The sequence below is a fragment of the Lacerta agilis genome, chromosome 9, assembly GCF_009819535.1.
Source record: "Lacerta agilis isolate rLacAgi1 chromosome 9, rLacAgi1.pri, whole genome shotgun sequence".
Taxonomy (NCBI): domain Eukaryota; kingdom Metazoa; phylum Chordata; class Lepidosauria; order Squamata; family Lacertidae; genus Lacerta; species Lacerta agilis.
The window spans coordinates 35,726,442-36,014,799 of NC_046320.1; the positions used below are offsets into that span (position 1 = coordinate 35,726,442).

Consider the following 288,358-nt stretch of genomic DNA (forward strand, 5'->3'; position numbering starts at 1 on the left):
GCTGCAGCCCTGCTTCCTCAAGAACATTTGCTTCACTTCCTAGCAGTGGAGGAAAAAAGCCACTGGAGGAAAAAAGTTCCAGTTAGAAAGGCAGCTATCATATCTTGTTTGTAGGGCTATGGCTAATAAAAGCATCCCCATGGCTAGCTGGAAGAAAATGAAGGTTTGTGCAAATGTTAATCCACAAATCCCATGAAATAAAGGAAACAGACTGCAGCAAATACCTTTAGTATGAAAACAAAGTTAACAATGGAGGCACATTCTGAGGAATGGTAACTTGGTAAAATTATTGCAAGAGAAAAAATTCAACTGCAAAAAGTCATTGAACAGACAAGAATGTAATAAGGAATGATTTAAAATGTACTTGATACACACATTACATTAAGACTTAAACTAAACCGTTTTAAGAAGCAACTGAATCATTTCAACATATAATACATAATTGTACAATCCATATAAACTGTGTTAAGTTATTTTAAGTACTTCATTTATATAAACACAAAAAGCAGTGGATAATGTGCAATTGAGGATGCTCCATAACAGTGAATTTTAAAAGGCTATAAGAGAACAGAAATGTTTAATAAAGGTTACACTATTGATTGAGAAAAGAAACAATCAGTCATATTAGTCATGTGAGATGGTCTGCCGTTCAACAGAAGCACACACAACCCAGACTGGCCTCAGACTGTCTCTTTAAAAAGTCATCAATCCAAAGAGGGTTTCTTACAGATTATGTACATTGGGTACAAAGTGTGTTGCAAAAGGCACTTCTGAATTTAAGGCAAGTAAAGGTATTTTTTTAAATAGACATTTAAATATTAAAGAAGTAGGGCTAAGGTCTGCTTCTCCAGCAGGTCATCTTTACAATGCTAAAATGTGTTTTCAAAGCTTCAGACTAAGAGGGCAATTCTATATTTAGTGTTTCTGAGCCACAAAATTGAATGATCCAACATTTTTTTAAAAAACTATTTGCTGCAATTCCACGTATCAGCCAGCCACTGATATTTTGTGGGTGTTGCTTGAAGGCCTTCCTTATATTATTACTCTGTAAAATATTTATTCTTTTAACACATTTACATGAAAAAAGAATCTTTAGAGAGGCTTAATACATTTATATAAAATATCAGATGTTGATACAAACCATGAGCATCTCCCTTTGAAAAAATTCTCATCTAGCCACCACAATTACCGGAGATCACGAACATCTTTGTCAGTGCAAATCTATATTTCCCTACTACAGAAAACCATCTACCCTCAAATACAAAAAAGATCTGTTTCTGAAATGGCAAGTTACATTTGGTTACATCCATCCACCCTCCCCAACTATTATAGTATTCATTATCTAGGGGAAAATTAAAGCTGCTTGTGCAAGTATCATTACAAACAGTCCTCCTTATACAAATTCATTGATTCTCATTAGGTGTACAATATTCTTGGTTGATCAAGGGATCTTCATGCTGTGGTCCTATTGCTGATCTTCAAGCCAGGATGGAGCATCTACTCCAGGCGTTTTCAATTTGATATGGAATAGTTTAAGAGTCTGTTCAAGCTGTTTTTGATTCCCCGCAAAGTATGCTGCAATGGCATTGTGGAACAGAACAAGCTGATTGTGCAATACTTTCACCTGTGGACAAGGATAAAGTTAAAGATGAAAATGCATGTAACTGAATATTGAAGATCAGATGTTAACCCCAAGGTGTTCCAGTTTTATGAACAAACAAATAGTTTTCCAAAATTCTTCACAGTTAAAAAGCTGGGTAGATGTGGACTCAGTAGCTGTTGATATGAGAGGGAAAACAAGAGTGCAGTGCATGGAGGCCGAGAGAGTGCCCAAACATTTTAGGGCTTCAGAGTTTAAAAAATCCTAAATTCTTAAGCCATCATTTCAAGCCATGGCACACCCTGGATTATCTCAAGTATCTTCCAACAAGCTACCGTCATCAGGAGGTAGGCCAAACATTCTACATCTGCAGACATTCTTCAAAATGACAACAGCACAGAGCACATAATTCAAATGATGCTACATATAGATGAGTGGTTTTTAATTATAAATAACAAAAAGGGGGAATGGACTGCCACTTTCTTCACAGGACATTGCTGAAAAACACTTCAGCCAATATTCCAATCTAAGTGTCCAGGAGGAACATGGACACCATTCAGGTGAAAACAGTAACAATGAATTTCTATCAGATATGTCCAGAAGAGCAGAACAAATGCTGCAGGTGACTGAATGGATGGAAACCCCTGAAGGAGACTAGTATAAGAGAGGCGTCTGCTTCATCTTTCCACATACATTCTCAATTTTGATCCACGGCTATTCTTAAAATTTAGCAGTACTATCATCCTTTTCTGTTATTATTTCACCTCCACAAAATTGACTTTTGTTTTCTCCAGAACTACATCTCTCTCTCCACACACCTTCTAGCTTAGGACAAAAACTTCCATGAATCTGATCCACAATTTATGCCATAATAAATTTGTTAGTTTTTGAAGTGTTACAAGTCTTTTTTTAGTTTTGCTACAACAGATAAACATGACTATCCCTCCAGAACATCTGAAAATATGCTACATTGGTTAACTGTAGCAGTTACCATTTGGAATCCCTGCAGCAACTTTTGCTACAAGGCAAACAAATATCTCAATTGATATTCCTTCCCTTTAATAAGCAAAAAATATAGAGGGCAATCTTGCAACACATCAAAATAAAAGCCAATGTGAAAAAGGCATCAGTGCTGTATGACAACTATTTGTTCATTGTTCACTTCTTATACTATTCAGTCATTTGGGTGTTTACAACTAAAGGCTGGGAAACCAGACTTCGCGGGTGAACTATGTGGGATGGACACACTTAAAATAATATGAACATGTGATTACAATACTCAGACAGCACACCTAGACATTGCTGTATTTTACTGACTGAACAGAATTTTAAAATCAAGTGCTTTGAGTTAGATTTATGTATTCACTTATAATTCACAATACTTTTAATGGCAGCCCATAATAAGTCTTGGCAATACTCATACATACCAACAGAGCAACACTGAAGTAAAAGAAAGCATAAAAGCCCCCAAAGCCCAGAGGGACTTGAGAGAGTCACATTCAGGCAGCCAAAGAACTGGTGTCTTCATAAAACTGGCTGAATGACAATGACATATGAAGGGTACTATTACCAATCTGTACAAATTCAACTTGCTCCAACATTTCTGCTTCTTTTTGAACATACTGTCTTAACCTCCAGTCCCCAATGCTTTCATAGGCCTATTTCCTTCCACTTCTAGACATTGGATCTATTCTAGACATTTGCTCAGCAGAGTTTTGCTTGTGCCCATTCCACCAATTCCCAATTCCTTCCTACTGCAGTCCCTGAAAAGCTGCTCTGAATGACTGGGGATTTGGGGGGGGGGCAGGGAATCTTTGCAGAATAATGTGGGAGGTGGTTCAGAAGAAATTGACAAAATTGTCTATCCACTCTGTTCCTCCAGGAGGAAACCTTCACTGGATCCCAGTTGTCTCCATAAAAGAAGGAGCCCTTCCACATATAGATATTTAAGATGACAGATCTTCTGGAAGTTTCATTGTCCTGAAGTTTTAACATTTTACATTTATTTCTTGGAGACGCAGGTGCTTTAAAGGAGTGTATGGTATAGAACTCAGCATCTTAAGGGAGAAAATTATAGGTCCCATGGCTCCCACACACCCTTCTAAGATCAACACAGTTCAAAAACAGGATATTGCAAAACAATTATGTTCCCTCAAATTTTCCCAGAAAGAAGTGGATTTCACTGCAATCCAGAGGCCTGCAAAATTATTTTCAGACAATTATTTATACTCCTATATCTTTCAGTATCAAATATTTAAAGGCTTCTTCTTAGCTACAACTTTGAATCATTAGCTTTGAATGTCAAACAGCAGGTATGTCACTGAGAAAAGCTGGGAGAAGGCTAAAATCCTGTCCCTTGAAATCTAGCTTGCTGTTACTGCTGATCAAATGATTGGCACCAACAGCGAGCATTCCTTGCCAAGGAACCACTGGAAGGACTTTAAGGTTCTCAATTGTTCCTTGGCTGCTACATTTCTACCAACCCCACATGATGTCAGGTGTGGTGCAGGAGGGCGTAGCTTGGGGGAAACAGCCAAACTGGGATCCATGCCAGGTCAAACTATGCCCACAGGCTGGAGATTCTCCATACATGCTCTAAAGCAGAAGGCATTATAAATATTTTTCTTGTGTGTATGGAAGAGAAGGAAGAGGGGACTGCTATGTCCAAAACTAATCCACAGACATAAATAGTGTTTCATGGTTACAAATAGACAAAATCAAGAAGAGTGATTTCCAAGAGAAAATGACACCCCCCTAATTTGGGTGCCATAAATTCCTCTGACTTTTGCCTGCATGTGGCTCAAAACCAAGGGGAGCTTACCAGAATTTGCAGTTCCCCATAGTGAATAAATACTATATGGGGTACCTATGGAAGCACTAGTGTGCAAATAGAAGCATGCTGATCCCAGCAGGACCTTCCATTACTGCCACAGATTGCTTCATTGCAAAACTATTTACACCAGATGTGGGGATGACATTTCAGAATATTCTGCAACTGAAAATGTGCAGAGATCTATACAAGAGTGGATATTGTTGGTTACATTACATTTAATAAGGTGCAATCTGTGCAAACATAGACTAGGCTAGAATAACAGGTATTGCTACTAACTGTCAAAAGAGTTTTTGACATCTTACAGACACTTATCACTGCACATTGTCAGTACAGCTTTTTATTTTTTGTGAAGAGAGAAAAGATATCAATTTATCTTAACATCTGAATGGCTGCCAAACCTCCTTCCCCTTAGGGTGTCTATAGCTAATGAAGTCATTGTGACAGAATTCAAAGACAATCAACATAAGAATTGTTGTTGTTGTTCAGTCGTTCAGTCGTGTCCGACTCTTCGTGACCCCATGGACCAGAGCACGCCAGGCACGCCTATCCTTCACTGCCTCTCGCAGTTTGGCCAAACTCATGTTAGTAGCTTCGAGAGACATAAGAATTATTGACCCTCAAATTACTATCCTTAGCAAATTTCTGAAAATGATGCAAAGGGGAAACCTGCAGCATTTCAAGTAAACCGACTATCTGACAAATATTACAGAACCACATTCAGTCCATAGGATGAAGTCTCCACCTTCCCCTCCTTTCAACCCACACACATCAGTCACAGCTTGCACACAGCTTCTGCCACTCATTTCCCTGTAAGGAGCCAACACAACAGGTATAAATATGGAACTGTTTTAGAAGTATATATATGTACCTTCAATGTGGTAGGTACCAGATTGCTGCTTAACATGGTGCAAATAGAACTATTAACCAGTCAGATAGTGGCTCATTATAGAGTTGTCCTACTGCTTCAAACTAGCACTTTTAATCAGTGGGCTATTACACATGAAACAATATTTTGGGAGGTTTGCCTTTGCCCAACACAGCTACTTGTCAAATAGAGAATAAAAAAGTCTTGGCCCCTTTTTGTATAGAAGTTTACTGTACTCCAATTCTGACAACAATCAACACTACTTATATGTTAACAAGAATAGCTATAGCTGTTACATTCCACATATTTAGCCAAAATGACATATTTGGTCAGGAAACAGAGGTCTACTAAAGGTAGTACTGCAACTGGAACACAATGATATGGGCCAGCAAACACTGTCCAACCACCCAAAATTACAGAGTTTGGTTTCCAAGTATACCCTGATGTCAGAAAGAGAAACATTCAGTTCATGTTCTGAGTTTTTCTCCAAAAACTGAAGCAAGTAAGCATACAAAGTTAGACGACATCTCAAGCTTCAGATAAAAAATGAATTTGCAACCTAATTTGGAACTCAAAACAAAAGCAGTTATAGGAAGGGAACAGTGCTGGCAGAACTTATGCTTGCCAGACAATAAAGCATTTTAATTTCACCAAATACGACAACTATTTCAGAACTGAGGGGGCTAATATCACCTTTAGAAGGCGTGTATGTGTCACACTTTCTCTTGCAGTAAAGCAGGACTGTTAATTGTTGTGGCTGCTCATGACATACTTCTGCTAGATCAGGCATGTCCAACAGGTAGATTGTGATCTACTGGTAGATCACCGTACATCTGTGATAGATCACTGGCTCCCACCAAAGAAGCTCAACAACTTTGGCTCCCCTAAAGAAAGCGCAACAACTTTCTTTTACCTGAACCCCCAAAAAGGGCATAGATCACTGCCAGTTTTTAACTCTGTGAGTAGATCACAGTCTCTTGGGAGTTGGTCACCCCTGTGCTAGATTATCGATCAGTAGCAGGGGTTGAAACTTGTGTCCATGTCACTGTAGCTCAGCAGCAGGGTTAGAGGAAGCGTGTTCCATTCCTCCCTTTACAGTGGTGAACTTTTATAATCAGTTGACCCCTGATTTTATCTGTCTTCAAGGGCTCTAAGGGTCCTCATGAATAGTCAGATACATTATCAACCCCTGTCAATATGGCACTGAAATAATTTTAAGGTGTCCTGCTACGCACAAACAACAAAAACAAAAAGGAGTTAAGATAGAAAAAGAATCTGATTTAATGCTCTTACTCAAATCTACTCTAGCACTTACCTGCTAGAAGTTTAAATAGTTTAGAAAAGAGACAGAGATAATCAAATTCAATAGACTGCATGATCTAATATATAGTTGTTAATGCAAAGTTGAATTTCAAGTATATAGCAAATTAGGAAGTAATGCAGTTCCTTACCTTGTTTTCCTCCAAAAACTTCAATTTAACTGATACATCATTGCGCATTTTGTCATATTTCTCCTTATGTATTTGGAATAGTTGTTGCGACTGCTCAATTTTTGGCAATGTGTTTGCATCTCGTGGGCCAAGATTCAGCTCCTCTAGGTCTGTGCGATAAGCATCATATTCAATCCTGAGAAGAAGAAAGTTGCATGTAGCAACAGAAACATATATAATTAATTTACCCCCATTTTCAAGCCTTACATATCATGCCTGTCCACGAAAGTAACCCAGCTATCAGTTCTTGCAATCAGAAAAAGGGAACAAAGAGTCCCATTTGGGAATATTATATGGACTGAAGTAATCAGAGAGTGATAACCAGTAAGTCTGTCTGCTTACTCAACAGTAATCTATTGCTCTTCTCACACTACACTGGGTCTCACCAATACATGTAACTGTTAGCAAACGTCCCGCTGGGGCAAGTTGTGAGACTGACCCCCCAGGTAGGGACGAAGCCTGGGTGCACTCCTGGCTACTTGAGTCCAGTGGCACATTGATATACAATTGTTCCCCAGCGTGAAGAACAACACACACAAGCTATTAAGGCTAAACTATTTTATTGTAGATAAAATGCAGAGCATGTCTCTGCTTGCTAGCTCAGTAAATCAGAGCTGTGCATAATGCATCTAGCATCTCTCTCTCTCCCCAGAACTGAAAGTGAAAGTAAAGATATACAATAACATCACATGGCTGGGAAAGACAAAACAGCTGTCTTTCTCATGGGAAAAACACAAGTCATATCAGCCTCGCTGCTGCTGCTTTTGCAGCTCGGTCTGTACCAATATCCTAACAGTAACAGATGTTTTCAGAAGATCACAAATATATGATAATATGGGGAAAGCTTTTATTTTGTCATCTGGAGGCTCTTACAAATAGTTCCACTTTCTGTGCCTGGTAGGAATTGGTTATAAATGAGCAGGGGAGATCAGATAGCATTCATATTGCAGGTTTCAACAACAATGCTTATGGGAGCATGCAGGGTATTTTGCAATACTGTATGCTACAGAACACAGGTGGCAAACTTTTTTTGGCTTGATGAGCCAGATCTTTATCTGACCAAACCACATGGGTCAGCTTTGATAGTACAACCCATCTGTCAATCACCTGATTTCATTATGATTGCAGATGACTGGCAGATGGGCTGTCCCACCCATGAAAGTCCATTGCACAGCACTTCCTAAGCACTCTACAGCCAGTTGGTTGTTGGGCACTTGGGAACCACAGTATGTGGGCCTTTGCTGCTCCTATAGCACCAAGCAGTCTGCCTTGAAACTGTTGCTAAAATGCAAAGAACAAGCTTCATTTTAACAGCATTTCAATGCAAACCTTTGGTGTTGTATGAGCAAGGCGCACCCAATGAGTGGCTGGAGTGCTCCTTTCTCCAGCAGAGGAAAAATCTTTTGCACTACATTTTTTGTTGAGTGGAAGGAGTGACGGGTGATAGCAGTTGTGACTGAGTGGGAGAGTGATTGTGTGTATTGGGCGGATGTGTGTGCAGTATTGAATGGGTAGTAGTTGATGTATGATTTGTATAAATACAGGCAGAATGTGTGTGTGATATGTACGTGTTAATGGGGTAAGTGTTTCATTTTGTGAGTCAGAATGTGCCTTGGCAAGAGGGAGGCTGAACAGGCTGAACTCTATAAAGATGTCTCAAAATCTGTAGCTTTGCTGCTTTTTAAAAAAAAATGTTTTATGGCAGTTAATTATATGGTAATTTCTCAGTATTCGTTGTGTTGTATTGTATTGTATTGGTTATTTTGTAAACTGTATAGAGACTGTCTTCATTATTGAGTGGTATATAGCAAATGAGTAAGATATAAATAAAGTCATTTACAAGCAAGTACTGGAAACTATGGCATAGCCAGATCTTTCTCTGAAATGTTCCCCACATCAACTCACACCCTCAAATAGATTAATTTCAAAGACAAACAGCAGCTTGCTTCTTCAGCAGTGGAAAAGGACCAATAAGAAAAGCTATGAAAAAAGCTGTAGCTACATAATATGGTTTCCTGACATGCTTATAAATTTGTTGTTAGGATGAAGACCAAGAACTGGTGCATCAGTTGGGTAGTTTTCACCTGCACTCCACATCCATTTCCTTTTATGTCATGTCTTTTAAATTGTAAGCCCGAGGACAGAGACTGCTTTGTTTGCTATTGATCTTATGTAAGCTGGTCAGGGAGGGCTTTCGGGCTAAACAGCAGGGTAAAAATGCTTCAGACAGTATAACTGAATTTGTTTCTGTGGACAATATGTCTTAATGAGATCTAAACTCAAGATTCAACAAACAACTAGCCTATCTGTCAAAACTACATACTTCAGAAAGACATCAGATAATATTGTACAATCCATTACCTGGCACTTTCATATTGCTTCACGGTTACTAACGTGTCCTCAATAGTTTTGTTCACCAAAGTGTTCACACTAGCAATAAAAAAGTTAATTGCCCCAAGTAGAGTTTCACCGTTTTTAGCAAGAAGTTTCTGAGTATCTGCATTGTATCCGAATTCCTCCTGTTAAGAGATTGGAAATATAACAGTGTTTTTGAATGCTTAACTTTCCATTATTTATTAAACGCCAAATTATTGACACTATTCACAGCAATCAAGAGACTCCAAAGCCTTAAAATAGCCTGTGTTAGCTTACTGATTAGCTTCTCTCACCAAATTGAATTCTCCATTTGTAAGAACTTTATTCTATATGCTACAAGTCTATAATAATTTTAAAAGTGGAATGAATGGCTTTTCTATGGGTAAAAAATGTGGTGTCCTGTTCGAACATAACACTACGATAATTTTATTAATCCATGGCTTAGCTAATACGTGCAAACCATACCCAGTGGTTTAATTATGGTTCATTTACTTCCAGCAAATCCATCATCTGAAGCCATGATTTATTTTTAGCTTATGAACTTGATTTGTTTTAACTATGGCTTGGTGTTATGCACAAACACTCAAGCATTCTTGGCTAGCTGGGCTACTACATCCCAAATGCTCACCAAACTACAAAGGCACAAGGCAAAACCAGCTGGAAAACAAAGCAAGCTGTTTGATCATCTGTGGAATAACTCACGGTTTGTATAAGAAACCATGGCTTAACATTACACACAAATAGGTATAGCTTCTACCCTAAATTAGCTTATTGCAAAAATTGAAACAAATGTGCTGAGATTAACTAGAGTAGGCATGGGGAACCTCTGGCCTATGTGCCAGATTTGGTCTGCCAGGCCTCTCCACTTGGCTTGTGAAGCCATTTCCCAAAACCATGCCCACATGCCTCACAACTGATGTCATATGATATTAGGTGTGGAGCAGGTGGAGACATAGTTGGATCAGCTGCTCACAAAGCCAACCCCTAGGGAATGCAGCACCAAATATCTTCACATCTGCTCTTGTCTGGCAAGTTCAATCCTGCGGGGCTCAAGTGCATGAGCTAGGTGTCCCCCCCCCCACAACTAGCTTGTGTATTTGAACCCTGCAGAAATCAGGGTGCATGAGGAGTTGAACCCTGCTGGGGATTTCAATGTGAACTCCCTTCCTGGTAAGGGATACTTTTGCTCCATTTTAGTTGCAATTTCAGTTGTCCATCCCCTTTCTTTTCTCTAGCAAGGGAGATGGTTTCCACTCAGGTGATCTGACAGGTGGGCAGGGCCCATGAAGCCAATCCTGGTAAGTCAAAAAGGCTCCCTGGCCCCACTGAGCTAGAAAGCTAGTGATTAACATGCAAGGCAACAATTCATGCTGTTTTCTTATTTAAAATTATGCTATCTGTTATCAGGCAATTGTACTAAAAATTAAACAAATGGAAGCATTTCCAACTTTCCTGTAACTTTACTATTTTTCTGTTGCAATTAAATGCTTACATGGAGTTCTAATGATTTCAAGCTCAAGTCTGCAAATGTATCTCCCAGCTGTCTTTGGGTATTCACCATCTGGAAAAGCTGTGTGGACAATGTTTGTGCCAATTTCAGGACATTCTCGTACTTCTTTTTGTTATCCCTCAGTATTTCTATTTGAGCTTCCAATTCCAGATCTACTGTTCGTGAGCCTCGACCCAGCTTCTCAGAGATAATCTGGCGAGTACACTGCAAAGTTTGCAAAACAAAGTATAAAATTACAATTTTCTTACAATCAGGCAGTATAAATATTTTGCTAAATAAATAAATAAAATACACCTAAGAAGCTTTCTTCACAATTTGTAGCCTGTTTAGGACTCCAAAAATTATATTAAAACACTGAGTGCACCACACTAGTGATTCAAATGTTGATCTAGAACTCTAAAAAGTGGATCTGTGATCCCTGTACAGTAGTATGTATTCCACTCACTGAACTTTGTGAAAAGCCAATTAGAGCAAGCTAGTACAATTCATACTAGTTCTGTATGCGAAAAAAGAACAAGTGTATTTTTCTGATTAAAGGGTAAAAGTGTCATTTTGGGTTACTGCTGCTATGTAGCCATTTGAGACTGAAAAAGCTCATTAAAAAGATTTCAATTCATCCTGAAAAATAGAGAGCAGATTTTAGTATTAGTCAATCTTCTGTGTGGGTTTAAGTAAGAATGTTGTAACACACAAAGAAACTGACCAATATTCTGAATAGTAAACCAAGCACAGGGCCACAATGAAATGTGGAAAAAGAAACCACTGCATTTTTTTAAAGTTACAGAAACTTTAATCAGGAATACTGTCCTCAGCAACTGATGAGGCAGCCAAATGGCGAACAGATAAACAGAAACCATGATCAAGAGCAAATGCAGCAGCAAGTTTTGAAACAATCATAATTCTTAAAAAATTTCCACCAACAAAAATGATCAAACATGAAAGCACAGAATGATTTGGGATGCACATAATAGACTCTAGGAGCAGGGAGCCAATTCACTACCCTGCTTAAAATTACCAAGTTCCATATGGACCAGTTCACACAACAATACAATTTCCTGATTCTGCATTGAAAGAAATTCTAACTTTCAATAGATATACATGTAAATGGAAAAAACAATGTGGAAGTCATGGATCATGGATACAGCCAGTTAGTCACTCCCATGTTGAAAGTGGCATTTATATACTGTAACTGCTGTGAATCAGAAAATGAGGGAGGGAATCTAAGCATGTGAGCCTGAACTTTGTTGAAATAATGCATGCAGATCAGCCTTAACATGCTATGTCAACATGCAGAAGAGAGGTGCACAAAGCTGAGGGCAAGGTAATCACAGTCAGCCCCTGGACACATTTTGTCACTCATTTATAAATGAGCTCATCTATGAATAGGTATAAACAGGTGCATTAAGTTCCTCCATGTGAGCAGCACATACATATGGGAAAGATGTAATGTGTCTGTGAACTAGCAATTTGAGGAAGAAATCCATTAATGGTTACTTATACTACATTTTCCTAAACTGAAAAAAAGTTCGGCATCCTAGCGTATCATTGGTGCCTAAATTTGGAAACTATGGTGATGTCGCCAGGTTCTACGGACCTTCTTTGATGCGAGATTTCTGGAGTAATCAGTGAGTTTGTTTGGGCTATGGGTGAGAGCCAGGTGACTGAGAGGTGCTCAGGAAAGAAATGTGTCAGAAGAAGGAATTTACAGCAGTTTTTATTTATTAGTAAGCTATATGAATAGTTTCCCTGGTATTTTTGTAACATTTGTTGCTGCTGTTTTAGTTTACTGTACACTGCTAAGATATATTTTTGTATATTAAGTGGTATACAAATGGTGTAAATAAATAAAATATCCTTCCCAGGTTTGGAAGAATACTTCCCGCTGCCATTAGTATAATTATGCTAGTAAGAAAAAATGTAACTCAGAAGGAAAAATATAGTTTGTTTTCTATTTTAAGTACATATATAGTTGTGGCAGTATAAGCAGTCTTCATAGGTGGGGCAGAGTCTTGTCCTAGTAAACAACTGCATATTCCAGATTAAAGGTGTGAATATTTATTTCACTGGAAAGCTGCTGCAAAATGACATAATAAATTATACACTCTAAGCACAAAACAGCACCATTAAAACACACACTGCGCCTTCTTTTGCAATCTAAAATCTACTTTCTACAAAATGAGCAGCAGACATAATGAAATTCGAGATCTTACTGTGTGTAAATCTTACACACAAGTGTTGCATTTCTTGCCAATTTCAGCAGTTCTATTAGGAGATGACCAATTCAAATAAATCCAAAGCAATTACTTAATAGCCTGCTTTATTAAGAAGTTCACACAGTACTCAAAATAATCTTGAAGAAGTAAATTTTAGAAAAACAAATTAGGTTCCTTATTACATGTCATTGTTCCAAAAGCCTCTCTTCATCCCAAGGGGTCACTGTAGCAGAAAGAGATTAAATTTTCAAAATGCACGTCAGTCTCTTAAGACTTCAAATTCTGGTAAAAAGCCAAATCCTTTTACATGTGAAGTACTGGAAACAGTGCTTCCTCTTAGCCAACAGGCCAAGAGAGAATGCTTAGCTTGCATCTGTGGGATCTAAACTGCAACAATGAAATACAAACCTTGTAAGTGTTTAGGCTCCATCTTCTTACAAGCTCCAGCTTTTCCATGGCTGGGTTCTTCGCCTCCTCTGCTAGCACAACTGGTCCACTTTTCTGCTGCATTCTTAGATTGCCTGTTTAGAAACCAGATGTAAATAGGCATGCTGAAGTGTGCTACTTAAACAGAAGGCTGCAAAGTAAAGTATTTCCCACTTCATTCTGAAGTGAATAGCACACTAATCTCTGTGTTAATATTATGGTGAACCTTAAAGAAAAAGATTGCTTGGGTATTTGGATTTAAGTTACAATAGTCAGTAATTTGGAGATCTTAATTAAGAAGCTTTAAAATACTCTGACAAAAATTATCTAATATGAACAGGATATTAGAAAATGCTACAAAGCAGACTCAATTAATTACTGCATTTGCCAGCTGTTGCATTGTTCACAGTATGAAATTGCGATACTGATGAATTAACAATTCTCTCAGCATGTGGAAAATATGCAGTATCTTGTATTTTCACTAAAGGCATATGTTGCAGTAAAGCTTATGAAGACTGCCTCTTTTAAACATCTGCATAGCAGTTATGGTTACAAGCCTACACACATTTAACTGGATGCCAGTCTTGCTGAACTCTATGGGAATTGTTTCAGAGTTGAGAGGAACAAGATCAAGTCACAAGAGGACATCTACACGACATAGTAACTATGCCATCTCACTTTTAAAAAGATATGCAGACAGAATTAACTTCCCTATAACTAATATACATACATTCAGATAGATAGATAATTAATAAATAAATAAATAAATAAATAAATAGTTAGCTAGCTAGCTAGCTCTGGCAGTTAAATGCCTGTACAGCATACTTGAGTGCTGCTCACTGTTGTCAAGGGAAAAGGCATTCTTCCTTCCAACCCCATCTTACTTCTGTAGCCCCCCCCCCCCCATTACTTAAGAATGCTTCAAAAATATTTCCAGTATGGCCACCATGTGAGCTGTGGTGAACCTAGGATGTGCCTACCATGTGTTTGCATGTGATGCATCACCCCTTCAGATGTTTTATGTTCAGAAGACATGTGTGAAGAATCACACAGTGCTTCTAAAGTGACTCTAGTGATGACTACAACAAATACACTGCAAGGTAGAGGAGAGAAAGCAGCCACATTACAGTTTCATCAACCAGAGAGCATTTTCAGTGCACCATATTCCAAATCAGAATCATTATCCCAAATTCATGCAATGATTCAGTTAGGCATCTCAAACATTTTGAAATTATTTTTTACCATGACCTTCAAAATCAAGAGAGCAGTGGAACCCAGCCATAAGTAGAAGTTAGTAAAAGAATTGCAAGCAAGGCTGTGAATTTTAAAATGTTACCATCAGCGTTCTACATTTTGTGGTATTGAACTGCAGATAGGGAATGCATAAAGTCTGCTCTTTTTACAAACACCCACCAAAAACAAGCACAGAATTGTTGGAAAACATTCCAAATTGCAACATATGCCTCACCTATACCAGTTCTATGATATGTTCTTTCGCAGCAATACTCCTAGCTAACATAAAAAATAATATGTGTGGCATTGCAGCTTGCTAGTACAAAGATGAACTGTCAGGATGGTGTTGACTCCCACAGATGATGTTATTTTATTATACAGGATAGAGCATGTTGAGAAGAAGCACACCAGCTCCTGCAATTCTAAAAGCTGCAACCTGAGATGTTTGCTATGTGAAAGCTAACAATCCAGTAGGAACATGTTTGGGCTATGATCTATCAACAACTAATAGCAACTTTAGGAAGGTATCAATTCATTTGATTTCTACAAATGATCCAGCAGAGCCACAAGCAAGCAGATTTTAAATTGCTGTAAATCAAAGTATTATCAATTCATTCTAAGTGGCTCATACAATTACTTGATAGCAAGTACTTTCTATAACCTTTAAAATATGTTCACAATACCAACCATGCATGGATCTAGTTTTTAAAAAGCTAAAACATGAAGGCCTCAGGTACATTTAGAGATTTCAGTGCTGATCACTGGCACATACTCTGAACTTTATCACACCTAAAGTAATGTCTGCACAATACCCTACACACAAAAGCCTTCCCCAAACTGATGTCCTAAATGGGTTTGGGGCTAAACTGCCATCAGCCCCAGCTAGCATGGTCAATGTCTAGGAATGATGGGAGTTGTCCAAAACATCTGGATGGCACCTGGATGGGGGAGGCTGCCTTATACAATAGGCCTGGGAAATACTCTACCCTTTCAGAGCGAAGTACCAACACTAGACTAACTTGATCAAAGCCAAGCAGTCCATGGTATAGCCTTGGAAATTATATATTCCTGTTATAATGGCGAACTAATGGAACACTACTACCACTACAAGAAAAAAACTGCAGTAGCAAGGTCATTCCTCAAATCATTCTCCTGATGATAATATTTGTTTGATCATGTTTAATAGTAAAGATAGTATGCAGAAAGAAAAATGCACTGGTTACTATGCCAAGTGACAGAACCAAGAAAAAGCAGCTGTTATGCTTAGCAATAGCAAGTAAAGGAATCATAACGAATTATCTGCTAACTTGGGAGTTAGTATTGTATCAGCAAGAATGTTATCTGCTTAAACCTCTGAATACCTTTCGGCATAATTAAATCACTCCCTTGTTCAGCCAGTCTGCTAGCAGCTGCACTGCTAGGAGATACAACAGGTGACATGGGTAATGACGAGGGACCTGAAAACGGGACATACACCATGAAAATCCATCCTTATTGGATCAACACATTACATGTACACAAATACTGGAGAAACAAACTGAAACTTGTAAGTCAACATTTCAGGTTAGGGCTGCTTTGAAACAGAGGCAGCTCCATTACGGGGGCTGCTCCACAGGGCAAGCCCTTTTGTGTATACTGACCATTTATTTATCTCACCACCACCACCATGAACTAGCCTTTAGAACTCAGCAGTTTCTTCATGTACAAATTCACTGAATGAATTGCGAATAGACATATTCTTCGGCTGAAGTGTTGTTGTTTTTTACATACAAATGAGTGGCAATGAATACTACATAGAATATCTTTCTTGTCATTAATATATTCGTAGTAAATATTCTTAGTTCATCAGTAATAACTTACCTTGGAATGGTCCAGCTTCAATGATTCCCTCTTTGGTACTGTCGAAGCCATGCGATGTAATTTGGGTTTCAGACAGACCAAGTCCAGCTGGTATTGAGTGCTTCAAGTCCTTAGAAATGTTTGAATAAAAAGGGAAATCCATGTAAAGATCCCAGATAAAGGAACTTGTAGGCATTATAACAACCTATCAAGCTCCTCTATAACAAGGCATTTGACAGCCTAGAATCTAGTTTATGGTGTCATGAGATTCTATTATGATGACTTAACACAGTACAGCTTTGCAGTCTGCATCATACATTTCACTTATATTTGTGAACCAGGTGCTATATACCAGGTATGTCCAACTGGTAGATCAATCCCTGGATGATTGTGGTAGATCGCGGTGGATCGCGGGATTCCTATAGATCGATGGTAGTGATAAGCAATGGAGTGCAAGTTCCCGCCCCCTGCTGCTCTTTTCCTTTTTTTGTCAAATGGGTATTTTACAACGAGTTAGAAAACAAAAGTAGTTGTTATCGCTGCATCGTTGTTGTAGGTGAGCGGTGTCCCCCTACCCCAATAAATCTAACATGCTTTGCTATCCCTCCCTAAAAGAAGCTCAACAACTTTAGCTTCGCCCCCCCCCCTCCCAAAAAGGTCAACTTTGGCTCTACTGGGAGTAGATCGCAGTCTCTTGGGAGTTGGACATGCCTGCTATATACCAATGGTTTACAAGGACAAAGTGGTTTCTACTAGGAACGTGGAGAGGGCAATATAACTTGTGGTCTAGAATGCACCTTGACTGGGTCAATATAGTACTTATATTCAATTTCTTTTTTTTTTTTTGCAAACTTCTTTTTATTTTTCATCAGAAAGAAAAAATAAAATAAAATAAACACTCACAAATCATCATACAAATATTTACAGTATTACATAAACTCCGCCGAGTTTTTTGGACTTCCTTCCTTCTTTACTCTGGTTTTCTAATTTTACATCGTTCCTTCGCTTTACCATCTTTTATACATGTTTTGTTTTCTTATTATAGTTATATCTCTTTCCATATTTTTGTTCTGCTGCAAGATTACTATCAAACCTGTAAGTGCCTTCAAATTTTATATTCTTTCATATAATTTATAAATTTGCTCCATTCCATTTGCTTATATTCAATTTCTTTCCGAAGGGATTTTGCTTTGACTTCAAGTATCCCTCTGCCATTTGGAAGGCTTAAGAATGAGACAAGTACTATCAAGTTCAATGCACTACATTCTAAATAAATATGTTTAGGACATTTAGGACAGGGTTTTATAATTTCTGCCTAAGAGAAGATCTCTTTAAGTTTGGGATACCTTACATACAGAAGCCACTTCTTGCAATAGTTTACTCAACTAGCCAAATTTGGTGAATACAGTTATGAGATGATAATAAAATATAATAGTTTCTAGCAAAAAGTTTTCTATTATCATTGTCCTCATCAATAAACTGTGCAAGCCCTAACAGTATGTTACGAAAATGTGTGGTATCAAGCACAACTAGTGCCACACAAGTCCCCAGGGCTCCGTTCAGAACCAACCTGGTTCTGATATAGCATGAATTAAAGCTTAGACAAGAATTTGGATCCCACTGCTTCTTCCCCCCAATTTAACCTGGTAAAGAAGGGGACAGCAGATGCCTCAGACTTCGAGTTTTCACACAGGAAACTACATTTCCTATGCTTCTCAGTGACAACAAAGGGAATGGCTGGTATGCCCAGGTCCTAAGCCTAAGGTATCTACTGTTGTCAGTCCTCCAGGCAACTGACCCACAGTTATGGGAAGGTTTGAGAAAGAGGACCTGGGAGCAAGGGCATATGGCAGTGAATTGAGAAATTACAAAATGAACACAAACATCAGAGATTTGTATCAAATTCAGAAGGTATTTGAAATGGTTAAAAAACCCAACTTCCTCCATTCCCCAAATTTGGAACTATTTTACCTTTAAAACAATTAAAAAGTTTTTCAGTAGTTTACATTTAGATATTATAGCAGGCTATAGTTAGATGTTGCGAGAACAAGCCCTTAGAAACTTCAGACTTACATGCTTCTGCTTTCCTCTTCAATCCTTATTTGCAGCAAACTATAGCTTGAAATTTTATACATACAAGTATCTGAACCGATAAACTATGGTTCATGACTTGTTGGTTAATCAAAATAGGAAATGGTTTCATGTGGATTTACAAACCTCAATACAGTGGTACCTCGGGTTAAGTACGCTTCAGATTAAGAACTCCACTTAAGAACAGAAATCATACTCTGGCGGTGCAGCGGCAGCAGGAGGTCCCATTAGCTAAAGTGGTGCTTCAGGTCAAGTACGGACCTCTGGAACGAATTAATTATTTAACCTGAGGTACCACTGTATAAACAATTATGGTGAAACAAGAACCCACTCTAGTTGTGATTGCAATTTGTTTTAAACTGTTTTCAATGTTGTATTTTACACTGTGCTGACCAATCCTAGGACCTCATGGTGAAAAGCAAATAAATAAATAAATAAATAAAACAGAAATTTAAAGGAGATAAGCATCTCTAGCCCAGGGTTTGCCATGGTAGCAATGGCATTGGCAGGTCTGTGGTATATTAGTGTAGCTAAGATTTTCTCAACATAATGACTTTTAATGGCTGAGTAGTTCAAGAAATACTACGCTACAGTAAAATGAGGATACAGTCAAACCTCGGTTGTCGAACATAATCCATTCTGGAAGAGTGTTCGACTTCCGAAACGTTTGACAACCGAGGAGTCGCTTCCAGTTAGTTGCAAGAGCTTCTTAAAATCAAGCGGAAGCCACGTCGGATGTTCAGGTTCTGAAAAATGTTTGAAAACCAGAGCATTTACTTCCTGGTTTTCGACATTTGGGAGCTGAAACATTTGAAAACGGAGCTGTTCAAGAACCGAGGTTTGACTGTATAAATGAATCCCACAGCTGCATCCTAATTCATCCACAATCATACACCAGGGCTGAAGTCATAGAAGTCTGTGAGTCCAGGCTTCTCACTGCATGTATTCTGCTTTCATATTCAAAGTCAGAAACTTACAGAAATAAGGAAAGTTGCAAAGGCAGCATTCTGCCACCCAGCAGTATGGCAGAGTTAAGAGAAGCAGTAACACCCTGCTACATTTCCCAGCATTGAATATGCTGATCAACTAAGTAGGATTTTTGTATTCCCCCCCCCCTTTTTTGCCAGCAATACAATATTCATTTCAGTTGACTAGCAATCACTGCCCTGACTGGTGGGATAGGCACTGATTTCCTTTGGTATGGATGCTTATTTCTACAATAAAACTATGTGTGGTTTGGGGTTTGTTAGGTTTTTTTTAAAGGGAGGGAGGAGGGAGCGTGTGCTGACTTAAGTATGGTGTTCCCCTCAGCCCTGGTTAATTCCCTTAAATATCCTCAACGAGATTTGACAAAGATATGACCAGATTTGCTTTTCAGTGGCTTTCTCAACTTTATTCCCAGATACAAATCTCTGTTTCCTGAATCATTCTGTTACTTGCCCATTCTGCTAATGATCTATAGAAGTATGCTGCTCTGTGGGACCTCTGCACAATATTCCTCCCGACATTCACTCTCACCCCCTTACCACACCCAACTTCTGGCAGTTCTGAAACATTTTCTTCTTTTCAACTAAGTGCCAAAGTCTTATAGCAATGAACAAACACCAGGGATTAAGGCTTTAATCTGTAATCAAGAGATTCAGCCTCTATTGAGAAAGGTTGTCAGCATTAGTTTCAAAACCACAATGTTAATGACCATAATAGGCACAAGAAACCATGCCAAAAGCCTACCCATATCTCAATTTTGAGCTTGATGCCTTAAAATGTTTTTAAAAAACATGTGTAGCTTCTGTAACTTTATAGACAACTCTCTCACCAACATTTTGCGACTTTAATGTAATTCACTGGCAACTCTTTGAAATGCAGAGTTGACAATGAAATATCCACAAAGAAACATAAAACTGAATGATGCCTATCCCCAGCTGCCTATAGCTTTAACTGTTATTAATATGGGTGACCGGACCAACAGGCTGGAAGCCAAATGGTCCAAGCTAACCCAAACAAACACCTATATAACTACATATAGGCTACCCTCTATAACGTATCCCCCCCATTCATCCCATCTCTAACTCTAACTCCCCTTCTCCCACATCATATGTCGGCACAACACTCTAGGTTTGATAGACAATGTAAGGGTAGATACACACAGGATAACCCAGACAGGTTGGCAGCAAAACAACACATACAATAAAATCAGAAATTCTTTCCAGTAGCACCTTAGAGACCAACTGAGTTTGTTCCTGGTATGAGCTTTCGTGTGCATGCACACTTCTTCAGATACCATGGGCTGTGCCCACAAAATGTTTGTAGAATCATCTGCTGCCTCCTACTTTTACAGAGGCAGCAGATGATTCTACAAACATTTTGTGGGCACAGCCAACCAGCCAGGTATAAAACATAAGATTTTTTCCAAGTCTGAAAGAGATTATCCCTCAAACCACACATCCTATACCAGAGCAGCCCCTAGTGGACACAAAAGTATGTTACAATTTCATTTTATTTTACTCATGCAGTGTTTATTTTACAATAGTAAATCCGTATTTAAAAACACTCAAAGAATAGGGCATTTCAGCTGGCAAGAATATTTCACTTAACAATGTCAGCCTTGTAAATAAACCAACAAAAGTTGCTAGCCTGCTTATGGATAATTTTAACAGGAGCACGATAGTTTTACATATCCAGAATATACACACCATATTTGTAGGTCTCCTGCAGCCAGAAAAAGGTGCTCTTTGCAAAAAGGAGTAACACAGAAAACATTCTAAGAAAGTTAAAAATAATTAACTCCAAAGAAAGCATGCAAAACAAGGACACATTAGCAAAAGATTTATACACCCTCAGCACTGATTTTCATCACTTATTACTTTGATCAGCCTCTCCATGGCCACCTAGACAAACCTTTTTTCATCCTCCCCATCAATAACAAACCTTCAGAATTCAGGCTGCAACTCCATACTCACTTACATGGGAGTCCCACTGAAGTCAGTGGGGGCTTACTTCTGAGCAGACATTTAGGACTGTCGCTACACTCTGCTATCCTGTCATTTACAGTTATCCCACCACCACATGCTCCCACAACTCCCCTATCACTCTCAGCGAAGAAAGCAATACTTAGATATTCTTCTTCCTCCTGTTCTCTCAAATCACTGCAGCTACATTAATTGCCTGGTTCACAAAGCAGTTAAGACAGAATCCTCAAGTTCAATCTGACACAGCATCATGATCCCATCAATTAGTATCAATGGAATGCTATTTCAAATAGCAATCATAATCAACGGGTTGCTGGAGGGAGGTGGCAACACATTCCTACTTTGCTTGCAAAACATGCTGGTCCCGTGAGTCTGGTGCTAGAAGGGAGGTGTTTGTGGGTGGGTGGTGGCTGAAGCATGTAGCTCTTGCTCTCCTCCCCACCCCTTTGTGGCTTGAGGTTGGGAAGCCTCGTGCCTCATGTACTTGCAGGCACATATTCTCATCCTGCCTGTATTAACAAGCCCTACTTATCCAAGCAAAAATCCTGGTCACCACAACTTGATAGAAATGAAGTATTTTTCAAGTCCCAGAAAGCTAATGTTTCAAAATACAACTAAAGTTGGAGTCAACAGGGAGGGAATAACCTGAATACCTATAGTCTAGCAGTCTAATACGTTCTCAGATTCTCTGATATATTCACCTGGATATTGGACTTTCCTTATTCCCAACAATCAGGACAAATTGTACTCTAGAAAATATTAAATGAAATCTACTAATAACTTTAACTGCAAGAAATTAAAACATTACAGCATCTTACTCTTCTATGTTTTATTACTTTTATGGAGTTATTTACAACATATTTTGTGATTTGAAAGGATAAAATCTATAGTCATCTCTAGACAAAAGGCTGACAAGCCTTCTCCAAGCAGGAGAACATTAGACTAATCTAGGCAATACTTTCCCCCTATAATTTGCTTGCTCCAGGCATTAATCTAATTTGATTATTGGTAAAATGCTCAGGGATTTAATTTACACTATATTTTTATCATTATTATTATTATTAATTAATATTAATATATGTGTTGCCCAATGCAAAATGCCACTAGGCAACTTACAGTACCACAAATTCTGTTTTTTAAAGCAAAAATCATTTTTAGAGCAAAAATAGTTTTTTTAAAAAAACTAATAGCAATAGCAAAACCCCACTTTGAGCTGATCTAAATATGTGTGAATTCATCATTCAAAATGTAACACTCCCCATGAAAAAATATTAAGCCACTAGCTGAGAAAATATATTAAACTCAAACACTAAAAACCATTGCTATTATACATATTGTTAAACTGCTTAGTTATGCCTCATACCCTGTTATAGTTGTGCTCATGTGTATCTTCAAGTTCTCCATTACTTGTCACAGAAATCTCTGCTGCTGAATTTTTTGGAGATTCTTCAGCCATTGAACACTCCTATAGTTTGAAGAGAAATATGTTGAGTGTTATAAAATGATATTAATATTAAATGTTTAGCTATTTCGCTAAACTACCACATTTCACTGAACCACAAAGAGGATATTTGCAGATCCCAACACACTGATCCTATGAGACATAGCTTGTTAAATTATTCAGTTTCCTAAACAAAAAGCAAGTAGTAGATCAAGTACCCTTTGTTCAGGTCAGTCTGCTCCCACCCCAGTGCTAGACACACATAAAAACTGATGGCCCACACAGGACCTTCTGCCTAGTCACAGTACATTAAATATTCCTGACACTTAACATTACCAAACAGCATAATATTTATATTTACTTTGGTACATGACAACCCTTTTCAGTTATCAAAAGATGCTCACAGAAGGACTTAAGAGAACTGCATCACATATGAGTCATCTGCCTCTTGTTGTGCAGCCTCAAATATTAATGCCTGTAAGGCTGATGAGTGCATCTGATCAAGCCAGGTAAAACTCTGGTTTGCCCAGTTTCTCTCTAGTGTACATAAGACTAAGACCAACCAACGGCTGTTCACTTACCTCCTATGGTGTTCCCAAATGAACACTGGAGTATTATAATATCTTATATATTTAATCTGAGTAGATGTACAATTTTGATACTGTAAACAGCTGAATAAGTAGTTTACAGGCAAATTGTTTCCTCTTTCACACATCTGCAATTTTATTAGTCAAAACTCATGTAACTATGGCATCTGTTTTTATAAGGTACTGAAAGCAGATCAAAAGGCTAATGAACACGTGTATGCTAATACGAAAACTTTAGCTCATCTTTGCAAAATGGCATATGCCCCACGGGCTTGTGTATCTCTCTGCATCTTCTGGGTTTTATTAGATTGTGGAAGGACCTAACGAAGAGTCCACATGACTATGTGGCAAAAGCCTGAAGCAATCAAGTCACCACAGAGTACACAATGCATAGTGAACAGTGCTGAAAGTGCTAAGACTAGCTGGATTAGTTAAACCAGGTAAGGGTAAACTGTAAATTACAATTTATGACATATTGTAATAGTCATCCAAGCAGACCTGCCTTGCTACAGACCAGGTCGCATCAATCAAATGTAGCATTCAGTTCAATGGCATGGTTTGCACGTCACATTGAACCATAGTTTTAACCCAACTATGGTTTGATGTATGCTGCTTAATAGTTCCCAAGGCACTCCCCTCTGTGGCTTCTACTAGTCTGTTCACCTGATGCTGAACCACGATTTCATAATATATGCTAACAAAATCCTTACCTACTATAGTCTGTTTCAAATCCCCAGTTGGCTATGAAGCTCTCTATGTGACCTTGGGCCATCCATAGTCTCTCAGCCTAATCAGACAGCAGGGAGAACCATGTATGCCACCTTGAGCTCCTTATAGAATCACAGAATTGTAGAGTTGGAAGGGATCCCAAGGATCATCTAGTCCAACCCCCTGACATTCAGGAATCCTGCCCACAGAAAAGTTGGAATATAAATGCAATAAATAAATAAATCTTTTCTGTTTTCTGGCAGTAGACAGACTGTAGAAAGAAGGCTATCAGTTATGTACTTCTCTCTTTGATTGTATGTCTCCTGAATAAAATCCACCTGCCAACAACATGCAATCCTATATTCATGCTAGGGAATAAGGTATTATTGCATCACTTTTCATAGGTGTAACACTTTTCCCATGATGTAATCAAAAGCATTGCTCTATGCAAAAAAAAAAAAAAATCAATAAAAAGTTTCTCAATACAAGTTAAAAGACACTTCATAAAACTTTAGTACACGCTATAAAATCTACAATGTATTATACGACTGTGGAGGTAGGTACAAGTAGCCTTTGAGCCTACAGCTATATAATTCAGCACAATAGCACCATGTTCTAAAATTTAAGAAGCCTAAACACAAAATGCCCAAAATCACATAAGTCAGGTCAAAATTTAACCAGCTATGATTATTTTAAAGATTTTTACATCACTAGTCTTGCTTAGGGTTGTGTTCCCTGCTTTCTCAAAGCCAAAGGGAGACACCACCAAATTGTACTGAAGTCTGACTCAATATAAAAACTTACCCACGGCACATTCCTATGTAGCCTGCAGTCTCCTCATCCCCCTCCATATACTTTTAATCTGGTCTGCAACACATGTGCTATCTGTGAGGGATGGCAGGTAAGCTTAATGGAGACAGATTGCTCTGCCCCTCCTTTGGTAGTTTCTGAGGTGGCTGCAGAGGAAGGGGTTTATCTTCCTCAGCAGTGAGCATGGAAGCTGAGTGAACTTCTGGAAGAAGGAATGAGTGTCCTACCCTTCCTATCACATCTCACTTTGTTTCTGGTGGACTGCACTATGCAGAGCTTGCCATAGTACCAGGGATACAAGCACAACTGACACAGCAACAACTGGATATAATCACCTGAAAGTGGCCTGGAGCATTCTTCACCAGTTGTAGCTGTTCAAGGACAGACTTAAGAGCAGGATTTGGCCATTTTCTTGTGCTCCACATCTTAATAGGACACTTTGCAAGAAGTTACTCAAGCACCAAATAAGCTTCTTACCCGAAAAGGGGAAACTGTGCCCTTACAACAAAAGCTGAAACTGTAATAGTCTCTCAAATTTGGGATGAGACTAGGCAATGTTTTCAATTTCAAAATAACTGGTAGCCAAAGATCCATATTATGAGGGTGCAAACATCCGAGATGGGTATGCTATCTCCCCTGTCTTCTACCTGGCCGACTGTATGCTTTTCAGCTAGAGCTTGCCAAAGAATAGCAGTGGGCGCAAGTGGAGGTTTGTGTGTGTGTGTGTGGGGGGGGTTATTCTGAGATTTGATGTACCAGGGCATAGTGATGAAAGACATATCAAACCATTTAGCATCTGTGATTCTATCTTATTATTATTTTTCTATAAACACACAAGAATCTGGATCAATATGTTCACAGAGGTCTGTCATGTGTATCTTTCCTGAAAAAGCACCCGGTGGCCCCAACCACCAAAAAACCTGTGGGGACAAAAATGAGGCTAAGGGAGAAAAACACTTGCAAGGTTATCTATAAAATCCTCATTGTTCCTATGCTCTGACAGAATGCTTTGCTGTTTAATAGGGCAATACAAAATCAAATGTAACAATTAATTTGTTTTCAGTTAATCATGTTTTGAATTTGACAAATAATATTCTGTTATAATCAAGAACAATTAAAACAGAGATTGGTTCAATTTTCCCCTCAGTCTGAGCCTGTTACTGGATTGGTTGATTTTAATTAGCTACAACCACTTGTATCATCCAATCACCTCAGAGTCAGACTGGAGTTCTTCTGGAGCCTGGTGAAGTTCATCAACAGATTCTGGATTCTTGCTGTTTTCTGACATATCTGAAAGTGAAATAAGTTGAGCATGCATTGAGTTCTCCTAAGTAACTAAATTATGTGCTTTAAGGAAGTTCCTTCAAGATATTTACAAACCTTTCCAACTACAGTGGTACCTCGGGTTGCGGACACGATCCGTTCAGGCGTGCCATTTGCACCCCGAATAGTCCGCAACGCGAGCAGTGATATCGCGCTTCTGTGCATGTGCGACCTGTGCAGAACGCTTCTGTGCATGCGCAGACCACACGGAGCGTTCGTAACCCGCACCATTCACAACCCGCAGTGAACGCAGCACGAGGTACGACTGTATATGTATCCAAATTCAGTACACTTTTCATTAACTAGCAGAAGTTATCATGAAATGTAAATTACTTTTACTCTCTTCCATAACACAAGGGACAGAACAACAAGAGAATAGTTTAGGGCTCCCTCAGCTAAAATAGAACTACTAATTAAAAAAAATACAAATGTTCCCAAGCAATCTAAAAATGAATTACTATTAGTTCTACCTATAGATCAAAATGCTGAGACTAACACAAGGAACTCAAGGTCACAATGCTGTATACCAGCACCCGAGAACCTTTTTCAGTACTGTATTAGATATCCACAACAACATTTTAGATACAGGTACCATATTTTTTGCTCCATAAGACACACTTTTTTCCTCCTAAAAAGTAAGGGGAAATGTCTGTGCGTCTTATGGAGCGAATGCATGGTCCCTGGAGCCAAATTGCCCAGGGAGGAAAGGCAGATCCTGCTTTTTCTGTTTTAGAAAGAGCTAAAGGCTAACAAGAGGGAAAGAGAGTGTTGAAAAGAACCAGCTCAACAGCTGATTGCAGGAGATCTGGGAGGGAGATAAGGGAGCTAGCTCCCTTCCTGCCCCGCCCAGGCCCTTTGCATAGTAGTTCCTTTGCAAGGGCTGAGGATCCTGGGAAATTGAGTTTTTCAGCCATTTGGGGCTTTCTGTTACTTTTCCTCTTGCTTTCTATTACCTACTTGCTGATGCTTACTGGTTTGCTTTCTTCTTGCTTCCTATTACCTACTGGTGCTTACTGGTTTGTACTGGTTTGCTTTCCTCTTGCTTTCTATTACTTGCTGGTGCTTACTGGTCTGTACTGGTTTGTACTGGTGCTTACTGGTTTGTACTGGTTTACTTTCCTCTTGCTTCCTATTGCTTGCTGGTGCGTACTGGTTTGTACTGGTGCTTACTGGTCTGTACTGGTTTGTACTGGTTCGCTTTCCTCTTGCTTCCTATTGCTTGCTGGTGCGTACTGGTTTCTACTGGTGCTTACTGGTCTGTACTGGTTTGTACTGGTTTGTACTGGTTCATGTTCCTCTTGCTTCCTATTGCTTGCTGGTGCGTACTGGTTTCTACTGGTGCTTACTGGTCTGTACTGGTTTGTACTGGTGCTTACTGGTTTCTACTGGTTTGCGTTCCTCTTGCTTCCTATTGCTTGCTGGTGCGTACTGGTTTCTACTGGTGCTTACTGGTCTGTACTGGTTTGTACTGGTGCTTACTGGTTTGTACTGGTTTGTGTTCCTCTTGCTTCCTATTGCTTGCTGGTGCGTACTGGTTTGTACTGGTGCTTACTGGTCTGTACTGGTTTCTACTGGTGCTTACTGGTTTATACTGGTTTGTGTTCCTCTTGCTTCCTATTGCTTGCTGGTGCGTACTGGTTTCTACTGGTGCTTACTGGTCTGTACTGGTTTCTACTGGTGCTTACTGGTTTATACTGGTTTGTGTTCCTCTTGCTTCCTATTGCTTCCTATTGCTTGCTGGTGCGTACTGGTTTGTACTGGTGCTTACTGGTCTGTACTGGTTTGTACTGGTGCTTACTGGTCTGTACTGGTGCTTACTGGTTTGTACTGGTTTACTTTCCTCTTGCTTCCTATTGCTTGCTGGTGCGTACTGGTTTGTACTGGTGCTTACTGGTCTGTACTGGTTTGTACTGGTTCGCTTTCCTCTTGCTTCCTATTGCTTGCTGGTGCGTACTGGTTTCTACTGGTGCTTACTGGTCTGTACTGGTTTGTACTGGTGCTTACTGGTTTCTACTGGTTTGCGTTCCTCTTGCTTCCTATTGCTTGCTGGTGCGTACTGGTTTGTACTGGTGCTTACTGGTCTGTACTGGTTTGTACTGGTGCTTACTGGTTTGTGTTCCTCTTGCTTCCTATTGCTTGCTGGTGCGTACTGGTTTCTACTGGTGCTTACTGGTCTGTACTGGTTTGTACTGGTGCTTACTGGTTTATACTGGTTCGTGTTCCTCTTGCTTCCTATTGCTTGCTGCTGCGTACTGGTTTGTACTGGTGCTTACTGGTCTTTACTGGTTTGTACTGGTGCTTACTGGTTTATACTGGTTTGTGTTCCTCTTGCTTCCTATTGCTTGCTGGTGCATACTGGTTTGTACTGGTGCTTACTGGTCTGTACTGGTTTGTACTGGTGCTTACTGGTTTATACTGGTTCGTGTTCCTCTCGCTTCCTATTGCTTGCTGGTGCGTACTGGTTTCTACTGGTGCTTACTGGTCTGTACTGGTTTGTACTGGTGCTTACTGGTTTATACTGGTTTGTGTTCCTCTTGCTTCCTATTGCTTGCTGGTGCGTACTGGTTTCTACTGGTGCTTACTGGTCTGTACTGGTGCTTACTGGTTTGTACTGGTTTGCTTTCCTCTTGCTTCCTATTACTTGCTGGTGCATACTGGCTTCTACTGGTGCTTACTGGTCTGTGCTGGTGCTTACTGTTTTGTAAGCAATGCTTTTCCCCCTTTGCAAAAGCTGCACAAATCTGAACTGATCCTTTGCAAAAAAAAAAGCTGTAAAACTTTGAGCTGATTCTCAAAAAAACCATGGGTTTTAGAGGAGGAAAACCAGAAAAATATTTTTTCCCTTGTTTCCTCCTCTAAAAACGAGGTGCGCCCTATGGTCCGAAGCGTCCTATGGAGCGAAAAATACGGTAATTTACAACTTGTGCACATTTAACCCTAACCCTGCCCCTGCTCCGTTTCCGGGGTCAAAATCTGCATACACATCAGCAGTCACACCCCAATCAAACCTGCATAGCCTCATGACTATCAATTAGGAACTGAAACAGGGAAATCTAAAAACTGGACAGTACTTTCTTCATAATAAGGGACTTTTTTAGGTTTGCAGAAATGTATTTAGTTGTAAGGGGGGGAAGCCCCCAGAAGAACCTAATCCTTAATTTCCAGGACCTATAGAATACTGAAGGCAGTTGAGATACAGAATGTTGAGTGTTACTGGGGGAAAAGGGAAATTGTTCTGGGCGAGCTTGTAACACCTCTCAACATTCTATAATTGGGATTAATTAGGGGGATTAAGGTCAAAGAGAAGATTGTCATGAGGTTAAAATAAAGCTCTTCTCCAAACTATACAGGGAGGTTTCAGGTGAAGGAAACCTCTTTCCCTCTCCAGAAACCTCCCCCCTCCCCGGTTTTTAGTGATGGATAGATCAGTCCACTTGTGACCTGGGTCAATTTTACATACATTTACTCTTAAGTATAGTCAGTCCTATCTCCACATTAATCTGATTTTAAAAATATTCATATTTAAGTACTGTATGAATTTTATCTCAATGTACATATTCCTAAACTTTCTATCCTAAAACACATTTTTAAACACATGCTGGTACATTTTGAACCGGGAAATGTACTGCAAAATTATGTTCCAATTCATGTTTAAGCCTGGGAGATATGAATTAGGTCATCTCCTTTAAAAATACATAGTCTTCATCTCTACCACTCTGATACACAGCAAATTGATCAGGTTTGTTGATGATAGTCCACCCAAATCTTTTAGCATTATACAGCACAAGAGGAAAATGTTACAGGAAGGTGGAAAAGAAAGAAAGAAGTATTCCTTTATGCCGCAATTTACAATCCTCTTCATACAAACTCTGACTAGTGCTACAGTATAAGGCTCATGTTCCAGAACAATTAGATCCCTAAACAAGAATACAGTGGACACTCGGGTTGCGAATACGATCCGTGCGGGAGGTGCACCCGCAACGCCGCGTCTGCACATGCGTGGGTCGCGATTTGGTGCTTCTGCGCATGCACAAAGCATGATTTAGCGCCTCTGTGCATGCGCCGAAACCCGGAAGTAACCCGTTCCGGTACTTCTGGGTTTGGCACGGAGCGCAACCCAAAAACGCATAACCTGCAGCGTTCGCAACATGAGGTATGACTGTAATCTTCTGGGGGTTGCAGAAGACTATGCTGCATACTATACTTTCTTATTTAATATATGCATGCTCTCACTTTTCCTGATTAAAAACCCTCCCCTAAACCTAAGTTTTCCTATTTCCCTGCCAAAACTGAATGCTGAACAAACAAAACACTCTGCAGGAAGGTTATAGAGGGGAGCAGGAAGACTGACTGCTGATGACTTCAGTGTCTATTTACAACTAAACTCAAGAGACCTAGAGCATCTAAAGCAGGCTTCCTCAAACTCTGCCCTCCAGATGTTTTGAGACTACAATTCCCATCATCCCGGACCACTGGTCCTGCTAGCTAGGGATCATGGGAGTTGTAGGCCAAAAACATCTGGAGGGCGGAGTTTGAGGAAGCCTGATCTAAAGGCACTATCCAACAAAGGCTACAACCCTAGCCATGTCTTTTTTGAAGTAAGTTCACTGAATTCAATGGGGGTTACATATAGGCATGTGAGGTTAGGATTCCAACCTTAGCTGTACTCAAGAGTAGACCCACTAAAAGCAGTGGACCTGTCCACTGCAGGAATCATCATTTCAACACTATAACCAATTTAGAATGTTTTATTTATACTGTATCTAATTAAGAGTATTTCCATCACATTACTACATTACCTAGCATACAAGAACACGCTGAACGTAAGATAGTGAAACTGAATCACATGGATTACATTACACTGATGTACGTCTTGCTATATTACCATAGCCAAAAGGCAACACTTAAAACTCTTCAAACCTTTAACAACTTTTAAATGCCATTTTAAGTATATAAACTCACCCGCTAAAAAAGAAGTTAATATTGGCACACTAGAATTAGCAGATATTGCACTATGCACTTGAAGCACTTCAGAAACTTGAAAGAACATATAACTGTTAAATATTATTAGTCTCAAGGAACAACACTAGTCCCCTTTCTTTTCAGATATGCAGGCTGCTGGAAAGCCCACACTGTCTCACCCCATATTCAGCTCTTACTCTTTGCTGCTGCTGTTGAAGACTCAGACCATATGGTCTTACCATTCTAGACCTCTTTAAACTCACTGCCCCTTTCTCTCTCTTCTTCCGTCAATTCAGAAAATATACACTGAACTTTAAAAAACCCCAAAAAAACAGTGGATGCTCGGGTTGCGAACGTGATCTGTGCAGGAGGAACGTTCGCAACCCGCAGCGTATGCAACCCACAGCACCACTTCTGCGCATGCCGCAATTCAGTGCTTCTGCGCATGCACGAGCGCCAAAACCCGAAAGTAACCCATTCCGGTACTTCCGGGTTCAGCACGAGCGCAACCCGAGAAACTGTAACCCACAGCGTTCGCAACATGAGGTATGACTGTACAATAAAAATCAGGTCTTGGTCAAAGACTTTTACTTTATGTGTAAAGGGGACATTATAAACTTGAATTAACACTAATATTAAACAAACTCTTTCACTTCATAATGAATGGCATTGTGTCAATCGTAGTAGAGAAAGTGGAGAGAATTTTCAACAAGCGGAAGTAGTTACCATTAATCGCTGTGCTTCCTAGGACTGAGGAAGTTAAGCAAAGTTCACTGCAAATTAGTATGTTTAACAGTGTGGTTTTACATGATGCCTTTCTAAGCTGTCAAAAACCCACAAATACACAAGTGGTAAACAGAAAATTAAACGTGCAGGGAAGGCTTCCAGTAAGTTCAACTATCCAAGTAAATTTTTTTGGAAGCATTTCTTTCACAGTTAGCACCAGCCTGCATCTAACTAGTATGGTCAGAGGTGGATTTAAGAGAGTGTGCTTGGTTCAACTAAGCTGGGTGCCAAGCCGAGAAGGTGCCACAGGGGAAACCACAACAATGACTTAGAATGGAAGGCGAGAGTCAAGGGGGTGCTGAATTTTGGCGTTGCACAGGGCACCTCTGAAATTTGAAAACCCAAAGTCTGCCTCTTGTGGGATGTAATATCAGTAGGTAGACAGAAACAGGATTTTGCAGGTGAGCATACATGAAGTGTTGACTTGGCCATGTTACACCACCCATCAAACAGTTCATGCAGCCTGCCACATCCAAGTTTTCATTTAGGTTATGCTGAAACTCTTAATGTAGCAGTCAAGTCTCATCTGTTCATTGTCTTAAAGAAGCACCTGAGTATCTTATCTTAGGTTGGATTAAGATTTGGTATATGCCTCTTCCCATCACTTCCCTGTAAAACTCCCCTTCCTTGTCAGTGGCTGTAAAAGGAGAACACCTAACCCATGGGTAGGCAAACTAAGGCCCGGGGGCCGGATCAGGCCCAATCGCCTTCTAAATCTGGCCCGCAGACGGTCCGGGAATCAGCGTGCTTTTACATGACTAGAATGTGTCCTTTTATTTCAAATGCATCTCTTGGTTATTTGTGGGGCCTGCTTGGTGTTTTTACATGAGTAGAATGTGTGCTTTTATTTCAAATGCATCTCTGGGTTATTTGTGGGGCATAGGAATTCATTCATATATTTTTTTCAAAATATAGTCTGGCCCTCCACAAGGTCTGAAGGACAGTGAACCGGCTCCCTGCTGAAAAAGTTTGCTGAACCCTGATAACCTCTTGGCACAGGAACAAATAAAAATCTCACTACCTGCCATGCCGAATCACAATTTGTGGACCTGTAATCACAATTGAGCAATCTAAAAATATTCCAGTTCTTTTACCAGAAATCTCAGAACTATGTCATATTATGAATCATTATGATCCCATAATATATGCATGCTATAAAACCCCCAACAATTTCCTTCAATAAAACAATACCGTAATGGCAGAAGGTAGACTATATATATGTCATTACTTCCTTTTTAAACTAGCTGCCTAGTTTTTATTTATTTTTAAAAGTTACACTCTGGGTCTCAAATATAGGTTTTATTTGGTTCTGTTGTTTCTGCTTTTTATTTTTATTTTTTATTTTTATGAGCATATTTTAATACTGTGTGTTGCTTTGGGGGCTTTCCAAAAAGTTGCCTAAGGTTTTAAAGAAAAACACTGGTAGCAACTGCTGCTCCTTGTAGCATGTTATTAAGCATAAAACTGTAAGAACTTACAAATATATATACTGTATGGCAAACATCATGGAATTAAAGCAGAAATACAACACAGAATTAGGTGCATGCTTGTGATTAGCCTTGTGTTTAAAATGATTGCCTGTTTGCCACAGGAAAACATATCCTACTGTACAATAAAGCTGTCTTAAGGAACGATAAGCTATGAACTCCACATAAAACTGAAAGGAGAAGCATGCATGGGGCAGATGGGGGAGTACCGGTAAATTCTTTGGCAAATCCTCCAAGTTCTAGTCATCTATAAAACCAGAAAAGCCACAATTCCAGAAAGAGTTGGTACAATACGCACAGAATAGTGTACTCTGCTAAATGAATGCTGCGGTATAAAAAGTGCAAGAAGAGACGAGTACATTATTCAACTAAGCAGCAGCCACATTTGTGCATCTAACTGTATTTTGAATGTACCTGCAGAAACCATTCCATGTCTGTTTCCTATGGGTGACTATTTTCTAGCCTGACCATCAGCTTCACCTACTGACTTTAGAGAAGTCACTTCCACCCTAACAATCTTTAAGAACTGATCCAATATTAAATTCATTCATTAGAAGACATAACTATTCAAGTTTTAAATCCCAGACAGTACTGAACTACAAGTTCCACTTCACAACTAAAAACACTACCTTTCATGTATAACTCATCCAAATGGCTGGGAGTCATGGATTCTGGGGAGGCAGTGCAGAAATAAAGAGTGCATGGCCAGAATACAACCCCTGAGCAAAAACAAAGCAGCGGCAACTTCACTTTTGGAAGTTAAAGGCTAAATAAAGTGAGAAAGAGAAGAAAACCAAAAAGGGCGTTTTTTTCATGAGCAGGTTTGTATTTCTCCGCTGAACACAAGAACTTCCTCCTGGGCACAAACACATCAGCTTTACACCTGCCTTTTGCCCCACCCTCCAAGAGATAGAGACCAGGAACCCTGAGTACGCAACAGGATCTCCTTACCGACAGGCCTCCCAAGCGGATTTGTTACCTAACAGGCGAAGGTTTGCGAGGCGAAACTAATCTTCCCGCATCGTGCCGTTATATTAAAAAAATAAATAAAAATAAAGCAACACCTGTTGAGCCACTGCCTGTCGGGCAGGCTGCAGCGGATAGGAAACGGTCTCTTCCGGGAAAGAGCGAAATGTGTGTAGGGGGGGGACCGGGACGCGCCCTTCCCCATACGTGGCCTAGGCCCCGGCTGAAGCTCCGGGGCCGCAGCAGGAGGCAGGCCAAGAACACCGGCCTGGCGCCGCGGGCGAGGAGGAAGGAGCGGAGTAACGGGAGAGGCGGCAGCGGAACGAGAAGGCTTCGGCGAGGGAGACCATGAAGGCTCCGCGTCGGTCCTGTCTTCAGGGGAGGTGGTTTTTTTTGGGGGGGGGGACGACGACACGGCGCTCATTTCTTTGCCACCCCCCCCCCCGCCCACAGCAGCTACCCACCACACCCTACTTCTCCTCCTCCCTCCCTCACTTGCCTTCAAGCTCGGCTGATTCCAGCTGCTCTCCCCTGCAAAAGCCACGGAAACACAGCCGAGCAGCTTAAACGGAAAGGGCTCGCGAGAAAACGGGCGCCGGTTACTTCAGCCTCTCTCTCTCTCCCTACCCCCCTCCCCGCCCTCCTTCCCTCCCTGAACGGCTGCACCAACCGGAACTGCCTGGCCGGAAGTAGAGCGTCCGCTTGCCGCTCTGTAACCTTCAGAAGGGGCCGCTCTAGGCGGCGGTAGCAGCGAGGGGCCGCTTCCACGTTGCTGTCACCATGGCAACAGCATCCGGGCCTGTCGTGGCGTTTCGCGGTCGGTCCCTCCCCACCCCCCGCTTCTCACCTGCGACAAGCGGGCCATGGCTGCAGACCTAGTAGAAAAAACGGGGAGCTCCTCCGGTTGGGTAGAGCAACCAATGCGCAGAAGTAGAATAGGTTGCCGTGCCCTTTAAGGCTCCTCCACTTCGAATTGCGGCTCGCCAGTGGGAACGGGAAGTGAAGGGTGTGCTCGAAACAAAATGAAAATAAAGAAATTCCTTCCAGGTGCACCTTAGAGACCAACTAAGTTTGTTATTGGTATGAGCTTTCATGTGTGCACGCACACTTGTTCAGATACGAAGGGTGTGTTGTGTGTGGTTTTTCCTTTCCCGCCCTTCCAGAGGACTTAGGTGCATTCAATTGCCTGCGGCAAAAACAAGAAAGAGCCTTGTTTCACCAGGGAACCAGTGGCGTAGAAAGGGAGGGGCAATAGGGGCGGGGCACCCTGGGTTCCAGGGGAGGGGGGGTGACACTCGGTGGCCCCACCCACCACTCCCTGCCGCCCGGCACCTTCTAGACTAGTTAATTGCTTTGCTGCTCACTAGGAGAAACTAGCCTTCTAGTTAATTGCTCTGCTGCGCACTTTTGCCTTAGGCTTCACCCCTGAAGTTGAGGCTCCAGTACTTTGGCCACCTCATGAGAAGAGAAGACTCCCTAGAAAAGACCCTGATGTTGGGAAAGATGGAGGGCACAAGGAGAAGGGGACGACAGAGGATGAGATGGTTGGACAGTGTTCTTGAAGCTACTAACATGAGTTTGGCCAAACTGCGAGAGGCAGTGAAGGATAGGCGTGCCTGGCGTGCTCTGGTCCATGGGGTCACCAAGAGTCGGACACGACTGAACAACAACAACTTCACCCCCACTGGCCTGTGGTCCCAGAAAACTGCTCAGAATAGACAGCAGCCCTTGAGCTGAAATAAGGTTCCCTATCCCTGTGCCAGGCATAGAGTGGGGCGCCAAAGATCCATGTTAAAACCGCTACTGCAACAAATAGACACATCTGTCGGCAGAGCTCTCAAATTAAAGCAGCAGTACTGACAAGTTTTACATATAATACAGATGAAGTTACATTGCACACTTTATTTTGATGTGAGATAGGAAGATTCCTAGTTGGAAAGTACTTAATTCATTAGTCCACATGTTTGAAACTCAGTCTAGAGAAGTTATGGAAAATATTCTCATTGGGCAAAGATACTAGAAGGGCTTGTTTGTGCTCGTTCTGTAGCTGTGTGCTTGTGATATATAAGAATATACCCATGGCATTGCTACTCTAACTCTGTGACGTTTATTTATTAACACAGTGACGTTTATGCCATGAGATCAGGGTACTCATTTGAAAGGCAATCTAATTAAAGCACTTGAGGATAGCGAGGTGACAGAACGAATGTCTCTAGATGCATTTGAGCCTCTGAGGGAGTTTGGGGTATACCATGGCTGAGTCTTCAGATGCTCCCTCACTTCTGCCTGCAGTAAGGAAGAAGAAAAGCTTATCAATCAAGGACAAAATTAGTATAATAGCTGCAATAGAAAGTGGAAAGAAGAAGACAGACATTGCGGAAAGATACGGTATAAAGAAAAACTCCTTGTCCTCCATCATGAAGAACAAAGAGAAAGTCTTAGAAGCCTTTGAATTGTGGCAATTTGACCCTAAAAGAAAAAGGTTAAGGACTGCATTTCATACAGATTTGGAAGAGGCACTAGTGAAGTGGTACAGAATGGTTCGGTGTTCAAATATACCAGTGAATGGGCCGATGCTACGCTTCCAAGCTAATGATTTTGCACAGAAACTTGGACATAACAATTTTAAATGCAGCAATGGCTGGCTAGATCGTTTTAAAGCAAGGTATGGACTGGCATTCAGATCTCAGCCGGTTGTAGCTACTGCTCGTACTACTCGTACCACTACCGCTACCACTACAGAGGATACAGCAACTGCTTGGCACCAAAATATTCTGTCTTACTATTTAAAGGTTTATCAGCCAAATGATATATTTAACATGAAGGAGACAGGATTGTTTTATCAGATGTTACCTAGTCCTACTTTTACATTTAAAGGAGAAACATGCTCCCTGGGAAAATTAGGCAAAGAAAAAGTAACTGTAGTGGTTGGCATAAATATGGATGCTTCAGAAAAACTTCCGTTGCTTGTTATAGGAAAAGACAAAACTCCCTGCTGTTTGCAGGGTGTCACATCACTGCCTGTGGAATATCAGGCAACTACTATGGCACAGATGAATTCAGAGCTGTTTGACCAGTGGGTGAGCAAACTTGACAAGAGATTTCAAATGCAGGAGCGTCACATCATTATTTTTGTGGACTCTTTCCCTTTTCACCCAGAGGTAAGGAATTTGAAGTCTATCAGACTTGTATCCTTTCCTTCTTGCTCACCCTCCAGATTTACAGCTGTGAAACAAAATATCACCAAGAGTCTGAAAGTAAAATACCGGTGCCTTCTTCTCAAGAGATTTGTAGACTGTGTTGAAAGTGGTAAGGAATTCACGCTGACTTTGCTTGATGCAGTTGACATGTTATACCTATGTTGGAGGGCTGTATCTCCAGGGACAGTTGTTAAAAGTCATAGCAAAGAAGGGTTTAGATCACAAACTGGGGAAAACATTGATGAGGACACAGAAACGGAAATTAATTTTGATTTGGCTGCATATGCATTGGCAGCAGGAGTTGAGTTTCCAAAAGGTTTGTCTTTAGAGGAATATGTAGCTTTCAACGATGACTTGATAAATTGTGAAATGACTCCTAACACTGAAATATCACAGGCTAAAGATTGTGCTTCAAGTGGAACTTATGAGAAAGATGAAGGTGATGACTTTCCAGGATGTAAACACCCTTTGCCATCAAAGAAGGAGGCCCTTACTGCTTTAGATACTCTTCGAAGATTTCTTAGACATCAAGATTTGAATGAATCTCTTCATACTTCCTTCACGGTTCTGGAGGACTTTATTCATCTTGCAGCATCTAAATAAGTACTTTAATGGAAACTACTAATTGCTTAGTTCGTTTTAAAAACAACTCTATCATATAGTACAGGCCTATAAAATTTGAGGCCTATTATGTTAAACCCAGCCTATGAGCCATGTATGGTGGATTTTGCTGCCTCCATGGAACTGCAAAAACCCGGAGAGCTGTCAAATGCCCACCACATCTTAGCACATGGCTGGTGGATTGTGTCTGCCTTGGCAGGTCACAAATTGGACAGGCCCAATGAACAATGCAAGATTTTGTGGATTGTGTTGCAATGGTGCTACCCTGATGATCCATAATTCTGTCTATGATCTCAAGTTACAGTTGTATTCTTCTCACCCCAGAAGAATTCAGAGTAGCATTTGAGGCTCACAACAACCCTGTAAAGTAGATTATGGCAAGAGATCGAGATGTACCTTTGTAAGCACTGCTGTATAACAACTAGTTTATGTTAATGAAAGTTATCCTAAAATAGTAGTTTTTCTGTCTGCATTTATTATAGTATTATGATTAGATATTTATACCCCGCCTGATGGGACTCAAAGCAGCTTACAAATATAATGTTTTGTTACTGCTTGCTGTTTCTTTAGCTGAAGATGCTTCCCCAGCTCTTCCAGTCAGTAGCCCTTGAGTGGAATCTTGGCATATGGCATATTGCTTTGACAAGCAACTCCCCACCATCTAACACATCTAATATTATATCCTTAAAGAGATCACATTACAAAACTAACTGTGAGATGCATAGCAGCAAAGTGGGTCAGGTTTGACATGGATGTAAAATGTGACTTGAGCTGCCAACATGAAGCACTTTACACAAAGCATGTGAAGAAAACACTAAAATAAATGATTTATTTAAGACTAGAATGTACTTACGACATTCCACTGGCTCTGTTTCGCTTGATGCAGACTAAATAAGTTATTTTGTTATGAATTAAATCAAGCAGTATTAACAGATATCAACATATACCCATATGCTAAAGCCTTTATAGCAGCTCAATATATTAGGAAGATGTTAAGACCCAGAGGATGCAGACTGGGAACAAACAGAGCCTTGACACAACTGAATAACCTGTTTAGCAGTCCAACTCACCTTGTCATTCAGACACCTCACTCGGGGGAGTGGGGGCTTTGATCACCCCTTTACAGATCCAGGTTTCCACCACATCCCTCCCTAACCTCCTATCTCCCTAAAGCTGAGGAAGAAACAGAATTGGCGAAGAACCAGAGGTCTGCTTAGAAAGTGTATACTTAAGTGGGCAACTGGTGCATCTTGGCACCCAGCTAGTGATCTGAAAGAGAATGGCCTGGCTTTCCTAGCATAAACAGCTCAGTGTGTACCTGATCTTTGCCCTGCTTTTTTTGTTCATTCTTGCACTGGATCCTGACTGGATCCCCCTTTGCTTTGTGCCACAATTCTGCCTGCACTTTGGTCTCTGTGCCTGGTTGGACTCCAATAAGATGAGCTGATCTCAGACAGAAGCAAAAAATGATCCAAATAACTGGTGGTATTCAACTAAGTTTTATTAGAAGCAGACCCGCTGAAATTAATGAACGTGACCAAGTTAGGTCTGTGAATTTTAGTGCAACTACTCTGAGCAGCATACCACCCAAAATATTGGCTAAATGTTTTCTGAGCTGTTCTGGATAAACAAAAACAGAAAACAATCCTTCCTACACAGTCTGAAATTTCCAGATGCTTCAGACTATAACTCCCATGAGCTCCAGCCATCCTGGGTAATGGATGGGATTGGGAATAATGGGAGTTGCAATCTGACTCCCTTAAGGAAAACCATTTGGCTCACTCTGACTTTAAAACTCTACTTCTTTGCCCCTTCTGACAAATTACAGTGCCTTACGTAAAAGAGTGCGTGTGTGTACACACAAGATTCTGACTACTATTCTTACCACCACAGCACATGATGGTGATCTCATGATATAATTTCAGCAGTACTATTCATGGCAGTATTCTAAAACGTGTATCCCAGTACTACAGAACGTACTAAATATATATTTCAATAAATAAATAAATATGTTACTCTGCCCATCTGGTTGATGGTTTTCTTTTCTTAACGTTGCTTAATTCATCTTTATAAGGGGCAGGATCAAAGGCACTTTGCAAAAAAAAATTACACAAATTATGTAATCTGTGGAAAGTGAACCTGAGTATATACTTTGGCTTAATAATGTAAGAGTGCCAGAGAGGTTTACTGGCAAGGCAACAACTAAGGCTATGCACACATTGCATTTATTCTTGCTCCAGCATGCTCCCACTACTTGTTTTTGAAACCGTGTACACGTGACATTAGTCACAATCCACGTCTATGATGTAGTTTCTCAAGTCTGCTCTATCTTCTCCATGACAGCCACCCAGATATTTGAAGACTGGTATTATACCTACCCACTGCCTTAATCTGTAAAAGGTAAATTTATGGTGGTATGGTTTAATATTGATTTCACTTATAAAAGAGAGGATCGCTTTCCCCTCATCCCTGCCTTTGTATGTTTTGGGATGTGGTAAGGATGTTTCCAGAGTAAACAGTCATTGAATGACACACTTTCACACCTGGAAGAAGAGGAAAAGAGAATTATGTCATTACTATTTGAGTTAGGGGTAAGGTAAACACATTACCATAACACTGCTCACAAAATGCATCACACAAAGTTTCCGTTTTATTACTTGGTCTGTAATTTTATTTTTGGGTTGTGTTGGTCCTTCCCTAGCAATGTCCCTGCTCTTCCCCTCTGCTTCCTGTAGTTTTGAGGGTGGGCCCTTCAGATTTGGTTGTGGTCCAACAACCTTTGGCCACGCTGGCAGGGGCTGATGGGAATTGGAGTCCGACCACTTTTGGAGGGCCACGGGTTCCCACAGGTTGCCCCTAGGTCTTGTTGATCCAGTGTGACAGCACTTTCCCCTCCCTGCAAAATGTAGTTATGCTCATAAATCCTACCTGGGTGACTTTAAAAGGTGGACCATGAAGCCCCTTAAGAAAATTAAACCTATATTTGGCAAGTTTAGATACGCAAACAGTGGAAGCAGAAGTAAAATAATTTAGAGAAACTGCTGAGCATCGACATCACAAAAGAAAAGTCATTTAAAGATTTATTGCTTCTTAATGAAATTTGGTGCTCTTTGGAGATGCATATTCTGGGATTCATGACCCCTAGAAGCTAAATATAGTTACTCTTTTGAAAACTCTACTTTCAAAACTCTACTTTTTTAAAAAACCCTGCCTGCAGCCAGGCTTTGGTTGGTAGAGTGCACACACAGTTATAGCCAAAAGCAGGGGAGGCTTGTGGGATTCATGTTGCTTTTATACCGTACTAGAACTCTCAAGATCCTCCAACTGGAGCTAACTGCAAAAGAGATACATCTAAAATTAAAGAATTCTGAGCCCAGGAGTTTGTCTGAGTGCTAGAACTAAATGGAATTCACAGTCCTTCCATACCTTTCCCCCAATGTGTCTTTATTGCAGCAATATATTCTTATGAGTTTAATCCTAGCAAGCTATTCAAGCCAGGCTAGCTTCCTGGTGTAACTGCCGGTGTGATGGGTCATTAAGAGAACAAAAGGAAGGGGGCTCTGTGTCAGATGACAGGGGTGGTGCCCCTCCTCCAGATCTTAGATAGCTAGAAGGACAAAGCCTGAGTTGGAGAGCAGAGTTTGTTGTGATGTGACCTAGACTAGAGGAAAAAGCTGCAGGCTGTAAAGGCAAGGAGAGAGTCAGAACTGATTTCTGCTTGAATCCAAGGCTGTGGCTAGGGGAGAAACAAGACCCTTTTGGGGTGTTAATGCTGTGAGCCCCTCCATCTCAGGCTCAGGTTGTATATATGTGTAAATAAACCATAAAGACGCCACAGTCTCTGCTGTGCCTCATTTCCAAAAGGAAACATAAATCCTGGGTAAGTGCCTAGAACCCCTGGAATCTCTCACTGCTCAGAGAATGGGCTGGAGTGCAACACTATTTTATTGGGGCAGGGTGTATGGAATTGTATTTGTTGCCATTGTTAAGCAGTTGGGAATCAGAAATCCTTGCCAGTCTACTTCAGATTACGTAGTGACCTACCAATAGATTCCAGTTTACCTCCTGCCCATTACTCCCATATCGGATGTGATCCTATGCACACTGACTGGAAATAATCTCCATTGAACATAAAGGACATGCTTCCAAGTAAACCTGCCAAGCAGTGAGCTGGGAAGTCTGATCTAAATTACAGCAATGTTGCTGCTGTGAGTTTACAAAGGAGTTAGGCAGAATATGATAGCAATCTTTAGAATTAAAAAACAAACAAACAAAAGTGGTTAGTTTTATTTAAAAGAATTAAAAGTTTTAACATTAAAATTTAAAAAGAACCACCCTCGGCTTTGTTCTAGCAATCGCAAAGATTGAGTCTACATATTCCTCAAACCCCCCCCCCCAGGCATTTACCTTCACCAATTTAGGTTCAGCTTTCAAAACCACCTTAATAATGAAATGCTCCAAGCCCTTAAGGAGCACACCTGTTGCTGTTAACATTAAAACCCTTCTGTAAATAAACTGTAACAGGTCATAGCAGGGCACTAGAGGGCGCTGCTAAAGCAGTAATCAGAGTATATGTGTGGTTTGCTGTGGGGTGGCAACTAAACCACAAAAATATCCAGCCCAAGTTTTAAAATGATATTGGTGGTGAGAGAGGTGGGGGGGGGGGAATACGAGAGAGACATTGCACTACCTTTGTAAATCAAGAAAACATTTAATAAAAAATATATAAAAATAAAATGATATTGGTGGTTTCGTATTCTGCACATTGTTACTTGTTCACTTTTAAATGGACCTAGACGTATTTTGTCTCTTTACCTTGTGTACTTTTTAAATATTATGGTTGCAAGATCTTCAGTGAAGTTCTATTTTTAAGTTTTCATTTATATCAGTTCTAAGGCAATGTGGTACCTCAAATATGAGGAAAGAGAATGGGGAGATAAGAGAATACTTTTAAAACCCACCCTTTGGACACATAACAAGGGCAGGGAGCAAAGCTGCACAAGCAAATGTTGTTGTTGTTGTTGTTGTATAAAGCACACACACACATATCTGAGATATTGGGTGATACTTAAGGGTCACTACTATCTTTCAGCCTACTGTACCTCACAGGATAAAGGGGGAAGCACCTTACAGGAAGCGTGGGGTTTAGAGAGATGAATAAATAAAGCAAGACGATTGCTTTAAAAAATTGAAAGTTGCACCCCATGCTCCAATACCACATCCAACAGCAAACAAACAATCACGGAAATTATAACCAAACACAAAACAAACAGAAAACCATGGAAAAACAGCAATGAAAGATATTGAATATATTATAACAAAACTGTAAATGGAGATAAAAATATCAATTCAATGGCTATAGCCTGATACATACATTCCAAGGATTATCAACACTAAAGTGCAAAAGTTCACTTAGGAATCCTATATATTCAAGGTGGTAAAGAGACCCCTGACCATTAGGTCCAGTCGTGTCTGACTCTGGGGTTGCGGTGCTTATCTTGCGTTAACTGGCCAAGGGAGCCGGCGTACAGCTTCCGGGTCATGTGGCCAGCATGACAAGCCGCTTCTGGCGAACCAGAGCAGCGCACAGAAACGCCATTTACCTTCCCACCGGAGCAATACCTATTTATCTACTTCCACTTTTGACATGCTTTCGAACTGCTAGGTGGGCAGAAGCTGGGACCGAGCAATGGGAGCTCACCCCATCGCGGAGATTCGAACCGCCAACCTTCTGATCAGCGAGCTCTAGGCTCTGTGGTTTAACCCACAGCGCCACCCGTGTCCCCATATTCAAGGTGAGTATAAAGTAAATGTTCATGGATATGATGTTTAAAATATATAGGATTCCTAAGTGAACTTTTGCACTTTAGTGTTGATAATCCTTGGAATGTATGTATCAGGCTATAGCCATTGAATTGATATTTTTATCTCCAATACCACATCTGGCAGAAATAACCTGGTGTAGTCAAGAGATGAGGAAGGTAATGTATTTCTGGTCAGGGTTGACGTGATCGTTGGGCAGAGGGAGGCAGCTGCCTCAGGCACCACTTGCTGAGGGGTGGCAGCAGCAGCACCTCATTGACTGTTCTTCTCTGCTGGAGGGCAGAATTGGGTGTGCCAGGTAGACTGCCCTGGACCCCCTAAACTACCCAGTAGCCCTCAGGTGTGCTGGGGAATGCTGCTATCCTGTTGCCAGCCTTGAAGTTTGAGTCAGCTCTCTTTTTGGGGGGGGGGTTGATAATAATTTTTATTATTATTATTTTATACTATACTACTACAAAACAATCCAACATACATTCTCATACATTTTCCAATATTGGCTAACATAGCCATGACTTCCCCCAGTCCTTCCACATGGCTTTCAAAATTATATCTTAGTATTATACTTCTTTAATCAACCATTGCTTACGCTATCATAAATCTCATATATACTCTAACTACCATACTTACAATAATATTTCTACACATTAACTACAAAACTTCTTGAAGTCCTATTAGCATATTCAATTGTAAATTGTCTTTTAAATAATTCGTAAACTTTAACCAGTCTTTGATGAATTTCTGGTCCCGCTGTTCCCGGATTCTTCCCGCCATTTTGTCCAGTTCTGCATATTCCATCAATTTTACTGTCCATTCTTCTTCCATCGATAATTCTTCTTGTTTCCACCTTTGTGCTAGCAAAATCCTAGCTGCAGTCACTGCGTATTGGAAAATTTTATTGTCCTTTTTTTCAATGTCTGTACCTACAATACCTAGTAAGAAAGCTTCTGGCTTCTTAACAAAGTTATATTTCAACATTTTTCTTAACTCATGATATATCATATCCCAATAAACTCTCACCTTCTTATACTCCCACCACATATGATAAAAGGTACCGACATTTTCCTTACATTTCCAACACTTATTATCAGACTTATACATCTTTGCTAGTTTAACTGGGGTAATGTGCCATCTATAAATCATTTTAAACATATTTTCTTTTATTGAAGTGCATGCCGTAAATTTCATTCCTTCCTTCCAGAGTTTTTCCCAGTCGAAGTTTGAGTCAGCTCTCAGTCCCTTCGCCTTCTGAACATGAAGGCTGGCACCATCTTGCCCTTTGCCTCAGGCAACAAAATGTCTTGGGCCGGCTCCTTCTGTGGTCAAGAAGCATGCTGAGAAGTAATGCTTTTTTTCTAAAACAGAAGCACAACAAGCCTCCATTTCATACCAGACATGTCAAGTGAAAAGTATTGAACAAAGTGAGGCTTTATACTTGGATGCCATGGTTCTGCGTACCGCAACTTTACCCTGTGCTTTAAATGAGCCAAAAACCACCTTTATTGTCTTAATCCCCTCCGCCCGTGTTTTGCTGTTGTCTGGTAGTCCTAGCAATGAGTTGAAAACCAAATGAACTGAAACTCTACCAGCTATTAAGGTAGAATGAAGGGCTTTAAAAACGTCACGATCTTGTCCCCAGCAGTTGACGGCCTGCAATGGAACAGAACACAAGGCTATGCTTCAACCCAAACCATATGCTTTGACTCTGTGCCAGGCTGGTAGCTGCTGCCACAAAAGCACCAGGCAATATGTTTTATAGGCATATTGTTGCTGGGTGTCGACATTTACATGCCAATGCTCCGCATGCTTTCCCAGCTTGCTTTCTGTTTTGTGTACTTAGTGAGGTGTCCAGGATAACAAGCCAAAAGATGGAGGGATATAACTTGTTGCTTGGCACCGAGCCTTTTAAGATCAGGTGAGAGTTATGTATATGAATATGGTGGAAGTCTGCAAAGGAGGAGTAACTGTGGGTGCATTTGCACATTCATTTTATGAACCGAAGTCTGTAGGGGAGGTGCCTTCGGTGTGTCTGGACTGTGCACCATATCTTTAAGAGCATGTGCAAAGGGATCAAATGTAGCTATTTTGGTAACACACTCTGAATGCCAGACCCAATCTCCATTCATGTATCTGTCACATTTATTTCCAACCCATTCTCTAAGGAGTTCAGGGTGGGGGAATTGGGATTATCCCATTTTATGGTGTTGGTGAATACTGCAAGGTCGCTTTAGGTCACTTCCAGAGACAGCCTGTTCAATGAGCATTCATCCTGATTTGTTTGAGGGGAAGGCAAGTGATGTTGCATCAAAGCAAGTGTTTGTTTCACACTTCTGGTGCATATCCCCATCACTTTCCTTATCAGATATTCGGGGGAAGCGGGGTTTGTTATGCAAGACCTCCTAAGCCACTATCATCATGACACCCAAATCTGCCCATACGTGACTGAATCCCACCAGAAAATAGTGGCAGTCCAGAAACACCCTAAGCAAAGAGACAACAGCTTGCCCAAACCCACCCAGTGAGCCTTATGGTTGAATGGAGATGAAGACTGGAAGTAAGATATCCCTGATCAATTTTACCTGCCCAATTGTTTCTGACTGTTTCAAACTGGGCATGGTTCCTTTGGGTTTCTGCTCTGCAAGTAGGGGCAGATACCTTTTGCAATCAGCTTTAACTTACACAGGAACATAGGAAATGGCCTTCTACAAAGTCAGATCACTGATCCATCTAACTTCTTGACTCTGATCAGCCATCTGCAGCGTTTGACAGGTGTGTATACCGGTATGTCTATTCTAAACAGATGTGAAGAAACTGAGATTTTATTCAGAGAATTGCATTTCAAAAAATATCAATCAATGAAAGGATGTCATGTAGAGGAGGGTGAAAGGTTGTTTTCTGCTGCTCCAGAGAAGCGGACACGGAGCAATGGATTCAAACTACAAGAAAGAAGATTCCACCTAAACATTAGGAAGAACTTCCTGACAGTGAGAACTGTTCGGCAGTGGAATTTGCTGCCAAGGAGTGTGGTGGAGTCTCCTTCTTTGGAGGTCTTTAAGCAGAGGCTTGACAGCCATCTGTCAGGAATGCTTTGATGGTGTTTCCTGCTTGGCAGGGGGTTGGACTGGATGGCCCTTGTGGTCTCTTCCAACTCTATGATTCTATTATGCTTTTTGGTGAGCAGCACCATCTGAATGTTAGGAAGGTTTATCTTGCAGGCTGAGAAGCAGGGTGGGGCGGTTGCAAAGGCAACTGGCTTCTCTTTTGAAGTCGCACTGTGAATCATGCTGTTCTGTTAGGCGAAGAGGCCCTCTCCCTAGGCGTGGTGCAGCCTGGGGGACAACGATTATGCTAGTGTGTAGTTGCTTACCTTTTCCAAGCACTTGGGCATGTGGGTTACAGTTATCTGCCAGGGTGGAGCCTCAAACTAGATTTGCCTGTCAGAGTGTCTGTGGCAGGATCAGCAGCAGTTAGTCTGGAATCGAAGTGTGCAATCCTTGCGGTGAGCTACTTGGAGGCTGCAGAGTGGAAGAAAAAAGGGGAACTATTGTGCTGCTGGGTCCCAGTTCCGCAAACCCCCCTCTGACACTTCACAGATGAAGAGAGAGAGAGAGAGAGAGAGAGAGAGAGAGAGAGAGAGAGAGATCATACTCCTGTGCATGAGTGGGTGGTGCTAAGGTCAGGAAACCTAGCAGCAAGTAGAAAGCAGAAACTAAAATATATCTGCAAACAGATGGCTTCAGATGGCAAAAGCAGTGAAGCAAGCTACACTCTGAACGGCAAGTCAGCTTTGTATAATGTACACATCTATGAACATTGATGCCATTGAGACTATTTTACACCAAGGCACCACAATATTAACTAGCCCAGTAAGTCCATAGTAGCAGAAAAAAATATTATTACAGAGTATTTGGGGGCATGTGAAGACTGCTTAGCTGCCCAGAGTGGCTGGCAAAACCCAGCCAGATGGGCGGGGTACAAATAATAAATTATTATTATTATTATTATTATTATTATTATTATTATTATTATTATCACATGGAGGAACTGCAGTCTCCCCTCTCGACAAAATCAGCAGTTGCCTTTAAAGGAATACATTTTATGCCAGATTATTTGCTTGCCTCAGTGAGATCTTTGAACTTGAGAATTATAGCTAACTGCAATGTAAAGGGGATAGGAGGGGTAGGCAGTTTCTTCATGACGTTTCCTCTGTGTTTCAGTTTTAGGTGTCACAGGCATGTATATTTGTGCATCGGTTTGCAAATTTATCTTTAAAAAGGACTGCAGAAAAATTCATATGTGTTTGTGCATTGTTTTCAGTAATATATGCTTTTTTGTGTACACACAAATTCACTTAATATACCGTAAGCATTTTTGCAAGCCATTTCCCCTAATATAGTTTTGTACATGGTGTTCACTAAAGCAGGCATTTGTTGTGCAGGCTTTGGGGTTGGAGAACTGCATCACAAAAATTGGAGTGGGGCAAAATTCAAAGGGTAGCTGTGTTTTGGTTTGCTTATTGGTTTGGAAGTTGGGTATTTGGTAATGTGAACCTTGTGAATCTATCTACCACTGCTATCGGAGGTTGGGCATTTGCCCAGTAATGGCTATGTAAAGCAAAGTTTTCCAAACTGATTCTAGACAACTGAATGGTATGCATTTCCATGGCATTTAACTTGTCTATCCTGAGCTGGCCTCATTATACAGGCTTTTGGCTTCCAGTCTACCAGTTTTTCCTATTTGTAGGAACATATTGTTATGGGTTGGGAGGTGTCAGTCTGGAGGATACCTGTGGGTTCCTTCCAAACCTGTGATCCTATGTATGTAAGGTTAGAATTTATGAGAGGAAACCAACCAAGCCAGTTCTGTTGTTAAGGGAATGGCCAATAAAGTTCTGGCATTTACTGTACATGTCAAAAGAGGTTGACATAGAAACAATTGGGCAAACCTTTTCCTACCTCACCTGCTGGAGGCCACATCATCATCCTAGGATGGGGAACAAAAAAATGGCCAGAGGAGGTTGTGTGTGTGAATTTGGCAGATGCTGGAAGCTGGAGACACAGAGACAGGTGGACCCAAGAGCTGTGACTTGGGGCTTCCCTTGAAGCCAAATCGGGAAGCAAGATCTGCTGGGGTGTTAGTGCTCTGAGCTCCTCCACCCTATGCTCAGGCTGTATATATGTGTAAATAAAAGCATATATCCTAAAGATGCCACAGTCTCCATTGACCTTCATTTCCAAGGAAACCACACCCTTGGTCAGCTTCTGGAATCACTGGAGTCTCTTATTGCTCGAAGATCGGGGTGCATGCAACAATATGATGCTGCCTTGTACAGAGTCAGATCATTGGTCCATCTGTTGCATAATGTATTGTCTACTACAGTGACAGACAGTGACCCAGCTCTATCTAGAGATGCCAGAGATTGAACCTGGGACTGAGCTCTAGCTCTTCTTCATCTTTGTGACTGCCTGCCTGCCCGTGCTTTTGCTGGCCGACCTTCCTATGAATCCTCATTCCAGACCCTTTCAGCTCAGCCTCTCCTAGTCAGCAAATGACTCTGGAGTGAACCTCCAATTAATCTGCTTCAGTGCTCCACCCTGACTCTGGTCCCAGTCTTGCTAGGACTTGTACCTTCAGCCGTCTGCATGCTCAGTAGCATATGTCATAGGCTGAAAGATTGTGATTAGGTCTCCCCAGACTGCGTCTAGCCACAAAACCACACTGGCTCTCTTCTATGATCATGATTTCTACCACATTCTTCTACTGATTGCATTCTGAGCAGTTCTCAGCACAGATTAAGAACAGTAATAATAAAACATTAGGTTTAATTTCCCCAGGATTCTAAGACAGCTCCAGCCTCAAAACCCAGAAACCCAGCTCCATTACCATATAAGAAAAATGGAAGAATGGCATCATACTGTATTTCACAGGGCCACAGACAGGTGGCACTGTAAACTGCAGGTGTAAGATGAGAGGTGGTAGATGGGCAGCCTTGGCAAGCCATAGGAAGGCAGACAGAGCAGGCTGCTATGAAAGCTCCTTCACCTGCCAACCCTAGGGCCTCTGTTCCTGGGATATAGAACCTCAGGCTGGTGCCAGCCCTGCTACTGGACACCTCCTCCCCAGTGAGCTTAGGGATCTGCTGTTTCTGCCCCCACTGCCAATTAGAAGTGTGGAAATGTGGCCAGAAGCAGTGGCCACCCAGCCTCATAATCCATTGCTGCCATCACGGAGTAGAATAAAGAGTTAGATGAAGTGCCTGCGGCAGAGGAAATTCACAATGCTGGCTGGCTGCCGCCTCTGGCCTCCTACCTGACATCAGAGGTGGAAAGTCCTTTGTGAGCCTCCCACACTTCTCCACCTCCAACATCAGAGGTGCAAAGGGGAAGCGCTTCGGGAGATTGCAAAGCCCTTTCTTGCATCCCCCCCTTTCAACCTCTGATGTTGCAGGTTGAAAGTGGGAGTGTGGGGAATGAAGGCTGTTGCTGCTGCAGGAAGCGAGAAATGCAGAACGAAAAATGCTGGCTTCTCTCCAGTTTCTCACGGTGGGTGCCAGGGAACCCCGCAATGGATTTTGACAGGTGAGCAGGACAACCCACCTGCCAGCCATGTGGTGGGATAACAATGTCATGTGAGTGGCAGGTGGGTTGCCCCACCCACCTGGCAAAGCTGGCTCATGCAGTGGGAACTAAAGGTCCCCCACTAAGGGGTTGGTGGGGCAGAAGGGGGAGTTGGTGAGCAATGTAGCCATGGAAAACCCCCTAGTAATTGGTATGTGGGTGTCACTTTTATAAAGTTTTTGTGATCTGCCCTGGGATCTATACTGGATGGAGGGCAGTTTAGAAACCAGAGAAATAAATAATCAAACAAACAAACAAACAAACAAACCAACAAATATTATTAATATAGTATTTATTTATTTATTTATTTATTTACATTCATTATAAATAATATGTAGGTTTTGTCCCTTGATGGTGCACCTCTTTATCCTGAACTTTGATAACTGTCAATACATATATAGATATATATTTAGGTGCCACCCTATTCCTTTGACTGTACTTTGCTTCAACTGATTTTATATCATATTTTTAAATGGTTGTGGCCTACCCTAGGACCTCATGGTGAAGGGTAGGTAAGAAATCTAATCATAATCATAATATATTCCAGAGTTGATTCCCATAACAAGTGCTGGAAAGCAGATCTGGTGAAGCCAGGCTGAGATTAACCTCTGGCCAAATTCCTACTTTCTTCATTATTCGTATCCTGGAAAAAGTTATCGGCTTAAACCGGCTACGGTCTGGGAAGATTGGTTTGTTAGGTGACTTTGGCAGCAAACCTTGATCCCTTCTTTAGCACTTTCAGTTCCGCCTTCTACATTTCCATCCAGCTTGGCTCCTTGTTTTTGTGTTTTGATAACTGTTAAGTAAAGCACTCCAAAACACACAGCCACTAATAAACAAACCAACAACTGGCTCCATCGCTAGCCAGCAGATTAATACTAGCATTGTAAACCCATTAACAAGCTGGCCAGTAAATGAATCATTGACCTATTTCTCAGAGATAATAGCTGAGAAACTGTAACTGATGACCTATAAAAGCAGCCATGTTTTTAAGAAAGATTAATTGCTGCAGCAGACTGAGCCAAGACATATTAGCCACCTCCTGGGCTCCCACCAATCACAGAACAAGGCTCCCCAGAATGCATGTACTGTACTTGCTCACCCTTTGTCAGCCAGCAAATACTGATTCAGACCGAGGGTGTGTCTGATGTGTACACTGTGCATTTGTGCTTCATGCTCTGATAACCGAGGATCTGTCTGGCACTGTTGGAGGGCAAAACGACATAAACAGCTCTTGAGATTAGTTTTCATGTGTGACTGTGAGTGTAAATGTATTCTATGAATGGCTCCTGACATTACTTGCTTCCTTGTAACTGTGAGCTGGATAAATAAATTCTACATAGCAGCCGTGATTTCACAGTGAACAGTTAGGGTGTATTTTCTTTTTAATAATAATAATAATAATAATAATAATAATAATAATAATAATAATAATAATAATAATTCTGCAGCACTACAAACTCACACAATGCAACATTGTAGTAGGACTAAGCAGGCCTGGGTTCAAATCTCCATTCGGCCATGAAGCTCAGCATTGGCTCTGTATCTGCCATTCAGTTTTATCTATTTTACAGAGCTGCTGTGAGAATAACAGGGTGGAAGGGAGAGAATCATTGGAAGAAAGATGGATTATAAGTGAATGAAGGAATGAATGAAGACTATAATCTGCAATTTCAGTTTTGAATGTGTCTGTGAACCAGTGTGTGTGTGTGTGTGTGTGTGTGTGTGTTTGTGAATCCAAATCTCTTGACTTCATTCTCCCCCACTATGCACAAGGAAAAGATCCAGGGTGGAAAAACTGTTAATTATTTACACCCTGAAAAATGCTTAAAATGGGTGTGTGAATTGGTTTGGGGCCGGTAGGGGAAGGAACTAGCGTCCAGTAGTGTGGTTACCATCTAAAATACTCCGAACACTGATGAGCATTTTTTTTAAACTTCATCCTGTGCTCTACCTTTTCTGTGGGTATGAATTGTATCCTGAATTGTATGTCAATGGAATAAAAAGGAAGTTATAGAGACAATCCTTTATCCACCGTAACATTTTCAACTACTGGTAATTATCCATTGTAACTACCAGCATCTTCATTGTCTGCATTCTCTTTCTGAAGAAGCAACTTGATGTGATCCTAGCAGTTTCCCCCTCTGCATTTCCTAACTAATAGGGCAGGCCTCACATGAAGGGAGCTGCAGCAATCTTGGTGCGCAGCTGCTTTCTAGGCAGCACAATTTCCCGCCCTCTTTCCCTCCCTCTCTGTGTCATTAAAAAAAATAAAAGATCAGGGTGTGAAAATGTCTAAGGCCGGCACAGCTTGTTAAATCGATATGGATCATCACACAATTGCCCACAAGTACTCCCTTGGAGATGATACCGCCACAAAGAATAGTTTCTCATCACCTATTTTTGCTGAATGAGGATGAGTCTGGCAAGCACATGGGATATGTTAAAAATGGCTCTGCCTTTTGACATTGTACAAAATGTTCAAAACACTATGCACTTTTGTGTTGGAACACTCCTCAGGATTATGCACATACAGCACTATCTATCTGCATGCAAGGGTGTGGGTCTGTTTTTTTCTATTTCTGATGTGGAAACGGAGAGGATAGTAGGAAGATGCCTCTTATCAAGACAGAACTTGTAGAATCATAGAATCATAGCTAGGGTTGTGATACGTCTGGAATTTCCTGGATATAACCGGAATATTGCAGTCTGAAGCAGTGTCCAAAAACTACTCTTTTTAAAAAACAACAACTCAACAACTTTGAATTTTTTGAAATATGGCAACCCTATCATAGAAGTAGTACCTGTATTGTTCAGTCTGACAGAAGTTTTTCAAGGTTTCAGACGTGAGTCTTTCTCAATGCTTCCTGGAGATATCTGGGCTTGAACCTGGGAATTTCAGAAAGTGGAGCTTGTGATCTCTGCCACTGAGCTTGTGAAACATAACTCACATGCGTCATGGGTTTTCTGTGTTGCTTTGGGACAAAACAGTGTACAGGCTTTCAAGCTTCCCAGAACTTTTTAATATGTCTACAAAAATAGTGTTATGAGTTTGTGGGGTGTGAGACACTCTAAGTTCCTGGGTCCAATAAAAGTGAGAACTAATCGAGGTTTGTGGGAGCTGAACTGTGCCAAACAGCTTATGTTAGAGATACTAGCCAGGCCAACCTGATGATGGCTTGCTGAGTGAGAGTTGTTAGGGGTATAAAGCCTGATGGTGGCCAAATCATTAACCAAACAGGGGCAGGGAAATGGGCAAGTAACAGCATAGGGGTGTGAGCCCCTCCTTCCTGTAGAGAGGTAGTTCGCAGGAGACAAAAGGCTAGTTTTTAGAATGGTCCTTGGCAGTGATGTGCTGGCAAAAACTGTGAGAGGCTGTAAAAAGGAGACAGAGGGCATGGCTGATTTCTCTGTTGGATCCAAGTTCACTGTGCCTATGGGAGAAACAAGAGACCCTCTTGGAGTGTAATGCTGGGAACCCCTCCACAGTACGCTCAGGTGGTATTGATGTGTAAGTAAGCCATATATCATATTATGCCTCATTTCCAAAGGTAACATAAATCCTTGGTAAGTGCCTGGAACCTCTGGAATCTCACACTGCTCGGAGATTGGGGTAGCATGTAAAGCTTTTTGCAATTTTTTTTTTTAAGTTCCACTTTAGTGGTCAGCTGGTAAGGTAAAGGTAAAGGGACCCCTGACCATTAGGTCCAGTCGCGGACAACTCTGGGGTTGCGGCGCTCATCTCGCTTTATTGGCCGAGGGAGCCAGCGTACAGCTTCCGGGTCATGTGGCCAGCATGACTAAGCTGCTTCTGGCGAACCAGAGCAGCACACGGAAACGACGTTTACCTTCCCGCTGGAGAAGTACCTATTTATCTACTTGCACTTTGACATTCTTTCGAACTGCTAGGTTGGCAGGAGCAGGGACCGAGCAATGGGAGCTCACCCCGTTGCGGGGATTCGAACCTCCGACCTTCTGATCGGCACCCACCAAATATAGTCCTGTCAGGGGCAGCCTGTCCCATTTCGCTGCTTGAGGCGAAACGGGAAGGCGCAGCCCAACTGCTAAAGCTTCCCTTATCTGGCTCTGGTGGAAGCGCCTGTGAAGCAGCAACAATGGTGAGTTCTGGCAAGATATTGTGAGATTCCAGTGAGATCCTGCTGGTCAAGAAGTGGTGGTATAGACAGGGAGTCTGCAGTGGCACCAATTTGGGGGGGGTCTGCCACCGGACGCAGGTGCTTCACCCCCCTCATGGTTGGGCTTGCCCTGGGCACCAGTCCCTGGCACACTGTGTGTGTGAAGAATTGCTGGTCCACCACATCAGATAGTTTGAGAAGCACCGTGCTTTTCCTTTTTAAAAGCAATATCAGAAGCCGCCTTAACACAAGTCAGACTGTTGCTCTATCAAACAGTGACTAGCAGTGGCAACTGAGGATTTCAGACAGGAGTATTTCCCAGCCCTACCTAGAGATGATAAGGATCCAACCTTTTTTGCATGCAAGGCATGTACTTCATCACTGAACTAGATATATTTGAGGCATTCTTGTCTGGGTGGGAAAGAGACTGTCAGGTCTTGAAAACAGGAGAGGATTGCGAGATTCTCACACGTGGATTTTCCTGGTGGTTTTTTTAGCTGAATCAGTGCTTTGAAAGCAACCTTTTGCAATCGTTGCTCATTTGACAGGCCCAAACTAAATTACATCACTTCCTACGAGCAATCAAGACATAGTGCATCTCCTTAAGGCATCTTGCACATCCAACCACAAAGGCAGGAAACAGGAAATGTACATGTTCTGTGCAGCTAAGGGAGAATGAAACAAACTTCGTACCTGATCACAGAGACGTCAACATGCAGAAACACAACTTTATGTTGCCTTTATTTCTGTTGCTCAGCGAAAGACCTGCTTGCTGTGGTAAGTAGCAGTAACGTGCTCTCTGCATTGTTAAGGAGAACTAACGATAGAGGCACGTTTTATGCTTGAGGCTATGGAACTGTTTTGAAGTGTCACACCCAGAAAATCTGGTCCCTGCAAAGGCTGTCTGTACAAACTTGCACTCTGTCTTGTAGTTATTCTTCCCAACAGTTTGCTGTCTTTTCTTTCCATGGATCCGGCTTGAGCTACAGATCTGAGGTGTGTTGAGATGTGCGTGAAGCCTTTGTTTCTGAGTCATTGCTGGTTCTGTTTTTGTGTATTTTTTTTAAAGTCCTGTGCTTCTAAGACTGCAGTCCTGTGCACACTTGGCATGAATACCACTAGACTTAGTGGGTCTTTTCTCTGAGTAGACAGGCATAGGGTTGCCTTGTAATATCGGTATTTTATGAGCAAATAAATCCACACTCTTATTGTTATCGTGATAGCTGAATCTATCAAATTACTGGTTAGTAAGCTCCTAGAAATATTGAACATGTGGTGCTGTTTAAGATAGTGTCAGCCTCAGACAATTTGTTTTTTTTAGGGCGGCACAGCAAAAAACGTGTTTTGGGGTGTTCTTCTTCCCATGTAAAAATAAATGGGGGTGGAAACATTGTCCTAGTTCTATCTTCATATATTTGAGACTATTGGTGATTAAGTTTCAGTCAGAGTTGACATTCAAATTAATGGACCTAACGTGGTCATCTTCATTCATTTCAATGGGTATACTCTAATAAATGGTTGACTACTATTTAATGTGTCTAAACATGCACATTTTGTACAAGAGAAACAGAGAGGGTGGAAGTTATTTGTTTTTTCTTTTAATCGTAAAGGGGTTGTCTAAACATGCTGCACCTAAATCCAGCAAATTTACCTCAAAAGCAGAAAGTCCCGTTTGCTGATATTCATAACTGGTTGTTAAGAAAGTGAAAACGTTTTTCCACAATGGTTTGGGTTACCACAAGCCTGAGAGTTCCTACATTTGCCTTGTTTTTCTTTCATTGCTTTAAATTACCCAGTGAGTTTGTTCCTGCTTGTACTTTATAATAATATGACATGAGTTCGTTCCACCTTCTGTGGGTCTCCTCCCTAGTGTCTGAACTGCAACCGTACCTGACCTGAAGATGGTGGGATAAAATATGAAGAGTGACTTAGCGAGTTATTGTGGGATTCTATTATTAATATAATCTAAATCTTGGTAAAACCCTAGACTGGTAAAGCTACGTTCCAGACAGGAAGAATTTAGTCACAGGGAAATTTTTAATAAAAGCTGAGGTTGGTAGAGAAGAAAAAAGTCTGCAAGCTCCACAGAGATTGAAGAAAATTGTTGCCACAGGAGAATGGCAGTTCGATTGCCCACCAGCTATGGTAAGCTATAAACGCTGACTTATTCTGCACAAGGAAATTGTGCTTGCATCGGTTCTCATTGCTTCTCCCTGCTTGCACTGGGGAAGGAGGAGAAGAGGGTGAAGAAAGAGCTGTGAGTGGAGAGGGGCCTTTTCTCCATCCTTTCGTCCCCCTTGGAAATTCAACAAACCTGCTGCACCTGGAATTGGGTGCAGAGAGTGCAGCTGAAAGGGAAGCAGCTGCGGGCAGCCTGCGGAAGCGCCATGCACCTTGAGCCTAAAAAAGCAAGGCTAGAGTGAGAGGCTAGACTAGGGTGATATTCCCTGTTTCTAGGAACTCTTCTCACTGTGAGACTTCTGTGGGTCAGCTGAGTTTGTTTGGAGGCTGGAACAGAACCCAGAGGCTGAGGAGGAGGGTGTGTCAGAAGGCAATATTGATTTCTAAATATTATTATATTTACTATATATTAGTAAGTTTGTATTAATATAATTTTGTACTTTGTAATACTTTGTTTAAGTTGTCTGTTGTTTCCTGTACACCACTTCAATATATATTTAATATTTTAAGCAGTATAGAAATTAAATAATCAACCAATAATCAAGGAGCGTCTCCACCCTCATTGTTCAGCCTGAGGTCCAGCTCTGAGGGTCTTCTGGTGGTTCCCTCACTGCGAGAAGTGAGGTTGCAGGGAACCAGGCAGAGGGCCTTCTCAGTAGTGGCACACGCCCTATGGAACGCCCTCCCATCAGATGTCAAGGAAATAAACAACTAGTTGACTTTTAGAAGACATCTGAAGGCAACCCTGTTTTGGGAAGTTTTTAATATTTGATGTTTTATCGTGATTTTAATATTCTATTATTGGGAGCCGCCCAGAGTGGCTGGGGAAACCCAGCCAGTTGGGCAGGGTATAAATAAATAAATAAATAATCGCTGGGAGGAAACAAATCACAATCCCTAGTTTACCGTTATATCTGAACCAGGGATCATGGTCTGTTTCGCTCCCAACATACCACAACCTCATGCAAGGTTTGTTCGTGGCTTAACTGACTATGGTTATTGGAGCAAAACAAGCCACAATCCATAGTTAGAATGCAATGCTAAGCCAGGGGTTGTGCTTTGTCTGCTCCCAGTAAAAATGGGAAAGAGCAAGGAGGAGCCAAGTGGGGGCAGTTTGCTTGTGTGCTGTAAGCCATGGTTTATGACATGGGTGGAGTACCCTTTTGGCCTGGGTGAGACCACCATTTGTCTCCCCTTGCCCTACAGATGTGGGGGTCACCCATCTGTAAACCATCAAATGACTTATAGGTGGCCTCATCCACCTGTCATAGAAGACCCACAGGGTGGGGAGTCTCCTTTGCCACAGGGAACTCTCTGTCAAAGCAGCACCCAGCAGGATTGTACCTCCCAGTGCTAACCATGTAGCATTTGCAAAGCAATCCATAAGAGAGACGTTGTCTGTGAAGAACTTTGGGTGTATTCATGTTTTGCCTACCGCCATTTCTTGCATCAGCTTGAGACCCTAAGGTTCTGAACTTTTTAAAATCTCTAAGAAAGTTCTTGCGAAAGGGAACTTCTGAAGAAGAATGAAAGTATGAAGCGGCTTCTTGCTCAGACAAGTTTCAACCCGAATATTTTAAAGCATATTAACTTGAAGTATAAATCAAATGCTAGCTTAGGCCTCTGGACAAAATATATGAGCATTTTAGATAGAAATGGCTTTTGAGAAATGAAAGCAGATTTCTCCTTGAGAAGTAGCCAAGTGCTGGATAAAACTCATCCGCAAGCTGGCTTGTTGACAACAGGCTCGGAAAACGTTCCTGGTTTTGGCAGCATTGCTTGCCTGTCTCTGTATCAAATTGCCAACGATTATTAAAATAATACCATTGTTTGGATCCTCTCCAAATACCTGATCATGATTAAAGACTGAATTGAAGACACAAGACTCCCCAGGTGTTTGAACCCTTTGACACTCGTAAGAATGGCAGAAGAACCCTCCTCACTGGATCAGACCAAAGTCCTGTTATTTACACTAATATGTGATTTACACTAATATATTTATATGCACACTTTACCCTGATACATGCATTTATGTACATGTTGCGTGGCTGGAGAACTGCATTGCAATGTTCAAAGAAAGTGTGAATGTTAAAGGATGGCTGTGTTTCTGTTCACATCTTGTTTCAGAGAGTGAGAATTTTGTAAGCTGAACCTTAAAACCCAAACTGAATTAAATTCCTCCCCATCCTCATTCACTTCAAGCTGAGATAGAATATCCTTAATGAGGCTTAGGAGCTTGCAGAAAATAGTAATGACTTCTCCAGACAGGCCACACCTTTGAGTCAGCTCTCTAGGAACTGACTCCTGAGTCCTAGTTGTTTCTCTTCAAGGGCCTACATGCCAGATAGATGGTTGATAATGCATATATCATACATTCTGTCTCTGATCCTCTTAACTGAGCCCAAATTGTTGCCTAATCTCATAAATACTTACTTGTATGAAAGTTTCATTAACTTAAATTGTCCTTAATTCCGGGCATACATGCTTAGGATAACCTCCAACTTGGGAGCTGTTTCACAAGAATGGCTGCAGTACTCTAGCAAGAGTTTTTAAAAATTGTTCGGGTTTTTTTCTGTTTTAATGTTTATATCAACATGCAACTGACCTACTTTTCCTTCTGTGAATGGAACTGAATCCTGGCTGTGGTGGGAAAATGAAAATAACATTTCCTTCCTTGGGTTTTTCTTGGGGGTCAACCAGTTTGGAAACTGGAGACACGAGGGATGTATGTACCCCGGGGTGGGGTGGGGGGAAAGCCTGCCAAAGTTCAGACAAATAGTTCCATTGACTTTTGTTCTGGAGATTTTACCTTAGTTAATAAAACACCAACAAGTGGAAAACTCACAGTTTTTCCTTCCGCTTACCTGCTCTCCCTACATGAAAGTGTCCTTTGTGAAGAAGAAAATAGAGAGTGTTATTATTTTAATTGTGTGTGGGGGTTTTTTTTTTTTGGAAAAATAATGATTGGGAATGAAGCAGGCCACTTCAGTAGTCAAACTCCACTGCTTACACCCTGCTCTCACATCCAAAACTCAGAGGAGAATGATGGCCCACATGTTGACTTAAACATCACTCCCCCAAATTCCTGAAGCTAAACCCATCCATCAAAACTAAATACCCACCCCAGCTCTCTCCCCCTTTTCCTTTACAGCTCCTCCTATCTCGAGCTCACATTTTCAGTTCCCTGTGTTACTTTAGAAAAGGGGGAACGCTCCCCTGAAGGACACATTCCGCCATGTCTCTTAAGACACATGCCAATAAAAAGGAGCATTAGGAGAGGCAACAAATTCTCCTTTAGTTGGGAACACTCATAATGGGAGGAAATGGAAGAACAGCCTTTCTCTTCTTAAATAAGTTGTTTCTGGCATAGATACAATGAAATATTTGTGTGACATTCCCTTTTTGAAGTTACTTTAATACGCACATAATATTGCAGGGCATCCCATAGCAACTGTAGTGATTTCCTTTCCTTTTAAGAACAAAAAACGCTGATTGAATCAATACAGTTTTAAAAGTAATTTTAAAAGAGAGAAAATGGCATTTGCTTACCTACCTGCTCATGTGAGTCAGCCCTTCATAGATTTTAGAGAGGTGGTTTCTTCAGGTAGCAGATTTTTGGGTAGGGGGGTCTTGAAAGGGCAGCAAATTGTTACCTTTTTAGTTAATTATTGTATTTGTAGGCTACTCTCAGGGAGAGGCCTTTGTAGGATTTTTTTTGGGGGGGGAATACCATTTGCTAGTCAATCCTAGGCAGCAAAATATATTGGGTTTGGCCTCCTCAAGGAAATCTGTCATCTCAAGGGTATTTTATTACCAGTCAATCAATACAATTTTCATTTCACCTGATTGCCATAACCTTAAAGCACACACTCTTCCACCAACATGCTAGCTTCTCCTCTTCTTCCCAGGAAGTACTTGGCATAACCTTTTATGGCTATCCTGTAACATTAACCAGTTGGTTACGGTACATTTCTATTCCAGCTTTCCACAAGGGCAATAGTAGCCAACATGGAGTCCTCTAGATGCTGTGGACTACCTGCAACTCACTGCATGCCTACCACTGGCCTTGCTAGTTGAGGCTGATAGGTGCAGGACCAGCCCAAGACATTTTGCCACCTGAAGTGAAATAAACAATGGCACCCCTCCCATTCCATGTTCAAATGCTGACCAGGTTAGCATCTGACTTTCACTTCAACACTGGTGATGAAGCAGAGTCCTCCACATACTTGAGGGCAGTGGCCTAGCTTAGGGGGCACAGAGTAGGCCCCATGTTTCACAGAGCTCTGTGTACTCTCTGCCCATCAGCGCCTGCTGTCTGAGATCAGTGTCTCAATCTATCTAGTGGTAGGATTGGCCCTGGTTGCAAGTTGCAATCCACCACACCACTGGCTACCTTTGCTGCAGAGAGTTCATTCTGGCATATGGATAAGCGGATTTGCTGGATGCTACTATGATGAATCCTCCAGCTAAAACTCTGTAGTGCACTTTCAGTGAAATTGCCCTTTCACACTTTTTGGTGACCCCATTTGACACAATGACACCTCTGTCCAATAAAGATGGGGAAAGGTACTAGCATAGGCATGTGGATTGCAGACTTCTGAGATATTTGACTGCAATATTGGTATGTTACATAGCCAACTGTTACTTATTTTTATCTCTCGTCCCCATCCCTTCCTAGGAGTCTGGCAGCACAACTGGGAGAGGGAAATGGCTTAGACAGAAGTTATTTTGGGAGCAATTAATTTATAAAGCGTCTGAAGTATGTGCTGCTCTCAAAGGCAGGAACAAATATTTACATCTCACCAACCATAACATCAAGCTTTCGGAATGCCTTCTGAATTTGATACCGGGGGGGGGGGAGAGAATGATCTATTATCACTGCCTTTTTATTGGTCAATGCATGTGTGCATATAAAAAAGATTTGCCCTTCCATTTAGTAAAAGAACTCACTTTCTCAAGGGCGCCAGGTCTCAAATTTGGATCACTTCACTGTGCTCTTTGCCATGACTCCAAGATCACTTTCTGGAGTAGCTACAGCTAATTCACAAGCCACCTGTTTGTAGTCAGGATGTTCATTCCTCAACAGAGATGTTAATTCCTTTTAATAATGAATGGATAATGAATGAAAAAGCATAATTGATTTCTTCATTGTCATACGAATAAATGAATGGGAATAGTAATTCTTCATATCTGAATGAAAAACAAAATTAAGGAAAATTTGTTCCATTAGTTTGTGCATTTTTACTTTCCTTTAAAGTGTGGTCCCTTTGGCTAATCTGTCTGAAATTTGGCTAGTCTGGTGCCTGAGGATGGAGAAGGGGTGTTGTTCTTTGTGATGGTAATAGAATCAGGGATCCACAAACGTTGGCTAGGCTCCCTTGCCAGCCATTACTTGTGGTAAAGCCACTTCCGCCTATAGGCCGGAGGTGGCGTTGCGGGCATCACAACCCGAGCATGCATGCAGGGGCTGATACACAGCCCCTGCGCGATTGGCCGGATTCCCGATGCTTCTCCCCGGAGGCTGACCAACCTGGTCGGCTGAGGTAAAAAGGGGAGGTAGCGCCATCACCTGCCCCTCATTGGAAGGGTATTCCATTAAAGGTTTCCGGGGGCATGGCCCTGTCTAGGGAGGTTAGGGCCTAAGGCACGCCCCAACGGTGATCACAGGGGCAGCTAAACTTGATAAGCATCAGTGGGGCTACCCTTGGTGGTTAACCCTTCACGGACCTCCAACACCCGGGTTGGGGTCAGATATAGTGGTTAGGATCCAATGCCTAAGCCAATACCGCTCAACATCCGTAACCAATAAAGTTGTGGCCTTTACGCCCATTTAATTCGATACAATGTCTCATGCGTCATTATTCATCTGGGAGGGAGGGATATAGCCACGCAACTACCAGCCCTCTCCCATGGATCCTCTGACATTCATAGAGAACTTGGGAGAGAAACAGAGTCTGTTCTTATTTGTGCAGGTTATGGAGAGGGGAAGGAAGAATGGAAGTCTTTCCTGCTGTTTGGAAAGGAATCCTGCTATTTCTTACCTGATTGGGTGAAATGCAATGGAAATGAGATCTACAGGGCAGGGATTTGTGTGTTGCTGGATGTTTGGATCACCAGAGGGCAGTTGCCCATGGTGAGTTGACAAGCGGATTTGTTGATTCCTAAGTAGAATGCAAGCAAATGTCTTATCCCTTAGATAGAAAATACAGAAGTTACAAGCAGCAGAGGACAAGTTGGGGTTTTCATTACAATCACTGGGGGGGGGGACAACTGAACAGATGCAATTCTGACAAATGGAAACTTAAATGAAACTTTAAAATGAAAAACAAATAGTGATTTGTCTCACACACCTCCTGTTTTTAATGTGTGCTTCATTGTACTTATTTAACTGATGTTTTCCCAGCCAACTGATGTTTACCCAGCCATTCCAGATACAGTTGTATGCCTAAAGCTCAGCACAGCAGCTCTCAACTTTATTCTGCTTTTGAGATTCAGGATTTTTCTTCTTCTTTTTTTAACCTTTTGTTCCGAACAGCTGTATATGTTTGGGGCTGTTCTGTGCTGCATCGACAGTATACCTTGTTTGGAAGAACGTGTTTTTTGTTGTGAGCGTGTCATGCTGTAAATATTGTGAGCGTGTCATGCTGTAAATATTTGATCATAATTTTTTTTTCTGTGAATTGAGTACCATTTGAATAATAGTAGCTTTCATAAAGCAAACCATAAATATACTGACTTTTCTTACCAAAAAACCCAACAATATTTTGCTAAATGATTTGTAGTGATTTGCAAACTCAGTGCTCCACTACAACCCCCTGATTCCAGATTTACAACACACTGGTTTTAACAAATCTCTGTGGAAACCATTATAGATCCAAAGGACACAGCCGTGAGTTGTTATGTAATCAGAAGATGTGGGTCACAAGGGAAATGCCAAGTCTAAGATCCCATTGCCAATAACAGTTTTTGAGCAGCCATGTGGTCAAGGATGCTTCTCGAGTACCTCATCAGAAAACGAATGGATTTTTTTTTTTTTAAAAAAAGCTCATTTGCTAAAAATTATTTTTAGTTCCAGTTATCCAAATAAAAGTGATATATACTTGTCCCCCGCCCCCAGGGCCAGATTAAGACCTTTAGAAACCCTAAGCACTTAAAAGATTTTGGTGCCCCCATAGATATGTTCAAAATATAAACAATAATAAACCGTAAAATAAAATGTTATATTTTTGATATGAAACAAAACCTACAGTAAGATAGAAAATACTGTTTACTTTTTATACTTTCACTTTATTTATATTTGGGGGGAAAGTTCTCCTACTTTTTCTGATGGAAAAATTCTGTGGTGACCCCTTCCCTTGATACCCTAAGCATGTGCTTATTTTGCTTAATGGTTAATCCAGCCCTGTCTCCCCACATTTGGCAGGCTCTACAACAGCACTGGCAGATGAAGAATATTCAGGGGATGGATTGACATCACCTGTTACCACAGAAGTACCTGTACTGAATGCACTGGGATCACCTACATCTGTTATGATTTTGACAACTAGTGACCAGGGGGTGCAAACTGCCACTACATCCACAGAAGCAGAGAATTCCACTGTCTCTGCAGAAATGGAAGACCTACACCCTGCTTTGATATACGGAGCCCCTGCTGCTCTGCTTCTAATCCTGATTGTTTTGCTGGTTGTCTTCATTGTAAGACGTCGGAAGCAGAAACCACCCAAGCAAGGTAGATATTAAAGTTTCTTGGGTGATGTGTGAAGTACCATATTAGATTATATGCCGGTATATGTGGAGGAGCAGGCTTGCTTGCCAGCTTGGCCCCATGACCGTGGCTGCTGAGTGCTGTGGGTGCTATGCAGTGTGCATGGCCTGGACACTGAAATTTGTGGGTGCCTGGCCCCTTCATGGGGAATTTTGTGGGTGCTCGGGCACCTATGCGGAGGAGACAACTGGCTATCACATGGTAAATGTTTGAATTGGATTTAACCCTTGAATTAGGTCTGACTTAATTTAGGAGTGAATACTGTGGATGGGGATGAGGATTTCAGCAGCTGGCCTGCCTCTAACTTCTGGACATTGGGTTGAAGGTTAAGATTGGATCCTAGGTAAAGGTAAAGGGACCCCTGACCGTTAGGTCCAGTCGCGGACGACTCTGGATTTGCGGCACTCATCTCGTTTTATTGGCCGAGGGAGCCGGCGTACAGCTTCTGGGTCATGTGGCCAGCATGACTAAGCCGCTTCTGGTGAACCAGAGCAGCGCACAGAAATGCTGTTTACCTTCCTGCCAGAGCGGTACCTATTTATCTACTTGCAGTTTGATGTGCTTTCGAACTGCTAGGTTGGCAGGAAACTGCTAGATTGGATCCTATGCTCATACAATTGCATGTGTGTATAATGTACGATAAGAATATTCTCTCAGATTACCTGTGGGGTGACATATATTTTGTCGCAAATCAGCCCAGGGTGGCATTGTGTGTGATTCCTCGCAGCCCCCAAAACGAAAGAGAATACATTTTCTATTCACTGTGATAGAGAATAGACCCAGTAGGCAAAGCTCACAGTCTGGAAGGAAGGGAAGATGATTTCTGCAGCCTGTGTTTCAGCACTGGGTTTTTTGAGCCCCTCAGTGCCTTGCAAATTCCATGCTGCTGAGCAGTGTGGTTGAAACCAGGCACATTTCTGAATTCCTCAGCACACTGTTATTTGGCTAAACACAATTCCAGTGCAAACAAGAAATCCCACTTAACCTGGTCTGACTGTGCTTCTTAGTCCCCACTGCTTATCTCTCTTGTCCAGGACAGCTATAATGGGATTTTCTTGGCTTTTCGGCTCTTTCTCAAGGGTGTTTGGCCAAAGATAATTCCCCTTGCCATTTTTCTTGCTTTGCCCTTATACTTACTATTGGATTTATGCAGAGCCTCTCCAATAAAGAAAGAGGAGGAAATAAGGCCTCCTCAAAAATTAATTTTATTCTTAGCATTTCCCCCCACAAAGGTCTTCCAGGATAAACGTGGCAATTGCACCTACTGCTTGCTAAGATCAAAACATGCTGCAGGAGAATCATGGGATTGTGATGTCTTTAATCCACCAGCTAGAAGGATAATGCAATCCAGGAAACGACATGTTTCCCTTGACAATGATTCTGTTTATGATGCAATGGAAAGGGGAAACGGGCAGAGCCTTTAGAAAATATACAGTGAAATATAAAGGGCTGGTAACAGTGAGAGAAGCTTTAAGATGGTGATTGGACATGCACAGATTCAAATATTTAAAATATACAAGCAGTGGTTTAATAGTCTGATGGCTAGTGAAGCTTTTAAACATACAGGGCAACTGTCTACGGGCATATTTTCAGTTGCAACGCCATGGATTCTTGGCATTGGCTTTTGATTGTGTATTTTTCTCCTGCTTGTGATACTTTGGCTGAGTGTGCACCATATCTTTAAAGCACATTTTAGGCACCCCCACCCCAAAGAATCATGGGAACTGTAGTTTCTTAAGGCTGCTGGGAGCTCCACGAGGGTTAAACATCAGTTCCTAGGATGGGGAGCAGCGGGATGCAGTGGCATAATATGGGGGGTCCACAGGAGCGGTTGCCCCGGGCGCAAAAATTGTTAGGGGTGCAAAATTTCAACACCTGGTGCTGTCTCAATACAGCTACATGCTTCCGTTGCTGAGCTCCGTTGAAAACAGCTTCTCCATGAGAACCAGGAAGTGACCGCTCCAGATAACAGAACAGCTCTTCTTCTTTATCTCTGTGGCTGCAATCTCCTTGGTGACGCAGACACCTTAGGGTGACTCAAACTCTGCAATACACACCTAGATTAAGGAACAGGATAACTCTGAGCACATTCTCAACCCAGAAATTTGTTTTCAGTACCAAAACTAAACTCACAGCCCCCATGCACAAAAACTCATTTCTAGTTCCTCTGCCCCCACCCCAGCTTTCTTCATTTCAGCGGGGTGAGGGGGGGAGATCTTTTCTTGTTTTTCAAATTATCATTGGGAATTGGAATCCTTTACCAGTGTTTTTTTATTTAAAAAAATGTTTAGGGGTACTCTCATTTTGACTCAAGAAAATCATCGGGAAAGGAAAGGAAGCCGCCATTGGAGGTGTTAACAATGAAACTGGCCAATCACTGTGCTAGATTCCAACTTCACACATTAAACGCTTGCTTCTGTCTGAGACTGAACGACTGAACAACAACTACTTTTCCCACCAATGACTGAGGCTGCAATCCTATACAGTTGTACCTTGGTTCTCGAACGGAATCCATTCCAGAAGTCCATTCGACTTCTGAAAACATTTGAAAACCAAGGCGCAGCTTCCGATTGGCTGCAGGAGTTTGCTGCACTCAATCAGAAGTTGCAGGTGCCACATTGGACACTCAGCTTCCAAAAAACGTTTACAAACCAGAACACTCACTTCCGGGTCTGCAGCATTTGGGAGCCAAAACATTCGAGTCAAAAGGTGTTCGAGAACCAAGGTACGACTGTGCATGCTTTCATGGGACTGGATCCCATAGAACACAACTGTTATGGTCCTAGCCTCAAGCAATAGCCAGGACTCTCAGATGGAGGAGAACTGAAGTGGTCAAGTCCATGACTACCATACCACTGGCTGAAGAACACAGTTGGGTTCCTCATCCTGAACCTGAGGCTGGCAGACAGGAACTTGCTACACCAGGACTGCTAGAACACTCACCCGTCCCTGAACCCAATTCACCCAAGGAGCCAAGCACTTCTTGCTTCACAACACCTGTTCAACAGTATGGGGAGCAACCCCAGAGGAGAATGCACTCATTTGTACACCAGGGAGTTTTGTCAGAATGAGGACTACATTCCTTTGTAGGCAACCTTCTGGGGGCCACGTGTCAGTGGTGGGCAGGGCCAGAAGCAATAGTGGGCAGAGCAATTCTACACACACACCCGATCAGTACCCTCCATCCAGGAAAGCAAGAGGCATTATTGGAGTTTAAGGACACATTCTAGCCAGATAAGAACAGCCAAGGAGCATAGTAGGCAGGGTTCGAGACAAGTGCGGCCTGGGGAGAAGGTTGGGCCTGTGGAGACAGATTGTGGCCCTCCAGTCATTCCATCATTGTGGCCCTCCAGTCATTCCTGAGGTTTCCTGTTCCTGTTTTAAGTAGTCACATTCCTCAGGTAGGGGGTAGTGAAGTCTAGGAAGAATAATCTGGACAGAGTGGTCCACTCACCTCCTTCTTCCATTGGAACAAGTGGCTCACTGAGAGCTCTCCAAGGTCCTGCTGCTCCAGGCTGCCTTGTGGAGTATCCCCGCCACACCCCATGAGCTTTTGCTTGAGGTCAGGTCAGGACAACTATGCTGTGAATTATTTGTCATACCAACTGTGAATCATTTGTACTGACTAAAGGTGCAGCCCATATAGCATATTTTTTTGGTGGAACTTTCAACAGAACTTGAGGCCTTGTGGTTAAATCTGTGGTCCAAACCATCGATGTTTCTGCTGGGAAAAGTGAATCAGTGCCTACATCCTTCCCCCCATCCTTTCCTCCCTCCTATACCTTGCTAGGTATAAAACACATATTTCCTTTCAGTTGTTCAGAAGACAGTTTCCTCCTTTAAAAATACCACATCCTAACCTCCAATGGATGTGGTTTCCCCTCTTATTCCATCTGGTGTTTCATCCACCTGCATCTCTCCTGGCAATTACCCTTTCCTTGGTTTATTTTCCTTTGTTGCTCTGTGCTCTCAAATGCCTTTCTCTCCAGGTTTTAGGTGTTTGTGTGTGTTTGCGTTTTCATCTTAACCCTTATCTGTAATCTGCTACCGTTTCTGTTCGTAAGCAGGTGCACTGCACATGTACAGCATTAGGCTGTGTGGAAGTAAACAATTTCTATCACAGTTGTTGACTTCTCATTATGTTGCTTTCACTGTTGGAACCTGTTAGCCTCAAGAAATTCATTGCTTCCAGTCTCCTGTTCACCGCTAGACTCTGATCTGAATATTAATGCAGCTTGGCTGTAGTCAACATCTTAAATTTACCTCAGCTGCTAATTTCAACTTGGTCTTAATATCCATTTTACTGCATTTTACTTTCTAGCTGTCTCCAAGTTCATATGTTTTTCTTTTTTGCTTTGTGCATAATGATTATTCAGGAAGGTAAATGATGTAATCCTGGCCCAATTTTCCTCATAGAACAGCCTTTTTTCATCCTTGTGCCCTCCATGTATTTTGGATTGAAAAACATCTGACATCAGAAATCAACAAAGCAAGAATGGATAACCAAGGGAAAGGGGGAAGGGAATGGAGTATAGCTGGGTCGAATCTTGAGCAGGAGCATTCTACTCTGCAATATTTAATCCCCACCCCACCCCACACCTCTCTATCTCTTTTTTAAATGAATCATTTACTTCTTTCTGAAATTCATTTCATTTTATTTCAGAGGAACTAGCAAGTGAAAGCTGCAAAAGGTAAGACTGCTTCCTGTTCATATCAACAGTTGTGGAACTGTTCTCACGGCCTAGGGCCACATAGACTCTTCAGTATGACAGAACCACAAATCATCTAATTTTTAAAAAATGGCTGTCGTCTTTAGGCAATGTCCCCTGTATTGCGACAATGGGCTCTACTGGACTACTAGTTTTATTCCAGATTTAGTAACATTTATTGATTCAACAGCTCACACAATAATGCTCTTTTCTAAATTAAGCACACTGGCAGCTAAATACTTAAATACAGCCTAACACGTGGATTGATTTAAAAATGGTATTAAAAATATCTGTCTAACAATTCTAAACTGCATGGTCCAAAATTTGTTTTTGTTTTCTTGCTCAGTCCTATTTTTGAAGAAGACACACCCTCTGTAATGGAAATAGAGATGGAAGAGCTTGATAAATGGATGAGCAGCTTAAAACGAAATAGTATGTATTGATCACATTCTACTCTTGGAACTTTTTCTTTTCTAACAATTCCATCTCTTCCCACCATCTTTTCCTAAGCTCTCTAAAATGCATTTAAGTCTATAGTCTGAAATACTAAAATAGTGGCAGAAGATGCCAGGGAAATAACTGCTCTTTAAATATTGAGGGGATTGAAAAATAAATGTGTGTCCCTTTAAGATGATGTAGTTTTTATTTTCAAAGCCTAAATATTTGTAGCCATTTCAATATAGCAAGTGGCTTATTTGAGAGTGGTGTGTGTTTTAGTATTAAGTAGTGTTTTTTGGAATTAATTTGTGATATGCTTCACCACTATTGACTCATGGCTCCTAGCACTTTTTATTTACTGCCGTCTCCAGGATCATCTTACAGGCGTGTTGCTATGACCACATTGTTTCCTCCTTGCAGTCTTTTTAGGTTTGCTATCTCCCCTTCCATTACCTGGAATGAAATCATTGTTTTCACCACAAGCAGATGGCTAGTTGTGATTATTGTCCAATCTGGAAGAGAGCTGGGCATATCCAATTATTCTTAAACCTATGTCTCCTGGCTTCTTATTCCAATCTGCATGCTAGTTTGCCTCAATCACTGTATATTAAATCAAGCTTCTTGGCACAGGGAATGTGGTATCAATATCTTATTCCAAGAGATTCACAAAACATAGCTGCTGGGGAAAAGAAAGACATAAAAACCAGAGAAAGGGTTGAAATACATGCAGACACCAAGGTGCCCAGACCACAGAAAGTGCCATAAAGTCATTGTGGTCTAGTGGATAGAATAGTACAAGTGGAAACTTGGGCCCAAGGTTGCTTCCAGATGACCTGTTTATTCAGCATTTGTCCTGACTGGTTTCCATAATGTTTGCAGGTTATACAATGCCAACTGCTTATTGAACATTCATTCTGAGTTGCTTGCAGGGAGATTATATGACATCTCATCAAGCAGTTGCTACCCCGCAGTTTCCACTGCATTTTCCTCTTATTTTCCAATGATAAAAAGTCTGGTTTTTTTTCCTGGGGTGGAGGAGTGGGTTTGTTCTGCAAGAGCTCCACTTTAATTGTACGGCCTGAATTTGCTGGCGTGCCACTGAATTCCACCTGGAAAGAGTGACAGTATGGAAGCACCCTAAGTTCCTGCTCAGAAAGGACTCACTAGGTGATTATGGTGAAATTGCTCCCTCAGAGCCTCAATACCCTGATAATAGAGGGCCATCTCTCCAAGCTGCTGTAAAGACCCTGCATACCTAGAGCCTGGTTCAAAGATTGTGCAAAAGGGGAAAACTGTGCATAATGACAAAGATACTGAGTATGGCAAGTTACCTGCATCCACACCAGAACCTCCTCTCCTTTCACTCTATGCCTGTTACTTGACATTACAGGCACCTCTTCTACACTCATATGGCTTTGGTAGCTATTCCCTTGAGATCTGATCTCCGTAGATTATTAGATGTGCGCTTTGTGCAACAGGATCCGATGTGCACCTTTACATGGTAAAGGAGTGGATTGGAATAACTCAAGGCTATCATGATTGCTATTGTTGTTAACATAAAGTGAGTAATTTGCTCACTGTTCGGACTGGTGAAACCCTATGTCCTACAGACATTTTTATTTTTGTCACAGCTTGACTTGATGTTTGAACCTCTAACAATTTCTGTAAGCATGTATATCATTTTTGTGCGTAGCTGTTATCGACAAGTAGTGATATGAATCCCCCGCCCAAAATAACCCTGTTCTGTTGGGTTTTCCCCAAAATTCTTTTGGAGATAATGGGGGAAAATTTATTAACCCCCTCAAAAAATCCTTCACATAGCTTAAGACAACTGTTTTTTTTCAAGTCATGCTTCTTGAAGAAGGGACTGTAGAGTAAAGTCCCATACAACTAAACACGGATGCCTTATGTCCAACTTGTGAGGCCACCAGGTAAGCAAATTGGTAGGCATTCCTTGTCTGCTGATCAAATCACTTTGGGATAGCATTACATATCCATGATATACAGATGAGGGGCCTACCCAGTGGGCCTTCAGATGTTGCTGGACTTCAGCTCCCACCATCACTCACTGTTGGCCACGCTGGCTGGGACTGATGGGAGCTGTAGTCCAACATCTGGAGGACCACAGGTTAGCAACCCCTGCTCTGGTCTATACCTTTACAAATTTGTTCAATACAATGGAAATACTACCAACTAACGGCAACATTGGAGTGAAGAGCCATGGTGCTTAAAGGTGTCCTATCTCCAGCACCAGATAGGAGAAGTTTATTGTGTGCACATGGCTGTCCTCCTTAGACTAGGCACCTATGCTTAAAGGTAAAGGGACCCCTGACCATTAGGTCCAGTTGCGGATGACTCTGGGGTTGCGGCGCTCATCTCGCTTTATTGGCCAAGGGAGCCAGCATACAGCTTCCGGGTCATGTGGCCAGCATGACTAAGCTGCTTCTGGCGAACCAGAGGAGAGCACGGAAACGGCGTTTACTTTCCCGCCGGAGCGGTACCTATTTATCTACTTGCACTTTGACATGCTTTCGAACTGCTAGGTTGGCAGGAGAGGCACCTATGCTTACTTCACATTTAATTTGGCATCAGTGGGTTTGGCGCTCTATCCTTTGGCTGACGCAGTAAGCTGCGGTGAGCCTGACATTATGGTACCTGGCAGAAGACACAGAGCCTGCCTTTAAAAGTGAAGCCCTGACCTTGCTAGGTGTCTTCAAAGTGGGCATGCGGCATTGATTCCACTACTCGATGGGTGCTACCCAGCAACAGCATGAAAAGGACAACAGCACACAAACTCACCAGCTGGAGTAATCCAGCAGAACAACAGACGTGACAACATAAACAATTGTATGATGGGCAATTTATTATTATCCCTTTTATTTTTAGCTTGTGACAAAGGCAAAGTGCTAGAGATGGGTGCTCTGCATATATATATATGAAATAAATAAAACAAAGGTTACTATGGCTTCTGACTTATCCACAAGGGTTTTAAATGGGCTAATGGCTGCAGACATAATGGTAAAAATAAAAAATGATGTCCAGGTCCTGGAGGAGTCTACAGTGCAGTCATTGCTATTCAAATTGAACAGACGTCCACAAAATTCCCCAGGCTAATAGTTTCACTGTCTCCAATCTTTTCTTAGCTGAATGTGAATATTTGCCTCCCGTGAAAGAAGAAAAAGACTGCAATGCCAGCCCAAGGTACTTGCGATTCTCCAATTACACTTCTGAAAGGGACACTGTCAGCTTCAATAGATCCAAAATTGAACAATGGTCTCTTCTTCTTTGCAGATGACCCTGAAATCTATTTTGCTTATCAACATTACTCTGTTGTTTGAGGCACAGGATAGATTTGCTAGCCCACTTCTGCCCCACCACTGAGAGATGGGGTTTTATTAGTCCCGTTGGTGAGATGGATGCGGAACTTCATTTTGTGAACTGTCCGCTGCTAATTCAATATATATCTTTTTGGAAGGGATTATTCCTTAGATGGAGTTATGTTTCTGTCCAGCTCGCTGGTTCTATACATGCTGAGTGGCTAGTATAATAAGAAAATTCAACGGACTTATGTAGCTGATATATGTGTTGAAGGTACAAAGACATTTTGTGATTGCATTTTAAACAGACGATTAGCCACTGTTCTAGTAATTGTGAACTACAAAAAAAAAAAATTTAACACAATGAATGCACTTTCCAAAGCACGTTTTTCCAGTTTCTTCTTGAATATATCCTAGAATTTGCCTTTGGGTTGCCCTTTTACATCTCACAAGCCACAAACATTAAGGGGAAGGGCTAAAGTTCAGTGGCATAGCATCTACTTCCCATGCAGAAGGTCCTTGGTTCACTCCCCAGCATTTTCAAGTAGAGCTGGGAGCATATTCTGTCTGAAACCCCCAAAAGCCGCTGCTACTCAGTGTAAGACAATACTGAGCTAGAGAGACTAATGTTTTGACTCAGGTTCCTATGCTTTCTATGTTTGTTCTTAGGGTGGCTGAAAATATCGGTGTTTGGGGGGCAGCGGGTGGGGAGAAGGGCAATATTTGAAATCACTCGCCTTTGCTGCATTTCCAAGATGCTGGAATAAAATGTGGAATGGTCTCTCTGGAAAGCTGGCTGTGTAAATCAGTGGTGAGCAAACTTCAGGCTTGAGGGATCTCTTTTATTTTTACAGGAACCAGTGAGATCAGCCAACCAGAGCCAGTGCAAAATAGCATCAGGGGACAGAGCCTGATTCAAACAGTGTTTTGTGGGAGGAAGGACAGCAATTGACTACCACACCTCATAAGCATCTTGAGTTACTACAGATTAGGGATTCTAAAGAGAAACCTCTAAAGCTAGTCTGTGGGGCTGCATTAAGCCATGGTCAAAGGAAACCAATACAAGTGGTACCTCGGGTTAAGAACCTAATTCGTTCTGGAGGTCTGTTCTTAACCTGAAACTGTTCTTAACCTGAGGTACCACTTTAGCTAATGGGGCCCCTCACTGCCACTGCGCCACCAGAGCACGATTTCTGTTCTTATCCTGAAGCAAAGTTCTTAACCTGAAGCGTTATTTCTGGGTTAGTGGAGTCTGTAACCTGAAGCGTCTGTAACCTGAGGTACCACTGTAAATGCTAATATTTTACAGGTGAGGAACATAGAAAGGGGGTTACTTGAAGATTTTACTTGCTATTGTTAAACCACTGGAAGTCAAAAAGCTTTTTTGTGCTGGCCCCAAGGGTTTGTCCATGAAGCGAGGTCCAAGTCCAGTCCTGGGTCTAGGGGTCCAAAGGAGGTCAATCCGGCAGGGAGCAAGGCAGGGAGCAGGTCAAGGTCCAAGGCAGGTTCAGGCACAAGGTTGCAGGTTGAGCACACGCTTGCAACTAAGTTGCTCACGCAACTTGGGCTGGGTCTGGCTGGCTTTTATCTGGCCCTATGCTTAGGGCGGTCCCGATCCTCCGGAGACTCGCCTCTCCTCCGGGCCTGGAGGCGAGCACTCCTCCTGCAGACACTTAACTCCCTTCGCCTCTCTGCCCTGAGCCTCTGTAGCTCAGGAGAGGCTGGTGGGTTACTGGACCCAGGGGATGCCTCAGCTACCTCTGAAGAGGCTGGGAGTGGAGCACCTGCAGGCAATGGGTCCTCCCTCCCATCAGGAGCCAGAGCAGACTCTGCTGATGCCTGCACCTGGGGATCCAGCACAGGTGGGGATCCTTCAGGCTCAAGCCCTGGCCCCGGCTCAGCTGGTTCTGGAGGCGGGGAATCCTGTGCAGGCTGGGATCCCTCAGGTTCAGCATCAGAGTCTGACTCCCAGGCCATCACACCATCCCCCCTCCCAGGCCTCCCCCTCAACCGAGGGGCCGGACCAGGCTTGCTGGGGTAAGCTGCATGGAAATCACGGAGGCAGGCAGGTGCGTGGACGTTTCCCGCTGGTTCCCATGAACGATCCTCAGGCCCATACCCCTTCCAGTCGATGAGGTATTGGAGCTTCCCCCTGCGGTATCGTGAGTCGAGAATGCGCTCCACCTCGTACTCAGGCTCCCCCTCAACCAAAACTGGCTGCGGTCGTGGATTGTCCGGGTGGAACTCGTCGGGCGGGGCGACTGGACTAAGTAGGGACCGGTGGAATACTGGGTGAACCTTGAGCGATGGAGGTAACTGGAGGCGAAACGCCACCGGCGACACCTGCGCAGTGATGGTGAATGGGCCGGCAAACCGTGCATCCAGCTTTCGTGAGGGCCGAGAAGGATGCAGGTGACGGGTAGAGAGCCACACCCGATCGCCAACATGGAGTTCTGGCCCCTCCTGACGATGTCGGTCAGCCTGGGCCTTGTATGCGTCCTTGGCCTGGCGCAGTTGCTCCATCAATAATTGTTGCTGGGACTGAAGCTCCTGAAGCCAGTCTGTCACTGCGGGGACCGCGGAAGCTGGCAGCACGTCCGGGAACAAACGTGGATGGTAGCCGTAGGAGGCCTGGAACGGGGTCTGCTGGGTGGAGGCGTGCACTGCATTGTTGTAGGCGAACTCCGCCAATGGCAAGTGATCGACCCAGTCATCCTGCTGAAAGCTGCAGTAACACCGGAGGTACTGCTCCAGCACCGCATTTGCCCTTTCCGTCTGGCCATCGGTCTGCGGGTGGTGGGCCGAAGATAGACAGACCTCCGTCCCAAGGGTCTGGTGCAGGGCTCGCCAGAAGTGGGATGTGAACTGGACGCCGCGGTCAGAAACCACACGCTCGGGCAGGCCATGCAGGCGGAAGATGTGCTGCAAGTACAGCTGAGCCGTTTCCTTAGCTGTGGGTATGGACGGGCAGGGGGCACAGTGCACCATCTTAGTGAAATGGTCCGTGAAAACCAGGAGGCAGGTACAGTGACGAGATGGGGGCAAGTCCACCACAAAGTCCAGCGAGACCGTGTGCCAGGGACGCGGTGGGACTGGTAATGGCTGGAGCAGACCGGGGGGTCGCCCGGTAGGACCCTTGGCCCGCCGGCAGACATCGCAACCAGCAACATAGCGTGCCACATCAGCCTTCAGGCGGGGCCACCAGAACTCCCGGCTTACCAGATGGGTGGTCCGGTACCGCCCAAAGTGCCCTGCTGCTGGGGCATCGTGGGACATCTGGAGAACCTCAGCCCGCAATGGTCCTGGTGGGATGTATAGACGACCCTGGTGCAGCAGTAGGCCCTGGTGCAGGGCCAGCCCCGGATATCGAGGGCATGACCCATCAGACAGTTCCCGAAGCCGTTCCTGTGCCCAAGCATCGACCCGTTGCTGTTCTCGCACCCGAGCCTGCAGCAGCTTGGCCTCCTGAGTGGCCAGGAATGCGGCTGGTGGTAAGATAGTTGTCGGTACTGCCTGCTGTACAGTGTCTGCGACGTCCTCAGGTTTCCGGGACAGGGCATCCGCTTTCCGGTTTTGGGAGCTAGGGATGTAGCGGATCCGGAACTGGAACCGGGAGAAAAACAGCGCCCACCGGATCTGCCTTTGGTTCAACTTGCGGGTGGTCTGGAGGTACTCCAGATTCCGGTGGTCCGTTCTCACTTCCACCGGGTGTCGTGCCCCCTCCAGATGATGGCGCCAGACCTCAAAGGCCACCTTGATGGCCAGTAGTTCCCGCTCCCACACGGTATAGTTACGCTCCGCCGGAAGGAGCTGCCGGGAGTAGTAAGCGCAGGGTAACAGTGGCGCATCGGGTCCGTGTTGCTGAGACAGGATGGCACCGAGAGCCGTACTGGAGGCATCAGTCTCCACCACGAAGGGACGAGAGGGATCAGGGTGCTGTAAAATCGGCGCCCTCTGGAAACAGGCTTTCAACCCCTGAAATGCCACTTCAGCCTCCTCATCCCAGGAGAAGGGCGTCTTGGGGCGCAGCAGTCGGGTTAATGGGGTGGTGCGATGAGCATAATCTGCAATGAAGGTCCGGTAATAGTTGGCGAACCCTAGGAACCGCTGTAAGTCCTTGCGGTTCCGGGGCGCTGCCCACTCTCGAACCGCAGCCACCTTCCCAGGGTCCATCTGCACCCCGTCAGGGGAGAGTCGGTGTCCAAGGAAGTCCACTGACCGCTGGTGGAACTCGCACTTGCTGAGCTTGGCGTACAGGCGGTGCTCCCGCAAGCGCTGCAACACGGACCGAACATGACTCTCGTGACGGGCTGGGTCACGGGAATAAATCAGAATATCATCTAGGTACACCACCACGTATTTGTCTAGCAAGTCCTGGAACACGTGGTTGATGTACCGTTGAAACACGGCGGGCGCGTTGCATAATCCGAACGGCATAACCAGGTATTCAAACTGCCCATACCGGGTCCCGAATGCAGTCTTCCACTCGTCCCCAGCACGGATCCGAATCAAGTTGTAGGCCCCTCGGAGGTCCAGTTTGGTGAACATCTGCGCCCCCTGCACCCGCTCCAGCAATTCTGCAATAAGGGGCAAGGGGTACCGGTCTGGGATGGTGATCTTATTCAGGGCCCGGTAGTCATGGCAGAGGCGAAGCTCCCCACACTTCTTCTTAACGAAGAGTACAGGAGCGGCAGTGGGTGAGGTAGAGGGTCTAATGAACCCACGTTCCAGGTTCTTGCGAAGGAAGTCCTGCAAGGCTTCACGCTCTGGCTCCGAAAGAGAATATAGGCGGCTCACAGGCAGGGGCGCCCCAGGCTGTAGGTCTATGCCGCAGTCGAAGGACCGATGAGGCGGCAGCTTGTCTGCTCCCTGTTCCTCGAACACGTCTAAATAGTCCTGGTACACGGCAGGGAGCGTTGACACAGCCTGCCCCATGGGGGCAGCTGCTACTAACTCGGACTGAGCACGGGAACCCGGGTCTGGGAAGCGTACAGTCCGATTGACCCAGTCGATCTGAACATTGTGTGACTCCAGCCAGTCCATCCCAAGCACCAGGGGAAACCGGGGCATGGTGGCAATGTCCAGGGTTCGCACCTCCCGGTGCTGCTGGTAGCACAGGACCAAGGGCTGGGTCTCCCGAGTAACAGCGCCCGAGCGTAGGAGCCGTCCGTCAATTGCCTCCACCTGTACTGGTTCCGGCTTGTTCTGAAGCGGCACCTGATGCTGAGTGGCGAAGGCAGAGTCCATATAGGAGCGGGTTGCCCCCGAATCCACCAGAGCGTGGGTGAGAATCCAGGGCCCACCGGGGGGGTATAGACGCACCGGTATCATGAGGTGTTGCAATTCCACTGGTGAGGGCCCATCATGCGATGCTTGGGTCCCCAGGTAGCCTGGGCCATCGGCTACTGGGGTTGGCAGTTTTCCCTGCGGCTGGCGTTTCTCAGGGCAGGTTCGGGCGTAGTGTCCACTCCCACCGCAGTAGAGACACAGGTTCCCCTCCCGACGCCGAGTCTTTTCCGAGGGGGAGAGGCGAGGCCGCGCTGCCCCGAGCTGCATCGGCTCCTCCAATGACTCAGCTCTGGCCACGGAACTGCAGGGAAGCACCGGCGCCGGGAGCCCGGAGTGCCGGCGGCCCCGGGCCTGGCGACGGTCCTCCAACCGATCGTCTATCTGCAGACTCCGTTGGATGAGGGCATCCAGTGTGGCAGGGCGATCCAACGTGGCCAGCTGATCCAGTATCTCGTCTGAAAGTCCCTCGAGATACTGGTCCCGCAGGGCAGAGTCGTTCCAGGTCAAGTCCTGCGCCAGCAGCCGAAATTCCGTGGCGTAGGTGGCCACTGTGGACTTGCCCTGTTTCAACCGCCGAATTGCCCGATTGGCTTGACTCCCCTTCTGAGGGTTGGCGAACGTGGTTTCCAGATGATTGCAAAACCCCGTATAGTCTGTCAGCAAGGGGGAGTCTTGCCGGAGCAGCGGCAACGCCCACTTGGCCGCCTGGTCCTTCAGCAAGCTGATCAGGAAGTGCACCTTGGTGCGGTCGTCAGGGAAATCCCGAGCTCGCCCCTGAATATACAGCTTGGCCTGGGCGAGAAACATGGGAAAGCTGGCTGGGGACCCATCAAATTTCTCTGGCAGGGCCACTGGGTACTTGCCAGGAGCTGGGGCGGCGGCCCCAGGAGCCGGTAGGGCATCCAAACGCTGCTGAAGCGCCGTAACCGCATTGCTAAGCTGCTGCACGGTGTGGGTCAAGGCCTGGTTCTCCTGGGCCAATGCCACTAGCGCAGCCGCCTGGTCAGCCATGGCTACTAGTTCCTCCCGAACGCACCCCAGCGAAGGGGGAGTGCGGGTGTGGCGTGAGCAAACTGTGCTGGCCCCAAGGGTTTGTCCATGAAGCGAGGTCCAAGTCCAGTCCTGGGTCTAGGGGTCCAAAGGAGGTCAATCCGGCGGGGAGCAAGGCAGGGAGCAGGTCAAGGTCCAAGGCAGGTTCAGGCACAAGGTTGCAGGTTGAGCACACGCTTGCAACTAAGTTGCTCACGCAACTTGGGCTGGGTCTGGCTGGCTTTTATCTGGCCCTATGCTTAGGGCGGTCCCGATCCTCCGGAGACTCGCCTCTCCTCCGGGCCTGGAGGCGAGCACTCCTCCTGCAGACACTTAACTCCCTTCGCCTCTCTGCCCTGAGCCTCTGTAGCTCAGGAGAGGCTGGTGGGTTACTGGACCCAGGGGATGCCTCAGCTTCCTCTGAAGAGGCTGGGAGTGGAGCACCTGCAGGCAATGGGTCCTCCCTCCCATCAGGAGCCAGAGCAGACTCTGCTGATGCCTGCACCTGGGGATCCAGCACAGGTGGGGATCCTTCAGGCTCAAGCCCTGGCCCCGGCTCAGCTGGTTCTGGAGGCGGGGAATCCTGTGCAGGCTGGGATCCCTCAGGTTCAGCATCAGAGTCTGACTCCCAGGCCATCACATTTTTACTGTGACTCACACAGAGTCTTTGCCCATCCCTTCTGTAAATAAAAGAGTGATGTGGATTTCTGGGAGGGAGGGAGGGGGAAAGAATCACTTTGACCACTAGGTGGCTCTACTTTATTATTAATCATGACAATAGCATAGGCTTGTGTCCTTTATGATATGCTACTTGAAATTAGATATGTTTTGCTAAGGGAAAAGGCATAGAGAGCTTCAGGTGACAACCAACACCCCAAGAGAATTAAAGCGTGTGATGCGAGAACAAAGGTGTCTAATCAAGTGCCCTGAGGACACTTCAGTGGACATTTCCTCCACGGTAATTTGCTACAGTTCAGTGTAAGCCAGGCATAGGCAACCTTCGGCTCTCCAGATGTTTTGGCCTACAACTCCCATGATCTCTAGCTAACAGGACCAGTGGTCAGGGATGATGGGAATTGTAGTCCGAAACATCTGGAGAGCCGAAGGTTGCCTATGCCTGGTGTAAGCAGTCAGAAGATTTTCTTCACGCAGATAGTCTTTTTTGTAGCAATCAATCAGTAAGATTGGGGAAGTGGGGAATCTGCCAGCAAAGGTTCTCAAAACGTTACAATCTCATCCAATTGATTCTGTGGTGGGAATGAATTTTGGGATTGTTCTGGTTTGTGGGACCTACTTTTGCATTTTACAAGAAACACCCCCCCCCCCAGGTTATCCAGATGCAGAATAAATGACTGAGGGAAGCAAAGTCGGGTGCAACATGGTGGTTCATAAGTGTGACTTGTGATGGAAACCATTTCACACACACACACACACACACACACCATCTTGCTGTGTGGACCAGGCTGTAATGCCCCTCCTTGACTTATCTTCTTGTTATCACCACTCACCCCAACGGGTGAGTGAGGCATCCCAGGCCTGCTGGCCAATTGCCTGGGGGTGGTGGCACCAAAGAAACTGTTACAGATAGTGAAATCGCGAGGACCAAGAAGGCAGAAAGGGACCTGTGGTATAAAGAAAGCAAGGAACGGTAGAGAAAGTGCAGGAAGGAAGCTGGCAGGAGAAGATCATCAGTCACTCAGCACATGAAATCAAAGACTTTGCAGGCAATAGATTCTTGAAGGAAATCCCATGCTAATTACATTGCACCACAGATCCACAGAGATTGTGAGTTCTGAGCTGGCCCATAATCAATCTTGGTTTCTTCTGGTTATCGGCAAGGGAACAGATCAGAGATTGGCAACAACAACAGCAGCAACAACAACAACAACAACAACAACAACAACAACAACAACAACAGATCAGGATATGGGGTTGTTGTTTTTCATTGTGCCAACGTGTGTTGCATTGAGAGTGTGTAAACATACAAATTTCAGTTTGGTCTTGACCTAATCATAACACTTTAGCAGAAAATTAACAGCTTTTTTAATTGTGTACAATACTAGGTTCTGTGTAACTCAAACGTTTGTATGCTTGATGCTAGTCCAATAGTAACACGTGCTCTTTCTCATTCTATACATACCGTGTATGGCAATGGAACAATCTAGGCCGGGAGTTTAATAGTTTAAAAATAAAAATGTGAAGGGCAGGGGGCCTAGGGGGGCCAAGAGGGTATATGAAGGCACCCTTGGGTGTCACACTGGGGGGCCCAGGTCTAAGCAAGAACTGACCACATTTAAAAAATTGTGTGTGTTAGGAAAGTACAATGTTCAAATGTGGAAACACCTGCTAATTATTTTATTAAACAATGTTTACACAGTGACTGCGAATCTTGAAATCAAGAAGGCATTATATGGATTGAAGGAAGAAACAACAACAAACCTTACAATTCCTGAGATTTGGGGTGATCTGGATTTGAGTTTCCTTCACCTGAAACAGTCAAGGATGCTAATGCATTTGTCCTTTCCTGCTGCTTCTGTTCTTCATCATGATGACATCAGTTCTGCAAAGCAAAGGTCCTGGGGGGGGGGAAGTCTGCTGAGAAATTCAGAAGGAATAGGAAGAGTATGATCCACTTTCAGACATTTCCCAGAGCAATTCATTCCCCCACCCCCTTTGATCAATCATGTTATTTTGTAAGGTTGCCCATTACACTAATGTTTTTTTTTTATGTACAAAGGACACTGTGTCCTTGGTTCTGAATTTCTTTGCTCCTGTGTGTTTAAATCACAGTTCTGAAATACAATCCAAGGAACTGGCATTTAATTTTCTTTCTGGTAATGATGGTGATACCTCACACAGATTTGAACAGATGAGGGCAACAGAAACGGGCAATCATTTTATAAACGAATGTAGCATGGACATCATTTCAAACAACCAGGAGCTGTCGGAGGATTTGGGACAAGGAAATACTGCAAGAATTTGAAAAGCTTGTACTGTATTGTGTTGATATGGATGATGTCATTATACAGTTGAGTCACTAGATGGTGCTGGACTGGTATCTGAAGGGAGCCAGGAGTTTCCTGTTACTGTTCTTTTTAAAGAGAGATAATAAAGTTCTTTTCCAGCTTCCTACTATATGTCCCCTGAGTCTTCCATGACAGTGTTCTGCTTTTGGTTTCATGGAGACCAAACTTCTCTTGTAAATCTTAGGAGCAGGTTTATCCACCTTGTAATTACCTCCAATGGTGCTTGCCAGTCCTTCCGAGAATATCAGATAGTCTCCTGTCCTAACTTTCTTGAGAGCTGTTTTAAATTGTTTTTATTATTGTTTTTAAGACTGTAACCTTGCCTGGGACCTTAAATAGATAAATAATGCTTCAATAGTGGGATGTTTCCTCTGAATGCTACTTGCTTAGAAGAAATGTAGAGGATTGAACATAACTTTGGACATACCGGACCACGGGGGTGGGGAAGGTGGTGAGTGTCAAGATACCTGGGATGAATAATTTTTACCTTTCCAAATGCCTTCTGCTCCTCCCTAGCTGACAGGAGTGCTAACTTGGTCCCACGTCTGTGGGTGCCATGCAGCGTTCATAGCCCTGGCACTGAAATGTGTGGGCGCCCGGCCCCTTCATGGGGAATTTTGTGGGTGCTTGGGCACCCAGGGCCCCAAGGAGTTGGCACCTATGCTAGCTGACTTAGCATTCCTTTACCTTGAGTTTAGAAAAAGCACCCCTTGCCTTCCTCATACTGGGTCGTCAATGCGATTCTGTAGCAGCTGAGGGTTCCTTTTACAACAGAGAACTTCAGGTGAGTGACTCCACATCTCTGTCTGGGTGGCAAGAAAAGAGAGGGACCCAATTTTGAAAAGCTTCCTTAGCTTGGAATCTATTGCCAGGTGACAACACACTGAGAGTTCCTTGGTATTATTATTATTATTATTATTATTATTATTATTATTATTATTATATCTTGCCCTTGGTCATTCTTGATCCCAAGGTGGGTTGCAAATGTATTTAAAACAATACGTATTGTTTGTAATCATACACAAGAGGAACGGATAAAACCAATGGTCAATTGAATTCCATAAAGCCGACAAATTCCTTGTGTCGTTCCTTAAAAACTCCACCCTGAAAAGCTGAGGAAGTTAAATAAATTTTGAACAGAAGGATAGCACAGTAGTAGCCAGTTGAACTTCTGGAGTGAGGGCATTTCATGTTAAGTGCCCTGTTACTGAGACTCTTTTTTAAAAAAGATTGGCCACCTGGCATGTTTTAAAAATTCCTTGCTTTTGTTTGCTAATTTGCCCCATGTTTTTAAAGTTCAGCATCTATTTATATTCTTTCCATTCATATGCAAATAAGTGCAGACCTTTTTTTGTTATCTGCAAAACTTGGCAGTCCTACACAGAGAGGTGATATGCCACATTACCAGTAAAAAAAAAAAAGGAATACCTTTTCAGGCTCTAAATAAGTCACTACTGATGTGGGCAAAGGTTGCTCCACTTTTTTTATATCACATAGAATCATAGAGTTGGAAGGGACCCTCAAGGGTCATCTAGTCCAACCCCCCCCCCCCACAATGCAATAATATGCAGCTGCCCCATACAGGGATTGAACCTGCAGCCTTGGCGTTGTCAGCACCTTGCTCTAACCAACTGCACTATCTAGCTATCCATTCAACAAGCTATGCTTCCTACCACTCGCTGCTGATATTCATGCAGGTGGTGTGTCTTGAGAATGTGTGTATTGAGTATCCCATCATTATGGTTACTGCTTAATTTTTATATGATCAAGTGCTGGTTGGAATTAGGAAGGTATTTGTTCACAGAATGAGCCAACAAAAATATATCTGCTATTATGCCGTATGCAAGTGACTTCCTACTAGCACAGCACATTTGAGGATGAAGGCACAGAGAACATTAAATGATTAGTGATGCAGATTCCAAAAACCTTACAAGCATGAAGCATCAGAATATCATTTCTGTATCTGTAATAGTTGGTGAGAAGGCTTGCCAGTTTAGCATAATGTGTCAGTGACTGGGTTTTTTGTTTCATTAATTCTGATTATTTGAATTTCTGTCGGCGTCAGGGAATTCATGGACTTATTAGAAGTTTTGGAGTTTGCAGCAAATATTTATGGCTTTGGGGGATTATCAGCATTATCATTTCTAAAAGTAATTATTGGCATAAAAGTTTATGTTGAAACTGTAGACTCCATGTTCTGTTTACAAGAAATACCACTTCTGGTTGTTGTTGTTTTTTTAAATCATTCTGGATAGCAGATTGGATCAATGTACATTTTGGTATGAGCAATTTACCTGTCCCATAAAATTAAGGAAACATATTATTCACACAAAAACCCACCCTGTGTAATAATAGCAAACTGAGTATATGAATAAAAACAAAAACATTCATCTCTCCAAAATGTGTAGCTATAGAGGTTTAACTCACAGGTGTACATTATTAAATGAAAAATGCAAAAATAAAAATAAAAATCGAAAAGTGTGTTGTTGAAATATAGGGATACTAGCTCAGCAGTTTTCTTCTGTAAATAACGGCTTTATTTAAGTGAATAATCTCTCTAATTTCCCTTACAGTGCATCTGTAGAGAGGATGGATTTGTTTTTCAGTGTTTGAGGATTCACAATCCAGAATATGTGCCTACAGATTTGAGGGCAATGCAAGAAGAAGAAGAAGAAGAAGAAGAAGAAGAAGAAGAAGAAGAAGAAGAAGAAGCAGCTAGCAAAAAATGTTATATGGTGTTGAAAAGATTAACAATCCATGGAAAATATATTATTTACTTTTCCCCTTCTTTTTTTTGCACAGCATAAAATGTTCTGCGTAGGTCATGAAATTTGTTGCAAAGGGATATTCCAGAAGAGTATTTCTAAGTTTGTATAATAATAATATATCCTCCTTCTTCTTCTTTGGCGATCCCTTGTAGCCAAGTAAGGTTGTCTTCCATAAACACGGTTTTAACAATGAGTGACTGCGGAGGCCAATTCTGGATCCACGTTTCCTTCCACAGTGGGGACATAGGTTTCTGGGTGGGAGTTGATCACGGTGTGGATTTGCCAAGCATGCCTTCCTCTTAGCACATTTCTCCCTTGTGTCCTGAGTTCGAGTGTCTTCAGAGCCCATGACACCTTTGGTAAAGGCTGTTCTCCAATTGGAGCGCTCGCAGGCAAGTGTTTCCCAATTGTTGGTGTTTATACTACATTTTTTAAAAAATTGCCTTGAGACAGTTTTTAACCCTCTTTTGTTGATCACCAGCACTACGCTTTCCATTTTATATCCTATGCATTTTGGAATAAAGTGTTAAAATCTTGTAATGTTGTCTTTACTTTTGGAAAGGCTTTTTACCTTTCTACTGTTGCTCGTGTGCGCAACTTATGTTGGCGCAGAGAAACTCCAGCCTGTGAGTCAAATATGGCCTTGCCGGGGCCGTATTCTCCCCAAACCACGCCACCCCACCCCACAACTGATATTGTATGTGACACAGTTGTAACAAGAGGAAGCGTTCAAGTTTGCTGCTATGGTTCCTTGGCAAGTGAGGTTTGCAGCTAGCACCAATCAGCAAGCCCCACGGTTACTGAATGAAAGCAACCATTCCCTGCCCAAAGTAGGGCTTGCTATCACAGATTCCCCTTTGAGCAGGGATTGGTTACAGTCAGTCAATCCCTGCAGGTCTTGCTGTCAGCACAAATCAGCTGAATGGAGTTTATTGCAAGCCTTGAAGGAAAATGCTTTCTTTGCCTTTGCAGTATGCTATGGAATCAAATTGTACAGGGGAAAGGAAGGCAGGTTTGCAGCTGCTGCTAGTCAGCAGGAAATGCTTCCTTTGCCCATGTGGTCTGAAATCAAACTTTGCAGGCATAGGAAGTGGGGCTTTGAACCTCTGCTGATCAGCAGCAGCAGCAGCTGCAAGCTCTCTTCCCTTGCCTTTATGTTGTATGACACACAGGCAGGGAGCCCCACCCTTCCATCAAAGTAGTGGGAGTTGAAGGACCTCAGGAGTCAGGTGGGTAGATTCAATTCCTCACCCCCAGCACTTTCAGGTTCACATCTTGTTGCTCTCTTGGTCTATGGGAATTAAGGAACTGTAGCTTCTTCGTGTGCCTCCTTCACATGAGCTCTGGAGGGTGGCAATATGAGAATGGGCCTTTTCTGCTGTGACTCTCCCCAGGGAGGTTTGCCTGGTGCAGGGTTCCCCAAACTTGGGTCTCTAGCTGTTGTTGGACTCCAACTCCCACCATCCCTAGCTAGCAGGACCAGCGGTCAGGGATGATGGGAACTGTAGTCCAAAAGCAGCTGAAGACCCAAGTTTGGGAAACCTTGGCCTGGTGCCTTTATTATACTGTACAGTCAAACCTCGGTTTCCACATGTTTGGCTGCCGAACGTTTCGGAAGCTGAATGTCGAAAACCCGGAAGTGAATGCTTCCATTTTCTAACGCGTCTCAGAAGTTGAATGGCTTATGAGGTGAGTTTTTCACACACACACACCCTGAACTTGCTGTCAGCCCTTTGATCCTCGGTTTTCAAACGTTTTGGAAGTCGAACGGACTTCCGGAATGGATTACATTTGACGACAGAGGTTCCACTGTATACTTTTAGATGCCAGGTGAAAACGTACCTCTTCAGCCTGACTGATTAATATTCTGTGGCCTTTTAAATGTGTTTGTGGGAGGGTGAGTGTGTGTGTTATTTTGTTGTTTTTGTTTCAACTATTTATTTGTGCTTTACCTTGTATTTTTACCTTGTGAACTGCCCTGAGATCTTGTGATGAAGGGTGGTATAGAAATCTAATAAATAAATAGCTCACAAAACTTGTCTGTGCGAGCTGTGGAGTGATGGTCATGGAAAAATGCCAGAAGAGACAACACTAGGCTAGGTGGAACTGCTATAAGGCAGTTTCAAGTGCTCCTTCTATCTACTCTGGCCCCACCAGAGCTGACCCTTCCCTCAGATAGAGCGAAGCAGCTAATGTTGGGTGCCACAAAAGTGCAGCAAACAGCTAGTTATTTAATTTCATTGCATGTTTTTTAAGCTCCCAGGCAGAAAAGCTTGTGGGATTTTCTGTATCAGGCGACAAAACAACTTGGTCCAAAGTGGGTATTAGGTAACGTGACTGGGAGCACTGTTTGGCCCACCATGGGTCCCATAGTAGGGAGCCTCGACCAAGCTACACATTTTTTGCTTAAATGTAGTTGTGGAAGGAGCAAACTGTGAATTTTACTCCCACAATATTTCCACTATGCCTTTAAAGCACATTCAATGCACATTTCCCCTCCCCCCCATGAATTTGGGGCACTATAGTAATGTTAAGGCTGTTGGGAATTGTAGCTCTGTGATGAGTAAACTACAGTTCCCAGCATTCTTTGTGCAGGGATATGCTTTAAATGTGCTTTCAATTTCTAGTATTCATACAGCTGTAGTCAGCCTGGTGCAGTGAGGAGAATAGGGACATGGGTGGTGCTGTGGTCTAAACCACTAAGGCTCTTGGGCTTGTCAATCGGAAGGTTGGCGGTTCGAATCCCTGTGACAGAGTGAGCTCCCATTGTGCTGTCCCAGTGCAAGTAGATAAACAGGTACTGCTGTGGCAAGAAGGTAAACGGCGTTTCTGTGCGCTCTGGTTTCTGTCATGGTGTTCTGTTGCGCCAGAAGCGGGTCAGTCATGCTGGCCACATGACACGGAAAGTTGTCTGTGAACAAACGCTGGCTTCCTCAGCCTGAAAGTGAGACGAGCGTCGCAACCCCATAGTCGCCTTTGACTGGACTTTACCATCCGGGGCCCTTTACCTTTTTTACCTTTAGTGGGGAGAATGCAAGACCTGGATCACAGAGTTTTAGGTTAAAAACTGCAGCCAGGAAGCTCCCTTGGTGACGCTTCAGCAAGTGCTATCTTTCAATTAAAACTCATCGTTTGATTGTATGGCACAATCCCATTTAGGATGCCTCGAGCTCTTTGGAGGGAGAGAACATACAAATGTGGAAAATAAATATATTAAGAGGACAGGGAAAATCAGGTGTATCTCTCACTGAAACGCTGACGAGAGGAGGAATGCATGAATTGTCTGTGACATCCACTGATCTGTTGCACTTTATTTAAGGGATGACAGTTCAACCGCACCTTTAATTATTTTACTCAAAAAAGAAGAAAAATTGTGTGCAACATCTGCTGCACCATAAAGGCAGCCTGCTTGACTGCCATCTGGAAGTGTTAGTAGCAACCATATTAACTGTAGCATATGTGATTTATTTATTTATTTCTATTTACATCTCACTTCTGAAAGAACCCGATTTATTTAAATTGAGTTATTTTTAGTACTCTAATCATATAAAATAGTTTAGAGAGTAAAACATTGTGCCTCTACTTTTTCCCCGCTCCTCGACACATCTCTGTCTCAATAGAAAATGCACTATGCAATACCGTAGGAGAAACTATAGAAGTCAAAGTTAAAAATATTTACAAATATATTTGTTTTGGGTGGTGGGAGACACTCTTTTGTTAGGTCTGATTGATTACTGCTAGGGATAATGCCTGAATAAACGAACAATACAGTGGAATGGCAATTCAACTTTCCAACCTTTGGAAAGTGACAGCCGCTTAAACTAAAGGCAGGGTCTGAGAAACAGAAGGCAGCTTTGCACTTTAAATTTGACAAGAAAGAGACAGGAAGAGGAAGCCAGCAGTTGGTCAACCTTATAGTGCATGTTCTCACTCTCAAAATCTGAGGCAAGTTAGCAGATGTGCTGTGTACTAGAGGAGTACCTGTTTGCTTCCGAGATGTGTTGATTATATATTTGCCTATAAAAAAGAAGCCTGTCCATGCATTACTCATATTACAGGCATAAGTATGTAGTGCAATGAGTGGTGCTGTTGTCCCCCCCCCCCCGTGGCACTCTCAATATTGCATCCTTTTGTTATGGTCACTGCATTTATGCTGTGTACACAAGTTTTGAATGAACAGGACATTCAAAGAAAACCAAATTCAGCAGCACTACCACTGCACTACTATTAGTGCAAAGGGCTTTCGGATAAAAAAAGAGATGACTTTCAGACTAGCATGAACTTCTCTATCTTTCATTCAGAAATTAAGGGCAGCTTTCTTTAGCAAACATCACTTTCCTCAGTGGCTGTGTCTGGGGTTTTGTTCCTTTAGAATCTTAAAAGTAGAGGGCAACTGAAAAGGGCCTCTGAAAGGCATCTAAATGAGCTTTTTGTTTCAGTGTGATGAAATGTAAAATGTTAGCTAATGTGCCATATTGCTAAAGAGCCTGACATTAAGCACTGCACATCTAAACAGAAAGGCTTCTGTAGATACATTGTAGGCACAAGAGGCAGAAAAGTCTGCATTAAATCTTAGAAGAAACAAAACAGAAGAAACAAAATATTTAAATTCAGTCTAAAACGTAACACATCAAAAGGTCACTGTAAGCGGAAGATGGTGCAATCAATAGTTGATTAATTTTCTCGGAAACCTAAAACACTGTGTGGTGATGGGGGGAGAAAAATATTGCTAAAGTCAAATGTAAATGAGAGGTTTATGCTTGCAAAGGGAAAAAAAAATGATTTAACTGCATCTTTCATTAGATGGGGCTCACCCAGGACCTGAAACTGACTAGCCGCAAGGCAATTTGGGCACATAGACGATGCTTTTGAAGAGGCAAGTTTGCAGATTCAGCCTGAGTGGCTGCCAAGTGAAACTGACAAGAGGCTTCTCCAGATGTTACTTTGAGGCTAGTCACTTCCAGCTCTTCTTCCTCTAGCCCTCTTTTTGCAGAATGAGCTCTAGCGCATATCTCATTCAAAAAAAAACCAGAACAGGCAAGGAGACAGCAGCATGGTGATCTGACCCTCTCTTCTCTCAGCAAGGCGATCCTTGTGACAGCAATATTGCTTGTTGCCATCCTGGCTGCAAGCCTTGAATGAACCCTGCAATGTCTAAGCCGTGGCAGGAGAATGTGTTGAACAGGACTCCTGTTTCAGATATCAGCAAGGACACTCACTTCACTGCAAGGTTCAAAAAGCAAAGGCAGACCTGCTAGTCCATAAGAAATAACTTCAGAATAAGCTGTTGCATACCTTCAAAGTGTCCCGATTTTCAAGGGACATTCCCAGAATTACGAAAGGCATCCCAGCTTCTGGGCACTGGTGGAGGATGGGGGGTGCGGTGGATGTGGTTCGCCCCAGGTGTCATCCCTGGAGGGGGTTGACATTGCTGCGGGCTAGCGCTGCTCCCGGATGCACAGCATCTGCGCCGCTCCAGGTGCTGGAGCAGCTAGCTCCGCCTCTGCTTCTGTGATTTCCCTGTTTTGTTTGCCAGTGCTGCTGCTGCTCAGCTAAGAGAGTAAGATGACCCAGGACTTGTCCCGAGTGACGGCAGCTGCAAGAGAGCATCCCATGGCCTCTTCATGGCCGCCACTGCCAGCCTCCACCCTTGGGCAATTTGTAGCAGCTCCTGGAGTGTGGGTGAGGAGGAGAAGAAGCTGCTGGTGCCCAGACCCACGTGATGTGCTGGCTCTGAGGGGCAGGCAGAGGGCAGGGCTGCCCTGGGCTAGAAAAAAGAGGGAGCACAGTGGAGTGTAGGGAGTCTCGTTGTTGTTGTTTTTAATGCTTTGTGCGTCCACGTCTAATCTTGACCCTTTCTAAAATGTATTGGTGTGTGTTTTTACTTTTTGTAAATCAACCAAAGAATAAAACAAAATCAGGATGAAGGGGTTTTCTCAGGGTGGTGGAGGCTGTGTGTGCTGCGTATTGTTGGCATAGTGGTGGTGCCACTTGCCCTTCTTCTGACAGGAAATGCTCTGCGAGGGAGGGGACCAAAAACGGGGGGTTGAGGAGGGTCAATGAGGGGAGGGGGAGTGAGAAAGGTCATCCATCTGAGGAATTTTGGAGGGTGTGCAGTTGGGCAATCTTAGAGGGTGTGCAGTTGGGCTGGTCTCCCCACATAAGGCAAAGGGAGATGACAGCCTCAAGTGGCAAGATCCACCAAGGAAGCAATTCCAACGGCAGATCTTTATTTCACCGTTGTTCCTGGTGTTGAACTTCACTCTCCTCCTCCTTCCCTGGCAGGTAGGGGGATGCCATTTCGTGGTTCACCTCAGGTGCCAAAATGTATCGGGTCCGGCCTGATTAGGACCAACCAAATACCACAAAAATGGGGTATGCTTTTGAGCTCTCCGGAATTCTTCATCAAGCTAGGTATTGGGACAGGGAGGGAAGACCAGGGGGTGGGGGGAGTACAAAATATTAGACTGGATGTGAAAGTCATGAGGTCAGCTTGTTGACCCAGTTGGAGATTGCAGGTTGAATAAGTCTCTCTGAGGTGCTACAGTGTGTGTGTGTGTACCGTATATGTCTTATATATTCAGCTGAAAATCACAAAAGAGAAGCAGTGTGTTTTAAGAGCATTTGTTGTGCTGGCTACTTTTTATGCCTCATAATAATCAGAGATATAGGTGCTCTTGAGGAATAATCACATGGAGAAATGCTAATTGGTGCTTGAGTTTTGCTGTTGCTAAGGAACCTGTGCAGTTGCTAGAGATGTATAGATGGCAAACAGCTCTGTTCTGGAGTGTCACATTTTCTTATCTTCAGGTTGGGCACCCTCGTCTAACGCAGAATCATAGAATTTAAGAATTGTAGAGCTGGAAGGGACCACAAGGTTCATCTAGTCCAACCTCCTGCAATGCAAGAATCTTTTTACCCAACGTGGGGTTTGAACCCACCATCCTGAGATTAAGAATCTCATGCTGTAACAATTACAGGTAGGTAGCCGTGTTGGTCTGCCATAGTCAAAACTACTGAGCTATCTAAGCAGATTGCACAGCCAGAAACAGAGGGTCCCAAGGGCAGATCCTGGGACTGGGGTATTTTGTGGTACAGCAAACAAATGATGTTTGCTAATCTGATGTATAGTTATCTAAAGCAGCTACTATGTCAAAGAGGTAAGCTCTAGACGTTTTTAGCAACTCTAGATTAACTCAATACAAACCTTTCTCTCCTGAGCAGGACTCTTTAGGGAAATAGCTCTGAAATTTTTACATGAGAACCCCAAATCCATGTAGATTTTACATCGGTGTACGATGTTCCTTATATTAATTATTTCACTGATATTCCTCCACAGAGAAATGCAATGTTAGATCGTACCAACTTTTCCTCAGGAGCTTAAAGAAATAAGAGGAAGTGTCTTGATTTAAAATTCATGGGGGATTGCCAGGTACTGTAAAGGGCTTGGGGCAAAGGCCCCCTGGCACAAATTGACATAGAATTTGCATATGCTAAGCTGTATGTATAGGTCCTCAGGGCAAATTAAGATGGTGGGTGACCAGCACTGCACTTTAAAAAGGTGTTTGTGTGTTAATTTTTAAAAAAAATGAAGTTAAAGGAGATGGAAAGGCACAGGACATCCAGGGTCACGTGCAAAAAATGTGGCCCTCAACCGGCCCTTAATAATGTCCATATTTGAAAATAGACTCATCACTTCTTTACATACTTGCTCCATATGAATACAATAAAGCATTCCAGCAATCATTTTGTCCTTTCGCAGTTGTTCAAAGTTACCTTCAGTGCTTTCCCCCCCTAAAAAAATGTTTAGGGGTACTTTCATTTTGACTCAAGAAAATCACCATTTTATAGTTCAAATTGGGGGAAATAAATACAGTAGATGGACAAAAGTACAAAGATTTACAAAATGTTTAGGGGTATGCATACCCCTGCGTCCCTCCAGGAAAAAAAGCACTATGTCGAAGCACAATGTTTTTGTAAGACAAGCTGATATTTAGGACACGGGGCGTGAAGTGGCACCCTCTGGTTCTCCACTTACTGGCCTTGTCGCCTTCTGACCCACCTGGTCTGGCTCCTGTGGGGTTCTCTGCCTCCCCACTCCTCCCTGCCTCCATCTAAGGATGGGCCAAGGGAGGCATTCCTCAGAACCAGATATCCTGTGTTAGGTGGCCGGGACAGCTCCTGTGCTGTAGGTATTTTGGTGTGGCAGCTAGGAATTCTGTTTTAAATTAAGCAAAGAGGAGAGGAGGGGAAGTTGCAGTAGCCTTGGTGGGAGGGGGAGAGCACAAAGCTGAAGTAACAGGGAATAGAAAGAGGAGTTAGGTGGTGCAATCTATTGCACTGGGAGTTAGAGAGAGAGAGCAAGACAGACAATATATATGATATTTTGGAATTTTATTTCTTGCAGTTGGTTTGGAGGATTCAAACATCCCATCCCACTCCATTATATTTTACATTACCCAGATAAAATCTTCAAAATAAAGCTGTATAAAAATAGATTTGAACTGCACTTGAATGCTGCTTGCAGGTTGGGTCCTTCCTAAAGCCCAGAGTGGCAGATTTTAATGCCTGAATCACTGCACAGGCTCAGCAATTCATTGTAGCCAGATGCTGTTATATCCTCTTTTTTTGTATCCTGTCTTATCTGGCAGGAAGCGCCTTTTCCTTATAGGCAGGAAGTTCCTTTTCTTTGCCATTTACTACTTATCCATATAGCAATAAGTAGCAAATGGCAATTATTGTGACTTGATAAGGTTTAAATAGTGAAGCCTCTGCCATAGGCAAGCGGAACTGAATTTCAGAGAAAAACCTGCAGTGCAAAACTATGGCATCTTAGAACGTTAGCCTTGAAAGCACATGTTGTCATGGTCTCTGGCTCTGGTATATGCAGCAATGCCTCTCCCATATGGGGATCGAACCTGGGACTTTGGTATCAGCACCACACTATAACTAACCAAGCTATCCAGGCTACCTAAACAAGCCCAAGTCCAGTGGCAGAGCATCTGCTTTGCATGCAGAAGATTCCAAGTTCAGTCTTTGGCATCTTCAGGTAGGACTGGAAATGCCTTCTTTCAGAAACCTTGCAGAGCTGCTGCCAGTCAGTGTAGGATAATACTGAGCTAGATAGACCAGTGCCATGACTTAGGAAAGTGCCTCACGCTGGGTTCCTATTCTTTATTTTTATGATTAGCTATGTAGTTGCTCTTAGCACTCCAAACAGTTTGCTCAGGAGAGCTGAGGAAGGTGCAGATTAGAATGGGTCACACACATAGGTGCAGTGCTTTTTTCGGGGGGGGGGCGGTTCAGGGGTGCGCTTACCCCTAAACATTTTGTGAAGTTTGGCCTCATTGAGGGGCAGTATTTCAATATGAATAGGAAAATGAGAGTACCCCTAAACATATATTTTTTTAAGAAAAAAAGCACAGCATAGGTGCATTATAAGCCTTCGCTCGTTGTCCCAGGGGACTTGAGCAGTGTAAATAGTCGGTGACTCCTCACAGAACACCTCGCGGAATCATAACTCGCAACTACGCGGCAGAAGAAATTGACTCCCGGTGCCTTTCTTTTTTTGTTGTTGTCACTGTTAAATTTTTAACAAGCCAGAACAATGCAAGGCCAACATCTGAAGTAACCGCAGCCACGGAATAATTATGAAAGCCGTAAATAATTCATCATTTCTTAGGAAACATCCAGCGACCCTTTGGGAAAAGAAAACAATGCGGCGTCTGAAAAACCCATGGCTAACGGGTTGGCTGGGAAAATGGGTCCCAAACTCAAATCCCTTGGCCGGTTCTCTTAAAACGCAGGCGAGATCATTTCTGACTGAGAATTAACCAACGTGAATGCCGCCTCTCTGAAAGGAGCACCTCTTCTCCCCTCTTGTCAGGGTATTGTAGGATCGTTGATTTTATTGACTCAGCTGTCCTAAGTGACCTGCAAGGGCAAATATATTCCTCCATGCTCTCTTGGCTGCTTTATAATTTATGAAGGATACACAACCACACTGGCTTTCTAAGCCTTCTTTCGGCTTATTTCTCCCTCCTGGTTTTCTTCATGCAGAAATCCAGATCTTGTCCCCTGTGCAAAACCCATTGAGAAGGCAGGAGGAATTGTAACATTCCAAGCATAAGCATCACTGAAGAATTTTTTATTTGTTAAAGGGATTTATACCCCATCCTTCCGGGTCTAATAGAAATGAATTACTGTAATTAATATTATATTAAATTCCCACTCTTCCTACAAGGCGCTCGGGGAGCATATATGATTCTCATACCATTCTATTCTCACAGCAGTCCTGTGGGGTAGTGATGTGCCTAAGGGCACCCAGTGAGCTCCATAACAGCAAGGGGACTTGAACCCAGGTCTCTCAAGTTTTAGTCCAGCACTAAAGCATAGAATTGTAGAACTGGAAGGGACCATGAGAGTCATCAACGCCCTGCAATGCAGGAGTCTTTTGCCCAACGTGGGGCTTGAACCCATGACTCTTAGGTTAAGAGTCTCATGCTCTAACAACCGAGCTAAGAAATAAATCATCAAAGTTGTCCCAACATATAGAGCAGGAACCTGAGACAGGTATCTTCCTGACCATACTTGCCTATCCCTATGGAATTCAAGGCCCTCCCCTGTACCGTTCATCCTCTCCTGAATTAGCACACAGTGATGTAATAACAAACACACTATACAGTCATACCTTGGTTTTCAAACAGCTTAGTTCTCGAACGTTTTGGCTCTTGAATGCCACAAACTGGTTTGCAAACTATTTTAGGAAGCTGAACGTCCAGTGCTGCTTCCCCAGCTTCCGATTGGCTGCAAGAGCTTCCTGCAGCCAGTCAGAAGCCACGCTTTGGTTTCCGAACGTTTTGGAAGTCAAGTGAACTTCCGGAACGGATTCTGTTCAACTTCCAAGGTACTTAATTGCACTATATGCAATTGCAAGCATATTAATGCTATATTGTACGAAACTGAATTTAAGTGAAGGAAAATCGGAACTCCTTTCTCCACCATAAGGGCAAAACATTCTGATGCAACCCTAGTCAGGACATATTGCCTTTCTGGAACATAGTTTATTATTATTACTATTATTTTTAAACAGTGGGGCTTTCTTCTTTTGATGACTGTTTCTTCTTTTTATATGAAAAAACAGACTTTGAAAGGCAGAAGAGTAGGGGGCATAGCTGCTCAACCCCTTTTTTGCACCCCCAAGTTCCCTTTCTCCCTGGAGGGAAAAATACACGGAGACCCCATTTCTTTCTCTAACAGGTGAGCAAGCAACTGGTAGGAACGAGCCAACCTGTCAATTTTAGTTTCTTTCAGATCCTCATTTTTGAAATCTTGAGTTTATTTTCCACATTTCAACATCAGTTTGCATTTTTTTCCCCTTTAAAAAGCCCTCATGAAATTCCACTAGCATTTTAGTTCGAATTTATTCTAATATACACCTTTTTGCATGCAATTTTCCCAAATTTAAAGTATTTTTGTATGGTATTTTGTATGGAATATTGGTGGTTTTATGCACACATTACTTGGTTGGAGAACTGCACTGCAAAATTTGGAGCGGTTTGAATTTAAAAGACTAGCTCTGCTTTGGTTCTGAAGGTGCAAATTAGGTAGGTTCGCTTTTAAATCCCTAGCAACTGGTGAGTGCGTGATTTTGAGTCAGCAAATGGAAGGGAAGAATGGGTTAAGCAGCTCCTGCCTTTTCCTTAAACTTGCAGCTGCCCAAGGCTGTTTTTCATTAAGTCAAACAAACAGTCAGGGAAAAGAGACTGCCTATCATACCTAGCTTGCCCCTCATCTGTTCAGTGCCCTTATCCTTAATACCTTACCTATTTTTGCAGGATATAACTCTGTTACTAAGCACATGTTGACTAGATCTCAAAGGTGAAGGGAGCCTACTGTCAAAACAACCAGACAAGCTTGCTGGTGTATAGCAGATAAACTTAGTCCACTTACTTGCATGAAGAAACCATACCTGTAGGGGAACCACCTTGAACTGAAGGTTGGCTGAAGGTCAATGTTCCGGAAGATTTGGATTAAAGCTGGCACTTCAAAAGTGCCCCAGGTGAGGTACACAACAGATGATCTCATGGACTTCATATAACAACATGAGGGGTTTTAGGCCCTGGTGTGAGAAAATGGGAGTATTTACAACTCCAGCATCTGTTCATTACTTAGGGCAACAAAGTACTGCATATTTCTTTTGGAACACCAATGCAGCGTGACAGGAATGCTTGCAGGGAGAATGGTTGTTGAGTGGTGGTGATTAATATTTCCTGCTCCCAACAAATCTCGCCTAGAAGTGCGTCCTTGACAGTTTTAAATCATTACTTTCCAGAAATGCTCCTGGCTGGAAGAAACATGGTCATAGTACTGGGAGAACATTTGCAGGAGAGAATATATTTGTCTTTCTGTTGTCTTTGCGAAGGAGATGGAATCCTATGTTTGCCAGTGTAAGATCTAGTTCCAACCTCAGTTTTCCCAGAATCTTTAGCAATGTCAGAGCCACAAGCCACACCCTAGTTTTGCCAATACTTAAGGTCTCTATGATCTTAATGCAGATGTATATAAATTACAGTACATATATGCACAGCTTAGGTTTTTAAGACTCTCTGAAGCAATTATGGTGTGATGAGCTAGAACATCTGGCCTCAAGGAGTCAACAGTAGGAGGCTTTCAGACTTTTCACTTCGTCATTGCTGGACAAAATTATGTGTCACTCACCAGAAATCTTTCTATGGGTTGGATGTGGGAAAAGATTGAGCACATGAACACACTTGCAGTTTTGAAGATATATGATCGCTTGAAATGGAGCTGCTCAGTAATGTCCTAATTTTGATAGGAGATTGGCTGCATTGTAAGTTATGCTACCAAAACTCCCTGTGAAGGACTGGCAGTTTAGCCATATTGAGCTGTATCTCTATGGGTTTTTTTGGTGGGAAGAGAGGCCAGTGGTGGCTCCAAGGGAATCTTCTAGTAGCCAAGAGATTGATTCTTAGAGGATGGAAATCTAGCACACATGCATACCAGTATTTGAAGAAAAACAAAGCAGTAAGTTGGAGCTGGTGATGAAATGCATGTTGTGTATTGCCAAAGAGGGACTGGTGCTGTCAGGGCAGGACTTGTTCAGGGCCTGCTGCATTCTGCAGAATGAGCAGAAGGGTGCCCAAATGCCACAGGACTGACTTACCACATTTTGAAATGGGCAACATAATACACAGGGATAACAAAAGAGCCCCCTCCCTTGGCACCCCTCTCAGTAAGGTCATTAAGATTCAAAAATTACCTTACCATACCACTGGAGGGACACTTTACAAACACATCTGGCCTACAAACTGAGAAGCCTTTAATGAAATATATTGGGGAAAACATAGTGCAATTCTGAATTACAGCAAAAATCACCAGCATCAACCTCCTCCCTTTCTATTTCACATCGTTTCTCTCTCGTTTCTTCCTGACTCTTTATTACTCATAAAAATTGTGGTTATTCAACCCATGAATTTACCACAGAGGGAAAGAAAAGGCTGTGTGTGTGTGCTGAGAGCATTAATAAACTATTAATTAAAAGATGCACAGACAGGGAAAGTGTCCCTTTTTATGCAACTGTTCCTGTGTGTGTGTGTGTGTGTGTGTGTGTGTGTGTATAATGATATTATCCCATTAGAAAACAAGAGCTCTTCTTTTGCCAGCATCTAATTGGGTTAAATTTGGTATAAAAATGTGGTGGGGGAAATAATGTCTTAACTTAGACATTCCTTTCAAGATGCCTTGAATGAAAGATATTCAGATGGAGAATAAATGCAGTAGTAAATACCAAAATACCTGCAGTAAAAAAAGCTAGGTGCCAGCTCTTAATGCTTCCTTAGTCTTTGAAAAAATTCTACCAACTCTTCTGATAGTCTGTGCTAATCTGTTGAACTGGTATGTGTGGTAAATTGGGGGGGGGGGAGCAGAGACTCTGGCATTGAGAAGAAAATTCTTATTGTTTAAGATTTGATTACTCTAGGCTTACAGCCATGTGAAAAAGAATATAGCACACTATCTCGCGGCTTTGATGTGAAGGTGTTATCAGTTACACAAGGGATGTTTATTTCTCTTTCACAAGGAATGCTGTGAATACCAGAACTTCAATTTCCTTCCTTTCCTTACATTGTCCCCCTTTCACCCCTGCAAGCAAAAAGGTCATAAATGTTTCTCCACTAGTTAGCCTCGGAAAGAAACTTCCGGTACACAGCTATTTCCCCTGTTGAATTGTTAATAGACCACGTAACACCTTTGAGCAAACCTTTTTAGTATGTTAATTGAACAGTAACAGGTTCAGACATTGCCAAGCAGTCTGCAAAATGAAGATAAAGTTCATGCGTTGGAGCTTATTAGACAATACCAATATTATACAGCCATCGGCATAAATACATCTGGCAAAATTAGCATTGGACTGGGTGCTGTTTAGTGGGAAGATGTTTCCAAGTCAACATATTTTCATTTTGAGGATATGAAATATTAAGTCTTGTTTGGTATGAAGTCAAGCAATTCATTAAAAGGACCCCTTTTCAGCAAAGGACCCTTCTGTGACTTTGTTGCAAACTGCTTCAACAGTAAAACCATCCCCATACGTAGATTGATCTGCATTTCTTCTGCTAAATGGCAGTGACCACAATCTTAAATTCACTTACCAGAAAGCAAGCCCTGTTGAACTCAGTAGGAATTGCTTCTGCATGAACATACCTTATCTGTTTTTAAAACTCATAGCCCACCCTTCGTGCAAAGACCCCAGGGCAGATCACAAGAAAAAGATAAAATATACAAAACAATAGGTAATAGAATATCAAAATCAATGCAATAAAAGCTATCTATTTAGAGAAAAATATGCCTTCTTCTGGGTATGTTTTTCCAAATACCTGGTACAAAAAAGCAACACTTCAAGTTTTCACCTGGCATCTAAAACTAAAGAGACTTTGTATCTATAATTAATCCTGGCCATACTTACTCAGAAGCAAGTCCAGCTGAACTCAGCAGGACTTTGGAGTCAACCTTCATAGGATGGAGCTAAGTACTATTTATTGGTTTATAGACAGATTTATTAAGAATCATAAACTGTTCACCTCAAAATATGGTTAATAGCTAGTACGTTGTGAGTGTTGAAAAATAATTTAGGCACTTACAACATACTTGTGATTTATAGCTTTATTTCTCAGGAGTGCAATCAATGTTTAAAGCCGTATCACAGTTCTTACATTTAACTTTATTTTTTTTTAAATCAAACCCTGGACTGTGGTACAAAAACCCATACACTTCAGCAAAGTACACACACTGAATATTGTGACAAGAGGTAGCTTAAATATGTTTCTGAATCTAAATATTATAGAGTTTGAAATGTTGATCTGTGTGAAAGGAGGTTTTGTGACCTCTTCATATCCCCTATGAAGAACTTATATCACAATCATATACGCCTGGACTAGATGCCGCTATTCTGGTGGAGCAGCCACTGTATCCAAAGTACACTCAGCCTGGGAGGGGAAAACCATTAAATGCAAAACCATTTTTTTTTAAAGGCATGAAAACAACACTTGCTCCAATACTCACACTCACCAGAGCTATTGGAAACCCTTTCTACAGACTGTGCAAGAGAGGATGCCTGGCACACAGAGGGTGTCAATGAACTCACACTGATGAGACACATTTCCAGCACACACCCTGCATCACAACACACAAAAGATGCAAGACAGTACTATAGACTCCTCACTCCATCAGCCCCAGTGTTACAGCCAGCAATGACCCCTCTACTGCCAGTCCCTAGGCATCCCACTTTACTCATCACAACCACTCTTTTATGAGCAGAACTCGCACACACAATGGAGAATTTACTCAATGCCCACATATGTCCCTCGCAGAATACCCCCCCACACACACACACCAGATGCTTGAGAACTGGCCCTTTCTGCAGTCCCAGGTAGGCAGCAAAAACAGCAAGTTTACTGAGACTTCAGTGAGCTACCACACATGACCGGTCAGCTGTATTCAGCTTGGAAGTTCTCAGGTATTTGAGGTAGACACTTCTAACTGTAAGGTCTGCAAAGGGTTTAGTAAGTGTCCAATGGCTATCCTGGGCAAGTGGTATCCATAGAGGGGAACAACAGCAACATTCTTAATGGGAAAGAAATGAGTACGCTATCACATAACTTCACTACAAATACCGTAGATTGGCAATGAAGGCATATGGCCAATACACTTGGAAGGCCAATCAACAAGCAGCAAACAATTTTGCCTATTTGCAAGTGGGAATTGTTCTGTGTTAAAGTGAAGCTGAGGCAATATAGAACAGAGAACTGGAGCTTCTAATGATAGCTTTTGGAGTGTAATGGCCAAGCGAATGAACTAGAAAGTTGCTGGCTCATAATCTTTACATCCCAGCTACAGACTTTCCAATAGCCTTATGTAAGTTACTATTTTCTCAACTTTATCCCTTTTACCAGCCCCTTCCCACAACTGAAATATAGATATAACATTACTGGCCTACCTTAAAGTGTTGTTGTAATAATCACAGAACTAGTGTATGTGAAGCACTTTGAACACTTGAAATAAATTATATAAATGGTAAGTAGCCTCTCATATTCCTGTTTCCCGAGGATAGAGATTTTTCAGTTTTCTTCCTGCTTTTATATGCTTAGTTTCAGGAATAGAAGCATGATGGTGTTTTTGTAATACCTATTTCATCACAAATGTACAAGTTGAGCAGGATAGCCAAGAGAGTCTAAACCACATTACAATGAAATAATGTAACTAAGGTGGGGAAACGGGAGTCACCTAGGGTCACCTCCAGAAGGACAAATTTGGGTAAGTGAAGGTGTGGCAAGGACCATCATTAGGGGAGCAAGGATTTAATTTGTGCTGTGTATAAATATACTGTTACTGGGGGAGTGACATGGGCAGCAGGAACTATTTGGGGGAAATGACTGACAACTGTTTCTGCCCCTGGCAAACTTGAACAGGGATGCGAAATGTGCCCGGAAGTAATATAATATACAAATGCTATTTAAGGACTGTTAAAATATTACATTTCAGTGTAGACCAACAAGACAGTTCCAAGATTGTAAATGAAAAGCCAAATATCAATTTACTTAATAAGAGCTGTGGGCAGGCGATTTCTGTTGCTTGTTGCATCTGTGCCTGCAGCCTAATGTCACAAAGCATTTTCAGCCACTGAATGCTGCTGATCGGGTAAGAGAAAGTTGACTTTGGCCAGTTGCTGATGATTTAACAGAAGCAGCTGGTAGATTTTTTGTGAAATACCCCAATTGGTGGTAGAGCAACAGGAATAGTCTACCTGTGCAGCTGCAATGTGAATTGTCAGAAACACTATCCTTAATGGACCACAGCTACTCCTTCTGCCCTGAGTTAAAAAAAAACACTATTTATGTGCTTCTTCAGGCCATATTTAGAATTGGGAGACATAGTAATGTTGGGGGGGGCACAGGGGCGATTGTCCCAGTGCTGCCTCAATACATGAGACCTGGGAAATGACCTCTCCAGGCAACGGAATGACTCTTCCTTTCCTATCTCTGCAGCTATGATTTCTTGGGTGATGTGGACACCATCAGGCAGTTGAATGAGCATGCATGCCCATCTATTTCCCTCCTTCCCACCCACCCACCCTCTGCATGGCCTCAGGCACTGGCAACCCATGCTATGTCACTGGGGAGACAGGCCTGGAATGAGATGGGAGCATAGTATTAGGAACCAGCTCCAGACATAGAAATGATGTTTGGGCACAGCTGTATGTAAGACTCAGCTTTGCATGTTTAACAGTATGTATTTGTTGTTGGGTTTTTTTTTTTTTTTTTTGCTTAAATGCAGTTGTGGGAGGAATAGACTCTGAATTTTACTCCCACAATATTTGCACTATGCCTTTAAAACACATTCAAAGCACATTTCCTCCCCCTCCCACAAATTTGGGGCACTTAAATCTGTTGGGAATTGTAGCTCTGTGATGAGTAAACTACAGTTCCCAGGATTCTTTGTGCAGGAATATCCTTTAAATTTCTAGTATTCATGCAGCAGTAGTCAGCCTGGTGCAGTGAGAAGTTTAATTGAGCATCTGTGGCTCATTCGGCTCTCACCACTAAGCACATATTATGTTGAAATGTGGCATCAAATGAGCAAGGAGAATTTACTGTGTGGTGTGGTGGTGTGCATGCCATTGCTAAACCCAGTTGCCTCACCTGCAATTATGTTGTTAGAATGACAGGGGTCCATAGCTCAGGTGGCTCCTGTTGCTAACACTGCATGTAGAGCAGCTGAGAGCCTAGTTGAAATAAGATACCAGGTGTGCACAGCACTGAGTAGGTAGGATCTACCGTATTTGCCAGTGGACAGCCATGGTTTAAATTGGGCCATACAGTATTTGCAGCCAGAAGATAGACTTCCTAGATAAGGGGCAGCTTCCGAAAGACCACAGAGAACCATTTCCTGGTTGCTGCAACTTGCCTTATCTCTGACAGTGCACTGAACAAGGGCTTCTGAGAATGATTGTCTCAATAGAAATGCAGTTCCATGCCTTGCAGCAAATGCAACACATCAAACCATCTTGAAATGTACTGTAACTGGGCCTCACTGTAACTCCTTATGAAATCTTGTTACCTATTTCCTTCCTCATCTACAGTATCTATTTCTATGGTGCTGTCCTATAGATGTATATAAAGAGGCCACATTGTCATCTCATAGAGGTAAACAAACTGTTGAATATAATGCAATGCAGCATGCTAATTAAATATTTAGTTTGCATAATGTTTGTATCCCCGATATGTTCTGGGTTGGCATTATTTCTATTTTGAATAGAATTCAGTGATCACTCTAGTTTCATCACTGCCCCTAACTCTATGCCTCCAAATCTCCTTAAATTAGGTAGATGGAATACACTTATTATTTATTATTTTAAATCAGGGTTTTGAATTAGCATCTCTGAAGTTTACAAATCCTTAAGAGGCAGACAACACATTATTTATTGATTGCTTTTTTGAATTTCCCTCTGCTAAAAAGTGTGCCTGAGGCAAAATACAATAAAAATGCTGAGAATACAAATACAAGTGGGCTTCACATTTGTTTGCAATAGCTGCCTCCCATGCTTGTCACGGGCTAACCTGACAGCTTCAATATATGCTTTTTGTGTTGTTCTCTTTACCTGGGTTATGTGCAGGCTGTTCTGTCTTTTCTTGACTTCCCTTAGAACAACATAGTTCTTAAGTTGCCTTACAGTGGAAGTGGGGTGGACATTTTTGCAGGAATTATGAACCAAACTGTCATATTGGGTCAGACTATCTGGCTGTTCTAGACCAATATAGTCTGCTCTGGTTCTCTCAGTCCAAGGTATTTCTCTTCCTGAATCTTAATTTGGAGATGTCAGAATTGGGACCTTTTGGATGCATAACATTTGTGCTAGCACTGCCAATTCCTCAGGGTGTCCTATTTTTTCTTTACACCCTCTTGTAAAAAATTAGTAAGATTTGCATAGTTTCAATAGATTTTGTAATTTTTACAGTGATGGGCAGGGAGATACCCCATTATTCAAATGCGGTGAGCTTGTTTCCTCAGATTAACCAGCCATGTGCTTTGTCACAGTAGTCTAATAAACTTCTTCCATATTATTATTATTAAAAAATAGCTGATCATTACATGTGTGTACTTCACGGCTGCATTTGGTTGCATTTCTACCAAGCAATGCAAGGTGTTGCAAGCCCAGGTGAACCTCAAGACGGGCAACAGATCACTCCACTTGGAAATTGGGTGGCTAACCGTGGGACAAACACAGATCACGAACCTTGCATACCCAAAAACATATATTTTATAAGTGTTTGAAAAGAGAAGTGGAGTGGGGAGGGGGTAACAGGGGAGAAGTTTTGCCTCAGTGGCCAACTCTCTTCCTTCCGATGCGTTTATCTTCACAACAGCCCAGTGAGGTAGCAGAGACTGAGAGCTGCTGACGCTTTATTACTGAAGAGGGATTTTGCATCCAGTTCGGAGCCCCACGACACCAGAGTTAAAGGTGCTGCCTTGCATCGAGCATGTCTGCGCCCTGGCAGCTAAATGCACGAAGCTCGGCCGGGACCATCTCGGCAACAGGCCGTCCCTGACTTTCCTCAGGGTCGCGTTGCCTTCTATCAGCCTCCTCCTCCCAAATATCCAGGGCTGGTCCGGCGCCGAAGAGGTTAATCTCCCCCCACCCCGCCCGCTAAGTTTGCGGCTGCGCAGGGCGAGGCGGCCGTCTCGCCGCGCTTCTCCTCCTCGACTCACCCCGTGTCCCGGACGACACCGTTCCGCAGCATCAGCACCCCGCCCCTAACCAACCCTGCGTAGCAACCCCTTACGTCATTACTTCGCACCGGGAGGAGGCGGCGGCGGCGGGTGGAGGGGGGTTGCTGTTGCCAGGCTACGGCTGGTGTCATCTTCCAGCGCCGCCGTCGACGGGCCGTCCCTTCTTTTCCTCCTCCCTCCCTTCTCAGCGCTGACTGTGTGCGCTCGAGTGAGGGACAGAAAACAAGCGGCTCCCGAGCGCGACTAGGCAGCCGGACCGTCCCGTGGCTGCGCGCGCGAGAGCTTCTGCCCCTTTCCCCTTCCTGAAACAGAAGCGGCTCCCCGTTTGCCCCGCTCCCTTCTCCTCACACTCCCACCGCCGCCGCCGCCCTCGGCGGAGCGACCGGACCCAGCGCGGAGACTCAGTCACCCACATGCCTGGGAGCGGGGCGGGAGCGGCGTTGAGCCTGGCCGTCCGGCTCCGCTTCCGCGCTGCCTCTGCTTGGCTGGGGCCCTAGCAGCGCCCTCGGCGGCAGCGACCCCCGGAGAGAGTGTATGAGAGCCAGAGCCGGGCTGGGGCCGCGGCCCGACCCACACGCCGCCTCCCCCTCCAAGGCCGGGGGTGGCCGCACCGGCCCCGGGGGGAAGCGGCGGGCAGCGCTGTGCTGGAGGAGGTGGAGGCGCCGGCGGCTCCATGTGAAGCGACCCCGAGCTCGCTGCTGTTGCTGCTGCTGCTAAGACTGAGGATCCCCCGGAGCCGGCGAGGACCCGTCCTGCACCTTCCAGCTGTGCGCCTCCGAGACCCCCGAGCCGACTCTCTTCCTTCGCGTCGAACTTGCTGCCCAGCCCACACCGGCCCTCCAGTCCCGGCCGCCACGCCGCGGGCGAAGAAGCAGCGGTGGTCCCGGCGGCCACGCTCTCCTCTCGACCCCACGTCTGCTACAGTCACGGCAGGAAACCCAGCTCGACCCCTCTGATCGACCGCTCTCTATCTCTCGCTCCACTCTCCCTCCCGAAGTGAGTAACAACCGGTGGGGCGGAAGGTGCGGTGGGGTTGTCTCTCCGATCCGCTGCAGAATCCCACCACCGGGCTCCGCGGACGGTGCACGTGGATGCCGACCCTCTCGCCTCCTCCCCCTCCGCTCCTCCCGGTTGCAACAAGGGAAAGGGGGCGGGGAGCGGGAAGGATGGGAAAAGGGAATGGGATGCTTCGGCTGTGCCCCGCGCGGCACTTGGTGGGGTGTGAAGGGCAGCCGCCGCCGCTTCCTCTCGTTTCATATGCACCTCACGTTGCCGGGCGCTCTGCACGGTCTGCTGCGCTAACTGACCCTCCCTCTTAGCCGTGGCCGAGAAATCTCTCCATCGGGGTCAGGCGGAAACGATGGGTGCATCTTGAGGGGAGCTTTAAATGGCTTTGTTGGGTAGATTAATGAAAAGAGAAGGGCTGGAGAGAGCCAGTCAAGGAACGACTTCGGACATCGTGTTTGCTCCAAGTGTTAAGGCTCTCTTTTTCACCCCCTCTCCCGCAGCCCCCCCCCCTTTATCAGCCACAAAAAGTAGTTTGCATACTTTTGGTCCCTCCACCAGGTATACTGTTTTTCTTACAGGGACTTGATGTTGACTACTGTGAGGTACTGGGTGTATCTTCCGGTTTGGATGGTCTGAAGATAAGCAGGGCAAGGGTAGGAGTCATTCAGCCTCAATTGGTCTTGAGCACTTGAAAAGTCTGAGATTTGAATACACTCTGTACATTTTTAATATGCAATAGCACCTTGCACTGCAAAGTTATATCAGAAATTATCTTAAGGTAGTTTTAATGCAGTTTAAATATGTGTGGTGCCTTAAGTTTATAACTATATATGAGGTACATTTTATTTAAGAAACCCACTCTGTCCATATTTTGAAAATCATCTTGTCGGTCTGATGCTCAAGAGTATGCTGCATAATTTTCATCTCTCTCTCTCTGTTTAATAGTAGGAGTTGTACCAGAAGACTCACTATGGTCAGCACACGTGCATAAACTTTAGCTCCATATTGTTATCCACCAGTGGGTTGGTGCAAGTATTGGAATGTTTGGATTGCCATATCTTTTATTATGTGACTGTTGAATACAGTGCGACATACTTTTGAGTAAACATTCATAGGATTGCATTGTTACATCATTTATTTGGTACTATTGAACTCTGTGAGGACTTCAAAATAAACATGAATTGGGTTGATATTCTGAAGTCCTAAATGAAGGGTAGGGAACTTGTGGCTCTACAGATGCTGTTGAACTAAGAACTAACAAATTATATCATCATTAACCATTGGCCATGCTGGCTAAGATTGATGGGAGTTCTAGTCTAATGGTGTCTGGAGAACAATCGAAGGCCTTCCTGGTAGTGCCCCCCACCCGTGGAACACCCTCCCTTCAGATATCAAGGAGATAAAGAATTACACAACTTTTAGAAGACATCTGAAGGCAGCTCTGTATTGGGAAGTTTTTAATACTTGATGTTTTTATTATGTTTTTCGATATGCTGTAATCCACCCAGAGTGGCTGGGGAAACCAGATGGGCAGGCTATAAATAATCTAATCAACTCCACTAAAAGTAACATTGGGGGGATTCGCATAGACAGTCACCTGCAGAATTGGCTGCACTAGAGTCACTTGATGACATTGGGCCTTATTTCTAGCCAGGCATAGCATGGGACAGGGTCCCCCTTCCCTTCCTTCTGCTCCTGCCTGCATGAGCAGTGGGGCTGCAGATGCAGCATTGCTGTCACAACCTGCTGCTTCATGGCTAGGGTTAGGATTGCTTTGCCAGTGGAATTTAGTAGAATTTACTTCTGAGTAAACATGATTTGTATTGCTCCGTGCAGTTGCCATTTTTATACCAAAAGATAAATAGAAATTGATGTGACCATGTTTTAATAATTAGTGTAAATTGCTTTTTAAAATTACTTAGAATGCTATCCTATGAAGGAGTTACATTGGCTGCCTATTTTATTCTGGGCCGAATTCAAGATGCTGGTGCTAAGTGACTTGTGACCCAAATAACTGAAGGAATATCTCTCCCATATATCAGAGATTGGGAACTGTGGCCTGTTACAACTCTCATCATCTCATACCAGCTATGGCTGATGGGATTTGTAGTCTAATAATACCTTGAGGGTCACAGGTTCTCCACCCCAGCCCTATATCATCCTGCCTATGACTTAAGATATTCAGAGGAGGCCCTTCTCTGCATACCACTGGAGAGGTTTTCCTGTACTGCCATCCAGCTTGTGGAATGCCCTCCTCTTGGAAGTGCAGTTGGTGCCATCACTTCTATGGTTAGGACTGGGGTGTTAGTGTTTCAATTCATGGATGGTATATAACTCTGGTGTGTGGTTTTAATTTGTTTTATTGTTTTAATTTGTTTGCATGGTCCATTGTGTTTTATGTGATATGTATTTTGTTCCCCACACTGGCCTCCATTGAGCTGAAGGGGCGGGGGCAACAAGCATTCTTAAGAAATAATAAAAATTAAATGAAATTCTGCTCTGAAATAAGTCCCATTGAATTAAACAGGACTTACTTCAAGGCCAGTTTGTATAGATTGCAGCTTTAATGTTAAATGTAACTGCAAAGACACTAACATGAGATCACACGCTCTAAAATAATTGTTGTTGATTTGTTTTATGCATTAGATCTTAGCTCATTTAATTCTTTCACTATTTCTCTTTCTCTTTTTGTGTCTGTAGTTGGCATTGCTTTTTTCATTTATACATCTTCCAATGTGTTTTTCCAATGCAGAACTGTTGTTAACTTGGTTTTTTCCTGTTCTTGATCAAGTATGGTTCATTCTCTATCCATGTCCCTGTAACCTCCTGGCCATATTCTTTTCCTTGTCCTCTGCTGTATCAATCATTTCAATATAGTAAAGCCAGTGAAATATCACTTTTGAATATTTTCTGCCACTTTTAAAGAGCTACACTAATGCTTGTGTTTTGCACACTGTCTCACCATGTAATTGTATTGTGCAAACTCTTTGTTTAAAAATAACTACTAGTAAAACAGGTTTCTTAAGTTCCTGAGGAAGTGTAGTGGACAGTACAGTTTTAAAGGTGTTAATGCTATACTGCACTTGTATCATTTGTTAGATTTTGTACTCTAGTTCAGTGTTTTTCAACCACTGTTCCGTGGCACACTAGTGTGCCGCGAGATGTTGCCTGGTGTGCCGTGGGAAAAATTGAAAAATTACTTTATATGTAGTCAATATAGGCACAGAGTTAAATTTTTTAACATTTTCTAATGGTGGTGTGCCTCGTGATTTTTTTCATGAAACAAGTGTGCCTTTGCCCAAAAAAGGTTGAAAAACACTGCTCTAGTTCACCTCTTTAACACATACAATATAACAACCTAGTGGATCATCTCATTCCATTTATCTGTGTTTTAGTAGCACTTCTGCTGATATGCTTAACTTCAGACTTAGATTATGGTGCCAAAAAGCACTTCCCTGAAAGTAAATTCTATTAAAATAAATGGCATATCTAAGAGAACATACTTGGTGCATATTTATTTTTTGTCCTAGAATTGATTAGCTCACAGTCTTACACTTTTCTTAGAACATCTTAAGTTAAAAATGGCTTTAGTTCCTTATGGTCTACTTAGGCTAGCATACCCCCTTCTTTTCATTTGTGTCTTTCTAGTATCAAAGCCTGTTCATTCCACAAGAAAAAATTGAGTAAGGTAATGAAACTTTGTTTCAAAAGACTGTTGGTTGTAGGTAACTGAATTTTACTTAGAGGAGACTTAATGAAATTAATGGACCTAAGTTAGTCATTTTCATTAATTTCAATGAGCCTGCTTTGAATATGACTAATGTGGAATGTAGCCTTTGTCACTTGTGTCATCTTGTGCTCTGCCCATTCATCCTACTTTCTGGTATTTGTGGTTGACAAGAAGCCATTGCTACTAGGAGATGGTGATGACGACATGTTTCTACATTCTTTGAGATTTCAAAAGAGCCATTAAATTCTGGCCTTTCTAAGTAATTTCTGTCAGTTCTTTGCCATGCCTTCTCTTCACTGTTTTTTTGCTGCTTCTCTCCTTTCTAGATATTCCCTCTCAGAAGCTACCTCATCCATTGACTTGCACTTTGTCTTTCATCTTCTTGATTCTGGATTAAGGCTAAGTACTTTATGAGTGCTATCAGCCAAACAGTTTCACCCCAGTTACATTTGGGATGGGTTGAGCAATTACCTTCTCAGTATGTTCAAGAAGAGTAGCAGTGTTGGCCTTTTGTGGCAAGAACACAAGTTCAGTGGTAGCTTGAAGACTAACATATTTATTTTGCCACATTTTTTTGCAAGAACCTACAAGATACACCTGCTGCAGTAGCCTTAATTATGGAAGGTAGTGTCATACAGCTTAATATTTGGTTAGGCAACTGTTAGAATAGTCTGTTTACAATATAACCATTTGTGGAGAAGTACACAGGTTTCTTATTGACTTTTCTCCCCTTTTTGTGCCCAATATGACATTCATATTTCATAAGTGATTGAAAAATGGGGATTGTAACAGGGTAGAACCACATTTGCAGCTACCACTCAGTGGTTAAGAGCTGCTTCACAGGTTATAGATTCCACATTGATGTAATTTGAAAGAGCCTCTGAAATGGTTGCCATTTCATATGGCTGATTTTGAATATCCATGTAAACTAAATAGCTCAGCCATACGGAGGCAGCTTCACATAGCAAGCAGTTTGTGTGAGTAGCTCACCATGTAATTCTGGCAACTTTAAGCCCAACATCATAAATAGCCAAAAAAGAGTCACTTGTTTTGGCATGATTAAAACTGCTGGAATCACTTCAGGAATTTGCTATGTAAACTACTTTCTGCATGGATCTGTCCATCTGTTTGTTGTGTTTGAACCCAGATTCATGGCCTGTCTTGTCCAGAGAAACCTTGAGCAGTAAATGAAGAGCAGACCTTAGAGGCAAGGCAAGGCATGAGCCCAGATTTGGAAGTAATGCTGAACCAAACCACGGCTTAGCCTTGGGTAGAAGCAGGTCCTGGGAAGGAGGGCAGGAGCAGCTGCTGTCTTTTCTCTGTGAGCCTGCACATTTGCTTATTCACACTAGGCCATGGTTTGGCTTAGCTTTGCATTAATGGGGTCTACTCTGAGTATGACTTAGCTGGATAACATTCACTATCTTTTAAACTCAATTCATATATCTGTTTGTGTGGTTTATGTGTGTTTTATGAAGTGACATTCATGTGCTTAAAGTATGAAGCTTTGTAGTTTCTGCTTACTGTTTCTGAATGTCAGCTTCTATAGCAAACAAGGGAGGTGTCCTAAAACAGCCTCACTAATATGCAGATATGTTTATAAACACTGCCTATCCTGAGTGTTGAACAATGTAGGAGTTGTATAGCTAAAGTAATATGTAATCATGTAATTAAAGGCTGCACTATATCACATATGCATAAATAGGGCAAAATGAGGTTGTCTAGCTGGCTGTATATCCCATTTCAATAACTTTCTATAGAGTGCTTAGCTTTACTACATTGCTCTGCTTTTTAAACTTGCATTGTTGAATACATAATAAGTTCTAGGAGTTCAGGTTTTGGAGGAGACCGTTCTTCTAGCATCTGAACTGAAACCGGTATAAGCAGTAAGTATATTACAGTACTGTATTTTGTAGATCAGAGACTCCAGGTAGAAGAGATTCAGGTAGTTTTTTCAATTGTTTAGGCTTGGAAATTTTGCCTTCAGGTTCTTTAAGGAATGAATTCTACAGCATTAATTTTGTTCCTCTGTCAAGGTTTCATATTGATTTGCTGTTGACAGATCCTTTTCATCATTCCTTTTTGTGGTATGGTTCATGTTCTCATTTTGTGATACTTCAGGTTGCAGTGGGAGAAAAGGAGCTGTGAAGAAGGATCCTAACCACTCTCAGTTCTGCTGCTCAGCCATACAGTAGCCTTTAGATCTTGGTAGGAGTATCAAGAAGAAAAGCCCCTTTCAGCTGCATTCTTAATGCAGGCAGAATATTTGGAAACCTTAGCTGACTTCAGAGTCTCTTATAAAGTAGTGATATATATTGAATGGATATGTAGCATGAGAGCAAAATGCTCTTCTTTGTCTCTGGTTAAAACCCTTAAAAAAAACACCCCTCCCCTGTAAATTTACTGAGTATACTTGTATGTAGTAAATTCCTAAACAGAAGTGATACTGAAAGTAGTACTAGACAGGGAGTAGCAAAAGGGAGATAACTAATTTTTTATAAAAGTAAACAACAGCCATCATAGAACTAAATGAGTGGCAACATAATGGTAGATGGCATTAATCTGTGATAAATGTACTAATGGAAAACCTAATTGAAAACTGTATTTGGAGAAAGTTTTGGATTCTAAAATAATTGTTGCAACTTAAGAATGATTTTGAGATAATGTGGGAAGTTCTTTGAAAATAACTACTTTCTTGATCAATGAAAATATTATTATTGTCACACTGGGCCCCAGCAGTAAAGGATTTGTAGGAGACAAGGATTACACTACCCAAGTATTTGTTTTGGTTTCTTGGAGATCCTTGGAAACTTAGCATCTCTTCCTTAATGAGAAGTTCAAGAATGGTGAGCAATCTAGTGATCTAAGACTGCAGCCCCAAGCACATGTACCACTGAAACCAGTAGGGCCTGCTCCTGAGGGATGCTGAGGATTGCACTTTATGTAATCAAATATTGCAGGGGTAACTAAGCAATGTCCAGGTTGTTTTCAAAGTCTTCACTACATGGTTGTTGTGTGTGCAAGTTTTAATTTTTTAATGGGACATTTCCCATTTCATAAATTGATAGATCATAGAATTGTAAAGCTGGAAGGTACCCTGAGGGTCATCTAGTCCAACCCCCTGCAGTGCAGGATTCTTGAGTAAATCATAACTGGCAGATGACCCACCCAACCTCTGCTTTAAAGCTCCAAGGAAGTTCTTGTAGAAGTCTGTTCCTCTGTCAAACAACTCTTACTGTCGGAAAGTTCCTCCTGATGTTTAGTCAGAATATCCTTTCTTGTAACTTGAATCTATTGGTTTGGGTCCTACCCTCCAGAGCAGAAACAAGCTTGCTCCATCCTCCATGTGACAGCCCTTTAGCTATTTGAAGATGGATATCCTACCTCCTTTACCAGGCTAAACATACCCAACTCCCCAACCATTCCTCATCAGTCTTGGTTTACAGACCCTTTATTATCTTGGTCATACTCTGCTTGTCAATATCCTTCTTAAATTGTGGCGCCCAGAACTGGATGCAGTTCTCCAGTTGTGGTCTTTCCAAGGCAGAATAGAGCTGTGCTATGACTTCCCTTGATTGGGACATTATACTTCTGTTGATGCAGCCTAGAATAGCATTAGCTTTAGTAACAAAGAAAGGATGCAAGTTTTAAATAAATATCAGCTAAGGTTGGCATTTTCAATATTATTAGCTTTGGTTACTAAGTACAGTACAAGTAAAACAGGTTTAATTGGATTACTCTCTAGGGCATCATACATTTTTAAAAATCCAAACAAAATTTTCTGATACAAATGACCCTAATCCAAGCTTTCCAGAAAACCTACGTCACTGCCTCATTGTACAATTGTTCTTATATTGCAGCTCATTGTGAGAAAAGATTTATGGGGAACAATGGTTTCACTACTGCTCCTTAGGCTTATTCCAAAACAGGGATGGGGAATCCACGGACTTCTTTATGTTGTTGGACTCCTATTCCTATCAGTTCCGGCATGGACAGTGATCAGGGATCATGGCAGGGGGAAGCCAGCAACTCATGGGAGGCCACGTGTACCCCCCCATGCTTTCCTAGAACAAAAACGTGAAACACCTTTAAATGGCGTGATTTGAAACCAAATTTATTGGTCACAATCCATCCCAGAGCTAGTTACCTCTTGTGTGTAATAATGATGAAATTTGGTGTTCCATTTTTTTAGTCTACTTGTGAAATATTAAGGCCTTTTCTGTTATGTGACCTAAGATAGGTGTTTTCTACAGCTAATAGTTTGTTTTCTTTGTATGCTTACTAATTATCGTTCTGTATTTCCTGATAAGATTGAATCTCTTCCATTTCTCAAGACTTAATGAGGAGGTATTGAACATGTTACAAAGCAATGAAATACAGCTGTGGTGTTTCTGCATATTCAGTGTTACAGTCTAAACTTTCTTTTGCAATCACTCTGTGCTACTTACCCAGCTACATGGACTATTTGTCTAGCCTGATGTAACTACCCGGTACTCTTCAGTTAAATCTCAGGGAGATTTAACAAATCCTTTGGCTCTAAAAACTGTATCCATATGTTGTTCTTTGCTATGCTATTCACCCAGCCACAATGTGTGAGGCCCTGGGTGTTGTCCTGTGTTCAGAAAACTCTGTCTAATCAATGTGTGGGAAGGAGGATCCCTCTTTCTCTGCCCCAGGTGTCCTTGTATTTGATACGACATCCGCTTTTCAGTGAATTTCTACAAATATATCCCTGAAAATCCGCAGAGGAGAATACATGCCATTTAGACATTGTCAGACTTGTGGAGGCCAAGTGTGGTGCAGACATGATCCACTACTCACTATGTGTTTAAAAACAGTTTTATCCTGTTTCCTGAGTGTGTGGAAAGGTCTCTTCTACTTTTTATTATTATTTAGCCTGTGTGTATTTGTGGCATGCTTAGAGGCTTACTTCTGTTCTTTTAACAACTCAGGACAATGTGAGGCACTTGTTTCTCAGTCTGCCATTACTTTTACAGGTATTCAAGATTTATTTTTAGCTATGTATTTTCTTTAACGTTTCCTCCTGCCTTTATAGACGGCAAGACAAATTGTATTTATAGGCCACTTCCCTCCTCCCTTTTTCAGAAAAGGGAAAATCCAGAGCTGTCCAAGCACTTCACTGGAGGGAAAAATATAGCCAAGACTGCTTTTAGAGCAAAGCTGGAAGCTTGCCAAGAACAGCATATGCAGTGAGATGGGAAAGGCCTGGAAGCAAAAGTTGCCTCTTTTGGGGTTAAAAGAAAAAGAGGGTAAAAAGCAGGCCCAGAAACTACTACTATTTAAAGTGAAACTAAGTTGGAGAGTTTATCTTTGATTAAGGTTTGATTTGTAGTTGAAGTGGATGGTAGGAGACTTAGTATTGTGGGTATGAAAGTGTGAATAAGCAGGAAATTGGTGTAAATTAGAACTAAGTTGCTTTAGTTTGTGTTCATATGACTTGGTTGTTGAAAAAACTATGCATTTAAAAAAGGAATGTAGTAGTAGTAATTTTATTACAACCATTTGTCCATATCAAAACAACAATAACAACAATACACCATGTAACATTTGAACCGATACAATTTAAACAGTTTTCCAATTTAAAACAGACTCTCTCTATATATACAAAATTTCCAGTTGGATAGGACAGTTTAAAAAAGGAATGCATTTGTTACTTTTGCATCCTTGTTTTCTTTCAAAGCTGCAACTAGAATTTTAGTTGCATAAGCATATGAGGTACCTTATGCTGAGAGTAGCGTCTCGCACAAAGCCAGCTGCTAAACTTCAGGAGTTTAAAAAGTACCTTATAGGAAGCATCTCTGAGTGGCGATCTAAACTTGGATTTCTACTGGATCAGCTTCCTGCTTGGGTGTTGCAGGAATGGTAGCCTCTGTGTTGTAGCGCTATTCTTTGTAGTCAGTTAAAAAAAAGCTCAATTGTTCACAAACAGCCATTTAAATGGCTAATATAATTATTATTCGATTTCTGGTACAGAAGTATGGCATTTTTGTGAAGTATTAAACAGGTGGCTGAACTCTTGTCAACAAAACAAATCCAGCATATCAGTAGTGTTAATGTTCTTGCACTTCAAACTTCAACGTATTATCTATAGCTTCGCCATCAGAACTCTTATTGAAATTCATGTGGTCTGTCTGTCCAACATTTGCTTCCTATTGCTGCACGTTCATGTAAACACCATTCTGGTGTATCTGAAATTCTGACTGTCCTCATTTGCAATGAAACTACTTGATAACTTCTGTAGGGGATAGCCAAGTTAGTCTGTTGTAATAGAAGCAGTCTTCTGTCACTTTAAAAGTTTTTTGTGTCAAGCTTTTGAGGGCCAAGAGTCCATTTCATTAGATGAATGAAGCAGTCATGCTAGTGGGCAGGTATCCTGAGAACAGAAAAATGAAACTTCTCCCTATGACACAAATCTGACATTAAAATTAATAATGCTCAGGAACCATAGGGAGAGAATTTCAGTCTTGCATAATAAATATTCAATTTTGCCATATTCCAACAGAAAAGGTCCAGAGGGAAAATTGACATTGTGAAACTTGGTCTAAACAAACTCTGGAGATGACTAGTACACTCCCAAACATAATAGTCTCTGTTTTAAGTATGTGTCCAGGATTCAATCTTGCTATATCAGTTTATCACCAGTAGCTTACAGGCATGTGTGATACTCACACTGATTAGGCCTTGTATTAATTTGATTAAGTTCTGTATTAATTTGTGGACTGCTGCATATGGCTATGATACACCTAATGCTATTTCTCTTGCATTGTTTGATCTTCCTTTTGTTATTAATTTTGGAGGAATCTGTCCCCCCCCCCTAGCACTCTGGGTATACATCATTCTTAGGTGACTACTGTGCATCTGATGAGTTTGCAAAAGTTCATGCCATAAAAAATATTTCTCATTACGTTGCCCTTTGACTATGTAAGGCAGCAGTCATATACTCACATACCTGGGAGACAGTCCCATTGAACTCAGTGGGAATTAGAAACTCAAAAACTTATAAACGTGGAACATAACAGAAGAAGGGAGAGAATAGCCTGAAGTGGAGGTTAGCCTCAGTCTTATAATTCTAAACAATATGAATGTGTAGCATCTGAATTAGTAATTGAGTGATACACATACATGTACGAAACAACCCACAGTCTGCACCTATGTTTTTGTCTTAATGCTCAGTTTTGTTCCTACTCATTTAGAAATAAATTCAGTGGGACTTGATCCCTATTAAATGTGCATTGGACTGGCCTTTGTAGATCAGTTGAATCTACAGTGCAGCAAATAACTTGATGATTTAGACCATTTAGCTCTTCCTCTTGGTTTGTATTATTTCATAACATTCCATGCATGCTCCTATATTTCTCTCTCTCCCAGGCCCTGCTACATCCTGCTATTCTCCATTAATTTCCTAGATTCTGCATACTGATTTTTTCACACATCCCTCTTATTTTTCTGTCACCTCTGCCCCGCCCCAATCAACCAAGAATTTATTATCAGTATATTTGCATTGTGATGTATGCCTGCATAATGATTGTGAAGTTGAGAGGATAGCTTTAGTATCCTGTTTGATAATAGCTTCCAGAGGGGAGCAAAAACAACACAAAAGTCTTTTAGCACCTTAAAAGACTAGCAGATTTATTATGGCATACCCTTCTGAGGACTAGGCTACATGTTAGTTACATTCTGGGGAGAGCTCTTAATCCTGAGCTTAATCTTAATTCTGGGGAGTGCTCTGGTTCTTTTATAGTTGACCAATGTACTCTTGACCATGGCCTGAGGAAAATATGCATAAGAAAAGTGTCCTAAGATCTAGGGTGCATGGCTTTCAAAGGGTAGTTAAAAATGCATTAAAATAGAGTGTATCCTATTGGCTTATATTGTCAGTCAACAAATACAGGATGGGCAAAATCCACAAAGCTGCCAGTGTTAAACTTAACTGGAATGAAGCAAGTTGACTCCTACCTCTTGGCCCAGTAAACAGACACCCACAACTTGGTCAAGCAGCATCCTGGGTGCTGTTAGTGTGTCCCTTATCAAATGCCTTCTCCTTTTTTAGAGTCATGTAATTTTATTTTCTCCCGCTTTCAAAGTACCGGTATATGTTGTTATTGTTGTTGGCTTTATTGGCAGCTTTTGCATTTTAGCTGTGCCTTAACCTGGCTTTCTGTTACATGAACGTGAAATTATTAAATGCAACTAGTGTGTTCAACCTATATGAAAATCAAAATACTAAGCCTTGAACTTGTTTTAAGAGACGTTTCTAGAGTTTGTGGGAAAGCCAGAAATATTGCAGTTAGATGCATTCTCTGAGGCTTCTGATGTTTCATAGACTAACAAAAGGTTGCTTTATTAGTAGCTTTAATGAACAAATCGCTTTATTGGCTTAGACATACTGGTAGCTTTGTCGGTCCAAACAGCTATGAGTTCTTGTTTCAATTCACCATTGTGCTCAAGTAGTGAAGTGATAGCCATTGACCTTCTACTAAAGCACAATAAAAAGTTTTTTTGTGAAGAAGAAAAGTGCGCAAGGAGAACTGCAACACAATTCTTGGACTCCAGCTCAGCAACTTAAAAATAAAGTCTTCATAGCTCCTGTGTTCAGACAGACTCTTGTTTGGTTCCCAGCACATATACCAAAAACACAACATTGACTCTTGAAAAGATGCCTTTCAGTGGACCAACTTGAAAGGTAGCGTAGCCTTTATCTTGATATTTCATCCACACAACGTCGTACTCTTGGATTCACAGTGCTTAGCTTACAAAACAAAATGAAACGGACTGCTGATAATAGAGTTGTTGTATTAAGTGAGTGTCTTTATCTTTTTTGTTAGTACTGGATGATTTGTCTGAATCAATTATAATTATAATTGGAAATTAAGATGAAACCAGTGAAACTTCCTGTCCGTTTAAAAAAAAAAGAAAAAAAGATTGCATTCCTACCACTGTTTATTGGCGTGCTTTTTTGTCAACCTATGTTGACTGCTGTCTCGGTAATGTCTATATTAGAGGGGGAAATACCCTCACACTCAAAGGGAGAAAAATGAAAAATTGCTGAAAATTAAAAGGGGTTACAGTTGTACTTAACTTTTCAATTTTTTGTCAGTTTATGCAAATACATGTAGCTCATCCTGGTAGAGAAGATTATGTAATGCTTTGTGGGTCTAAATGCCACGTCTATGTGTGGATGAGGAAGGTGGCAGAATGTGTTCTGGGGGCAGGAAAGGGACTTGCTTATGATTAAACTCCTCCTGTTCCTGTGAAAAATAAGGGTGTGGGCACCCAAATACTGCTGGACCCAAAGAGTTTTCTCCAGCTGCTCAAGCTGCTTGGTGTCAGGCAGAGGCTGTGTTCACACAAAAAGCTTAAACCGTGGTTTGTTCAACAAACTACTAGTTGTCTCTCAGATTAGTAAACAAGCAAAAGCATGACTTGTTTTCAAATTGCTTTTGCCTCGTGCCTTTGTAGCTTGACAAGCATTTGGAATGGGGTGGACAAATAAACTATGGTTAAGCATGTTAGAAAGTCAAAGCCCAAACTATGGCATCACATCATTGTCAGAAAACAAACCATTATTAGTTTGCTGGGCTGCGTCAGGGTGTTCAGGCAAGCCACGGATTGATTAAACAATCCATGGCTTAGCCTTTTGAGTGAACTAGGCTGGACAAATTCAGTGATATTAAATGATGGATAGAGAATGGCCTGCTTTTCTTCTTCTTCTTCCCCATTGATTATGTCTTTGCCATGTTTCAGCTGAGCTGTGCCTCTAAAGTGAATAATGGTGTTCGGTGGGTTAGAAAGGAGGAAGCACAGTTATGCTGCTCCTTTGCTAAGGGCAGACTCCTATAGTGCCTTTGGGCTGAGTGCTCAGCCAATCTCTTACTCTGAGTTCAGTAGCAGAGCTTGATTTGAGAAGCAGCAGGAAAATAAGATTCTCCCCCCTCCTTCCATCTAATTTACCCCTTCCACCAGTGGCAATATTTATATTTAAATAGTTTAGATTGCAACATTATTCAGTATAGCTTGAGTTCATGAATTGGAATCCCCCCCTATAATTATTTTAGTACTGTAGTTGTATTCAAAATACTCCAGCATAAGTGGATAACATAGCTGTCAACTTTTCCCTTTTCTTGCGAGGAATCCTATTCGGAATAAGGGACTTTCCCTTAAAAAAAGGGAAAAGTTGACAGCTATGGTGGATAATAGTCTATAGTTTTGTCTATAGATTGTTTTCTTTTGGTTTTACCAAGATCATTGGTTCAATTGTACTTGTATGCAAAGAGTGTATAAATTGCCCATTAAACAGCAATTGTAAAATCTGCTTCTGGATTAAATACCAGGTTCTTAATCCTAACCATTGTGTTTTAGTCAAATAAGACTTCATATTGGGTAGCCTTGAAGATAATCTGATCCTAAGCTTTATCAATCAAAACTAAAACCTTAAACTTGGCCTAGTAGCATATAGGCAGCCAGTTTTACTTTTTTATGCGGGGAAAGATACATGCTGACTATAGGCCACCCTGCAAAATAACCTGGTGACTGCATTTTGCACTAATTGCAACTTCCAGACAAACCTTAAGGACAAACCAACAGAGACTGTGTTTCAGTAATCTAGACTTCAGATGTACCAGCTGTGTAAGGCAGGGGTCGGCAACCTAAGGCCCATGGGCTGGTAGTGGCCCACGAGGCTTGTCTAACCAGCCCATGACGACCTCTGCCACCCCCTGCCTCCCGCTCTTACTGGCGCGGTGTGGGGACTGACTTCTGGGTTGATGGCGCCTGTACGCATGCGCACGAGCACTCCTCCAACCTGGATGTGTGCCGGAAATAGCGTGTGCACACACGTGCGGGACGGAGAAGCACCCATGCGGATGTGCACACACTATTACCAGTGCCCTTCTGGGCGTTCCTCCAACTCGGAAGAGCGCGTGTTCGCACACGCTCCGGCCTATCCACAGACGGATGGAGCGTTGACTGGCCCATCCTTCGATAAGGTTGCTGACCTCTGATGGAAGGAGATTGCAAGCACTAGTAATGCCCTGATTTGTATTCTCTGCAAACCGTGTTTTGCTGCACCTTTATCTGCCCCACACCTGATGTCATTTATGAACTCAGATGTAGGGCAGCTGGGTTAAGCTTAGCAAAAGTAGTATCCTAACAAAAAGAGGTTCCCTACAACCCAGAATGACTCCACTGAACTCAAGGATGCAGTGGAGACAGCAAAGTAAGCCTTTATTTGCCACAACTATTGCCATGCATTGGGTGTAATTATGTGCTCTAAGTGATGCTTGTTTGACCTCCTAGTGGGTTTTATATCGCCTAGGGAGCAGGTGGTGCTGTGGTTCGAATCCGTGTGATGGGGTGAGTTCCCGTTGCTCTGTCCCAACTTCTGCCAACCTAGCAGTTCAAAAGCGTACCAGTGCAAGTAGATAAACAAGTACCACTGTGGCAGGAAGCGGTTCTGTTGCACCAGAAGCGGTTTAGTCATGCTGGCCACATGACCCAGAAAGCTATCTGTGGACAAACGCCAGCTCCTTTGGCCTGAAAGCGAGATGAGCAGTGCACCTCATAGTCGCCTTTGACTGGACTTAACCATCCAGGGGTCCTTTTCCTTACCTTTTACCTTTATATCACCTGCACTCTAGCCATTGTCCAACCTGTTTTGTTACCTGGAGCTCAAGGATGCAAAGGCTTAGACTGGGCTCCACTACAGCAGAGAGGGAACTAAGAAGTGACTGTGTTTATGGCCTTATGCATTCTATAACAAGTTGTGGCACCTCATACAATCAGTCCTGATCTCACCAGGAAGCGGCCTGGCCATAGCAACGGGGTCATACAAACTCCCATCTATATTCAGGCATTCATATGCCATTTGGAGCAAAGACCAGATCTGGAGTATGCCCTGCCCTATGTGTTGAGCCAGTAGCTACTTGAGACAGTGTCATTGTTGCCATTGGAGACTATGAAGTCTTGATCCGTGAGTTAGGGACTTCTCTTGCATGCAAAGATTGCTACAAATGTGTACTCACACGTACACAGCCAGCACTCACGTGTTCATATACACAATGCTGAGAGGTTTAGGGTCTTTTGCTGGAGTGATGACATGCACTTGTTATGGATATGTGTTAACCCTCAGTCTTATGCCCACAAGAAGTTTGGTTTATTATATGACATAGGAGTGACAGAATATAAAAAAAATGCTGCTTTAGACAGCAAAGTTACAGTCTAAGCAGGTAGCAAATTACAATACACACACACACCTTAATTAAAGAGTAAAAGATTCCCTAACTATTCTAAAGGCCTACAGGAGCATGGGCATGACAATTTTGTCATAAACCCACACTAGAAGGGGGTGGGAGAGGAAAGTATACCTGTTGTTAAGGGAAAGCAGAAGTGTGCAGTGTCCCAGGGAGTGTTGTATAAGTTCTGTCGGAACTGTGAGAGCTCACTAGCCTTTGAATCAAATGGTTTTTTAAAACACATTTTTGCCTAGGCATGTCAGAGGTGATGGGGCTGTGGAATGAGAGATTCCTACAATTTCCATAATCCCTTCCAGATTTTCCTGCCTATTTCTCACCTTGCTCATCTTTGGTGATCCTGTTCCTGTTTGCTTAACAAAAGAGTGAAAGACTTCTGAAGAAGTGTGCATGCACACGAAAGCTCATATAAGAACAAACTTAGTTGGTCTCTAAGGTGCTACTGGACAATTTTTTTAATTTTAAAAATATATTTCTACTGCGTCAGGCCAACATGGCTACCTACCTGAATCTAGACTTCTGATAGTGAGCAATTATCTGAACCTAGGCATCTCTGTCTGTGATCTGCCTTTAAATCACCTTATCATTGTGTGGATGGATCCCACTGAGTTGCTGAGTATCTTGTATTTAGCAATCCTATATTTGCATGTGTTAATCTTCAAGTCAGATGTGTGTGAATTTAGGATAATCCTGGATGCCTTTCAGGATGCTGGAGTAAGGCTTGTGTCAGGTTACCATGGAGTTAATCATGTCATATTAGTTATGTCAATCTTATACTTACGCCATGATTTACACAGATAAACGGTATCCTAAATTCAGATTAACACACAACTCCGCACAAGAGATGCCCTGGTGGATTGAGTGGATGAGACCAATAGTGGATCTAACAGTCAAGAAGGTGGTCTCTGCAGGTGCTGTAGAGGGAAGTGGAGGCTCATCCACCTGGGAAGGCAGCCCATCTAGGAGAAGGAAAGTTCTGGTCCTAAACCTCCACTGCCTTGCAGGATATCTTTGGGAGAAGAAAAGGCTAAGGAGTAAACCCTACACAAATCGAGCAGAGTCCCTGACAGTTGGATAGCGCCTTGCACACCTCCTTCTGGCAATTCCTGCAGCCAAGCTGGTGCCAAATGTTTTGTTCTGCTTTCCTTTGGGAAAGGCATATCTAAGAGATCTTTCTTATTGTAGAAATGAGAATTAAATTAATGCTGCTGTTCTCCCACACCACCTCATAGGAGCCTATTGGAAAGAAAGTTGCTTTTGCCATCCATAATGTTATAGTTGAAGACAGGAGTGCCTGGCGTGCTCTGGTCCATGGGGTCACGAAGAGTCGGACATGACTAAACTACTAAACAACAACAAATGTTATAGTATATAAAACAAGCCAGGATTCAGAAGCCTATTTCAAGTTGGCTTCCAGCTTTTCCATAGTTTCCAGTTCTCATATGATAGGGAGCTATGGTTATCTGTGGTTTCCTGGTTTTGCTTTTTGTGCAGGGAAGAGAGAAACAACAGCAAAGGGTCTTCATGTGGGTATGTGCAGTTCATGCATATCCTGACTTAGTAAGGGACACGGGTGGCGCTGTGGTCTAAACCACTGAGCCGCTTGGGCTTGCCAATTGGAAAGTTGGCAGTTTGAATCTGTGTGATGTGGTGAGCTCTTGTTGCTGTGTCCCAGCTTCTGCCAACCTCACAGTTTGAAAGCATACCAGTGCAAGTAGATAAATAGGTACTGCTGCAGCAGGAAGCTAAATGGCGTTTCCATGCACTCTGGCACTCGTCACGGTCCTCCGTGTGCCAGTAGCGGTTTGGTCATGCTGGCAACATGACCCGGAAAGCTGTCTGTGGGCAAACACCGGCTCCCTCAGCCTGAAAAGCGATATGAGCGCCACAACCCCATAGTCACCTTTGCCTGGACTTAACCATCCAGGGGTCCTTTACCTTACCTTTACATTAAGTCAGGATCCAATCATTTGAATGCATCCAGTATGTGTAAATAGCCTTTCAAAAAACTGAATTATTGTTTAGAACTTTGTTCAAATTAAGATACTTTCTTGAAATATCTAGCCAGGTATTATAGATAAATCTGCATGTGTCATTGAAGTTCCTCTGTATATTGGAATTCTTCCATGATTATATCTACCTAAACAGTCACTTTGTTTACTTACTGGATGATTGCCCTATATGTGGTCTGTCACTGGCTCCATCTTTATGCATCCTGAGAATCAATAGTACATTAAGGAAACTGACATGAGATGAGTGGGGGAGCACATAAATAATGAATAACAACCTTTACTGCTAGTGTTTCATTCCTGTTAAAGGCAGTACAAGTTTCCCTGAATTATCTATGCATTTCATATCACATGTTAATTCGAAATGATTATACCCACCTTTAACTAATTATAATCAAAAGCTGTTTCTTTGTTTGACTATATCAAATTCCCTATTATAAGAAAAATAAAGCTTAAATTAGATCTGTTGTGTTCAAAATGAGAGCATTGTTCTATGCTGCTCACTACTTTGAGTAAGGGGTAATTTCCAGGTCAGTTTCCTTGGGAGGGAGAGGATTCTGACACTTAAATATTTCTGGAATAACTTAAAAATATGCAGGATGATCAGGTGGGCACACAAGCAGACCCATACCAATCCCAAGGCAACAGCAGCAGCTCTGAGATCCAAGAACATATGACTGCTTTAGTCTTCTCTGGCCCCCACCCTGTAGGACCCCACCCTGTATGGACTTCAGATATGTTCCACTCTGTGGGTGAGGGGAAACAAGCTACAGTATACTGATGGGGCAATAGTGGTAATTGTGATGAATAACAGATGCCTCTTTAAACGAGCAGTCTATATAAAAACTTTGTAAAAGATGGCTATTTCTTTGCTTGGCACAACAGTATGGCATGGCTGTAATCATCTTTATTAGAACTCTGCCTCTTGAGATTCATTGGAGATGGAGGAGGAGCAGGAGGACAGGAAGTCTTACTTGGTTCTATAAGATGTTTCATCTTGAGATGCAATTTTATACTAGGAAAAACATCGGGAAATTATTAGGGTAAGGTTGCGCTCGGTGCACTCTAATACTGCATATATTAATTTTTTTCATTAGCTTCCTGTGATTCCCTATCTTGCATATTGGTGGCAAGCAAACATACATCAGCAATAACACTTCCTTTATGAGCTCAGAAATGTGACTAGGCAAGACGGCAGCTGATTTTTAGAAGTTGGCTCATTTCAGGCCATCTGAGTGATTTCACCTGATATTACTTTACATTTTCCCTATAATGTTTTTTTCCTGATGAATAGCTGTGTAGAATCAGCGCAGGAAGAGCAAAGTCCTTGGCAATACCAGCTCAATTGCATCTGCAGATGAGGATTTAAAATTCTATGCAGCAGACAGTACCTCCAGCAGGCGAGTAAAAGGTTACTGCATTATTTGCTTGTTTGCATGCAGAGTCTTTCTCCACAAAGGCTTTTTATTCAATTTGCATTGGTTGCTTGAATTTTAATATTACTGGAAAATGATTTAATAGAAATGTGAATATCGAAAGGGCAGAACAAGGTTGAAGGAAGAGGCAGTACTGTCTCAATATAGCTGTAAACCAGGGCTGGAGAAGAGGGGAGGAGACAGAGCAAATATAGCTTTTGATGCAGAGCGAAAACAAGAAGTTTTGCTTAAATATGTGCGCTTACGCTGCTGTCATGCCACTTGCTTTTTCTTAACCATTTGATAAAAGGAATTTTATAGACAACTGCTGATAGCTCTATCAATGTAAGTGACAATTATTTCAAGGCAGATTATCCTGTAATCAGGTTGAGCATCTGTGTTAACGTGAGCTCTCTCTCTCTCTCTCTCTTTTCAAATACTCTAGTGCATGCTGCAGTAAGACAGATAAATGCACTGCTTTTAATAGCTGAAAGACCAGCACGTCATCTACTGATATATAGCACTTGAAATTAGTGCTGCTTTGGAAGCATCTGCAAGCTTTTTATGTTTTATATTTGTGTTTTTTGTTTTTGTTTTTTACATTGAGGATCAATTAAATAAGGGAAATTAGAAATACAGCAATGTTATTGAGGAGAAGTTATTTTATTTAAATATTGGTACATTAACTTTGGGAGACAAAGATAAGGCAGATGATTTTATTTGGTTCCTTTTCCTCTCCCCCCCCCTTAACCCCCACTTGTCTGAATCAATTTGCAAACTTTCCCCCTCTGAGGTTGCTATCCAATAAGTTAATTCCATGTTTCCTTTACTAAAACCCTTTGCCTGTTATGTTTTCCATTGCTTTGGCTCTTTTTTAAGCTGAAATTTGTTCCTCCCCTCTGTTAGTTGTTGGGTTGGTATGTATAAGTTTGTAATGGTGTTCGCCTTTTCTCCAGAGTTGTATTTTCATAAGACAGCTTTCTGCACTTTGCTTTTAAGTTTGTTAGGCTGAAGTGGCATAGGGGAAATGGCAAAGTTTGGCAGTAAAGAAAATACGTTAATCTAAGTGGAATTGGCGGGTACCCTGAACATTAGTGTCTTAAAGGGTCGGGAGCTCTGATTGGCAAATTAGATTCCAGCCAGTAAGCTCTACACTGTTGTTACTCTCAGCAATGCAGCAACAGTACTTTTTCAGATATTGAGCGGATCTTGAATAGTGATCATGGGAACACAGAGGGGTGTGGCTATTTTCTGTTGGCTGTTGGAAGACTGCGTGTTCTAAGTGGGAACAGGTTGGATAGAGGCTATCAAAGCAGACCTGAAGTGCTACAGAAAAACAAACTGTAGTCAGTGTGCAGTGTCTGTTACTTTAAGTTCATGGCTTTCTTGCAAAACAGAGGAGAGCATCAAAGCAGCTTGTCTTGCAAGAAAGTGTAGCTGAAAAGAGGCACTTTAAGATTGCGAGCTTTGCTTGGCAATAAAGACAGTGACTACTAGCATTAGCTTTGGAGAAACACCATTGTTTTATTTTTATCAGTATTAATTTTTGCCAGGGAGCTGCAGAATGAGGCGATCGGCCAATTTTGATTGTGTGTGGGCCAGTACCAGTACTGATTTCTTAAGGAATAAACTCATCTGATGAGCAAGTCAATGTGTGGCTGTGGCTGCAGCATTATTTCTTCTTTAATGAAGAGGCTGGGCCGTTCGACCTGCTGTTCCGATCTCCTATCTTGCAGCCATACATCAGACCAGTTGCAGAGACTATCCATCGAATGTCCCAATCAGCCAAAGAAGGTAACTATACAGATTTATTAAAAAATATTTCCTTTAAAGTAGATGCAATGTGGACCTAAAATAAGACATTTTTAAAATGTTTTAAGTTTTTTTTTGACCTTGCAGCAGCTATCCAATATCATTTTGCCATCATCAGGTTGTGTAGCAATAGAAATGTGCTGCAGTAATTGATTTTGTAATAGGATCAGGTGATTTACTGGCTGCACTGACAACCACTTGCTTGCTCTGAATTGTGGAACACTAATGGATGTTTGTGACTGCAGCTTGGAGTCGCTCTAAAAGTGCTGGATGTTCAGAAACAGTTTCTTGTTTGAATAAGAACTGCTTAACTTCTTTCCACACCAGTGCTCCTGCATTTATAAAATAAGTATGTTTCTGCTCAAATTACAGTAGTATTTTCCAGTTTTGTGACCCATGATGTTTCAATATAATGTGCAATTGTGAAGTAATTGAAGAACATGATTGATATATGCAAACCATATATATGGTTTTACTTTTGTAGTTTTGCACTCTTCCCATTCTACAAGTTGATACATAATAAAACTAACTTCCCTATGCATACATATATCAAATTTAGTAGATCTGAAGAGTCAGCCTGATCCAGATACCTCTTGGAGCACCAGAAACACAGGCCCATTCTTCTGTGCTTACAGATAAAAACTAGTATCTAAAGAGCTGCTTTAGGTACACTCAGAGGTGTGGATCAACCCAATGGAATGTCTTGCTGCTTTCCCTTGTGTAGCAGACCCCTATGCTATATTGCAAAGGATTGTTATGTGGCATGGCAACCTGCTTTAAAAAATAATAATATGACCAAACCTTTTCAGTGGGTGAAACTAGGTGAGCAGTTAATAGGATCCAAGCCACACAGTGCTTAGTTGATGGACAAATACTTTGCAGGATGTGGTCTGTTGTTCCCCAGTGCAAGGGCTGCACTTGTCAGATTGCTTGGTAGTTTACATACATATGCTCCAGTCTCAGGAAGAGCCATTTTCCTGGTAGTTTGTTCTCTCTCCCCCCCCCCCCCCTGAAGTTTGGTTAATGCTCCAGGCTCTCAGCAGGATCAGATCAACACTTGTCAGTGGCACTGTTTATTATGTAAATTACTTTTACTAGTGATCAAGATATAAATTGACTTCAAGGATGTGATCCAGAAAGACCCTTGAGGCATGCAAATGGTTGAATGCATACACTGAGGTTTGTTCCCCTGTGTGTTTATTGAAGCTGTTGTCCTGTTTGAGGGCATTTCTGAACTCACTACAAGTTTTGTTGTTGCCTTGTCTGGCAGAATTGGTGGTTGCCTTAGAAATGAAAGGCTTAGAGCATGAGTAGGCAAACTAAGGCCCTGGGGCCGGATCCGGCCCAATTGCCTTCTAAATCCAGCCTGCGGACGGTCCGGGGATCAGCGTGTTTTTACATGAGTAGAATGTGTCCTTTTATTTAAAATGCATCTCTGGGTTATTTGTGGGGCCTGCCTGGTGTTTTTACATGAGTAGAATGTGTGCTTTTATTTAATATGCATCTCTGGGTTATTTGTGGGGCAAAGGAATTCGTTCATTCCTCCCCCCCCAAAAAAAATAGTCCAGCCCCCCACAAGGTCTGAGGGACAGTGGACTGGCCCCCTGCTGAAAAAGTTTGCTGACCCCTGGCTTAGACACCCTGAAGTGTGTGGGTGGAACTCAGCTTTTTGGACTAGGGCCTAAATCACATGGTGGAATGTTGTGATAATTTTAATTCCTGCATTGCAGGGGGTGCACTAGATGACCCTCAGGGTACCTCCCAACCCTAAAATTCTGTGATTCTATGTTATCATCCAGTGCTTGGTACAGAAATATAATACTGAATCGTACGTATGGGATACAAGGACAGGTAACTTGATACTGAATACTTAGCCCAGGGCAGTCCAACTTTTCATACCAAGTGGGCTGCAGGGTGCGGGCCTCACACTGCATTCCTGCACAGAGAGAGGGGGGAAGTGTAGCCAAAATTTGATCCCCTCCCAGTTCTCCTGCTGTTTTTCCAAAGCTGGCTAAGCAAGGCTCTAGGTGCTGGCAGGGTCCTAGATTCCTCCCACCTTTTCTCCAAGACTGCTAAAGTGCTAACTAGGCTTTGGGAAGTAGGTAGGAGGGCTCTAGGGCCCTGTCAGAGCCCTCATGCCTCCTTCCCAAAGTCCATTGGCTCACTTACCTGGCTTTGGGAAGGTGACACCCTCCTTGCCCCCATATGTTGGTTAATTAGACAAGGGCCTGGAAGAAGAGGAATGTTTTTGCTTGGTGTCTAAGGATATGTAAGGATATTTAAGGCGCAAGGTGAGCCTCCCTGGAGAGAACATTCCATAGTTAAAACTTTGTACTCCAAATGAGAAATATTGAAATCGTGGGGCAAAATCCAATGTTGTGTGAATAGTGTTCTGTTTGCATACTGAACCGCCTCTCACTAAATTTGATGTGAAGGGTGGTTCCCCCCCGCCCCGCCTTCCAGATTTTGGGGGCTGTATCTGTAAAGGAGAGGAAAAGACAGTGAAGCCCCATTGTGTGAAAGTACTGTATGTGCTACTTGCACATGAACACCATTAGATTTCATTCATGGTAACATGAATTTTTCTTCCATCAATAGTGGAATATTGTAAGTTCTCTATGATATTGAAAGCAGAATTGTTCCATGTTAACCTTTATTATACCACTGGTACATTAACCCCGTTAAATTAATGGGCGCTAGAACATATGTGGTCAAACTGTTGCCCTAGCAACGTCAGGGACATGCGCAGAGCTGACTGAGCGGCTCTCGCTTATCTCGTTGTTTTTTCTAACAACGCGAGAGCCGCATGACGTAGCCAGCTCTGTGCATAGCGTCCCTGTTGCCCTAGCAACATCGGGAACACGTGCGGAGCTTCTCTGCGCTCCAAGTCCCAACGGCTGTCTGTGGGGCACATGCGCAGTAGCGCAATCCCACGGACACAGGGACTGGACGCAGAGACACTTGCACTTTATTATAGGTGATTTGACTTTCATTTCGTAATGGATTTTTTATTTTTAGAGTTCCCATGAATCAAATGTTTAATTGTTACAAAAATGTATTGATTCACTTATCCAGCGTTAAAATGTTTGATTGATTAATTGAATTGGTTTATGCTTTCAGGCTGTTCATTTTCATAAGATACATAGTTTATATTTACTATTTTGCTAAATGTAGCTTTTTATTCCTTCTAACAATGAGTTATTTAGGCAACAGACAAAAAATGTTTCTCAGTAACCAGGTTTTGGGCTGATTAAACAATCAATGGCCTTTTAAATGTGTTTGTGGGAGGGGGTTTATTGTTTGCTGTTGTTGTTGTGATATGTATTTTGTGTTTTCATTTAGTATTTTTATGCTGTAAACCGCCCTGTGATCTTTGGATGAAGGGGGTATACAAATTTAATAAATGATAATAATAGTAATAAAATCCATTAATTTTTAAGAGGACATTATATTACATTGTTATGAATGAATAAAAATTGCAGTCTTTTTAGATTATTTGCACAATTGAATGTCTTAAGAAAGCAATTCTTTTTGTATGATTGGGGATGAATTTTGGAGTGTTAAGTTAGTTCAGTGTGGGGAAAAAATCATTCAGACCCCTTTGGTTTCTACCTTTCCCAGCCTTGAAATGCCTGGTTTGTATAAACAGTTCTGTAGTCAGGCCTTGGAAAGCATGTAGGTGGCATTTACAATCTAAGCAGTGCATTCCAACTAGTGTGCAAGGATATGCAACAAAATAAAAAATATTTTTAAAAATAATAATAATCTGATTCATGCATTTCTCTTTCCCAGTGTTATGTTGCATGCTAGTGATACCCCTATGTTGAACTTCATGTTTGGGTAAAATTTTGAATATAGGTTTTCCTCATCCCAGGTCAACTTGTTATCTATTGCACAAGCCCTTTGTAATACCAATTTTAATTATCACTGTAACAAGCGGAGGGTGCTCTTGTACGCAAATCCTGCTTGTGGGTTCTCACAAGCATCTAGTTGGCCACTGTAAGAATAGGATGTTGGACCAGATGGGTCTTCTTCTGTTCTTATTTGAAGGAGCAAATGTCCCCAAGACAATTGGATGTACATAACATATATTCCATGTAGAGAGAGGTGTTCTTGTTGGTTGTCCCTCAGTGATAGAATTCCTTGGACAAGAGCTCAAACTAGACTTAAGTTAGTTGTACGTGGGTCCTATTGAAATGGATGAGAAAAGTTAGTCATGACTTGATTCCTATTAATCAACAGGACTTAAATGCAACTATTTAAGCTGCAGTCTTATGTACACTTGCATGGGAGTAATGACATCATCACAGTGGTGTCATATGTTCACACACACTATACTAAACACACTGTACAATATATGTAAATAAAATATGTACCTCTTAGCTAACGCCGCCCAGCTAATGTCTTCAGAGAATTTGCCCTCTGACTTAAGTTGGTACCTCATTCCTGATATAACTTGCTTTTGACTGCTCCCCCTTTCTCATTGACATTTTCCAGCCCACTCAGTGGATATGGCGATCCTTGATTGTCATGTAAATGTTCAACAGCCTTGAGAACCTAAATCATTGAGCATTAATCAGTCTTTTGTCTGGTTCACTATATTTTCTGCAAAAAATATTTTGTCTGGTTCACTATATTTTGTCATCATATTTAAAATGAGTTTCATTAAATATTGTGTTGTGCTTTGAGATGGTGTACGTGTAGCTGGCTGGTGTATACCATGTTTCAACTCTAAACTCAGTGCCCTGGTCCTTTGATCTCGTTGTGTACAGCTTTGATTTTGAATAGTCTATTCTTTTTTGTTTATATCTAATTTGCAATCAACCCTAATTTATGTAAGTTTCTCTGAGGAATGATTAAGCATTTAAATTATCAGACATGTGTTAAATGAAATATTGTCTCTATTCAGCCATATGGGAACTGTGAGGAGACATGGTTAACTGAGAAAACAGACCACTGGAAAAATTGTCTTCCAAGTCAGTGATGATATTTGGCATTTATTTCATATAGTGTAGTTCAAGTTTTCAGAGTACTTCACATACAGTAAGCCCTCAACTTACACAGGGGTTATGTTCTGGGGATCACGTTTAAAGGCAAAATTATGTATAATCAAAACACATTGGGTTCAATGGCAGGTGGGATTTCCAAAGTCATTTCCTTGGAAATCCACCTTCTTTTTGTTTGTTTTTTATTTGTTTATTGCCACTTGTGTAAAGCTGAATGCACACAAGTTAAATGTGCATAAACCGCAGACTTAATGCATATTATCTTGGTAATCTTTACAACAGGCCTCCAAGGTCAGTAGTATTTGTTCTGTATTATGAAATGAGTGGTAGATGAGAGGGCTGGGATAGAATGGGGCCACTTTCTGTAACATGAATATGGCTACCTCACTAGACAGCAGCAAACATTTGTGTTCCATCTGCACTTTTAACATGTGCTATATCTATATCTAATTTATACATATACACATGCATATGTGCAGAGAGATCTCAGTTGTCCATGTGACACCAGAATGTATCCTTTGTACTGTTTAACCAAGCCAGTTTCAAGGCTCTTTTGCTGATATTCAAAGCCCAGAACATCTTGGGACAAGGGGACTTTCAGGACAGCCTGAGCCCTTGTTGTTCACTGAGATCACCTGCAGGAATGTTAGTTGTCTCCCTGTGTTAAAGGCTTGATTGACCTCAACCAGAAGTTGATTCATCAGGCATGGCTTTCAGGCGTGTTTTGAAGACACCCCCCCCCCCCGATTATTCTAAAAATAGGATAGGAACTGTTTACTTTTGTTGATTCCTTGGCCCTGTAACTCTTATAATGATAAGCTTTGGATATCTTTGTATGCCTTCTTTTTATATGTGCTCCTGTTCTGGCCATTTTTCAAATATTTTTAATTTCTTTGTTAGGGTATTTCTCACAGTTCTCTAAATTGTATCTACTCACATGCTTTAAAATGCAGAGTTCTAGTAGGGCATTCACTGCAATCCAATTCTCTTGTGTAATAGTAAATTTTAATGAGATTTTGTATTGTTCCTAGCAGTGCTGCCTCTTCCTAATGCTTCTCCAAAATTCCCAAATGTGGTGTTTGGGTCTAATGATTTATTATAGTTTATTAATTATTATTTTTTATGGCAAATTTTGATTCTATAACAACCATTGATTCTGCTTCATACTAATGATCAGGGAAAAGCAGATAAGCACTTTTCCTGGTATCAGTACATTTCTCATAGCACAGAAATACTTATAAACTCCTCTGTCTAATGAGAGCATGGCTAACAGTAGTAGAGAGACTAGTAGTTATTCCTTCAAAATGAAAGTTTTCCTTGTGTCTTGACTGAGAGTTCTCAAAATCTGATTTGGGCCTCCCTAAAGAATGTCTGGCAGTTGCTATGGAAGGCATAAATAACTCTCCTTCATTACATTGTATATCCCCCAACCCTTGTGGGACTGAAAGTGGATTTACTCTTAACACAATGTGAGCAACATAGTTTGAACTCTTCAAAATTTCTGTGTTTTAATGAATTGTTGAAGTTAAAGTTGCAGCACAGCTTCCCTAACCTAGTACTCTCCAGATGTTTTATTTACACCATAGTTCTCAGAATTCCTGACTCTAGACCATGCTGGTTGGGGCTGATGAGAGTTGTAGCCCAAACATTTGAAGGACACTGGATAGGAAAAGCAACAACAAAGGAAGAAAAGTCCCCAAATGTTTGCACCCATCTCTTGCTCAAGGCCGTTCCTTGCTCTTTCGTAAAATGAAATATTGTTTGGTGGTGGGATACTTGACTTAGTTTCCATCTACTGTACCAGATGGACAAGCAATGGAAAAAGGATCTCTGGGGGCTTAATGCCACATGCTACTAATGACTTAATTAGAATAGTGTCATTGGTTAATTAAGAGGTATGTGAAGGTTGGATGAGGGAATGATAGTCATTGCCAGCACTCTGTGGATAGAGAGGAACTTTAAGCTTTCCCTCTCTGGTTGTGATCCTAGTAAAAACAAAACAAAAACTTAGCTTGATGTCAGTAGGAGCTTTTGGGAACCCCCCCCCCCCCGAGATTGTGATTGGGGTGGGAAGGCTTATACCTTCTGTGATGTGTGGCCGTGCTGATGACTATCTGCCCCCTCATTTTTAATCTGAAAAAAGTGCTATTTAATATGAACAGCTGTGTCCCCACTTACGTGCCATTGACTTGTGTATGACCACGTTTATGCACGGCGCTGGGAAATAATTAAATAATTAAATCCAAACCCAGAAATGGCAGGAGAGTTCTTGTGGTTCACGAGGAGACCCTCATTGGAGCCTGATGAGGCCATCTGTGAGGGTGAAGGAAGCCCCAAAGAGATCGGAGGCACAGTGGGGCCCAACAGCTGATGTCCAGGGTAGCACAGCAGCCACTTTCCCATGCACCCTGCAGCTTAAAATAAAAAAGGTCACAGAGCAGCTTTTAAATTGTGTGTGTGTGTGTGTGTAGAGGGTGGAAACCGACAGGAGCTGAGGAGGGCTGGATGGGCCACTAGTGTGATCCTCTTCTCAAGTTCTTATGCTACTTCTGAAACTGGAGGCAGTAAAGTAGCTATTCATAACTGTAATCTTCATGAATTTGTCTAAACCTACTTTAAAGCTGTCCGTTATGGTGGCCATCACTGCATCCTTTGGTATCACATCACACAGTTTGACAATGTTCTTTGTGAAGAAGTACATGTTTTTTCTGTCCCGAATCTTCTACCATCCAGCTTCTTTGGATGTTTCTTGCTTCTAGTGTTATGAGGAGAAAAGCATACAGTACATCTATTTATTTTCTCCACTTCATGAATAATTTTACACATGTCTTTCCCCCCAAACTAAAAATCTCAAAAAGTTTAAATGTTTCCTCATAGGGGAGTTGCTCCGACCTCTTAATAATTTTGGTTGCCATTTTCTGAAGTTTTTCCAATTCTGCTATACTGTTTTTCCAATTCTGCTTTCCAAAACTTCTCTATCTCCTACTCTTTCCCATCACGGCTTTAATGTTGAACGATGAGTTAAAGTGCTTTCTTGACAATGTCGTAATGTATACAAAATCATATTCCATTTGGATATTGCGTTTCAGCCAGAACAGCTATTATTCTTCACAATATCTTGTCATAGCAAAGTATTGTTGGAGAGACAACCTATAGTTAGGTGTTGTTAACTGATGCATCAGCCAAATGGCTACATGTGATGGGCTGAAATCAAACTTCTTTTCCTGACAACCTATAGTTTTTTTTGTGTTAGTTGGGTAATGTATTGAAGGTCACAAGTTCAAGTTGCTTCCTACAAAGGAACACACCACATTTCTCTGGCAAATCCTAGTTTTTAGTTGTAATGGGAAGATCATGCCACCAAAGCAATGCAAGCTCTTGTTCTCATGCAAAAATCTTCCGAAACTGTGAGATTCAAAAGGTGTAGGAAATGAAAGTTTTTTTAATTATGTGTGGGGGTGAGGACTTCACCATAGGGGCTTATTTCCTTGATGAAAGGGTGTTTGTGTGGTCTATATTGTTTAATCTAGTGAGAGGGGATTGAATGGGAAGAGAAGGATTTTGTGATCCTTTTCCCTAGAACACAGAGAGAAGGCAAGTGCATGTTGCCTCCCTTACTAGCTCATTTAATGCTGTTCTGGATTCTGCTCTCTCTCTCTCTTTCTCTCTCTCTGCTTTCTATCTGTTGGCCGCTATATTGCCTTTCCCATTTTCACCTATTCGTCACCTATAGCATCCATCTCCTCTCAAGCCTCCTGCCCTAAGTGGGCACTTAGCATTTTTGTCTCCTAATTCTGGGGCTTTCCCATCATTGTACTGTGAGGACATTTTTACCGTATTTTTTGCTCCATAAGATGCACTTTTTTCCTCCTAAAAAGTAAGGGGAAATATCTGTGCGTCTTATGGAGCGAATGGTGGTCCCTGGAGCTGAATTGCCCAGGGGCCAAAAGAGGATCATGCTTTTTATTTTACAAAGAGAAAAGGGGGTGTTGAAAGGACCCCGCTAAGCAGCTGATCAGCAAGAGATCGGGAGAGAGATAAGAGTCCTGGCTCCCTTTCAGCCCCGCCCTCCATTGTTGAATGTGCTGCAGAGGGAGGTTGTTTGTTTCCCCAGCGACATGTGACTGGCTGATTAGATTATCTGTCTGGAAACTGTAGAAAAGGCTCCCTTTAGCAGCTGCAGAAATGTGAGTTAAACCCCATAAAAATGGGGCTTTTCTTCTTTGCTTTTTCCCCTTTGCAAAAGGAGCTTTGCTTTTCCCCCTTTGCAAAAAAGCTGCAAAACTTTTAGCTGATCCTGAAGAAACCAGGGCTTTTCCCTTTGCAAAAAAGCTGTAAAACTTTTAGCTGATCCTCAAAAAAACAGGGCTTTTTCCTTTGCAAGAAAAGCTGCAAAACTTTTAGCTGATCCTCAAAAAACCAGGGCTTTTCCCTTTGCAAAAAAAAGCTGCAAAACTTTTAGCTGATCCTCAAAAAAACCAGGGCTTTTAGAGTAGGAAAACCAGAAAAATATTTTTTTTTCTTGTTTCCTCCTTTAAAAACGAGGCGCGCCCTATGATCCGGTGCGTCCTATGGAGCGAAAAATACGGTAATTGTCACATGCTCATTTAATATTTTTCTAGATTGCTTTGCTTATTTTTTGGTAAAAAAGCAACTAATAAGTGCTAATAAATAAATAAATAAATAGCAGCCCTAGTTTATCACTATCTCTGGAACTTGTGGCCTCAGCCACTGTTGAAGAGGTTAGCGCTGCTCTGGTGTGTGAGCATGTTTAAACTTTATAGTACTTTTTCTTTTTCACCTTCCTGCCACCTTGATAGATGGGCATGGCCTAGAGTTACTTAATTCCCCATGCTGCTTCAATGCCAGACTGTTTAGGAAACTAGTTTTGATTTGATAATTTATTGCTGCTCACTAGCATGATCACTGTATGGTGGGGTGGGGGGCAGCAAGAGTAATTTCCAAAATGCTGAAGTGATGGTGTTATAATTGATTGATAGCAAAAAGGGGTTGTTTGCAAGTTTGCTTTCTTGGGTGGTAAAAGGATAATTGAAGTTACTCCTAAGTGGAAATGTGATCAATTACTCATCCTATAGTACAGTCTGTGTTAATGCTTATAATCTTGTTTACTAGCCCACTGTAGAAACTTGAAACAACTTAACAGCACCAAAATAAAATAAATTTAATAAAAACAACACAGCAGAACATTTGGTTCACAAAAAAGCCGTATTAGCCTGGTCTGCGTGACGCACTAAGCCATGCTTTGGGTTCATGAGACTGCATTAATGTGCAGGTTCCTGGAGAAGTGCTCACCACTGCTTTGTTTCTGCCCATCTTTGCTGCCATGCTGCACTGAGCTAAAATTTGGCATGGCATGTTGTCCAAATGGGACTCAAGGTTAAGCTCTTGCTTCACTAAATCCAAGTGACAACTGAAGTTCGATCTTGGTTACAGTTCATGGTTGTTGAGGAAAGAGCAAGACACTTTTGTGGTTTCCCTTTTCTATGTTTCCTAATATTGTTGATGTTGAAAGTTCATAAAACAGCTTTGTTTCTGCTGTAGAACTTGCTGTAGAAATGAAATGCAGCTGAGGAAAAACAAAACTCATGTTTTGTTTTTGTAAGGTAGTTTTAGGTTGGCAAAATGGATTGCTTCTTCTTTATATCATATAGAATAGGCATTCCTGTAGGATAGCTCAAATATGCAGAGTATCTCGTATATCATTATCATAGAATGATGGATTTTAAAATCATGGGGTAGTCATCCCAAACCAGCAGGGAAGCCAGCCTAGATAATTTTCCAAATATTAGATTAAAAGCCTTTCCCCCCCTACCATGAAAAGCACCTTGCATAAATACACGCTCCATTGCTGGCTATTGAGATGGAGCTCTAGGACCGAAAAGGATTTCCAAAATTGGGAGAAGCGCTACTTGGCATTCTTGGACTCCACTTTTAGAAGCTGCCATAAATATAAACACTATCTATATATCTATATGTGTATGTATATCTATGTTATATATCTATTTGAAACACTTTTGTTGAAATTGTCCTAGAGCTGTGTGGTGGCTGTCTTACGTTTGTAAGAAATGATGTTGCACTTAGTCATGTTAATGGCTGAAGATATTGTTCTTGGACTCATTTCATCTTGCTCATTTGGAAAGTTTAAATCTCATTACATTAATAAATTAAATTGGTGGCATTTATGATAGTGTTCTTTTCTTTTTGAGTGCAGAGACCAATTTACCTTGAAACAGAAAGTAATCTTGTTAATTCTATGAAGCATCTTTTCTTGCTGTTTCAGCTGTTACTAAATATAAGAATGATATACAGTCCTAAAGAACATTTATTCTTAGTGGTTCTCTTCCAAAGCTCTATACTAAGAATGTACTTTCCAACTTTGAACGCTTCTCATTTCTGTCCCAGAATCTGCCTCATATTTCCTGTTTCTTGCCTCAATTTTTTAAAACATTTTTTTGTCTCTGTGTTTGTTATTTTCTATTTAATATTATTACAGTTGAAGTCTAGAAAACTAACTTGATGGGAGAAAAGTTTAATCGAATTACATTGTTTTGTATCTCTGCTTTACTGATGTCCTCCCACAATGGACACTTGAAAATTTATATGACTAGATGTATATGACATGGATAGTATGGGTGATATCCAATATTAGTATTTCTCAGAATAGACCCATTGAAATAAATGGATCAGAATAGCTCAAGCCCATTTATTTGGGACTCCTCGGAATATGCCTTGAATGGACATCACTCTCTGTTTGAATTCTTATATAGCTAAACAGCAATACCCATATCCAAGAAGAAAGTATTAGTAGGTTTGCTGTGTGTGTGTGTGTGTGTGTGTATACACACACACACACACACACACACTTGAGGAAAGAGATAGCCATGTAAGGATTGATGTGCTCAGTGACAAGGAATGCTGCCTAACTGTTCAGGAGGGGAAACTGTGGAATAAAGTGGTTTACTTGGAAGAGGCTTGTTGTTGTTCAGTTGTGTCCGACTCTTTGTGTCCCCATGGACCAGAGCACGCCAGGCACGCCTATCCTTCACTGCCTCCCGCAGTTTGGCCAAACTCATGTTAGTAGCTTCAAGAACACTGTCCAACCATCTTATCCTCTGTCGTCCCCTTCTCCTTGTGCCCTCAATCTTTCCCAACATCAGGGTCTTTTCCAGGGAGTCTTCTCTTCTCATGAGGTGGCCAAAGTACTGGAGCCTCAACTTCAGGATCTGTCCTTCTAGTGAGCACTCAGGGCCGATTTCTTTGAGAATGGATAAGTTTGATCTTCTTGCAGTCCATGGGACTCTCGAGTCTCCTCCAGCACCATAATTCAAAAGCATCAATTCTTCGGCGATCAGTCTTCTTGATGGTCCAGCTCTCACTTCCGTACATTATTACTGGGAAAACCATAGCTTTAACTATACGGACCTTTGTCGGCAAGGTGATGTCTTTGCTTTTTAAGATGCTGTCTAGGTTTGTCATTGCTTTTCCCCCAAGAAGCAGGCGTCTTCTAATTTCGTGACTGCTGTCACCATCTGCAGTGATCATGGAACCCAAGAAAATGAAATCTCTCACTGCCTCCATTTCTTCCCCTTCTATTTGCCAGGAGGTGATGGGACCAGTGGCCATGACCTTAGTTTTTTTGATGTTGAGCTTCAGACCATATTTTGCGCTTTCCTCTTTCACCCTCTTTGTCCATGGAGTTTTCTTGGCAGGGATACTGGAGTGGGTTGCCAGTTCCTCCTCCAGGTGGATCACGTTTGGTCCAAACTCTCCACTATGACCTGTCCATCTTGACCTGTCCATAGCTTCCCTGAGTAGTTCAAGCCCCTTCGCCACGACAAGGCAGTGATCCATGAAGAGGCTTACTGATTTGAAATCCTGACAGGTTACAGGTCTATTTGTTGAAGTATAATGTCCAGATTAAATCAGCACAATTCTATAGCAGTAATTCATAATGCATTACAGAATGAAGTACTTTGATAACATAACACTTACTTTTTAATTTAATATTATTTATCACTACAAAGCAAATAGTTGTTGGCATCCATCTGTCTTGAGAGACAATGGAGTGTGCCTCCGGGGGTGAAGTCAAACTGCTGGAGAATCACTGTGCCTTCCTGTCTGCTTTTGCTGCAGAGACCGGTAACTTGTAATGGCTGCCTCCCATATTTTTTTTATTTTTATTTTTTTGCTGCGTTAGCAGCACTGAAGTGACCTGTCTTCACATGCTGGGGAATTCCCTAACTCACCAAGGGTTTGAGACCCGTTGACTACCCTCTCCTGTGGGAAGTGTTACAGTGGGTCAGTGAGCTGTGAAAGACTTACTGTATGTACAACAGGAATGGGCAGAAGGCAGATTGGGATCTACTGGTAGGTTTCTGAGCGATTTGCAGTTGTTCTGAAAGGATTCTGATTCCCAATTGTTTAACAGTAGACATAAAAGAGCCTCTTTCTTGTTGCTAAATTAGACTGCTTAGGTGAAGAAAGTTTGGGGTGATGGGGGAGAGAGAAACCAGGAGCTGATTTTTTTGTGAGATAGGACTGTGAACTCAGTTCTGGTACTGAAAACAATTTCCTGAGCTGAGCTTGATACTCTTAAAATTAATTATGCTCACACTTGGCTTGGATCCATTGGATCTGCCTATAGGATAGGTATGAGGAAGTGGAGTTGGGAGTCCAGCAGCACCTGGAGGAAAACAGGTTCCCAAAGAATTTTAAAGTTCCTATTCTAGTTTGACGTCCTTTGTCCCTCCAATGCAGGTGAAGATAGTTGATTGACGAAGAACTAGCAAACATTTTCCCTAGAAAATTTCATGTGGTGAAGAAATTGATTAAAAGAATCAAAGTGAGTAGTAGAAATGGACATCCATATGCTAGAGATACACAGAAGTGCCTCTTCTCAATTGCATGCAAAGCAAGTGGAGTTGGTCTTTTCGGTTGTACTGTATGCTGCTACTAATCTTAACTGCTCATATCTGGTTGTACAGGTTTATGTTGGCAGGTGTCTGGGCGGTGTGTACCTTATTTCCGCTGTCTCAACCCAATCTTCCTCTCTTTCTGCCAATTTCTGTGCCTTGCGATTCATCTTCCAAAACTGTGAATTTTAATAAAAAATGAAATATATTCCACATCCAGCCCAGTCGTATTTAACTCTCACATAATGGCTACAGTAATATGTCAAATACCTACCTCAATTCACCCATATAATATGGGGCATAATAATACTGACTTGGATTACAGGGTTGTGGTAAGGATTACAACTAGATATTGCATGTGAAGTTTGTTAGATATTTGAAAGTGCAATATTGCAAGTATTCATTAGTAAATCAGTACTGCAGTAGCTAAGAGTAACCACCTTGTAATTATCTTAGACTTCTTTTGAAAGGGGCAGTTCTTAATTCAGTTCATATTTCCCCCTAGTTAACTGTAGTTAATTCTCAGTAGAAGGTAACCTTTTATTCATGTTGCAAATCTAGGAGATAATGCATAATAAAGGACGTTACATGTGCTGATGTTGCAGCAGAATTCAGGTAGACTTTGTCTGTGCTGCCTTCCTTCCTACCCCTTTATGAGGGGTACATTTTTTCTCCTGCAATACTGACCACACAGAATTCACAGAAGGACTTCAGTAAGCTCTGTGTAACCCTAGTAGCTCCCCTGACATCACATACACATGGGGAAGGTAGTGATTTTTTAAAAAAAATATAGACCCTTAATTCAAAGAGTTATTGTCATAGCTAGCTATAATTAAGAGGGAGAGAGATTACACTTAGTAGATGTAGCATTCAGCTTTTTGCCAGACACAAATCCAAATTATGAAACTTTTTTTTTTGGGGGGGGGAAGGAGTTTTAGACCCGTCTCTTTTATTAACCCATCTTTTTATGGGCCATCTTTTTATGGGCCGATAAATTACTTTTTAGCCCCCCCCCCCGGTAAGTGCTATGTTTGCTTTGCCAGCCTCACATATAAGCACTGGCCTAGAAGCAACCAGTCATTTAATGTACGCTGGTAGAGTAGGCATTGGAAGGGCCTTATGCCTTCTCTGCACCCAGTATAGAAGCCAAGTGAGTTGTTAGAGAAGAGAAGCCCTCTCCTCTGTGCCTTCAACAGAAATGCAGATCTTTGTCTCTCTGCCAGCCCCCAACATCCCAATATAAAATAAAAATAAAATCACAGGCTAGTAACCCTTGTGGCTTTATTTACAAGTCTGAACTCTTTGACAACTGAAGCTACTGCATTCTTTCATTCTGTCAGAGTCCTTTCCTGTTGGATTCCTCCTCCTTGCACTTCAGTCCCCAAAGTTTCTGTGTAGTTTCAGAGCTTTGGAAGGGGCAGTATTTTATTTAATAATACTTTCATTTGCTTTCCAGAATAAAAGCTATATTAGTCTGTTGAACTCTCTCTTAAAACCCCCCCCCAAAAAACAATTCTCTGTACTGTATATTTATTTGAAAGCAACCCCATTCAGCTTCTGAATAGGTAGCCATAGGATTTAGAATTGCAATCCAAGGTAGTCATAGTGCTGTTATTTTCAGTAAAATTTATCCGTGAATGTATGTTGTGAGTTTATTTAATGTACAGTAATGTATAGTTCCAAATACATAAAATTGACTGAGAGAACGTAATAGAAAGCATGATACTATTGAATATGGAATTCCCCTTCTGCTGCAAGCTGTTGTTCTTTGTTATTTCAAGGACCTGGTACTCGAAGAACATCTTGATTTTATTGGCATCTTTTGACAGCAGACTTATCATTGAATAAGAAATACAGTGCAGTTACAAGGCTAGAATACTGTGCCTTAAGACTATCTGCTTCTTATATTAATTAAAAAGAATAAGAAGCTTGAGTATGGATCATTGTCCTGTGGGTACTTCTGTGCCCCCATTATCCTAGAGCTCAGTGAAGTACTCCCCACTTGTAAGCTGGCACTCTTGGAGGAGAAAGAAAAATAGATTGTTAAATGGGCGGCATGCAGACTAGTTTTTCTTTGTAAATAAATGGGCTGCCCACAGAGGAAAGTGTCTGAAATTGGTGCTGCGTACAGTTCTAAAATGAACTGATCTCACATTTTTTGTCCAAGGAGCTCAATAAAATCCAACTAGTTTTTTAAGTTTAGTAGTGTTTTTCATGTCTTAATAGATTCAATATTACAGGTAGGTAGCCGTGTTGGTCTGCCATAGTCAAAACAAAATAAAAAAATAAAAAATTCCTTCCAGTAGCACCTTAAAGACCAACGGAGTTTGTTCTTGGTATGAGCTTTCGTGTGCATGCACACTTCTTCAGAAGTGTGCATGCACACGAAAGCTCATACCAAGAACAAACTCAGTTGGTCTCTAAGGTGCTACTGGAAAGAATTTTTTTATTTTGTTTAGATTCAATATTGTTTGCCTTATAATTGTATTTCCTGTAGTAAATTAGTAGAAATACAAGTTTTACTCAGGTAAGGTTTTAAAAGTGTCTTCTAGTTCCTGGGTTAATTAGGAATGTGAAATCATATAACAGTAAATGCCCAACTCCTAGATCAGGCATAGGGAACCTTCGGCTCTCCAGATGTTTCGGACTACAATTCCCATCATCCCTGACCACAGGTCCTGTTAGCTAGGGATCATGGGAGTTGTAGGCCAAAACATCTGGAGAGCCGAAGGTTCCCTATGCCTGTCCTAGATGAAGCCAGTCCTAGGCCTCTATAGCACATGGAAGAGCTAAGAACCCTCCTCTGGAAGATCTCAGCGATTGAACCAGGATATAAGGCAGCCCTGAAGGTATGCTGGACTCAAGGTGTTCAGGACTTTGTATATTAACACAGGAACCTTGAACCTGACCCAGTGAGCCAGGATGCATGCTTTAGCAGTGATGTTGCTTGCTGTTGGCCATTTGCTCCCATCAGCAGTCTGTCTGCTGCATTCTGCAGTTGAGGGAGCAGCTTCCATGTCACATTTAAGGGCAGTCCCACACAGAGTGCATATTGTAGTAATCCAGCCTCAAGGTTACCATTGGTACCAGACTACAAAGACCCAGGTTGTCCCAATTTCAACAGCGACTATTTCAAGAGCATTTTCTTGTTTTACCATTTGGGAATGTAGGGAATATAATACCCCAATATTCTTTGCACAAATTGCCCACAAATGTACAAATTCAGATTGTCTGTAGCAAGTCAGCATTTGGTGAATTACACTGCCAACAACTAATGCATTATGTGTATACATTTCATTTGTACAGCACTTAAGCGCAAACAAAATGAAAACTGGAATTTTTGTAATAAATGTTAACCAAAGGTTATATCAACATGATGGATGTCCCCTGGGGAGCAGATTTTGAGGATTTGGTGACGGTGGGCTTCAGAGGTGGGGAGAGGACAAGGAACTCTCCTTGCACAAGCAGAAGGGTCTTCTGCTAGCCTAGTGACAGCATTGGCCGCAACTTCATATTTCTAACCTCAATCCTCCAACTCGAAGACCATTCTTCAATGTAATATTTTTGTCAGTGCCAGTTTCCCATTTATATTGATGGCTTTTGAGTATCCTGTGTTTTATCTCAGTTGCAGTTCATGATTGATTTTTTTCCTGTTAAACCTTTGGGATCAGCACTGAAACATTTTCATGAGAAGATATGGATGTTTTATGTAATAAAGAGCAAATAATATCCCTGTTTGAAAATACAGTGGTACCTCAACTTACGAATTTAATCCGTTCCGAATGCACATTCGTAGGTCAAAAAATTTGTAGGTCGAAAAAAGCGATTTCCCCATAGGAATGCATTGGAAACGAAAAATTCAGAAAAATTCGTAAGTCGAGTAAACCGCATCTAAAATTCATAAGTCGAGTAAACCCCCATCTAAAACCGCCAACGGATGACCATTCGTAAGTAAAAAAATTCGTATGTCAAGTAATTTGTGAGTCGAGGTACCACTGTACTGGAGCAGGTTGTCTCTACCTGTCCCTTTGATCACTTTTAATGGGATACTGTAGTACTGTTTGAGATCAAATTTGAAAGTCTGAATAGGTTAGAATTATGGGAATTAGAAAAATCTAATAAAAATGGAAAAGACAGCTTTTATTATTAAAAGGTAATAATAAACTGTAAGACAGTGGAGACATACCTGAACTTGATAGCGAATTTCTAAAATATGAGGTATTGATTTGATACATCTACTGTCGTAATGCTATCATAGACTGGTTAGAGAGATCCAGTACTACTTGTCCTGCACATGTTGTCTTCATAATAAATCGATCAGGACCCTGAGGATCAGTTCAACCCCCTACCATGCCGGAAAATGCAGCTGTCCCATACATTGAACCTGCAACCTTGGCATTATGACTACCATGCTCTAACCAGCTGAGCTATCCGACCCACTTTATATATACTAATTTCTTAGCTTCAGTTCATAATTTTAAAAACTGTTATGAAGTGACAAAATTAATTGCTGATGCACGTTTCTCAGCAGATGATCCTAATGGCATGCTGTAACTTTTTTTGTTTTCGCTTTTAGCATGGTTAACTTGTTATACAGAGAAGCGGCTGCCCTCTAGTGGATCAACATGGGAATTCACTTAACATATTTTCTTTTTCAGCCTTCCAACATAACCATATTTGACAATACTGTACTTCTAATCAATGTTGCGATCAGAGTATATTTTACGTTTAAACTTAACTGTTGCAATACCATTGTGTGGGCCTGGTGTTTGTGTGTGAGAGAGCTTTCCCATAACCCAAGCTGCTTGTTCATAGGAGATGGGATGATACCTAACAAGGTAATGATGGTAATGTACCTTAAAGTAAAGGTAAAGGACCCCTGGCAGTTAAGTCCAGTTGTGAACGACTCTGGGGTTGCGGTGCTCAACTTACTTTACTGCCGAAGGAGCCGACGTTTGTCCGCAAACAGTTTTTCCGGGTCATGTGGCGAGCATGACTAAGCCACTTCTGACGAACCAGAGCAGCACACAGAAATGCTGTTTACCTTCCCGCTGCAGTGATACCTATTTATCTACTTGCACCAGAGTGCTTTCGAACTGCTAGGTTGGCAGGAGCTGGGACCGAGCAACGGGAGCTCACCCTGTCGTGGGGATTTGAACTGCCGATCTTCCAATCGGCAAGCCCTAGGCTCAGTGGTTTAGACCACAGCGCCACCTGTATAGCTTGGAATGTTCCTCATAGATTGACAGGCTAGCTGCATAATCCTTACAGCAGCCCCCCTAGAGTAGATATAGGGATGATGCTACTATTGTTGGGGTGTGTATTGTGGTGACCAAGGCTGAGAGTAGTAGGTTTTCTAAAGCCATCTAGTGATCTTGCGACTGAGATGAGAGCTGAACTGGGAGCTTCTAGGTCAGGCTCTCAGCCACTACCCATTATGTTATATCATCTATGATATTTTTATAAGGAAGGGATCTTGTAAATCAATTAATTCCTTAATTTATTGGTGATCTTCCAATTGTGTTAGTCCTGTTATTATGTGTTGGCACATATATAAAGAATCAATCAGTTAGTTCTACATGTCCCAAAGTCTTTTTGATTTTTGTATCTTGAGCAACCTCCCCTCTAGAGGCTTTATAGGATCTCTGAAATGGAAGAGAAATGCAAAAGCAGTTTGTGGTATCATATGGGGAAGTAGAAGGGGATAAGTATGGGGAAGTAGAAGGGGATAAGTAGAAGCCCTTACACTAGTTTAAAAATACTTGTTCGGATTGTGACCAGAATTCCTTGTAGTTATTCCTAAAGTTGCATACTTAGCCAATGAAATATTACAGCTGCTATTACATTATTACTAGTGGTATTCGTTGGTGTGATAGTAATCGCTCACTTAATCACTAAGCACAATTCAAAGCTTTTTTGTAGCAAATATGTATGTGTATTTGTTTGTGCTACACAAAACCAAAACCACATGCTTCTGAAAAATATGTGTCTGCCATTGCTATTTTTATACACAGAACTGTGTTTCTTCTGGCACAATGTATTTTAAATGAAATCTCTGTGAAGTAGATAGTGAACCATCAAAAATATATGGGTTACAAATAGCATTGGAAATCAGTTTTATAGAAATTTTAATTTGAAACTAATCAAATATGTTTCTCAGTGGGTGCATGTTTCTCACAAGTAATCTGGTATGTTTTGTATAGGTATCACACATGAAATCATGGCCAATGTTATGTTATACGTTTGGGGTAAAAATAAAAGAATATCTCCATCATTGTATCACTCCACATGACTTACAGTCAACATGCTGTAGCTTGAACTTATGGGGTCGAATAATTTTAGGATGTTTAAAGACATGGTATGCTTCCTTTTTAAAATGACATGATTTAATTTGAAAAGTAATACTTATACTAATTCCATTACACAGGTATTTGGAATGAATTTGTATTTAGCTGAGACTTCTGCATATATAAACATTTTTTAAAAGTGCAATCTCTACGCACCTCAGAGTCCTCAGAGGCTTCGTTGCTCTCATCATAACCAGAGTTCTGTTTCACACTGCCCACCAGCTGACCTAAGATCAGTGCCATGAAGGTAGACAGGAAGGGCAGCTCCTTCGTGCCCAGCATCTGGGTCCCTCACCGTAACCTCCAGGTGTTTGCTGTTCATAGATAATACTTTAAATGTGTACATGCATCAAATAGAAGAACTGCGTATCCTTAAGGACTTCACACTGGGTAGTCCACCTCTGCTCCTACAGCAGCCTTTGGTTCCAGCAGGGTGGCCGAGGTACGTTGGAAAACTTTTTCTGCTAGCATGCTGGCCTCCCTCAGTATTACCAGCTGTGCCTGTTCCTGGACCGCAGTAGCTTGACCACAGTGCTCCATTGGTAACCTCAAGACTTGATTATTGTAAAGTTCTTTATGTGGGGCTACCCTTGCAGCTGATCCGAAAGCTGCAGTTAGTGCAGAATGTTATGGCCAGACTGCTCACAGGAGCAGGCAACTGGCAGCATGTGACTTCTCTGCTGAGAGATATGCACAGGTTACCAATTTGCTACTGGATCAGGTGTGAGGTTCTTGTGTTAATTCACAAAGCCCTGAACAACTTGGGACCAATGTACCTTAAGGACCACCTGCCTGTCTTATGCTGCACCTCGATTACTGAGATCCTTTGATGGGGCACTTCTTGTACCGGTAGTTCCTCACACCCCTCAAGTTTGATTGGCATTTACTAGGGATCAAGCCTTTAGTTTGGCAGGCCATGTGCTGTGGACGGAACTCCTTGCCAGTAAAAGTTCAGCAGAAATCACCCCACCTTCTTTTAGACATTGCCTCTGTTATTTAGACAGGCCTTTAAAATGTGAAATGTGTAAAATGTATTTATAGACTTTTCCTGATGTTTTATTGATGTTTTTGTTGGTATTGTTAGTTTTGGTATAGTGTTCACCGCCATGTTGTATTTCTACAAAAGTGTGATCTAGAAATGTATGATTGATCAATTAATTAATTAATGACATCAACTCTTATTTAGCAGCTTGAGTTCTTATAAACCCCTCAAATACCCTTTTAAAATGCAGTCTTTTGGGTTATATTTTGTATCCAACAGAATAGCCACTGTTTTGTTTTTCCAACTGAGGACCTTTTGCATGTTTTCATCTTGTCATCAACAACTTTGCCTAAGATACATTGTCAAATGAAATAATTAGCATAATTGTGGAAAGCACATTCTCTCTAACCAGTTATGAAGGAAATTAATTTTTAGAAGAAACTTTTCAGAGACGATCAATTTCTTTTTCTATATTGCTTTCATTATAATTGGCACTGCGCAGGGTGCCTAACTTAGGTTTTATGGACCACAAAAACTTTATTATATTAATGGGGCCATTTAGTGCTCAGTGTTCATATTCTTTCCCCCCTCCATCTTGACACTTGGAGTTAATCTAAAGGTATAAAACTAATTGCTTACTATAAAATGCATAAAAAGAGGGCTTAATTTGGTATTGGAATGGCCATATTACACTTCAGGTTTAAAATAAGGCTTCCATGCTGGGCTTAGAACTCTTCTTGAGTCAGGGCAATACGTGAAACCGAGCTCTGTATAAATAACTGATACACTGATAAAGTGTCTAATCTTTGTTCTCTACCTCTGCTTTTTTTCTTCTCAGAATGTGAAAACATTTGCATCTTCAGATAGTCTAGCAAAGGTCCAAGAAGTAGCAAGCTGGCTTTTGGAAATGAATCAAGAACTGCTGTCTGTCGGCAGTAAGAGACGACGAACTGGTGGGTCTATTCGAGGTAATGCTTCCTCAAGCCAAGTCGATGAAGAGCAGATGAATCGAGTGGTAGAGGAGGAGCAACAGCAGCAGCAACAATTACGGCAACAAGAGGAAGCGCATGCAGCAAGGAATGGGGAAATAGGTGGTGGGGAGCCTGGACTTTGCCACAGAAATGAGTCCCAGCAAGAACAATTAGAAGAAAACAACAATAGGTTTATTGCAGTGGATGAAGAATATTCTGGTAACCAAGAAGAGGAGGAAGAAGATGAACATGCTGGTGAACAAGAGGAGGAGGAGATGGAGGAAGAGGAAGAAATGGACCAGGACAGTGATGATTTTGATCAATCTGATGAAAGCAGCAGAGATGATGAACGCACTAATAGTAATACTGTCACAAACTCAAATAGTATCATGGACTTAGCAATACATCAGCAGTCATCTCCATTCTACATAAAGTCAAAGGTGAGTAATTTTAAGTAATTTTAAGCAAAGCACTGCGGCATGGAGATTTTTTAATAAAAAAAATAAGCAATTAATATATATTACTAGAATAATGCACTCCTGTGAAGCTACTGATTTACTATGAAGGCTTTATATCAGCATTCAAGTATTTTTCGTATTTACTGTGAAAGAAAAAAATTATACTACTCTACCACTAAGCACTAAGTTCAATTGCATTGGGATCCTTCTGTGCTCTGCTCTTACAGTTCCTCTAAGAAGCACTTAATGAACCTTTGCTATTTCCCCCCCTTCAAAGCAAGTGAAATGGAATTTGTTAGTTGTATATAATGTTTTGTACATATTTGCCAAAATAGTATGTATTAGCCTTTTTTTTTTACAAGTAACTCCTTAAAATATGGACCAGAAGGCAAGGTGCTAATAAACATGAATAGGTAATCAAGAAAGTTCTTTCCTTTTTTGTTTTCTTTAACTACAGCATGCCTGTCAGCTTTCTAGGCTAAGAAATGTTTGCCATCGTACAAGTTCCAATATTTCTGTCTTACTTATATGCTGAAAACTGACAACAGTTTTCTAGTGGATTCCATTCCTCGTAAGTGTAAGCAGAGTAAGAAGTCAGGTAGAAAAGTCTGTGAGTGCATTGAATATTGAGATCTGTACTTGTCCAATAAGTTTTCTTCAAGAGGGATATATGATGTGTATGTTTATCATTGTGTTCAATTGGTCACTGGATTTTGGACCACCATAAAGTTAATTCTCACACATTCGAAGAAAATTTGCACGACTACAATTCATCTGATGCTTTTAGTAGGAAACCATTCTTTTCTCTAGGTTGTAACCACAAGTGCTGCTTTTTGCTCTATGGCTGGTTGTGCAAATATCAACCCAGACCAGAAAATACCTTCCTGCCCTTTCTGTGAATGGAAACAGAACACTCATGTACATAAGATCACATTCTTAATTTTTTTTTGGGGGGGGGCAGCTGGCCACATTAGAAGCATCAGATGCATGTGTGAATTGCATGTATGATTCTCCCTTATGCTGCTTTTGACCTACTGCCACTGCTGCACTTGGTAAATGTTGAAATGTGTCCAGTGACACATGGCAGGTCAAAGTAGTATACATGACAGCTGTGTGCTGCTTCCCACCTAGTTGACTTCCCCATGCAACGTGAGAATGTACAGGTGAAACTCGAAAAATTAGAATATCGTGGAAAAGTCCATTTATGTAAGCAATTGTTTTCATTAGCTACTGGAGTTTAATATATGAGATAGACTCATGACATGCAAAGTGAGATATGTCAAGCCTTTATTTGTTATAATTGTGATGATTATGGTGTACAGCTGATGAAAACCCCAAAGTTGAAATTGGGGTTCTCATCGGCTGTATGACATAATCATCACAATTATAACAAATAAAGGCTTGACATATCTCGCTTTGCATGTCATGAGTCTAGCTCATATATTAGTTTCACCTGTTAAGTTGAATTACTGAAAGAATTGAACCTTTCCACGATATTCTAATTTTTCAAGGTTCACCTGTACATGCTTTCTTCGTCCTCTACAACTATTCAGTGGGGTCTAGGATGCTGCCTCCCACCTGCCTCTTCTCATCTACTGTTGTATTGAGGAAGATGCAGGAAAATCTGGCTGGACAGTGGTGGGGATGGAGAGACACAAACCCACCTTCCACCTTCCACTACCTTTTGCCAGTTAGTTGCTGACCAGAGCCATAAATCAATGAGGGCTGTAGATCTAACAATTGGACTGGGACTTCTGGAAATTGGGCTTTTCTCCCACCAGAGACTGAAGCATCTCTTACAAACAACTTTTCCACTGATGAATCATCATCCTGATTGGTCTACTGCAGAGACACACACTAAGATGAATTAACCTCAGTGATTCTCAGACTTGATCTTTGCTTTCTCAAAATTGTTTAGGTATTTGGTAGATACCTAATAGCTCTTATGTATAACAGTCTGACTTGTGTGTATTGAGCCTTGTTCTAAAGTAAACGGAGTATTGCTTCCAAAACCCTAGTTTGAATATGGCAGGCATCAACATTTCAGAATAGCTGTTCCCTAGAATGCTGTTTGTACCCAGGTACAGAAGTCGCTGCTATAGTTTGTGTGTCTCCATTACACTGAGGTGGCTTTTGGCAGCCATGCTGCACAGTTAGAATCGGGTCTCCATTTGTTTTTTTATCTATAAATTTCTTTATGCATTCGTCTAATAGTTTTCTGTTTTGCTGGCAGCAGCACCCACAAAGGATCTACACAAATGCTTAGCCTATGTTATACAAATATAGAATTGTTGAGTTGGAAGGGACCCCAAGGGACATCTAGTCCAACTCCCTGCAATGCAGGCACTTAACTGAGGCATACATGACAGGTTGCCATCCAACCTCTGCTTAAAAACTTCCAAAGAAGGAGAGTCTACCACTTTACAAGGGAGTCCGTTCCACTGTCAAACATCTCTTACTACCAGAAAGGTTTTACCGGTACATGGCAACCAAAATGGAAAGGGAGGGCTGGGATTTGCCAGCTACTGGAGTTGGCTCCAGAATGAACTCTAGTTGGCTTGGCTTTCTTGATGATTGTAAAATAAAAACACCACTGCTAAGAGTGATAAGCATGCAGAGTCACTTGAGAGAAGTGGACTGAGGGAAATTTGCATAGATATTTTCAGTTGTATTCCTTGGTAGTTTTAACCTGCTGAGCCTAATGCCATTCAGTGGGACTCTCTTACTTCACATTTTGCTTTCCCAGCTGAAATTAGCTTTGCACCCCTTTGCTGAACTAATCTTTTTCCCTCCCAACATGAATATGGGGTAGATTTTTTGAAATTCATTGCCAGTGTCATACATCTTAGTGTTGTCCTCTTCTTAGCATGTTTAAGAGGCTGTGTCCAAGGTAAACACTGAGAAATTAAAGATGAATGTTTTGCTAGTGCCTATGGCTGCAGGATAAATGCAATAAAATCCCCTGTATATATTTACCTCCGTAATGTGGAAGATTCTCATGAGTGTTGGTTGATAATGATTTGATCTGACTTTATTTCATTTCTAAGCAAGAGGAACATGGCCAAGGACTCCCCTCGACCTATGAACAAGTATGGCTGACATAGTGACTTTAATTGCTTTCCCTTGATATAACAGGGTTCATGTTTTGTAACCTTGTTTTGTTTAACAATTATGTCTGTGCCATAAATAGTTCTAGTTTCAATCTTCCACGCACCTGTGGTTTATTTTGGTTTTATTGTATGTCTGTTTGTTCGACAGTGATCTATAACTGTATATGGACTGTGTATATTGCCACAAGATCCTGTTTGATAACATATTTTCAGAATCTCTTACAACCTTTTTTTGAAAATTAATAAAAGTTATATTAACATCTAAGAGAACCTATGGTAAGGGGAGTGGATGAGTAAGATGATGGCATACATGGTCTGGAAAAGAATTCTCATGAATTTAAAAGCTTACACTGATGACTGGAGAACCTTTTCATTCAGATATTGCTTTTGGGCATGGCAGCATTGGTGTACTGTAGAGGCAAGAAGAGATCCATAGTGAAAATGCACAACCCTGTAGTACTGTATGTGCTATAAACTCGAAACCATTGTAGGGGTAAGTGTGAGGTCTATAACAATGCCTGCAATTTGCTCTGTTGCTAAATAATTAAAGTCCTTCATCTTTAATTCAAATCCATTCTTGCTTTATCCTGTAGCAGTTGCTGCTTTTGTATGCTGCTTTTTCAGTACCAAAGTGGAGCTGAAAGTGGATCACAACAGTTACGGAGTGTCTTTTTTTTTGTTGAAAGAAAACAACAAATATAACTGTATCAAACAGCTAACGAGCACACGAGGAAAGCAGATTCTATCAATTACATAAACCATACAGTTCCATGGAACTAATAATAACTGAAAAATAATTCATCAGCAATAGCCGTTGAGTCACCAGTCCACTGCCACTTGTCATAATCCCTATGTGACGGGTTTCCTTACTCCGTTTCACAGTACAGGCCTGGGCAGCAGGTTCCTTCATAGTTTCAGCCACAAGGGAGGTGGAGCTGGTCAGCTTACACCTCAGCCCTGGATGGATCAGACTATGTACTGCAAGGAGCAGCAAGATCATACTGACTTCTGCCATATTTTGACAGAGGGTTATCCCTTCCCTTTAGTGTGGCTCTGCTTGCTTCATGAATTGGAGATAGAGTTGCCGCTTTCTGCACTATCCTACTTACAGTGGTCTCTACTGTATTTAACTACTTACAACCTCCTTTGTTCTGTCTACTCCCCCCCCCCAGCAAATTCTATATAGTAACACATTTTTCATAAGCGTCTAATATCCTTTTATTGCCAGGAATGGCTAACCAACTCCCCCATGTGGTGAGCCACGTAGTTGCAGCCTCTTAGGGAGGAATCTTCCAGATCCTGCCTCCACCACAGCGGCTGCTCATTGATCCCTCCTGAGCATGGAGTATATAAGGAGGACTTGCTTTTCATCGAAACTTGTTTGAGCAGCTATATCTACCTAGATTCTCATGTGTGCATGCACATTTTGTTTCTGCTCTTGCTCTTTGGTCCTGACTTGCTGTGGCAGTCCTGCCTCCTAGATTTCTCTTGATTATGACTCCCAGTTTCATTCTGACTCCCTTTAACCCACTGCCTATAGACCAGATCTGACACTTGCTTAATTTTCCTGTAGGCTGTGGCAGAGCAGACATGACTTGTGTTTGCAGTTGCCCTTCAGCCTTCTCTATTTTCCCACATATTTTTATTATTAAGCTGTGTGGCAGTGGCTTGGTTCAGATGATTGGTCACATTCTGACTTCCTTCCTGGTTTGTTGTGTGTTGTTAAGTCAGAGTTTCTCAGTTTGGACGTAACTTAATACAACCCAGGATCTCTGTGCCAAAGTCCGTATGTGATGGGAGAAAGGCAAGGGAACTGCTCATTCCCAGTTTCATAACCTGTGTTGTTCAAAATCTTGAATCATTTTCTGAACCAGACCACTGAGTCCAAAGCTTTCTTAAGCTGCTAGTCAGCAGTTTTAAAAAGGACACTAGAGACTAGTTCAGTGCAAATTTTGGAAGGAATTGTTACTTGCTCTCCTCACTACAGGAGAAGCGAAGACCAAACAGGAACATCTTGTAGTTAATATAAACATAAGAAGAGCCCTTCTGGATCAAGCCAGATACCAATATAATCAAGCATCCTATTGTCACAGTGGTCAGTCAGATGCCTATGGAAAGTCTACAAGCAGGACCTAAGTGCAAACTCTCTCTCTGTTTGTGATTCCTAGCAGCTGGCATTCAGACGCATACATACCGTTCTGAATTTCAGTAGTATGGTTGTTCCTGCTCCTGGAAGATTTAAAGTTAAATAATCTTACAGAGAATTTTCAGAGTGTCTTCTGAACAAGTATTTACGAATAGATTAGGACTCACCAGTGGGTAACAGGAATCTAGTGAGGAAGGTACCAGTTTGGCAGCAGTTAGTGTTGAGGGCAGCACGATACAATTGGGTCAGCTAGAGGGTGTTTAAACTAGTGGTGCCATTCTTTTGAGTCGCATCGCCAAAGTCGGCACGAACTATTTAATCTTGATGTATTTATAATTAATTCCATTTACATAAGAATGCTTCCCATACCTATTTAGATCACTGAAGCACATAAGAACAAACAAGACAGATCAAGAATTTCAGCCTGCCTCAGACTACCTGCCTTTTTTTGGCAGCTCAAACATTCTTTACTTCGCATATCTTGAGCTATTATTAATAACGCCACACTCTTTTTCAGCATGCTATTTGCCAGCTGAACAGGATTATGCAGCTTAAACTGCCACTACCGTGTGAATGCCATGTAACAATTGGTTTGTGTGTGTTTTTCCATTTGCTCGTTTATATGTATTATATGGAATATTTCTAGTCAGATAGGTTATCAAAGAACATTAGAAGCTTCTGTTATGAAGTGCTTGAACTTTTAAAAACATTTTAAATTTGTAGCACACCTAAAATCCATTGATGCAGTTATGAAAAGGCAAGTAAGTTTCTACTAAAAATACTGGGTTGAGTCCAATATTGTGTGAATTCCACTTGTGCAACAGGACTTCCCCTTCCTCTCTGCAGCCTCCTGCTTTTCTGCCAATTTTTTTTCTGGAGGGTTTCCCAACCTGTCGGATGCAACCCACTGTCCTTTTCACAAAATGAACTGAACAGTCTGCAGGGGGTTCACCTCCTCCTCTTAAGATTTTCTATGTAGAGTACAGTAGTAAGATTTAAAATATGGTACTACAATTTAGTTAAACTGAATATTTCTGTGTGCTGATGACCTTTCCAGTACATGCTTACATGCCTTACTTAGTGGTGAACAAAGTTTTTCAATTAAGTATTTTAATAGGTAAAATGTGAAAATGGATATAGCATTGTACTTTAATTTGGGCTTATCATAGCTGAGCTATAGATACATAAGTAGGCAGGGGTTTAGGCATGTCACATTCTTTGAAACTCGATTGTCAACATCTTAAATGAGATTACAAGGTGGTAGCTAAGACAGTTAAGCTTGTTGCTTATTAAAGTGCAGTATACATGCCTATCTTTTCGTTTCCCTGCATTTGGAGAATGATAAGAACATTTGTTTGGCTGTTTTATGGTATATTTTGTTTGAAAGGTGTACTGGGGTACAAAGATGCAATCTGCCACTGAATTCTTGAAGAGCAGCTGTAGTACTTCTTTAACAGCTGGTACTATCCTGAGACGACCAAAGAGTTATACTTAATCATGAGATAAATCATGTTATAGCTGATAAGGATTGGACTGACATTTCTAGAATGTTTGCAGAATGCAAGACGATCAGTGGGGTTTGTGTTACATATTTGAAATACTTTCTGAAATATTTAATGGAGGAGGAAGACAAATGTTCTTGAAATGTTAATTTGAAAGCAGGTAGGGCAAGTGAAGCAGAAGTTAGGATTTAAAACAACAATACTTCCCTGTTCAAAATATGCTCAACAAATGTCTAGCTAATGCATTTTTAAAAAAAACATATACAGTGGAACCTCGGTTTTCAAACATAATCTGTTCTGGAAGACTGTTTGACTTCCGAAACGTTTGAGTACTGAGGTGCAAAGGGTGAACTGCCAGTTCAGTAAATTGTGAAAAACAACAGATACATGGCGGAAGCCATTCAACTTCCAAGGTGCATTCGGAAATGGAAGCATTTACTTCCATTTTTTGGCGTTCAAAAACTGAAACATCTGGCAACAGAGAGGTCTGAAAACTGAGGTACCACTGTACTCTGTTCTCTGCATATAGAAGTTGTGCCTTGTACAGTTAACAGAGTTGTGCATATTAGTGCTTAGATGATTTTGAAGCCTTTCCCTTTCCCTGTCATTCTTCGTTTCTGTGTCTTATGAAATATAGCAGTAGCACAACCCTTCCTGAGGCCATCCAGGGAAGCAGGTGAGTTATAATAAGCAGACCAATATCATGAAATCTCCAGTGAAAACTGGGACATACAGCTTTGTGATGTATTATTATTCTCATCCTGTGGAATACCTGTTTTACATCTACTCACTTATCTCCTACCAACAATTACTTCATGTGGGTTGTGTTACTGTTACACTTAATGTGACACAGAAATGAGAAGCACTTCTGCACTCTGAGCCAGTGTGGTGTAGTGGTTAAGAGCGGTAAATTCGTAATCTGGGGAACCAGGTTCGCGTCTCCGCTCCTCCACATGCAGCTGCTGGGTGACCTTGGGCTAGTCACACTTCTTTGAAGTCTCTCAGCCCCACTCACCTCACAGAGTGTTTGTTGTGGGGGAGGAAGAGAAAGGAGAATGTGAGCCACTTTGAGACTCCTTTGGGATATCAAATCCAAACTCTTCTTCTCTGGTCTCCACATAAATATGTGTAGTGTGGCCCTTAGGCCAGCATGTCTGTCAGGAACAGTAAAGCAGTCAGGTTCTGCAAAATTTGAAGTGTTTATTAATTAGGGAGTGCAGTGGGTTGCAAATCACATTTAAAAGAACCATTTGCCACCCTGATTTAAGTTAACATTTAATGGCAAACATTTTTTAAAAAATCTTACTTATGAACAACAACTAACTTCCAGATTGCTTTGTGTATCATAGTAAGTATATCATAAGAAGCAGTATAAATAATGCTAAATGTTGTAGTGATCACTCTTATCCATTTGAGGGCAGATGCTCACAAGATAAGAGTTCTGTTAAGTTTGGCTGTCTCCAGCTTGCAAGTGATACGTTCAGTAATACTGCTCTTCATTGTAAACAACTTTTTACTACATGGTCAGTGAAAATTCCATTTCTGTAATAATTGAATTATAATTTCAGTGACTACCAGCGAGTTAATTCCAATTTCAGTAATGGTCCAGCAATTTCAGTAACAGTTCTCAGTCCATCACTACTTCTTGTTTTTATACACTCTACATAAATTTTGAGTAATGTAATGTATGGGTAACGCATCATGACTGGGAATAGCTGTTGCTCTGTACCATCCCTCGAAACTCAATATCCTTTTGAAATATCTGAGTGAACGGTGATCCAAGCTTTATTAGTAAGCATAACTAAGAGTGCCCTCAGTGCCATCGGAAATTCGCACAAGGATGGTTATTGTTCCTAGGCTCTGATAATATTTCTTCTATGCTTCCTATAAGGAGAGCAGCATGATGCTGGCAGCCCAGCTCAGGCCTAAAATTTATAGGATACAGTACTGGAAAATGGACTATCAGCCTTCATTCCTCTGATACTTTCCCTTGCATTTATTCCTGCATCTCCCCAAACTTCATCCACGACTTCCTGTTTTCTTAGTTCCTGTGATTTGCAGTGTCCCTACTTGTTTATCCTTTCCCATCCCAAATGGCTGCAACATTTTTGTTTGTTTCTGTGATAGCAATCATGGCTATTAGCATCATAGCCTGAAAAGAAAATGCTGAGTATCTTGTGCTATAGCTTGTCCCCCTAATCTAGGCAAATACCATGAACAATTTATTTATTTATTTATTTATTTATTTATTTATTTATTTATTTATTTAATATACTGCTTCCTATTTCAAGAGAGATCTGTGCTTTACATATCCTAACAAAAAAGAATGAATATATGAAATACACATTCAAAACGTATTCCACGTTTTAAGCAGCATGATTAGGCAACAGTAAATAGCTCTAAACTACGTACATAGGTAAAACAACTGAGAACCGCAGAAGCACGGGAAAGCTACTCCTTTTTGCCTATGTCTCACCTGGAGAAATGCAGACACCTTCTCTCCTGAGGAGATAAAGCCCTCCCCTCCCATCAGCCTCTCTGTCTGTGGGGTGTCAGACATAGCCACCAGTTACACCTTACACTCATCAACTCATGGGGGGGGGCATCTCAGACAAAAATAAGAAAAACCAATATTCATCAAAGAACAATAATGAGAAAATTAGTAAAAAAGGAGTTGGCCCTCATAGTGACACTGGGGTTGGCAAATCCACTACAGGTATATCGATTCACATTGTGGCTGCTGTCACTGTTCTCTAAGCAAGATATTGGGTCAAAGTTGACATAGTCCTGACCATATGTTGGTCATTCTGAACAGAGGCAAGACACTTCATATTAATACGATACTGCATTGTTATTATATATAATCCCAAACATGAAGAGGTTTACTTTTTTCTTACATAATTAGAAAATTTTATGTTGTATTTTGTTTCAGGTTGTTTGATCTGAAGGTATTAGGGCTATGTCTCCCACTTAAAAGAAATTCAGTCGAAACCATAACTTAAACATTTGATTCTAGTTTGAAGCTTTGCTATTTTAGTTCTAAGCAATTGAATTTTTTTTAAATGTCACCTATTTTGACAGTGTATGTGTTAGTGATACTGCATGGGTGGGCCAATAGCTATTTGATTGGCAGGGACAGTCTGTCGGCATAGTCATTTATAATTCCGCTCTATACTAGGATAGCTTGCACTTCACTAAGCAGCAGACAGGTCAAGACACTTGGTAGGAGAGATTGAGAAGATTGAGACAAAGGAAAGCAGGCATTGGGAAGCAGAATCCTTTGCTCAATTACACCAGATACCAATTTTGTTGAGCTTCTTAGTAATGCCCTTTTGTTACAAACAATTCTGGACCATGTGAGAACTGTACAATGTCAAAACCAGGAAAATCACCCGTAAATCATGGCCTGGTTCCTGTTGATCTTCCAAGTACAAAAACGCCATTGCCCCACCAAACTGTGATGAAGATATTTAGCATCAGCATCATTGCGCAAGGCCTTCCTTTCTGTCGTAGACGGGTAAGTGCTATTATTTTTGTCCCCTTGTATGTGAAGGCCTGAAGTTGTATACTGTATCTTTAAGTACCATAGCCCTGGTGTGACAGTTTCGGTTCATGAAGGATCATGTTATTTCCCTTTGCAATTTTCTTGTGGAACCTACATAATTTTAAATAAGAAAAATCATGTATATGTGCATGCTATAACAGTATATTTGGCCCATGTAATTTTCAAAGATTGTTCTCCAGTTCTGTTGAAGAATAAATTTAAACATCAGATTGTAAAAATTAATTATGGTGTCTTTGCAGGATAAGTTATTCAGTGCTGCTGTGTGAATATTTTCTTTGTAACTCCTTACATGAAATGTTTCATAGATAATACAAACTTTAAACTTTTGTATTAAATAATGCTGTTGGGAAAATTAAGTGTACTTTGATAATTTGTGTATTACAGGACAACATTGGTCGCTCAGCAAATGGAACTCCTGCAATGGAGCCAATAGCTTTTCATTTAAATTTAATTGTGATTTTAAACACTTCATTACAAATAAAATTCAAAAGTGGTCAGCTTAATTATATATATTCCCATTATGTCTATCTTGAGTGGCATATCTTGTTCAGCATCATAATAGGGGTCAGAATGAGATATCTACTTCCACTTTAGGTTGGAGTGGCTAGTGGTTTGAGCTGCTTGCCCATGTGTGTGCTACAGTTTACTTTAAAATAACATTTGGTAATGCCCAGCAAGCTTTCTGAAAATTTCAGATTTGTTTTCTATAGCAAAACCTAAATTTCTCTTCAGTAAAAACCAGCTGGTAAAGAACATGGAATCAAATTTAAGTTCTAGAAATGAATGACACTTTGAATTTCTCCTAATTACTTAAACCTTCAATTGATTGATGCCAGCTTTCTCCTTGTTTGAACTCAATTATTAGGTAGCAGTCAAATGTTTACAGTAATCCTTGCTAGTAAAAATACTTTTGTTATGAGATCTGACAGTTCATGTCTTATGCATCTCTAGCACTAGTTATATTCAGCGTGTGTTGAGCACATTACTATAAATGGTCACAGAACACAACAGTTAGCCATCTGATTATTCTATTACTTTATGAAGATGCAAAGTAGGGCTCAGTGCTAGTTACTGGTTTCTTTGTATGAAAAATGCTAGATCTTCTTACAAAAATAATATTGTGAAGAATTAATAGTGTATCAACTTAAAAATGTATCTCTTAAAATTAAAGCATCCACAGATGTGCTGTTTTATATTCACAATTAAATGAAATAAAAGTTTCAGGCTATAAAACATTTATAAAGAAACCCATGCAATTATACATATATGACACTGGTAAATAAGAATGGTATTAATCTCATTAAATGTTGATGACTAATGTGCATATAAACTGTAAATTACACAGTGCATACTATAAAAAGATTTTATTTCTACCTTAAAGTTTCCAGTAACATATGCATTATTATTTGATAATCATTATTTGGCATGGTTTTTTCTTCTTCTTGGGCATGGCATGGGCATCAGTTTAGGTGTGCTCATTTCACCCATTCTGTTCGGTTCATGCTACCTTTTGAGCTTCTACAATGACATACCTGACTAGTTTATGGTCTCTCCATCAAAGTGTGCAATCTTATGAACATGGTTTAGTGGAAGTTGAAAGCTGTGACCACCTCTGATGGTTGGCAACTTCAGTTAACTTCATTTTTATTTGTCTAAACTGATGCCCTTCATTTTAAGCACATAATGAAGGTTATATGTGCTTATTCAGTATTTATTTGGAAATCTGCAGCTAGTATTTGTTTCAATGGGTTATAATCCATTTCAGCAGTAGAGATAATTTCTCACATCACTGCTCTACCTTAAGTAATATACCACACAAAACACCACATAACTTTTCTCAGCTCTCTGCACTACTAGATCTTAAACATGACTGGAATATTCCCCAAAATGAAAACTGCATTTCCTGGTTCACTTCTGTGAAACCATACTAAAATGTTTATAAAAATAAAAATAGAATTTAAATTGTAGGCAGTTTAAATCTTAGAGATTTTTTCATTGCTATATATATATATATTAAAAACTTTCGAGTCCCTTGTCAAGAAAATAGTGAGACTAGAGTGAATGGCATGAAAAAGTATATTGTGATACAGAAATGCCCCATTAATGCTATATTGCAGGTAAATCTCAGAAGTGTTGTGCTAGACTTTGATCACTGACATGCAGTTCAAATATTTTGAGCACTGCACTGAAATTCTCCTTTAGTTTTGTTTTTAAAATTCTATCATTTTAGCCTTGAGCAACTCAACTATCTGATCTGCACCATCTGGGTGTCTTTTGTGCAAATATGTTAATATTTACCTATCTAGAATTTAAGAAAGGTGTTTGGATACATTTCCATTTTATTTGTACCATGATCCCAGGAGCACATTTAAACAAATACAAGGGTTTGCAACCTGTTAAATAAAGTCCACCCTGCCCCCCCCCATTTGAACAACAGCAGTTTCTTTCTTTACTTCATTGCTCTACAGTTTGGGGAAACTTTGAGCTCTAAAAGTTACTTTAATTTTGACTTTTTTTTTGAAGCCCAGCTAAATGCATGGAGTTAGTTCTCTGATTATGTCCATTGATGGACACTTTTCAAGGTGTTGGATAGTCTCTAATATAAGAAACACACAATGTGGAATGGTGCTTTTTTGTAGTGTGTGTGTGTGTTGTTTTGTCTGGCATACATAGGTATTAATAGGAACCACATTTTGTTATTATAGATGCCCATGTAGCCGAAATAGTATTATTTATGCACTTAGAGGACAAGTATCATTGGACTTCAAGGAGTCCTAAGGTTTCGAGAAGTACATTTTATTTGGAAGGGGAGAAACCTAAACGGAGAAACTCATAAAAACAACTAGTGAAGACTGATCATGATTGGGGTGCATGGAATGTTTCTTGACCTTTGGAAGAACAGAAAACCGAGGTGAGGGAAAACAATGGGAGTAAAGGGCTTACTGGCTGGAACCATGAGCAGGGGGAAACTCTTTGTTGGAAGGCCCCTCTTGTCTTCGTTATAATACCAACTTTTATTTATCAGATTTCTTACCTACCCTTCACAATAAGGGTCTCAGGGCAGGTTACAACAATATATTATACAATTATAAAAAGAAATACATTCTTCCGTTCAGAACAGTATAATTTCAGCATAAATACCTAAGCTAGGGTTGCAGCTAAGTAGGGATGGACAAATATGTTCATGCTGTATTTTTCTCATTTTAAAGCTTATTCCATTTGCCTGTCCATTTGCAATTTCAAAAAACTGTACCAAAAGTCACATGCATAATTCCATGCATATTTCTCATAATATTTGTGTTGTATACAGTGATGCCTACTATAAACATACTATATGCAAACATTTTCCCTTACTACATTTTGTTCATATTTCCCCAGAGAGATGCTTTTTGTGTGTGCGCTTTGATTAGAGAACTGCATCGCAAAATTTGAAGCAGTGCAAATTTTGAAGGATAAGCTGTATTCCAGTTTGTGTATTTGTTTATGAAGTGCAAATTAAGTGGGGTCACATGAAAATGCAAACTGAACCAATTTATCCCTCATCCCTACCCCAGATATGTACAACCTATGTCTCTCCTGAGACAAATAGTTCAGCACTTGTTTCCTCTAAATGTCTTCAAGACATACTTATCCCAGCAGTTCAGTTTGTGGAGGACCTTTAAGGCAGTGAGAAAGCTTACATGGTACAGAGGAAAAAGTAGTCATGCCTTATTTAACAAGGCTGTTTGTCTGTCTGAGAAATATTTAATTGCAAATCACTGCAAGTGAGGCAACTACCGGTACTAGTTTTGAATATGAACCAGGTTTCTTTTCTGTTTCATGACGAATCATAGAAGTGACATGATAATATTTATGAATGCCCTCAAATATAACCATTCTATTAAATGTTGGTTCTGACCTACATTGTTAATGTTTCATCACTGATAAAATGAAATTGTACTTCTAATTGTTCTGAGACTACAAATGCTGGACATTCCCCAAAGGCAACTTTCTATTAATAGCACCACCGTATGTTTTCTTCTCATGATAACACCAACAGCTGACAAGAATGCAGGCAGTCTTGACTATTTGCTTTAGTACAGCTGCATTCCATTCACATTTTTCTCATAGCTCATTTTCTTCAGTAGCACACTTAGAGAGGCTCCGCCAGTCCCAAGATACTGCTCCCAGGAGTGGAGTGGTCTTCCCGCTAGTCTTATCACTATAAACAGTATCCTTCTAGCAATTTATTTCATTTCAGATATTGATCCTTTGCTGGCCCAATTTAATCTATGTATGTCTTCTGCAAACATTCTGCCTCCTTACTGAGCTGCGCGTTTGGAATGTTTGTTGTGTATACACTTCGAAGTTTCAGAATGGCACCCCGGCATCTAACATTCAGTTTTATGAAGTATACTAAACAAGGGAGGAATCTTGAGATGATGGCAACTAGTGGATTCAAATTACAAGAAAGAAGATTCTGACTAAATATTAGGAAGAGGTTTCTGAAAGTCAGAGCTGTTTGACAGTGGGGTGGACTTCCCTCGGAAGGTGGTGGACTCTCCTTCATTAGAGGTTTTTAAACCGAGGTTGGATGGCTATCAGGGATTCTTTAGTTGTGTTTCTTGCACTGCAGACAGTTGGACTTGATGACCCTTGGTGGTTGCTTCCAACTCCTCAATTCTATGAGTCTGTGATTAATAGCCAGCTTCTGGGATGGTAATTGAGCCAGGCTTTCAGCTTCTTCTTGCAAACAGCAGTGTGCAACACTGTTCCTTCTAATAGTGAAGGAAAAGGGGGAAAGCAAAATGAGTTTGTTTGCACCTGCAAAGAGCTTGGTTTTCATTCATTTTGCAATAGGAAGCCAGGAAGTGGAGTGCAAAAATGGCCATTTATAGGGTGCAGTGAAAACTTGAGTTCATTTCTTTTATGATTGTTGGGCACAGATAACATGTGATACCGCTAGTGCAGACAGCTGTTTCTCCTAAGCCCTCTAGCATGCAATATAACAGTAACAGATGTAGTCTAGGATACCTTATGTCCATTTTTAAAATTGTATCAATCCACTGCTTTTCCCCCCTTGTCTGCAAACCTTAAATCTGCCATGCTACATTGTTGACACATTTTCACAAACAGGATAAATAATTTTCTTTGCAGGAACATTTACATTGGAAATTTGAGAGTATTTTTGGAATCCTTTGATTCTCTACCAGCATAATTAAATCATTCCTAAAGAAAAGAAAATTCTCACCCAACCTAAATTTACTTGTTTAGTGGAGAAATTTAGCTCTGGCGCCAGTACAACAGTTTTACTAGATCTTGTCTGCTGTTAAATTCAATTTGTATTTGTCAGATTGTACTTCAGACAGTTATTAGTTGCTTATTATGTTTAAGTTGGTGCAAAGCTTTTATCATTGCTGTGATTTCTCTTCATCTATATTTAAACTGGTACCAATTACTGTCAAGTTACATTTTCATGGAAGCAGGGGATTTATTCCAAATTGTGATAATCTTACTGGTTTTATTTACTTAGACCTGTAAATTTGCTGTTAACACATTGCAACTCTATCTTTCCCTATACCAGAAATTAAATGAGACCACGAAATACATGATTTGCACAAGACAAAAAAGTACTGAATAAAGATGATAAAAGGCAAAATAAAATTTATAGATATTGGCATTAAAAGCACATAAATTTGTGAAATCCTTACATTTGAAGATTAGTTGCCACAGAAAATGTTGTTGCATTGACTACTTCCTGCTTTATTGTCTGTAGGTGAAATTAAAATAATGTGATGGAGTTAAATATCACTTTCCTGTCTTTATTATGTATAATGCAAGCAATATAGATATTGTTAATAGTTATTTTTTGTAAAGTGCTGTGAAGCCAATATAGTCTGCTTATTTTTCTTTATAATGATACCAGAAAATCCATGTTGTGAGAAATCTCTGACATTGACTGACTGACCAAGCTGGTGTGGTGGCATATGATTTCCAGTTTCTCATGGAATTTACAGTTTGGTTTCTATGAAAGACAGGAAAGTTGTTATTTTGTTGACTTTACAAATTGTACAGAATCCTACTGAGCAGTGGGAAAAGATATCAGGATCCTGCATCCACAAATTTGTTCTGTACAGTTGCCATAGTGAATTGCCTTCTCTTCTCTGGCAAGCACAGAGCTGAGCCTATACCACCTCCCAGAGCTGGAGTTCCTGAGCTTTAGAAGGTAGAATATCTTCTCCACATGAAGTTGCGCTATGCTTCTGGGTTGCCAATCATATCTCAAATGCCCACATGATGACAGAGACAAGACCTTACCTCTTTGGTAAGATTGATGGCCAGCATCAATTTTGTCTGGATACCAAGGCTAGTCAAAATCTGAGGACCCTTGCCCTTGATACAGGGAAGCTCTCTGGCAAGGAGGCAAAGGAACCTAAAGGAATGGTCAATACAGATTTATTCTTGAGAAAATGGTCAAAGAAGCTAGGAAACGGAGGGAAGAATGTGCTTAACATCCAGAGAGGCTCTGCAATTTGAGAAGATTCAGTCCAGTTCAAGTTAGTGCTGCTTTGAATGTAACCCACTAACCTCACTCCATACACCGGTATATAACCATCTCTTATTTGACACACCATTTCAAGTACCCAGTGCACAAATGTTAGTTGGGTCCTCTAATAAGGATTCAAATCTGCTCGTTAGCAATCCAGTGAAACAGCGTAAAACAGAACCCGTAATTAAAAAGCAGAGATTCAAGATTGTAACTAAAATGAATCATTTGATTTATTGACGTGTAATTCTTCATTTAAGGTGGGAGTGGGAAACCTCAGGTTTGGGGGACAGACATGATTTTTCAGGCATCTCTTTTGAGCCTGTGACTCTCCCTGGGCCCCACGCCTCAATGCCCTTGCTCCACACCCTCCTGAAGTGCTTTTGCTTGACAGGAAGTGTCCTTGAAATGCGGTAATGCCTCTGATTTTATGTGTGTAGGAAACCACTGACTGACTGAAATGTAGCCTGTAAAAAAAGGTAAGAGATGCTTCTGTTGCTCCACTTACTTTTTTCTCTGGCCATGCTCACTACTGACATGTCACCCCCAGAAGTTTGTTTATAAGGCAATACAGCCCTTACATAATACCTGCACTGATAAAGCACCCAACTAATTTTCTATGCCAACTGAAGATTTGCCCTCTGTTTAACTTCCTGCAGCTCATCTACTTCTGAAATAGCATTTCTAAGCTCCATCTCATATTAACACATGGGAATAAACCTATAGTTACCAAGCAGGGGCATAGAACCTTCAGCTGAGGGAGAACATCTGAAGAAGTGTTGGTAGACAGCAAGCAGAGAGAGAGAGAGAGAGAGAGATTTTTTAAAAAATTAAAAAAATACATTTTATATAGAAGGGAACTGGATCAAGGGATTGAATTGCAAATCTTACATCAATTTTATTGCTTAAATAGACAAACAACTATCAGAGGTGTACCTTGGGGTTGGCCGCATTGGCCCTTGCCAACAGCGTAGGCCAGGGGGTGCAAAATCACTTCCCTCTAGGTACTTCAGCAGAGGAATTTGTGTAGAGCTCCCTCTCCAGTCAGTCTGAAGTGGGGCTCCCCGTGAGGACACACCTGCTTGACACTCTGTCCAGGGCTGATGTGGTGATGGAGAAACATCAGGTGAGATGCTTAATTTACAGCCAAGTTGCTTTCCCCTGGTTTCTTTCCCACATTGACCAATTTCCAGGATGTGCATGTTTACCCCAGAGAGCAAGGGCCATTGACTTGAGCAGGACTTACTTCTGAGTGTGCAATTGGTTACAACCTCCAAATTAGTGCCTTTCTGCTGGGGCCTTGTCAGAAGTAACGAAAAGGCAAGCGAGGTATTGTCAGAAGTTCCTGCCTCCGGCCTGCCAGATTTAGGCTGCAGTCCTGTGCACCCACTTTCCTGGGAGTAAGCCCCATTGAACTCAGTGGGGTTTACTTTTGAGTAGACATTTATAGGATTGTGCTGTTAAATGCTCAGTTTGTCATTATTGAATCCTGTCGTGAGTTTTTTCTGGGGTTTTTTTTATTTTGGAGGGGGGACTCCTACATACCCTTGCCAAGGGTGCAATGGAGCCTAGGTATGTCTCTGACAACAATGCTTACAACTCTGAATCCACCATGACACTATTTTCACCTTTTCATGTTCTTTAGTATCTTTTCAAAAGGAACACATAGTTTGATTTATGCTGTTGATCTCAATTTATCATCAAAACTGCTATGGTCTCATGTGACTGTTACCAAGTAGGAGTTTGCACAAAAGTGGCACAGAGTTAAACTTGCCCCATATAAATTAAAGTGTTTATAAACATTCAGTGAAATTGAAGTACTGCTACACTTAACAGTCAAGTGTGAGAGTCAGTTTATATCCTATAACCTGTGTGTGCCCAAGTTACATGTTATATTTGTGTACTCTTTACTGCAAGGAGTTTAGGGTAAATGGAGTGTTCACATGGGGAGGGGGTATCTTTCAGGACTGCCAAGCCCTTCAGCCATTCGCTGGAAATCTGTCTAAAGGAGACTGCCACCCAGAACATACTTCCAAATGTGAATATTTCTAATTTTCTGTTTACATGAACACATTATAATAGTGTATGCTAATGTTTTAGCTGATTAGGTGCTTTTCACTTGACTGTGGCAAGTTATATGTTGAGCTGCTCTTCTATCAGTGAACATGTAGGGGCACTGTAGTACTATTTTTAAAGTTCCCTAATCTGCAGATATTGCCAGAATTGTGGCTGTTCTAATGATTGAAGTAAATTTAGTACTGCAAAACCATATGTATGCTGTTGTCAATATTAGATTTTCTTGGATTGTGTTAGAGCAATTTTCTGTTGGTGCGACATAAGTATATATCTCTATAATATTTATATGTTGACTGCCCAACAACAGTCTCTATATGTGACATAAAATTGAATTATTACTTTCAACCTCTGTATTCTACTTGACGTAACTTGGTTTGGTGATGGAGGGGAAATATGCCAATACAACAGAGGCTAATATGCTGTACAATTCAAAGATTTTCAAAATTAAGAGTGGCAATAAGCACTACTCATGTAATTAACATTCAGCATAAAACTCCAGCTAAATCTTACACAACTCTAATATGTTTAACACCTCATTTCCAAGTATCATTGTGAATAGGAGGTACAAGATTAGGTCTTCATTATGCTTTGCGAAAGTGATAGTATAGAGATGTCTATGATGTGTTGATCACACCCAAATACATTTCTAAAGCACTGTAAAAATTTAATTGTCAAAAATGACATGGCATAAATTAATATGACTCATATTTGTTTCACAATTTTCTCCACTTCTTTTTAATATTTCCTCCATGGAAAAATATTATATCTAGTTTTGTTTCTCTTTGGCAGTGAATCGTTAAAATTTATTTTTGTTTTATAAAGTACTAAGCAGATGCTAAGCAGCCTTTGAGAATGTGAGATTGTAGTTTGTTAGAGTTACCATGATGAATTGGGTTGCATATTTATATATGCTACACTACTATATTTAGAGTGTAATGGAAAATAATAAGTAAAGAAGTACAGACGATGGAATACAGTGCTATATGCCTTGGAAATGATCCCTAGAATGAAATGTCTGACAGAATCCATTAAAGAAACTACACTTTAAGAAGAAATTGTGTGGATTATAACCAACATGACTCATGGAGGAAACCCATTGAAATCAATGGATTTAAGCACACTGCTTTCACTGCAAGGATAGGGAACTTGTTTCAGTCCAAAGATTTGATTGGAATGTGGCCAACTTTCTGTGGGCCAAAGGCAGAAGTGGGTGTTCCCAATTGTTCCTTTGCAGTGTGGTTTGAATTTGGCAGGGATCAGATGAACTCAGGAGCACTAGAGACACTATTTGGAGTATAATTTAGTTGGACATCTTTGAGATGGGAAAATAGCTCCGGTTTTCTAATACAGATGATTTTATCATTGTAATTTGGAGTTTCGTAACCTGCCAAAAAAGCAGTATAGAAATAGATTAAAATAGATAACATTTTGAAATTTTACTAATTTTGAAATTGTACTAATACCTAGTCTGATGTATGCTTCACTAGCAAATGCATAGCTAAATGATGTAATAAGAGGAATATATATATTTTTTATAAACCGTATGCCCTTCGGAAACTATTTAGTCCATTCTCAGATTTCTGTGATTCCAGCATGCAAACACAGAAACTAATTGTCTTGTTGGATCAGTCCAATTTGCATCTAATCCAGTATTCTGTTTCTAACACTGACCAGCTAGATGCCTCTCAAAAAATTCACAAGTAGAGCATGACGGTTATGGCTACCCTGTGGATGGGGGTGGGGTGGGGTGGGGAGAGAAGAAAAAGGATTCAGTGACTTACATAGTTTGCCACCCCATGACTAAGAGAAAAATGGTATAAATATGCAACTTAAGCTAGTATTGCATATAACTTACACACAATGTAGGATTTGGTTTACTTGGCACTAAATTGAAGCTACGGTGCAACAAACCTTTTGGATTTCTAGCTGACCAACCAAGTTACTTGCAATCATGCATGGTTTTGAAAAGCCATTACAGTGGGACCACAGTTTGGAGGGATACAGCTGTTTTAGCAAACCTACGAAGGGCTCTTTAAACTATTTAAAAAAGTTAACATAGAATATTGTGATTGCTGTTCAGCCCTCAATGAAGTGGCAAACTTTTAAATAAGAGAAATAATGTATGCTAATTCATATGTATTTCCTTTCTCAAAGCCCCCTGTAGCTGATGGAGTGGTTTGTTAATGAATAGCAAACTTTCATTAACAAGTTGGTGTCTTTTTGGAAACACACTGAACTTGCAAATGATCAGAATGGCACTTGGCATATCATTAGTGCATCAGGAATAAGCTGTAGAAAATGTGAAGAATTGGTTCATGCAGTTTAACAAAAGTACTTTAGAATTTAGGCTTTTCATTAGATGCTTGTGCCCCTTCTTGAGCCCCCCCTTTTCCTTTCTCTCCATTCTCTCACTATCTGTACAGGCCCTTCTTTTCTTTTTTCCAAACCTCCCCCACCTCTGTTCAATGGCTAATCTGCAAAGTTCATGCTGCAACTGCTTCTTTGAGTGGGAGCGTTGTTCTGCCCATTTCGTACCAGCTTTGTTACTGTGCAGTATTTTTCAGCTGTTTGCGCTCATTATCATACAGCTGGTATTTAGAGGAGAGAGGGAAGCCGGCAGAAGCTGCACTGTCTGCAAGTATAAGAAGTTCTTTTGCAAGTGGGGCACTGGCAGATGGGGCATGTGTTTTCAACGGGTTTTGCTGATAACAGACTGCATTAAAAATCATTCTGAGAAAGTCTTAAGGTCAGCCCTATGAATTCAGAGCTTGAGAGGTATTCAGCTTTTGGAAGCCCTTTTTAGAATATTAATTAACCCAGCACATGAAAGTGACAAATGGCCTGTTTACATAACTGTTATTTCTCCTGCCTCTATTATACTTTTTCCATTTAATGGTTTTACTCTTTCAACATCAATTAATTTTTATCATACCATTGAGAGGCAAGGTATAAATATTTTAATAGGTAAGCGATAGCGGTAAATTTGGGAAGGAGCCCACAGGTCAATGGAAATGTATATGCCTTGCATGTAAAAGGGCTGCGCTTCATTCCCAAAGCATTTCCATCCAAAGGATTTGAGAACCAATTTTTTTTTGTCAGAGTAGACCATATTAGGCCAAAAGTCTCACTCATACATTGGTATGTATATTTAGGGTCAGTGTTTCAGGTTGAAGTTGGATTTTAACTTAGGTTTATTTATGACAGCGTAGGGAACCTTTGGCCCTTTAATTTGTGTTGTCCCTGAGTATTGGCCATGCTAACTGGGGCTGAAGGCAGTTGAGAACCACAGATTCCCCTCCTCTGATTTACACAAGCCACTTTCATAAATGATACCAAATAGGTGGAAACAATGCTATTGATAGCTATGTCATTTCTTCCCACAAATATTATTTGCATTATCTTTATCAATACCATTCTTTACCCACACATTCTGATTACTTATAACAGTTTTATTACAGTTTTATCTGACTCCATAAGGCTCTCTCAGTCTGTATTTGTCATAGTCATTCAGGTATCTCACATTGCCTAATTGCAGTCAGCAGACATCCTTTAGAAACACCCCCCACCCACAAAAAACATTCCAGACTGATATAAATGAAATGTTTATTTAGATTAATAACATTAATCATTGTACTGATCATATTTGACTTATAAGTGATACATTCATAGAAGATAGAAGGTTAAAAGATTCAAGCAATGACTAAGCACTACATTTAGTGCTCCTCAACTTTCTCACATTTTCAACAGGAAGCATTACACGAGTTAAGTGAGTCCCTTATAATCTTGTTGTCTTTAAATACACTGTTAGCTGTCTTTATGTTGGTCTTTTGCATTTATAAAGCAGGGTAGAGGTAGAGTTTGGCTGGCTATGGTTCATACAGATATATACCATTCTAAAAGCACTTCAGTCTTATCACCACAATCATAGTATTGCATCTGAATTTTAGCATAAGATGAAATGGCCTCATTTACCAAAGCTGCAGGAGATTTGGCAAGCTTTTTTATGCATCCTTGCAGCTGTGGCCTCTTTCACATATAACCATGTAAGCTATGGTAAAGATTTGGTGAAAAAGCTCCCCCTCCTCTCATCTTCCAGCGCATCATCAAGGACGAAATCAGAAGCTCTTACTTTTGTTTTAAGTAACTGCAGTTTATCATTATTTAGAAACCTGTGACAAACTGTGGTTAATCTTAACATTGGTTTAGGGAAACAAGTCAGCTTCAAAAATCTTGCTTTATGACTGGGTTGGGGAATCTGTGGTGCTCCAGAAGTTGTGAACTATAACTCCCACATCCCTGACCATTGATCATTGTCCTGCTGGCTAGGGGTGATAGTTGTTGGGATTCCAACAACATTTGGAAGGTCTAAGGTTATTGTTTATTAAATTTGTTACTCACAAAACATCTAGACCATGTACAAAAGAATAGAAGAAAACATCAAAACACAATAAATACAACTATTAATAAATAAAAGCTGCAACCAAAGCAACTTCACCTGGTAGCAAAAGTTGTATCAAAACTAAAAACAACAACTATACACCCCTCATACCCTCACAAACACTGAACAATAATTGATCTACAGCATTGCTGGTTTATGATTCTGACTTAAGGTTGACCACAATTTTAGGGTTTTTGGGTTCAGACTTAACTATAGCCATGGTTAATTGAAAACACAAGTGAAATCCTCCTGCTTTTTAGCGTCACTTTAAGGGCAGTAGTGAGAAACATAAGGTACATAGGTGCTAACTATTTTCAGATGCCTTGCTTGAATTCATTTCTAGAAAGTATTTATTGACTAAGGGTTGCACAAGTTAAATGTGCAAGTTAAATGTGCGTAAGTTTTGAGTTGACTGTATTCATGTCTAAGCCTTTGCCATTACAAACATTGAGGTTACTATCCATTTTTGTCTGCTTTCCTACATATATGTTCAAGCTGAATTGGGGGAATGAAATATCAAAGGTCATGTTCCACAAATTGTCTCTTCTCCCAACGCTACCCGTACCCCCCCCCCCAAAAAAAAAACAGACCAGCCTACTTTTTGAAGGAATAGCAACTGCTAGGGGAAGGTATGTGTTCAGGTCCTCTGCAGAGTACAAACTGGTCTTCTCATCTTCTGTTAGAGCACTTGGTGGTGGCAGCAAAGGTGTACCTTCTGTATTCCATCTTAAACAATGCTTTTAGGAACCCATATCCATTTTGTGCATGCACGCGTGTGTCTCACACCAACAGTTGAAAGCTACAAGACAAAGCAAAAAAGGTTACAGGAAGTATTCATTTGATTTCAGCCCTTGAGCTGAGAGTGAGAAGCTCCTATTATTACAGTATTATCATTACTGTTACATTTATATCCCACCTTTCCTCCAAGGAACTCAAGATGACGTACATGGATCTCTTCCCCTCTCCATTTATTCTCACAACAGCCCTGCAAGGTAGGTGAGGCTGAAGACGGTGACTTTCCCAGGTCACCCAGTAATCTTAATGGCTGAGTGGGGATTTGAGCACCAGAAAGCAAAATCGTATTTATGCCATCAGAGGAACTGTTTGTATCATGTTAAACCACTAAAGAGACTCCCAGGCTTCTGAAGCAGTGACTATTTCTCTTTAGTGTCATTATGTATTGGGCCATTCAGTCCAAAAATATGTGCATAAGTAAAATTTAGTTCATACAAAGGCTTTGTAGATTTGTTGGGCCACATATTTCTGGTTGTGCAAAAATAGAACTGTAAACCAGGAAGCAACCAAAATAAGTTGTGATCTGTAATTTGCTGTATTGTGTCACTGAGGGGGAAAAGAACATAGGTTTCCAAATAATTTGAATTACTTTTTGTCCCACAATCAATAAGACATGAGTTCTGTAGCTTTCATCATACAACCAAACAAAGGTATTGATAAGTTGGTTAAATAATATGTAGTGTTCTTGTTTATGGGAAGTTAACCTTTATTTAGTTGATGTTTGCTTTCATTTAGAGAAAAGATTACATTGTTATTGAAGTGTCTTTATTACAGAAGCAGAAAAGTGATGGGGTAGATACTTTTCTTCAGTCATTCCAAGTCATTGCCCTTAGTTAATCTTGTTGTCATCCTTCCATTTCATTAACTTATTGTAAGAAGAAAGCAGTAGACTAGTTTTAAATCTCAGTTTTTGTCAAACGCAAAGCAAAATGTCATTAATTTGTACACGCATGGTGGACTGAAATATCCCTAATAATAGGCAATCCTGTGAAAAAAAGAAAAGAAAATTGGCTTTGAACCTTAGGGACTCATGCTATAGAAACGCTTTTCATTTGGTTTGAACAAATTTGCTTGCTTGATAACTCCAATTGTAGCCTCTGTCCATGCAAAATTATATAGCAGACACTGAATGACAATGGGTTAGGGAAACTTGAAAGAACTTAATGTGACCTCCAGCATTCTAGAAATTCCTTTCTGATGTGTACAGATTTGGTGATGTCTCCAGTTGGTTGGACAAGATACAAAACTTCAGGGTAGGTTGCGTCTTAATTTTTGCAGACAGAAGAAAGTTGTCATGGCAATAATTCAAGGCAGACGATGGGTGTACGAAAGTGAAGAGAATTGTCTCCATTCTTGTCTGCATGTATTTTCTGAGTACAAAAGGAAATACCAGTACTATAATTAGACACATCTCAGCTAGGTACGTTGCTGGTAGATGTTCACAACTTCAGTATAGAGTTGGGAAGAGCTGGGCACCGTATTTTATGGAGTACTTCCAAGGCATTATAATTACATATATTAAAATGCCTAAGTAACCAAGAACTTACTTGAATTTTTACACTTTGTAGTAATAAGACATTATCATATATTTGGTGCTTAGTCATGAATATCATTACTGGTTTGTGTTTGCAGCACACAGATGCAGTTTTCGTGGCGCAACTGTGTGGAAAGATGACCCAGTTCCCATTTAAAAGCAATTACGGGAAGAAATGTATTTAGAGAAAACTGTCTTCCCCAAAAATGTATGGTGTACCCTTCCCTGTCTTCTTTTTTATTATTCATTATGTTGAGCTTTATAAGTTACAATTGCCGGGGGGGGGGGAGTATTACAAGTTTTACTTTATTCCCAAGGCGTTTTGAACACCACAGTAACTGCGTCACAAATACGATAGTTAGATTACCTTCCCACATGGGCTGTTTTAGATAGAGCACAAAAGCTGTAGTTTAGTGTTATAAGAATGAGCCTCAGACTTGTCTCCTTCCCTTCTCCGTCCCTTTTGGGTGCTGCTAAGTGATCAAAAACTCCTGTTTCCTCTTTTAAAGTAATCATAGTTTCCCATTATAACCTAACACTGGGGAGCTCCAGTGGTTAGTTCAAAGAGGAAAGGATTAAATTGTGATTCTTAGAGCTCTCCACAGTTTGGACATAATGGAAAACTCTAGACATGGAAGCATACACTTCCAAACATGCACTTTGGAGCACGGCTCCTACAAACCCATTTAGTACTCTTCAGTTGGTGGAAGTTGAATCTATGAAGCTCTCCATCACTGCAGCAGGCTTTGAGTGCTGTAATACTATAATACTATTTTCCTCAACAATGTGTGTGTTGGGGGGCAGGGCGGTAGGAAGCTTGACCTTATTTAGAAAGATATGCTCACAATTTGGCGCCTTCACATGATCTCAGCAGTCTTCCTCCAGGCGGCATTGTTTGTGATCTCTCATTGGAGTTAGCAAAGCATTCATCAAAGTTAAGGAAACTCATTACTAGAGGTTTAAAACATGGAGATCCCCCCCCCCAATTTAGACATGATATGTGACGTATGCTGAATAGCCTTTTCTACATCTGCAACTATAAACCCGGCATCTGGCCTCTCAACCATATGGGGCGAGCTTTTTTGATTTATGCATACCACCTGAATATAAGTTCCTGAAATTGCTTGCCTCCCTACTGACTTATTGTATTGCTGTCCTGCAGTTTCTCCAAGAGCTCAATGCAGTGTAGGTGCTTCAGAATGAGATCAAGTGTGAATCAAGACAGAATGGAAATAAAGTTGTTATAAAGCTGTATGAATCTTAGTTTATAGCACTTCCACAACCCTAGCAGATTAGGGAATTTGCAATTTGGGAATTATCCTGGATCCACTGTTTAGAATCTTGTGCAGCAGCTTTCGCCAGAAGTGCTTTTCTGTCAACTTCGTTCTACTTTATCCATCAACTGTTTTGTTTACTAGAGTGCAGGTCTCTAGTAATTTATTTGAGGTAATATCTCCGGTTAATGTCAGCAATGTAGTCTACCGTGGGGCCTCCGTGGAAATAAAAATAAATAAATAAAGCATGTCTCCACTACACCTGATGAAAATGGGGGAAGTAGGCGCCTGTTCACTCAAGTATTTGCAAGCTGCCTTCCAATAGCTTCCAGCCCCAATTCAGAGTGATGGTGTTGGCACATAAACCTTTTTAATGGTATGGACCTAGCATAACTCGGAGTGCCTGTTGCTCTGATTATTCAATAGGAGCATTTCCCTGCAAACAACAGTTATGTTGCTTGGGAAATACAGTACTACTCTGTACTACCACATCCGTTACTATAATGAATACTGCATGGAATATGTGTCCCTTACCAGAGAGTGTCTGTGACAATTCCAGTTCTCATGATGAGTGACGCAGTTGCTCCCTCCCTTGGTGCAGGCATGCACATCTGGTAACCTTTTCAATGAATTACTGAGAAACTGAGTGGTTCCCTGTTGTACCACTCCAGTGTGCAAGCATGTTCCCTTCTAGAACGGACTTGTTCTTTTTTCCTTAAGCGGAGAAATTACTGTAGTGGGCTTATTAAATGGGGCAGGCGGGCAGGGAAACAGCTAAACTAGACTACCTGTTTCAGTATGGAACAAATATCTACAACTTCTTTCAGGGAAAGAAAATTTTTATTTATTTATTTAAGCAAAAAGGGAGTCATCTCCATTCAAGTACAGATAGCCTGTTTGTGTAAATAGGGGAATTGGCCTGTTTTCTTAAAGCATGGAATATTTGTAATTGGTTCAGACTGCTACAGATTTTCAGGGCAAAGCTTAGAAATTGAGTATTTGTGAGTTTTTCTCCTTCCACTGGCAACCCACAGTGTAATATTAAGGGAATCTGAAATGCAAAGTGCTCTCTTGAGCTTCACTGCTGTGTGTTCTGACCAAGTGGTATTCCCAGTTGTCGTCTGGTCGTCTGATCCCACTTATGTAATCAAAGTACCATCTGCAGAAAAAGGAGTAGCACTTTAGTCTTCTTTGTTTGTGTAAAGATGTAGTAGTCATTTTCTCCTACCCTATGGTACTGAATATTCTACGCCTGTAGGAATTACTTATGCTACAGCATCAGTGATGATTGTGCTTATTAGTAGTGTATGATACTATTCTCTGGCCATTGGTGATAAATTTTATATTACTTTACAAAGCCCTGGACAACGAAGGGACCACGAAGGGCATATAGCCCAACCCTCCGCAATGCAGGAATCTTTTGCCTTGCTCATGTGGGGCTTGAACCCATGATCCTGACATTAAGAATCTCATGCTCTACCCTCTGAAACTATGTTGGATTATTGTGCTAGCTGCAATCACTGCTGCTGTGAATGACCACAATGCTTACCTTGTAGACATTTTAAGTTTTACATAGAATTGTCACCACTAACCCCTTGTATTTTTAGTTATTTGGCTCCTAGTGTTTGCATATATTCAGTCATTCTCTCTCTCTCTCTCTCTCTCTCTCTCTCTCTCTCTCTCTCTCTCCCTCCCCCCCACCTCCGCCCCCATCACACACACTGGTTTTAAGGGGAAACTAAAGGGAGTGTAGGACTGCTCCTTATCCTTCACCCTGACCTTCGTGTATTGAGCAGAAGAGTCTGTAAGGGGATTGTAACCATGTTAGCATAAATCTGTCCTTCCCACAGTTGGGTCTCTGGTTGCTTGGGGGTCTTGATCGCGGGGAGAAGTGCATGATCCATCAAAGGGAGAAGTGGTTGTGCGTGCAGCATTTCATATACAGTATAGGTTTCAGGAGTCCTGAAGAGGGCTGCACTTGTATGATGCAGTGGTTAGACGAGGATTGGGGAGACCAGGTTCAAGTCCTGTCTCAGCTCTGAAGCTCACTGATAAGCTTGGCCCAGCCTCTTGTCTTACAGCCTAACCTACCCCACAGACTTGTTCTGAAGATAAAATGGCAAGGTGTTTGTAGACTGCCTTGAACTCTCTCAGGCATATAAAAGTAATAAATATAATACAGGATAACACTTGGTGCATCTGGGGAATAGGAGTCTACAAAACTTTTTGCCATAATTGCTGTTCTATTTTGGTACAAGAATACTTGTTTTTTCTGGAATCTTTTCTGACGTTTACAAGGTTGCAAACCCTTGGGTATTCTACAAAGTTTTGCTCAGAGTAAACCTCTTGAAATAAATGGAATTAGTCACCCTGAGAAAGTAAGAGTTGACTATCACCTAATATAAAAATGAAAATAGTGAAATTTAAGGTATTTAGTATTCTTCCTGGCCAAGTAAAATCTTTTAATTGATCGTGCAACTAGGATTTGTGTATTCATTCCTAAACACATAGGGATAGTTGAAGTAAGTGTTACACATCCTAATTCTTTTATATATTCATTATTTTATCAGTAATGCAGTAGTGTCCTTGGCTGGTCTTGACCCTGGTAGTTTAGGTGAAAAATTATTGTCTATATCTGATTGTCCTTTTCCCATAGATATTAAATAATGTAAGTTAAGCTGTGAAAGTGTTACCTTTTCCTTCATACAAGATGGGTTACAGGAAAGAAAGGATAAGAAGAAACAGAGCTGGTCAGGAGCTCAGTTCTCGCTCACTCTCTGCTATGAAATGTGTAAGGAATGAAACTTAATAGAGAAGTGGAAATATCATTGTGAAGTTGTAGCTGTTATGTGGTTAGAAGATGAATAGATACTGTGTAATGAAGAACCAGAGAAAAATATACCATGCTGAGATGTAGAAAATTTTATTAGCGAAGAAGTGATTAGTAAAGGGCCCATAGCTACTGCAGTAGTTCAGCATCACAACCTATGTCATTGCATCATATTTGCTTAGAGTTTTGCTGCTACTAATTTTAGGATTGGCATGCAAGGACCTTATTCTGTAACAGAATGCTGCTCCTGATGTTTCAGATAATTAATGGAAGATCTCAGCTATTCTCTAGCCTTCCTTTTTTTTACCACAATAATATATGAGTTAACAGTTTTATACACTTTTCATGGTTCATTTTGAGGACTGATATTTAGCATCTGAATTTTGACAGCAGGCATATCCATTAACCACAACTGGGTCCTTTCCGCCACCCCCACCCCCCAAAAAAAGACTTTAAGAAATGAGTAGCTATAACAAATTCACAGGGCTGCATGTATGCTCTATAGCAGGGGCGGCCAACTCCCAAGAGACTGCGATCTACTCACAGAGTTAAAAACTGGCAGTGATCTACCCCCAACTTTGAAGTTCAGGTCAAAGTTGTTGAGCTTTTATTAACAAGGAGGAAGACCCATTGGGGGGGGGGGTTCGGGTCAAAGTGGTTTAGTTTTTTCAGGGAGTAGATGAAATGTTGAGGTTTTTTTAGGGGAGCCACAGATGTTCAGCTACTTTGGGGGGAACCAATGATCTACCAGTGATCTACTACAGACGTCCAGTGATATACCAGTAGATCACGGTCTACCTGTTGGACATGCCTGCTCTATAGAGTCTCCATTTCATCAAGAATGGTGATGAAGAAATTGTGTACATTACCGGTATATAGGCTCAAGATTAGAACAAATTCTAGTTGTGGTATTGACCTTTGATCTTATAATCACCTTTAGAATAACCTGTTTTGCTAATGATGAACAGTACAGATTTCAGGAATTCAGTTGTTACTTAACTTGCCTAAGAAAACTTAAAGCATAAAACCTAGTAATTTTGTTTTTTAATTTATAACTTGCTAACAAACTTGCCTGCTAAAAGTTTAATAAGTTGTTTTTGCAAGGCCAGTAGGGAAATAATTGTATAGGCATAAATAATCTGCAGTTACTTAGACTGCAGCTTGGGGGAGCTTACTGTCTTCTCTAACATACACACTGTCTTCTCCATATTTTGGTTCTCTTACACACAAACACCGGATTCCTGTTCATGCTTGATTTACTTTTTTTCGTTTGTGACAAGACAGGCATTTTGACAATCATGTAATGCAAGCACATCAGTTCCCTCTGTAAAATGGGGATAATGTCTTCCTCTTTTACTTACTGTATTTATTTATTTTATATCCTGCCTTCTGTAATGGAACCAAGATTGTGTGCATGTGGTTTCCAGATGGTCATCCATCCAGGTTGACCCAGACTTGCTATAGCTTCAGCCAGTTGGTGTCCCTCATGTATCCTCAGATCATACCCTGGGATTTATGCTTTTATATCCACTGTAGTAGAAGCTTAAATTTACTAATGCTCTTTGAGTACCAGATATTTCCTTAACCTTTCTCTGAATAATGACTGTTTTTTGAGAATTTGTCACAGAAGAAAATTGGGCACAGGAACTCTTTAATAGCATATTCAGATAAGATGTAATGTCTTGTTTGGACTATCATTCCAGACTTTGTAAACTCTGGTTTATGAAGCCAGGAACAAGCATTGGGGGCTGAGCACTCATCCATTGTGTGTCAGCTTTGACACAAAGATCCTGGGTGGTTCCCAAGTTTCCTGTTATGTCCAAATTGGGGAACTGTAGCTTCATATTAGTTCTCAAACCAGGAAAATAGCCAACAGTCCTAACTTGTTAACCAGTAATAGGCCTAAGAAGAACCATAATATCCAGCTTTTTCTTTTCTTTTCTTTTGGAACCTGACATATTTTAGAACTTGAGGCAAAACATACAGAAACCATTCTTCTCATTTCTTGTGAGGAAGTTAGAGGGGAAAATCCAGCAGACACCCATGTTTTTGAGACAGACAGACAGACACACACACACACACACACACACACACACACACACACAGTAGATAGGTGCATGTGATTTGTGGGCATGTGTAAGAGAGAGGGAAGGAGGGGGAGCACATGCATGTATGGTCTGTGAGCGGGAGGAGTAGGGGTAGAGATGTGTATGTGGTCTGTGTGTATCTGTGGTCTGTGAGAGAGAGGGAGAGATGTATATGAGGAATGTGTGTGCATGAGTGAGTTGAGAGAGATGCATGTGTGTATGTGGCCTGTATGTGTGCTGTGCGTGTGAAGGAGAAAGGGTGGTGTGATCAGCGTATATATTTTTGCTGGTATTGGGAAATGCTCCATTGTTATTAGACAGCAACAGCATCAGTTTGTGATGTTGGAGAGAGGGGGGCGGGGAGAGAACTCAGGACATAGCTGACTTCCTATGGTAGGCCTTTGGCTGTCTTGGGTGGGTGGGAAGCATCAATGACTAAACTTTTTCTAATTTTGTGTTATACTATGCCCCCACAGCAGGCATGCTGTGTTATGCCATGGCAACCATTTTGTGACTGGTGCCCATCATGCTTTCTTAAAATTCAAAATGTGCCTTCTGGTCCAAAAAATATTTTTTTAAGATAGCGTGCCCGTATATGAATTACAAGGTTTGTCCACAACATAAAGAAAACATTCTGCTTCTTGTGGAAAAAATGCAACTTACCTATATCATTCTCATATATATATGGAACCAGTTTTGAGGCCAGAAATAAATATCCAAACCAGACTTCAGTCAGGGACACATCAGATTGTAGGAACATTTTAAAAAGTGGAAGCTTTAAAAAATGTTTCATATTATAATAGAAAGGGGGAAGGAACACTGTGTTCATGGCAGAAATGCCATCTGGAGAAAATACAAGCATACTTCCACGCAAATGTCGTTCTGCAGTGTATTAAGGGTAGCAGAAGTATCATGTTCAAGACACGTGATAGCTCCACTTGACTGAACAGGCTTCATCTGATGTTTTATGTTCATATATTTGGAATATGAACTGTAACATGGTGTAGCTTTTCTCCCCCGGGATGCAAATCTGCCCCCTGCAACAATCTATAGAGGGATTCAGCTGGATCTGGATCTTGTGAAAGTGTTGAGCTAAAACTTGGTTTTTGTACATTCAGCAACCTGATAGCTGATTGCATGTGGACCCTTTTGCAAGGCTGTAGGGGTCTCCCTAGGAAGTGACGGGGGGGGGGGGGGAATCGCCTAATGGTGCAAGTGGTCATATGAATCTGCTCTGTGAAATAGACGTGTTCAAGGTCTGTCATGGCAGTAGTTTTCAAATATGTTTGAGAATAGGACCATAGATAGTATAGTTAAATAGCAGCAATACAGATTTAAGTTAAGTATTTAAAACAGAAACACTTTGGAAGGTGATTCTGCAGTAGTGTCAACTGTGTTTGGGAGGGGAGTGTCATTGAATAATTATTTCAGATTTTTGTTGTAACTGAAGAGTAGTAAGAGAACAGTAGTGCCAATCTTGCCTCCATTTGGGGTGGACAAGATGACCTCATGAGTTTTCTTTTCAGTACTGTTATTTTGTAAGCACAACTTAAAAAAATTCCACAATAGGAAGGAATTAATATTTAAATCAAACTAGTTGCATATTTTATTATGATTGGATTGGGCGCTAAACGTAACAATGAAATTCATTACTATTTCCCCTCCCCCAAATGAGAAATGTAGGCTGCTTGCCAAAGGAAATGCTTATCTCAAATTAATTTGAAATTAACTGCATTTTTATGCAGCAATGTTTGAACCCATTAGATGCACAGGCATAAAGGTCCAGTCAGCTTGCCGGAGGGCCACCGTATAGCTGTAATTAGTGAAAATCGCCTTGTTTGCTTCAGCTCGTAATCGTGAATTATCCAGTGCTATCCTGTTTGTTTAAAATGGGGGGAGATAAATTAGCCAGGTTTGAGAAGATAGTTAAAGATATTCAGCGTTTCCTTCGAGCCCAGTGGCCAGTGTGAGGATGGCGTGGGGATGGTTTAATTTCCTGCCGAAGTCCTTCCCATGCTGTGTGCTCACAGGCTCCTTGGAGCTGAGCACCATATAATTGATGTGCAGCCTGCATTGCTGAAGCTTGGACTGCACCATTCGCAGCGTGAGGGAAGATGTAATCTGATCTCTGTGCCGCTCGGGGAGGAATCTGTTCAGTCAAGGCTTTGACAGGGCAAAGTCTCCTCCAATAATCTTCCCCCCTCACTCATTATTCCCTTAAGTTCTCCTCAGACAAGCTGTACGTATGTATGTGTGCCGGGAGGAGGTTTTTGATACCGAGCTTCGTTCCTCGCATTCACGGTGGAGTTTGCTTGCTGCTGCTTCTACTGCTTCTGCTGCCTGATCTTCCTTCTCCGACGTGCCCGAGCATGTCCACATTAGAGTCTGTGACATATCTACCTGAAAAAGGTTTATATTGTCAGAGGCTACCAAGCAGCCGGACACACGGGGGCACGGAATCGCTGAAGGGGAAAAATACCGAAAACATGGGGTTCTACGGCACTTTAAAAATGATTTTTTACAAAGTAAGTAGCCGGTATGGTGTGTGTCCCCCTTCCTATATGTATCTATACAGTATAGGGGTGTGTGTGTGTGTGTGTGTGTGTGTGTGTGTGTGTGTCTGTTGAGGAAAGAAAAATCTGTATCATCAGAGATGGCTGCGGTATCTCCCTGTATCCCCCCCCCCTCCTTTGGTGGTGCCTGGATGCTTAACATGCTATACGCTGAATAAAGGGAAATAATGAAAGGGCTCAATGAGATGCGAAATCCTTTTATTTTAGGAGTCTGCATGAGAAACCAAAGAAACATCAGACTATTTACCTTTGACTGAACTGGCTCTTCAGCTCAGCACTTTAGCCTGTTTTTTTTTCTCCCTTCTAAAATAAATAAATAAATCAGACCCTTTTCTACTTTCACTCAGTATTTCGTGTTCATTATGCAGCTTTGGATGAAAATAGTACTGATGTTAACATGTAATTGCTTATATCAAAGAGACATTTTGAGCATGCTGTGAAATGTTTCAGAGATACAGTGAATTCCCAAGAGCAATGCAGAATACAGTCTGCAGGATCTGTTATTTAAAAAAAACCCAACAACCATAATTTTCTACAAGATTGTGTGTTTCCTCAGGTACTTGTGGAGCAAGTTTTTGAATTTAACAGAAATCCCTACAAAATGCAATTGTTTACACTAGATACCTCTAATGGGCATAAACTTCTTTTTAGTCTAACAAAGTGGTAATTTTATTAAGAGTATTTCATAGAGTGCCAAGTGATAAGCTTTTGCAGGTTTCCCAGTACCTAAAACAGCTGGAGCTTAAAAGGGATGGAAAAAGTTTCCTACAAATATTAAGAAAACAGGAGTTTGGTTGCATCCTTGGACAACTGCCTGTTGTTTAGAATGTATCCCATGCTTTTGAGAAAATGAAGTTGTGTTCAGAGTAGGAGTTAGTGTTATAATTCATATTCCTAACATTTGTTTGCTGAAGTAAAATAAATCATTTCATAGTCGGAAACAAGAAATATTACTGCTAGAATATCATGATATCCCCTAGGGGTGAATCAGTTTAATTTTTAATGAAGGTTAAAAGCATCTAGTATACGAACCCCCATTTCTAGAGATGCAATTTGGTTATAGCAAAAGGGTGCTCTGCAATGAATCGATGTATTTTTCTAAATATGGGAAGTGCTTTCCAAGGGTCTTCAGACATGCTCCTGTACATGGATAAAAATATGGTCTCCATTATCCTCAGCCTTGCTATGAAAAAAGGTTGCTGGTGGAGAAGGCTTTTTGATTCTGTGTGGTGCATGCTGTGTATTGTCCCATGTGAGGTACAGGCTCACAAATAAGGCTGAGCACAAGAGGAGTGTTTCCATTATTGCTCAAGTGAAATAGATAAGCATCACAATTTAAATGGAAACCTTGTTTAAAAATAAAGCACAATTCATAAGCGTAAAAATATAAGTACAGAATTAAGAGAATGCTTATTTCCTTAGTGAAAATGCACTTTAGTATCTTGAATGATTCTAATGTATCTTCGGTGGCAGCAGACAGCCACAATACATAGTGAATGTCCATTAAAAAATGGGAATGGGAAAATCTGCATATGCATGGTAGTGTATATTTGATTTTAGCTGCCAACAACTGGTATGAAACCAGTCATTTTAAATAGCTACCTTATTAAGAAAAACAACCAGATATAAATCTGGGCAAAAACACATGTATATTCCATACTGTTTAGCTAGCATAGGTGTCAAATTGCTACTGCTGCATCTTGTCAAACCTAAAAAGTTTGCTTTTGGATGTATTTCACTTTGCAAACCTTTTTGTTTGCTGCTTTCAGTTTCCAGTCTAAACATTTGTAGTTAAAAGATTACTTGATATATAAGTGTTGGTAACTTTGATAAACTTCTCTGTGGTTGACAATGCAATACTGCACACACACACACACACACACACACACACGGTTATCTTGCCATATTGCACAAAGCTACTTGTCCTAAGACCATCCTAATGACACTAGTGGTAAAAATGTAAGGAACTGCCCAAAGGGAGGTAGTTTTATGTGCTTTTTCACATTCGTATAATGTTTCTTATCTGTGGTTTTAAGTGTTTATCATAGAATATCTCGTTCAAGAATGTGCAGAGTAATTTTTTTGTAAAGTTAATGAACTGAACCATTTAATAACTAATTGAGATGAATAAATGTGTGGAAACAGATCATAATGCAAATCATAATGCAGCAGGGTATCTTTTAGCTGCCAAGTGATTATGGTGCAAAGAAAAGCTGGGTCATTGGAATAATTTATGTTTTGTTAGTTAAAAATGCAGGTTGCACAGGCTGATATTAAATAAATATTGATAGGCACGGGCAAAAAGATTTACTACCCTGTTCATTAAAGGCCTTGTTTATGCTGCCAAACTAACACAATTTTTTTTGTTCTTTGTCCCATTTTGTAGATGAAGAGAAAGTTGGACCATGGCTCCGAGGTCCGTTCTTTCTCACTGGGAAAGAAACCCTGCAAAGTCTCAGAATACACAAGGTAATTTAATGCAATGACAGGTCATCTGTTTAAGATACACTGAAGCCTGTACTTCCTGCCCAGGCACCTCTTGCATGGTCATACCACAAAACAGATCTGAGTGAATTATCTCCATTCATCAGTACCTCACTTGCTTCAAATTGCTGAAATTATAAATTTATAAAGAGGTAAACAAACCCTTTTATTTACAAATTTGGGATGAATCCTTTTACCAGGTTTCAAAGGACTCTAATATTTTTCTTCCCTCACATCTACCCAGTGAAGGGAAACTTGCAGATTGGTATATGCATCAAGTTGGACTATACAAACAACAAAATGATTGGTGTTAATCACAACATTCTTGCATACAACAACATGATAATTCCTGAGTCACTTTGAATAATAACCTCTCCACAACATGGAGTTCCATTTATAAATTAAAGAGATTTACATTTATCATAGGCAGGCACGTCAATTTAACAACTCTTTAATTTCCTTTGGTTAGGAATTTCAGAACCAGGGATGCATACAACTCGACTTCACTACTTGGTAGTTGCCATAACAACTACCTCTTGCATTTGAGCTTGTTCAAATCTGTAGCATTGTTAAACTTTCTTGTTTTAACAGATTGCTTTCCATAGGCAGTTTATCTGCTGTTCAGTTTTAATCTTCCTTTTAAATTCTTCATTATGAATTAAAATATATTCATTTATATATATTTTTCTCAGATTTATAGGTCTACCATTGTTGAATTGTGTAAAAAGAAACACATGGGAAATGCTATGCAGATATTGGAATAATTGTAGAAGTTTGCATACAGACGTTTGCATACAGAATGCTTGTTAGTGCATTTCTAGCCAATAAATCCTTTCCTAATAGCCAACATAGCTACTCATAAAATACAATGTTTTTGAAAACAATATTGCTATTAACTCGCTCATACTTATTTAGATTTGAATTAGAAGGGAACATCTTTGGAGTTCATTTTATATAAGTATCTTACATTTGTGAACTCAGAAATGCCTTCAAGGATAGTTCTTTACCTAAAATAAACCAGTTTATTTAATCTGTGCTCATCAGATAACAACTGTGCCCCTCACTGATGAAATGCTTATGTTTTCAATTGTGTAAATGTGTCATCCCTGTTTTTAGAAAATTGTTGTAAACTAATTAGTTTTATGAGCCTTATTTTGCCTGCAAAAAGGCTGTAAAATAAAATGCTAAAATAATGCCTTTGAATTATACTTTATACTGAGTTCCAGATTATTTCTCCACCTAGGCCCATTTGTCTACTTCTCTGACTAGCAATGACACTTCAAGGCCTCAGATGCTGGCTTTTCTTAGCACTGATTTCTGAAATCCTTCAAACTGGATATGTTGAACCTAGAAAATCCCACATCCATGGTACTTCAATCATTGTTTTGTTAGGCACACACCAAATTTATGCAAATTTGCAGTCATATAGTATTTGCTGTTTTGGCAAACTCAGGGAAGCAAAGTGTCAGTGTTTGACTTATAATTACATTGAAGCACATGCTTCTTACAAATTAGAAACATACAATAATCCTAGGTGTCCAGTGAAATATGTATAAAAAGCAAATGTGTCTCAACTGACTAGTTACCCTCTTCAAAATATTCAAATATCTACAACATGTTGTAAATGAAAGTCCCAAATCTTGTAACCAAAGGCTACTAGTGGGAAAGCATTCAACATTTCTATAGATAAAACTAGAAATATTACAAAATAAATAAAACTTTGGAATACCCAAACCAGAAATCCTTCAGACTTACTGCTAACAGATATGGAGTGACTCCAATCCAAGCTTGAGGTTTTGGGAGGCCCTTGGTCAAGGTGCTTTGAGTGGATCCATCTTGCCCTCTCCACATCCCTTTCACTAGACCCCTTTTGTTGGACACAGTCTTCACAACCAAGTGAGATGGGTTGTAGAAGCTAAGAGGAGGGTGATGTTTCATCTCCTCACTCTTGACTCTGCTTACATCCTCAGAGAGGAAAGTTGAACAGGAGGTTCAACAGTGTGGTGTTAGTTGCATATGCACCAGAGCCAGTAGGTGTCCCCATGCAGAGTTGGAGGTTGCAAGCAGCAAAACAAAGTTAGTTATGTTGTTCCTCTCCCAACATGGTGTCCTGCAAGGGTGCTCAATGGGGCTCACAACTCATGCCAGGCGTAGTTAACTCAGACACAGTTTTGGAGAGCCAGGCCACCAATTCCACACTTCATTATTCCTAAGTGGAACTTGCAACCAAAGGTTGGTCTATTTCTACCTTTTACTCAAGTTCCTGCCTGCCAGCTATGCCTTTCCACTTAACATAAGTAGGACATTCCATTAATTTACCCCTGAGTGGTGCATTTTTCTTTTTCACGGATACTCAACATTCCACCACTACTGAGCATGCTCAGACCATTGGAGAAGGATTACCATCTTACAATTTTAAAAGAGGGGGTTGTATCTCAAACTTTTACTTTCACCTGAGAATGCTGATAACTTCCTCCCCTTTCTCAGCCTCTTTTTTGGCTTAGTTTCAGTTGGCATTCACCACCTAAGTTTAATATTAGAGGGAGTGACACTGTGGTCATGATCCAAGAAACTCTCCCAACTAGTTCAGTGTGCCAAGATATCTATAGGCTTGCATTTCTTCAACGCAGCTCACTATGCTTTACTTTTAAACATGGGAATCAAGAGGGTTCGAAATAGTTTGTCCTATGACACAGTGGTCTGAACTTCAAAAAAAATAATAAATGTACCATTGGGTGACTGCAAACACTTTGATGCACCCAAAGTGGATCCCAGGTTATAGCCCTTAGATTAGTGCCTCCCATTGTGAGGTTTGAGACTGGGCCCTGCCATTAGGCAGAGTGGGTTTGTTACCTCAGGCAGCTAATCTTGGATGAATTGGATGAATAGCAAATAGCTATTTAATTTATGATTCTTCTGCTATGGAGAAGGAACAGCACTTGTAAGGTTTTCCGCCTTCTTCCAAAATAACTTCACAGCCTTGGGTACTATGCTCTTCTACTTGGGGGTGGAGGTTTGCCATTTGGTGCTCTGCCTCAGCAAAACGTATTCAGCCAGCCCTAGTGAAGAAAACCTCCAGGTTTTCTTACTTTACCTCTTGTTTGATTCCTATATATAGGCAATTCCCCAAATGAGCCTGAAATAGTAAAACACATGAGATTTGGAAAGACCTGTTCATATAGTAATGAGATTTGCCTCAATAACTAGTGACCAGTGTGCTAATAGTATAATTTAATGTTTCTGAGAACTGCATTGGCCTTTTTTTTTGCTCCAGCACTACTGGGCTTGTGCCTTGCTCAGCAACACCTACTACTTTTGGAGATCTGAGAGCAGCCAATGGTCAAGGACAGCAACGGCGCCGAATTACATCCATCCAGCCACCAACAGGACTTCAAGAATGGCTGAAAATGTTTCAGGTGAACAACATTTCAAGTTTGACTTACAGGTTGCACACACAATTGGTTCCAGGGTGCCATTCGGGCATGCACGAAAGTGCGATATTGCACTTCTGCGCATGCACAGACGGCTTGGAAATGCGCAGAAGCGTCCGCGCTCCGTGTTACACTTCTGGCGTTGCGGAGTACGCAACGCAAACGTACGTAATATGGAGCATTTACAATCCGAGGTATGACTGTATTTTGAAGAGCTTGTGAACTGAGAAAGAATTTTGTTACAATAACTGCAGCCGGTTACAGTACCGAATCACTACACTTCCTGAGTCTTTCCTCCTCTTTTAATAACAAACAGTACTTTTCTAATGCAACATGTTATATATTTTGCTGTTTTAAAGAACAAAGAATTTTTAAACATGAGGTGTGCAAAGGTAGGCTTTCTTGGGATTTATTATAATTTTAAAAAATGAAAAGCAAAATATTGAGTAGACTGTTTTATGTTTTAGTGCTCTTAATTATGGATGAGAATGGAATTTTCCCATTGTTTTTTCATCTCTTTAAAATATAGTAAAGTTTTTAATGAGAAACAGAAAAGAGCCCTCCATACTGTAACTCTAAAATGCGTACTGGGTTAAAAACTGTAAAATAAAATGGTATTCACCAGTAGAAATTAATGCTATGTAACTGTAGTAACTTAACCCGCTGTCTACAGTTCTCCAGTTCTGCGCCACAGTATAAACAAACTTAATATATCTGCAAAGCTAAATTAAATAACCAGAAATATAGCATGTTTATAGAGATCTATAAACTGAAAACTACTTCTAAAACATTATAAAAAAGAGAAATGAGCCAGCACTAGAAATTACTGCCATTATGATCAGCAATCAATTTCTTAGATTTAATGTGAATACTATATCTCCAGCAGTAAACTTTCTAGCAATCTTTTGGGTAAAATGTGTTGTTTAATAAAGCCCTTCATAGTCAATATTGTTTAGTTAGCAAATTATTGTCAGAATGCATCAAATCAGTTCTTGCTACTGAAAAACAAACATTTGGAAGCCATTTGTTTTTCCCAATTATACATTTATGTAATCAAATAAACTTTATCCTTTATTTGAAGGAGTGACATGATAGGTTGAGCAAACAACTATTCCGCACAATGGCTTGTATCCAACACTGTGTGAGCCTGGCTATAACTATCTGCTTGCATGAGAGTGCATTTTCATCCTCGCTTTCCACAACAGCCTCTTCTGAGGGCCAGGAGACATCCAGGAAAGTCCTGGAACGTGGCATTGTGAGCTGAACTGGGAGGGGCTGTTGACCAAATTGAGCAGATGTCCTTTGTGTTTGCAGCTTGCCACTTCCTCAGGTTGCTTCTGCCTGATCTTAGGTCTATTTCTCCCTCCCACCCCAGCTCCCATGCCATATGCAGCTTGAAAGTTCTCCAGCCCATAACATTGATCTTTCAGTGGAAAGGAAGAGTGGGGTTTCACTGAGGAAGAAGAATGGAAAAGACGGTCTTGTGTTAATGAAATCATGCTCAAACAGCAATGGCTGCAACCCAATGCCAAGATACGGGTTTTACAAATAGACGTGGGCCAGATTCAAAGACCCATGAGCAGTAAGACAACATGTGCAAGAGTTCATGGGATGGCACTAATGCAGAGGAAGTGGAATACTTCACACAGTGCAGGGTCAGAGTATATCAGGGCTTATGTTTACAGTGTGAATAATGAAATTACAGGCTACATAGTAAGGTTAGTGGGTCATTAAGAATGGTCTTGGGAATGAGTTTGTTCAAAGTCCCACACAAGAATTTGCACACTTCCTGAACTGGGACAACTTCCTCAAGCAGGACTCTACAACTAAGCTGGAAACAGCTCTTCTAAGAGCAGAAGAAGCTTCATGCTAGTGGACCCAACTCTACATTGTAGTAATGCATCGTCAAGACTAGGGTATTGCACATTTCAAGATTCATTAGAAATGGTTTGTTCTTTTTTAAACCTTTGAACCCAGCCTTTCATCTTAAGTTCAGAGAAATGTTTTATCCTCATAATGGTTTTAAGCAGGCTGATTTGAATGATAGTAGTAGCCTGAACTTCAATTAAGCTGATCTACCTTTCCATTGGTTTCATTGGTTTTAGGCATAGAATTGTAGAGTTGGAAGCGACCATGAGGGTCATCTAGTCTAACCCCCTACAATGCAGGACTCACTTGCCCAACATGGGGCTCAAACCCACAACCCTGAGATTAAGTCTCATAATTGAGATGTAGATTTCTTATTAATACAAATTTGATGTTAAATTGGTTGTGGTTGGAAGTGGAGTGAAAGTAAATCCCAACTTCTGATTCAATACCATTAATTAAGTTACATTTTCTAAAGTTCAGAGACCAGATTCAGTAAACAAGTCCTGCTAGTGGAAGCCTGCACAATGACTTCCTCTAGCAAAATGGGGCTTTCCCCATTCCCCTCTCCTCCCCGCAACACACTCCTACCCCTATCCAGATCGACTGTGTAGGGAAGCGTCCAGAGAACTTCCAGAACAGCACACTTGAGAGGAACGTGCAAGCTGAAATGCTTTTGCTGAAGGAACAGTTGAATTTGTCTCCCTACTTCCTACTCCCACTACTGATTATTTCCAACAATAGGTCAATGCAGTTTAGTTTTACTATCAGCTTTAACATGAGGGCAAGTGAGTTCAAAGTGTACCAGTTCTAGAGATGCTAGGAGGATGGGTTGCACCTTCAGTAAGACCTGGCTAGATTATTGAAGGGAATGTTGGGATGAATGCCCACAGTCTGATGTTCTGAAAAAAATCCCATTGATCTATTCTACAAGATACATCTACAAGATCTATTCATTAAGTGTGCAATATAATATATAACACCAGTTAATACATAGCATGAACCTTTGGAAAGCAATGACTGTGTTCATAAGCATGGTTAGACTATTAAAAGTTATCTTGGGTCTAGCATGTGGATAGAATAAGCAGCAGTAAATGTTGCTTGATATCCACACAAACCCTGAGATGGCACAGATACAGACAGTGAACTCTGACATAAAGATTAAAGAACAAAAAAAAATTGAATATTGTTAAGACTTTGCGTCTTCCATGATTCAGCAGGTGTGCAGAAAGAGTGGAAAATCTAGCACTTGGAAATTCAGGTTGCTGAGTTTTTGCTGTTTCAGAGGGTCAATATTTTCTTGGAACATTGTGGGTAATATGTGATGAAATCTCAGGTGCCAAATAAATATCTGAGTGTAAATTCTAGTGATTGAGGACAGAGCATTACTGCCAAGTGTAGCTTCCTGCCGCTCCCCATGACTAATAAAATGGAGGAAAAAATTGGCACAAGTGGGATGGGAGAAAAATGGGGCAGTGTTTCATAATTGGTCCTGTATTTTAATTGGTTTAGTGTATTTGAGTCACAGAATTTCATTTCCTTGTTGCATATTTATCACTTCCTGTGTCCTGAGTTTGAATTATTCTTGAGTTCAATATGCACATCTCTGGATGTGATGCAGTTCCTCTTCTCCCACTTAAGGATCCGTTTGTTGTGGATCTTGTGTAGGAAGCTTCAGTGTTCTGTTCATACACTGTTTCCCCTAGTATTCCGGTGGTTTCACAAAACACTGCTTCTTCCTAAGAATGCATATAAAATATGCACTTTCTTTCTTCAGAATGCTCTTCTTAATTATATCCCTGAAGAGACAATTTAAAATTGCAATAGCACAGATTAAATTTTAGAATGCTTGTGCATAACTCTGAACAGTACAGATAATATTGGTAGAATTGAACTTGGTTAAGTATGCCAACGTGCTTTTTAATTCTTAACCTGAATTTGCATATTACCACATTAGCCCTTTAAAAATGTTTTGAAATAAATTGGGATAGAGTTTGATGGTCGTATCCTATATACCTTCCAAATATGCTCCGCGGGTTGGGAAAAACCAAGCAGATTTGGGAGCATGTGGAGGTTAGAACAGGAAGGAGAAGTTGTTCTGTATACACAGTAAGTGGAAGGTCAGGGGAAAGAAAAAGCTTTAGCCTTAACTGTGCAAGCACTTCTTACCAATGGTAAACTGTATGCTTAGATTATATTTTACAGCAATTTTATTAAAGTTAGTTTTAGCATCTATCAATTCAAGCCTCATAATTCTCTCTATTTAATGTTTCGGTATCAGTTTTATTTGCAAGGCAGATCTTCATCCCAGTCAGTTCACATTTTATGTACCTTATGCTTCTAACTACAAATGAAGCCCTACCCATTTTTTAAAATACCAAGGCATCCAATTGTGCCAAGCATGTTTGTACAGTATCTTATACATGGTTAAGCACAGAGATTAAATATTTGTAAGCACACACCTCACCACTTAGAGTAGGTTTATAAATTTCTCCAATCCTAAATTATTTTTTATGTTTGCTTTTACAAATCAGTCATTTCCCCCCAGGAAAGATCCCTGCATTGCAGGGGGTTGGAGTAGATGACCCTCAGGGTCCCTTCCAACACTACGTTTCTATGATTCTATGAAATACAAATACTGTAAATCGCCAAATTCTCGATGTATTTGTATAAGGAGTTTGACTCCCTTCCCATCAGTCCCTATGTGACTTATCACAACGAATCATAAAAGTCTGGAGGTCTCCTGAAAGTTTGTCCTAATGATTGATTAACTGGTTTCTGCAGTATACAAATTTATTGTTCTTTAGGAATGGAGGGGAAATAAAAGTAGTGAGGAGTTAGATGCTTCAGAGTACTTAGAAAGAAATAATACTTGATGTGACCATGAGCTATGAAATACTTACCTTCAGATTGACACTCCTCTGTGCATCGAAACAATATTATCAGTGGTACATGTGGATGTTTTGTGAGTGGAGCAGTATGAAAAGAAATTCAGGCCTTGAATAGGTGTTGAGTATTAGAACTATATGCAAGGATGGGGTTAGTTGAAAGTGCTTCTCAGTTAAATACCAATGTTAAACATTTTTTTCCACCAGCCGTACAATTGCACTTTCTCTTACTTCAAGTAGTATTACTTGTTTTAAAGGCTATACACTTAGTGACAACTGTGTCCGATGTAGCCTGAGCAATTTTGGAGATATGATGTCACTCAGAGGAGCACATAGACGCTACACCACTGCATACAGATATGCTGTTTTTCACTTGAACTAAAGTAATATTTATCCTAAGATTGCTTACCACAACAGAAATAACTATATTTGGCAAGAAACACATTTTCTCTTTAGCTTTTTAAATTGATTATCAGTTTATTTCCTTAAAATGAAAGACAATGTGTGCGATGTCCCAGGAGTAAATCTTTCTAACTGATAATATGAAACTATATTATACTTATTCCTTTTAGTTAGTTTACAAAGCTGGATAAATGGACATTGCTGTCTTAAAGTCCGAGATTATAGGGATATAATTTTTTCCACAGTTTTTTTTTCTATTTAGCATTATATTGTGGAAAAGATGGGATTGTAGCCTTAGGATAGTTGTTATACTTTCAGATTTTGCCTCAGTTTCTGTAGTATTAAAGAGATATTATTAACAGCTATTATAGATTGTTTCTAGATTCAGTTCCGCCCCCCTCAGTTTTGACATGTTGGTTCTGTGAATTTAACCTTTCTTTGAAAAGTAATATGAAGCAGGTAAAGGTAAATTCACAGGTATTTTCATGTAATGCCATTTCAGTTTTTGTGCTTCTGTTTAATTCTGATTTATTTGTGTCCATTTCCAACATATTCATCCTATCCCTCATTAATTATAATCATAATCAGTATAACGTAAAAATGACAGTGTATGATACCCTACAGCAAATTATGACAACTATTGGGTAGGAATATATACCGGTACATCTTCATCATAAAACAGATGTGGAAATTTCATTTATACCATTCTTGCACATTCTGCTTGGGAGTTTGATAGCTATGTTAATTGTTCAGGGAGTATATTGTCTTGTGTGCCAGTTTTGATTGTATAAATGCATTAATATGAAGTAATATAGTGGCTCAGCCAGTGAGGCAGAGCTGCAGTAACAGCCTCCTGGCACTGGTGTTACTGCTACTTACTAGGAGAGAAAGGCAATGGTGATATCACTTTTGTGTGGATGCATTGGTGGAACCAATCTTGGCCTTTGAAAGGCATTCCTATGAAAGTATAGTAGAAGTTTGCTAATCTAGACAGTGGTTTAGGTTTATAGCCATAATTCACAGAATAATAATAATAATAATAATAATAATAATAATAATAATAATAATAATTTTATTTGTACCCCGCCCATCTGGCTGGGTCCCCCAAGCCAGTCTGGGCAGCTTCCAACAAATATTAAAATATATTAAAATGTCACAGATTAAAAACTTCCCTAAACAGGGCTGCCTTTAGGTATTTTCTGAATGTCAAGGTTGCTTATCTCTTTGACCTCTGATGGGAGGGCGTTCCACAGGATGGGTGCCACTACCAAGAAGGCCCTCTGCCTGGTTCCCTGTAGCTTTGCTTCTTGCAGTGAGGGAACCGCCAGAAGGCCCTCGGCGTTGGATCTCAGTGTCTGGACTGAATAATTAGAAACTGGAATTAAATGTAGCACGTGGAAATTAATGTTTAGGATAATGCTGTATTAACATATCTTAACGTGCGTGGAGTTTTATTTACTAGTATTCAAGAGAAGGTATTTTGTTTTAACGGTATAAGCAAGAGAATTACACAATTTATGGGCAATAGCCAAATCTAGTCATACTTAAAGGAATCTATTGAAAGAAATGAATTGAAATATCTTTAGCCTGTTTGGCTCTAATAAGATAATAATGCTAGACAGAATATGTATGCCATTACATATTGCTTTCCATGCTGTCAAAAGCACAGTGATTTGCTTCAAAACTTGTCGATCTTTTCTAACTTCTTTTAGTGGTCCTGAAGTGTCTTCTAGAATAGGTTATCTCCTTTTATATTGTTTTCCCCAAAATGGTTTTCATAAATGGCATTTGTGTAGCAAATCAAAACTTTGAGCCCAGATGAATTTGAGAGAAGATGTGCTATATCTTCAGTTATTAATTCTTCTGCAAATGGTTTTGCTAATCTGCTGTGTTTGCAGATGAGTGCCTTATTAAAACCATCAAATTTTATTATGCCCGTTAGTAGGAATATGAAGTAAGAAAATTACCAGACAAAATTCCCTCTTTTCTTCCTAATGTAAAATTATGTTTACAAAACACTGGTTTAGAGCCAGGAATCAGGAAGATTGCACTGTGGCAGATGTACACATGGCTATAAAAACATTATTATTTTTTGCAATAAACAAAGCCAAATGAACCTGAAATGAAGTTACTACTATTAAGTTTGGATATATATATTTTTTACCTCTCCTTTTTAATTTAAAGTTTATTATTTTTCTAAGGAACATTTGTATGGTTGAACACCTGTTTCACATTTGAAAACTCTTCACCATTCTGGGTGGTATTGCAATAATTTTTCAGTATATTCCATAGCAATTTTCAAATATTACATTTTTGGAATGCATTAATATATGAAAACAATACAATGGAAACTAAACATATATTTGCACTTCACAGAGCTGGAGTGGGCCAGAGAAGTTACTTGCCTTAGATGAATTGATTGATAGTTGTGAACCAACACAAGTGAAGCATATGATGCAAGTGATCGAGCCCCAATTTCAACGAGACTTCATTTCCTTGCTCCCCAAAGAGGTGAGGATTATCACTTAATACTGGGCTCCTGGTACTGTTTGCCTATGTAATGCATCATCTGCCACCTTTAAGCATTTCCTTGCTAATTATAGTATTCATTGTTGTCAGTGTAACACTGTTAATTGGCGTTGAAGAGGACTGCAAGTTGATAAACTGCCATGACTTAATAATGTAATTTTCAGATTAATGTATGCTTCTGAGACCAGTGACTTTGTTTCAGTGACTAGGATATGTCCCCTGCTGTTTGTGACAGTCATTTCTTATATGTAAGGGGTTTTTTCCCTGAGCTTTCAAGAGCTGATTTATTATCCATTGATGATTTCACTCTTAAGGTTTTTAAAAAACATAATAGGTATTTAGCTTTTCATTTTATCTCTACTACATTTTATGAAGGGAATAAACACCCATATAACTTCTTCAATCAAATTATATTCAGTTTTATAGGATAAGTATGCATGTAGTCCAGAATTCATTTGTATCTAGGTCCCATTGAGGTTAATTTGATAATTTGTGAGAAGCGTGAGCAGCATTATAAAGTTGGTAACTAGTGCATTCAGTCATGTCTGAAGATGGATACTGGAAGGTAACTATCAACACCCCCTTCCCGTCCTGTATCTGGCATTTTGATGACTAGGGCTAGTTTACAGTACGAAGTATAAGAACATTGTTGTGTTAATATATGACTCCCATGCTTGGAAAACATCTTCCATATTATGAGACCGCCCCAAAATAATATTATTGTAAGTCGGCCTGGGACTAAAAATAAAATATTTATACTTCCTTATTCTCATCATCAGTCAAAACAAACAACGAAAAGACCAGGTGAACGCTTTTGCAACTCACAACCCAGGTCAACAAATAAGATTAAGTCAACTGGAAGCAAGTTCTTAACTCAAGTGCTCTTCATTGAGAACACACAACCTAATGATGGTTTAGTGATACTCCTTTCTCTGGGTTCTTTTAGCAACTACAAAAGGTGCAATACCAAACACTAATTGTAGTTACTGGAATGGATGAGATTAGTGTCTCTAGTAGTTTTTCTTCACTTTTAGCTCTAGCTGTACTACTATATTGTTATATTGGATTGGTGTTTTTGAATTAAAATTTTCTCTTGGTGTAAACTGGTCAGAGCATCTCGGTGTTTGTAATTATGGTACACGGGATGCTTACACTTAACAAATACTTTTACTGTAAAACAATTTTGTCTATAATTTGTTAATTATTTTCTTGAATAAGTTGATTAAAAATAAATGACATTGGTTTTAATTAAAATCTTTTCTTGTAGAAGGTATTACTTTTCTACTAAAACTGGAACACCGGTAATCAGTAGTCAAAATAGTTTATATAAGAAGGCTTTTTTCAGAGCTGTATTCAGGAATTGCTAAGTAAAATTGAAAAGGAAAGGCTAAGTGTACAGCTATCTTTAAAAAAAATATGCAATTTTAAGATTTCATCCAAGGAATAATTGACACAAACAGTGGTGCCTGTTTCTTTCCTAAGTTGATTGTTTAAATCACCTCTTAAAAGATCTATGGGTTATTGCCATGAAGAATAATAGCTGAAAAATTTTCACATACAAATATGCTAAGTTAATAAGTCAACTGTGCATATATGCTATCGTATTACTGATTGCCAATAATGCTCCAAGGACATCAGAACATTAGCAAGGCTTTAGGCAACTACTGCCAAACCTTTAGCTAGTTCTTGCATTGCTCTTGATTAAAAAACAGGATTGATAAAAGGAAATTTCAGCAACATTCTGCGTCACACTGAGAACTAATTTAGTCCCCACACCCACATCTCTTGGCATGGCTTAATGATCACTGTTTTTAAGAGTATGTTATTTATACTCTAGGGCAGATAGTTTTTTTAAAAAATGTGTGTAATAAGTTTTGCCCAATCCAACCCTTCACCCTTTGAGGCTTGTTGTTGTTTGGTTGCCTGGCACCCTACCTACGCTAGCAAGACATCAGCTATATCATATTTAACTCACTGGAACTTTCTAAACAAACATAGCCATGACCTGGATTCCTGCGTATTTTGCAAATGACAAAGGTTTACTAAATTCAGCATTGGGATTCATGATTCTATTCTTCCTACAGCCTACATGGCTGTGACAATTTTTTAAAAAAAGTTTCCCACTTGTCACCAGGAGTTCAAAGAGAGGTGGCAACAAACCTGATATGGTAAATATATGGTTTCCCTGGGGCTTGTTTGGTTAGTCAGAGCTGCAGCAGTAGCCTCTCAGCAAGGGTCATCACTTCCACTTACTGTGAAAGGGAAGTTGGGATTGTCAGAAGCCAGATTGGTTCTGCTGGTGCATGTGCACAGCCCTGACATCACCACCACTTCACTTTTCCCTTTTCCAGGAAGCAGCAGCAGTACCACCACCAAGAGGTTATTGCTGTGGCCCCAACCCACTGAATGAGCCACTCCTGTTTGCACATCATGTTGCCGCATATTCAGTCCTGCTTCCTAGTTGCCTATGTTGTATGGCATAATGACCCATTTGTTGAGGCATCATTATAGGATGTAGTATTTTACTTCTCAGGCTTTCTGCCATTACTTCTTCTTCAAGCCTCAACCAATCAGAAATGTTCTTGTGTAGCTACAATGATTGTGTTTTGAAATTGATTGCTGGTTTTATTCAGTAAAATTTGTTCGTTTTTTTACAATTAATTTAATTTTTTAATTTAAACTGCTGTGAGATGCTGTAGAAATCAGCCCTGTGATATAAAGACAGGCTAAAAAGAATGCCAGTTTGCTGTTCCTGTATTGTTGTCCCTTTAGCAAAACGTTGCTTTAGGTGTGAAAAGTGAGTATACAGAAACACCTTTTACAGTGTTTGGACAGAGTGATCCTCCCAAGACATCATGATCAGTTGGCATATAGATCTTTTTTTAAGGAGAGACTAGACAACCACCTATCGGTGATGCTATGTAGTAGAATCCCTGCAATGGCAAGAGCTTGGACTAGATGATCTTTGATGTACTTTACAATTAAATGATTCTAAAAAACTCAAGGCTCTTTTGTACAACAGGTTTCTTGGATTCTTAATGATCTCTCTCTTTTTTAAAATACCACTGCCAAAGGTGCCTTTTTTTCCTTTTTGAGAGTAAGTAGGCAAATAACTACAAAGACATGAGTGTTAACGGAGAAATCCGAGGGCTTGCTTGGACAAATTGGAGACCACAACCAAAGGTCAGAGCAAACAGCAGCCAGTAGGCTTGGTCTTTATTCAAGGACAAAAACTGTCGCGACAGGGCTCCCACTCCTCACAGGTAGGAAAAGATGGAAGCCCCGAGAAAGAAGTGTCCCCAACTTTTATTACCTCCCCCCCCACCAAGATACACCCCTAAGATTACATCCGAATATTTTACAAGACGGGAGGGGTTGGAGCAGAAACCTGAGCAGTTTCGAACCTGAGCTGCTCTCTGTCATGCCCCTCCTGGATACACTTTCCAGGGAAACAAAAGGTGTCATTTCCTCTGGAAGGAGCTGAGCACTGTCCTTTTGAGTTGAATCTACTCCCGAGCGGTGGTTCTTAGTTAAACAGATGTACCCTGTCTGGCGGTATTGAGTCGGGAAAACCGTCTTCCTGAGTCCGCTGCGGACGTGCTGCTACGCCTCGCAGATTATGGCTGACCGGCTTCCAGGTCAACCCTGCCGCTAGATTTTCAACGAGGACTTTATAAGCGAGTGGGAAAGTTAAGGAAGTGACAAATAAACATATAGAAACATTGTATAACAGAGTTGCTACATTCTTTGAGTGGATCAGTCACGGTCGAGTGACTTCGGAAACATTGTATTATCACCTTGTCAGATAACAGGCCTGCAGTACCCTTGAGCTTGCCACCAGGGGCGCTGTTCAGGAATGTTGTTTTATGAATGGACGGAGTCTGCTTCCCCGAAAAGGAAGCGGGATTTCCAAGCCTAACTCCCCTTATCTACAGGGAGAGGCCGTTCTAAAAGGGGGTAACTGGGGTGACTGAGAAGAATGTGTGTAGGGTTGTGCTTATGGGACTGGTATGGGGAAATTCCTACAACATGAGTAAATATCACCACCTACTATCATGCTAGGCATTATGCATTAGAGAAAGCTTGTTACATCCTCTCTTTCCTGTAGTTTTTGTTAATTATTGAAAGTTATTTTAATGAATGTTATGTATCCTAAAGACATTCATACTGGTTTTCTAAATAAAGTATTAGAGTGAAAACACTTGCCTTAAATTCTCTAAAGTAACCTTTTCAATGGCATCGTTATGGCTGCAGCAAAGAGACCAGGTTGCCAGGGGGTGGGAGATATGTTTCTATTTGATATCATACAATTAAGGTGTGTGTTGCTAATCAGAGGAAGAGGATGAAATTTCCTTTTCAGTGCAAGAGGTAACAATATATTGGTTTGGGTAGACTATACAATTAAGAATTCATTGTTGGCCATTTGTTCTGTATATTTTTTAAAAAAATAGATTTTAAAGTTTTATGATACTTCTGTGATTTTGCTGTGCACCACCTTGATAAATAAAATTAGGAATACTGGGGAAGTGCTGCCATTCCTGTTAGATGAAAGAGCCAGATGTGTGGCAGGCGGTGAGAGAGAGGGGGATATGATTGTTCTCTCCTGCTAGTTTGATTTGCCTGGTTGGTTACACCATTGGACCACTCTTAATACACGGCAGGTTTCTTGATTCCCCCACAAAGCTTACTGGAGACTTGAGAATAAACCGCAGGGTTATACAACTGGTTTTTCTTCTGCATGGCTTTGTACACCATTTTATCCAGACAAGAAATCTACAGGCTTGTCCTTCTCAATCCAAGAAAAGCTCCAGAGGCTATGTGCTGCTTGTGGCTTGGCATGGCTATTGATGTCTGAGCAAACATTTGTTTGTGCAGAAGTGCCAAACATAAAATGCTAATGTGGTTCTGTGCACAAGGGACTCTTAAACAAGGAACAGGCTTTCTGATCACATGCTATATGACTGGAAAGGAGTTGAGAAGAATCACTAAGAGTTCTTTCCTGGCATGACTGGCATAACCTCATGCTTATTAAATCTACTGCATTTTGCGTAGCTTTTCCTGGCAGAATGTTTTTCCTGGTTTTGTTTGATGGTTTCCATTTTTAAAGTACAATGTAATACAGTATATGTGAATATTTTAGGACCCACCTTATTCCTGTAATTTAAACTGTTTTAAACCATTTTAATGGGCAATAAACTGTAATAGTAATATTGTATACTTCCTTAAAATCCTCATATTCTCATAAAAGCACGACAGTAGTTTTCATAGAATCATAATTGGAAGGATCATCTAATACAACCCTCTGCAATGCAGGAATATGCAGCTGTCCCTTATGGGGATAGAACCTGCAACTTTGGTGATATCAGCACCACTCTCTAACTAACTGAGCTATCAGTTTGTGAAACATAATAGTTTTTTTACCTTGTTTCTTTCTATGGGTACTGTTTCTGTTGTAGCTACTTACCTTATACATACGTTGATTGCAAGAACCCAGAAATCTTGACTAGCCTGCGGTTTCTTTGTGCTAGTTCTATTTTCTGTTTCTCTCCCCCTGCTCCCAGCTCGCCTTGTAATTAGCTTGGTGTTATTTCTGAGCTCAGGGTACTTTCCTCTTTGCATTTTATGCAAAGTAAGTGCCACTGTGTTTAGTAGTATTTACTTCTGGATAAGTAAGTGTACTTATGAGGGCAGCCTGAGAGAGCTTTGGAAGTTTAAGCCTAGGGGAACTCAGCCGCCAACACTCTTTTCCTAAGCAATTTTTTATTATGAAAAGCAGGCAATGAGTAGCTGGCAGCAGCAGAGATCTTGTACACTTCTTTCTTAAGGCTTGGGTGTTCATAAATATGCTCAGAAGTGTCCTTTACAAGCCCTCCAGATCACAGTGGCAGTTTTTAATTGTCTTTTGGCCAAGGAGACCTTGGACACTGGAATCTCCATGCATCTGACTGGTGATGGATGCTTCCTGAGCATGCTCAGTCTCATCCAAAATTTGAGAATCTTTGGGTCTGTATGTAATCGGACCAGGTAAAATTTCAAACCCATCTACACTCCTTCTGAAATGATTGCCCCCTAGTCTTAGTTTTTGAGCGCTCTTAAAAAAAAATCACATAGGAGTACCACTTATTTTATGAATTGTTACACTTCTTTCATGAAAAATGCAGTGAAATAAGATAGAAAACCAATAATTTAAATTATTTATCATTTCTTAGCTAGAGAAGAATTGCTGTTTGCACCCGTGGTTAATGGGTTTTTGTGTTTGTTTTTGCCATGACATTTTTTCTTTTATACTCTGGGTTCTCTTTAGATTGTATAAATCTTTTGCCTTTTTTGACATTTTCTCTCTCTTTCACAATTGTCTAGCTCAGTTGTTGATTTTAGTTATCAAAGAAATGTTTAGGTATATAAAGCCCTTTATTCCTAAGATAAAGAGTCTGTTTAAAATCCCTCCATGGGAAGAGTGGCTGTGTTTACAAAGGAAGCCTTGATTTTATCAACTATAGGAGGAGCAGATGTACCATGTGACTATGCATATAAGAAGCCTCAGGGCACACAAAGGCATTAGATTTAAACTGCGGGGAAATATTAGGCCATTTGAGGAACAGTATCTGCTACTTCAATGGTTCTGATATCCTAAACGCTGGCATTGTATGACTACTTTTAACAACTACCACCTACCAATGTTAAATATTGCCCCCCCCACCTAAGACATTTAAACATCATTTAATCTTTCCCTTTTATTGTGTCCCTTTCCACTTCCCATTTTTTCCTAACATGTGTTAGATTATAAATCTCTTGTACAGCACTCATAAATTGAGACTTGTGAAATAATTGTGTAGTTTTTATATCACACTCCTACCTTTTTATTACTCCTATCTATCCCTTTAGTTATCTGTTAAATACAGCCAAACCTTGGTTGTAGAACGTAATCTGTTCTGGAAGCCTGTTCAGCTTCTGAAATGTTCAACAACCAAGGCGTGACTTGTGTTTGGCTGCAGGAGCTTCCTGCGCTCAAGCGGAAGCCACGTCGGACTTTCGGCTTCCAAAAAGCATTCAAAAACCGGAACAGTTCTGGGTATTCAGCATTCGGGAGCCAAAACGTTCCAAAATAGAGCAGTTTAGGAACCAGGGTTTGACTGTACACCATTCTTTGATTTCAAACGTTACTTTTAAACTGCAGTATGCAAAACTACTAAAAAACAATGCACTCGTAATTTTTAAATTAGCCTCCACCAAAGCAAAAGAAAACACAGTGTTGCCATGATGAACATTTCCAAAGAAATGCTGCGAAAGAGGATGCTAGCCAATTACCATATTTTTTTGGGGGGGGTGGAGAGAGACAATGGAAAAGTGGTCATTCTACTAGGTAATGATCACCACTCTGTCTTGCCTTTTTATGTATGTATGCAGTTTGTTCTGTACGTATTCAAGCTACCTTAATTTCTTTAGGTTATAGAATAATTAAGATTAACAGTATAATATTATTGGATTTGAAACTGATTTTATGTATCTAATTGCTGTTTGTTTAACAAAATTTCTATACCATTTGATTCTAAGCAGTTTACAAGAAATATTAAAATTATCGATTAAAACAGCTAAAAACAATTCAAAACATTTAAAAAGAATTACCGTAAAATAAACAGTAAAAGATTAAAACATGTCAACTTCTATGTGTCTGGATAGACTTGCCTAAACAAATATGCTTTAAGCAGGCACTGTAGAAAGAGAGGTGTCTGCTTGATGTCAACCAGGAACAAGGTTATCGTTGTGATGCCTCTGCCCTGGGCTCCCCTCTGCCCAACAACTTCAGAACAATCTTTGCTGTAGTAGGGCATGCAGCAGAAAACAAGGAAGGGTTGCCGTATCCTCCACCCACCCCCATATTCAGCTGAGACCCCTCTCAAGCAGCTGCCTTCTTCATATACCAGCAGGCAGCAAAACAAATGCAGCAGCAATGGAAGGATTCCCACATTCCCCCCCCCCCACCTCCACATTTTCAAAGTTTCTCAGGCAGCTACCCGCTGACTGTTCCTTGTGGCCAGCAGGCAGCAAAACAAGTGACAGGTGATTCTCTCATTTCTTCCTCCACCTCAGCACACACATTTTTCTAAGTCTTAGCAAAGGGGATTGCTGGAGACATTGAGAGGGGGAAGTGCTTAACCCTTTTCCACCACTGTGGAGCAGTGGAGGGTGTGCAGTTAAACACTTCCTCCCAAATCAGACTACCACCCCCCAACCCAGTAGGCTGCTTTAAATCCATGGGAAATACACTGAGACCTCAGTCTGGTCCAACACTGCCAATTTTCATTTATCTCTCTGTGCATGTTAAGACTGCTGAAGTAGGAACAGTCTTTCCATTCGCTTGAAGTCTTCTAATTTTTCCTGCTCTCCCCCCCCCCCTGCAACTGGACCATGTACCTTTGATCACTTGCTTCATATATCCAGCTACAGAGAATACTGGTACACCCTTGTCACACAGGTTAAACAAGTATTATGCAGTTACGGTTTTGCCTGCCTTCCTCGGAAAACTTTCCAAAGCCATTGCGTTAAACTAAATTATCAGTTCTGTCCCATATTCATGTGGTATTTATGACCCCACTAATATGCCTTAATAGATCATCCTTCTGTCTTGGCTTCTCTGATTTTAACAGTCTGTTCTACTAATGCATCCACTGTGCCCATGTTAATCTTTGGCTATGTGAATATACAAGACACAGTACAATCCCTGAAGTACAGCAACCTGAATGAGTTTAATCTTCACTTCTTTTCTTCTTCTTTTAAGTTGGCTCTGTATGTGCTTTCATTCCTGGAACCCAAGGACCTGCTGCAGGCAGCACAGACATGTCGATACTGGAGAATTCTGGCAGAAGACAATCTTCTGTGGAGAGAGAAGTGCAGAGAGGAGGGTAAAGTTCATTAAACTATTAATTCAATCATTAAAGTTGGTTTTTTAAAAAATAAGATTTTTGAACATCCTTTATGGAAACACAATTCCAACATGTTTTGTGCATTGTGCTTGGTCTATGTGGTAGGTGTATCTTCACCAGCAATAAAAATCCATATACGTAGCAGTTGCAGGCTAAATTAACTATACTTTGTATAAATTAATGAACTGTGCAGGTTAGGAAGCAGAATTGTTTTAAATCCAATAGAAATAGAGGATTCAAAAAACTCAGAAGGTGAAGCCTACCAAGTGCAAGCAAAACTTCTATTTGGCAGTTTTTTGTATTCTCAGCCAATAACCCCCAGAGGAAAGCAAGAAGTGGTTATTTTAGTGGTTTCTTATCAATTGCACAATCTGGTTAGGTTAGAATTTTCAAAGGTGCCTAAACAAATCAGAAAGCCCAGTGTTAATTAAATTCAGTGCCTTTCTACCATATACTTTTGTGAAACTACTTCAAGGCAACTTACGAAAATAAGCTCTTGCTTGTTGTTGTTCTTGTTTTTCCCTGGAGAAAATATAAGTTTAAGAAAGACTCTCCAGATGTGAAACCTGGCTGTTATGTTAAAGACTGACCAAGTGGATGAAGTTGGAGAAGCTTTCTCTGTACATAAAAAGAATGTCTGTTGGTACTTACCGTACGTTATTGCTAGGATTGTGAGATCAAATGGCTAGAGAACAAACAGGTAGATGTTTATCCACATGTTCCAGCAACCAGAGTTTCAAGCTAGTAATGAGATGCACCAGAGGGTAAAGATAGAGAGGATAACACAGAACCTAAGACTATCTTTTTAGTAAGAAAGAAAGAAAGAAAGAAAGAAAGAAAGAAAGAAAGAAAGAAAGAAAGAAAGAAAGAAATCATAGAATCATTGAGCTGGGATATACAAAACCTTTGGCAGAAACAGTGCTTAAAAGCACTTAGATAATTTTTAAAAAATAATTAGTGTCAGTGGCATAAAATTCTGAATCCAAGTGCCCAAAGGAAATAATTAAGTAAGTAGTATGAGATGCTACACTAAATCTGGGTTAGCTGAGCGGACATAAGCAGCAAGAAACAGTCTGCTGATCTCAGGAAAACAAATCTTAGAACTATGGAAAGCTTAAAAGTGAAACCATATATTTAAGATTTATTTATTTATTGTCATTGTCCGTATATACACAGTATACACAACAACGAAAATCAAACACCCAAAGACCGGATTTACCATACACATTTGCACATATCTCCAACACTCTCATCCTTATTAAAACATAATCTTTTAAAACATAACATAATCCAGAGTATAACATAACCTATTAAAAGCATAGCATAACCTAAGAGCCTTGATAATCTTTGAAGAAAATGGAGTTTTGAGATGTAACAGTTGATATTTAAGAAGAGATGATGGGATTGAGTTGGTGGGGATATGTGGATAGATACTTCAGCACAGTGGACCTTCGGGGAATGTAATCTTCGGGTTGCGAATGCGGCAAACCCGGAAGTGGGTTTCCCGCTTGAACATGCTTAGAAGTGCTCTGCATGCTTCGCGCATGCGCAGAAGCGGTCCTCCGGTTACGAAATCTTTGGGATACGGCCAGGCCTCCAGAATGGATCCCATCCGTAACTGGAGGTACCACTGTATAGGCTTTACAGATAGATACTTAAAGGGCAATGATTATTGGTGGAAGCAGCTTCTGCCAACCTGGTGCCCAGCAGATATTTTGAACATCCTGTCAGCCCTGCCCATTGGCCATACTGGCTGAGACTGATGAGAGTTACAGCTTAAAACATCTGGAGGGCACCAGGCTGGGAAAGGCTGGATTAAAGTACAGAACAGATTTGGATAGAGTATTGTCAACTGAGAAATAATGTTAGAGTATAGCAAAGTTGCTAATAGTTTTATTTCCTTGGAAGGAAGGGTGTGAGAGAAAGGAAACTGACATTTGTTGCCTGTTTCTGATTTTTGGTTTTAATATAGGAATTGATGAACCATTACATATCAAGAGGAGAAAAGTAATAAAACCTGGCTTTATTCATAGTCCATGGAAAAGTGCTTACATCAGACAGCACAGAATTGATACTAACTGGCGGCGAGGAGAACTTAAATCTCCTAAGGTAACCATCTTTGAACAAAGAATAATATATAATGAATTAAGTTGGATTGGGGCTTATTCTTATTTAATAGTAGCCAAATTGTTTCTGACATTTTTAAATGACACCAAACTTTTAAAAGGAATTTTCAAACTCTTCAGGTTTTAGTATTTGTTGCATTTCACCATTATCTTTTGTCATAGCCATAAGTGTTTTAACACATAAAACTGAGTGTGTATTGGGGTGTTGCCTATTCTTAGAACATTAAGTGGCTATATGATCCAGATTCATTGAATGCATGTGCATATGCTTACATATCCTATATGACCCTTTGATATATCCATCCTTCGAATCGCATCTCTGCTATTTTATGCAGTCACCAAGAATCATAGGGTTAAAGAGTTGGAAGGGACTCTGAGCGTCATCTAGTCCAACCCCCTTCAATGCAGAACCCAAGGTTTGGGTTGTGATTATGGAAACTCAGTTCTCAAGGGAAAAGTAAATAGTCTGAAAGGCAGAGTAAACTTGCACAGAAATCATCTGTGTTGGAGTAGTGTGCAGGTTTATATTATAATCCAGTGGTCTCCTCAAGCCTTTAGGAGCCCCATAGAAAGTGCAGCACTCTGCACACTGTGACACATTGCACCCCTCTTGGGGATCCTGCAAATACATAAGACTCTCACTATCCTGTCCATGCATCACAATGACACGTATTTCCATTATAAAATGAAGTAATTTCCAACATACACAATGTAATACCTGATTCGATGAAAGGTTTTGTGTCTTCTTTCATACTGTACAAAGAGTACAAGTCCTTTCTCCAATCAAACTAAGTGCCAAGGCATTAACATGACTTATTACAATTTAGTTTGTGCTAACAAATTTAGGTGGGACTATATATTAATACTTACCCAATAGTATTATGGTTAGTCATGGTTTTGTGAAACTTTTTTTAATGCCTTAGAGATTAAGCACTAAGTAATTCTAACCATGAGAATATTTAACTAAGGCAGATTAAAAATGCAGCATCTATCATTGTTTGGAAACCGCAGGTGATTGCTGCAAGCATGTTCTATGAATAAGAAAGAACTACAACTGGTGCCTTACTGCTTCCCAGAAATGATATGGACTGTCCAGAGCATATCATTCACCAGCCTGTACGAATGGAATAACTATCAAATACTAGCAAGCCTTTTGATGTGTAAATGATTGCTACAGGGATTGTGCTTTTGGCCTTTTCAGTAGTAGGATATGATGTTAAGGTGGATGTTAAGGTGTTAAGAGTCAGTAGCTACTTGTCCATGCAAGTAAGTAAGCAAATGGTAATTTGCATGGTTGCAACAGACAAAAAAAAAGTAAAATTGTTTGGTAGCAAGAAAAATTGCAGCATTAAGAAGAAAAATCTAGTTTGTTCCTGTTGGTAAACTAGCTTTACGCGTGGGAAGCATTAATAACTAAAAATTATAAGAATCCAATCTGTAATTTCTATACATGAGTAGTAGTGAAGTATATGTAAATTCTTCTATATTGTCAGGTGCTCAAAGGTCATGATGATCATGTGATCACTTGTCTACAGTTCTGTGGCAACCGAATAGTGAGTGGCTCTGATGATAATACATTAAAGGTTTGGTCGGCAGTTACAGGAAAGGTAAGCCAAATTGTTTATTGTGTTCTAATTAAATTCATCCTAAATATGTTGACAGAATTTTTCCTGATCAGACATACATTAGCTGCATGCTACTTCCTCTCCCATTCTGAAACTGAATTATGGTTTGTTTTAAAATAGAGTTAATGTCTGAGCTGGGCCACTGAGTGTTAACTCATACTGGCTAGTAATTCTTGAATTCTCTTACTCAAACTTCATCAGAAAAGCACAAGAAAAGCTTTAAAGTATATGGGCCAGGTCAACTAAAAACTGTTTTTTCACAAGTGCAAGAGATTGGAGGGTTTCTTTTGGGTGGTTAAGAAATACTACAGAACTTACTGTCTCAGCATTGCATGAACTCTACTGCACCTTTGCAGAACAGCAACAGGGATTCTCTTCCGTTGGCTCCCAGTTTACTGGATCCAACTCATAATTATTATATGTCAGGATATTTTTATAGGGTTAGGGTTAGGGTTAGGGTTAGGGTTAGGTTATTCACCTTTTAAACTATGATAGTTTCAAATACACTTTATCCTATTGAAAATGTTACTTTATTTTTTTGATAAAAACTTCTATTATTAAAAGTTACCTTGTGTGCTCTACCAGAGTCACAACTCATACACCATTAGAAATAAATGGTGGTTCTTTGACAGTTATTTTGCTAAGGACTTATTTGCCACATGTTTTCCAGTGAATATCAATATATGTTTATCATTTCTGTGTTTGATGTATATTTTACCAATATGTATCATGTTTCTAAATGTTTCTCTGTCCGTCTTGTATTCTTTTATATGAATCCAATGTTATCAATGGTAACTTGTTAGCAATCCTCTATCTAAGCTTGCTTTCTCATATTCCAAATGGCAGACAGAGCGACTTCAGTAACAAATGCTTGGCAGGGGGTTGGACTGGATGGCCCTTGTGGTCTCTTCCAACTCTATGATTCTATGAAATGTAGACTTTTGTTAAACACTGGCATTAAATTAGACTTAAAATACAGCTTGAAAGTCATTCAGTAGAATTCACTGAGAACAGATGTCACAAATAATGGCTGTCCTTGATAGTCAACCAAAATGTGGTTTCCAGAGCCCCACTTTCCCCTTCACTACAATCCAGTTTATGTCTACTGTGTCCAATGGGACGAACTCCCATTGGAGTCAAAGCCAGTGCTGCTGTGTAGGCTTCAACAGCAGATGCTACCTATTACTGGTATACTTACTGGAAGTTAATACATCTAGGATTAGGATTAGGCTGCTGGTCTCTGATCTTTATCTGTACTTCTGCTTGAAGTCAGGGGCAGTGCCCATCTTCCCACCCCATAGTCCATGCTTGGAGCTGCACTACAGAGGACTTTGGAAGCTCAGTACAGTTGCCATGGTTATCCTTCTACAACTTCAAAGTTGAGGCTTACAATCCAATTTGAAGCTGGGAAGGAGGGTTGGGAACTTACTGTGATTTTTATATACACCCAAACCTGCTTTTTCCTTTCACTAAAATCCTGACATGAAAGGTATTGCCTCATGTAAAATTTACAAATCCAGATAAGACTTACATTTTTCAGTGTGGGAATAGGGGAAAGTGAGACACTCCCCCCCCTTAATAAATGCAATGCTGTTGCATTTGAATTATGATATAACTTGCCTGCCAGTGTAGTAGTTTCGTAACAAATTATAGAACATCATTGTGTGAAATATGTATGAAGAGTTGGGTAAATTCATCTATCTTTTGTCATCTGTCCTCTTTGTCTAAATGGTAACCATGACAAATGCTTGCTTTCAGTGTCTAAGAACACTTGTTGGACATACAGGTGGAGTTTGGTCATCACAAATGAGGGACAATATAATCATCAGTGGATCTACAGACCGAACCCTTAAAGTGTGGAATGCAGAGACCGGAGAGTGTATACATACATTATATGGTCATACCTCAACTGTGCGTTGCATGCATCTTCATGAAAAAAGGTAACTGTTTATCAACAATTGTAATTTGATTACTTCTTCACCTTTCCTGTACTTTACATTAAATCCAGCTTAATTAAGTTTCAGTTGTAAAAAACAAATCAATCAATGAAACTTATATAAGCTTCAAAAACTAATTGCAAAAAATAATATTTTAATATAAATCTATTCATACAATCTGAAATAAATAAATAATCCTTACATTTGTAATGAGTTTTTATGCACAAATGTAGAGAAAACCCACAACCCAATCACATAGAAAACTTTGCAAAGGAGAAAAGGGGGAGGGGGGAAGACCTGAAAAGTGCAGGAATAGAACCACAAGGTGGATATTTAATAATCATGTAATCAGATAATTGTTTTCTACTAATAACCTTTTTTCTTATATAGCCATCCTACTTGTTAGTGTGGTAAAATCACCTCACTTTAATTGATAAAAGGAAAGGCTCTTTCTTTCTCTGCTTGTCTAAACATTACTTTAAGTTTTCACTCAATTTAATAATTGCCTTTTTAACACTGAATTTCTTGCGTCAAAAATAGACAAAGTTGTAGCTTCTAAGTCCAGGTTTTAAAATAGAAATACAGCAAAACTTTTAAGCGGAAAAGGGGAGAACTAAAGATAACATTCCAGATGCAATTTTGCTTTAAAAAGAATATTAAAATATCTATTGCAAACCCATTATTAAAAGACATGTGACACAGGCTGATAGTTTTGAACTGGGGTAGTTCATGAACCTGTAATCTTCATAGGCTGATTATTCTGTACCAGTTAAGGAGAAGTGCTAAAGGGGAAAGACATCTCTAAAGGCCGGGTCCACATTAGTAGGTTAATACTAATGTTGCTTCAAGGACATTAGCAGGTGCACTTCATTTCTAACATTCTCAGATGGTAAACATAGGTTCGTTGATCCAAAGCTACTAATAGCTTGCTGCTGTTGAGGATAAGGCTGTCAAACATGTTATGAGGAGTGGCATTAGAAAACCAAACTTGCTTATATTTTTCAGTCTTAAAATCTGGTGCCAAGATTTCACAAGCAAAGGTTGTAGCCACTGTGTCTGTCAATAGGAGTTGGTTAATTACCTGCTTTTATACATAGAACTTATTTAGGTAGCCGTCTGAACTAAATACAAATAAAATGGCCACATAAAACTAAATGCAGCTTTTGTTTTTCTTTTTTCCCCCCTCCTAGAGTTGTCAGTGGGTCTCGAGATGCTACCCTGAGAGTTTGGGACATAGAGACAGGCCAGTGTTTACATGTTCTGATGGGTCATGTAGCTGCAGTCCGGTGTGTACAATATGATGGCAGGAGGGTTGTTAGTGGAGCATATGATTTCATGGTCAAAGTATGGGATCCAGAAACTGAAACCTGTCTACACACCTTGCAAGGGCATACTAATAGAGTCTATTCATTACAGGTAAGCATACTGCATCTGGTGCTATAAGTGTCCTTCAGTTTTCCACTAATAGTTATGGATGCCGAATGGAATATTTGCTGAGTAGCCAGCAAATAATAAAAGTGAACCATGTTCTATGCATCCTTGGTTTCCTTTCTCTTCCGTCCTTTGTCTCTCTAGTCCTCTTAATTACATTATAAGCTTTAAATAAAGAGAGCTTGACAATGTATTCCTACAATGCTGTGAGAGCAACTTTGGTAGCTATCTTAGCTTGCATTGTAGGAAAGGTCAACTGTATCCACATTTATCTTACATTTCATTCATTTAAAACCTGTCTTTCTTCCCAGACGGGAGCACTTACAATCATACAAACCACAATCCAAAATTATCCATTACCAAATTCTACAACAAAACCACACTCTGGTTTTGTTTTAATGATGGTTCTGTTTACTTTTAATTTTGGTAGTTATTTCTGTTATTAATGTTTAATATTACTTTGGGGCAGAAAGGCAACTTATAAAATATTTTTAATTATTAAAATAGTTTCAGGATTAACCAAATAAGAAGTTTTAATATACTTCCTTAAAGGCCAATGGGAAAAACCCATACAGGACGCAAAGGGGACAGTATTCCATAGGTAAGGGAGGTGTCATTGCCAAAATGATTCTGCCCCTTCTAGAGGTCAGTCTCACTGAGCATGGCACCACCATATTATCACAATGCATTGCGAGATGGCACCTTGGGCCCTAACCATTTAGGTTAGTACCAGCACCTTCAATGCAGCTCAGATAAATGGCATATGGTCCATGCAACTAATATTGGTTATTAACTGGGTTGGGGAGAAGGTTAGATTTGATCCACTGTTAGCATGGTGTTTCCAGATAGCAGAACCAGTAAACCAAAGAACATTTTTATCTGCTAATTCTTTAGAACATTCTGGTGCTTGACTCTGTAGAACATCCTCTAAACAGAGTGATGATAAATGTCAATGAAGGAAGGAATAGAAATCTATTAATGACCTGTATTTAAGTTGACCAAGTAGCTATCTTTGCCATTTTAGCTTGTTATGGTGTGGTATAAGAGAGTGAATTCAGGTATTATTAGAGCCAGGATGTGGAAAATATAAAGATCTATTTTTGTTGGTATAGTGCATTTTCAACCATGAAAATATGTTTTCTCCAAATAAATTGTGCTGCTGGCATTTAAATAAACTGGAGCTCAATACTTCTAGTGAAACCTATACACAAAGCATTGAAATAGTTCATTTGGTGATTATAAAAAGTTGAGTTATAGGAGTTTTATGTTAATTGTTTTCCTTGCCTCACACACATGCTTAAAATAAAATATCAGCTAAAATGTTTAATGTATGTATAACATCATTAATTTGCACGATATGTTCTAATTGAATCTTTTGGGTCATACCGGTAGTTATATCAACTTAAAATAGATCAAGGTGTGCCATACAAAAGATTGAGAATTATTGCAAAAAAGGACAAAAAGAGAGGGCTGAATTTACAGTGCTTTCTTTTTCTCTGATTCTGATGTGTTGGAGAGAGTGAGACTTGGTCGCATTGTTGAGGCTTTTTAAATGAACTGTGTCAAATTGTGCAGTTTTTACTTTCCTTAGACATGGATGCTGATCTCAAAAAGCTTTATAAGAACATGCTATATAGCTGCATTGGTTCATTGAACACTTGGTTCCTTGAGAGTCAATGCAGTTTAGTGGCTAAATTGTGCTGTGAAATTTATCCAGGAAGATCTAGGTTAAATCCCACACTTAAGCATAAAACTCACTTGTTGTAAGCATAAAATGAAGGGGGGGGGGGAATAAGAGCACGTGTACAGTTTTACTCCTTAAAAGAAGTGTGGGATAAAAATGTAATATATGAAAAATTAAACAAATGGGATCCAGCTGTTAATTAACTTGGTGTTACTAAAACAGAGTTAAAGTAGTATCCAGTATTCCAAATGGACCCTATTAAATTAGGATAATGGAAAATTCAATAAAAATACTTTAAAAAGGATTGTAAGTGGTATTGCTGTATATATCATTGATGGGTATACTAAAAAGAATCACAGGCCAAAATCTTATTTATAATATATATTAAACTGTAAAAATATTTAGCACAATTTTAACAGATAAATAGAATAAAGCTTAATTGATACAGATAAGTTCATTTCATGTGCTAAATTGCTTGGTCATGTCTTTCATCACTCTTGAATTTCAGAGGTGGTCTTTTAGCTTGCCTACTGGTACTCTAGCCTTGTATGGACTGAAAAATCTTAAGCAGAAGAATAAACAGCAATTATTAGATATGCTAGAACTCCTGGACTAGACTTATATGCACATTATAAATAATGAGTAAATAATCCTGTAGGCCCTCCATAAGTACAGTATGAGTTTCACTCATGTGCAGAATGAGTTTTACCTCTCTCTGCTACTGCCTTGGGGAAATATAGCTTATTTGAACACTGTCGTCTGACTGCCTTAAGTTGCTTTGCTACATATGAAAACCTGTGCATTTACAGATGTACCACTTTAATTATGTGATGCATATAACAACCTTCAAATTATAATTTACAAAAGCCCATCCTTTCATCATTGGTAGTGTAAGAAGAAATGAAAACATCATCTGCATTAATTTAATTTTGGATCTAAAGGCTCCAAAGGCCTGCCTTTTCATAGAGGAAGGAAACTTTTAGGTTCTTCTCTTGAGTTTGACTAGGATATTTCTCAATGCCAATAAATTTGCTTTTTGATATAACTTTCATTGCTTCTTTGAGAAGATTGAATGGAGGACAAGAATAAGTAACCATTTAATCAAAGCTTTGATTACTAGATGATAGAACCATATTTAATTGTTCCATCTGTTCGATGGTTATTAGTGTAAAATATTTCCTATTAAGGTATTAATATTAATATTTCATCATTTTAAGATGTATTGACATTTTAACCCATCACTGTATGCTTCAATTCCTTGTGGTTCTCAGCAGTCTGTATTTTGGGGTGAATGCCAGATTTTTAGGGATTCTTTTTTGGGGGAGTGGGGGGCTGTTCCTGCTGTTGCTGTATGCCTTTCAATCTTAATTTGTTATTAGGCAAGGAAAAGATATATTTGGTTGATTAAGCTATAAATTTAAACCAATCAAAGCCTGCATTTGTATTAAAATAATGTTTTTTTAATACACAGCATTAACAGGTAATATTAAAATAATATACAAGGATGCAATGAAACACTGCTTTAGATTAGCCCTTTTCTCTTTGAAAGTGAAGTGGGACATATTACAGATCATCTTTATGATTTAGGGAAACCCTTGTGTATCTATAAGTAAGGTTCCAGCTAGTTTGGCCATAGTCACTTGTTCCAGATACATGTGGAGTAGTTCCTTGAGCAATTTGAGTCAAAGTGTAGCATATGTTTGGATATCAAGAAATTAACCCAGAGAAGCTGGGTTTAGGCAGCAGTGAGCAATCTGAAATGACCTTACTGTTTCTGAAAGTGTATAAGAAATGCTTATATTTTTTACATATCTAGCTATGTATGGGCTTGTAGAAGTAAAGACAATCAGTGTTTACAGATTTTTTTAAACAATAAAAATATATTAATTTAGTTCACATTTCCCCCCTTAGTTTGATGGTATCCACGTGGTGAGTGGGTCTCTTGACACTTCAATCAGAGTTTGGGATGTAGAGACCGGAAACTGCATTCACACATTAACAGGCCACCAGTCGTTAACAAGTGGGATGGAACTCAAGGACAACATTCTTGTCTCTGGGAATGCAGATTCTACAGTCAAAATCTGGGATATCAAAACAGGACAGTGTTTACAAACGTTGCAAGGTAAGCTTCTCATGGTCTTATGGAACTAAATGTGAAATTCTCACAGGACAACGCAGTATTAATGACTCTACACATGTGGTTATAAATTGAACACATGCTTGATAGGCTCATCTGCTGGTGGGAAACGAATATTGGGAGGGGGATACTCACTTCTGCATTTTCTAACTCTGTTTCTGCTGTTCTCTCTTGATATCGTTGAATGATTTGTTCTGTTGTAATAGTTTCTTTTCGTTGGCAAAAAAGTATAATAAATGGCAGTCAGATATGCTATGATAGCAAAGAGGAAGGAACTAGTTTGTCCTAAGCAATTAAATATTCATTGAGTGAAGCATTCTGGAGTGCTTTCTGCCCAAACCCCAAGTTGCCACCCAAAAGGTAGAGAAGGTACTTTGACTTTGCAGTGGTTCACTTTGACTCCACCCCTCCGCCAGTTCTTTCCAAAGGTGGTTTTCCTACAGAATTAGTTTCTGACCAAGATATTATGCCCTGGGCTTTCAAATGACACCTTGCAGGTACAGAATGTCTGCGTGTCTTGGAACCTTTCTCTGGAAAGAGACCAGCTGGCTATGTTGCGTAATTAAAACTGAAGTAGTCTACAGGATAAAATTAACACTAGAGAAGTGCTTCAGTTGTACATTTAGCCAAGCTGTGTTCTAGGTACACTAGCTGTGTACCTAGTAATTTGAAGAAAAGAAAGGAACATAAATTTTAACATATAAAATAAAGCAAGAAAAACAAAGCTTCAGAATCAGACATATTCTCCCTCTTTGTCCTTGGACATCGTATTTCTATGAACCGACTGTTGGTGGTTATGCACTGATCTAGTAGAAATATTTATTTACTGAAGAAAACAGTCTGAGACAGTTGAAAATTTGGTCAGGTTATTTAATCTAATTTATTTACTCTAATAAACCACATTAATATGAAAAAATGCAGTCATTAAAACAGCAACTCATTATTTTCATTCGGAAGTTATTGAGACATTTTAGTGGCTGGAGGTTAATTGGAAAGGCAGACAGTACATAAGAACACGCTGCCTATTCCTATAAATCAAAAAGAATGATTTCAGAGTACGTGTGGCATTAAAAAAGGTGAAGAATGGGGGAGGGAAGGAAAAATGTTAGTGCTTCTTTTGTTTATTTCATGGACATATATGCATGGATATGTAGGAATATTCTTTTCAAAACAAGTGTTTAAAAATAAGAGTCTTTTTAAATATACTATCAGATTTGAAGTATTGTCTTTACAGGCTTTTACCCATAAGTTATTAAGGAAAGTCCACCATGCAGTTAAGCCAAATACGCTTATTATTATTCTCAGACTGGAACCTTTCGTTAAAGTTTGGTTATTCATGTGGGTTGATGAGAAAATGTCATTAAGAAGGCAGTCTTGCAAATAAAAATCAAGAACTCACCACACACTGCTCTATTCTCCTCTCTTCCTTGCCACTGCTACATGAAAGAAAGACTCACACAACTGCCACAGGGACACATTGTTTCCCCCTAGTTGGAAAAACACTATTGGATGGATTTCAAATAGCAAAAGACGAGCAGCCTTCCCCATACACACCTCCTCCTACAGCCTGCACAGCTTTGCAAGGTCATCTTCAGATAAGATGGACAAGCACTGCCAGCCTGCTTTAAACAAGTCATTCTAGGATGACTCTCAGTTTCTGTGCTCTTTTTCTTCTTGCCCAAGAAAGAGAAATGGTGGTAGCTGCCACTGTATATCATGCTTTTTCCTCAGGTGTGTAAAGTGAAGCATTATGACAGCTATTAATCTCATACTGGTTTCTCTCTCCTTTTCTCTCTGACAAGGTGTTTTTAAGCGAGGAGTACTTCTTCAGTTGCTTCATTGGCTACTGGCAAATTTCCCTCTACTTTCTGTTTTTGATCTATTGAACAGATTACACACTAGCCTCTGTCTGACATTCCTTTGTTTCCTGTCTTCAATTGCTTTAGGTCCCAACAAGCATCAAAGTGCTGTGACCTGTTTACAGTTCAACAAGAACTTTGTAATTACCAGCTCAGATGATGGGACTGTAAAACTATGGGACTTAAAAACGGGTGAATTTATCCGAAATCTGGTTACATTGGAAAGCGGAGGCAGTGGAGGCGTGGTATGGCGGATCAGAGCCTCTAACACGAAGCTGGTTTGTGCAGTTGGAAGCCGGAACGGGACTGAGGAAACCAAGCTGCTGGTATTGGACTTTGATGTGGATATAAAGTGAAGCTTGAAAAGATTATTTTGTCCAGAAATGCAAATAATGTTCTATCCTCCCTCCCTCCCTCTGCAAAAAGGAAAAAAAAAATCCCTTGTCCTTGGTGGTGCAGGATGTTGGCTTGGGGCAACAGATCCTAAAGACCTACAGACTACGAAGGAGAAGACACAAAGTTGACGAACTGTAACTGACAAGGAGGCATTTGCTGTCTCATTACATCGAAAGCTTCACTTTTGAATGGGGGCAGCTTTGCAAAATATGACTTTCCAAATCAAGCCAGGTGCAATTATTTCTTTTGTGTGTTCCTCTCAGTGCTCGTTGAGCATGGTGGAAACTTAAAAAGTTGTTACGATTCTCGTTAACCCTGTTCTTTTACCACGGAAATCTAGAAAGGAGCTTCATACCTCCATTATTAGTTACTGATTGTCTTTCAAAGAAGAGAGCATCTGTGACAGCAAAGAGTCCTTTCCATGTGTGGAAAAGCTAAAATCTTACTGTGAATTGTTTTTGTACAGTTTTACAGCTTTTTTATGTTAATTTTGCCAACCATTGCCAATGTCAATCACAGTATTAGCCTCTGTTGATCTTATTAACTGTTGCTTCCATCTATGCTCTTCAATGCATAAGTTGCTCTGAGGTGGCAAGTTGTCCAGAATTTGGAGATTCCTCAGATGGTTTTAATACATGATGCTGGTGCTAGAAGTAGGTCTTCAACTCTGGGATTGTTGTCCCACCCCTGTACTGTATTCCCAGTGGCCAAACTTATTTATGCTGCTAAATGAAAGGAAAAAAAGCAAATTATTTTTATTTTTTTTCTGCTGTGACGTTTTAGTCCCAGACTGAATTCCAAATTTGCTCTAGTTTGGTTACGGGAAAAAAAAGACTTTTTGCCACTGAAACTTGAGCCAACTGTGCCTCTAAGAGGCTGAGAGTGGAAGAGTTTCAGACAATTTAGAGTGAAGTTTGCTTGCAAGTAAAGAATTGAGAGTGCGTGCAAAGCTTTTTCTTTTCTTTTTTTCTTTTTTTTCTGGGCAAAAATTAAAACACATTCCTTGGAACAAAGCTCTTGCGGCCTGTTCTGTGGGGAAACGTTTCTTTGTGAGGGCTGTGGTGAATGGAATAAACAGACATAATGAAACTGACAAGATGTTTTTTAAAAAAAGAAACATACAACAATGAAAATAAATTGCTGGTCAGTCTTAGTGTTTTACAGAATTTGAGAAGAATAACTGTTACAGTTTTATGGTGGTGAGGAACTGACACAAGCAAAAGCGATTTGGTTTTTGTGGTAAAGTTGTCACATAAAAAAAAAGAATGCAATTGTCAATTGGTTTGCCTCATTCTCCAAGAGCCACAACTCAAGCTGAACTGTGAAAGTGGTTTAACACTGTATCCTAGGCGATCTTGTTTCCCCTCCCCCCTCCTTTTTGGTTTATTTATAGTCTGATTTTTTTTTAAAATCAGATTTCAGTTTGTTAATTTTAGTTATGTAACAACCTGACAGGATGGAGGAAAACAACCTTTAAAGGGATTGTGTCTATGATTTGATTCACTTAGAAATTTTATTTTCTTATAACTTAAGTGCAATAAAATGTGTTTTTTCATGTTAATATGTCTTCCTTTCAATAAATATCGTCATTTAGGTTTGGATCAAGCATAGGATTTGGCAGACACATAGATTCTGGTAAAATATAAGCAAAACAAATGCAGTTTGCACTGTATACAAACATGTTTCTTGAAGTTCTAACAGTTTCCTCTGAAATAATTTTGAGATTGAAAACAGAGTATTAGAATTCATTCTTAATCTTGCTTTGTATTTTGATTGACTGAAAGACATAAATTTGTCATTCTCCCAAATCATGTCCCTATGGGAGCAGGAAAGGCCCCTACAGAAAGCCGAGAGAGAAAGAAGGTAGCAATAGACTGCGTAAGAAGGATCTGCAAATGAAAATGGCTACAAAACAACCTGAGCAGAGTGCCTATGTGGCAGCGGCGGCGGCGGCAGCAGTTACACCACTCACTAACCACATCTCAGACCTATTTGCAGGCAAGTCAGAGGGCCTGCGCAGGATGAGGAGAGGAGAGATTGTTCCATTGGGCCAGCACAATTGTTTGTGCTGATGGAATTCTCTTCTTAGTGCTACGTTGAATTCCACCCAGAATATTTTATGTCCCGCCTTTGTGGTAATACTAAAAATCTTGTTTGTGCTCTGCCTCCTTTTCCTTCTTCAATTTTGTCTTTGATTAAACGGAAATTCAAATTTGGTGAATGGAAGGGACAGATCCCTTCCATTGGACACTTACAGTAAACATTCAAAATATAAAGCTGTTGCCACCCAGGGGCAGACAAAGTGGGTGCGGTCCACCCCAGGTGTCACCACTGAGGGGTGTGACGAAATGCCAGGCGGCACTCATCGCAGGGCCTGCAGCGCGCCCAAGCCACGCGTCTCTCCTGGGAGAAACGCGATGGCTTGGGCGTGCATGGTCCGCCTGCTGCCTCCCCCCCAGCTGTAAGGCGGCTGAGTGGGAGCAGGCAGGCAGACTCCGGAGGCCCCACAGTGCGCCTCGCCCCTATGGGCGGCTTGCCCTGTCCCTGGGCGCGCCGCCCCATGCGCCTGAGTGGCTTCCTCCGCTGCTGCTGCCACCACTATTTAAAAGCCCTGTCTCAAATTCTTACATTTCTCTACCAGTCTGTTTCAAGATAACTATTACACATTCTGCATAAAGACAGAGAAAGGTTGCTTGGTGAAGAAGGGATCAGGTGGTTCTTTAGCAGAGCCCATGCTATGCAGACAACAGATACAAGAGCGTATCCCTGCTGTCCATTTTTTCCATGCATCTTTTATAGCAGGACTAGGAAAGACCACAGCCCAAGATTCTTGTGAGCTGCTGCCTGTTGCTAGTATTAACAGGCAGCCTGTTGGCAGGCAGACTAAATCATTGTGTGTTTCTACCAATATAATGCAGCTTTTTATGCAGTTATATACAGTCCTAGCTTCGCTTTAACAAAATCTTTTTAAGATGACGCCTCCTGCTCACCCAGCCATTACTTTCAAATACTGCTTTACGTATTCATAGTTTGTCCAGTTTTCCTGTGGCATGTATATGTTCTTCTAAACCTTAACTGAGTTACATGCCATCATTGAATATGAAGGTGCCATACAACCAGTGGCTATTTAAAAGCTATTGTTTAGATAAGGATTGGGGAAGGAGAAGGAAGTCAGAGTTGCACAACGTCTGGAGGTTCTCAAGTTCCCCATACCTGGACTCTAGATGCAAGAAGCACTATAAATATTTGCTCAACTAGACGACCACCCAGCCTTTTTCCTGTCTTCCAAAATATACCAGTATCAGTATTCTTTAACAGAAAGCATGTTTCCCAGAAGAGTGTGTCTAGCTGCTGCGTGAGTTCTGATTTTATTGCTGTGGATGAGGTAGAGGTTGTTTTCCCATACTTATGTTTCCATGGAAGCCACCCCATGGTGTAAAATACAACAGAACCTCTAATACAGATCCTGCTTCTGCAAGGCTTGTTTGAAAGACTTTTAGCTTAGCTTCACTGCCACCCTGGCTAGGGCATGTATGGAAAATGATCTCCCACTGACTAAGCACGGCATCTATGCAGTCAAAATGCCTACTTCTGCAGGAAGAAGCTAGACATCTTCAAGAGAATTTCAATTATGCTTTGAGTTTTCCAGCAAATTTCTTTTTCAACAGGTCACTGGAATGTAATGTGCCTCTTTTATCTCTGACGTGGGTGTCTACATTCATACTGACATTTTGTCATTTGTTTGCTGGTATTTCAGCAACCATAGTACTTGTATGACGGTTTGAAGGAGGCAAAACAGCTGGAATGTAGCAGTAGCTCAAAAATAGGGCTCTTATCAGTTTGTTGATCTGGGATATTCATTTCAGTGGTGTGCAGAGATACAGCTTTCATATTTATAAGTAACCACTGAAATGTCGGGATGATTTTATCATGAGCCCTAAAGCCTGTTGTTCCTTCACACACACCCTATTCCCCAAATACATTTTACAAACCTATTAAGCCACATATTATCCGTTAAGTTTCATTGTTGGAAAATGCACTTTAATGGACTGCTAGCTATATAATATATAAAATATGCCTCGGAGTGATGATCCATGACATGTTCTTACTATTCTGCCTACTTTAAACTTGCAAGAGTTGCTCTTTTCTCTCGAAAGCAAAGCACAGCTGTCTACGGTCCCATTACCAAAGCATTTTGTCGCATATATTATGCATGATTGAGTGGTTTTCGGGGCTATGATGTAGCTATATTTCATTCATGGATTGTCATTCTGATCAAGAATAGCACTGCAGACCCCTATTCAAGTTCCAGCAGAGTAATGTGATGCCAAAGCTTGGGAAGGGAGAAACGAGCTACAGCCTACAGTGAAATACTAAATGTGTTTGAACTAAAAGACCTTATTATTCTGGCATATACAATGTACGTATGCCTCTCATTTTTCTTTATTTTCATTTGTTCTCTGTAGCACTTCTTCCTTCACCTATAGTCTTGTTTTCCAGTTCATCATCTCCCCTCTGCCATTCCCATTTCCCCCCACTATTCATTCTTAATAGAAAAAGTGACCACAGATAGGGTTGCCTGTATGGTGTGATTCCTCAGGAGCCCAGAATAGCTGCACAATAAATTATTGGCTTTAGCATTCAGTTTCCTAAGAATATTCACTTTCATTTGGCCCACACCTCTGGGGCCTGAGAAGGTCCTATTGCTGTTCTTTGGCTCCAACAGCTCCAGTCCTGAAATCCCAGCTGACATATGCTTGCTATCAGATGCATCCCTGTTAACTCAGTCACAACTTTAAACAAAGAAGCTTTGGTCACTGAGGGTGCTTCTAGGTACTCGGATGGAGCTGTAGGTCTGTTTAAGGCTAGTGTTGCTGCTTGTTGAAGCCTTCTCTGGTGCTTCAGCCTTAACCTCATTCGGAGCTAACCTCATTCGGAGCTATCCAATGTGCTACCTGCTTTACTGGACTTGCCAGAATCTGACCTCTGCCTTGTCCAACCATTCTCTCAGAACCTGACCTTTGTTTCCCCCACATTTGCCATTCCGGGCTCAGATAGGCAGAGTGACTCAATGGGTTGGTTCTTTTCAGATCAGATTTTCAAACTTGTCTCCATAATATATGAATGGTTTATGACATAGTTACCACAGATTTTTGATTATCGTCTTGTCACACCATTTTTCCATCAATGATACCACATCGTGAGTGAATTTATTAATATTCAGTGTGAACTTGGTTTCTAATTTGATTATTATTTTCATAGAATCATAGAATTGTAGAGCTGCAATGCAGGAATCTCTTGCCCAATGTGGGGCTCAAACCAGCAACCTTGAGAGTCTCATGGTCTACTGACTGAGCTATAATTCTGTTACTTTCATTTAACATATGTTGGATCAAGGTTGTGAAAGAGAAATGAGTGCAATGTTACCTGTGCACAATATTTAAAAGGTCCTATCAAAAAGGAAATTAGGTATACAATAAGAGGGAATAATCAACTAGGGAGAGGTATCTTGAAACAAGGATTGGGCCGAGAGGTATCTTGAAACAAGGATTGGGCCCTGGGGGGGGGGAGGCAGTTGCAAAATATGTAATTGTCCTCCCTTATGTCATATGTCAACTTATGTTCACTCCTGGAAGTTCATTCAAAACCATTTTTATAGCTTCTCAGAACAAGGAATGCAGAATTCTAGCAGTAACCTCCCTTGTAACAAAATGGCAGAGAAGAATGCAGCAACGACCAGCAACTGTGGCTTTGAGTTCTGGAATACTGTATACTGATGCAACCTTGACAAAGCCAAGCCTAACTAACATATGGAGAAATGGGTCATAGTTCAGTGATGCAGAGCACATGCTTTGTGTGGAAAGCTCCAGGATCAATTTTTCATGTCTTCAGTTTAAAAGATCTCAGGTAAAAATGGGGCAGGAACTCAGTCTGATAGATTGCTGTCTGTCAAATACTGGGCCAGATGGAGCACAATGGTAGATTCCTATTGATGGTAGCAATGCAGCATGACAATGATGGTTCTTGCATATATTCTAATTGATTTATTTTTATCTACTGGAATATTTCTTTGCATGCCTACACTTCCCCTACTTAATGGAGTGGTTGATTTTAGTGTTGATTAAATTATAGGTCACCTTCAACAACAGTTTCCAATGTAATTTTCACACACATAGTGGGATGGGGATGAGGAACCACCCCAAATCACTGGAATCATAAAGTAAAATTCAGAGAAGGCAAGTTTTCTAGGCTTTTCACAAGAAATTGGGGGGGGGGGGCTAGAGGGGATGCACGTATGATATTGATTTGGATCTTAAGATCCAACAATGATAAAGAAAATTCAAGAATCAAAATGACTTTTCCTGGTGCCAAAAGAATGGCAATGTGAAGATTTCCTGGAGTGGGAATTCAAAGAAGAGGTACCACAACTGAGAAGCCACTTTGGCCATCACCTATCTTGCATCAGCTGATGGGATACTTGGAAGACAGTCTCTGAAGATGATCTTACTGTAAAGATAGGTTGGTACTGATTCTTCTTAAAGAATCCTTAGTACTCTAGTCCCAAGTGTAGAGCTTTAAAGGTGAGTACCTGCACTTAAGGAAGCTTTTTAAAGCACTGGTGTAGTTTTGATCTTTCCCATGTTTTGATGTGGCAAGCTATTTGACTGGGTCCAAGAAAGTGAGCAGAGAGAGGAAAAGTGTGGTTGTAAAATAGTGTCGCCTATAACGAGTAGTGTTTTGGTCTGGCAAGCTAGGAATGTGGGCAAAGAAAATGTAAAACTCTGTTGCTTATGACCAAAAACTCTGCTGGATAATGCAATCTGAGCAAACAATGGGGAACTATGAGAGATGTTCTAGGCCTAGGCAGGTGTTATAGATCTCTGCAGCATGCAGGTCACAGAGCTATCAGGACCAAGAGGTATATGCAGTCCCTTCCAGCCGCCTTAACACCATACAACTTGTCTTGCCCTCTGACAATCAGAGAGGAATGAGGACATTACTGCAGCTTCCCTTTGCCAAAACATTCTTGTTTCGCTCTGTCAGAACACACCAGGTGCTGATGAAAGGTAAGTGGATTGGGAGGGGGGATTCTCTTCAAGTACCTGTAGCCATTAGTTCTAACTGGCGCTGTTACAGATGCCAACATGTGAAGCCTGGGTAACAGGCTTCTATAGGAACCAGTCCAAACCAAAAAAAGGGGGACCCAAAATACTAGGAAAATGAGCAATAGGTATGGAATGAGATATGTGCTTTTTCTTGCTTTCCCTATGTGAATCACTCCTAACTTAAGTGATAACTTTTACAGTACTGCAGTATCACATTCCCTGATAAAGACATAATTAGCTGGCTCAGACTTAAGTGTTGCAGCTGGACTGTGAGATGAACATGATAAAGAAAAGACCTGATTCCAAAGGCCAGCCATTTACTGACTTCCATTTCCTAGGAAAACAGCAAACCATAAGAGGTATATTTATTTGTCTGTCACATGGACATGATCTGGCCCCCCTCCATTTTTGTCCTTAATACTGATGCCACATACATACTCCATTTCTGGTTAGATTAGTTCAGACATCTCCAAACTAAGGCCCGCGGGCTGGATGCGGCCTGCGTGAGCCAATTGTGCGGCCCCCGCCGACGCCCGACGCCGCCCACTCACTGGCGCAGTGTGGTTGCCCATCTCTGGATCGGCGTGGCAACGGAAATAGCTTTTGTACATGTGCAAAACATCATTTTCGGCGCACTTTCGGGTTTGCGGAGGCCCGTGCTCATGCTCACAAGCTATTTCCAGTGCTGCGCTGACCCAGAAGTCCACCGGAAAAAGCGAGTGTGCACGTGCTCTCCCGCCCTCCGGCTTGCCGCGCTATCAGTATTTTTAAAAAAACTACTTGACTGTACATCACCAAAATCTCAGCAGTGTAAAAAGTCCTCTTCCCAAGGCTATGCAGAAGCCAGCAAAGGCAAAAGACTGAGCAAGATATTTGTTCTGGGTATGTAAAACTCCCCTCTCCTACTCCAGGAAGGAATAAATATTCATATTTCTCATAGCACTGAACAAACAATAATGCTGAGATAAATAAATGCTATTAAAACTGGAGGGTGTGTGACTGGGCCAAGGTCACACAATGTAAACACCTCAAAGGTAAATATGTGACTTGGAAGTCACTTCCATTGAAACATTGGGCTAAGACTTGTGTCCAAAAATGTGAATTTAAACCTGGTTGGGAAATCAAGTGGGTAGTTCTTATTCCCAGGCAACATTATTTGGCTTTTACTGTAGTTTGGGGTTTCTCCCACATCCACTGATGCAATAAAAGTAGAGTTACTGATCAATTAAAAGTCCTTGAGAGATTGTAGCTCTGTGGAGGCTGATCTATTAGGGCAAACGTGACAATGCTCCATCAACCTTAGTTTGCCTTCAGCTGACCCCTCCTGCCTGCCTTCTTGCTTAAACCCAGTCCAGAAAGTGCAACTAACTGGTTGTCAGCTTCCTCCTCCTTAGATCCAGTATTGCCATTATAAAATTCAGTATTGAGGATGGGGGCAAAACTAGAATATCGATCCTTGGGTATTCTAGAAGTTAGAATGCAAAGCTGTATTAGAATAGCTAATGGCAGAAACTGTGAACTTGAAAGCATCTGGTTTGAATCTCAGCTCTGCCATGGATGGCTTTGGGAAACCACACTGCTTCAATTGCTCAACAACGTAACAATATAGGGATAATAATACTGACCCATCTTACAGGGTATTTGTCAGAGATAGAAGATGTAAGGAAAAGCACTATACATTTTAATTATTATTAAATTTGTAGTAGGCTTAGGACATAGCAAGCAAAATGCATTGAAATTAAAGCAGTGCAATTTCCCATTAGGTGCTGCAAATTGCTTCATTTTTAATTCTTCACTCATCTTTCTTCCCATTTAAGATTTTTTTTTTCCTATGGAAAGCTAAAACTACTGTGCGCACTGAGCTCAAAGGGAAGATGAAAGTGGGTGGGATGTCACAAAGTAAAAGACAGGATAAAAAGCAAATTTTCTCAAATACATCTAGGGTTAAACTTCTAGGGAAAGGGTGTGACTGTTAGAGCAGCTCATCAACAACATGCTGCCTGGAGCGATTGTGGAACTTGCACTAAACATTTCTAAAAAAAAACATTTAGAGTAGGAGGTGGAATCCTTTCCAAACGTATGATTCAGTAAACACTCAAAAAATCTCCAGGTATCAGCCCTGTTCCATGAATCAAGTTAGCCTGCTGCAGTTCAAATATTAGTTTCCATCATAAATGCAGGACACAAATGTACGGTTTGGCTTCATGTGCCTTTAAAGGAACAACGTCCCTAATAAAACCGTCCAGCTACTTAAGGGGCTGCATGCAGCACCACCACAACCCTGTTCATCCACTTGTACAAGTTCCATTGTACTCAAGGGAAAGGGAAGAGCTTTGGCCCAATAGTGACAGTGACAGCTGCCGGATCAGTGCTAGGACTAGGTAGGGCTTCCGTGACAATGCAAAGGGACAAACTTTCTCCTTGTGCCAGTACTGACATGTGCGCCTGGTCCTATCTGATACTACCGAGAAAATCCTGTGCCCTACAAATAAGTACATAAGGTGGAATGAATGCAAACTGAGAACACACCAGCCATTTATACATATTGCTATGTTGCTGGTAAATAACCCAGAATAGTTGGCTGATGGGAGCTCAGGGTTAAGAGATACTGTAATTGGAGAGATCTCTTCTGAAGGAGCCCTAGTTAGGTCTGGGCATGTGTGTTTAGCAGAGAGATGGATGAAAGGGAACACCTGCATCTCCCTAACACTTCAGATGAGACCTGCTTTTTATGAGGTTAGACTCCCTATGAAGGTGTGGGTACACAACTTGGGGGTAAACCTGGATCTATTGCTGTCACTCAGGTGTCCTCGAAGGAATGGAGTGCCTTCCATCAGCTTCAGCTGGTGTCCCAGTGGTGCCCCTATCCAGACAGGGATAGCCTAACTTCTGTTGCTTATCCTCTAGTAACCTCCAGGTTGGATTACTGCAATGTGTTATACATGGGGCTGTCTCTGAAGGCACTTTGGAAACTTCAGCTGATACAGAATTCAGCAGCCAGGTTGCTCATTGGGCCAAGATGGTTTGAACATATAACACCAATCCTGGCCCAACTGCCCTGGCTGCCATGTGCCCACTTCAAATTGCTGGTTTTTACCTATAAAGCCTTAAAAGGCTCAGGATTGCAATAACGCAAGGACTGCCTCTCTCCATATGAACCAACCCAGACCCTGAGATGATGCTCAATACCTTATCCCCTTTCCCAAAGGCAATGTTCCTCCCTCACCATAGTGTGGGGATAGAAGGACAACAATTGGGTCCTGCAAAGTGCTATTTCAGATTCTTGATCATCCTTAAGACTTTTCAAGCTTTTGAATGAAATGGCCAAAGAGCCCAGCTGGTTCTTAGGATGAGCCACAGACTCTTCACCCACCCCTACTTCCTACATTCTAGAAATCCTACTTGGTGGTTATAGTCTCCTTACCCAAACACTCTGTAGCGACTCTGTGGTTAAATTACCGGCACCTACTTCCATGTTAAGTGCAAGTAGATAAATAGGGACTGCTCCGGCGGGAAGGTAAACGGCATTTCCGTGCACTGCTCTGGTTCACCAGAAGCGGCTTTGTCATGCTGGCCACATGACCCGGAAGCTGTCTGTGGACAAACGCCGTCTCCCTTGGCCTATAGAGCGAGATGAGCGCCGCAACCCCAGAGTCGGACACGACTGGACCTAATGGTCAGGGGTCCCTTTACCTTTACCTTTACTTCCATGTTTAGTGCTATGTATATGCAAAACTCACTTGGTCAAGTCTGAATGAAATCAATAACACATAGTTGTGGCTCTGTGATCTAACCAGAGCTGTCAACCTTCCTTTTTTTTTTTTTTGCATTGGGAAACGGCCATAGCTGTCAATTTCCCCTTTTTTGCAATGGGAAATGGTGCTGGAATAAGGGAATTTTCCGCAAAAAAAGGGAAAGTTGGCAGCTATGGATCTAACTGTTAATTACAAATATTTCCACTGACTTAACTGATAAAGGATCAGGCACGGTATTACAAATATAATAAAAGCAGTTTGCCATGGTTTCCAGGATTACTGACATATAGTGCAGCTGGGATAGCACTGAGCTGTCAGTGTGCATTAGAAATAATATTTAAAAACCTGTCTAAGACAATCCAGTGCACACTGTTTATGAACACTTAATACGCAGCGACAGTTTATGCAGTAATAGTTCCTCACCCAATATATGCTACATATATATTACCCTAAAGTCAGATATATTTTAGCTGCTCTACTGATGTTGTATAGCCAATCCAACAAAGACTTGCATGAACATGCAAAGCCATGAATCGATTTACGTGTAATGCTATTAAAATAGTGTAATGGGATTCAAATAGACAGCAAATTAATGTTTAGAGCGCCACAAACTGACAAAAGAACAAAATGGCGAATTAGGCACAAAACCCCAGCTGAAGAGAGGAAGGACAGAATAGAAAATATAAAACATTGCCATTTTAACGATATTTGTTAAATTCCTAATTCCATCTTAGCAAATGGTAAACAATTATAGTTGCTTTATAATTATTATAGATCTAGGTATCTCGGTTTGATGTATTGCAAACTCTTTTACCGGCATACATTTTAGTCAGATACTGTGGGGGTGTAATGGTGAAGCTTTCATAAAACATTAGAATGGGTTTGCTTAACATTTCATTCTGTTGCTCATTATTATGATCTCTACTTCTGCAAAGGCCAATTTTATGAGGATAAACTAGCAGGGAGAAATGGTAAATATACTAGTCCATTCTCCTGGTTTGAACAGGTGTGGCAGCAGATCTGGCTTGCCATTTCTCTTTCATAAAGTCTGTTGGGTGGTTGGGGAATTGATTAGAATTAAATGGAATGCAAATTCAGGATCCAATAAACATGTGGCACATGCTCTGAGCTACTGCCTGCTGGTATCCATAGCACCCAAGATGTAAAAAAAAAAAAAATCCCCAAAGACAGAACCTTTCCTTCAGGTTCATGGTGATGTTCACAGAAACAACTTAAGACAAAACTATCTGGGAGGTTCTCTGCTGCATTCTCTGCACTGTTCGTTTCATGTGTGCAAAACTATCCTCCGATTCACATTACACAATATGCTTTATTATTGTGTAGCACAATGCAGATGAGATGCATGGAGTTTCTTTCATCTTTGCTCCTTCTAAATATTCTGCTCTCTAATTCGCGCCCGAGTCCCTTCATTTATGCCCTTCAATCCAATATACATTTTCTGCATCAGTGAAGCACCTTCATTTAATGAGTTTTGGTGCGACTAGGAATAACAGTTATGCCTTTTCACTATGCTTGCTAGCTTTGTTCGGTGAGGAAGAAACAGACCTACTTAACCATAAAAACATGTCCACCTCAAATTGTTTTTGACATATTCGGAGGGAAATTTGAGCCTTAAATTAGCACTCAGTATAGACATTGCCCTTATTATTATATATTTCTCTAGCTGGGAGAAAACACACACACACACACACACACACACACACACACCCCTGTCAATATATGTTAATTGTACATAATCTTTCTATTCTGTAAGTTTATTTCTAGGTCAAAGTTTCTAAAAGTAGGGCACCGGTTACATTGGGGGGAAGGGAGAGGATAAGTGGCACATCCAGAAAGAGATGCAAGGCAAGAGCAAAGCAGGGATGTGTTTTATTTCCTCATATATCCCTGCCTTGCCACGAGGCTTGCCAGATCCTGGTTGGTTGCTATAGGAGTGCCTGAAAGGCTGAATGAGGGACTTGCCCCTCCCCTGAAGAAAAAAAACCACAGAGTAATTCTGTATAATAATAATAATAATAATAATAATAATAATAATAATTTATTTATTTATTTATTTATTTATTTATATGCTGCCCATCTGGCTGGGTTTCCCCAGCCACTCTGGGCGGCTTCCAACACAATATTAAAAATACATTAAAACAGTCATTAAAAACTGCCCTACTAATTAAAGAAATGTACTGCAGTTTCTTCTTTCTCTGCTTATAAAGACAAAGCCCATGGAAATGTGTTGTGGGCAGATGCTGTTGGTCCTGCTGTTCAATTCGTGCCCATGCATTGCATGTGAGGTTTTTGTTTTTGTTTTTGTTTTTTTAAAGGACACCTATGTATTTCAATTGTTAATAGGGGTCTGCAACATGTGCCTGTTAAAATCATATTGTGTAGATCATTTCTATATGGAAGGAAAAATAGGATGCTGTAAATGGGAGCACACAGAAACCCAGTGGTAATACCAGACTAAATAAGTCTAGTGTATTTACGTAAGTACTACAGCCAGTGGTGGCTGGTACCCATTGGGATTGGTTGGGTTGGAGGTAGGGAGGCCAACAGTAGGTGGAGCTAATGACAAGCAGAGCTATCCCTCGACTGGCTGTAAGTAACACAGCAGGCATGTGGGGGTTGGCTGAGAGCAGAGTGTGGTTGGTGGGGAAGTGCCCCATTTGCCCCAATGGACCAGCCTCCTTTGGTCCCTTGGTTACTTTGGCCACAGATCATGCTTTTAAATCTGCACCATGTATGGTTATGCTTTGCAGGCTAAGAGCTGATGCACTTTAGCATGGTATGTTAGACTACAGAGTGTCTTTTGATATTAGTGAGAGCAATTGACTGCCTAAAGGACTTTGTCCCACAGTCCCTTAGATATTTTCTGGCATCCAGCTGACATGCATTGAAGAATGAACACTTGGAATCTAAATATGTGATCTGGAAAAATCGCTAATTAATCAACAGGAGACCATCTAGTTGCAGCTTATACTTCACGAGGCTTAAAGACCCAATTTGTCCTTGGAGTTTAGATCTGATGCTAAAGGACTTCATGGCCCTTTATTCAAGTTTCTAATTCTCCTGTTTATTGCAAATGGTTTACGATCCAATGAAGTAAAAGCTAAAAGCAAAGAGTGCATTAAACACTTAATTTTCCTTTTGGGACTCCATCTAGTTTATATTTCTAAAAGGACATTAAAAAAAACACAACACCAATAAACATTGGTCTCTTGTTCTACCAACACAATTCCCCAGTTGCCATTTTTTCTGATGGGAGAGGAACCATCAAATTTGCTGAGCATAGCCACATTGCATTTTGTATTCTGTAAAACAGATTTTGGAGGAAATGTTGCATATTTTATTGAAAAATCAGCTTCTAGGAAAGTGTTATATAAAGCACAAAATTGAGCAAAGGCTTAGGAAATGTAAGAGGGCCTGGCCAGATCCGACCAAAGGTCTATCATTGTTCTTGTTCTCATAATGGCTGACCAGATGTCTTTGGGGAGACCACAAGCAAGACTTGAGTGCAATAGCACTCTCCCACTGGTGATTCCCAGCAATTGGTATTCAGAGGCATAGTGGACTGTGCATGAGGGGGTTTGTCCATAGTGAAATGGAAAGTGGTATAAAATCCACAGTGGTCCTGGATAGGAAACACAGCATGTTGCACTCATTTATTAAGGCCATCCAAAATAGGGAAAGATGCTTACAACACAGGGTTATTTTGACATTCAAAGCCTTTCTTCAGTATGAAAGTTTTAACTAGGAAAATAATATTTTGAACTCTGAAAGCCATGTGTTCCCTAAATCTCATACTGATTGATATAAAGCCATTGCTCTCTAGGAAGATTTTATTTCAAAGCAGTTCTTCAATGCAGAGCAATGTAGTCAAAACTTGTGTGTGTGTGTGTGTGTGTGTGTGTGTGTGTGTGTGTAAGATGGTTGATGTAGGAGCAATTTAGTTTGAAAGTGCTCAACTGAAAAGGATACAAGCACGGCAGACATTTGATGGAACACTTGGTAACATTTTGCATCACATTCTGAATATGGCAGTTTGTACTGCAGGTCCCAGCTCCTGCCAACCTAGCAGTTCGAAAGCACAAAGTGCAAGTAGATAAATAGGTACTGCTCTGGTGGGAAGGTAAAACGGAGTTTCCGTGCGCTGCTCTGGTTTGCCAGAAGCGGCTTAGTCATGCTGGCCACATGACCTGGAAGCTGTATGCTGGCTCCCTCGGCCAATAAAACATGAGTGCCGCAACCCCAGAGTCATCCGCGATTGGACTTAACGGCCAGGGGTCCCTTTACCTTTACCGCAGGTACCTTGGTTGTTTCCTGCTGATGTGTATATGGAGACCCCTCCTGCCTTCCTTGGAGCTACCCCCTTTCCTTCATTAGTAGCTAGGGTAGGTCTATCTGCATCAAAGGATGTGCTTGTAGTACTGCCCCCTACACTTGTGTAAATACGGCAAACTGCTTGGTATGAGAAAAAACAAAACAAATAATTAAAAAATTCTTTCCAGTAGCAACTTAGAGACCAACTAAGTTTGTTCTTGGTATGAGGTTTCGTGTGCATGCACACTTCTTCAGATACACTGAAACAGAAGTCAGTGTACCTGTAACTGCTTGGTATGAGTTTTGTGTGTGTGTGGATTCAGGGCATTTTCTCTCTGTTATGTTAGTCACATACTCACTAAATTTCCACATATTGAGAGCATCAACCCCTATGAATTATAAAGAAAGTCTTTCTCTGGACCTCCCACCTCCATTATATGGTTATGCATATTACTTTACTTGCTTCAAACTGTAGCAACCAAGCTATGCTGTCTTTGGAAGCCCTCCTGTTCATTCTTAGTGGGTCCCTTAACAATTGCCCCAAAATCCTGCCCTGATAGCACAGCTGCATTTAACATACAATCCGCACCAGAGATGGCTAAACCTTTGCCTTTCAGGTGTTGTTTGTCCAGCTCCCATCATCAATAGAGTTAGAATCATAGAATTTTAGGAGTTGTTGTTGTTGTTGTTGTTGTTGTTGTTGTTGTTGTTGTTGTTGTTGTTGTTACTATTGTTATTATTTGAATTTATATACCACCCTATACCCAGGGGTCTCAGGGCGGTTTACAAGAGTTACCACCAGGGTCATCCAGTTCAACCCACTGCAATGCAGGAATCTTTTGCCCAATGTGGCGCTTGAACCAACAACCCTGGGGTTAAGAGCCTCATGATCTACTGACTGATCTGTTCCAGCTGTAAACTGTAGCCCAACAACTTCCAAAGGGCAACAGATCAGCCACCTCAGTTTCCTTTTAATTGGTTCCAGCAGACAGCCTACACAGTATAGCTAAGATTCCAAGGCCTTGGGAGCTACCAGGCTCCTTTTTCAGAGGAGCACCAACTTAGCTCTCAGACGCAGCTCTGTGCCTCCCAACTATGCTGGCATTCAGGAACTTTCCAAGGAGCTGTTCTTCACAACGAGCCTAATAGGTGTGCACAGTGGGACCAAATGGCTTTCTGTACCACTCTCTCCAGAGCTGCGCCAGCTCAATAAATCAATAGAGGAGAAATGCTAAGGGAATACCTGTAGCTTAAAAAGGGGGTGGGAGTGGGTTTAACCCCCTTAAAGCAAAGGAAACCAAGTTGCCACAGTTGGAATCATCTTAAGTATGCATTGACAATGCAGCCTGCTATGAGATACCGGGCATGCCACAATGAGTGCACTGCTGTGCTTGGTTCAGTAATGCGACGAAACAGGCAAGTAAGAAAATGGCTATGAATGATGGTTAGAAGTGTTCAGTGACTGCAGATTAGGTTGCTTCCAAAGTGCAGGAAAAAGGGGGGGGAAAGCTTTCCTTACTCCCACGTTTTGAAAAGGTTACGAATCAGCAGTGTATAAAAGGAGTACAAAGTACCAGAAGTCCTTCCCCATAGGGAATCTAGTAGATCCTATGCAGCAAAGGAAGACAGCAAGCTGCACAACACTTGGGGATGTCAGAGAGTTCCGATAAAAGCAGAAACAGGAGTGGAAATTACCAGTGTTTTTATTATTATTCCCATGTCCAGAATGGAAATCAATTCAGCAAATCCAGTCAGAATTCATTGTTGTTGTTGGTTTCTGTCTGCAAACAATATGTAATTGATTATGCCCCCCCCCATTTGCAATGCATTTCCTTTGCACTGAAATGAATGAGGTGGGACAAATTAAGGGCAACATAACCTACATACTTTACACAAATTACGTTAAGTTATATAATTTTGACACAGCAGACAGTGAAACACATAATGTAGTTCTTGGTGGAAGAAAAACTGCAGTGGAATGGAAACCATACTGTATGTAAAGGAAAACATAAAACAGGAAACGGTGCCTTCTTACATCCCTAGTGACACTGTAAGGAAACTGGTACTAACTAGCATTAGTTATCATTGGGGGGTGGGAGCAGGTTTTCCTAGGTGAATAGCAGAGAGAACTGGATGTTACTATAAAAATTCTGTTAGTGTGTAAGTTAGCTAGCTAGCTACCTACCTAACAAGCTATCTAGTTTCATTCATTCATTTATATTCCACCTCTTTCTCCAATGAGATCAAGGCGGCCTATGGTTGTCCTCCTCCTCACTTAATCTCCCCAATGTATGGACTATTATTCAGGCAGGCCAAGAGCGGAGAGATGCTGCTCTGATGCAGGTGTGGTCACTTCAGCTTTTTGGTCAAAGCATGAACTGTCATCCAAATCTGCCAATATCTGGAAGAATATTCATATAATTTATCGGTGAAATGATGCCCTACAGTGTCTTCTATGCCTTGAAAGAGAAAGTGGCCTGCACGTAATTCTTTTTCAAATGCAAACATGTATTACAGCATGATGGAGCCCAGGTCAAAGTGTGATAGATTATCAGGGAGCTAAACTAGTGTATGACACATTGACGGAATATATTTACATAGGCATTCAGGCAAAGGAAATCACTGGCAGGAGCCATTCTGTGTCTGGAAAATGAATGGACGATTAGCCTTAGAGATTATGATGGGAAGGAAATTAGTGACCAATTTACAAAGCGCTGTTGTAAATCTAGCTTGCTTTACTAGAGGCACCATGTCTACAGGGATGCGTGATGAAAGACAGCTTTGTTTACACTTGGCAAATGTGAAACAGAACGAACACATTGACTGCAAATCCAGGTTGAAAGACCTGTAAATAAAAAAGGTTCTCTTAAAATAATTGCTGACTATGAAAAATGTTGCTTACCATGGATAAGCATATTGGTATGTGAGAAAAATTAAGAGTAGACAAATGCTTCGATAGACTTTTAAACTGTGAAGTATTATCTGAAGGAAAAGTGAAATGGAAACAAAGCTATACCTGCTTTGTTCTTGCAAGAAACATAGATCATGTGGACTCAAAACTTTCATTTGGGCTGGGACTTCTGGGAGGAAAGATGGTTGACCAGCCATCGACAGAGATAATTATGTGGTGATTAATGATAGCCAATCTTTGTTTCTAAGCTCTCTCTTTGAAGATAGGGAGATCAAGGGATCAACCTCAAATGTTCAGAAGATAGTTATTTTTCACACTGGAGATGGGATGTTTCCGGATGCAGGGAGCATTTTGGAGAGAGGAACCACCATTGTGCCCAGACACCGCATAATAGTGGCATCAGGTTAGTTAAACCTTCCTTCTTTTAATTACTTTTTTAAAAGTATTTTTTTTATTAAAGATTTTCTTGATTTACAAAGGTATGTGCAATGTCTCTCTCGTATTTTTTTCCATGTAACATTTTTACACAGACTGGGATGAATTATGACTGTGGTGATCTCTCTGCCAATTACCGTAAACTTTCACCTGGAATGCAAACTGACTGCTGGCATAAGAAGAGTCAGTTTCTGCAGGATTAGCAACTGTTTTTCCCTTTTCTAACACATTTACTACAGAGTTCATGATCAGCACCTCCTGGATTATTGTGAAAATTGGAACAATGTTTATCCTTTGGGGTTTCAAATTTTGCAGCCCATTCTCAGTTCAAAAACATACCAGAAAGCATAAAACAGTATTTTAAAAATATTTTTAAATTAAATATATACCTTAAGATAAAATATGTGTTTTAATATGTGTTTTGTGATTAAATATGTAAAAGGTAAAGGGACCCCTGATGGTTAGGTCCAGTCACGGATGACTCTGGGGTTGCGGTGGTCATCTCGCTTTACTGGCCGAGGCAGCCGGTATACAGCTTCCAGGTCATGTGGCCAGCATGACTAAGCTGCTTCTGGCAAACCAGAACAGCGCACGGAAATGCCGTATACCTTCCTGCCGGAGTGGTAACTATTTATTCACTTGCACTTTGAAGTGCTTTCAAACTGCTAGGTTGGCAGGAGCTGGGACAGAGCAACAGGAGCTCACCCCGTTGCGGGGATTTGAACCGCGGACCTTTCGATCGGCAAGCCCAAGAAGCTCAGTGGTTTAGACCACAGCACCACCCGCGTCTAAGTATCTAAAGACATACTTAAATACAGACTAATTGACAGACAAATTGTGGGAATGGGCTGGAACAGACTTACAAATGAGCACATGTAAAAGTGGCATGGACTTGAAAGAGACTGATCTGTCCAACCTCACGTAAAGTGTCACCCTCTGATCCAACGTTGGCTCCCCAGTCTTCAATGTTTATTCTGTTTATCAGTTTAGCCTACAAGTAATTTTCACTGTTGTTGGAAGGTGTTGAAAATGCCAGAATCTGCTCTGGAACAGTGGGAAGAAAATGGGCTGAATTGGCAAAGAAACATAAATAACCCTGGTCTGTGAAGAAATCAAGCTACAAGCAATGTGAGATAACTACCTCAGAGCTTTTAATGACTGAACTCTAAGGATACAAAATCCACCAGGAACAAAATCCAAATTATACTATTTCTGTGGGCACTTTTCTGTGGGAAGAAAAGTAACACGAATCTAGTTCCAAAAATTAATACTGATGAGTATGACAAATACTAGATGAGAACAGAGAATTCTTCACAGTATTAGTTGGCAGAAGCAAATAGCAAAGTAGCTAAGTGAGAAGAATAAAAATGAAGAAAGAATATTTATTACCGGTGTGTTCTCGTAAAATTTCACACCTACTGAGCTTCTTTAAATAGGGAGGAAATAGTCTTGCAGAAAACTGTCAGTTACAAGAATTTTCAGTGGAAGACAACAAGCATGAATGCAGTAGAAAGTGATGTATCTGAATGTTGCTATACACATTTCCTTCATTTATACAAATTTTGGGGCTTATGAAGCTGCAAAAAAACCTGACCAACAAACAACAGCAACATAACTCAAATATTTAGTGCAATTTATAAACCTAATAAAACGTCCATACCTTTAACTGAATGGGAAGGCATTTTTAGCCTGTCAATAATAAAAGCCAATCATATATATAAACTGTTAGAAATTTCAGGTTGGAAATTTCAGGAAGGCCAAAATAAAATTTCAAGCACTGAAAAGTATTAAGGCTAGCTATCTATCAGTCAGATCAAATTAAATCAGCTGCAAAGCCAGAAGACACACTGCAGTAAATAATCCATTCTATGCATCATATTATGTTGAAGCAAACAAAATGTAAAGACATTTGCATTAACATCTATGCTAATAGAAACATTTGTGCTACCAGAGAAGTAAACACACACCTGAGTCCATCCTCCAATACAACTGTAAACCTGAGCCAGACATTTGTCAAGCTGCTCCTTATCCACAGATCCTTTGCTGAATATTAAAAGAGCAAATACCCATTTCCCCCCTAATATAATCTGAATAATTACAGGCAAAATGTTTTTTTTTATATAAACTGCATTTCAAGTGACAAAGCAGTCTTTAATTATTTTCTGTTATTATTCCCCCTGTCCATTGGAACCAATGCTAAAACTACTTAGCAGTTGCATTTTGCAATCACAACAAAAATGCAATCTAATCAAAATAGATATCAAATATATATGTGTGTGTATAAATACCCTTGAGTCAAAAGTTCTTATGCAGCACATTTTGTATATTAATATGAAAGTAGGACAACGGGATCAGCTTTTATCCACCATCCTGAGGTCCAGAGTGACCACGTTGATTGCTTTTCAGTTTGTGTAGAGGGAGGAAGTATAGCACATTTTATAAATGCAAAGTTCATCAAAACTATGTGATGCTGATGCAAGAAATCCCCAAGCATCATATCTTTCTGGAGATTTTAAGTGAATGTACGAAATGTATCTCAAAACCAAATCTTAATATGGCAAATTGGGGTTGAAGGTACACTGGGACTCTCATAAGAAAAACAAGAGCCCTGCTTGAACAGTTCAGCATCCTGTTCTTGTTTTGGTCAACCAGATGCCTATAACAAACTCACAAACTGGACATGAGCACAATAGCACTCTCCCTGCTGGTATTCAGAGACATACTGGTCAGTGATGTGGGGCTTTTAAAGAAACTAGACTTTCAAAAGTCTAGTTACACATTGCAGACTGGCTCACCCCACCCCATGTTTATTGACACTCTCAAAGAACGCAGAAAGGTTAGTTAGACAGGGCTTACTCTTGCAGAAGCCGTGCTGGTTCTCTTTCAGCAAGTCTTGTTTTTCCATATGCTTGGTAATTCTATTGTTAATCATGCTTTCCACTATTTTCCCCAGAACAGATGTTCAACTAATTGACCTGTAATTTCCCATATCCCTCCTGGATCCGCCCCCCTCTTTTTAAAAAGGTGTTGTATTGGCATTTTTCCAGTTCTCAGGTATGAAGGCTGCTCTTAGGACAATGTTGCACATTTTTGTTAAAAGATCAACAGTTTTTCATTTCAGTTTTTTAAAGAACTTTTGGGTTGGTGACAACTGGACCTGGGGATTTGTTCCTTTTTTGATATGTCAACAAGGCCTAGAACTGAAAGCTAACACTTTAGTTGTTATTATCTTAGTCGCATTCATTTTTAAACTGAACTGAAAGCTGAAAGTTTTAGCTTGGATTAAAGTCTACACTTGAGCAGAAAGTTAAGTCTACATCTTTCAATTTTAAACTGATTTTCGCACTCAGAACTGTGTGGAATTACAAATTAGGTGCTTGGGTTTTTTGATTGTTTTAATATTCACTTGAAACGTGAGACTACCGGTAAATCTAGACTTCTAGTTGTAATTTTCTCTGCCCCCCCCGCAAGGCTGCCCTGCGGGCTTATCACTCCTACAATTCAGCTCCTGAGGTGCAAATTCTTACAGGATTTATCCCACTGGGATTTAGCTACTGATACGCAATGCCTTTTGCTGTGCCCTTGTTACATTTGTAGGTGCTGCTCTAATAAAACAAATAAATACATATTTATTTACCCTATAAACACAGGTGCTTATCTCATTTGTTTTCTTGATGCCTAGTCACTGGGGGTTGCCCTCTTGCTCATAAAATAGAAGCAGCCATTGGTCTTCATTTCTTACATCCAAAATAGTAACAGCCAGGGGCACCATCGGCGGGGGGGGGGAGAGCCGAGGGACCCCCAAATTTTCAATGAAGGGGGCAGGTCCCCTCAATATTCCATGCTGGCAATCTCCCACAGAGATGGGGAAGGGTGAACCTGGTGTGTACCTTTGAAGATCGACAGAGCACCTTCAAGGAAGGCACGCTGGCGATATCTGTCAGAGATGCCACGTGATGTCACACATGTGCGATGGGCCCCATCCAATGTTGAGCACAACTTGGCGCCCCTGGTAGCAGCCCAGAACACACTCAGAAATGACCACTTGCTCAAACAGGTCCTTTGTAAATGAGGTCCCTGTGACCAACCCACAAAGCCATCAGTTGTGTACAATATGTCACTTTCTTAAGCAACTTGCTTTTGTGGTAGGGCTGGTCCTAGCCATACAATTTCTTAATTCACTAAGGTCAGAACTTGCTGCCTATTATACGTTTGGTGAGTGCAAGGTCCTGGGTAGTGAGTGGTCTGTGTCTAGTGCTGAGACTGCTGAAGAACAGAAGGCCATTTACTTCAGATTTCATACTTCTGCCTCCTACTTTTGTTACAGGTATGGTGTGCAGCCAATGCTTTCTTAACAGGAGAAGCTGGTGAAGAACTATGGCTGCAAAAACAGTGGGGAAGAGAAAGTGTAATTTTTCTCTTAGGATATTAAAAAATTGACAGCACATTTTTATGTTTGCTAAGCTGATTCTGTCTGGGCCTGACATAGTAACGATTGCACCTATGCTGAGGAACGTATACCCTCAAACCCCTCAAGGCCTCATTGCTCAGCACTGTTAAGGTTTTGACAGTTGAGGGAGGCTGTCTCAGGAAAGCCTTATTAATTTTTTAGGTGAAATACCAGAGATTGACACTTGTGGTTATTTCATACAATAAGACTGTTCAAATGGCGCTCAAGGATAAGCAGAACAGAAATGGGGGTTGACCTTTCATGTACGTCATGATACATCACAGGGAATTGCTGTGTGTTCACGCATCTGGGATCATTTAGGGCTTTGCAAGTCTCTAGAGGTGTGTGTGAATAATTTACAGTAATTTATACCGATATGAATGAGAGAAACTAGATGCATACACATCCAGAGTGAACTACGATTCTGATGGTAATGTTAATTTTTCCACTTATCTTGCTTTGTCTCTGCTGTTTTGGAGGTTCCAAAGAGTCATGCAACATCTGTAAGCATTATGAACTGAGCCTGCATTCACATGTGAGGTTTATTACATTAGTTTTACTGGTAATAATGTTAGCGCTTCTGTCCCAATTTTCAATGTTCCCTTTACACGGCAGTACTTTAAAAAATCAATATACTGCCATGTCACACTAAATTATAAACAGCGAGAAAGGCCTGTATGCCATGCTACCATCAAAAAGTTCATCACATGAGCAGTGGTGGCATGATCATGAAAACCACAGGAAAACTCCCATCATTTTCTGAGTTAACAGGATTGCAAACATATTTTTTTAATGGAAGCAATTAACACAAGAACAAATGCTAAATGTCTGCTAGATTCCACTAGACTTCCAGAATTGGCATTTGCTGTGTGTGAGAAATGTGAAAATTAACATGTAAGGAAACATTGGGAAGATGGAATAAAGTGAAATCTGAATGCAGCCCAAGAATGATCAGAGTCCCAGTCTAAAGTGGGGAAAAGTGTGACTTAAGCAGCCAACTTAAAAGGCAACTCAGATTTTGTGGCCCCATTTGACTCTGAAACATTAATTGGTTGGGGAGTGAATGGCAGTCACAGATTGAGGTTGAATCCCGACAAGACAGAAGTTCTGTTTCTGGGGCAGGCAGGTATGAGGGATTTCTTTGTCCTGAATGGGGTAACCATGCCCCTAAAGGATCAGGTGCCCAACTGAGGAGTCATTTTGGACACATGGAGGCACAGGTCAGTTCTCTGTCCAGGTCAGCTGTCTACCAGTTGCACCTGATACACTGGCACAAAGACCCTACCTGTCCGCAGAGTGTCTCACCAGAGTGGTGCATGTACTGGTTATCTCCCACTTGGAAGGTGCATGTTCGATCCCTGTATGGGACAGCTGCATATTCCTGCATTGCAGGAGGCTTGACTAGATTATCCTCAGGGTCCCTTCCAACTCTACAATTCTGTGATCACAGCTGCACTGCCCAGTAATAATGTTTTCAGCATAGAAATGACTTGCAAATAAAAATAAATAAAATGTACAACCTTTCATGCAGGTAACATGATGGGGACTGTCATTCACAGTGGTACTACTGTTTAGGTTGTCAAACGACCCATCTATGTATATAAAAACGTTCAAGATGGGTCATTTGATGTAGCCGCAATGCTCCATAACCGGTTGACTGATTGCCTTCAAATTTGACACAACATTCCTTGGCCATATGGGAAGGTTCTCAGGTACCTAGATTGCAAAAATATCACACCTTTCCCAGGTAAATTCGTGAATTTGTGCAAAAAAGCGCCCTTCAGTGGACGTCAAAGACAACAGGCTGTGATATATTTCAGAGCTTACAGGGTTAAAACTGCTCTGATCACATGACGTGCTGTTTTTCTGTGAGTTAGCGTTTGGGACGCTTTCTCTTTCTGTTCTGCTGTGCCGGGAGTTAGCCATGCCGGGTCGTTTGTGCTGTAAATAATAAAACTTCTACATAAGGAAGAAGCCAGCTCCTGAGAGATTTATTGCTGCAGCTCCTTCATACACAAACCATCTTCCTGCTACATGAGTGACTCTGAAATAGCTAAAATTGCTCTGCTAACAGCCCAGAAACTGGAAATGGAATGTAGCAAAGCTGAAAGCATGCTGGACACCACTGCTGGTTCTGGAGAACCAACCCAATTTTGGTAGGCGAAAGCGGGGTCATGTGGGTGGGGGACGGAGCTAGCATTTTTACCGGAGGCAGGCAGCATTTCAAATGGAGAAACTGTGGGACAGGAAGCGAAAACGCGGTCTCCTTCCAGTGGGGGGGGGGGGGGTCAGGCAGCCCAGGAAAATAGAGGAGAGGGAGGCAGGGGGGTTGTCAGAGGGAAGCCGCGCACAAACTAAAGAGAGAGAGAGTCTGCGACGAGATAGGACAGGGAGGGGGGAACGAGAGAGGAGAAAACAATAGGTGACGGGGGAGTCTCAGGGCTGTTTCCACAAAATGAGCCACAGCAACGTGTGGCCGGGTCTACTAGTAAACATTAACAAAGAGAAATGGTAAATATCAAGGGAAAGCTTACCAGTTAATTAACTGGCCTATATGAACATGGGATGGGTGTGCTTTCGTGGGGATAAGAGAAGTCTACAATAGATTATCTGTGATAGTCTTTTTATGCAGTTGAGATAACTGCACCTATTTCCCCACAGAGCTGGTATGGAATAAATCTGTTCCTAATACTGAATATTTCACCTATTATTGCTTCCTATCCTGGCACTGTTATTAGTTGGGAATTGAATTTCACTACTTGGGCAATGTGAACTGAATTTTGGAATTATGGAAATTTTAATATTTTGACAATGAAAGGTTATTCGACAGAAAAAAATACATATTTATGACATGTAAATTTTAAACATGCTTTCTGAGCCATAGGGGGAAATACATTTTTAAAAATAAAAAACCAGTATTTCAACAGTTATTGGTGAGCCATGCCATGGGACCCCATCGAAGTTGATCAAATGTTTGGCTTGTTCTCCAACTTATTAAGAAGTCTATATGTGCATAATGTAAAATGTCTGCCTGTTTTCATATGGAAGCTATGTGTCACATGATACAGTTCCCATTATTAGACATGACTGCATAGATTGTTCCATTATTTCCAGGCAAGCACTTATCTTTGTTCTTGGAGTAAAGCACTATGCTATACTCTGAATACATCTAAAATTCAGTGACTTTTTAAAGTGGCAGGTTCTATCAGACAACAATACTAAAAACGAAAGAATTGAAGGTAACAAAAAATGTCCCTTAGTATCTTCAATCAAGCAGTCACAGTTTCAGAGATGCTCTTCATCAGTTAGCCCACAAATCATAACAATGTAATATGAAAAGTCCTGACATGGTGGGAAGGCAATAGCATGTCCTCTATGTATGAGCAGTTTAGGTCTCCTCAGAAAAGTTATAACCTGGGTTTGCTTCAGTTATACATTTCGGGCTAAGGACAAAGTGGGCAGCAGATATGTAACTCTCTGTTGTTCCTCCTCCATCTCACACCTGAGAAACTTCTCCTAGGCCACCAAAACACTCTGTGGTAGCAGCAGTGTTAACACTGCAGCTTCATCTCCACATGCCCCTTGTAAGGGGAGCACTTTCTGGCTGCCAGACGGATGAGAAAAGATGTGATTCATAGAAGGGTTTTTATTATTATTTCAGTTTTCACTCTAAGGAGACTACCACACAGTCGGTTCATCTTAAAAAATAAGGTGGAGAACTTGTGTGAGGCAGTGGAAATCGAAAATCTATCTGGGGACATCATCTACGAAAAAAGAGTCGACATCTTTAGCTACAGGCAATGGAATGGTAGTTCTGAGGAGGGCAGGTGAAGGGCAGGTTGGGGACAGAAAGAAGCAATCCAATTTGGTTGCACCAGCTAGGGTGAAATTTACAACTGTCATCAATCCTCAGGCTTTAAAGCTGATACTGATCACCAGCTGGATTTAAGGGAAAAATGTCTCCCTCTGGTACAGTATCCCACAACTGGCTGAGTGTATTTCTTCCTCTGATCATCATGCCTAGACCACTGTCAGAAGCAGGATATGAAACTGGATGGATCATTGCCTTGTTCCGGTGCATCAATCTCTATGTTCTTAATTTTCTTCACAGTCTGCACAGATTGGGATCACGTTATTTATACCAGCGAAGAATTTTTCACAGCATATTGTAATAGTTCCAGCCATTCTGCTGTTATCTCAGACAGTAACTTAAATGATTCCAACACCTCATCCAGAGCAGTATAGTTCCTTTTTATAGGGTTTTCATGATTTACTAGTTTTATTCTTGGTTGGGAAAAATGTCAGATGTTCTCGGCTTAATTAGATCCATTTTGAATCAAACATCAGCTACCGCATATTACCAAAGCAAACATTCAATATAACAATAGCAATAACATGAAGAAACAGCACCAGTGATCTCTAAAGATGTGATTTAGAATTTAGCTTTGGATTTATTTTAAAGGGAAGATGTAAGCATTGCCTTCATAGCTGAAAGATTTATTAGCACTCTGCCTTTCCATTATCCAAGCATCTCACTTGGCCCAAAGCACATCTGTGCCACAAAGACAATGAGAGAGAGAGTGTGGATTTTCTATATTCATAAATTACAGATGTTGCTCTGAGCAATACATCTATCAAGACAATTCTCTGGAAGACTGAGGCCTACCTGTAAAGTAGCTGTTCTAAACATGCAGCAGAGGATATGTGGAAAAATGTTAGTATGTGAACACAGGCTGCCATCCCAATTTGTTTTATGAGGGATATTTTCATTTCTGACCCAAAGCTCTTTAATAGTATTGAGGGTAGCAAATCAAAGACAAAATAAGACCTCTGAGGAGCAAAGCAAAGTTTTGCTTTAATATCTCCCTTGATGCAAAAGCACTCACTCCAGTAAAAACATATTTCAGTTCATGACAGCACAGCAAACTCAGTGAATAATAGATGGGTCTGTTTTATGACTAATTTGTACTCACTTTTTTTAACTTGCACATTGAACTGTCCAAGCTAAATCACATGTTCAAACAGTTAACATTATTTATTTCCCACCCCCTGAATTTATAGTGTTGTGTCTGGTCTCAGAGCAGTATCTTTATACTCTTTTTCTGTGAACATAGGCTATTTTTAATACACACTCAGAGACGGATAATTTGCAACAGGATAAAAACAAACTATTCTAAAGTGTACAGAATACCATGGCAGAGTTTCCCTCCCAAAAGATTTGCTTATTCCTTCAAATTATTTCAAAAACTTACTTTTTAAATTTTATTTAGAGGAGTGAGTGAATGAAATGGATGCAGAGTGAGCCCGAGGAGGAAGCAGCTGCTCTCTGATGGAGCTGGATTTCTCTTCCCCTTCCCCTGTTTTCTCCTCAGAAACTCTGGTGGGTGCCTAGTTTGCTCTGTTCTCTCCCCCCCCCCCGGCTGCCATTTGATCCACAGTTCCAGCAAAGTTGCTCCCCGAGGAGATAAGAGGAAGACGACAGCATGGATTCCTCCTCTTCCCACTTGGTCATCTCCTCTCTTCCCCTTGTGATATGGTTCGAGCTGCAGTTGCCTTTGTCTCTCAATTTTAGTGGGTGGAAGGGGAATCGGGGTGGTGGGTCTCAAGCCACTGTCCACAGCCCTAGTAGAGAGGAGAAGTGGCAGTGGCAGGCATGAGGGAGCAGCACTGAGGTGAAGATGCATGTCCGCTGGGGCTTCTGTTGACTTCCTCCTCGGGAAATTGATTGCCCTCCCTCAGCATGAGGGGAATGGACTGTGGCACTGGGGAGGAAGGGGGTGAGCAAAGGGGAAAGACGGCAGTGCATCTTGTGTCCTGCTCCTCTCCATTTTTTTTCTTTTTTGGGGGGTACTGTGTACCATTCAGTACCACCAGAAAAAAGCAATGCTCCCAAGACAGATGGATGCCCACAACAAGAAGTTACATTTGGAATTTTGAGAAACTGCAGTGGGCACCAGTCACAAAATGGCTGCTGTGGGTGTGTGGCATAATACAAAATGGCTGCCAAATATAAAATGGAAGAAAAAGAGACAAAATGGTTCAGGTATGCCCTACCTCAGAGCTTTCCAAACTTTGTGTTGCGACACGTTAGTGTGTTGTGTCAGCTGCCTGGGGCTGTAAAAGGTTAGTTTAACCTTCAGTCTGCTAGTAAAACTGAATTACTGTGTCACGAAATGATGCATGCCCCCCATATGTGCCACCAACTTGAAAAGTTTGGAATGCTCTGCCCTACCTCCTCAATGGGGAAAAGGCACCTCTTTTGGTTGCTGTTGCGCTCTGTCATAGAGAGAAGTTCTTTGCCCCTCTCGTTTGTTCAGAATGGAAGGGTGAGTGTCCGATCCTGGCATCCAAAAGGTAGACATATTTAAGAGAAGAGGACAAGCTGATGCAACTGAGCAAGAGAGCAAATAGTCTGCCATGCATTGTGGATTTTTGAGGGGATATTAACTGAGAACATTCACTGGCACCATAGGAGGAATAGTAGGGACCCACAAGTGCACTTTGAAAATGGTTTTAAATGCTGATTTCACAGTCAGGCAAGTTGATATGAAGAATGGGTGGTCCTTCAGGTACCCTGCTCCTGAACGACTTCAGCTTTAGAAGTCAAAACCATCACTCTGATTTTTAAATACTCAAAATGGTTGCAACACATTTGACATCTCTGGTCTTGAAACAGACACATGACACAGCAACTATCTTTTTAAAAACATAGAATTGTGTTATCCTTAATGGCCTCCCCCATTTATCAATGAAACAAATTAATGCACTGGAATTTCACACAAGCTGTGTGCAAGAGATTGGTGGTCCTTTAGAAAAGGATAAGTGCTGTTACCTATCAACCAGAAGCAAACACTTGTAATAAAAAGTCTAATGCCATTTCTGGATGCACAAATCCACAGGCACCTTTATCTTTCCTAGTGGCCTACAGCCTCAACTTAACCAAGCTGATGGAAGCTGGACTCAAAAAGCAATGAGAAAAAATAGTTTAAGAAAGAAACTGACACACTAGGCTAAGAAAAAAGTGGCATATCCTTCAGAACAGTGATTGCAGCCAGTACTCAGAACAGAGGTAGCATCACAATAGAGTCATGCAAAAACTCTTTCCCTAGTTTGTATCCCTGAGCCAAGCAAATTGTGGTTAAGTTTTTGTAAGTGGATTTTCTTCTTTTTCCTCTTTAATCTCTTTTTTTGCTGAACTCAGCCACTGAAACTGGAACTCTCTTGTCAGAATTAATTCTGAACATCTCAGTGTGTGTCAATGGAAGAGTCTTTCCTGGGAGACATCTCAATCCCTCTCTGTACAAGAAAGAGCACAACAATCCTATTATGGCTGATCCTAACAGCAAATGGAATGAGCCAACACTCTATCCTGTGGGGACTTAAGTACCTTATTTCCTTTGGATGAAAGAAAAGAAGAACCAAATACGCCAGACTTGTGGGGAGGGGGAATACTGTGGACGATAAAAGAGGTTCCACCATTGGTAATTGTAATGTCAGCTTTCTGTCCCTAATTCATTTCATGACATGCATTACCTTAACATCTTTGATGGAAATAGATTGACCATTTCTGGCTCATTTATGAGTAAGTTAAAGAACACTGATCCTTGTGAAGATGTTATTGTTTATCTCAGCCTATTAGGAAATCCATACTTTTATTCTATAGCAGCCATGCCTGATGTTTCATCAGGAATTTTCAGAAGTGGTTTAATCCAGGTACATAAATGCAATGTTTTGTCCCATTATGCACTTCCCCATGAAATATGCTAGATCCTCCTCACCATGGTATATTTAATATCTGTTGTGTATTGATTCAAGGGTTATCATATCTGTATTATTAGTGTCTGTATTCACATTAGGGAAAAGTAGCTGCCTTCCTACAGCTACTATTGGTTCATTTAAGTTGCTGCATTTGTATCCTCGGTCTTATTGGTTCCCACCAAAAGGCAACTTTGTGATTGCTTGAGATTGTTCCCTTCAAAATGTATCCCTTCTAGCCAGTCTTTCTGTTCCTATAAAAGTAGCATATCTCTCCTCAGTTCCCCAGTCTTGCTTGTCTGAATAAAGAGTATTACATGAAGAAGCTGTCTCCTGCCTGCTATGTCAGAGCTGAAATCACTTGCTGAATCATGATCCCCACGTTACAACAATATCATTACCCTTAATCAGTGCTCCCCCCTAGAAAATAGGTGCCAGTACTCACCATGAAGTTGTAACAGTAAGTGCCACACTTTTTGACAACAGAAAAAGAGGTGCCAGTACTGCATACCCTTGAGAACCCCCTAAAATAGCACTGCCCTTTATAATATGTTCTGTTATTGTACATGGGGCAAATGTTGGGTTGATAATTGTGCAAATTGCATCATTATACAGTTTAGTCACTGAGTGGTATCGGACTTAATTGTATCTGGGTGAAGTCAAGTGTCTTGCTTCTTGTCAAGCTTTGTGACTGGTATGCCTTCAAAGGCTTCCATTACAATCATTGTAGATATCAGAAGTGAGGAACCTTGGTCCTGGGGCCACGTGGGGCCCTCCAGATCTGTCTGCTCCTTAGGACTTTGCTCAGGCTGCTCTCCCTCCCCAGGCACACCACCTTCCCAAACACACACCAGGCCAGCCCTTATTTGCATGCTCCTTGAGTGTCCTTGCCTGGCTAGAACGTGTCTTCAACTCTTATAATGCTTCTTGCATGCCTGGATGGAGGACAGAGAGGGGTTCATAGTGTGAATGTGTGTAGAAACTAGCCTGTGGTCCCCAGAAGGGAATGTGGATGTAGCCCTCAGCCTGGAAATGCTTCCCCATCCCTGATATATACTAATAGAAAAATACATCCTCCAAGTGCTGGTCTGTATGCTCTACACACACAGAAGGCATCAGTGGGGTTTGGGAAACCAACAGTTATACAGAAATACAAAAAAGAAGAAGCGTTAATCAAAAAGCCTGTCCTCCAGCCTAAAGGCCAATGAATTCTGAGCATTCTCATTGGGAAGAAATAATGACTGACTGTTGGATGAATAATGGAATGGCATATCCTTGAAGAGGACACAACTGGTTGGCTGAAATTGAACTGGAGAACATGATGCAATAGTCCTGGTGAGGATGAGCAGGCTGCTCACTGCCTGGATGGGTAACCACCTGAGAAAGCCAGGTACGTTGCCTTGAATACCTTAACAGAAGAAAGGTGGGGTATATTATATGTTATATATAGATGCTCTATGTTCACAGTTGTGCATTGGGAGAATATGGGGTTTGGGCGCAGTGCTAAAATGGAGCATGCAAAGGCAGTAAATCCGTTACTCTAAATGCAAGGAAACAGTCAGCAACCACTTTGATCTCATCATCAGTGGAATCTGATAATTTATTTTACATAACCCCGGGAAACTGAAATACAATTAAGAGCTGGTTTTTGGCTTTTGATCCCCCTAATAATTTTCCCTCTTTCACAGAGGCATGCACACGTAGTAATAAAGAGTCAAGATTTCAGGCCGCGGTTGCCAACAGCACTATTTTCTGTAACTGTTCCCTCCTACCGTGCTAGGAACAGCCTACAGCTTGTGTCTATCATCACTGCATATTATTCCCTAACGCAATCACTGACACCCACCAATCAAAAATGTGGTTGACCTGGCAACAGGATGTGCATTTCCTAATTTAACTGCCCTCTCTTCAGGCAATATTTGTTTGCTAAGTGGAAAACAGAGCTTAGAGAAGAACCTTCACATTAACCCATTTACGCTAAATGTGAGGAAAACATTGCAGCCAGCCCACACCCAAACGCCTACACGCTAGTCTAGTACCTGTAACAAGAGAGAGACAGCTACACATCTTAGATATTTTCCACTGAGATTAACAGCTTGATCCTCCTCCTCCCCCCCCCCCACCCTTCGCCCACTTTCAGTGTCTTACAATTTAAGTGTTTAGTGGTGGCTGATGATGTTTAGACTTGGCAGGACTGCAATTTTTCATCTTACTGTTTTTCCCATAATGGGACTTAAATGTAAAGATACCCCCGACCGTAAGGTCCAGTCGCAGACAACTCTGGGGTTGCGCACTCATCTCGCTCTATAGACCGAGGGAGCCAGAGTTTGTCCACAGACAGCTTCCGGGTCATGTGGCCAGCATGACTAAGCTGCTTCTGGTGAAACCAGAGCAGCACAAGGAAATGCCGTTTACCTTCCCGCCGGAGTGGTACCTATTTATCTACTTGCACTTGACGTGCTTTTGAACTGCCAGGTGGGCAGGAGCTGGGACCAAACAACAGGAGCTCACCCGACGTGGGGATTAGAACTGCCGACCTTCCGATCGGCAAGCCCTAGGCTCTGTGGTTTAGACCACAGCGCCACCTGTTTCCCTATAATAGGACTTGCATAACACTTATTTGGGAAAGTTTCCCATTACACATATGCAGAGTGCCATGATCTCCTCACTGAAAAACTGAGCCAGATCAGATCAGGGTACAGCAGAATATATTTGCCATGCATGGCTTAGTCCTGAAAATGTGAAACAATAGTCTCTGCTCATGTGCAGAGTATGTCACACCAGTGAGTAATCATAAGCAGGCTCTGCTATGTCTGGGGTTAGGGAGAATATATTCTAGTTTTGGGGAAGAATAGGGAATCAGTCAGTGTGACAGGCTTAGATCAAAGTTTTTCCATTTTAGAAATTCATGGGGAAAAATAAAAAGGGTAAGAAAATTAAAAACAAATTTACGAAGCCATAATCAAGAACAAAACTGATTGAATTGTCCCACCTCTTACATCACATTGCAAACATTATGTTAAAATACTGAAATACCCCATAACCTCCCTGCAAAGAAATGCTCAGTGTAAACTTTTATCTCCCTTCCCAAGACACTCAGACTCATTTAAATTACAGAGTCCAGTGAAAAGCGTGAATCTTGAGCCTTTGTTTTGTGGAGTTTTAGGTTTAGAAAGGTTCTCACCCTTGCAGATAATACTGTTTTTAGCCACACAAAACTATTTTGTCATCCTTCCTTCTTCCTTCAGTCAGGCTATTTAGAAACGAATAGCAGCAGCTTTGTCCTCCTTCCAGCATTCAAGATGTTCTGAAGGGAAGGGGCTTGCTGGAAGTCGATCTCTATATCTAGAACCACATACATACACAAACACCTTTTCTGCACATAAATGCAAATACCCTGAAAAATACAATGTGGTAGGCACTCAAACCTAGTGATTCAGGATGCCATTGTGGGGCATTTGCCAGGCCCTGGCAGGGAGGGCCTTCATAGCAATGACCAGAGGAGGAATGACTGCTGGAAGAAGCACAGAGAGAAGAAATGCCATGGTGCATCTGCAGAAGCACAACTGGACGCATTAATCTGCCCCAGGTGCAACAAAACACGTTTCTCCCACAGCCACAGCAGGCATTGCAATTGTCCAACAGCTTGACCTGACTCCCAAAGGCATACTCCTCCATTGTCTCCCCAGAAAGACAGTTGTCAACAGAAGTATATCCTGTGTAACTGAAAAAATTTCCACCCTCTTGAATATCCAGAATGAAATCCTATGGAAGATAGTGATTCCAAATTATTTTTCTATTAGCTGATACAAATATCTTATACACACATGCACTGTGATCCAAAGACTCTCAATATTCGTCCTGGAAGCAGCAACCTAGAGTCAAACTATGCAGTGGGAGCCAATCTGTCTACACATATAATGGCTCATAGCATTCAACCATGGCAGCTGCTAGTTTTTTTGTGCGAGAGATGTCTATCTGTCAGTCCAAGAATGGTTGTATCTTGACTTTTGAATGTATTACTAACCAGGCTGAGGGACTCATCATTGAAATCTGTCCTTTATTCACTGCTTCCTTCTAAAGACATTATCTCCTATATGATTTGCGAAGGAGGAAGTGAGTCACGTCATGCTCCTGTGGGGAAAAGATCTAGGTTTCCAACGGTTACTGTGTTACGACCGAATGTAATTTTGAAATTCTATCTGAATCAGTACATTTATATCCTCCGCTAATAGACTTTGCCAAGAACTCTCATTATATAGGGAAGCTGCATTACACAAATTTGATTTAAGGATGAGAAAGTCTTCTGGAAGGAAGCTTTTTAGGGAGCGTCTAAAATCATTTGTAGTTCTGAAGCCAGGGGATGCATTTATGAAAATCCGTATATAATTAAAGATCTTTCAGATGAATGGATCTTTGCATACCTTTCAGAGCACAATGGCTCATTGCAATAGATCTCAGGAAATTAATAGATAATATGAATTTTGCCTCTTTCCCCATGAGTTGGTGCAATGCTTACAGAAACACCCTGTCTAAAAGAACATTCTTGCACTCATCCTGTGATTAGTGCTCTTTCCATTGGTGTCTTGTGGTCTGAGCAGCCAGGACCTACATACATACTACCCAAGCTGTTCACACAGCAGTTTGACTTCATCCCTAGAGACATACACCATTGTTGTTTGGTGTCTAGAGCAGTGTTTCCCCAACTTGAGTCTCCAGCTATTTTCGGACTACAATCCCCACCATCCCTGACCACTGGTCATGCTAGCTAGGGATGATGGGAGTTGTAGTCCAAAAAGGACTGGAGACCCAAGTTTGGGAAACACTGGTCTAGAGCATTCAAATCAACTTCAAATCAACTTTCTGTGCTTTATTTTCACCTAATCCTGTGTAGTAGGCAATTCACAAGTATTCAGAGGCATACATGGGTCCCTTGTGCCCTTGGTAAGGAGCTGTATTGGAGCTCTTGGCAGGGAACTGCATTGGCATCCCCCCCACAAAAATATCTGAGAAGCAGGCAAGATGGCCTGGACAAGAGGACTGTTCCTCCTGTCGTGGTTGCTCTCCTCCTGGAAGACACTCTGGGGACACCTTTCTGCCCCCTCCTGCAGTTTTTTTTGCAGCTGGAAATCACTGTGGATTCCTTCTTTGGGCAAAGCAGGTGCTAGAATGCTGAGCTGGGGAGGTGGGGGTGCTCCAGGTGTCATGGGAGCACTCCAATGCCTAATAGATTTTGTTTTTAGAACATGGATCGCTGCTATAGAGCATACTGACTTTCCAAGAATCATAGAATTGTAGGGTTGGAACGGACCCCAAGGATCCTCTAGTCCAGCCCCCTGCAATGCAGGAATCCCAGCTACCTAATCCCTAAGCACTAGCCGTCCAACCTCTGTTTAAAAACCTCCAACGAAGGTCCACTGCCTTCTGTAGTAGTCTGTTCCACTGTCAAACAGCTCTTACCATAGAAAAAGCTGTAGAAAAGCAGCAAGGGGAAGAGGTTCTAGATTCTTCCCCTGTCCACTGTTTTCTTTTAGTCCTTTCTTCTTCGTAGTAGCTTCCCCTGCCCCCCAGTTTCCAAAGTGTTTTACCTTATCACAGGAGGTTGCCAGGAGAAAATGGCAGATGGGGAAGGATTGAGCATTCATCTCACCTACCATTTCCCCACTGCAAACCTCCCACTCACTCCACACTTTTGTAGTGACCTGGGATCTCATACCCAGCTAGGCAGATGGGCCAATGGTTATGACCCAGTATAAGGCAAGTTCCTATGTTCCTTTTTAAATAAATAAATAAATAAATAAATAAATAAATAAATGTAAATGAGAACAAGGGACACAGTTAAAAATAGACAAAACAGACTACATGGCAATTAACTTTAAAAATTTTAAATGCCAGAGTGTATGCTCTAAAATTCTATGATTCTATACAGATTTTTAGACCTGGTGCCTGAATGACTGCAGTGTTGGTGCCAGTCATACCCATATTGGGGAGGGGAGCAGCCTTTCACATTATCTCCTAAGGGAACAATCATCATACTGTTGAGGAAACTGTTTCTAAATAATTAAGATAAACAAGGCCACCCCCACCCCCAATGTGGTTTTCTGCAAGGGAAATCATCCATCCATCTGCTTTCTTAGAAAATGACTCTGCATCAGCTGTAAGCAATTTCATTTTGGGTGTAGAATAATTCCATTTATTTCCTGCCACCCTAAAATAAAGATAAGAAAGGGAGAGCCAGACCGCGGCAGTCTCCACCAGGTGGTGCCACATGCTGGCAGCGTTTGTCTGCTACCATTTTGATGCCCTCCCAAGCCTAGGTGCAAATGCAACCCTTCAGCTTGTTCCCCACTGGGCGGTTGAAAAAAATAATACATTCAACGATCAGCTTTTTTTTCCCCTCCCAAAGAACAAAACAAAAGCAGGTGGAGGAAAATGCGAGCGAATGTCTAGTTGCGCTGTTTTCATCGCAATCCCTGCCTGATCGTTCTCAGGGCAGCGAAGCATGTGGAGAAAGCTGTCCCATTTGTATGTCTTTGCTGGAGGTAAGATGCCTTTGCTGGGGAAGCATTGAGGAAGAGGGAAATAAATAATAAGAAATAATAAGAAGGGAGATGAATAACAAAAAATAATGGAGCAGTTGCTGCCGGGGGGAACTCTGCCTATTCTGGGTATTCAGCTAACAGCAAGAGAGAAGCTCTCTCTTTTTCTCCCAAACAATCATCTCAGAGAGCTGTCTAATTACAGATTCTGGCCTTGGCCTTGGGAGGTTGGGCCTGACTCTCTCAGTGCAACGTTTCAGTCAGCTACCAGGATGGGGCTAAGCAAAACTGAATAGAAACAAACTCTAACTGGGATGCACATATTTGTACACGTTATATTAAGCTCAATTTGCCTGTCTTCAACACCAGCACCAGCACCTTCCCCTTTGAAATGAGCCAAACAAAACATAAGAGGGAATAAAATGTTATATAATGATAGGGTTGAGAAACTCTTCCCTTCAGCAAAAATTCATCCACCAGTGAACAGCAGCCTAAGAGGAAATCTACACATGCTAAATAAATACATATTCCCGGAAGAGCAGGAAAGCTTTTATGGGCTAGTTCTCTAGGGGCTTGTTTAACCTGAAATGCCTCAGATATATATTTTTGTAACAAACAAGGAGAAAACTCAAGCTCTTTTCTTGGTTCTGCAGTCACCTTGGAATAACTGACCATAGGAAGAATAGGAAGCTGCCTTATTATTTAGTTATTTCCCACCTTCTTCCCTGGCAGGGGCTCAAGGCAGTTTACAGCTAAGATAGAAAAATAATAATTTAATAACAAGTAAACACCCAGAGGAGGAATGACCACTGGAAGGAGCACAGAGAAGAAACGCCATGGTGCATCTGCTGCAGCACAAACTGATGCTTTCATCTGCCTCAGCTTCAGCAAAACATTCTCTTCCATATTGGTCTCTACAGCCACAGCTGGACCTAAGCCATGTAGGGCTTTTATGGGTCAGAACCTGCACTTTGCATTGTGCCCAGAAACAGATCAGTAGTCAGTGGAGCTGTTGTAGCAATGGATTAGTCAACGATCTGACTGCAGCTCTTTGAGGCAGCTGAGCTTTCTGAGCACTTTCAAAGGCAGCCCCATGTAGAGTGTGTTACAGTAATCCAAATGGGGTGTAACTAAGGCATGTGTCACTGTGGCCAAATCAGACATCTCAAGGAATGTGTGCAGCTGGCAAACTAGTTTCAACTGTGCAAATGCACTCCTGGCCACCGCAGAGACCTGGGCATCTGTGCTCAGGACTGAGTCCAGTATTTTAAATTACTTTGTTCTTAGAACCACAGGTCCAGTCTTAGGTTGATGCTACTGAGTTCCTCTTCTAGGCAGCTTTTATAACTACTCTATATGTAAGATCATTCCAAATTAGAAAATGGAGGGTTGGTGCTTTGCTATCTCACATTCAATGACAACTAAAGGTCTTCTGTTTCAGTGTATCTGAAGAAGTGTGCATGCACACGAAAGCTCATACCAAGAACAAACTTAGTTGGTCTCTAAGGTGCTACTGGAAGGATTTTTTCATTTTTTTATTTTATATTTTGTTTTGACTATGGCAGACCAACATGGCTACCTACCTGTAACTGGAACTAAAGGTCTGTTTGGGGTCTCTGAAAATCTATGGATCAGTTTAGGAAGGGAGAATGGGAGAGTCAGAACTTGCTTGTTACAGCTTTCTTGTTGTAACTCCCCGCCCAAAGTGCCTATCACAGTATGAACTGTCTGTCCCCTATCTTTCCTGCTCAGTTCTTCACCCTGGTAACAAACACTGGCAAATCTATTGCTTACAGAAAAGCAAAATCCTAGGTGCATGGAAGGCTTGATAAGTCTATGCCTGGCACTTTCCTTCCGGAATTCAGTGGGAACTGAATTTATGGGAAACAGCATAGTTAGTTCGACACAACATTTTTATTTAGTTTACATGAGGGTAGATGATGAATTGATGGGTAAATGATGTGTTGAAGCAATATTTTCAACCCACACCACACATCTTGCAGCCTAGAGTCTGGACTGTCACTGCTTTGCAGGAGGGATTCAAGTGCATATCAGAAATTAAAGTGGATTAAAGTGCTCTTTTACCTTAGTATAACAAATCCACTTTAAGAAAACAACAACAGACTTTTTGTGCTTATGAAAGTGATAGGGAAATGCACAGAAAATTGTGGGGTGGAGGAATGATTAACAAGAAGATGCATCAGTACCCAACAAGCAAATATTGATGGATATAGTCTAACTTCTGCACAAGCTTTGTGCAAGCAAAACTGTTCAATAAGCAGGTCATCTGGAGGAGCTCTTAGACTCTGAGGCTTAGAGAACGCTAACATGTTATAGAAACAAATTATTTCCAGTCAAAACATTGCAATTGTTAATATTTGAGCACTGGCAATTAATGGCTTCACAAATAAAGCTTTGCTAGCCTCAGTCATATCAGTGATGGCAGCTTCCTTTAAATACAGTAGAAGTAATAAACTAATCAAATATTTTTACCTGCCACCACTGTTTCAGAAATGCTGGGGGAGCGAACTCATCTAACCAGCAAATGGTTTTTTGTCCCTTTCTTTTTCTCCTTAAAAAAAAAGAGAGAGTCATCCTGAACTGCCATTTTGTACCTGGTCCTCTAGCCCCATGTCATGATTGCTGTTATTAACAGTCATTTCAGCTGACTCTTCTGTCAAACCTGCTGTGAAAGGCAAGCCGAGCTGCCACATGCCTGGCTCTTGCTAGTCACTCCGAAGAACAATATATAGACCATTTTAGAGGCTCTCAGACCTGGCCTATATTTTCACCCACTCGCCCACCTCCCTCCTTCAGCAACGTCAGCATATATGTGGAAAATCATGACTCAATGCTGGGAGTAAATTGGGGACTTATACCAGGGTAGGCAAGTTGTTCCGAAATTGTTCTTTTCGATCGATACATCTATCAGGAAAGGGTCTCTCGAAGCACTGGTTAATTTCTTTTGTTGTAAGGGATTTTTTGCAAGCTTAAGTGCTTTAAAAACTAAACTGAAGAGAAAGAAAGCAATGAGTCATCACATTGTCTTTCCAAGGAGATTCCCTGTTACAAGGCAATGCTGATTGTTTCAACAACCTCTGTGGTTCTTTCAAGGTTGAACTATTGGAAGGAAAAAAGAAGCAGTCAGGTGGCTTCTTCGGTGTCATTTTCCATTACTGAACACTGTGAATAATGTGCTTAAAGCAGGTTTTTCATAGGCATGACTGGGAGTCATGGGGGGGGGGGGTTAGTGCTGTTAATGGGATCATTAGAGGTTTGATACTGCACTGGATTCCCCCCCCCCCATAATATTGCTGTGTGCACACTAGTCTCCAAACCATGAGAGACTTAAGGGATTCCAGAGCTTACCCAGGGTTTGGGTTCTTTTTGAAAAGAAGGTCACTAGAGACAGTGGTATATTTAGGATATATGTTTGTATTTACACATATATACAACCTAAGCATGTTGGGAGAAATCATGGTATTAGCACGCCAACAGATCTTGTTCCCCAACAGATCTTGTTCCCATTAGGTTTCCAGGGTGGTTCGTCAAAGTCATAGCTTTTGCCTCAGCATAGAGAGCAAGTTCAGCTTCTGTGTCTAACTTCTAACTCTAGGCAGGACTAAAAAGGGGGGAGGAACTTAATTCTTCCTATCTACAAGATTTTTTGGCCTACAACCAGGAAAGGTGAGGTGGGGGAAGCCTACCAACTCCTGAAAGAGCACCACCATCCAGTTGTTCCCATGACAACATTGCTAACTCTTTAGTCATGCAGGTAGGAGGCTTAACTGACTTGACTGAGCCCATTATCTCAACAAAGAGACCAATTTGACCAGTGCAGTGGCTCCTTCTGCTACAGATTCCAGCCATACAGATACAGAATCATAGGCTTGAAGGGGACCCACAGACATCGTGCAAACCAACCCCTCCAGTCCGATAACAATATATACCGATAGTGATCTCAATTCTTCTTCAAGTGCTTGCACCAAAACAGTAGAGAAACTGGTACCAGCCATGCACAAGAGGGGATATGGGGAAGACAAATGTTTGGAGAAACACAAAAAAGAATGAAAGAAAAAACCTTTGGGAGAGAAAACCCACCCCCAAATCCAATAAGTAGGCATAAAATGGTGGGTGAATGTTGGTGGCTTAAAAGGAAAACTGCATGGAAAAGGGAGAGTGGAATGAAGTAGTCTATGAATTCTTCACCACAATATTTTGTTGCAGTCTCTACTTCTTGCATTCTTTGTTGCCCTTTAAATACACAGTAACTGGTTCTAAACTTTGTTGGAGAGAGAGGTTTGGAAGAGATACTAACTCTCTCCTGACAGAGTCACACAATGGCTGAGTGCACCAAACACATTTCAAACGTGGTTAGAGCTTACACCTGCTCTCATTCAGTTTTTTAAAAGTTTCCTATGAAAATACTTAGGCTAGAATAAATGAAAGTCAACTTGTTTTGCAAATAAGTGAAGATTTTACTTATAGGCTGTGTAAATGTCCCAGATATGCAGCTTACCCACAGGTGGTTTTGTTTATTTGGGAGTTTGATGTGGCTACTGGCTACTGGAAGGTGGTGGTGGTGGTGTGTGTGTGTATGTGTGTGTGTGTGTGTGTAACCACAAACCTTTGGTACACCAAGATTAAATGTAAATAACTAAGGCATCTGTGCAATAAAGAAATTCAGTGAAATCACCCAGATCTTTTAATGCTATCATGGGAATGTTATACTACCTGGTTATTTCTATATTGTCTCCATCAGTAAATACAGATTTAGCATTTAGTTTTCTTAAAACTACTTTAAGGAAACAATCATGAGATCCAGCTATGATCTAAACAAGCTATATGTGTGCGTGGTTGACTTTATTTGATGGAAGCCGCCCAGAGTGGCTGGGGAGACCCAGCCAGATGGGCAGGGTACAAATACATCATCATCATCATCATCATTAAAGAGCATGTGCTGCCACAACTTTATTTGAAAGCCTATTTCGGCCACAGCTCTGACAGCCAAAGAGGCAAGGCTTTTAAAAAACTGAACAATGGCTTGCTTCTTTAGTAACAGGAGATGCTGCAGGCGTGATAACTTTGTAGAAAGCTGTGTTTGCATATGCAATTTCCCCCTGTGCATTCATAAAATTTATTGGTGTTTCAGCTCCTGTCGGCTACATCTATAGAATATATTCTTGGCATACCACTGGGACAGATGCCAACACCCCCAACACCCACCCACAACAATTTAGGAGCAAATACTAAATGCACAGTAAGGCCCAATCTATGAGACATGGCATCAACACTGCAGCTTCCAAAGTCAGCTCAGCACACCAGTATATAAACACCACAAAATAGTGTGTACGGTACAATGGCCCTTTATGTGGTATTCCATAGATTGCACTCACACACTGTTAGGAAAGTGGACTGATGGAAGCAAGAGATGAAGATCTCCAGTTTGAAAGGCAAGTTAAGCTTTATGCCTGGCAAGTTTAGCTTCCTTATCAGAAGCAGCAATATGCATGGGCAGCCAGCTTTGAATTTTTATTTTCAGCAGCAACTATGATGCGAGTCTTTTTTCCTGGCATTACAAATTGCTTTCCATATTTTTGCAACAGGTTAGCAGATGCATGTACTGCTGCAGGACTGGACAAACGCTTAATAATTACTGGCAACTAACAGATGAAAAGGCAAGCGGAAAGTAATTTATTTTATGATTGCCCAGTTTTTGTTATTTACGGGAAAACGTTCATAACATCAGCCCTCACCACGGGACCCCTCCTAGTCTGACTTTGCTGAACTGCCCTTATAATGGGGAAGATGAAATGTAAAGATTATACTGCTCAGTATTCGGTATCAGCCATATGGTTCTGAAGAGTAATTTATAAGGCAAATAGGAAAGAGATAGGCAAGCCATCATACATATAGAAAAGGGTTCTTCTACACTTCACTGGTTCTGCCCTACTTTTAGAGTTGGTAGTGTATCTGTAATGTTATTCTCTCCCCAACCTTCAACAGATGGCACCGTTTTCTTCAGTCTTTGTAGCATGGCTAATATGTTCTGGGTTTGAACAGCTCAGACCTCAGGCTATCAGTATGTTGGAATCAATTATGCAAAGCCAATTCATTTCAATACAAAGTAGAGAACTGCCTCTTTCGTGGCATTGCATTAAAAAAAAAAAATCATTACAGTTTTATCACCCGTGCCCAAAGTTGCCCTTCTTCTGTTAAATACATTGTCCTCCATTCTAGGATGTATTGCTTCTCTTTGCAGCTTTATCAAATACATGTTGCAGTTGCGGCATTGATAAATGGAGTGCACTTATAGTATGAAGGTAAGATGCAACGTGACCAGGGGTTAAATTCTATTCTATGCGCTAACAAATTTGGCCAAGAGCGAATAGTTATATTAAGGGAAGGTAGAAACATTTACTGCAGGAAAGAATCAAGATAGGTTGACAAGGGGCAGGAAAGGTTGCCAGGAAAAAAATGCACATGATTTAGAAGTGCAAATGTTCACATACTAAGACACATTATTGGTTTCAGTGGGATCACGTGGTTTGCTTTGTAACTGTTGTTGACAAGCATGTGGATTTTGTTTATTATTATTATTATTATTATTATTATTATTATTATTATTAGGCAATCTAAGGCATTTGTTAGATCCATTTGACTATAGAATATGTCAAGGTATTCAGAAATACACATAACCATATTTATTTTCTTCTATTTATACCCCATCTTTCTTCCATCAAGGAACCCATGTGGTTCCCAGGTGGTCTCCCATCCAAACACTGGCCAGACCCAAACCTGCTTAGCTTTAACAAACATGGTGGTTTCATATGTCTTCAGATCTTAGCCTAGGATTTATATATCAAATGCACCCTAGCTGTAGCCAGAATGCTCCATAGCAAGTTTCCTGGAAACAGTGGTGCTTTTAGGGTTCCTGTGTCTCCTAAGAGCCAATAAGAAATAGTGCTCATGAACTCCACCCACCCACTCATGAACCATTAATATAGGAATGGGGAACCTGTCAGACTCCAAAACTTATCCAACCCAGTCAACCCGGCCAATGGTTAGGGGTGATGGGGCCACAGCTTGTCCATCCTTACCCTAGTAAATTATTGGAGATGGTTATATGCGTGTGTCTAAGAGTTCCAGCCTATGGAACCCCTTACCCAGAGTGGGTCTTCTTGCCCACCCCCAATAAAAGAATCTGACTTCTCTTGGAAAACATTATTTCGCTATGATTTAATGTTTATTCCCTCACTTATGCCTGAAATGTGGGGTTTAAACATTTTAATGAATAAATAAATGGTTGTTTATAACATATCCTGCCCAAAGCAATATACACAGACGGAAGCCTACTGCATTAACCTTATGAACTTAAGTTTTGGCTGAACTGTACCTAGGTTCTAGGATCAGGCAGTAGTTTCCTTATCAGCAGGACAGCAGAACTGAGACCCATTGTAGGGGAAGGATCCTGGGAGTTTTCAATGACACGTTTGAACCAACTCGCAGCACATTTTGAAGGTGAAGTCACTTGACTTCAGAGTGACTTTAGCTCCACGGTTGTTGCAGCTCCAGCTGATGCATCTAAAGTCACAGTCTGTGATGTGTTGTGTGATCCGTTTCAGTTTGTGTATCCTGAGAATGAGGACAAGGTACTTGTGCCTATACACCCGATTATGTGCCCTCCTGATTCATATCCTTTTGGCTTATTAAGTCTAGCAGAGGGGGCTTGACTGGTCAGATACAGAGGCTTCATTTCAAAAGGGGGTGGTCTCTGTCGCTCAGTTCACATATAACACTAAGCTATGCTTTACTAAAGATTTATTTAAAACATGGTTTAACATTATGTGTGAAGCAGAACTATGGTCTGCAGTAGCTGTCATGAGGGCCATAGCATAAGTCTGTCTGGAGTTACTAAACATACACAACAAATGTTGAGATATGTGTATATTTATACATTTGCAGCCTTGCATCATTAGCATTTATGAATTTTTTTGAAGGTGGTTTGAAAGGATAGTGCTTAACTGAAATATGTGACTTATGAGGCTTAAAGTTTTGCTGTTCAGCTATCAGTAACTTGTAACTTGGGAGCATCACTTACTGCTGAACCTTGACAAGGCCTCAAAGGTTTTTGTTTGAACCTGTTAAAATATGACATAATGACTCAAATGCCTCCTTGAGCCTGGAATGCTGCAAATTTATAATATTCGTTTCTCAACAGTATATTCAGAAAGAAGGAAAGTGCAAAAGCCTTTCATACCATCTTTTCTTGTCCATGACACAGTGAGGAAAATGTCTGATAACCCATCAGAATCCTAATCATACAAAATGAATAATGCCAGTTTTCAAGGAAGAAAGGAAGCATAAAATGCCTAAGTCCCATAAGCATTATTTATCAATATACCGTAGTTCAATGACCAGAAGTACTGCATGAAAATATTGGTTTGTTGGTAGAAAAAAGGGACAGGCAATGGTCCCTGAATGTCCTCTGAGGTGTCTAGAGGGGCAGGTTTCCCGTAGAAATGCCTTCCCCAACGTAGTTCTCTCTTCAGGTGTTTTGAACTACAACTCCCATTATTGGTCCTGCTAGCCAGGGCTGATGCGAGCTGCAGTTCATATTTACCTAGAGGGCTCTAGGTTGGAGAAGACCGATTCTTCCACATCTCACACCAAGCTAGATAGCGCCTTAGAGCACCACCTTTGTACTTTTCCCTTAAAGAAAGTAGTGCAGGCTTTGGGGAGTTTAAAGAGGCTGTGTTAATTACCACTGGTTCTAACTTGCAGGGCCCTTTTGTTTTTCTGGGAGATTGCAAAAATTCCCTGAGGTCTCTAAATAGGGAGTAAACCAATGACAAGCCACCACCCTCTCTTATGGAGGCTACAAGATATGCACAGGCAAGCCTCAAATTTGTACACACCTTCCCTGCCTCTATTAGTATTCCACTTTATCCATGGGCACAGAGATGCCCTTCCATAGGTTAGCAAGGGCAAGAACCACACATTTTATGGTGACCTGGCCCTTGTGAGTTGCCAGACCTTTCTTTAAAAGATAGTGTCATGTTGTTCTGTGCAAAAAAAGGGAGTAAATTCTGAGAGACAAAGTGGGTCTGAAAACTTTCTCCTGTTCCAACCTTTCTAACAGCTCTGAACCTGTTGAGCTGTAGTGCGAGGACACAAAAACCTTTTGCCCACTTTCATTTTCTGCCTTTGCTGCTGAGGCATTAGTTTTCAGCACTTTCCGAACTTGTTCCTTCCTCATCTCCCAGGCCTCCCCCTTTCTTTCAATTCAATCTCAAACTGCAACGATCATTAAAAACAATGAGTATGTCTGGCGCAAGTAAACGTGCCCAGACTGTCAACTATTCATTAAGTACCTGGCACTGGATCCATAATATGGGATTCTGACACAGGAATAAAAGCTTTAGTAGTCATTGAAAAGAACAAGCTTTTCATGCATAGGCGTTCAAAGATGCACCTTTGTCTGAGGGTGGGGGTGTGTGTTTTGAAGTGGTATTGATAGTCTCATAATTTGTATTAGCTAATTCTTCCTATTTAGGAGCCCACCTATTTGAAACCACAGATTAATTAACTCAACTTTAAGCTAATATGGTAATGATTTGTAGTGAGTGGCAGAAATTCCCCTGTAATTATGCATGAATTGATGTGTGATTTCCTAATGAGCTTAACTGAAGAAATCATCCTTTTGTGATAAATGCTTTATTTCTTAAAATGCTAGTAACACATTTCTAATAAATTTAATCAAGATGCTCTCACTTGTGTAACATTTGCAGTTATTAGCATGCAAGCTTCTATATTGCTTTTTGCCTTAGCTGATTGCAGGATACAAAAAGTGCAGTATTTCTAGACAAGACCATAATAACTCTTTATGTTATTTTCCCTCCAAACCATGAATTATTTCATTTTGCACTTCATTCAGTTCTGGGAAGATTTCATGCCTCATCAGAAGCTGGTGCTACTCCTGTTTATATATTAAATTATGCACTGTTGAGCCAGGTTTTTCATTGCCTTTCAGCATGCAACCTTGTCCACTTTGAACATCAAGTGTGGTGGACCATATCTTGTGTCACCTTTAAATAATGCTTCTATCCCTCTCATGAATGGTTTCTTCAGCTGCCCCAACACTCCTGACAACAAGCCCCAAACTGAAGAAGCCCCCATCCTTCCCAAACCTAAACCTCATTAGCAGAAACCTCTATTGTACCAACTTTCTGAACAATGTGGAAAAGACAGCCATTCCTATGGATTGCTGTTTCTGACCAGAGCATGAATAAAAGTATGAGAAGTGGATTTGAATAACTCCATAAAACAATGCCATATAGGCATTTTTACATATTGCACAGCAAGTCTGGTAATAATTTTAAAGCAGATACAGCAGTTCTTAAATAAGGTGGCAGTGAGAGATAGGAAGGTGTCCTTTCTGGAATCCATGAGCCCACCCTGATTCCTTCCAGTTTTAGCCAAATCATACCCTCCCCGACACCATATCCTGTCCTGGTCAGACACACACACCGAGTCCCGCTGTAATTTTACTTGCCTGAGACAGTAGACCTGTTCACAAATTACACTGAACAAAGGTAAAAATGGACTCTACACATGTATGTTTGTGTGAAAGAGTACACACTATTTTGTACACAGATACATAGTCTGTACAGTCATTAAATGTTACATGTGAGTAACTGTACAAGTGTATGCTTGTTCAGTGTAATGTGTGAACACCCTTAGTAAGTCCACTAATAGAACACAGTAACATAACAGGAGGGACACGGGTGGCGCTGTGGTCTAAACCACAGAGCCTAGGGCTTGCTGATCAGAAGGTGGGTGGTTCGAATCCCTGCCACGGGATGAGCTCCTGTTGTTTCGTCCCAGCTCCTGCCCACCTAGCAGTTTAAAAGCACGTCAAAGTGCAAGTAGATAAATAGGTACCGCTCTGGTGGGAAGGTAAACAGCGATTCCATGTGCCGCTCTGGTTTGCCAGAAGTGTCTTAGTCATGCTGGCCACATGACCCAGAAGCTGTGGACAAATGCTGGCTCCCTCGGCCTATAGAACGAGATGAGTGCCACAACCCCAGAGTCATCCACGACTGGACCTAATGGTCAGGGGTACCTTTACCTAACATAACAGGAGCTCTGATAGATCAGGCCAATGGCCCATCTAGTCCAGAATCTTGCTCTCACAGTGACTAACCAGATGCCTGTGAGCAACCTGCAAGCAGGACCTGAGCACAAGAACACTCTCCCCTCCTATAAGGTGAAAAAGGATCAGGGGAAGAATGCTGGAATATGAAGTTGAAAAGAAAATACAAGCCAAAGAAAATCAAAAGCAGAGAAAGAAAGCTATATGACTCAGAGCTTCTTCAGAATTCTAGTGTCAAATCACACACACAGAGGATAAATTCTGCATGCTTAAACATAGCTCTCTGGTACCGTGAATTATTTTCATTTTCTGAAACTCAGTCTTGCTGTCTAAAAATCTCCTGAGAGTTTTTATAAATAGTCCATCTTGTAGTAAGACTAATTTAGACACAGCAGGCAGAATAAATGGGGAAGCAACCTCTCAACATTCAGTTGCAACATGGATGTCTTACCCCTCTTTTAGGCAATCTTTTTGGAATGAATGTCTTCAAACAACACTCAGCTGCAATGAGGAAATCAGCACTAGTCAACTCCAAGCAAACTGGAGTGCGGTGGGTGGAGGCACACTAAATACTCCTAAACCTCACACAAAAGGCAACTATAATGACTGAGACTGATTTTTAGCAATCTAGCAGGTAGCCAACTAAGCAGATGCTGATTTCATCCACAGACTGTGCTGATGTATGTTTCAGTGGTTGGGGATCATTGCATTTCTTCTTGTCTTTGTGCCAAGCGGACTGCACACTAATTTTCCTTTTAAGCTACAGTACGAGGAGGAGAGGGTACACCAGCTGTTTCCAATCTTTCTTCTCCCTTGCCTCCTTTTTAGACTAAAAAATATCCTCCCAATGTGGTTTACAGACAATGTATCAAACTACAAAATTCTATATATCAGAATTTCTGTAGAAAGCCTGGCTAGCAAAATGATGAAGGCTATCTCAACTCTTTCACTCTCGGGAGAGCAACAAAGACAAGTCAACTGAGGTGATGATAAACAACTTGCAGAGCATAAAACTTATCACTTGTAAACTTGCCTTCACTGATGGGAACTCTGGCCACACAATAGGAACATGCTAACCAGGAGCTATAGTTTTATGCAACCTACCGGTTACCGAATACTTGCAGTTTGTCATATGATGAACAGGTTCATATGATTTTCCTTGTGAATCCAGTGAAACAGAGCACAGATGGAGGCAAGTTATGTTTCTTAATGCTAATTGAGTGTGAATACAAATAACATGTCCCTCTCTCTCTCTCTTTCAGACACAGTGACTTTCTCAGTATGTCTTTGTTTCTGATACCAGAACAGTATTTTAAAGGTTTGCAAAATAATTATTCCAAGCACTGTTGTAACCAGGAACACTGGTTCTTAAGGGCTCAGGGTACAGGCACATGACATAAATTCGCACATGCTACATTATTCATAAATATGCATCTGAAAAAGATAGTGCTTGCAGAGCCTAACAAGTGCTGTGCATTGCAAGTGTGCTCAGCCACTCTATAAGCAACTTTAAAACTTTTCAATATTTTAAAGAAAGAAATGGCCAAAAGATCCAGGCCTCAAGCACCCCAGGTCACTTTCTAGCAATGCTCCTTGCTGTAACCCATACCAAATACTAATTGTTATACTTTTTACTACTTTTGTGGCATTTAAGGACGTTGGGAAACTGTAGCAGCAACAGTTTTCATTTAGGAAACAGGGTCATAGGAAGCTGCCTTATACCTTGCCAATTTGTCCACCTAGCTCTGTATTTGTTGGCACTGATTGGCAGCCGCTCTGCAGGTTTCTAGACAAGTTTCTTTTCCCATGCTACCTGTAGATGCTGTGGGCTGAACAGAGTATTTTTTAAATGCAAAGCATGTGCTCTGCCACTGAGATATAGCACTGTCAATGTACCAGTAGGCAGCAGAAAAAGCTTGTGCCTAAAGCAGGTGCAATTGCTTTCCAAATGAAGAGAGGTTGCAATTGAGACTTTGAGAGTGTCTCATTTTAACATCTCACCCAGGATACCAAATGTGTAACAGCTCAGCCCTTTTCACCAGACTCGCACCACTGGACTACATAAGATCCCACTCTAACACAAGGCCATGACCTAGAGCAGGGTGGGGAACTGGTCACCCACCAGATGATGCTGGACTACAAGTCTTATTATCCCTGATCAATGGCCATGCTGGCTGGGGCTGGTGAAAGTTGTAGTCTAGCAAACATCTGAAAGGCCACAGGTTCCTCATCACTGATCTAAAGAGCACCAGGGACTCTCATGTATGTTGTTGGGCTTCTAGCCTTCTCCTTCCTCTGTGCTGCATCACAAACACAGTGCAAACAGTATTTGGATTTCAAAAGTTGCTTTGTTAAGTGACAAGTGATGCCATTGTATGGTTGGAAACCATTGCCCTGCAAGTACAAATCATCAACATCTGGAGTAAGTTTAGAGAATACAATTGCTGCCCTTACAGATGAATCAGGGTTCAGAGGGTCGCTAAAAGTCAGTATATAAGGTTAGCCCTGGATAACAATGTTTTTGTTCCATCAACATCTGAGATCCATTTTGTGGCTTCTAGCAAGCTTGAAAAACATTTTGTTTATTTCTATAAATAGAGGCCATATTGTTGTGTTGTTGTTGTTTTTTAAAAAAAAAAACCTCAAAGTTTTGGAGCTACAGAATTGTTGAACAAATGAGTGTTGCTCTATTAAAATTGTACTAAGAACATTTCTGGGTCTTCCAGAGAAGTGTTTATAACTACATGAAAGAACTGGGCAGCGCAAACTACATCTTGCTTCTGGCAAAAATCTCAACGGTAAGTACCTTCAACAATAAACATTTCCTATTTAAAAACTCTCCATCTTGACATTTTGTAATTACAGTTTCTTAGCAACAGGACTTTATTCCAGAAGAACTCTTGCTGTGTAAAGAGGCTGTATTGAGAATACTTTACTAATCCTTAATTCCCTGTATATATTTGAAGACTTAACTCTGCATGGGGCTGCCCTTGGTGACTGTTCAAAAGCTTCAGGTGGTGCAAAATGTGGCGCCCCCCACCTGACAAAGGTGTGCCCTGGAGAACACATTAAACCAGTGCTCCAGCCTATGTAGTGGCTCCCTGTTATCTTCTGGCTAAATCTAAGGGCCTGGTTTTGACATATAAAAGCCTATAACAGCTTGGGTCCACTATGGCAAGAGAGAGAGCTTTGTTTTTCTGAGTTCCATTATGATTGTCAAGATCAGCAAAGAGCACCACTTGATGATGCCATATGTACACTAACTATATACCATGAGGTAACCAAAGCAAATGCCTTGGTTCAGAATTATTTACTCTAATTCTAAGTATGTCTTTTGCACAAGGACCTAGCTGGCAAAAGAAATGGGGTTCTAGTAAAAAAAAAAGCAAGGGCCTGAAGTCTGTCCACACATCACTGAGGGCACATAAGGAGAAGCTTGGATGATGGAAACTATAGAGAAAGGGCAGCTGACACATGCAGCTAGGTCTCAAAAATGAATATGGGAAGAGCAGACTGCTAACACCTCACTTCTCAGAAACCTTACAGGTGCCCTGTACATTGCTGTACATGGATTGTCTCCGTCTGTATCTGACTGCTGTGGACGCATCGCTGACATACCACTCTGGAACTGCTGGAGGATGCTGGGAAAGTTGTGACATCCTCCATTAGGTTTGCTGCGGTTTCTAACCAACTTTTCTGCTGGGCATGCACAGGTTCCTGACTAAGTTATGCAATGAATGCTTTCTCATAGCTTGCATCCAATGCAGTGCTAAGTAACCATCTGGTCAGTGCAATGACTTCTGCCTGCACAACAGGACTTCCTCACCTTTCTTCCCCCTGCATCCTACCAATCCATTCTGGGATTCCATCCAAGCCTCTGGAGCAGATTTGGGGAGAGCAGTGTGTGTCTGTGTGTGTGTGTGTGTGTGTGTGTGTGTGTGTGTTTTGGGGGAAGGATAAGAAAAAATCTTACAGAGACAGGACAGTTATTGAGTGCTACATTGGATACAAGCCTGTGTCTCCTTTTCCAGTATACTGTTGGAACTCACTTAAGAGTGCAAGTTCTACTCCCCCAACCCTACACACAGCGTGGTATTCAACTAAGTTTTACTCAAAGTAGACCTATTGAAATTAATGGGCATAACTTAGTAATGTTCATTACTTTCAATGGGCCTGCTCTAAGTAAAACTTACCCAAATACCACCCATACGTACCCCATTTTCCTGTATCATTGTCAACAGTATTCCATATGATATATTCAACCGGGGCCATTCCTTCACAAATAAATTCCATGAAAGGCTTTAGGGTTTAGACTCATTGCTAATTTTGAAATCCCCCCCTTTTTTTGTTTTGTTTTGCAAAGCACAGAAAACAGCCTTAGTTCCATTATCAGGTCTTGGGCTCATAATACACTGATAGTAATAATAATTAATAATTTAGCAAAAGCATCTTATGTTTTATGGATTTGGTACCAGCATTACAGCTGCCTCTGGGGTTATGAAAGTAACAAATAAAGCACATGTAAATTTCATTACAAGTATTACCCAAATGCATACACCAAAGAGAAAAGTCTCACCCAAATATACTGTTGATATGAAGGTAAAACTAATGCTTTTTTAAAATCTGTTTTGTATTTTCTTCCCGAAACATAATGATACATTTGGTATGTGTACTTTATGTCCTGACAAGATTCTTCATGTAAATTATTGCCAATGCCCTACCCAATAATATTCTGCAAGTCTGAGAATCCTGTTCTAAGCAGTTTCTTCTATGGCCCTCATTAATTAATGTATTATCCAGTCACCTTCCAGCAGTGCATTAAACCATGTGAATAACATCTGTCATGCATTGTTCTTCTTTCTCATTCAGTGTTGTGGGGAAAGGAGAGCGCTTGCTAAAGGTTTTTAGTTAGTGGAGATTTTGTCTTGCTATGTTAAATGTATTGGGGGGCAGTTGAGTTATTGCTAGGTCTCTTCTAGCATCCTAAACACAATGGTCATAATACAGCCAATGGACAGTTCTGAAGTAAGCTATAGCTCCCTTCAGTTGTTCCCTCATCATATGAATATAGTCATGTGAGAGGAGGGCTGTGCATGCTCATCCTGCCCCTTCTGTCACATCTTCACTCTCCCTTCTGCCATCTATATATTACCGTACTCAGAAAAGTCTGAAGCAGGGAGCCTGCTACAAACACATAGGTTCTCCACACATTCAAAGTTACATAAGGATTCTACATGTGTGCAACAAGTGCTCCATTTTAAGCCTTCTGCTCCAATGACTGGACAGCAAGGCTAGCAAAAGTTGTGGTATTTATTCATGGCAGTATGGATGCTGTAATCTTTGTTGTGATATATGTTATATGGCCCATCTGCTGTGGTGCCTCCAGATGGACGTATTTCTCAATGCCCTGCATGTGAAAACTATAAAAGGACACCACTCTTTGATGTTACCTTAGCTTTTAGGGGGAGTTAGTGCAATGCTGGGATGGAAGTTTCTGTTCTTTCCCCAATGGTACCCATTGCATTGCACCAGCTCCCATACCACTAAGATAATGTTACAAGAAACTCTAGCAATGCATGTGCATTCACAAGATTGCAACCTCAATTATGCATTATGACTGAAAGCAAAATAATGAATTTTGAGATAGATCTACCCTACCAAAAAGTCCAGACCAGCCATAAAATGAGAGCAGTAAGAAAGTCCAGCAATGCACCTTATGCCAGGTTTTGCTGATGGTGCTAAAATAAAAAATTATACAATTCAAATTAATACAGTAATCTGTCATCCTGAGTTATCTCTGTCTGCAAGATGCTGCAGTCCCTAACACCTAATGAGGGACAATTACTTACTGTAGTGAGTTAGCCATTATTACTGGCTGAACAGAGTTGGGCTGAAAAGAATCTGGAAGTGGCTAATTCACTAAAGAAGGAAAGAAAGTGTCAGACTAAATGAGATGGTGGAAGCCTATGGTTGAATCTCTTGTTTTTAAATTTTGTGACAGGTCTGTGGATCCTAATGAGATGGTGGTGCTGAGAAGGTTGAACAAACCAGTCCCTCACCATATTGAGTTTTTTGTGCTCTTCAGGAAAGCATACACTCACAATTTACTGTGAACATGAAAGTTTTCTCTGTTGGAACAAAGAAGAACGTTTGTCTGGTGTGGGTGGGTGGTTGTTCAGTGAGTAAACAATATGGGGGGAAATATTAGCCTCATCTCCCTCACCCACTACTATGATTAAACTCCAATCCCACCCGCTCCAAGGCTACTGGATTCTGTTTGTTAAATTTGCTGTTATATTGTTGTTGTTCAATCGTTCAGTCGTGTCCGACTCTTCGTGACCCCATGGACCGGGGCACGCCAGGCACCCCTATCCTCCACTGCCTCCCACAGTTTGGCCAAATTCATGCCAGTCGCTTTGACTCGCTATTATATATATATTAGTCAAGTCTTAATTGCCCACTTTCTTTCACACCAGCAGTGTGAAACCCGTTTCACTCCAAGGACTGCAAAACTATGTTTACAATAATAGGGTAAGAAAAATAAAAGGGGTGAGGTGGGGGAGGATAATGTACACAAACCTGAGTTCTTGAGTGATACAAAGCATGATACAAATAAACAATATTATTCAGAGCAGGCTCCTTGCTTTAACTACATTAACTACAAAAAGTTTCCCAACCCTGATGAATAACCACAAGCAAAAAATACTACAACTATGTGCTTTTTCAAAACTTTGCTGTCTAAACTGCCAACTCTCAGCTTGGCCTACCTCATGGGGTTGTCATGGTGATAAAAGGGGAAAGGAGAAGACAACTTATGCAGCCTTGATCTTGGTGGGGAGTGGAGTCAAGATACAAATACACAACAACACACAACCAATATGCACAGTTTCACAATTCTTTGCAAAACCAATACGCATAACATTTTACCAACCTTGATAAACCTAAACAAAACAAAACCCAATTCTGTTAAAAATAAGTTATAGGAATTCTAACTTGCTGCAGCAGTAAGGTGTTTGCTGATTCATTTTGTATTTTACATTTGTGTTTATGGTTACTGTAGCTTAATAAATAAGAAGAATCCCAGTAGTGGGTGGTTGGTTGGGTGGGTGGGAAAGATTGTAACAGCGCATTTTTTTTTCCAGTAGGAAAGAAGTCATATTATTTCAAGCAAATTGCTTTTGAGTAAAACATAGGGGAACCAGCCAATTGTTGTTGTTTTTTATTCTGTAAAGGCAACATACCTGGGGAGTGAATGGAATAATGTAGACAGGGAGCAAAGTCCTTAAATAAAATACCTCAGTATCCTCCTCCACTCAGTGCCAGGCCTGCAGCAACAAGCCTCTCCTGCTTTTTCTGCTGCTCTGGGAGGACCTCTTCCTGACTCCCAGGTAGGAGTGATCAGCATTTCTTCCTCTGCTTGCTTAGCAACAGTGACTAAGTCCTTAGCAATGCTGCCGCCTGCTGAGAGCTGAAGCCTCAGGGCTGCCTCTGTGTTTTGCTTTCTAACTCTCTTCAGAAATATCCAATTGACTTGCTTTTTTATAATGAAAGCTAAGTGTCTGGTGCCCTGCTGGTTTAGGGCCTTGTATCTGCTGTCAGCAGCCCTAAAGGCTAATGAGGTCTTGATGAGAGGGCATGGCATGGGGATTTTTTTTTTTTTAGACTGTAACCATGCAGATAGGAACTGTCCTGTTTTTGTTGTATGTAAGCCACTCTGGGAGCCTTTTTGGGTGGACTACTACTACTACTAGTTCTGGGGGCCAGAAAAATAACCCATATATGGCCCTGAAGTTCCCCATCTCTAATATGCACAATTCAGCCTGTACTGCCAAATTGGGGGAGTATATTAAAAAACAAACAAACCCTTTTTTCCTGGATTGTAGGGAGACACAATTGTTGGGATTGTTGGGCCTTATGGATACACTAATATGTCTGTAGTCAGATGCAGAAAAGGTGGTACTACATAAGATTTGTTGACTGTGCTTCCTCCCCACTACACAATACATTTGTTAATCTTGAAGGATTCTCGGTTGGTTTTGTAGTCCAGAATGAAGACAAATTTTCATTTAGTCACAGGGATGTATTATTCATCTAGCAGTCAAGTTTAATGTCAGAATTCAGAAGTTCCAGGCGGATTAAGGGCCCTTTAGATGGAGCAATATCAATACTTCCCCCCCCCCCTTTTTTTTTAGGAGGAGACAATAATCCAGTTCCGGGGTATTACAATGACACAAAGAATCATAAAAGTAATTGAGATTTTCCAAACAGTGTTGTGCCAGTTAAGATAAGCAAGGGAAGCTTAGGAGGAGATCAGCTGCACATAACAACAAACTCGGGTAAAAAAAGATTTAATTCTGCTATTCACCTTTACAATATGACAGTATTACGCACCAGGGCCCTCACAGCTACACATTAGATTAAACTGCAACAATGGAAATAGTGGCCTGCATTGGAGCATGTAGCTAAACAGAGATCCAAATTCTGGCTGGGACTATAACCAGAGAGGGGATATATTATTATTATTATTATTATTATTATTATTATTATTATTATTTGAATTTGAATTTATATACTGCCCTATATCCAGAGGTTACAGGGTGGTTCACATAAAAAGATTACAATATGTAAAATTAAAATAAAAGCAATAACCCAATAATACCACCCTCGCCCCCCAAAAAGAGCCACATTTGTTGATCAAGTCAACCAAAGGCCTGGTTAAAAAGGAACATTTTTGCCTGGTGCCTAAAGGTGTATAATTAAGGCGCCAGGCAAACTTGTGGTACAGAAATACTTTGCATGCAGAAGGTCCCAGGTTCAAACCTGGGCGTTTCAGTGAAAAGCATCAGATAGCAGGTGGTGGAAAAGAGCACAACCTAAGTTGGTGTTTCCAGCAACTGATATTCAAAAGCATTGGTGCTTCAAACTGTGGACGTAGAGCTTAGCCATTGATAGCCTTTTCCCTTGTATAATCCAAATGCTAATCTCTTCAGTGGAATACATGCGAGATGACTTTTTAAAAAACAAGCAGTGTATAAATTTTATGATAATAAAATGATAATAAATAAAATATAAAAAAGAATTCTAGTTATTGTCTTTGCACTAGTTTGATCTCCCTTGCTTGCTTGTTTAATATACATAATAATATAATTGTTATTGGATGGTGGCAGAACATCTCTCTCATGAGCATATTACTTTCACAGGCACCTTTTTCAAGCTACAAACAAGAGCCATCTTCAAACTAGAGCTTATCCTTGGCATTTGAGCATTGATACATATTTTTGACTTATTCTTGCATTTGCACACATCATTTCAACTTCATGCGATTATAAGAATTTCAAAATCAATTCAAAGACTATACAGGGAATAACTTCTCAGTGTTCTGCTGAACTTGAAAGAATACCAACTATGGGAACATTTTTTTCTGGGTTGCATAAAGTCCCCAGAGACTTTCTTATTAATATTATAGAGGAATGCAGTCTTTAAAAAAACAGCCAGGAGTAAAGTTTCAAAATAAAAAGAAACTTATCTGCTGTTGAATTCTTCTGGGTATGACGTAGGTTGTTGCAGACTTTGAAATGCCAGAGGCTTTAGGGTTCTGAAATATAAAATATTCATCGTGTATAATTTTGCATAATTTGTTTAGCTACCTAAGCATAGTTTAGTAATTTTGTACATGAATCCATTACAGAAATAAAACAACAATTCCACTCCCCAAAGCTAATTCATGCATCAGATGACATATATTATGACTGCTACATGTATCTATAGAAGAGAACAGGCATGTACAAAGCATGGACATCTATTATCCAATGCTGTTACAATATTACTTTACCTTCATTCTTAATTAGGATCTTATGAGAAGTTATTGCATAAAATCTAGCATATTCTTTCTATCCTCCAATGGATTCTCTTTAGCCTCAAGTTCTGATTTCATAAATACACTAGAGCTTACTGAAAACACTTAAGGGGGGGAATCTAGCTAGACTGTAAATTTAAGTGAAAACAAACTAAAGGATAGCAAAAACTGTGGGCTGGTTGGATATGTACTTTGGCAAAACTCCCACTCCCATTCAGGGCTCCTTCCACCTTGTAATTTCTCTCTCTTGCAGTCCCTTGCATTGACCTCTGGTGGTTTACACTGCAGGGGTGGCCAACTCCCAAGAGACTGTGATCTACTCACAGTTAAAAACTGGCAGTGATCCACCCCCTTTTGGGGGGTTCAGGTCAAAGTTGTTGAGCTTATTTTAGGAAGGAGGAAGGCCCATTTTAGGGGGGGGTTGGGTCAAAGTTGTTTAGTTTTTTCAGGGAGGAGGTGAAATGTTGAGCTTTTTTAGGAGACCCACAGTTGTTCAGCATCTTTGGGGGGAGCCAATGATCTACCAGTGATCTACTGCAGACGTCCAGTGATCTACCGGTAGATCACGATCTACCTGTTGGACGTGCCTGGTTTACAGAAAAGGAGAATCTAAGGCTACATTCAGATGGCACTTTATTCCATCTTCCTGACATCTCCTTACCTGCTAATTTTCATTTTTCATATGATCTCCTACATAACACTTCTGGAAATCTAATGGAATCTAGTTGTATCCCCCAATCACTTTGTGCAAATTTGGGGGATCAAAATATATACAGATACCCATGGCTAGCTCCATGCAGGAGTGTGTCAGAAATTGTTATAAGCACAGCTGGAAAAGAAAGGAAAGCATCAAGGAGGTTTGCAAACCTGAGTGGAGCAGGTTGGATCCTGATCTTTACCAGTTCTGATAAATTATCCCTGTACTTAACCTTAAGGTTAACCCTAAGGTGACTCCCCGCCAAGTGGGGTGGAGTCAAGCGTTGTGCTCTTCTCCAATGCCTAAAGCCAATACCTCTCACATGCTATAACCAATAAAGTTGTGGCCTTATTTTGCCCATTAACCTAAAATCATGTGTCCTTGTGTTTTATTTACTCCACCTGGGTGGCGGGTCATTGACTTGCAATGGAAACAGGTGCAAACACACTGTAAACTCTAGTGTGGAAAAGCCCTCTGCATTTGGCTTAATGTTGCTGAATCAACAGAAACCCTACAAGCAGCTCACATAAAGCTAATGAAACTAGTCCAGTTAATTCCAAATTCATATGAGGGCAACATCTTTATTCTACCTATCAAAATGTCACAAAATTGTGAGCAAGCTTTCAGGTTCTCCAGAATTCTTCATAGGGTTAGAAATCTAACAAAGCAATGATAGATGTTAGGGAAGGGGAAAAAGTTGGCTGACAGTGCCTTGGAGCATGCATTTGGTCTCAGTCTCTTAAAATGGGGTGCAGAGAAGGAAGAAATAACAGATACAGTATTCAAACATGGCTCTTAGAAAGCTACATGCACCTCTTCACTACATATTGAGATTGTGTAATAGTCAAGGACATCAAACCAGTGTTGGGGGGGGGGTGTTTCCCCCTTCCTACCCCAGCTTTTCTTAATCCAGTCTGATAAAAAAAAAGTTATGGGGAACTCAAAAGCTTCTCCACAATTCTGAGAAAGTACCATGTGCCCCATTAACCACTTTACAAACAAAATAGGGAAAGAAAATCTATTTCTATCCATTAAAAATAAAATGGAATATTCCCCCATCAACCTCAATCATCATTTCAAAATAAAAGAACTGTCTGCATACCATAGATAATTAAGTTTTAAAACATCAGCCCAGGCTTCCCCCCACCTGCCCCACCACTTAAGCTTTGGATAATTTGCTCATTAGAATCATAATTGCTTGTATGTATGGCAGCCAACATAAAGCCATATAATTTCTGTACTGCCTGAAAGAAGGAATTTCATTTTTCTTTTGTAACTATCATAAAGTAAAGACCATTCAAGACAACCAAAGGCTTTGTGAGCATCCCTCCTCCCCCGCAAAAAGCTAGTGAATTTTAGTACCGTATACAAAACTGATGATGCTTTAGACTGGATCAAAAATTTGTTTTCCTGTTAGGAATCTTCTTTGTACTGTGAAATAGTCAAGTATCAGAGCAGTAGTCAAGTATCACATGAATATTATTTTTCTTGATTTAATAATGAAATAGGATGAAAGGAGGATACCCCCTATAAGCCCTTCCCTGGTTATTAACATAACCCATGAGAGACACCAGGTGGCCAATACCACCTCTCCTCTTTAGATATTGGTAAAGCAAAGCTGCCAAGTAAGGAATCAATAAATCTTGGAAGTCTCCTACAGAAATTGTTCGTGAAGCCCACTGAGCATGGGGATTTGTGTGCTTTTACATTCTTAATTGCCTGCTTAATCCCTTCCAATGCTATCCTTGCATATAAGAACTAGTGAAGTTCTTCAGTTAAAGGTTCAGTTGTAATCTCATCAAGGCTCTGTCCCACTTGGGTGTTTAGATCGATGTAACTCAGCATAGTAGACTGAAAAGGCTCAGTTTATCAACATCCTTCCTGGTCCAGTTAGGTGCAATATTATTCCCCCCTCTTCTATTTTTCAAGGCAGATGCCAAAATTGTTTCATTTTGATATTTAGCACGTACTTTTGCTTTACATAAACCAGCACTTTAGTGATTGAATTTACCTCTAAGCTATCTAATTATTTCCTTTTAGTCTCTGATTTTTTATATAGTGTTGATGTGCCAAATAGTCTGTATTTTTCCTCCAATAAATGCAGTTCCTATCATCTTTTGTCCTGTTGTTGGCATTTTTTTTTTCTAATGCACATTCAGTTACTTTATGACTTCTTTCCAAATTTCTGCTTTTATAGCATCCCAGACTATCCTGTCTGCAGGGTGCAATCTCAAAGTTTTGCCAAAAAAAGTGTTGAACTCCAATTGGATTGAACTGCCAACGTAGGCTGTGATGCATATATACAATTACTGGTGAGTGAGCTAATATTCTGCGGGAAATAATATTTCTTGTTGTTACAGCATTGGCCAGTGATACAGAGGAAAATATCTCTCTCTCACTATGAGAGATGTATTACAGTGAGAGAGAAAAGTAAAATCTTATCTCCCCAACCTCTTTGATTCTCCACTCCAAAGTGCCTGCAAATTAAATCCATCTGATTTAGGGCTGCCATACATCTGGAATTTCCTGGACATAGTCTGTCAGAATTAAATGTATGGGAAAACGAGGGTACAAATTAATTTCCCAATCCTAAAGAGATTTGCTTCCCCCCCCCCCAAGAAAGCTCAAGAATTTTGTGTCCAGATTTTCACTTTTTACTTTTTGAAATAGGGCAACCCTAACCCGTTTTCTTCCACTTTCTCCTATCCGAGGGCTAGGTCTGATCAAATAAAGAGCATATAGACTGCTTTTTTGTAATACACAGCAGTATGCATGATGCCATCTGCCATAACAGAGAAAAGGAATCCCTGTTTACATAGTATATTCACCGCTTTTAATTTGCTGGCTTCAGATTCTACCTTATGTGCAGAGTCTCACTACAGAGACCCTGTAAAAATTATTGGGAGCCATTTAAAGGAGAATTCATAGATGCCAAGATCCAAGTTTGGGGCAAGTACTCTTTGGTGAGAGAACCTCAGCAGAGATTTGTAGTTACAAAATATGCATCAAAGTAAAGCAAGGAAATATAGGCTTTTAGATCTTTAAAATTTGTGCCAAGTTAGTTCCAAAATGTCTTCTTAAAAAGTTTCTTTCCAAAGTTTCCCTCTCCTCCCAGCATAGGAAAAGACTACAGGCTGCTAAGTTAAAAAATGATGTACTTACAAACTCTTCAAAGGTCAGGTTCATGTGCTTCAGACAGTTGCACAGGGAGTAAAACTTAGCTTAATTACAAAGTGGTGAAAGTTCCTAAATTACAGGAACTCAAGAATGGCTGAGAGTCATGTGGTTGAACCATAGCTGTCAACCCTCCCTGCTGTTCCCAATGCTATAATAAGGGAATTTCCCGCAAAAAAGGGAAAGGTTGACAGCTATGGGTTGAACTGCAGCGACCAGCTCAAACCTTTTCACAGGCTGAGCTTCTCAAGTAGACTGGAGTTACAACAATAGGCTTGATTACCTATTTCCTCCCAAGCTAAGGGGAAGTGACCTTTCTATTTTAGTGTGTACAATCCTTAAGTCGGGGGGGGGGGATCTACAACCACTGCTGTATCAAAAGGGTCTCCACATCCCTCCTGCCAGTCTGCTCCAAGACCCTGCATGTACAAAGGTTCTAGCATCACCCATGGTTTTCAATATTTTCCAACTTTAGTTGCATATCTCTATTGTGGGCCATTACCTTTCAAAGTTACTCTGCATGCTGTGTGCTCATTTGAAGTGCAGCGTTCTCATTGTGAGCTCTGCAATTTTAGTCTATAAAAGCTTTAGGGCAGCTGCTGCCCATTCCTCAGCAAGGTCTTTGTTTACTTGTTTAAATTGCAATGTCATCTCCATCAGTAATAAAACACTATTGTCTGCCAATTCACTGCAAGTAATGTCAGTGGAACCATACACCATAATGAAATCTTCTGTTTGAACATCTCATGGCTAGCCTTGAGACAGAGCTGGCTTCTTGGAGGATGAACACTGACTTCTTGGAGGATGAACTGGACATTCCATCCACCAAAGACTTGGGGGAGCAGGCAGCTCCCCTGTTTCCAGCCCTGAAAATCTGGAGAGTCTGAGGGAGCTACCCCAGGGTCTGAGTGCCAGTGAATGGAGCCCCTGAGAGAGTCTGAAGGAGAGGTCAAGCCACCCCTTAGTCCCCAGGAGCAAAGATACCTAAAGATTCAAGGCTGGCCAATGAGGAGGTGCATGCACAAGAGCTATAAGTCGCCATGTGATTTAGGCGTAAATGACTCTTATAAGTAAGAGCTCTCAGAACATCCCTAAATACTAGAAGCTGCATTTTGCCTAGATCAGTCATTACTTTGAGCTTTGCAGCAACACAGGTCTCTTACTCCTTAGCAGAGGGTTTAGGACAGTGTTAGTGGTGCAGTCGCACTGGGCGTGCAACTGAGGAGTGCGCCATGTCAAAGCCCAGTAAGTGCTTTCACCGCTTCAGGAAGGAGGTGTGAGGGCTCTGGCAGGATCTTAGAGTCCTCCTTCCTCCTTTCCAAACATGGACAAGTGCTTACAAGACTTTGGAAGGAAGGCAAGAGGGCTCTAGGACCCCCCCACCTCCTTTCCAAAACTCAGCTGAAGCCAGTGCCATGAGGGTTGCAAGGAGGGCATCATATTACCAAGGTCCACCCCTTGGCTTACCTTGCCTAGATTGGATCTCCTGTTCCCAACCCCTGCAGCAGTGGAGGAAGCTGCTTGGGCACCTGGGGTGGCGGGGTGCATTGCGGGGCCTCCAGAGTCTGCCTGTCTCCTCCCTACAGCGGGTGCACCGTTTGGGCAGCACTGAGCCTGCACACACCCAATACACTGCGTCTGTCCCAGGAGAGACTCGTGGCTCGGGCGTGCTGCAGGCCCCATGACAATACACCCGGGGCAGCCTGCGCCCACCGCACCCCCCCTTCCTCCACCCTGAACCCCATGACTGTTAAGTTCTGGCACTGCCTATTAATCATGTTTTCAGCTAAAAACTGATTACTCATGCCTAGAGATGTAAAATTTCCAGAAATTTTGAAGCTCGGAAAAAACCCAGTTTCCCCCCGGGGTTTTTTTTTTGGGAGGGGGACGAAAATCTTCAGAAAAATGGGGGGGGGAAATGCTACATTAGTAATTCTTTTTTCTTTTCCAGATTGAAAGTCATTCTGTTACTTTAGAAACATAAAATATAACTATGGACAATTTTAATGGGCATAAAATTATCACAACTAGCATATTAAAAATATAGTGTATCCAAACAATTATTACAAACAGAATTTACTTTTAAAATAATATTTATTTGTATTTGTAACAAATGGAGCAACAATCTCCTGAACTGTTTACTAGTTTATGTGGAACAAAAAAAAACTCCACAAAACAATTTTTTAAAATCCAGAAGTAACAATTATTCATATTTCCTCTCCACAGTATTTTTTAAAAAAACATTCTCATAAAAAGAACTGAAGAAGGAAGTGGGACTAAGTTTCAATGAATGGGCATGAAATTTAATCAGAATCATTTTCTGAGCTGTAATTAAGTATATACTTTCAGGCCCTTTTGTTGCTCTATATTTTATTCCAGTGCTTTGAGGCCTAGTGAAGAGGAACAGAACCAATGCATACCACACGCATGCAAAAACAAAACTGAAACCTTTTTCTTTTCTGGTGACAACAGCACCTCCTAAAGGAAGAAATGTATCTTGTTCTTGCATTGGAGAGTTCAGTTTGTAACCTAGGACTTGCATGTCCTCACCGAAATTAGAATAATCTGATAGCATACAATTTTTTTTTAGAAATGATTTATAAAATATTTGAACCCCTTATCTTAAAATATTTTATTAATCATGTTAAAATAAAACATTCCATAATCTATTTTTTATTTTTACAATTTTTACAATTTTTTGGGAAAAAACAAAAAAGGCTTCAGGAAAAAAACCGGGTCCCCCCCCCATTTTTCCCGGGTTTTTTTCTGGGCCTTCACATCTCTACTCATGCCTCACCGTGGTTTGATTGGTAATATGGAGGCTGTAGCTTCCTTATCCTTAGTCTTAATAGGCAGGCACAGCCCACGCATGGGGCAGGGTGAAGCAGTCACCTGAGGGAGCAGAAGGTCCTGAGGCAGCTTCCCCATGGGTGTCTCACCCACCTCGCCACCTCAGCCTCCAATTTCTGGTGAAATCTCTCTAAAACCTTACAAGATCTTGCTGGAAATCAGCGCTGAGGCTGGCCCTGCTTCTCTAGCGTCAGTGGAGTCAGCAGTGCGAGTGGTGCGGCAGCACTTCCTGTTTTGCCTCAAGTGGCGACACAAGATGCACCAGCCCTGTTTATAGGCTTTGGGCCTACCCAAAGACTACACCTGTGGTAGAAAGACAGAGTCCCTATGTCTGGTATGTTCTGGGCCAAATGAACTTTAAAACAATATGTTAAAGCCTCTTCGTTTGCATTTTGCATGCATACATGCAAGCTTGATCACCTCTCTTGGCTCATTCAGTTCTAATCTCTTTGATTTGCCTAAGTGAGTTGCTTAACCCGTATTTTAATCCCATATTTTAATTAACTGTTTTTTCTTTCTTTTACGTTTTATTGTAATTTTATTGGTGTTAGCTGCCCTGAGCCCGGTTCTGGCCGGGGAGGGTGGGGTATAAATAATAATAATATTATTATTATTATTATTATTATTATTATTATTATTATTATTATTTAGCAACCAGTCATGGAGCTACTTGCCATCATCAGATGGTGTCACAGCTTGGCTCAGTGCAACTCTGCTTCAGATATTCAAATGAGTACCACGGGCTGGTTCACTATAATCCCACTTTGCAGTGGCTGCACCAACATCAAACACCGCTTACCTGTTTGCAGTGAAGCTAACTGCACTGTGACTTCATCTCTCCACTGAAATGTGGAAGTTGTGAGGGAATAGTAAGGTCAGTACCATAACTACACATGACTGCAGCACACTTGGATGTAGCCATTGCATGTGAAATTATAAACAGCCCAACTAGATCTTCTGAAACCAGAGGATGCCAGTGGTTCAGCAACATTCAAACAATTTATTTTAAAAGAATGTTCATTCTGCAAACAGCTTTAAATTAAAGTGACAATTTATAGTTTATAAAGCACATCTTTCAATCCTTATCTAAGTTGTATATTTTCAGTGGAGTTTTACATGAATGAGAACTCCAAGGTTAATTAAACTATATATACACATTATTATAGAGTATAAAGAAGAGAGAAGCTGAAACACACACATATCATTACATATGACATTGTGGAATAATGATTCAGTCACAAAGTGCAAAATCTGTAATCCTGCCCACAGGCTGCTTAAATCCTGTTGAAGCCAATCATGTGAAGGATTGCAGCCAAAAATAATAGGGATTAATGGATGGGCTATGTTTTAATAGCAGCCAATTAAAAATCTGTCATGTGTGGTAAAGACCACTGACTTTGAGAATTATGTTGATGGTTTAAGATAACAGTTTAAACAGCATTGATTTTCTTTAAAAAGTGGCACTTAGTTTTCCTTCTTCATAGTTGTGCTCCTGTTATCACATAGCTGTCACACAGAATTCAAAACGAAGCCCTTTGATCCTAAACATGCTGTCTTGATCTAGTGAGGGGGACTATGTATGTGGAAATAGGCTACTGGCTTCAATTCCCCCCCCCACCCAATACAAGTGTCCTTTCTTCTACCAACCAAACAACTGAAAAGCAGGATTCTAGCTTGCAAAAAGTAGGTTTCATATGTGCAATCCCAGGTTGCACTGGATACAGGTGAAACTAAAAAAAATTAGAATATAATGGAAAGGTTCATTTCTTTCAGTAATTCAACTTAAAAGGTGAAACTAATATATGAGATAGACTCATGACATGCAAAGCGAGATATGTCAAGCCTTTATTTGTTATAATTGTGATGATTATGGCGTACAGCTGATGAAATCATCACAATTATAACAAATAAAGGCTTGACATATCTCGCTTTGCATGTCATGAGTCTATCTCATATATTAAACTCCAGTAGCTAATGAAAACAATTGCTTACATAAATGAACTTTTCCACAATATTCTAATTTTTTGAGTTTCACCTGTATGCTCCATTGGATGAGGAAGGGAAAGTCTCATTTATTCCCATTGAGTTTATTAATATAAATCTTTAGTCAGGGCAGACACTCATTCCTAATGTGGAATGACTATTTGAGTGCAAAAGCCACCAGTTTGTGCTCAGTGCACAACAGTTCTTCAGACAATGACCCAATTGTTCATGTGCACAGAGCAATCTACACTGGGTGAAGTCAAGTATACAGGGGAGATAAACTGTCCCCCAGGTCTAATCATATTGCTCTTCCAGCAACTGTGCTGAGGTAGGAAGGAGCTGCTGACTTTTATGCCTCATTGGTTGCCCAGGCAGGGGTGCAGCCAATGTCCTTTCAGCCAGCGACGGATACCCCCCCCCCACTCATTGGTCAATTTGAAATACAGCATCTAGTGGGAAATCGAGCCAGCTACCCAGGCGGTCAGGTGGAACTCCCCCAATGGCCACCTG

General features: G+C 41.0%; 4 protein-coding genes across 16 annotated transcripts; 3 read left to right on the forward strand and 1 right to left on the reverse strand.

Annotated features, from left to right (window-relative positions):
- Nucleotides 1–212: 212 nt before the first annotated feature.
- On the reverse strand, nucleotides 213–35,155 carry ARFIP1 (ADP ribosylation factor interacting protein 1). 6 transcript variants are annotated; one of them, XM_033159629.1, is made up of 10 exons: nucleotides 35,015–35,153; nucleotides 26,202–26,281; nucleotides 22,809–22,910; nucleotides 16,407–16,515; nucleotides 15,908–16,003; nucleotides 13,296–13,408; nucleotides 10,723–10,878; nucleotides 9,150–9,307; nucleotides 6,750–6,924; nucleotides 213–1,624 (listed from the first exon to the last, which is right to left on the reverse strand). In XM_033159629.1, exons 2-10 carry the CDS (start codon nucleotides 26,277–26,279, stop codon nucleotides 1,466–1,468), a joined length of 1,146 nt encoding a protein of 381 aa, XP_033015520.1. In that variant the 5' UTR covers nucleotides 26,280–26,281; nucleotides 35,015–35,153; the 3' UTR covers nucleotides 213–1,465. The 6 variants fall into 6 exon arrangements, with proteins under 6 accessions (XP_033015520.1, XP_033015519.1, XP_033015521.1 ...); XM_033159628.1 differs by having other exon boundaries at nucleotides 10,657–10,878; nucleotides 35,015–35,152; XM_033159630.1 differs by lacking the exon at nucleotides 26,202–26,281 and having other exon boundaries at nucleotides 10,657–10,878; nucleotides 35,015–35,155.
- A 1,272-nt stretch (nucleotides 35,156–36,427) lies between these two features.
- Nucleotides 36,428–38,810, forward strand: TIGD4 (tigger transposable element derived 4). The gene has a single exon (XM_033161180.1). The coding sequence runs from the start codon at nucleotides 36,768–36,770 to the stop codon at nucleotides 38,316–38,318; it is 1,551 nt and encodes a 516-aa protein (XP_033017071.1). The 5' UTR covers nucleotides 36,428–36,767; the 3' UTR covers nucleotides 38,319–38,810.
- A 9,047-nt stretch (nucleotides 38,811–47,857) lies between these two features.
- Nucleotides 47,858–82,219, forward strand: TMEM154 (transmembrane protein 154). Of its 3 annotated transcripts, none has more exons than XM_033161085.1 (6): nucleotides 47,858–47,932; nucleotides 64,514–64,819; nucleotides 69,519–69,546; nucleotides 69,911–69,996; nucleotides 73,146–73,203; nucleotides 82,015–82,219. In XM_033161085.1, the coding sequence occupies exons 1-6, from the start codon at nucleotides 47,887–47,889 to the stop codon at nucleotides 82,028–82,030; spliced, it is 540 nt and encodes a 179-aa protein (XP_033016976.1). In that variant the 5' UTR covers nucleotides 47,858–47,886; the 3' UTR covers nucleotides 82,031–82,219. The 3 variants fall into 3 exon arrangements, with proteins under 3 accessions (XP_033016976.1, XP_033016975.1, XP_033016977.1); XM_033161084.1 differs by lacking the exon at nucleotides 47,858–47,932 and adding an exon at nucleotides 55,195–55,686; XM_033161086.1 differs by lacking the exon at nucleotides 47,858–47,932 and adding an exon at nucleotides 56,728–57,054.
- A 23,870-nt stretch (nucleotides 82,220–106,089) lies between these two features.
- On the forward strand, nucleotides 106,090–222,411 carry FBXW7 (F-box and WD repeat domain containing 7). 6 transcript variants are annotated; one of them, XM_033160432.1, is made up of 12 exons: nucleotides 106,090–106,731; nucleotides 150,085–150,657; nucleotides 187,518–187,600; nucleotides 190,890–191,031; nucleotides 198,579–198,713; nucleotides 207,511–207,634; nucleotides 209,628–209,764; nucleotides 211,275–211,388; nucleotides 213,165–213,346; nucleotides 214,534–214,759; nucleotides 218,370–218,580; nucleotides 220,542–222,411. In XM_033160432.1, the coding sequence occupies exons 2-12, from the start codon at nucleotides 150,154–150,156 to the stop codon at nucleotides 220,808–220,810; spliced, it is 2,127 nt and encodes a 708-aa protein (XP_033016323.1). In that variant the 5' UTR covers nucleotides 106,090–106,731; nucleotides 150,085–150,153; the 3' UTR covers nucleotides 220,811–222,411. The 6 variants fall into 6 exon arrangements, with proteins under 6 accessions (XP_033016323.1, XP_033016327.1, XP_033016326.1 ...); XM_033160431.1 differs by lacking the exon at nucleotides 106,090–106,731 and adding an exon at nucleotides 127,745–127,960; XM_033160434.1 differs by lacking the exons at nucleotides 106,090–106,731; nucleotides 150,085–150,657 and adding an exon at nucleotides 160,728–160,950.
- The last annotated feature ends 65,947 nt before the right edge of the window (nucleotides 222,412–288,358 follow it).

Excerpts from the sequence above, each read along its gene's own strand:
- ARFIP1 (XM_033159628.1), bottom strand. The coding sequence starts at position 26,279 with ATGTCAGAAAACAGCAAGAATCCAGAATCTGTTGATGAACTTCACCAG. Across the intron at positions 10,879-13,295 it reads GGAGCCTAAACACTTACAAG|TGTACTCGCCAGATTATCTC; the intron begins GTTTGTATTTCA and ends CAAACTTTGCAG. Across the intron at positions 9,308-10,656 it reads TGAAATCATTAGAACTCCAT|GAGGAATTCGGATACAATGC; the intron begins GTAAGCATTTAA and ends ATCTCTTAACAG.
- TIGD4 (XM_033161180.1), top strand. The coding sequence starts at position 36,768 with ATGGCTGAGTCTTCAGATGCTCCCTCACTTCTGCCTGCAGTAAGGAAG.
- TMEM154 (XM_033161084.1), top strand. The coding sequence starts at position 55,623 with ATGCAGAAACACAACTTTATGTTGCCTTTATTTCTGTTGCTCAGCGAA. Across the intron at positions 69,547-69,910 it reads GCAAGTGAAAGCTGCAAAAG|TCCTATTTTTGAAGAAGACA; the intron begins GTAAGACTGCTT and ends TTTCTTGCTCAG. Across the intron at positions 69,997-73,145 it reads GAGCAGCTTAAAACGAAATA|CTGAATGTGAATATTTGCCT; the intron begins GTATGTATTGAT and ends ATCTTTTCTTAG.
- FBXW7 (XM_033160431.1), top strand. The coding sequence starts at position 127,805 with ATGAGCAAGTCAATGTGTGGCTGTGGCTGCAGCATTATTTCTTCTTTA. Across the intron at positions 187,601-190,889 it reads AAAGTCTCAGAATACACAAG|CACTACTGGGCTTGTGCCTT; the intron begins GTAATTTAATGC and ends TTTTTGCTCCAG. Across the intron at positions 191,032-198,578 it reads AATGGCTGAAAATGTTTCAG|AGCTGGAGTGGGCCAGAGAA; the intron begins GTGAACAACATT and ends TGCACTTCACAG.